The sequence below is a fragment of the Hyperoodon ampullatus genome, assembly GCF_949752795.1.
Source record: "Hyperoodon ampullatus genome assembly, chromosome: 18".
In the NCBI taxonomy this organism is placed as follows: domain Eukaryota; kingdom Metazoa; phylum Chordata; class Mammalia; order Artiodactyla; family Ziphiidae; genus Hyperoodon; species Hyperoodon ampullatus.
In genome coordinates, this window is record NC_136931.1 from 19,596,311 (window position 1) to 19,875,828 (window position 279,518).

The following is a 279,518-nucleotide window of genomic DNA, read 5'->3' on the forward strand; positions in this document are numbered from 1 at the left end:
TGAGAGTTGAAGTGTTACAGCTCTGAGGGTGTGGGGGACGCCAGGTCTGAAGAGTGGGAGTGTGCTTCTGACGGGGTGGTCTTCATATCTCTAGTGCTTGGGGATGTTGTCTCTGAGGCAAGGCGGTGGGCGGGAGGGTGACCGTGGTGGGTGTGGGGGAATCTGAAGGATTGGGTTGGAGGGCAGCTCTCTGAGGCATGATGGGAAGCTCCAGATATGAAACGTTGTCTCTGAGGAGTTGAGGTCCTGTCTTTTTTAAAATTTTTATTTATTTTTGGCTGTGTTGGGTCTTCGTTTCTGTGCGAGGGCTTTCTCTAGTTGCGGCAAGCAGGGGCCACTCTTCATCGCGGTGCGCGGGCCTCTCACTCTCGCGGCCTCTCTTGTTGTGGAGCACAGGCTCCAGACGCGCAGGCTCAGTAGTTGTGGCTCACGGGCTTACTTGCTCCGTGGCATGTGGGATCTTCCCAGACCAGGGCTCGAACCTGTGTCCCCTGCATTGGCAGGCGGATTTTTAACCACTGCGCCACCAGGGAAGCCTGAGGTCTTGTCTTTAGAGCATGAGGCAGTTCTAGTTCTAGAAACTGATTTGGAAGGAGCTCCTCTGGGAGAGAGGGCTCAGTGTGGAAAAGAGAGATACCCTTTGGAATGGGGTGGGGATGACTATGCTGGGGCTACCCCATTTCCTGCAGTCAATCTGGCAAGAAGCCTTTTGTCTTTCAAGTACTACAGGCCCCCAGCCTGTGACTGAGGGCTCTTCCCAGGCCGGGGTAGTTCTGCACTAACCAGCTCCTGAGCAGTCTTTGGGAAGAAAACTCTGGAAAGCATAACCACATCCTTAACCCCAGCCCTCCCTCCAGCAGGCTTCTCTTGAGAGCCCACCTGTGGATGGGCCATGTACCTGTAAGAAGGAGGCAAACTCTGTGGCAAGACCTCTTGTCCTACCCTATCTTTAATAAGAAAAGAGGAACTGAGACCAGAACTGTGGCTCACCTTCAAGGAGCAGGTTTTATTTGGCACCCAAAATATGCACACTTGGGACACTTTCACTGAGGTCTCAACCAGCCTGTCACCTTTAAGGAGAATAGAAAGCAAAATCAAGAGTCCTTGCATATTTATGCTTTCTGGTCTAGGTGGGGTCCTTAGTTACCCTCAGCTTGTCATGTTCAGCCTTACCTACGTTTAGAAAGGCCAGGACTTAAAAGCTTAGATTAGCTCACTAGATTGGCTTTTCCAGCTCTGCTTCTGTGAGTCGTGACACCATTACAGTTTGTAATCTTTCCTTCATGTCCCTTTTAATTCTTCTAGCCTCAAACGAGCCATGTATAATTGTTCTTCTTTATATCTGAATATTTCAACAAGGCTTGTTATAAGAGAAGAGAACCCCACCCCCTTCTTTATTGCATGCATTTATTTTCCTAACTCAGCTGTCAAAATAGGAGGTGCAGATTTCTGTTGGAGAAGTGGGCTTTTCCTGCCTTGAGAAACCACCTCTTATTTTAACATTCTTTCCCCCACCAACATTTTAATACAAATTTGGAAACATTTAGAAAGTTTGAAAGAATTTTACGGTGAAACTATATACCCACCACCTAGATTCTACAATGAACATTTTGCTGTAATTGTTTAATCACATATCCTCTATCCATCCTTCTATCGATTCATCTTAGTTTTTTTTTTTTTTTTTGCGCTACGTGGGCCTCTCACTGTTGTGGCCTCTCCCGTTGCGGAGCACAGGCTCCGGACGCGCAGGCTCAGCGGCCATGGCTCACGGGCCCAGCCACTCCGCAGCATGTGGGATCTTCCTGGACTAGGGCACGAACCTGTGTCCCCTGCATCGGCAGGCAGACCCTCAACCACTGCACCACCAGGGAAGCCCCATCTTAGCTTTTGATAAATTTTAAAATAAGTTACAAATATTGGTACATTGCACCCCAATCACTTCAGCATGCATAATGTTTACCTAGAATTTGTTAACCTAAAACAATCAGTTATTTTTTTTACCAGCAAAACAGCTTTATTTGGGAGCAGTAAAGAACTGCAACTCAGGACATGCAACCAGGGTGAACCACATGCAAGTCTGGTAAAGCAAAAGAGGAAACTCTTTTATAGGGAGAAGGGGAAGTTGGGAGGGGCTGTTATAAACAAAAAAATCCATTGGAGGAAACTGGGAGTTTGAAGTATAGTGACTTTTCATTGGCTGAGTTGTGACAGTCTCTCACTGGCTGAGCTGTGCCAGGCAAGGAGAAAATCTTTCTTCCTCCTGCTGGCCAGTAGTAAGGTAGTATCACCTCCTGCTGGAGCTTTGAGTTATGTCTCTTCCGTTGGATCTTTTATTGACCTTGAGTAGCATGTGTGTGAGAGCTCCCTCTTCTGGCCTCCTGACTCCATTTTAGTGAGGCTTCCCTTTATTTTCACAAATTCAGTATTATTTTATGGTTCTTTTTTAGGTAAAATGTTACATACTATTTACGACTCTTAATTTTTTTTATAAGAGTAGTGCTCCTTGAGTGTTTTTTTCTATTATTATAATTTATTATAACGATAGACCACATGATCATCTCTAGTAACCAGAATACGTTTTTTTGTTTTTTTACGTCTTTATTGGAGTATAATTGCTTTACAATGGTGTGTTAGTTTCTGCTTTACTTGAGTGTTTTTTTTAAAGTCTGATACAGATTGTATGTTTGATGGCTTTCTGCTATTCTATAGTGTTGATAAGTTAGGTCATCTTGAAGCAAAATGCACAATTTGTTTATAAATAGATAACCTTCAACTTTTAACAATAAACTGAGGAAGGTTAATGATCTTTGCTGCTTTTGTATATATAAAAAGGAACCCACAGCATTCAGCCATCCTGCCATGGCCTTAATAATGTAATGTCTCTGCAGGTATGATTCCAAGAGAGCCCTGACATATTCAGTGGGGTGGGGAGCACCTCATCATAACTCTTTCAAAAAGAGCTTTATTAAGATATAATTCACATACCTTTCAATTTACTATTTTAAAGTGTACTATTCAGTGGTTTTTAGTGTGGTCACAGAGCTGTGCAGCCATCACCACAATCAATTTTAGAACATTTCCATCATCCCAAAGAGAAATTCCGTACGTATTACTAGTCATTTTCCATTTCCCCTCCAACCTCCCCAGCCCTAGGCAACCACTAATCTATTCTCTCTATATATAAATTTGCCTATTCTGCACATTACATATAGATGGAATAATATGTGGTCTTTAGCATCTGGCTTCTTTCACTTTGCATAATGTTTCAAGGTTTTGTCTATGTTCTAGCATGTATCAGTACTTCATTCCTTTTTATTGACAAATAGCATTGCATTGTATGAATACACTACAGTTTGTTTACTAGTTCATCAGCTGATGGACATTTTGGTTGTTTCTACTTTTGGGCTATTATAAATAATTCTTCTATGAATGCCTGCAAATTTTGCTTGCAAATTTGCCTGCAAATTTTGTTTGGTCATAGGTTTTCATTCCTCTTGCATTTATATCCGGAAGTGGAATTGCGAACCATGTAAGAACTCTGTGTTTAATGTTTTGAGGAACCACTGAACTGTTTCGCAGAGCAGCTGCACCATTTTACACTCCCATCAGCAGTGTATGAGATTTCTAATTTCTCCAATCTTTGTCAACACTTGTTATTATCTGTTATTTTGATTCAGGTCATCCTAGTGGGTGTTAAATGGTATCTCATTGTGAGTTTTGCTTTGCATTTCCCTAATGACTAATGAGGCTAAGTATGTTTTCATGTGCTATTGGCCATTTGTGAATCTTCTTTGAAGAAATGTCTATTTAGATTCTTAACCCACTTTTAAATTTGTTTATTTGTCTTTCTATTATTGAGTAGTAAATGTTCTTTTTACATAGTCTAAGTACAGATTCTTTATCAGATAGATGGTTTGTTCCATTATATGGGTTGTCTTTTTACTTTCTCGGTGATGTATTTTGAAGCACAAATGTTTTTACTTTTGATGAAGTTTTATTTATTTATTGGTTTGTTTATTTATTTCACTTTTGCTTTTTGTATCTTATCTAAGAAGGCATTGCATAATCCAAGGTCATGAAGATTTTGTTTTCTTCTAAGGGTTTTATATCTTTAGCTCTTATTTTTAGGTTTATGATCCATTTGGTGTTAATTTTTTGTATGGTGTGAGGTAGGAATCCAACTTTTTTTTTTTTTTTTTTTTTTGCATGTGGATGTCCAGTTGTCCCAGCACCATTTTTTGAAAAGGCTCTTCTTTACCCATTGTCTTTTCTTGGCTCTGTTGTCAAAATTAATTAACCATAAATGTAATGGTTTATTTCTAGACTCTTAATTCTGTTTCAGTTATTCAAATGTCTGTCCTTATGCAGTAGCACACCATCTTGATTACTGTAGATTACTGTAGTACGTTTTGGGGTTTGTTTGTTTTTGTAGTATGTTTTGAAAGTGTGAAGTGTGAATCCTCAAATTTCATTCTCCTTTTTCAAGATTGTTTTGATTATTCTGGGTCCCTTGTATTTCCATATGAATTTTAACATCAGCTTGTCAATTTTTGCAAAAGAAAAAAAAGCAGGTGGAATTTTCATAGGGATTGTGTTCAATTGTACAATAGATCAATTTGAAGAGTATTGCTACCATAACAATATTGTTCTTCTGATCCGTGAACATGGGATGTTTTTCCATTTACTTAGGTGTTTTAAATTTCTTTCAACTATGTTTTGATGTTTTCAGAGTACAAGTATTGCACTTCTTTTGTTAAATTTATTCCTAATTACTTTGTTCTTTTTGATACTATTGTGAATGGAATTGTTTTCTTAATTTCATTTTTGTGTTGTTCATTGCTAGTGTATAAAAATACAGTTGATTTTTTTATATTGATCTGTACCCTTCAACCTTCTTGAACTCATTTCTAATAATTTAATAGTGAATTCCTCAGGATTTTCTTTATGCAAGATCACATAATCTACAAATAGAAATAATTTTACTTCTTCCTTTCCAATATGGATGCTCTTTATTTCCTTTTATTGCATAGATCTCTTTTCATTTTCCCTTTAGGAGGAGCCTGGTATGCCTCATGAGTCAGCAGAGGATTTGTTTCATTTCAACGTCGGGGGTTGGCATTTCTCAGTTCCCAGAAGCAAACTCGCTCAGTTCCCAGACTCCCTGTTATGGAAGGAGGCTTCAGCGTTGACCTCTTCGGAAAGCCAGAGGCTGTTCATTGACAGAGATGGTTCCACATTCAGGCATGTGCACTATTACCTCTACACCTCCAAACTCTCCTCCAGTTGTGCAGAACTGAACTTGCTCTATGAGCAAGCACTGTGTTTGCAGCTGATGCCTTTGCTGCAGGTAAGATACTCTTGTCTTCCAAGAGTGGTGATAAGTAACATAGGTCTTACGTCACTAAAATGTTGTGTCCTTTTATATATTCGTTGCTGAGATGATCCTCTTAATGAGGAAGTGTGATGAGTGAGATAAGGTAATAAACGGTACACTAGAAACGCATGTTCTGAATAAAGGATTTCATCCTGACTCTGCCTTATCTATGCCAGCAGCCACCACAGACCCAGGATAGGACTTTCCACGGCCTGAAAGGGTGTTCTTGACTCTTGGAAATCCTAGCTTAAGCTTCTTCTTTCTCTTGTGGTTGAATTTTAAGAGGTGGAAACACTAGAAATTGTAGGATTTGCTACATACACTGTGTCTGAGATTTAAAATCTAAAAGATTTGTCAAGAACATTACTTCTTGGGACTTCCCTGGTGGCCCAGTGGTTAAGAATCCTCCTGCCAATGCAGGGAACATGGGTTCGATCCCTGTTCCGGGAAGATCCCACATGCTGCAGAGCAACTAAGCCCATGCACCACAACTACTGAGCCTGCGCTCTAGAGCCCGAGAGCCACAACTACTGAGCCCATGTGCCACAACTACTGAGCCCATGTGCCACAACTACTGAAGCCCATGCGCCTAAAGCCCGTGCTTCAGAACAAGAGAAGCCACCACAATGAGAAGCCCACTCGCTGCAACTAGAGAAAGCCCGTGCGCAGCAACGAAGACCCAATGCAGCCAAAAATTAATTAATTAATTAATTAAAAATAAATAAATAAAAGGACATCACTTCTCACTGTGCCTGTTAGGTACACAATGTTCACTTACAGCAAAGTAAAACGTCCTCCAAACTGCAGAATCTTTCATTTGTCTTCACTTCTCTGTTTTCTAAGACTTCTTTTCTCGGTGTAAGAGCTTTAAATACCTTTACTTTTAAACCATCATAGTATCACTGAAGAACATTACCTTCTTTCCTAATTTTTCTCCAGACTACAGAAATCATTTCTGTGGTTTATCTTAATTAGTTTATTCTTAGTTTTTGAACAATGATATTTTTTTAACCTGGAAGAACTAAATATTATGACCGGGAAGGACCATTGGCCATGCTCCATGTTAATCCTACTGTCTGGACAAGGTGTTGTTTATTCTGTCTTCACGAGCACTGACTGACAAGCCACAGTGCAGCTCAGTGCACTATGAACTATGCCTCTCCAACACCTCAAAGAAGAGAACTGAGGTAGACCACGCATATCTGGGTCATATGGGAATGAGAACATTTCATAATGCATGTTTTCATGGACACTATTTACGAAATCAGTGTTTTCTCTTAAAAGGTATTATACATTTGGAAATCAAAATCCTTAACATACTCCAGTGCAAGTTGTTGTATATTCTTTTCTTTTTATTTTTTTTAAAGTTACCCACCCGAAATAAAAATTTTTTCAACTATCCCAGGAACTGAGTACTAGAATTGCTTACAATTGGCTTCCAAATCACTTAAACAGCCTGGAATGTCAAGATGGCTGCTGATTTTTTTTTTTTTTTGGCGGCGGAGGGGGTTGCACCACGCGGCTTGTTACCCAACCAGGGATCAAACCTGGGCCCCTGGCAGTGGAAACGCGGAGTCCTTACCACTGGACTGCCAGGGAATTCCCAAGATTGCTAATGATTCTATACCAAAGCACCATTTTGTAGGGAAAACGAGAGAGTCACTTGCAGAAAATCAAAGAGATCAAGGCAATTTTTTGAAGAACCATTTTAAAGAGCACAAGCCTATTATACAGTTTATCAGCCCTTTAATTCCTTTGATGTCCTTACTTCCCAAATTGAAACAAAATATATTTGGGAAGCAACTTCTAAACGGGAGGTAACAACTCAGAAGCCAATGAATTGGTCCAATTCCAAAGTTCCAAGTTGTGTGAGCAGTAGTATTTGAGGAATCATATGGATCTGCCTCCCTAAAACAGACCAAAAAACAAGTGCTTATGTTTTGGAAATGGTGCTCTAAATAAACATTTAGGCCGGCCCAGCTGAAGTAGTATTTATTCATTGAAGCAGGGTGTAAATATAGCTGGAGAATCAACAGCAATCTCAAGCAAATCAACAGCCTCACTCGTTTCCATCACTTTCCCCACTCCTAAGGCCTGTCCACATACTCAGGTTCTTGCCTAAATGTACAAATATTTTGCTTGGAGAAAATGGAGTTTGCCAGTTCTAGTCTAAAGACCCTTCTCAGGCAGCCCACCTTAATGCATTCAGCCAGTATTTATTGAAAGCACTGTGGTTACCAGGCATTATTCCTATGGGCTTTAAGGAAAGCATAGGATGATCCAATAAAAATATAATATAAACCACATATGTGAGCCACGTGTGTAATTTAAATTTTTCTAGTAGCCACATTAAAAAAAAACCAAGTGAAATTAATTTTAATAATATATTTTATTTAACCCAGTATATTTAAATACTGTCATTTCAATATGTAATCAATATTTTAAAATTAATATATTTTACATTCTTTTTATGTACTAAGTCTTCAAAATCTGATGTGTATTTTACACTTAAAGCACATCTCAGATTCAGACTATCACATTTCAAGTACTCAATAGCCATATATGGCTAATGGCTATCATATTGGACAGCACATATCTAAATTGTTCTAACCTGTTAGTGCTGCTCACTGTAGAGTCCTTCAGATTTAGCCCCTAGCAATAAAAATGGGACTTTGCCTCCCACTAACTAAAGTTCCCATGCATGCAACAGGAGGCATATCCTACACAGGATTATCTATAATATAGTAAACTTTGTTGGAAAGCCATATAGGATCCAACAAGTAGAATGAGATGGGAAGCTTCTGGAGGACAGGTGCCTGAGCTCACAATGCTGCTCTGCTCTCTACCCTTCCTCATCCCCTCACATCCCTACCCTTTATCTCTCCCGTCCCCCAGCCCCGTCCACCTGCCCACCCCACCTCCCCCTGGCCTGTAGCTTTGGCCTTCAAAGGGCACGCTCAATACCTATTATTGTCTTGATTCTAAGTGTAACATTTATTGTGTATTGAGCACCAATCACAGGCCAAGCACTGGAGATACAGGAATAAACCATACAGTCGTACAAGGTCAGATAGAGGTGTGTGCTATGAAGAATAGAGCAGTGTTTCCTGTGTAATAGTGAAGGAGGATGGCATTTCTGTATTCTAGAACTTCTTGGGGTTTCAGAATGTGTTTATATGATTTTCTTTTTGTATGTATAGTTTTTATTCTATCAGTCACTGCCCTCATAGTACTGGAATTTAGTTGAAAGAATAAAGCATTTACATCTAATCTGCTTGTTTTGTAATGTACTGATGTGTAGTATGTGGTAAGGAGATAGCAAGTGACTGAGGCCAGCTACTCCTTTAGAAAGAGTGGTCAGGGCTGGCCTCATTGACAAGGCAACATTTGAGCAGAAGACCGAATGAAAAAGGGACAAGTCATGCAGATGTCTGGGAAAGAGCTTTGAGGCATAAGGAATGACAAACACAAATGCCCTGAGGTTAAACGAGTGACTTGGAAGAGGCAGACTCAGCAGCCATTGTCAGGTGCAATGAGAAGTAAGGAGATGCCGGGACTTCCCTGGCAGTCTAGTGGTTAAGACTCTGCGCTTCCAGTGCAGGGGGTGTGGGTTCAATCCCTGGCCGGGGAACTAAGATTCCACATGCCATTCGGTGTGGGAAAAAAAAAAAAAAAGTAGGGAGACGCCAAAAACAGATGAGGTCAGAGGAGACTATGGACCAGATCTTGCAGAGTCTCACAGGTGACACTGAAGACACAGGATCTATTCTAAATGTTATAGGTACCTTTCGGAGATGTTTAAAGAAAGAAGTAAAATTATCAAATTTAACATTTTAAAAGATCATTAGACCTTGGGTTAAGCAGTGTTTTCTCAGGTACAACATCAAAAGCACAAGCAACAAAAGAAAAAAAAGATGAATTTTGAATTTCATCAAAATTTTAAAATTTTGTGCTTCAAAGGACACCATCAAGAAAGTAAAAAGACCACACACAGAATGGAACAAAATATTTGCAAATCACATATCTGATAAGGGACATGTATCCAGAATATGTAAAGAACACTTACAACTAAACAACAAAAAGACAATCAAATTTAAAAATGAGCAAAGGGGGCTTCCCAGGTGGCGCAGTGGTTGAGAGTCCGCCTGCCGATGCAGGGGACACGGGTTCGTGCCCCGGTCTGGGAGGATCCCGCGTGCCGCGGAGCGGCTGGGCCTGTGAGCCATGGCCGCTGAGCCTGCGCGTCCGGAGCCTGCGCTCCGCAGCGGGAGAGGCCACAGCAGTGAGAGGCCCGTGTACCGCAAAAAAAAAAAAAAAAAAAATGAGCAAAGGATTTGAGTAGACATTTCTCCAAAGAAGATATACAAATGGGCAATAAGCACATGAAAAATGCTCAATATCATTAGCCATCAAAGAAATGCAAATCAAAACCATGATGAGTTACCACTTCACATCCACTAGAATGCCTCTCATCAAAAAGACAGTAACAGGTGTTGGCAAAGATATGGAGAAACTGGAACCCTCATACACTGCTGATAGGAATGTAAATTTGTGCAACCTCTTTGGAAAACAGTCTGGCAGTTCCTCAAAAAGTTAAACATATCATTATGACCCAGCAGTTCCACTCCCACGTATATACCCAAGAGAAATTAAAACCTACAGGATGTCCACACAAATACTTGTAGACAAATGTTCATAGCAGCATTATTCATAATAGCCAAAAAGTGAAAACAATCTGTATGTTCATCAGCTGATAAACAAACAAAATGATATGTCCATACAATGGATTATTATTTGTCAATAAAAAGGAATGAAGTACTGATACACGTAACAACAAAGATGAGCTTTGAAATGTTATGCTAAGTGAAAGAAGTCAGACACAAAAGACCATATACTGTATGATTCCATTTATATAAAATGTGCAGAATACACAAAGTTAATAGGGACAGAAAGTAGATTAGTGGTTTCCTAAGGCCAAGGTATGGGGTGAGAAGGATAGGGTGAGCAAAAATAGGCAGTGGACTGTAAATGGGTACAGGATTTCTTTTTATGATGTTAAAATAGATTGTGGTGGTGGTTGCACAACTCTGTAAACATACTTAAAATCATTGAATTGTATAAGTGAGTAAATTTGATCATTTATATATAATATAAAATTTATTCACATTAGATATAATATGAAATATATTTCAATAGAGCTATAAAAACATCATTAACTTCTGGTTTGACATTAGACCTGGGGTCAGCAAACTATTTACATCCCATGGAACAAATCCAGCCTACTACCTTTTTTGTACAACCTGTGAGCTAAGAATTGCTTTTACAGTTTTAGATGGTTGAAAAAAATCAAAAGAAAAATATTTTGTGGCACATAAAAATTATATGAAATTCAAATTTCAGTGTTCATTAACAAACTTTTATTGGAACACGCCAAGCTTATTTGTTTATATATGGCCTATAGCTGTTCTCAAGCTACAATACAGAGTTGAATAGTTGCAACACGGACTATATTCTCAAAGCCTAAAATATTTACTATCTGGCCTTTGACAGAAAAAATTTGGTTGACCCCTGGTCTAGACTCTACTGGGGCAAGGGAGGAGCAGGAAGACAAGTTAGGAGGCTCCTGAAGCATTCAAATGAAAGATAGTGATGGTTTGGCCTAAGGTGGTAATGGTAGATTTAGAAGTGTTCAAATTCTGGATATGCCTTGATGACAGAACTGATAGGGTTTGCTGATGAATTGGAGGTAGAGTGAGAGAGAATGGATAACTCCTCTGTATCCTGGGCAATCAGGTGAAAGATGTATTCTGAGGTGCAGGCTCAGAGGGAAAAATCAGGAGTTCGGATTTGAATGTATTAAGTTTGAGAGGCAAGAAAATGGTGCTTGTTAAACATCCAAGTGGTGATGGGGAGGAGGCAGCCAGATGTATAGATGTGGAATTCACGGAAGCAGTCAGGTCTAGAGACATAAATTTGGGGTCATCAAAGTTGGTATGTAAATCCATGAGCCTGGATGCTTAGGAATGTCATATCTTGTTCACAGGGGAGATAAAAACTAGTCATTACAGGTCTGTACACTAATGTCACAGTGCTTCCTAGGACCTTCTGTGTAATTTGGGGAGTCCCCTTTGTGTAAATGTAAGCTGCTCCAAGCCTCTCATATGCTATCAGCTTGGTTGGGCGTCATAGCTGCTACTGCAGAGTGTGAAATTTTTCTTCAGGGTAACTCACAAGGGTTCAAGGTCCATGGCAGACTGTTGATTCCCTTTCACTTGCCCCCTTGAAGTCCACCGAGGACTTAGTACGTTGACAGTATATGCTGCTTGCGTTTCGTTTTTCATTGCCTTCTGAGGACTTCTAAGTTTGGAAACTTAAATCGTTCCTCCTGTGAATGTTCAGCTACCAGCAAGCAACCCCAAAACGCCTGCATTCCTTGTGCTCAAGGGAGCCAGAGAGTTTTTATGTTGATCACACAAATGATGCTTTTAAGAAAACAGACCACTGACGAGTCTCACATTTCCTATTACTCATGATGTGAAGACAGATTACCACTGTGATCTTGTAAAGGAAGATTATGTAAACAGCAGATATTTATCCCAACAGTGTAGCTCATCTGTGGATATGGGTAAGTGGATAGCTCAAGTGTAAATGCCTTGACATGGCATCAGGGCTCCTCACAGGACAGCCCATCTGCTTGTCCTGACTCATATCCCAACACATATACATACCTACATGCATGCATGGGTACATATGCATGCACATATGCGCACACACACACCCTCCCCTCAGTGTTCAGGCATGTCACTGAGCACCCTAAATGCTTTCTCTCCACACCTTTTCACTTGCTGTTCCCTCTTTCTAGAATGCTTCCCCTTCAAGATTTAGCCTAAATGAGGCCCACTGGAAGACTAGCCTGACATTTCCAGGTAGAGTTTTGCCTCTCTGCTCTCAGATCAGTGCTAATTCTGTTGAGACCATGTATTCATATGTCTTTCTCCCTCACTAGCTTGTATTCTTTTCATGTTCACACTCCCAGCATCTCTCACAGTACTGGGCCTGTAACAGGTGTTTAATAAATATCTGCTGAGAGAACATTGAATGTTATACCCAAGATGACCTGTGAAGGCTGAATCTACTTCAGGGTGAGGGGGCTGGAGCTGGCAGTGGAGGGGCAGGTTTGAGCCGCTGATAGGTGTGTCTTATTTGTCTTGTTTGGCTGATAGCAGCTGTTCTGAATATCCTTTTGTTCTACCGGCCTTGCTTCCTTTGAGCTTCCAGTGGTGCTGGCCCTCCTTGTCTTTACAAAGCAGTTGGAGATTTGCAATCTCCCCCAAGCTCTCTTACCATCACATTCCTTCCAACAGCCCACATCAGAGCATAAGGCATCGCTGAGCACTGCTGCTGCTTTGGAAATCCTCCGTTAAGTCCCAAGGCTCTGCCAGTGGGGCATTTGTCAGCCATCTTTTGGCAACCACATACACACACACACACACACACACACACACTCGCCCCTGTGCCATCAGTCTTATGTTGCCTCTGATTGACATATTTTTTCACTATTATCTAGGCCAAAAGCAACATCAGTTATCCTTGTGCTAGCAAGTAGCCATTTGAATTCAGGTCTGTATTTCCCTAAAGAAATCCTCCCTCTAATAACTTTCTGGGTCATAATATATGAAGAGTAAAAGTACTAGAAGTAATATTCAGGCAGAAAAAAAGGGAATTGAAGTCCACAGAAGACTAGCCACACGCTCTGTGGCAACTTCAGTCAGCAAAGCCAAAGGACAGCTGGAAGCATGGGCTCTCTGAAGTGCTCTTCACTCATTCATTCATTCATGCATTCATTCCACAAAAATATATTGAGATCCCACAGACACTATTGTGGGTGCTGCAAATACAGCAGAGAACAAAACAGGCAGGGTCCTCATGGTCTTGGAGATTATATCTATTAGGGGAGACTGGCAGGCAGTAAATAAATAAGTAGGTGTTATTGAGACCAACAAAGCATGTTGAAGGGGTTAAGGGATGCTTCCCATGGATTCTTACAGCACCAAATGGCTTCCCATGAGAAGAAGGCCTTGTATTCTAGAAATCAGAGCAAGGATTGGCTGAGAAAGTTTAGAAAAAAACCTAGTTGAAGCTCCTGGGCCTAATGCTTCCAGCATGTCTTGAGTGGCAGGAATTGCGATCTTTGTAGATTTACTTGTTTGTGTGGTTTTTTTTTTCCTTTTCAAGATTTGTCAAACACACCTTTTTGGGGGGAAAATGGTACTGCTTACACTTTACATTAGTGGAAGGAGCAGGAAATGGAGATTTCATTTCTATAAATTAGATCATTCTTCCCTCAATTAGCACATCTCTCAAGCTAGTTGGACTCTCATTACTGACCCACCCCAAAGGACACACCTAGGTACCAAAGAGCACCTCCAAATAGTGCATCCAAGTCCATCCTCAAACAGGTTGTTCTCCCAGGTAGGGATTTCCCTCCCCCAACATGTCGCCTCCCTAGTGGCTGATTTAGAGTTGTTCAAGGACACCATTGTTTCTTCCACTGAGAATCTCGGGATTTGAATCTGCAGATAAAGTAAATGGCAGGTTCAGGTTCCTGTGATTCGGTTAGCTTAGGATAGGCTTGGAATGATATGCTGTCTCTTGCAAGCTCTCCCTAGGTTCACTTCCTTTTCATGCTACTTCACCCAATGTCTTTCAATCCATTACCAATCAGACCCAAGCTGAGCCCTTTCTTCCTGTCATCCTGTCTCCATCTCCTCCTTCATCCCTGTCCTTCACCCCATTAGATCTTCCCTCTGGACTCCAGCTCCCAAGTTGGAATTGCTGCCTCCACTGTCCTCTGAACTCTCTGGTCTCTGCCCATTGTGATCCTGTGCTGGCTTTTCCTATGGTTTTGGATTCCCACCATCTTTCTCAGTTTTTATGAGTGCAGTCTGCTTCTCTGCCAGCTCCTTTTGGCTCCCCCATGTCTCATTTTGCTTTTCATTCCAGAGGACTCAGCCCTCCAGCCCTCCATTTTTATGCATTCTTTCATTCAACACAGCGGTTCTGAGCACTTACTACATACTAGGCTCTAGACTAGAAGCTGGGGATGCATCAATCCAGTCCTTTTTCCAGGAGCCTCGGTAGAGGGGGACGGACAGGCCTGAAACCAAGCCAGAGGCTGAGATAGAAAAGTTTGCAGGGGCCTGTGGGAACAGAGGGGGAGGATGAACCACTCTGGCTGGGGGAGGCTCCAGGCTCTTCAGGCAGGGAAGGGAGGAGAGAGGTATTCTGGGAAGAGGGAACAGCATACATAAAGTTGAGGAGATATCACTGAACATTGTGTGTCTTTGGAGTTTTATGCAGTTAATGTCACAGATGATGGGGTGGAGACAGAAAGAATGGTGGCAGATGAAGCTGGAAAGGTAGTTTGAGATTTGACCACTGAAAGGAAGGAAATTAATATTTCCTTTAATCCTTACAACATCTTCCAGATTTTACTGTCTCCACTTTGCATGTGAGGAGCCTGAGGCTTGCAGAGGTTAAGTGACAAATGGGAGGCAGCTGGTTAAGAAAAGTGGTTAAGAGCACAGGCTCTAGTGTCCTGAGTTCCAGTCCTAGCATCTCCACTTACGTGGGGTACTGAGTACTCTTTCTCTTCCTGGATCTTGCTTCCTATTTGCTAAAAGAGAGTGATAGTACTAGAGCCTACTTTGTGAGTGGGGGGACATTAGCAGGATTCAGTTTAAAAGTGCCTGAGCAGTAAATGTTAGCTCTTAAGTGACAGAGTCAAGATTGAAACCCCAGTCTGTCTGAGTTCAAGGCCCTTGTATTGCTCATGTATACCCTGCTCCTGGTCCTTGATTGTGAAGGAGCTTACGTGCACTGCTAAGGAGAATTTGGACTTGATCCCATAGATAATGGGGAACACTAAAGATTTTTAGGATGGGGAGTGGTTTGGACTCATTTTCCTGTTTGAAAGATCACTGAGTGGAGAGGGCCTGGGGACAAGGAGACCAGGACTGGGGGAAGGGAGAGGAGAGAAGGGGTGGTGCCAAGAGCAGAAGATGGAGTCCTAGGACTTGCTGGCTGACTGGGTGGAGATGGTGTGAATATCATTCAAATCACAGTCCCTGCTTTGAATCCTTCAATGGCTTCTCTTAACCAGGGGATAGACTGCTCATCCCAGCTGACAGAGCTCTTTACTCTCTGGCTCTTGTTTACTGCTCTAAATTCACCTCACACACTCCCTCAACCTCCATACACCTTAAACAAAGCCATATTCAAGGCAGAGAAGCAGGTGGCTGAGCATATATCCTTACCTACTGTCCCCCCGACCCTGTCCTGTCCCTTCTGTGCACAGTCACCATTTTCCTTTCTTTGCCTCACAGCACAAATACTGCCAGGCTATTATCCCTCACCTTAACTCAATAATCCTGCCCACCCACTGATACAGAATCTGTTCCAGCCTCTCAGTAACCTTCCTGGCACCTCATTTTTATTCCTCTTTGCCCAAGACCAACTATTACCTCATACGGAAATCAACCTCTCACTGATTTTCCTCCTGAGAACGGCTACAGTTTGACATAGAAGCTAAAGTCGTGTGCAGTCTTGAGCAAAGAGGGACAAGAAAGCTTGGGTCCCCTTCTAATGCTGTTGAAAGAAATCCCAGAGTTCCTGGAGGTCCTGAAACTTCATAACTGATGCTGCCTCTTATCTCAGTATATGTAAACTGTTGGATCCAGGCACAGTATCTGACTGTGGCCCTGGTGTTGTACAAGTATTTCTCAAATGAATGAATGACAGACTCACTTCTGCTGTTTCATGCATGCACTGTTCTCCTCCATTGTCAGTGCCTCCAGGAAAGCACTCCCCATGACCCTGCCATTGTCCAGTCCTTCCACAAATCCATCAGCCACCCAAAGTGGGGAAGATTACCGGCTCCGGTCCTCTCCTTTTACAGACCTTAAGCAGTTATGAGGGTGCAGTTTATAGCCATGGCCACCAGAGGGCTTTTCTCAAAGCTCAGGGTTCCCTTGAGCAGCTTCACAAGAGCTTCACCAGTGTAGGTAAGCAGGTTCTTTTATTAGTTTCATACTGCATCTGAGGTGTTCCGTCCATTCTGAGGCTCTTAGATAAAGAACTGGTCATGTGGTGCCTTTAGAGGACTACTTTTCCAGCTATTTCCAAAAATTTCTTGGGAAAATACTATTTTCTTCTAAGGAAGGGACAGAAAAAATGGGCTTGATGTTATGGTAATCTGCGCCCTGTGCAGGACTTTTTAGGGAGGGTAGCTCCCTGAATGTGGGTAGCATGACATCCTAGCTGGGGTGCTCCATTCCAGCCTCAGCCCACCCCTGGTCACCTGCTCCTTCAAGTGGAGAAGCTGGACTTGGAAGACTGCTTGGGCAACTCACAAATCCTTTACCTGCAACTGTCTCATCAGCAAAGTGGGAATGCAAACACCACATCTATCTCACAGAGCTGTGTCAGGGTAGATGAGCAAATGTAGGTAAAAGTGCTTTGAAAAGTGTGATGCTCAGTGCCACCTCCATTTCCCTATTTAAATAAATCACATTCCAGGATTAGGATGAGCACAAACAATAAGCAGATCACAATTATAACAGGTCAAAAGGGTTTCTGAACTCTTGAGGAGAAATGATAGCAGAAAATCTCAAGTTTTTTTTTTTTTTTTTTTTTTTTTTTTTGCGGTACGCGGGCCTCTCACTGCTGTGGCCTCTCCCGTTGCGGAGCACAGGCTCCAGGCACGAAGGCTCAGTGGCCATGGCTCACAGGCCCAGCCGCTCCGCGGCATGTGGGATATTCCCAGACTGGGGCACGAACCCATGTCCCCTGCATCGACAGGCGGATTCCCAACCACTGCGCCACCAGGTTTTTAATTACTAAATATAAATTACTCTCAAGATTGCATAAGATAAATTTCTATCAATCAACATAAAATTATAATCCAGAAAAAATTATTTCAAAATCAGAAAAGAAATAGTCATTGATATTTTGAATATCAGCATATCATCTTATAGACATACACTTTTATATTTTTGTGAGTGACTATTTCAAAACACTTTACCAAAGTAAGTCACAAACTATTTTTCCTGGTATTTTACCCTAGAATTGGTAGATAGTTACTTGGTTTAAAATTTTCAAAGCAATAATCTTCTTTATCTCACAGACTCTAGATAATCTGAAGGAAGGGAAACACCATCTACGTGTGAGGTCTGCAGACATATCTGTTGCAGAGAGAGCATCTTTGAACTACTGGCAAACATGGAAGTGTATCAGCAAACCCTCAGAATTTCCTATAAAAAGCCCAGCCTTCACAGGTATAACCACAGGCTGACCTTTTCTGAAGCCCAGACCAGCTTCTCTTCTCACTCTAACAGAAGTGGCTTCAATCCAGAGAGTGCCCTGATTTCTGAACTAGTTCTGGATGATTTCTCTACCTTCCTGTCATCTCCTTTGAGCTTGTACCTGCCACATGCCCTCTCCATGACTTCTTACTCACTGGAACTAAACATCCTTCTCCATGTTCATTCCCCTGCATGCTGGTTTCACTTGGGCAAGGCTGGGCTGCATTCCACCCTGTCCTATTGGTCAGGGCACTCCACCATACTTTCAAGTCACCTCTAGCCACCACACAAGGAATGTCTCCAAATGATCACTGTCTGGTGGGCGCCTTGCAGCATAGATCGACCTACCTGGGACGCCAGAATAGCCATTCATAATTATTGATGGGTTTTGAGCTTTCGGGAGAGTCAAAAGGATCTATTTTATCTGTAGGTCATCTATTTTATCTGTGGTTGGTTTGATCAATTGAAAAGAAACAAATAGGTAACCAGTATGAATTTAATGACTGAGTATATAAGCCAAACCTTCACATGTCCCACTGCCCTTCACTGCAGAAAAACTAGATTTCCATGCCCTGGTCCCCACCACACTTCTGCCAAACCTAGGGTTACATCTGAAGAGAGTGAGTGAGAAGAAGGAGGTATCTGGCAGGGACTGTCTCTGGGGTGATCTCTTCAGCTTCCTCCGGGGCCCCTGGGTCAGTGAGAGCCCTGCCCACTTCTGAGAGCCCTGGCCTCTGGGAGGTGGTGACGCCCCTCTGCATGTTCTCCTCCAGGCCTACATGATAAGGCACCTTTGGGACTTATGGATACACCACTGTTAGACACAGAAGAGGAAGTGCACTACTGCTTCCTGCCCCTAGACCTAGTGGCCAAGTATCCAAGCCTGGTAACTGAAGACAATCTGCTGTGGCTGGCTAAGACCGTGGCCCTCATTGAGTGCGAGTGCAGCGAGTTCCGCTTCATTGGTGATTGCTCTATCCGGGGAGTTGGGGGAGGGGGAGGGGAGGGGGTGGGGGGTGGCGGCAGGCTGATAGGACCCATCCACCCCTCCTAACCCCACACCCCTTGGAGGCCCAGCTTGGGGCTTAGGGCCTCAGGAGCTTCCCTGGGCAGAACTGGTGGAAGCATGACAGAGCCTTCCTGGAAGCAAATGGATTCCCAGCATTAGACTCCCACTAGCCTCAGGGCTATTTTATTCTCTGTTCATTTTGGAACGGCCTGGGTGTAAAGGGGCACTGGAAACCAGCTGCAGTGGTGTCACGGGCCACAAGAGTTGGTGTAAAGGGCAAGACCCTGAGCTGGACTCCAAACTACTTCTCTCTCTGCCTTTATGTATCCAACTGGGCTCTAGACCTCAGTTCCTCTCACCATAAAATGAGGGAATAGGGTTGTTTCAGAGGATGGTCCCTTCCTCCTCTCACTTCCACTAAACTCAGGATAAAAGGGTGGATGGTGAAAGGTTCCTCAGAATCATTGTAGAATTGTCCACCTGAGCTAGTGGCCTAAGGAGGGATGAGATCTTCAAGCCTGGACAGAAGAGAGCCTCCCTCCTCCACCAGGACAGGCTCTGGTGGGGTGTGAACTGAACTGATTCCAAGATGCTGCTGCTGCCTATATGAATAGGGCAGGAAACACCCAAATTGTACTGGGGACCAAATGCCTGGAACCCCAGCCTTTCATAGTCACAGTCACCTGGAAAGTTGTCTATAATGTGCTTCTGAATCTCCAAGTTGATTCACACAGGACAGTAGCATTGGCTCCATCTCTGCCTCCCACACTGCAGTCCAGGCAGGGACAAACTGCAAGAGCCACCTGCCAGCCCAGGCTCGGCCAGGCCCTTCCTCTCTAAGCGGCAAGACAACTCCCTCTTTTGGAATGACCTGCTCTTGGGTCAAGACTCACAGGGTAAGTCTCAGGGCCAGTGTGTGCTCACCAGGAAGGCCTGGCTTGGGAGCCCCAGGCCAGGCCATGGGAAGCCACACCCACGGACTTAGACACAGGAAAACAAAGTAATTTGGGGTTTTTGACCTTGAAAACCACAGACTGAAAGCTAATCTAACCAGGTATGTTTGGAAATTGTTTTGGAATAAGGAGCACCTAGGATAAGTTGTAGCACCAAAAACCTGCCAAAACCTGGACCTACAATTAGATCAGAAATAACCTTGTTAACCCATTTTGTTTCCCTTTGTTTTTCAAGTGAATTTTCTCCGCTCACAGAAGATTTTACTACCAGATAATTTCTCCAACATAGATGTGTTAGAAGCAGAAGTGGAAATTCTGGAAATCCCTGAGCTCAGTGAAGCTGTGAGGTTGTACCGAATGAACACGGGTATGTCACCAGGGGAACCTTGCCCTCCCCTTGACATCCTGGGGCAGTCTGGGCTTTAGCCAGAAAAGCCAAAAACAAACATCTTCCCTCCCGCAACCACTCTGGGCTTTGGGTGGTGGTGAGAGAAGTGGGTGTTTTGGCTGACTTAGAATCTGAGAAGAGAAATTTCAGTCTGAAACCCAGTGTGCCCTCTGTCTGCTCAGTCTTGCCACTGACCTGTAGGTAGTTCAGCCCAGCCTGGGTGGGGAAACCAGGCCAGAGTGTCGAGGGGAGGGAAGTTGGGCCTGAGGCCCGGCTTCCCAAGGTCAGGGGAGGTCTGCCCTCCTTGTGGATGTGTCAAGCAACTGGGAACTTGTAACTAACCCCTACCTGCCACTCCCATCCTTCCTCTTCCAGGCATAGCTGGAGGGCGTGGGAAATTCCCCATAGGACTTCAGTTATCCCACACACACCCCAGTTCCTTTGTCCCCCCTACTTCAAATCCCTGGCTGCTGTGCCTGTTTCTGCCTGCTCCTGACACTTTCTGACCCTGGTCCAGTCCTTCAAGTTCCCGGCCCAACCTCATTCCAATTTGCTCCTCATATTTTTTATTTGCCTTTAACCATCCCATTTCCCAAATCCTGCATGTCTATGGAAGCTACTGTGCATGTTGCAGGAGCTAGCTACCTTAGTGTGGCCTCAGCTGGCATTCTGAGAATATATAGAACTGTCTTGCACATGTGAAGTTTGGCCTGTGTGTCACCAGATATTTATTCCATGGGAATCAGACTTTCCCTACTTTTAGGCCAGCTCTCCCAGACTCCTCCCCGGGCAAGTGAAGTCCTATCCTATTTGGGGATAGTGGCATCCTGCTGCAGGTCTCAGGAGCCTGTCTTGGGATCTTACAACCCACTTCAAAGGGTATAAGTTCAAATCTCTCCCCCAAAGACTTCTGTTCCTTCAGAGAACATGGATCAGAGAGATGAATAGAGCGGTGCATGCTGCACAAGAGCTATGTGAAGTTGGAAGGGAAGCATGCCTGTGGACAGGCTCTGTAAGCCATAAAGCAGCCCCCAAACACAAAGCATGTTTTCTGTCTTTTTATAAAGCACCATAAGTAAGGGAAACAGCTCTCGTAGCCTTGGAGGTCGAGGCGCTCTCAAATCTCAGCTCTGCCCCACCTAGCTTTGCTATTTGGGGCAAGGTTCTTAACTGGCCTCTCAGGACAGTTTCCTCATCTGTGATAAGAGGAGAGTACTACCCCTCTTGTAGGGTTGGAGATGACCCATGAAAATCACCTGGCAGCTTGCCACTGGCCCACTGTTGCCACTGGAACAGGGTCCTGTAGACTGTGCATTGTGCCCACTGCAGGAGAACAAGGTTTCACCCATGAGCCCGTAATACAAATATCCAACCTGAAAGTAACACTACACAGTGTGTCCTCGGGGAAAATTCTGCCCAAGAGTGATAGGGACTGTGAATCCGGGAAGCCTGTAATGCACATTAGGTTCTATGCTATGGTTGTCATTCTTTACTCATGGATAATTAGAGCAGAGCTTGGAACTAAGGGAAATTCCTGCAGAGGCTGGGGCCAGATGGCTGTTATTCTGAAATTCAAATGTTAATGATACAGCTAATTAATCTACCCCCCCATACCCACCCCGCCTCTCAACAAATAGTTTTGACCTCTAAACCTGACTGAATATAAGAAAAACTATACTGATTTCGAGCAGATCCAGATTTGGCTGTGCAAGGAAATAAGCTCCCTCAAAGTCTCTTTAGTTACTAATTTAAGGCAGCAGTAGGAAGCAAGACCCAAAGCTTCCAATACAGTTATGACCATGAGGGATCTAGGAGTCACCCCTTTCTCTCTGGCACAGGTGGCTGTTCCCGGACCTCCTGTCCTCCTCCAAGCCCTGGGAAGGGGGGCCGTGCAGCAGGCCTAGAGTCTGTGAAGCCACTGTACATGATGGCCCTGGGTCTGCTTGTCAAGTACCCAGACTCTGCACTGGGACAGCTCCGCATCGAGAGCACTCTGGATGGAAGTAGACTGTACATCACTGGGAACGGGGTCCTCTTCCAGCACGTTAAGTAAGGCCCTCCTCAGAGCACAGCTTGGTCCCACTCAGGCTGAGCTTTACCTTTCTCGAGGAACCAAACTGGGGCCCTGCCCATGAGCCAGAGATAGTGTCCTTGGGGACAAACTGATCATTTTAGCCACTCCCACTACCCACACCAGCACCACCAAATTTGGGCCTCAAAGGAGAGGCCTGGTGCCAAGGTATAAGGTTCCCAAGGTTCAAAGGTCTCACACTGTCATATTTCCATCCTCTGTAATCCATTTCTCTGGTTCTAGCCCTATGCTAGGTCTGAGGTGACCAGGCCAATCACAACAGTTAGGGTGCTGGATAGTCCCCCTCCTTCAAAGGCCCTCCCCACAACCCTTGGGAGGCTCACTGACACACAGAAAGTCAGAGCCAGGGGTGAGCCCCCCCAAGAAGCAAGGCAAGGCAGGCTTCCTGGAGGAGGTGATACCTGGCCTCTGCCTTGCAGGATGAGCTCAGACTGTTCCCATTAGTGCAGGGACATGGATTCTAATCCTGTTTTTAAAATTAATTTAATTAATTCGTTTATTTATTTATTTATTTATTTATGGCTGCGCTGGGTCTTCACTGCTGTGCGCGGGCTTTCTCTAGTTGTGGTGAGAGGGGGCTACTCTTCGTTGCAGTACATGGGCTTCTCATTGTGGTGGCTTCTCTTGTTGTGGAGCACCTGCTCTATGCACGCGGGCTTCAGTAGTTGTGGTGCACAAGCTTCAGTAGTTGTGGCTCGTGGGCTCTAGAGCACAGGCTCAGTAGTTGTGATGCATGGGCTTAGTTGCTCCACGACATGTGGGATCTTTCCGGACCAGGGCTCGAACCTGTGTCCCTTGCATTGGCAGGCGGATTCTTAACCACTGCACCACCAGGGAGGCCCCTAATCCTGTTTTTTTTTTCTTTTTTTTAGATATTTGCCATGTATTTCTTCTTAGGTCTTTTTTCTTTTTAATTAATTACTTTATTTTTATATATATTTTTATTTTTGGCTGTGTTGGGTCTTCGTTTCTGTGCGAGGGCTTTCTCTAGTTGCGGCAAGCAGGGGCCACTCTTCATCACAGTGCGCGGGCCTCTCACTATCGCGGCCTTTCTTGTTGCGGAGCACAGGCTCCAGACGCACAGGCTCAGTAGTTGTGGCTCATGGGCCTAGTTGCTCCGCGGCATGTGAGATCTTCCCAGACCAGGGCTCGAACCTGTGTCCCCTGCATTGGCAGGCAGATTCTCAACCACTGCGCCACCAGGGAAGCCCCCTAATCCTGTTTTATAGAAAGGTAAACAGGTTCAGAGTAGAGCAACTCTCTTAGGCTCACAAAATACACTGGTACCAACACTAAAGATAGAAGTGGGTTTTCCTGAGCACCTTGGGAGAGGGTCAGCTAACACCAAATACTGTCTTACCCCAGAACTGTCATTTGTGGCCCACACCATCCATCTCTCCCGGAGATGTCCCACCCCTGATGTCACAGGGCACAGAGGGCAAAGACAAGTGCCTTTGGAGGTGGGGGGTTTCCTGGGCATACAAGGTATCAGTAATCTCCCAAACCGTGACAGGCTGCCACATAGTGACTGAGATGTCTTGGGCAGATATTTATGGGGGCAAAAATGGAGTGACTGGGCCCTGGCCTGGATTCTGGAACGTGAGACAGGGCTTGGAGGCTTGCAATTAGTCAATTTAGAGGGCTTTGCTGAAATAGGTCAAGCTCAGCTCCAAAAGGGTGAGCCTATGTGTCCAAGTATACCCCCCTATGAGACATCACCAGAAACTAGTTAAGGAAATGATGTTAGTGGCCACAGGCTTGAGTTAGTGTAAAGGCAAGACATTCTAGACATGGAAGGTTGACAGGCTGGACTCCCTTGGGGTGAAGTGCTGAGGCTCTCTGTGACAGGCCTTTCCTCTGGGCAGGAACTGGCTGGGGACTTGCTGGCTGCCCCTGACTGAGACCATTTCTGAGGTGTACGAGCTCTGTGCCTTCCTGGACAAGAGGGACATCACCTATGAGCCAATGAAAGTGGCTCTGAAGACTCATCTGGAGCCGAGGACTCTGGCACCCATGGATGTGCTCCGTAAATAAAGAAGCTTCTCAGTTTGAATTCAACATCAGAGGAGGGTCTAGGGGATCACAGAGGAAAGATAAGGCTGGCTAGAACCAGGAACTGTAGATGGAACAGAAAAGGAAAGCTAGACTAACATCTGTGGGTTTCGCCTAAAAGGAAACTTTCATGTTAGGTGACCCCTCCGCACCCCAAGCCCACAGGTAGCCTCAAGTAGTCCAGGCTGAGCAGTGCAGACTGACCCAGCTGGGGGGCCACATGGGACCCCAAGGGCATGCCTGCCCTGGCTCTGGGAGCCGATGCTATGCCCATTTGGTCCTCGCAGCCATCCAGGGAAGAATGATCCCTGGGTCCATTTAACAAAAGAAGCAGAGGCTCAGGGAGGTAACTTGCTTATATCACTAGATCGTGGTCAAGCTGGGATTTAAATCTGAGTCTAAAGCCAATGTTGTTTCACCAGCTGCCTATAACTGTTTCCTAACAAAAAGTGTTTTAGATCAATGTGTGCTGTATTACTATCATTCAGCAACATTCAGTACTTATTTGAGCACCTACCATATACCAGGACAGTAGATAACACTAGAGGTACAGAAGAGAGCAAAACAGACCCAGTTTCTATCTTCATGAGGTTCACAATCTAATTATATACCTCTTGGTTATATCATCTATTTATATACCCTTCATTCATTACAAAGCTCATTAGAAACTGGTTCTTAATACAGAACAAAGCCTAAATCTAGTCACCCCAGGAAAAGGGTCATGAGTTCATCTTCCCAGAATAAAGCCCCGAGGTTTGGTCTCTGAAGAAGTGACAGTGATTTGATGAGAGGCTGGCTCTATGATATTTGCCAAACCATAAGCACAAACATATAGAGGGACTCCTAGCTCCAGTCTGAGTGGCCATGTGGAAAATTACACACCCAGCCTGAAACCAGAAGCAGTTAGCAAGGTACATCAGCCAAGCTTTCTTGGGAGAGGTGGGCCAGGGGAAGAACAGCAGTGCCCTTGGGGTTGGTGGCCCTCCCCCAATGCAGAGTTACCAGCTGACCCTCCAAGCTGCTGTTCTAAACCCACTTTGACACCCAGGAAACCATATGGTGAGCCACAGGGAAGGCCTGAGGAGCAGAAAAGGTTGATGTCAAGGACTTCTGCTGCTTCTCAGACTAGGCAACAGAATATGACTGATGAAGATATTGTGTCTTAACATGTAATGGACAAAATGCCCTACCTAATTTCCCTTCTGGCCACATGATGTGTTCCCTCTCATTGGTTTCCTTAGATGAGGAGTGGACGGCAGAAATCACTGTGTATTCCCCCCAAGAGATCATCAAAGTTTATGTTGGAAGCCACTGGTATGCAACCACCTTGCAGACCCTGCTGAAGGTACTGCTGGCCCAAGGCTGCCCTCCTCTCCTTTTGGCTTCTGCGGCTGAGAAGAACCTGTCACCTGACCCGTACACAGCCTTCAGCACCTGATTAAAACGAGGACCTTCCCTCTGCTCCATGGCCCAAAGTGCTTTTATTGTATGAGCAGCATTCTGGGAAGGCTTTTAGGAGTTTGGGTAGGGATGAGGCCAGTTTGAGGGGCCTGGACTGAGCAGGACATAGGGTGAGGTTCCAGATGCCTCAAGAGAGTGTTCTAGGAGCCAGCAAAACTTGAAGCAGAGATGATGTTCTTCTCCCTAGATGCTCTCCTCCTCATTATGGCTCCTTGTGGCCAACAAGATAGAGAGATGGAAATCCCAAAGCCTCTGCTCTAGAATGGTTAGGAAAATGAAGAGAAGGCTGACCTGCCCCTTAATAAGGACGTAGCCCTTTAACAGACTAACAAGAGTCTGGTGTCCAACCCTTTGCAGTATCCAGAACTGCTGTCCAACCCTCAGAGAGTTTACTGGATCACATATGGACAGACCCTGCTGATCCACGGGGATGGCCAAATGTTTCGACACATTCTCAACTTCCTGAGACTTGGAAAACTACTTTTACCATCTGAATTTAAGTGAGTGAAGGAAGGAAATCATATAATGAAACCTCATCCCTCTTCAAGATGGAAATTTGAGTTTGTAGCCTTCAGGGAGATTATATTATTTCCAACATGTGAACTGCTGTTCAAGGCAGCAGCTCTGGAGGCTTATAACCCCATCCACACTCCCACCCCAGATGCCCAGTGCGACATCTCCTTGTCATTTGCAGGGAATGGCCCCTCCTCTGCCAGGAGGTGGAGGAATACCACATCCCATCCCTCTCAGAAGCCCTTATCCAATGTAAGGCATACAAGTAAGGAAACTGCTCCTGACACCATGTTCTAAAGTTTGAACCTTTATATTCCTCTTGGGAATCCTGTCCTAAGTCTCACCTCCCAGTAGGACCTGTTCTACTTAGAGTTAAGGGGGTGGAGCAGGCCCAGGATTGGGCAGGGACCTAAGCAAAACCCTTTAAAGCCCCTTCTCCCCTGTTGTCTAGAGTTAACTCCCAGCCAAAGGGCAGACCTGGTCGATGGACTAGTGGAAGCTTCTGCTTACTAACCAAACCCTCTTGGAGTCTGCAGGTCATGGATCCAGGAGAAAGAATCTGGAAATGAAGAAGTTTTTCCCATCAGAAGGCTGCATGTGGTGACAGAAGGGCCAGGGTCACTGGTGGAGTTCAGTAGAGATGCCAAAGAAGTAAGTCCCAGCATTCTTTGGTTTGGTGTTGTCCTGAAAGAGCACCAGCACAGGGCTCAGGGGGCAGACCGCTACTGAGGGCTATGGCAAAATGAAAGAGCCGGGCCTACATGGCTCCTGGCACAGTGACTGGTTTCTGAACCTGGAGGGAGACACAAGGAAATGGCTGCCTGTGGCCTGGGATGCTGATATGTCCCTTTGGCGTGTGAAAGGACCCTGGGCTGGTACCACCTCCACTCAGACTGAGCAAATCTCAAATGTAAGACCCATGTGGGGGATGGGATTGTTCTGGGTAAGCAAGTGAAGTCTTAGAGACCCAGCTTATGAGATCTTGGGTAAGGCTTTGACGTGGAAGCACAAAATGCCCAGAGCTGCTGTGCCCTCCCTCTCCAGACCACAGCTTGCATGCCTATGGAGTTCCAAGACTGCAATGACAGGACTCCACAGAACAAGGCCAAGGGGACCCTGGCCAGGTCCAGCCAGATAGAGGAGGCTGAGCAGTACTTCCGGACAATCCAGGTGTCCCTATGCCGAGGTGCCAAGAGGGCGGGTAATCCCAGCACATACTCACACTGTCCTGGCCTATGTGCCAACCCTAGACACTGGGGGGCCCACCCTGAGAGTCCTCCCAAGAAGAAGTGCACCACAGTCAACCTCACACAGAAATCTGAAAGCAAAGACCCTCCTGCCACCCCCATGCAAAAACTCATCTCCCTGGTAAGGGAATGGGACATGGTCAATTTCAAACAATGGGAATTCCAGCCACTGCCAGGCCCCCGGAGCAGCTCCTTGGAGGAAGCCACCCTGCAGCTCCCCTCAGGAAGTGAGGCTGTTTCCCAGCCCAGCACCTCAGCTTCCTGGAAAGGCCATTACACAGCCTCAGAGAAGGACCCAGGCCCACAGGCAGGGGCTGGAGCTGGAACCAAAGACAAGGGGCCAGAGCCAACCTTTAAGCCATACTTCCCCATGAAAAGAGCTGTCACCTTGAAGGACTGGGGCAAGCAGAGGCCAAAGGAGAGAGGTGAGTCCTGTCCCATCCTTGACCTAATTCTCATTTACAACAGAGAAGGCAAACCTTGGCCAAGACCACAGAGCAAGTCAGTGATTAAGGGGGACTACAGCTCTGCACTCACTGATGCCAAGCAGAAGACCCAGAAATGACAGGCACACTGGCATGACTTGGGGGCTTGAGAAACTACCTGAGGCATATGGGAGGAAGTGCCTATGAAGTGACAGGAGCACAGAGAAGGGTTGGGGGCTGAGGAGTCAGCAGGGGAAAGAAGGAGAAGCCTTGGGTGCTTGAGGAAACACAAGTCATGCGTCTAGCAGCTGGAGACCAGGCTTCACATGAAGTGATAGAGAGATAAGGCTGAAGACATAAGGAAATCAGAATAGGTCTTGTGGGCCAGGTTCAGGACCTAGCAGTTTGTTCTGATCCTAAGGGGAGTGGACAGCCACTGAAGCATTCTAAACAAGGAAGCAAGCAGTCAGGTGTGCATTTAGAAAGTTTGTTCCAGGGCAGAGGAAATGCAGCAGCAGGAGGATACATGTTAGAAATGCCAAGATCATTCTAGATGAAACAAGTTAGGCAGTTGGAAGAAGCAGGAAAGTATCAGGCCAAGGAGGGGGCAGGTTTCTAGTTTGGGTGATTGCAAGGGGGCGGATGGTTACTGAGGTAGGAAGGACAAGAGAAGGAGTAGGACTTGGGGAAGAGGACATATTGCATGTGAGGTACTGATGGACATGCAAGGGGAGAAGTCCAGAAGACAGGAGGGTATATGGGAACCGGGCTGAACAGACAGGTGTGTGTGCTGGGGAAGTGTGGAGCAGCCCAGGGAAGTGAGCTGAGAACTGCTGTGATGGACTGTTTCCTCTGCTCCTTCAAAGTCCTTCCTACAGTATTCTGTCATTTTCCCTCTTAGTGGCTCGGGCCCTGCTTGGAGGGGTCTTCTTGGGCCCCACCTGTGAGCCCCAAGTTGGTTTCTCAAGCATATTCTTTTTTTAAAAAATTAATTTATTTTTGGCTGCGCTGGTCTTCGTTGCTGCACATGGGCTTTCTCTAGTTGCAGCAAGCAGGGGCTACTCTTAATTGCAGTGCGCAGGCTTTCTCATTGCGGTGGCTTCTCTTGTTGCGGAGCATGGGCTCTAGGCCTGTGGGCTTCAGGAGTTGCAGCACGCAGGCTCAGTAGTTGTGGCTTGAGGGCTCTAGAGCACAGGCTCAGTAGTTGTGGCGCATGGGCTTAGCTGCTCCGCGGCACGTGGGATCTTCCCGGAACAGGGATCGAACACATGTCCCCTGCATGCGCAGGCGGATTCTTTTTTTTTTTTTAATAAATTTATTTATTTATTATTTATTTATTTTTGGCTGCGTTGGGTCTTCGTTGCTGTGCACGGGCTTTCTCTAGTTGTAGCGAGCGGGGGCTACTCTTCATTGCAGTGCGTGGGCTTCTCATTGCGGTGGCTTCTGTTGTTGCAGAGCACAGGCTCTAGGCACGTGGGCTTCAGTAGTTGTGGCTCGAGGGCTCTAGAGTGCAGGAGCAGTAGTTGTGGCACGTGGGCTTAGTTGCTCTGTGACACGTGGGATCTTCCTGGAGCAGGGATCAAACCTGTGTCCCCTGCATTGGCAGGCAGATTCTTAACCACTGTGCCACCAGGTAAGTCCCTCAAGCATATTCTTCAGAATGGACATGTGTCAGCAACTCCCCACAAAAGCTCCTCTCATAATTTTACAAAGATTTCCAGTCCCTCGCTGGGTTGTCATCAGCTCTACTACCAGTCCTAGTTCAACAGAGGATTTGGAAAGTGCCTTGGAGTTCTGAAATTCAGGATTTGGCTTGCAGTGATTCAAGGGCAATGGAGAGAGGAGAGCCAGAACATGCCCCTGCCAGCCCAGGGTACCACTTCTGAGAAGCTGGAGGCAAAGGCTTGTGACTGACTGTACTGGTCTGTTGCCAGAGGTCTCCTCCCTGCTTGGGCTCTGAGGTGGCTTAAGGAGAGCCCTCTCCCCACGTTGTTTTCACAGCAAGTCCTGCCCCTGAGCAGTCTCTGCCTGAGGCCAGTGAGGTGGACAGCACAGGGGTCATCCTCAAAGTGACCCACCCCCCCGTGGTGGGTAGTGATGGCTCCTGCATGTTCTTTGAGGACAGCATCATCTATACCACACAGATGGACAACCTCAGGCACATGCCACCCACAGCCAGCCCCCAGCCCCGAGGTAAGGCTCTGGAGCCATGCCTGGCCCTGCACTTCCTCGCAGAGATGCCTGAGCCCCCACCCAGGGTACTTCAGGGATACAGCCTCCCTTGGAAGCCCTACACCTCTCCCTTACTCCGGGCTGGCTCTAAGGCTCTAGCCGTGGCAGATGTGGCCACATCCACTCTCTCCTCCACAGAGGTGACTTTCCTGAGTTTCTCTCTGTCCTGGGAAGAGATGTTTTACGCGCAGAAATGTCACTGCTTCCTGACTGACATCATTCTGGATTCCATCAGGCAAAAGGACCCCAAAGCCATCACAGCCAAGGTGGTCTCCCTGGCCAACCGGCTGTGGGTACGTGTGATAAGCCTCAGGCCCTGTTCCTTCTCCACTGTCCCCTTGCCTCCACAGTAAGTAGGCAAGGCAAGAGGAAGCAAGCCAAGATATGGGGTCAGGGCAATAAGGGAAAGAGGTCAGGGGCAAAGGGCAGGGACAGGGAGACAGGGCAGCAGCATCTGGGCCAAGCCTTGGCCAAGAGGCAGTTTGAAGTGATAGTATCCTCTGAACTCTGTGGCTCCTGCAGGCCCAGGGAAGCCCCTGCTCTGCATCCCACTCTGAGGGGCTGGGAGCAAATGTGTGTCACACTGCTGCCCCCAGCCCTGCCTGACTGTGGCCTCTTCTGGCAGACCCTGAACATCAGCCCCAAGCAGTTTGTGGTGGACTTGCTGGCCATCACTGGCTTCAAGGATGACCAGTACACCCAGGAACATCTGTACAGCTGGGTGGAGGTGAGGGCCACCTGCACCCCACTGGGAATGGCGACCCTCCAGATGCCTCCGACGGACACTGTCTTGCTGCACGAGGGCCAGCCCAGTGCTGCCCAGAAGGCAAGACAGGCAACTAGACCTCTAGTCTCTGGTCCCAGGGAAGGAGGAACAATGGATGAAATTAACCTATCTAGAGTGGTCAAAAAGTAGTATTCAGGCCACTGGTTTTTGTAGTTTTCCTCCCATGTTAACAGTTTAGCCTCCATCACTAACAACCCTGACTACACTCAGGGAAGCACATCATATGAGCTCAAGGTTTTGGGGTGCTGAAATCAGAGAAACTACTGGGAGTCAGATAGATGTTTTCAATGACTGATACCAACTTCACCTACTCAGCCATGATGTCAATACTTTTGTACATTCCTTTTATAGTTAAGCTGCTTTAAAGCAGTTTTTATAAAGAAAAGGAAAATGTTCAATAAGGGCAAAGGAATGACTCAGGTTTTTTGAATCCTTAAAATAATTTTAGGATTCACATTTTAACATTGTAGGTGAAAAAGATTTAGCTAATTTTTCATTAATCTGGCATTTCTGTAATCAAGTACATTACTATAACACCTTTCACTATAAACACAAAAGTGCCAAGTTACTATCCTCTGCCTACTCTATTGAGTGGAAAGTGAAGTCAGCATCTACGACTAGAAAGTGGAAAACCAGTGGCAGGAAACATGCACTTTTGGCCCTCAGTTCATCCTGTTGTGTTCCCTGGTAGCCACTCCAAACCACAGGTCTGTGAGACGCCTTTAGGTAGAAGTGAGCTCAACAGCATCAAGTGGCCTTGCCTTGACCCTGCCCCCAACCAGATAGGAGGACCCCATCCACACAGCCAGAGTAAGCAACCAGCCAGAAGTCAGGAATAAGACCAGCCTTTTCCTTCCAGCTCACGCTGCCTTTCGCCAGGAAATATGGCCGCTGTGTGGACTTGCTCATCCAGAGGGGCCTGTCGAGGTCTGTCTCTTACTCTCTCCTGAGCAAGTATTTACAAGATGGCTAAGGTGCCCAGAGAAGCTGCCCCACAAACACCCCATCCCATCGCCAAGGTTCATTTTAACCGGGGATGTCCCCAGGATGTGTGTGCCCGTCCAAGGGTGTGTTAGTTTATTTTTTATTATAAACAAAGAATACATCACAAGTCAAGGGTCTGGACTCCATCTCTGAGACACCAAAGACCTTACAACCAGTGAAATAATCTTAAACTGAAAGCTATTCAAAAAGCTTTGAATCAATATAACCAAACTCACCCAGGAAAGAAGGGCCTGGGCCTAGGGAGCCAGGGCAGGCAAGAGTAAGAGTCCAACAGGGATGAGCTTGGCTTTGAGACCAGGGGTTGGGAAGCAGTGGCTAGGAACCCACCTGTATTCCTACTGAGGGGTGGGGCAGCCCAGTCACTAGATGTCCCACCAGCCTACAGCATAGAAACAAACACCCACCCTCTGTTCTGGGTGGGAACAACTGGGGTGGGAGCTGGAGATGGGGAGAGAAAAAGGGGACATGAGGCCAGGGGCCTAGAATCAGGGTGCTCATTTAGGCTCTGCAACCAGCAGCCCCTGGAGAGGTCCCTGCTGATCTGCCCGATGACACAGACATCAGAAAGGGTAGTCGACAGGGCTGTGCATGTGGGCTGGAAGCGACCCAGGTGCCACCCATGGCCTGGTCATAGCAGATCCCGAGAGAGGTGATGTTCCTTGGATCTAGCAGCAACTGGATCCACTGCCCACCTTCAAGCCCAGGCTCAGACCTGTGGTGCAAAGCTAGGCATGAACATGTATTTCCCTGGCTCAGGGTCCAGGTGGGGTCTCTGAGGAATGGCTCTGACCTACCACCCCCATTTCTACCTAAAAGCAAGGCAGCCATAGGCCCAGGCAGGGCTGAGAAAGGGCTGGTGGGTATAAGGCTAAATGGAACTCACATAGGACAAGTCCTCCAGGCCCCTGCCCAGGGCCTGCCCTGACACACAGCTGCTGTCCGAGCCACTGGAGCCACTGGCTGACGGGCACTGGGAGGAGACCTCTGAGTCCTCAGGAGCTAAGAAGGGAGACTGGGTGAGCTGTCAGCAGAGGCCCAGACCCCAAGCCATGCCCTCCTGCCTCTGGCCAAGCCCAGACCTACTCAAAGATGGCTGGCTGCCCAGCTCAGCTTCAGTCTCCAGTACTGCTTCCTCTGGGAAGCTGGTGGAATACAGGGGCCAGCGGAAGCCCGGAACAGCTGGGTCTCTGTACAGATGCAGGTTGAGGGACCCCAGTACAGAGCAAGAAGCAGGGTCTCCAGAAAGGGAGCTTGAGGCCCCCAGGTAAGGGCTGTCATAGTCAAATGGGGCCACAGCAATGGAGGCCCGAGAGCGAACTTCTGTATGAGAAAGAGGATCAGGTTGGGACAGGCCAGAGCCCAGGTGGGCCAAGGTCCTGAGGGGAGCACAGGCTAGGGCTGACAGGTCCATGTTGCCACCTGTGCAGCTCTCCTCACCCCAACCCCCTGCAGCCTGCCTGCTACCTTGGCACTTCAGGATATAGTTGACGGTGCGGTCATTGATAGCTTCTTTGCTGGGGGCGATGTCCTGGAAGGCCTTGTTCCCCACACCCAAGGACACCATCTCAGCCATGCGCACCTCTGGGTGGAGAGTGGACATCTGGACATGAGCCCAGTCCTTTATCACTCTTCCCCCTTATATTAGTCTCTCCTGTACACCCATAGCCTGCAGATTGTCCTGTGCGCTGAGCCTTTCCCAACAATCCCATGAGATGTCATAATTCTCCTTTTAAAGATGAGGCCTCTGACACTCAAGAGGTTAATACTGTGTGCACAGTCTGAGACTGAGTGCAGGACTGCCTGACTTTGGAGTTCTTTCCCCTGCGCCGGCTGCTGCTGAGGGACCTTTTCCACCCTCCCAAGTATTTCCAGGTCCCTAGGGCCCCCTTGGGGCCCCTCTGGGACAATGTGAGCTCTCCAAGGAGGGGAGTGTGGGGTGAAATGGGGCAGGGACCCACCCTTGTTGTGGACAGCCTGCCTCCAGAGCAGGCGGGAGATGTCAGCTGTCCAAGCCTGCTTCGTAGCCAAGCTGGCAGCTTGTAGCACAAAGGTGTCCTTGGCCTTGCGACGGCGAAACCAGATCTCAAAGCGCAGGTTGCTATCCCCACAGCACTCAGTGAGGCCAAGGTCTGCCATCTGTGTGGCCAGGAAAGGAGCTTAGTGAGGCACTGGGGGTGCAGTGAGCAGAGGGAGGGGTTGGGTGGGCCTACCTTGAAGGAGCGTTTGTAGGCAAATGTGTCAATGCCTTTGGGTCCTCGGCGAGGCTTGCTGAAAAGCAACAGCTCCTCAAAGAGGAAAACACGACGCAGGGACTTGTGGCGCCCAGAGCGCACCGTGAACTCATCCTGTCGGACCAACTGCCCCTGTTCTTTGAGGTTGACCTGCCAAGTTGGGGCCCAGTGGGTGCCCAGCCTCTTCTGCCCCCTCCCTTCACACCCACTGCCCCTGCCCACCACAGCCTGTGATGACTCACGTCACAGCCCTGGATGGCATCCATGGCTAGCAAGTCATTGCCGTGTCGCAGCTGGAAGCGCACGAGGCCCTGGGCAGCCCGCAGGGCACTCAGCTCTGGCACGGTCCCCCCGCAGGCCCGTGCCAGCTCCTGCAGCAGCAGTGTGTACTTGCTCATGCGCTGGATGGGCTTCAGCAGATAGGAGGCCAAGTCCAAGTGGTCCCCCAGTGCTTGCTGCTTGTCCTGCCAGGTGCGTAAGAGACCGTCAGGGAGCTTCAGGTTATTTGCTCCATCCCCCCCTCCCACTAGTCTCAGGCTCACCTACCCTGAAAAAGGTGTGACCATAGCTGGTCATCAGGGCATCGGAGCATGGTTTATTCTTGCTGTAGAGTGCGTACATCCCAAACTGCACCCTCTGCAAAGATACACAGCTTGGTCTGGTGCAAATGGGCCAGCATCCAAGGGGGCCAAACCACTCTCAGTTTGGGAGGACCAAAATGCCTAAAGGTCCCAAGGAGGCCTCCCCACACAGAGCCAGTGTGCCCTGCTTTGAGTAATGGGTGATCTGGCAAGAGACACTGTGCAGAGAGGGGCTTGCCCTCAGGCCCTCTGGGGAAGAAGTCCTGCACACAGCTCTGCTGCTCCCACAGCTCTGAGGGCAGTGCTCTAATCTCACCTCACCTCGGACTACACCTTCCCTTGCTTACTACACTATGCTACACTGACTTCTCTCTTCCTTGACCACTGGGCCTCTTTCCTGCCCAGGGCTTTGCACTTGATCTTTCCTCTGGATGGAATGCTCTGACTGCAGCCCCTCCCTCTGGCCTTAGCTCAAACATCAGCTCCTCTAAGCGGCCTCTCTAACTGCTCTCTCTAAAGGGGATACCTCTGCCTTGCTGCTAACTCACAATCACCTATCTATCCCGTTTTTTCCCTCCTAACCTCAACTATAATATGGAATTATCTTTTTTACTTTTATGTCTCCTCTGCAAAACTAAGAGCACCCTGAAAAAAAGGGACCAGTTGGTCCGGCTCATAGCTGTACCCATCATAGGGCCTGACCCCAAGCACATGCCCAATAGCTCTCTGTTGAATGTGGCAGAATCAGCCAGGGCCTGTACGGCCTGAGGAGCTTACATGGCGCAGGAAAGCATAGGCCACCCGGGGTGGGTGCTGGGTACAGGCCTCCAGCTCACGCAGGAAGAAATAGCGGTGGAAGTCCCGCAGCTTCTCCAGGTTGCCAAAGAGGCGGGCGCGCTGGCCACGGAGGCCCTGGGGCACATCAGGGCGATCCAGCTCGGGGAAGTAGTTCTCCATGGTGTAGTCAAGAGCATGGACATACTCCCGCTCTGTAGCCACCATCTCCGCCAGCAGCAGCTGGAGTCTACCAGATAGGTGGAATCAGGACCCAACATCTGCCCTGCCACACTGCCCTCCCCGCCCTGCTCACTGCCTACCTGTTGGAACTCCCGGGTTCAGAGCTACCTGGCGGAGGCATGGTGGGGCATGACCCTGACTGGGCACCAACTCCAGCCTCTGGTCTGTGGCAGGCAGCCACAACGGCCTCATGGTGGCAGTGGTGGGCAGATTCTCTGAGACTCAGTCCCAGATTCCGATCAAGGCTGTATGCCTTCCTCAGGGGAAGGGTAGCAGGTACAGCCAGTACCCGGCTGACACACAAGCTAGCTGTGCTACCTGTCAGTGGTGGCTTCAGAGCAGCTTCCATCTTCTGGTCCAGGGCCAGCCAGGTGTCCTGGCACCGTGCCCAGGCCCAGCGGCACTCCTGGCGGATACCCTCAGATCCCAGCCCTGTGGCTAGAGCCCACATCTTTCGGAAGTGGGCAGGAGGCAAGTCAGGATGCTTGGTCCAATGCAGCTGCAGCCGTTGCAGCACAGCCCCCGGACGTTCCTGTTCCAGCTCTGCCAACACCCGCTGCCCCTCCTCAGCCCACATCAAGGCCTGCAACACCAAGGCCAGATAGGCACTGAGGAAGGATCCCACCACGACCGCTAAGCCTTCTCCTCTACCTCCCCCCATCCCCACAGAATGCTGGCCCCAGGCTGCATCCTCAGTGGTAGGAATTTTGGGTCAGACTGAAGACAAGAAGAGAAAACAGGCAAGGTATACAACAAAACTCAAGCTGTCGTAGAGCTGAGCAGCCACCCCTCTGGCTTCACTGACCACCTGGAGCCAGGGATGGGACCCCTCACCCACCTGCTTGAAGAACTGCAACAGCCTCTCAGCATCTGCCAGCCGCTGCCGCCGCTGGGCTAAAGCCCTACAGAAGTCGGTCAACTGGGCTTGCAGGGTCAGAAAGCGGGCCCCAGAGGGGCCCAGTTCAGCCGCATCCCAGCCAACCAGTGGCTGCAGAAGTTTCTCCCCTCGCCTGACCTGCTCCTGGAGACAGAGACTGGGCTCAGCAAGCCCAGGCCTGGTAGTGCAGCCCGCGAGCCCAGGTCTTTTCCACAGATGTCTACATGTCCTCATCAGTCACTTCTGTGAAGACCTTCCCTCCACCCCCAACCCATTCCCCTCTCTCTCCGTGCTCAATGAACAAGTAATTAAACTCACCTGGGCAATTCGGTCCAGGTCGCAAAAAGGGCCTTGGGCCTGAAGCAGCATGTCCAATGAGGGTTCCCTTGGTTCCTCAAGTGCTGGCCAACCCACCTGCTGTAACCACACTTCAATCTGGAGGAGTACAAACAAAGAAAGGAGAGCTGCTGTGGGGTGGGGGTGATGCTTGAGATTAAAGGTGACGCCCACGTGGGCGGATAGTTCTCACCTGGTGCAGCTCGCCCTCCTGGGCCTCCAGCATCTGGACCAACTCCAGTGCTTGTACTCGCTGGTTACTCTGCAGGGTCAGTTGGTGCAGCAATCCATCCACGCGACCATACAGCTCCTCAACCTCATCCACTGCAGGCCTGGTGCATGGTACATGTCTTAGCGCCCCTGCTGAGTGCCTAGCTCCACTCCACCCTGTCCTAGGACCACAATCCTGGCTGGTTCTGAGCCAGCCACTGAGTCCTTAGCACGGGATATGGTGGGCTGGGGAAAGATCTGGGATTGCACCTACCTGTAGTCTGGGCTCAGGGTCACCTCTGGAACCTCCTGCTTCAGCCATGCCAGCTCCAAGGCTCCCTGGCACTGTAGCCATGCCAACCGAGGTGAGTCTAGTACATGCTGCATCAGGACCCGTGCCTGCCGCAGCAGCCGACCGACTTCCTGTGATTAAGGGCAACAGGCAGTGGAGGTGTGCATGGAAAAGGAAGAAGATAGGGAGCATTCGGGGAGGTGTTGAAAGGAGACACTCACCCCAGACTCCATGGGCTGGGGCACAGCCTTCATGCTCTCAATGGCCCCCTGGAGCAGGGCACAAACCACCTGGCAGCTCTGCAGTAGGGTTTCCAGACGCTGTGAGCAGAGGCAGGCATGACCAGGGCAGTGCACAGTGCTAGTCCCAGGCATCTTGGATCCCAGGCCACTGCACTGCTCAAGCCAGCCCAGGGGAGCCTCCTCTGCTGGCCAGATTGCCTGCCTACCCACCCTATGCCCCACCCAGTGCACTGACCATCCGGAAGCCCAGCCAGGCCTGGTGGCAGTAAGGCAGGCCTCCTCCTAGTGAAGTGGGCAACGCCGAGGTGGAGATGTGCGTCAGCAGGCTCTGATGAGAGGACAGCTGCTCTAACTGCAGAAGAAAAAGGTGTAGTGGACTCAGGCCTGGTGGGGAAGTGCCCCACCTCCACCCTGGCCAAAATGGCTCAGTCCCTACCTGCAGCCCTGAAGGCACCTCCTGAGGCATCTTTCCCATTAGCAGCACCTGGTGCACCGACCCTGGGGCTGCTTCCTGCAAGGAATCTGAGCTCAGCCCTGCTCCCAACCCTATAAAAAGGGTTGGGGGGGAAGAGGAGAGCTATAATCCTGTACTCACTTGCAGCTGGCTGAGCCCCCAGAAGAGGGAAGAGATTGGGGAACAAATGCGGGCGTCCACTAACACGGTCAGTCCCAGGGCCTGTACTTTGGGCCTAAAGGAGCAGGCTTTGGTTCAGTATCTGTTTCCACAACCCTGCCATCCCCTTGCTCAGGTTCTGTCCCCCAACCTCCACCCCCCAACCTGGGGATGCTTCGCAGGTAGAGCAGGAGACGGATGAGTTCATGGCTGCTGCACTTGGGGTGAAGCCAGGCTGGGTTATGGGCACTCAGAAGCAGCACTGCCCTGCCTTCTACATCCCGAGTCCCTGTGCAGAGAAGGCAGTGAACACCTGCACAATCAAGTCACCCCACCTCTTCTGCCTCTAGTGTCTCCCAGTTACCTGGCAGGGCAGCCAGGCCACTGGCAAGCAGCTCCCAGGCGAGGTCTTGGGCCAGGAGGCAGTCAGTGGACTTAAGGAGCCTGGATCCGTTGGGGTCTTGGGAAGGAAAATGGCTTGGGTCTACACTGGGCCATTTACCCAGAGACCCCTACGTGAACTTGGGCTTTAGCCTGAGTAGAGTCAGAGGCCTCCCCACCTCCAGGTACCCTCACTCCCTTCCAAGACTTTCCTTCCTTACCTGCCTCCAGTAGCTCTGACGATGTCTCAGATAAAAGATCTCCGAGGTTCACAGGGTCACTGTCCAACCCTTCAGGGTCCAAGCGGACTGGCATTGCCCTGCCTGAAACTGAGTCCCCTGCCAAGCCTCCTCCTTGGCTGTCATTCTCACCCTGTGCCAGACTAAGGTGGGAGTACATTGGGCACAGGAGCATCTCCATTCCAGAGGAGGCTGGTTCCTCCCACTGGACTGAGGAACCTCCTAATACGCCCCTCTGGCCATCCCCCGACCCATGTGCAACCTTCTGTCCTGGAGGTGACTGAAGCTCACCAGGCAGAGGGCTGCCCTGTAGCCCTTCCCCCTGGGCTTCCCCTGCTGGTGGGCTCGGAGGATTGGGGTCCTGCATCTGGGGAGCAGGTTCCCCCTCATCCCAGGCATCTCTGAAACTGCACACAGCAAACCTCCAGTCAGTGGCGTGGCCCTGGGAGGCTGAGGACTCATCCCCATCCTCCAGGGGCCCTTCCATCACCCCTTCCTTAAGGGTGGGCCTGCTCCCGGCAAGTGGCAGAGGGGCTAAGCCCTCGGTGTGAACTGAGGCCTCAGCTCATCCAGGAAACAGGTTGAAGATGGTCGGGTAGGGCTGCATGGGCGATGCAGGTAGAAGGCACTAGGCCGTAGGAGGTGCCAGTCTTGGTGCCCGGCTCAGGAAGCGCAGTCAGTGCCGCAGTTCAGGCCTGAGGAGCGGGTAGAAGAGCCGGTGTCTCTCCCTCCAGCTCACGGCTCGCGGGTCCACGCTCACGTGGGCCTTCGCTGGGAGGGCCCCAAGCTCGAACGCTCACTTGCCGCGACGCTGGGCGGGCCTACGCAGGTGGAACGCTCACGGGGTGGGCGGGGCGCTGCCTCGTCGCTCGCGCTCCTGTGGGCCCAGCCGACCCTGGTCCCCGCCCCCGCGCCACTGGGGGACTCGCGCGCCCGCTCCCTCGCCCGCCCGCCCGCCCGCCCGCCGCGCTCACGCCCGGGGTACGCGCCGAGGGGAACCCCGAACCCGGGAGGCCAGGCAGCCAGAGCCCTCGAACGTACCACACCGCCGCCTCGACGGCGAGTACGGCGCGGCGCCTGGCGTTGACGGGCGCCACCTCCTGGCCGCGGGGACGGAAATGAGCGCGGCAGAGGACCGGGCGCCGCGCCGCACCGCCCCCTGGGGGCCGGAGGACGCAGCCGGAGCCCACCCCGCCAGGCCCGACGGCAGCCGCCTGAGCCGGCCGGAAAGCGCGAAAACGCGGGCTCTCGCAGCGCCCCCGGCCCATCCGCCCCCTCGTCCCCCGCGGGCCCGGACGCCTCAGCTTCACCGCCCTCCCCCGCGCCGCCGCCCAAGCCCCCGCTGACTTTGGCTTGGCTTCTCAGTTCGCCGGTTGGGCCAGCAACCAACGGCCTTCCCACCGCGCCGGCTCAGCGCGCCGGAAGCGCTCCCCCGCTGGGGAAGGCGGCGTAGGTGCGCGAGGGTGAGTGAGCAAGGGGTCTACCTGGGGCTGAGGGAAGGGGCTTGCAGGGTGGCGGCGGAGGGGAGGGGGGGCGCTTCTGCTCTTGAATGCACGCAGGATGCAGGGAGCCCTACCACAGCCTCCCTCAGCAAGACAAGGAGCACAAGTTCCTGTCAGCCGAGAGAAGAAAAGTGTGGGTCCAGGGGCCCAGGAGGCCTCTAGGAAGAGAGACTCCCTAAGCCCAGGCCAGCTGCTTGGTGCTGCTGGCAGCCAGTAGGGGTATCTTCATGGAGGGTGGGAGGGAGGGGCCCTTCCGTTGCAGACCCCATCTTCCTTCCAGTCCTCAGTCCCAGGCACCAAGAGCCAGGTTGTATTATCCCATGACGGGCTGCTGTTTGGGTTAGAGGGAAGGAGGAGGCAGGGAGGGGACTCTGTGGTGGGAGCTGACCCAGACCTGCCAGGAAGCCACCGATCCGCCAGGCCCAGCCCCGCCACTCGCTTGCGTTTTCGTTCCTGCACTTCTTTCATATACACTCCCTCCCCAGCCCCACACCCCTCCCACAAAATCCCACCGAGGAGGCTGAGACTGAGGTCAGGATTCTGGAACCAGAGGGCCAGCTCTGCTCTTCCACTTACCTGATGGGTGAGCTCCAGCAACTCAGTTCTGTTTGAGCCTCATCTTACTCACCTGTAAAAAAAAAAAAAAGAAAAAAAAAAGAAAAGAAAGTCATTCTTTCCTCCTGGGATTGCCCCGAGAACTAGGAAAGACCCTGTATGTTGAAGGTCCACTTGCTGCCAGCTCTTGGGCGGTGTTCGTGTCCTGCCCCTCATTTCATCCTCAGTTGGGGGACCCTGAACAGGTGAAAGTCACTTGGACAGTTGACCTGTGAGATCTCTCCCAGCTCTGAGGTGTGAAGTCCCTTTGGGGCATGTGGGCCTGCTGTGCCCCATAACATGCTCAGGCCCTTGGTTCCTTGTGGGGAGAGGGCAGTGGGTGCAATGGCTTCCCTGGCTCTAAGGTAGTCACTTCCTTCATGAGCCCAGGGAGGCTGCCAGAGGAGGGAACCTGGGCATCAGAAGCAGGCACAGAGGGAACAATAGCAATCCTCCCCTCCCCACCATCGCAGCTGCTGCAGCTGCCACGTCAGCACCAAGTCCAGGTTCTCAGAGCAGCTGCCCGGGAGCCTTCTTCATGAGGGGATCTGGCTGTGAGTGGGGAGCCTTGGAGTTGTCCTGCTCCATCCCCAACCCCCAGCAGGCCCTCTCATCCCACCCTCCTCTAGCTTCCGCGAGCATCAGGACCAACCTTGGCTCCCTCCCCAGCTGTCCTAGAGCTGCCCCACTGAGTCACTGCCTCCAGCTCCCTCCCTCCCCTTCTGCTGCCCACTGTCTGCCCACCCCCACCCACCAGCCAGGCCCCCTGTGAACCCTAAGAGCTGGTTGGACCTGCTGGCAGGCACATGTACCCCTCCAGTGCTAAGAGAGACCTCAAGCCACAGGCCATAACTGACCCCAGCACCCCTGAGCGCAGGCAGACAGACTGATTCAGCGGCCTTGGTTTATTCACTCCACATAGAATGTATGCTGTAAGCTTTGCGAAGACAGAGACTGTGTTTTATCCACTTCTGTACTTCTAGCACCTAGCACAGGGCCTGGAATAAACGTTGAGGGGTGCCTGAGACTGGTCGCACTACCCCTGTCCTCCTGAGGTTCCCCATTTATGAGCCACATGTAAACCAGAGTCACAAATGGAGACAGATTCAGAGGCTCGGTCTGAAAGGGATGCAGAAGAGGCAAAGAGCTGCAGGATGCATAGCCCCAGGATGGCAAAGATACAGATAGAAATGGGGACAAACTGAGCCTAGTGGGGAACACTGGGGGCTGGGCCTGGAGCCAGCCAATGGCCAGCCAATGTGCCAATGACCACAGCAGGCTCTGTGGGCTGAGCTTGCAGGACTGAACAGTGACTCATGGGGCCCATCTCTGTGGCTCTCCTGGCAGCAGAATCTACTCACAGCAGCCTTTTCCACTGAGATCATTAAATGGGGATCGGCCTCCCCCCCCGCCCCTTCCCCAACCTTCCCTCAGCTTTGCATTTCTTACCAACATGACTCAACCAGAAATGAAGTGGGAGCTCTGTGCCTCAAGGGGCCTAGTGATAAGAGATCCACAGTCATTGCCCTCATTCCATCCCAAACCTTGCATACCCTTCTTAGTACTGCCCCAGACGGTTAAGTTGACAGCTAGCCTAAACCCTCCAGATCTCTCTCACCTCTGGCCTAAATAAACTCCAGACTCCTTAGAGTGGTCTTCAAGACCTTCTAGAGCATCACAGCCTTCCTGACCAGCTCTTATACAGGCCTGGAAAACTCATCTGATCACAAGTCTTGTCTCAAACTGTCTCCTGTACCTGGAATGCCCATGTCCATCTCCCCAGGTCAAACTCCTTCCTCCTTCAAGGCGCTGGAGGCCACTTCTGCCATCCTGCCTTGTCAGGTGGTGACGTGCTTGCTCTCCTGCATCCCAGGAGCCTGCCTCCTCCCGGCTGTGCTCACCTGCTTTCTTACCCTCGGTCTGCTCATCTCTGACCAACCCTATTTGCCTGGAAGCCCCCCCTTTCTTTAACCCAGCTCCAGGCCCAGGAGCCCCTGTGCACCCCCCTCCCCTACACCGTCAGCTGTCTGATGATGGGGATTTTATTTCTAAACCTTTCTAATCTCGTAATTTTTGAAGGATGTGGTGTCTGGGCCACCTTCCTCTGGAGACCTGGTTAAGATTACAAATGGCTGGGCTCCCGTAGACCTGCTGAGTCAGAACCTTTGGGGGTAGGCCCAGGAATCTGTGTCTGACAAGCTCCCAGTGATTCTGATACTGAGGTCTGAGAACGGCTGCCTGCCGTCTTCAGCACAAGCACCTTCACATCCCTGGGCTGCTGGAGGAGCCTCCCAACAGGTCTTCCATTTCTAGCCTTTCCTCCTACCAACCCTTCCTCCACGTGGGGTTTCACACATCCTCCACCTGGCACCAGCTACATTCGAGCTCCCTAATGCGCATCACTGCCCACACTCCCCAGATCATAATTCTCCAGGCTGGCTTTATGCCACCTCTAAAACTCAGTGGGGTCACCCCACCCAAGCCTTGGTGTCCCTGGCTGGTCTCTCCCGAGCACATCACCCACTGCTCCTTGCTTTTCACCATGTGTGCTCCAGATATCTTTTATTCACGCGCTCTTCCCACCTAGAATGCACCCATGCAATTTTGCCCATGTTTTCAGAGCCCCTCCACACACACACACTCATGCTCCTCCCAAAGCCCTCCCAGATCTCCTCAAGGCCTCACATGTTCCTTGGCTTGTAATGTAACACCAATGATGCCAAACATAATCCCTTACCATGGGCCAGGCTGTATACTAGGTTTTTACATTTCATCATCTAATCCAGACAGCAACCTTATGAAGTAAGTATGATTGTTACCTCATTTTAGAGATGAAGACACTGGGGCTCAGAGAGAATATGTGACATACCTAAGGTAACATAGCCAGTGAGTGAGAGCTGGGACTAACTGCTAGGCCTTAACACTGCCGACTGTAAGCAGTGTGAGGGCAAAGCCTAAAAGTCACTCTTCCTTCTCTTCACACCTTCCCCAGGCATAACACAGAAAAAAATGTTGACTAAATTTGTAACCTTTGCAGTGTGTTGGGTCCTTCAGATCTGTAAAGATGAAGAACAGGATGGTGATTACCTAGGGCTAGGCAGAGGGTGAGGAGTGACGGCTGATGGTAGTTTCTTTTGGGGACGATGCAAACGTTCTAAACTAAGGCTGTGGTGAGGGTTGCACAACTCTGTGAATATGTTAAAGACCACTGAACTGTACATTTTAAATGGGTGAATTTTATGGTGTGTGTGTTAGGTGTCAATAAAGATAGATACTTTTTTTTTTTTTTAATCCTCCAGCACAGTGGAAATTGAATCTGGGTCTGCTGTTATCAGGGATTTCTGTCCCTAAATGTTTCTGGACCCCACACTATCCAATTTGTGTCAGAAACACTCAAGGTAACCAGCGCCCTTGAGATTGTCCTCCCGTCCGCCAGGTGCAGAACACGTCTGTTCATTTGTCCTGCACCTCCCTCCAGGTGTTTAAGGAAGGCTTATCCGGTCCCAGTGTGTGGTGGCTGCACCTTGGCACCTGACCTCTGGGGTCTCTTTTCCTACAGGTTGTTCCCATTTTGTGGACTCCCAGCTCTGTGACCCTGTGCCCATACAGCAATCCCCCGGACTGCAGGCATCCTGTAAGGTGACGTACTGGGAAGGAATGGGAGGGGAGGGAGGGAGGGCCATAAGGCCTAACAGTCCTTCCCAGGACCCCCCTCCCCACTCTATGTCCAGGAATCCCTGGGGCAGGGAGTTGGAAGTTTCCATCTCCCTCACCACCTGCCGTCTTGCCCCCTGCCCACACCCTAGAACCCCCAGACACATGAACACAGGACACACATCCATCCGAGAGATGTTTAATGTATCTTAGGTTCAAAGTACAAAATACAGGGCCGGCGCTAACCCCAGGAAAGTCACCTGCCACTCAGTCAGCCCCTTACCACTGCAGCCAGGCATCCCAGCCCCAGAGCAGTGGAGCAGTGGCCCTGGGATACCTGGCTCCTTTCCTGTTTGGGGAATAACAAGGTGACAATGTGGGTGGGAGCCCAGAGGCCATCGTCTCCCCTCCTCATAAAACCCAGACCCAAGGATCTGAAAGGTCCAAACTTGGACACAGCAGCAGATCCCCCAGAGTAACCCTGGCTAAGAAGCAGCCCTGTTGTGAAGCCTGGCCCAGCCCTGTGGCCTTAGTCCTGGAAAAGGAGGAACTATTGCCCCAGTGACTGACAGCAAAGGGAAGGAGATAAAGCAAGGAGTGGAGACAGATTCCCACTGCCCTAAACAAATCGATTATGGGTAGCTGACCCAACAGGGCAGCAAAGCCTGCTGCATCTCCCACCCCATACCCTCTGAGGACCAGCCCCTCGTGGAGCCTTGTGCCAGGGTACTGTCCTTGCGCTGGTGCTAGGGAGGAGATGGAGGGCAGGAAAGGCCAGTGTCAGCTGAGGAATGATGCCCTTGCTTTGGGGGCAAGAACATCTGCGTAGAGTCACCCCATGAGGACCCTCTGGGGAAGGGGCATCTCTGGGCCTTGCCCCTAGAAGCTCTGGATTGGGTCTTGAGCCAGGGTGGGGCCTTACTGAAAGGGAAAGTGGCAGGAGTTAGAAGCAGGGAGGGTGGTGAAAAAGGTCCCTGTGAGGACCAGCCCAGGAGACCCTTCTGACCTGCCCCAAGGGAGCCCAGTTGCTACTTCAGTCCAGGCCCCTCTAACCCCATGTCAGGTTGAGTGCGCTCCTCTGCCCATTGTGCAGGGAAGGTTTCCACAGGGCCTCGGCCCCCTGCTCCTCCTTGAGTCCCTGGGCTACAGCCGGCCACCTCTGTTGAACTGGATGCACCAGTGGGAGTTGGCGGTGCCTGGGCTGAGATGAGTGTGGTCCTCGTGTCCCATGAGGGGCTGCAGCTCCTGCTGCTGGGGGATGTCAGCGCTGCTCTCGCTGTGAGAACGGCCAGCCTTGGCCAGGCTCATGGGAAAGGCAAAGCTAGGGCGTAGATCAGAAGGCAGGTTGACAGGGGCCTGGGGCTCTTCAGTGACCAGTGAGCGGGGAGGCAGGCGGGTCATAGGTGGGGCCTGGGTACAGGGCGGGGATGCCAGGCTCTCCAGGGACGAGATGCTCTGGTTCCAGCTTGTCTGCATGTCCACGGGCACAATCTTGGTGGTCTCTGAGGACACGTAGACTGCCAGGTCCCCCTGCCCACTCTTCCAGGGCAGCTCCTTCTCTGCACAGGTTGGGGAGGGGGGTATGATGCGTGGGCTTGGGCACACCTCAAAGCTCCCTGGGGACAGAGTACACATGCACTCATTACCAATCCAATGGAATCTTTCTCAAGTGTAAGCACACTTTGAATAAATCAGTTCATTTCGCAGTTGCCACATAACATCCATGTGTGCAGTTATTCGATGCATGCCTTGCCAAGTGGAAGCACCACAGCTGGTTTTGCTCCCCATGGTATGCCCAGCACCTAGCACAGGGCTGGGCACATAGCAGTTGCTCAATAAATACCTTTTGAACAAATGAAAATAACTAAAGCAAGAGAAAGTGGGATCAAGGCAAGAAAAAACCCATGTACGATCAGCCCTCACCCGACTTGCAGTGCTAATCTTAAACCGCATCCTGCCAAGCCCCATCCCAGGGTGAGACAGCAGCAGGGTGAGGAGGATCTTGAGGCTTGGCCACTGGGTTCCTTGCTTGAGTTCCCACCACAGCCCTTTGGTGGGACAGAGTCCAGGAGTGTGAGCTCATGCAAACCTAACAACAGGCTAAAGCTGTGCCGGCGAGGGGGATGCCAGAGCACAGGGGACCTGAGAATCCCAGAACTGCTGGCAGCCAGCATGGAAGGCCTGGCCGCTGCGTTACAGGAGGTCTGAGGTTCTGAAAGAGGAAACCTGGGAAAGAGCAGCCCTCTGGCCACCTACCACCCCTTGTTCTCCAAAGTCAAGCTCAATGCCTTGTGTATAATAGGTGCTCAGTATGTGTCTGCTCATTGATAAAGTCCTGAGCACTCCAAAAATCTTGACTGAGTATGTTATGAAATGTATTAATTCTGGGATTGAAAGTAAAACTACTTCTCTTGAAAGACCTGGGATGCTGGATTGAATTTTAACAACAACAAAAACTAAACAAAAAACTTCAGTGTTCACCTTTAGAGGATGCTGGGGAACTGACTGTTGGTATGAAAACTGATAAATAAAATGAAAAATTCAAGCATTTATCCATTCTTCCCTATATGAACTGTACCTCAAAGTAACTAAGTAATTGATTAAGGGAGGTTTTTTAAATAGAAGAATTACTGTTAATCAATGCAGATGAAAAAAGAGACATAGAATATCACCATTGTGCGACCCTTAATGAAATGTTGGATCTGGCAGTGATCACCAATGGCTGCCAAGACCATCTGATGACACGTTGACAGGGAACTTGATAATGGATGGATCAAGCCAACAACAGCTAAAGCCTGTTATCAATGTTAACCTCACAAAAAGAGAGACACCCAGATGGTATATGCTTCGTGGTGTGATGAATGCAATACGAGGTACAACATCACCACCTATGAAGAATGCTTACCAAATCTGATCTGGATTTAATTATTGGTTTAGAGGAAATATAAGGGTCAGTGAAACATACTAAATGATGCTTTGGGGATGCAGTCAGCAAAATCCAGACAAGGAAAGACTGTGGGACAAATACCCAGGTTATTTCAATAAATCTAGTGCAAGAAAAAAAGGTATTGGTGGGGGGAACCTATAAATCAGGGTTTTTCAAACTTGACATTATTGACAGGTTGGAAGAGATACTTTGTTGTAGGGGGGCTGTCCTGTGCAGCGTAGGCTGCTTACCAGCATCCCTGGCCTCTACCCGCTCATTGAAGAGGTACCCCTCCAGCAGTGACAACCCAAGATGGCTCCAGACAATCCCCTAGAGGGCAAAATCACTCCACCACTACCCTCTTAAGAACCACTGCTGTAGATTAAAAGAGACTTATCAACCAAATTTCATGGGTGGGTCTTGTCTGGATTTTTATTTGAACAAACCTACTGTAAAAAAAAAATACTAAGGGCTTCCCTGGTGGCGCAGTGGTTGGGAGTCCGCCTGCCGATTCAGGGGATACGGGTTCGTGCCCCGGTCTGGGGGGATCCCACATGCCGTGGAGCGGCTGGGCCCGTGAGCCATGGCCGCTGGGCCTGCGCTTCCGGAGCCTGTGCTCCGAAGCCGGAGAGGCCACAACGGTGAGAGGCCCGCGTACCGCAAAAAAAAAAAAAAAAAAAAAAAAAAATACTAAGACAATCAGGGAAACTTGAACACTGACTGGATATCTGATAACAAAGATTTTGGATATGATAATGGTATTGTGGTTATATTTTTAAGAAGAATCCTTATCTTTTAGAGATACATGCTGAAGTAATTTTTGATAAAGTGATAATGATATTTGAGATATGCTTCAAAAGAATCCAGTGAAGAGAGGGGCATAGTGAGGGTATAGATTGGTTAGGAGTAGATAATTATTGAAGCTGGCTGGTGGATAGATGGGAAGTTTAGTTTACTATTCTGTCTCTTGTATATTTTGAAATTTTCTATAATATGTTTTTTAAAAGACACCTAGGGTGCTTGAGCCAACTCAGGCTCCTCTCTCAGGTCAGGCTGCCACCCTCACTGGGTCTGTACCTGAGGGCTGGTGTGCTGAGCACGGGTTACAACGGAGCCTGGTGTTAGGTTTGCTTGTCACCTCGTGTTTCTCGCCAGAGAGTAAAGGGAGGCGGCACGGCAGTAAAAAGGCTTTGGGCTTTGAATCGGGGGGGTCAGGTTCAAATTCTGGTTCTGCTGGTTCTGGACAAGTCCCAGATTCCTTTGAGCTCAGTTTCCCCATCTTGGTTGTTGTGAGGATTGAATCAGATCACGTATGTCAGGTGTCTGACATAAAGGAGATGCTCAGTAAATGCTGGTTGGTGAATAAATGAGCGAATAGGAAGAGGGATTGTCTGGACTAGAGGCCATCACTGAAGGGGGGAGGAAAGCAGCTGCGCAGCTCCAGAGGGAGGTAGGCGGGAGGAAGCCCTTACCTGAAACTTTGCCCTCTTGGAGAACCTCACTGGTAGCCCGAGCCACAAAGATGATCCCTTCGTCGTCCTCCTTCTCTGTCTCCGAACTGTCGCTGTCCTCCTCCTCCTCAGACTCTACGGTTAATATCACAGCAGCTGGAGAGGGACAAGAGCCGAGTGGGGTTGGCCACCAGCAGCTGCCTCTTGGTACCGCACAACCCCAAGCCGGACCCCCTGTCCACCCAGGTAGAGCCCACAGTTGGCAGGGACACCTGCTTTGTCCTGTGGCTGTTACAGCGCTGGCCTATGGAGTTGGGTGTTTGAGAGGAAGGGAGGTGGGGCTGCAGAGCTGAAGGAGGCAACAGGGAAAGCCAAGTCCTCAGAGGAAGCCATAAGGAAAGTCACACTTTCTAGCTCCCCCGCCATCTCTCAGCCCCAGATCCCATCGTCAACTGGAAGCATAAACATCTGGAGGGCTGGAAGGCCCATCAGTGTGCAGCTCATCCAAACTCCTGGTTTTATAGATGGGGACACCAGGGTTCACCCATCCTTCAAGGCCCAGACCAAGCTCCCCCTTTATGGCACCTTCTCCAAGTCCTCAAGGCCTGTAACCTGTAGTTAGCTATCTGATGTCACAGATGTCTAATAACTGCTTAGACATGTTCAGCTTTGAAATCAAGTATGCCCATCTAGTCCCTGAGGGGAAGAGCCCCAGTTTATGGTATTGAATGCTGTACAGAGGAGGTCCTTCAGGCTTCTGGCTGATGGGCCCCTGCCCTTTCCCTCCCTATCCCATCCTCAACTCCACCCCACTCCCTGCTTGCCTGTGTCCTGGAAGCCCAGGTCTCGAGGAGGTTTCCCATTTGTAGCCTCCGTGTTAGCCATGCCATCCTTCTAAGGACCAAAAAACAAAAAAACAAAAACCCCTAAGCCTCTGGCCCTGGCTCCAAACCCCAACCCTGTAGTCTGGTGGGGTCAACAGGAGGACAGGTCTTCCTGATACAGCAGGGAAGGGAATCTGTCAATCCCAATGGTTCTACCATCCCTTGACCCCACCCCCACCCCGGCAAGTGTTGTGGAGTCTGACATGCCCCAGCAAGGACGCTCAGTACGTCAGCTTGGGCTGAATAAGGAGCTCATGGAGTCCCCCCAACAAGGAATCTGTCTTTCTCCTGCCCATTTCACCTCTGGTAGGTGGTCCTGCTGCCTCCCAGCAGGTGACCACATGGACAAGAGGCTGATCTCCTTCTGAAGCCCTTGCCTTCCCCTTCTGGGGCTCCAGGAAGATGCAAAAGGGAACCCAAGCTGCTGCAGCCCCCAAGTCCCTGAGAATTATCCATCTAGGGGGTCCCCCTAGGCTGGATTCCAATACTTGGGAGCTCAAAACTGCGTGCCGTCAGCCTGCAGCTGCAAACAGGAGTCCCAGAGAAAGCACATGCCTTCTTGCGGCCGGCCTTGCGGGGTCGTGGCTTGCTCTTGGTGAAGCAGATGTTGTGCTTGGTGGACTTAAAGGACTCCAGCCGCCGCTTCATGTTCTGCTGGAAGACCTCCTTGTCCTGGCGCTCCTGCGCATCCTCAGAGATGAAGTGGCGGCTGCAACTGGCTTTGTACTGACAATGACAGCCCCGCCCTGCCGTGAGGCTGGGTGTCCTGGCCTCCCACAGGGACCCCAGTCCACAGCCCCTTGTTCACCATAGCTCCTGCCGGCCCACTGTTGCCAGAACTAGCCATGGATTGAAAAAACAAAACAAAACAAAAATACAGTAGGGACCCAGCCAGACTCTATACTCTCTATATGCTCAGTTCACTGGGGAAAAACTTTCCTTTATCCCAGAACCCGTTCCCTCAAATGTGGTTTTCCGTATTCCCTACTGCCCTCTCCCAGTTCTCTCTGATCTGAAGTGACAAGAGGCAGGGGACCCTGTGTCTTGTCCCTCAGGGCTACTGTAAGGCCAAGGGGGGCATTTCCTTCTTTGCACCTCTGTTTATCTGAGCCTGGTCCACATGCCTGGCCCATTTGCCTCCTTTTAACTACACAGGACTCTCTGTCCAGCTGGAACTCTCCAGCTAGCCAGTTCTACAGCCACCATCATGACTCCTCAGGCTGCACTTTGAACTTCCATGACTCTCTCTCTTGATACCTTCGACCCTCTCAGTCCAACAATACCTGAATTGGTGTCCAATTCAGGACCACCCCCATCTCTCCTCTTTCCAAGTCTTTCTCATAAAGACCAAGCCCACTAGACACTCACTTAGACTGTCTCCACCTCTGCCCTTGACTGCTGAGAGGCCTTTTCATTACCTAGTGGTAACCCCCCAAAGTACTGCCCGCATGTTCCCAATCATTTGTCTTGCCTCACATCCCCAGTCTGGTCCCTTTCCTTTGCCTCATATTTTCTGCTTCCCTGAGCTGGATCTAAGAGCCCCCTTTAAGTCTCCTCCCAGCTGCCCTCTTCTACACACACAGAGGTGCCCCTCCCTCCTGGGCGTGCAGGGGCCCAGCTCCTTCACAGGGCTCCTCACTCCCCAACCCAGGCCTCCGCTTTGCTTAGCTCACTCCCTGCCTCCATCAGTTCCCTGCTGTGCTCCCTCCTCCCTCCCGGTCCTCCACTCTCCTGCATCTTCAATCCTTCCCTCATCACTGGCCCCCCTCCCTCTGCTTTTAAGCATGCTCCTGCCCTTACCTCCTTGAAAAAGGCCTTTCCATTGATACCATTGCCTCGCTTTTGCTGCCAGACTTTTACACTTACATTCTGACACTTCCCCTAGTACCCATTCCTTGACTATCAGAAATACAGCTCCGTGTACATGTATAGCTGATTCACTTTGTTATAAAGCGAAAACTAACACACCATTATAAAGCAATTATACTCCAATAAAGATGTTAAAAAAAAAGAAAAAGAAAAAAAAAAGAAATGCAAACTAAAAAAAAAAAAAAAAATACAGCTCCAGGGGTGTTTTGCCTGATTGCGACTTCAGTGTGCTGCTTTCTCCCTGGTCAGCAGTGCCGTGGCCTCTGGTTAGGCAACATCTGTGCAATGTCCAGCCCTCCTTATGCCCCAGGCCTCCGAGACACCATCTGCTACTGCCCCTCCAAGGGCTCCTTCTCTCTCGTCTGCTGGCTCCCCTTCCCTTTCTTACATGTGCATTCCTCAGTGTTGTCCTTGGCCCCCTCCCTCCCCTCTAAGTGTCCTCCCCAGTGAAAGTGTCCACTCTCAGCACCAGCTAGCCCAGGGATACATCTGTGTTTCCCAAACATCAGCCATCAGACCAGCTACATTTGAATCCCCTCAGGGGACTTACTAAGAGCAGATTCCTCATCCCATTGCACACTACAGGATCAGACTCTCCAGGAGGTGAAGCCAGGAATATGTATTCTAGCAAGCTCCCTGGGAGATTCTGATGTAGCCAGGCCAGGAAACCTCTGATACAGATTGCTTCCAAATCTTTATCTCCAGCCCGTATGTCTCTCCTAAACTACAATCTTAGGTTTCTAACTGCATACTAGATACTTCTGTCTCTCTCTAATGACATTTCTGTGAAGAACATGAGGAATTATGGATTGTGTTCTGGCATGACTAAGTGGATTTAGAACTAGTTGAGTAACCATACCCAAAAAATTCTTGATCAAGGTCAGTCTGGAGGAAAGTCTTTAGTAGCATGCCACAGGGCTCTGTCCTCAGCTCTATCCTGTTCAACATCTGTATGTTGATTTTGATGAATACAAAGTTAACAGGCTTAGCAAATTTTCATATGATGTGAATCTGAGGAGATATTTGGTGGCAGACATGGGATCCAAACAATGGAATGATGGGCTGAATCAAATAAGATGACATTTAACAGGGATAAGCACAATCTTAATCCAGTTTTTTTTAATTGACTTCACAAGAACTGGTTGGACTGAACCATTGACCAGTCTTACACACACACATCCACAGACAGTCGGTCATTATGTACTTCCTGATGTAATACAATAAGAAATACATAGCACACCTATCGACTGTTCCTGAATACAACCAGGCCTCCAGATTTAACTACCAAGAAAGACAGTATGTAGAGGAACAATGTTAAACACCACCACTGGAATACAATCAGCAAAATCTGTAAAATGGAACATTCTCTGAGATAATGTATCCAGTTGCTTCAATAAGTAAATAATGAGAAAAAAAGGAAGACAAAACTATCACAGATTTTTTAAAAATAAAGAGACATGTTTACTAAATGCAAACTGTGGACTTTATTTGGGTTCTGACTTGAACAAACCAGCTGGAAAAAGGTATTTATTGACCACTGGCTGGAGATTTGAGGTGAGAAGGAATCACTGTTGTTTGTTGTAAGTGATAAGGGTACTATGGCTTTTTTTTTTTTAAAGAATTCTTGCCACCTAGAGATACATATGGAAATATTTGGAGATGATATGATGTCTGGAGTTTGCTTTCAGATAATAACGTGTAGCTGGGGTATAGGGGGCACAGAATGTGACAGAATTGACCACGCATTGAGACTTACTGGAGGTGAGTGGTGGTCAAATGAGGTATTCTCTCTAGTTTTGTGAACGACAGAAATTTTCCATAAGAAAAAAGTAAACAAAACCAAAAAACAAACAAACAAAAAACCCCACAGGTTGGATGCGACAGGGTTTAATAGTCATTGACTGAGGAAGACATGGTGGGTTGCCTGACTGTAAGAACAATGTGGGGCCTCAGGGTGGTGAGCCAAAGCTGGAGGGATTCTGGGCTGTGGGAAGAGAATGGCAAGTTCCAGAACTAGGAAGATGAAAGAGCCCCTGTGCCAAACCCAGGCCACGGCAGTGAAAGCCCAGAATCCTAACCACTAGGCTACCAGAGAACTCCAAGGGCCCTCATTTCTAATGACTAAAGAAGACACACCAAGGACAGGAGCTGCTGGCCTGAGGGCAAGGAGGCCTGTGTGGAAGGAAGCTGTTTTGAAACCTTTGCAGACTTACTCTGCAGAGCTGCAGAGAGTCAAATCAGGACCAGTGGGAGAAAATTAAAGGAAACCAATCTGTCTCAGCGGTAGAAACAGCCTTGACTGTTAAAGCTGCCAGGAATGGTAACAGCTGGCTTCCCATTTCAAAAAGGTTCAAGGTAATGGCTTGCTGCCCCCTTGTGGGGTTGTGACAGATTCCTTCCTATATGGGTTGGGCCTTTCCAACCCCAAAGCTTCATGACCTGCATTGGACTAACTCGCATTACCTAAAATAGATGTCTGCCTCCCCCAGGTTAAGGTGGTCCTGCAGGCGGCTTCCTCAGCACTCCTGCCTCTGTCTGTGACCCCATCAAGCCCTCTGTATCTCCTGCTCTCCCCTTCCTGGCTGATCACACGGTTCTTTGTGCTTCTCTCCCCTCCGACCACCCAGGTCTAATCCGCAGTGGTTCACTCCAGCTTCCCAGCTGGCTCTCCCAGCCTCTCAACTCACCCCCTCCAGTTTGATCTGCCCTCTGCTACCAGAGAAGACATTTTAAGCAGTTCTTGTAACAGGCCAACCTTTCTCAAAAAAAAAAAAAAAACTAAAGGTTATAACCAACAAGATGAAGCCCACACTCTTCAACTGGGCATCCATAGCTCTCCACAAGCTGGTGCCAGCTGCCTCTTGAGCCTTGCATCGTGGCCTCCCCAGACAATGCTCCCCCTCAGAACTCTGCCCTGCCTGTTCTCACCCTGTAGCGAGGTTTGTAAAGGCCTCCACAGAGCAGGTGGTGCATCACAGCATCCTCACGGTCCCGGCCGCTGCGTACTGTGTCAATCACCTGCAGATCCAGACATGCTCCACTGCCACTCTCCCTCCTGCAGGAGGGAGGAGACACGTGTGCTAGGGACGGGCCAGGAGGCACAGGCCAGGGGAAGGGCAGAAGCAAAGGTGCTCACAAATCTCCCCAGAAGGGATTCAGAGAGAGGGCGCAATAGAGAGGAGCTTGGGGAAGGGGAAGGGGAAGGGGGCTCAAGGACTTACAGCAGGTTGGTGACAGAGGTCTCTGCCACAGAATTGCGGCTGGGCATAGAGGGCAGAGTGAGCCCGGTGGAGGACAAGACGTGGCCTCCCTGCAGGGGCCAAGTCAGAGGTCAGAATGGCCATCAGATGAACGGTGGCCCAGACAATCAGAGGGTAATGAAAAGAATAACAATGGTTAACACACTTTGCTCTTTTGAAGTTCCAGGGACTGTGCTAGGCACTTTTTATACTGAATCTACAAAACTCTGACAGAGGTACTTTTACTCGCGCTTTCTTACAGTTGAAACTGAGGCTCCGAGAGGATAAGTGACTTACCCAAGGTCACAAGCGTGAGATGATAAGAACTGAACCACATCTGCTGACTCCAGAGTCCAGCTGTTTCCCACCTTCCTGTACTGCCTGCTAGACTCTACATGTCAGCATCAGGCCACGCTCGTTCCTGTAGCTGCCACTTCACAAGACTATGGAGTCTGCTGGGAATTCCCAACTCCCTGCTCAGGGCCTGCCTGCTTGTCACTGCTTCCTGCCTTGCCCTGCTGGCCACCTGCCCACCCACCATTGTCTGCCGGCCCACCTGGTCCACGAAGCTGATGGCATCCCGGATGTTGAGTCTGTAGTACACATCCCAAATCTGGTCCCGGATGCGGTAGGCTGACCGCCGCATCAACAGCTGACTCAGGTACTTCTTATCAAACTGCTCCCACCTACAGAGGATGCCAGGCCCGGTCCTGAGTGCCATCCCCAAGGCCTGGGCGGCTGGCCCTTCCTCAGACAGGGCAGGGGCACCGCCAGCGCTGGGCCTATGTCTCTTGGTGTGGGCATCAGTCAGGGAGAATCTCGAAGCTGGTCCCTGCCCTTATGGAACTGACAGTGTTGTAGGAAAGCCTGACATTAATGAAGTTATTACATATAACTGTAAAATTACAACCATGGTAAGAACTATAAAGGATAATTATAGAGTATGATAGGGATTTGTCCTAGTCAGGGAGGCCAGGGAAACCTCCGTAAGGACTTGATGCCTGTGGTAAGATCTGAAGGATGAATAGAGGTTAAGTAGGTGAGAGGGAGGCAAAGGAATGTTCTAGTAGAAAGAACAACGTGTGCACAGGTCCCAGTGGCCAGGGCCGGGGGAGCATGGTGGGTTCTGAGTTTCTAAAACAGGGTTCATTTCATTGGCAGACAGATAGTCAAAGACACAGCTGAGCACAATGCGGCTGGTGTCTGGAGGTGCCAGACCATGCAGGGCAGAGCTGCGCAGGCCTCACTGGGGAGCCTTGTCTTATCCTGAGAGTACTGGGACACCAGTACTGCCAGTACTGCCCAAAGGGCTTCAGGAAGACGTTGCCCAGCCTGAGCCTGACTGTGTCCCTCCTCAGAAGTGTGCACATCCCCCATGCTGCCCTGGCTGGTGAGGCTGCCGCTGCTGAAGGAGCCTCGGGGCAGCTCCCTCACCTGTCCCTCCAGTAGTGATAGCCATGGTGCCCCACAACGTCCTCCACTGCAGCCAGAATGTGGTCAAAAGTCTAGAAGGGGGGTGGGTAGGGGGACCGGATCAGGACTCTGCGCAGAATAGGAGAAGGAGAGAGGGGCAGGTGGAGGGATGGGGTTCTGGTGCCCACGTGCTCATGCAGCTCCTGGTTCAGGGTAGGTTTGTGGTGCTCACTCCTCTTCACCTTCAGCCACTTGACCAGTGGCTTGATGGTCAGGCCCTACGGACAGGCAGCCAGTGAGCCCCGCCCTGCCCAGTTCCCTGCTGCCTTTCCTTCCCCATAGTTGGGCTTCACCTTCTGTACCCCCACCTCACTGCACTCAAGGTCTGGGAAGTCAGGCCCCCCTGCCTCCCACAAGAGGAAGAGGAGCCCCTCTCGCGTAGGCTCCAAGCCTCCCCCAGGGCCTGCCAGACCCTCTCCCCATCCAGCCTCGTGGGCGCTCCCACCTGCACGATGACTGTGAAGAAGACCACCACAATAGTGGTGGCTACAAAGTAGTCCTTGGCAGGGATCTTGGTCCTGTCCAGGAGGATGACGAGAGCGAAGGCCACAGCCCCCCGCAGGCCCCCATAGGACATCACCACCTGGTCAATCTTGTCCAGAGGGACCAGCCGGAACTGATTCAGCACCCACGTCTGCAGGACTACGCCTACAGCAGGAGGGAGGCCAGTGGGAGCAGGGTGTTGGAGGGCACGCCTACAGCAGGAGTGGAGGGCACTGGGCATGGATGGCACCAAGTATCTGGGCTAAGGTCTGACGGGCTGGGAGGGGTGAGCAATAAGGGGAGGCTTAGAAATTGTTGACAAGGATGTGGACTCAGACTGGGAGATAAGCTAGGAGGGTGGGCAGGAAGGAGGGTGGGCAAGCAGGGGGTGCGGGCAATACCGAGGGCTCGGAAGAACAGGATGAAGAAGAGGGTGCCCAGCACCAGCCCAGAGTCCCAGGCCCACTTGGAAGAGTCCACGGCCGAGATGCCAAGCAGCATGAAGATGATGGTCTCAGCGCAGCTGGCTAGAGTCTTCATTGTGTACTTGACAGCTGTGCGGGACTTATGGGAGATGTTGGCCTCCACGTACTTCTTACAGCCCAGGCCACACATAGTCACCCTGGGAGAGGAATGGAGAGTCAGGGCGAGTGAGGAGGGGCCACAGGAAGCACAGCCTTTGGGGTTTGAGCATGCGCGGGAGAGGGTGTTGCCCATCACAGGATGTCAGATTCTCAGAGCCAAAGCCCAGGGAGGCATGGAGACCATCCAAGGGTAGGTAGTGGTGGTCCTGGGATAAAAGGGTCCGAATCTCCAGGCTTCCCTCTCCGTGCCTTCTGGAGGGGGAAGGTGGGAGAAACATGCTCTGACTAGCACACTGTCTGAGGCACCTTTTAGAGTTCTGTGGCCACCAGAGCCAGTAGCACCAGGCCTCAAAGTCCACTTCCAGATCAGCCTACACCCCAGAGAGCACTTTAAGCAGAGGAAGTTTGGGTTCTGGGGTGCCCAGGACAGCCCTAGAGGCAGGTCCTGGAATGTTACCTGAGGCTTAGTATCTCCCCAGGGGAGTCTGAAGCTCCCACTCCCACCAGGGCTCCGGGAGACCTATGGACTCCTCCGGGTCCTGCTTCTGTCCATGTGAGGGGCGACCATCTCCAGTGCCCCCTCCCAGCTGCCTGCCTGCAAGGCCCCCAGGACTCACGCAAGAATGGCGGAGAGCGAGGCCATTTCAGCAGTAAGGTAGGCCGCGTAGGCGAGGAGGAAGACCAGCAGAGGCTCGATGATGCGGACCCGCTTGGTGAAGCGTGTGGTCAGGGCCAGGAGGAAGGCAAAGACTAAGCCCACGGCTGCCCCGCCCAGACTGACCACAAACAAGGAGGCTGGGGGAGGAGTGGGTTGTCAGCATGACCCCTGGCCCGGACCCCACCAGGGCTGACAAGACTGCTGCCTGGCAGGGAGTGGAGGATGATGCCCACTGTGCTCCCCGGGGGTCAGGGTCCCGGAGCTAGGATTCCAGGAAAGGCCCTCCTTCTCAGGTTCTCAAGGCCCTATTTCTCCATACAGGAAGGAAGGGAATGAGGCAACCCGAGCAGCGTCCTCTGTCCTGACGCGGTGGGGGGCAGGGGCTCAGCAACCCAGGGGAGGCAGACCTCCAGTGCCCGCCAAGAGGGAGGAAATACTGACCGACTCCCTTCAGGTAGTCAGTGGCCTGCACGTTGGCAGAGCCCATCTCCACAAAAGAGTTGCAGACCTTGTACAGCACCTAAGCGAGAAGAGGAGCGTCAGGAGCGGCGGGGGAAGGCAGCAACCTGGACTGCGTGGAGAGGGGGAAGCAGGGACCATACTTCTTCCCCAGGGCCCGGGGAAGAGTGGAGCCTGGTCAGAGCATGACAGCCTGGGGTCAAGGAACGGCAGCCAGCCGAGCACTCTCACCACAGTAACTGCATCATTGATCAGGGACTCGCCGAAGACGATGATAAAGAGGGTCTCATTGACGTGCACCTCCTCAAAGACAGCCAGCACGGCCACGGGGTCCACTGCTGAGATGAGGCTCCCGAACAGCAGGAAGTCCAGCAAGCCAGCCTGCACTCTAGGGGCTTTCGGGGGACAGATGAGAGACAGCAAATGGTGAGGTACTGAATTGCCTACAGCAGTCCCTGTGACAAGCCCAGACTCCAGCCCCACTACTAAAACAAGTATGTCCAGAAAGGACCTGGGATGGTGAAGAGAGCATCGGCCTGCAGGTCAGGAGACCTTAGGTCTTGAGCCTAAGGCCTGCCTTTGCCACTTACCAGCTCTGTGATGTTGGCACTGTCATCGTCACATGACTTCTCATAAGCCATGCCTCCCCATGTGCCTGCCTAACAGTACTGCTGCAAAAATCACCCCAGGAGATGGCTACGATAGCTCTATGTAACCTGGAAAGCTAAGGCGGCACTGACAATAAGAACTGCAGCAACAGGAATAATAACCAGCAGCAGGTGGAAATTGGCTGCTGACTGGCTTTATTTGGGAGAAGAACGAAAGAGAGTGCTTTCTCCCACACTGGTGGTTCTCAGCCTCAGGAATTCGACACAGTTCTCAGCAGGAGGGGGAGGGACTGTCCATCCATGAGGGCTGAATATAGTATGGAAAGCACCTACCACAGGTAGGACTTGAACATGCCATGTAATCTCTGTGAACCTCAGTTTCCACATGTATATATTGAGAATAATAATAGTGAGAACAGTAAGAAACTCAAAAAGTTCCTTATTTAGCCAGTGGCTAATACATAGTAAGCAACCAATAGATATTACCTATCATTAGGATTACTGTTACTATGGTCTGATGTCCTCCCTTCCCTTCCTGCCCCCAAATACTTCACTGACCCATTAGGAAAACCAGGTTGGAGTCCCCAAGTGGAAACTGCAAACCTCCCCTTGCGTCTGTGAAGAAGTCTGAATTATCGGCATTCAGGGTTGAATGGATTTGGGGGCCAGGAAATCAGGAAGAAGGGAACAGGACAGGGCAGCCTGAAGGCAAAGAGCCTCAGTAAAACAGACCTCTCCTGCCAACTTTGGACCTGATATCGAATGAGTTTAAGGGCCTCTATCTCCTCATCCATTAAAGTGGGACAAATTATACCCCCAGCAAGGTTGCTATGAAGAGCCAGTGGGATGAGTAAAGAGAACACCCAGTGTAGTGTCTTGCATTCTGTGGATGTATAATATGTATTTATTAAAAATAATAATAAAAACAGAAAACCACCCTGATGTGACCTGGGCAGAGCCCTCACAGGAAAGGTGAGCTGTGCCTCAGGGGAGCCAGGCTGGCAAGTGGCAGTATGGTATCAGGGCAGGAGGCGGGCAGAGTCCCAGCCTTGGCAGCCCACACACAGCTGGGAGCCACGCCCCTACTCAGCTGTCGTCTGCAGAAGCCCAGACTCATCTGGCAGGGACCTAAATGAAGGCTGAGGGCCCATCTGGAGCATTGCCTCACACTCCAGTTGGGAGGGACCTAAGATGGAGCCCTCAGGGCATGGCTGTCGTCAACACAGGATCTTGAGAGCTGGAGGAGAAGGGAGTTGGGTGATGAGTCTGGCATAGCCTCCCGCTACCAGTCCAGGTCTTAAGGTCACTCACCCACAAATCCAGCCTGCTGCAGGCCCCAGAGGGCAGCACCTGTCGTGAAGGCATTCCAGAGTGTGCCCACCACAGCGTAGGTGAGGATGGCGCCCAGGTTGTCAAAGAATAGCCGGCTAGGCATGAAATAGCCCGAGTCCAGCACGATAGGAGGCAACAGGAAGAGGAAGAAGGTGCCTGGCTCCAGCTGGTATTCAGCTTTCTTGGCCACAGCCAAGACAATGCCCCCCAGCACCAGTCCCAGCAAAATCAGCAGGCAGCTCTCAGGGACCAGAGACGTCACCTTCCGAGACAAGTGAAACACTACAATGCAAGAAGAGGGAAGGAGGTATCAGCTTATGGGATGCGCGCACGCGCGCGCACACACACACACACACACACACACGCCTATAACCTCCCAGTCTTAGAAGTTTATTCAAGGTCAGGACCCCTGACACTGGGACCAAGGAAGAAGAAAAATTCAGGACTGCTAGAATCTCCAGCCTCCAGGGCTTCAAGTCCCCTACTGCAGCTAAAGTTGTCGGTTTCTTGGTGCTCCTGTCATGGTAACCTAGACCTTGGCTTACTTTTTCCACTTCTGGAAATGCCCCCTCCTCTCTACTCTCATCCTCGAAGGACCTCACCTTTCTCTGATCTCCCTTATCCATTGCCATTATTTGAATCTCAGCAAATACTAGGTCTATTTTTATGCATAACACAGCTGTAAAAATCAGGACCTCTGGAGTCAGGCTGCCTGGGTTTAAAGCCTAGCTCTTCCATTTACTAGTTCTGTGACCTTGGAGCAAATAACTTCACCTCTTTGACTTTCAGTTTTCTCAGTAAAATGGGGATAAAAACAGTAATGATCTCATAGGATTGTTGTGAGGTTTAAGTAAGACAGTCTACGCAAAAGCACTTAGCCCGGTGATTTACAGTAAGCGCTCTATAAATGTTACCTGTTATTATATCATTGCGCCCTGCCTCTCGAGCTAGACCATAATGCATATCATACCTCCTAGGAGCACTGTAGACCTCCTAGCCCAATGTGCTTTTCATTTTATGGGCTCACTAAGGACTCAGTAGTTGAAAAAGCATGAAGTTTAGCAGTCAGAGGTCCAGTTCTTCTTCTGGCTCCATCCCTTCCTAATTGTGTGATCTCAGGCAAATTACTTAATTTACCTGCATTTCAATTTCTTCTCCTGTAATATGGGAAAAATTACCCCTCACACAGGGTGAGGATAAAATGATATAAAATGATAAAATGAATTTTCCTAGCAGAATGTCAGACACATAATAGGATCTCAACAAATGTTAATTCAGTATGACTCTGGGAGAAAATAATAACAGATCTGTCCCTAGGAAAGAAGAGGAGGTTTTCTAGCACTGTTGCCACTCCTACCTTTGCCTCCTAATATAAACTGTTTTGGCTTTCCCTTGGGACCTGAGACCAGATGAGCACCTCTCCCCAGACAATCCCTAGAGTGGTGGGTAGTGAGGGAAGCCTCTGTGTTAGGCTGTGTGAGACCCAATGCCAAGACAGTGCCCTTTGGAAGCTGTACCCAGAGAGCCTAGGACAGTGCCTGGCACATGGTGGGATCTACATAAATATTTGGTGAATAAAAGGAAAAAAAAATCTCCTGGTAATGAAGCTGGGGGAAGGTATCTCTGAACATTCTACCCATCTCCCCTGCCCCCAATCCCAAGGATTTTGTTTTGTTTTGTTTGATGAGAAAAAGGCTCTCTTCTACCTCCATAGGAGATGTCATCCAAGCTAGAAAAAGCACTGTGATGTATGGGGGAAACTACAGTCATTGCTGTAAACCCTAAATAAGACAGGAACTCTCCAACTGGCAGACTTCTCAGCAAACCCAATTCTTGGCTCCCAAATCTGAGGCTCCTCCCACCTTGCTCTCATTGCTGCCAGGCCCTAAGGTGAGCTCAGCCGTAGCTCTTCCCACACTCATCCCTACCTGTGGTCCCCCTTTCCTCTCCCTCAGGGACTTTATTCCATCCTTATCTCCAGAGCATGTATTAATCCCAGCAAAAACCCTTCACAAAAGCCTGTTCTCTGACAGCACTAGGCTCCCTGAGGGCATTTCAAGCCCCATTTTCCATTATTAATGGGCTGCCACAGCAGAGTGGAGAGTTCTTCTGTTCCTGCCCAGCCCCACCCCCAGCTGTGTTCCTGCGGGGAGAAGGGGGCAAATCCTAGACTGTGTGATTCCTACATGAAGACTGTATTGGTGAGACTGGAGTACAGGCTGTGCCTGCATAGATGGGGAGTGAGTAGCAACGGCTCAGCTATAATTAGTCACCCCCACAGCAGAGCCTGCACAACAGGGAGAGGGAGGAGGGTCTGTGGTGGGAGGAGGGACCACTGGCTGCTCAGAAGTGGGGAGGAAGGGGCAGAGGCGAGGAACAGCAGTTCTATTCACGGAAAGGAGTCTGAAGCACAACCTTTATTGTGCGGACTGAAGGGGACTGGATGTGTGAAAGCATCTAGTGCAGGCAGTACAGAGCAAAGCCCCAAGAAATGGAAGTTTATTATATCCTGAGGTGGGAAGAAGGTAGACCTGAATTGGGGGCGGGCACAGCTAGGCACAAGAAGGGGGCACCTTTAGGGGAGCAGAGGGGGGATAGAGGAAAAGTGGCAGTTTAGTATCCCAAGAGAATGGACACTTGGCGGTGGCCTCCAGGGAAGGCTGCTTCCTCAGGACCAGGATGCCTGGGTTTGCAGGAGAACACCATCCCCTCAATGTCCCCACACGTCTTCACTGCTGACAGAAGCTTTTAGGAGGCTGGGATTGGTGGAGGAGAGCCCAGATCAAAGAGCTTACTTCAAGGAGAAGAGAGGAAAGGGCAAAGGAGCCTAGGGGTGGGGCTGGAGAGAGCTGGGGCAGCCCTTTGAGAAGGCAGATCTTCAGGGCTCCCACTCGAGGAGAAGGGGAGGAGGGAGATCTACAAGAGGAGGCGCAGAAACAATGTGAGAGCCTGGATTTGTGGAATCGGAAGCTAGGTCGGGGCACTCTGCAAGAAGCCGGCCCGGATCTGGGGACTAGGGGTTGGGGGCGGGTCCAATGACGGCCGCCGGCCCTGGCGCACGCACACACGCACTCACCGATTTTAGCCAGGCTGGCCACCAGGATCCAGAGGGCTACCAGGTAGGGCGACTCCACCTCGTGCCACTGCCAGCGGAAGAGCGCCAACCCTGGGGGAGGCTCACCCGGCGACCCTGGCTCCTGGGTGGGCTCTTCGGTTGTTCCCGCCCCCGCCAGGGGCAGCCAGAGCAGCGGCAGTGCGGCGCGCAGCATCCTGCCGCCAGCTTAGCAGCCCTGCCGGCACCGCACGGCCGCCGGCCCCGCGTCGCCGCCGCCGCCGCCGCCTACCGGCCGCCCCCGCGTCACAGGCACGTGGGGCCCGCTCCCCCCAATCCCGGCTCCGATACCCCCAAGCCAGGTCCGGACTCCGAGACCCTGCCCCGGGCGTCCGTAGTGCGGACGCCTGCCCCTCCGCTCTAAACCAGTCTCGACTCTGGAAATTCCCCAGTGCAGCCCTTCCCCAAGTCCTGCAACCTATTCCTTCAAGCCCGCTCCCCCAAACTCTCCCCAAACCTCCCCCGACCCGGATTCAGAGCTGTGAGCGGCCACAGCCCTCCAGGGGCACCTCTGCATTCCACCAGCCGGTGGCGACGGCCAGCCGCTGGAGTGACCGGGGTCTGCCGGGGGGCGGGGTCCAGGCGGGAGGAGCGCGGCCCCGCCACCGAGAGTGCTGCCAGCGGCCAGCAGCCGGCCCCCGATACCGAGGCCGCGGGCTCCGGCGCTGCCCGGTGCAGACTGGAGGGGTCCCCTTCGGGTCCCCGCCCAGACCAGAGCTGCGCACGCGCACTGGGCCCGTTTTAGAAAGCCGTGAGGGACAACTGTCCCCATCGTCCCCAGAAATCCCAAGGCCCAGATTGGGCCCAGCTTATTCCAGGCTGAATAGGAGGCTGTTCCTCTTCATTTACCAAACCGAGGGACAGCCGGCCTCACTTTCCCTTAAACTACAGTGAACGCTTCTCACCTTTTCCATGAGACAATGAAGGAAACGTATCTTCTTCCCTAAACTATGGAAACCCCAGTCTATCGATTCCCTTCAAACTAAGAGGAATCCACCCAACCTCTTCCCCAAACCTGAGGGGGCATTCGGCTTATCTCGCCCCAAACTGAAAAGGACCGTTTCCAATTTTCATTCAAGCTGAAGGGCAACCCATCCCCGTTCTTCCCCAAAATTGAGGGTAACTTTCTACCTCGCCGCCAGACTGAGTCATCCCATCCTTTTCCCAGAATTAGGGGCACCCGTCCCTCTTTTTCCTCCAACTAAAGGTAAATGATCCCACCTCTTCCTTCGAATTGAGTGTAATCTATTTTCACTTCTTGCTCTAAACTGAAAGGGACCCATCTACCTGCTTTCTCCAAATGAGAGAAGCCCATCCACTTCATCCCTCAGCTGAAGGAATCAGGACCTTCTCGCCCCTAAACTGAGGGGGACCTGGAGGACCACGATCCGAAGAAACTTCCACCCCACCTTGCCCTAAAGAGAGCGCAGCCTCACCGCCCCCAAGCCCAAAGAAAGCCTCCCCGTGCTCCGCGCGCTCTCGAAGTGGGTGAGGGGCGCGCGAGCTCGGGTTTTCCCCCAGACCAGCCAGTGAACTAACAGGACCATGATCACTTCCTCTGAGTGGCTGGCTGCAGTCTCCGCCACCGGCAGCGGTTGCCCACCCCTAGCCTCCGGAGACTACTATTGGCTCCACCCCCTTCCTCCGCCCCGCCTCCGCCTGGCTCCGCCCCTCTCCCTCGGCGTCCGGCCCGGTCCCGCCCAGACTGCGAGCTAGTTGAGGAGACGCCGCGGCGCGGCCAGGACCCGCCCGGAGGCGCACTGAGCGAGCCACTGGCGGAGCCATGGCCGGCGAGGAAGACCGCGGGGACGGGGAGCCGGTATCAGTGGTGACCGTGCGAGTGCAGTACCTAGAGGACACCGACCCTTTCGCATGTGCCAACTTCCCGGAGCCGCGCCGGGCCCCCACCTGCAGCCTGGACGGGGCGCTGCCCCTGGGCGCGCAGATACCCGCGCTGCACCACCTGCTGGGGGCGCCGCTCAAGGTGAGGGGAGCCGGAGAAAGGTTGGGGGCGACCGAGGGCTCAGGGTCAGCGCCATGAAAGCCTTTGGGAGCCCCTCGAGGAGAGGCTGGAGCGGGTGCGCTCCTCCGGGAAAGTTTTGGGCTGGGGACCCAAGGTACACGTTGCCCGGCTTGTGGGGAACGCCTCTCAAGTTGAGGGAAGCTGAAGAAGGGAGGTTGGGAGCTTGTACTCTGCGGCGCCCACGCTGGCCCTCGAAATGAGGCCCACCTGGGGAGGCGCTCGGGGTCCGCTCGCTGCCAATCTGCCTGGTTAACTGCTCTGGATAGGGTGGCGTGGGTGTTTGGGCGGTAGCGGACTTAGGAGACGGAGCTGGGGATAGACCAGCTTTCACCTGCTTCAGGTCAGGTGGGGGCGGGACCACGAGGAGGGCGGACCCGGGGCGGGCCACTGGAGGTGTCTGGAGGCTGGATTGGGTCCAGCCGAACGGAGTGTTGTCCCTGCCTGGTGGGGCCCGGCTGGGGAGTGCCGGTGGAGGATGGTCTTCACGGGCTGAGGGGAGTTCCCGGGAAGCGGCCTGGCCCGGGACACCCCGAGCGCGGGAGGCTGCACTGGTGGAAGAGCCCTTTGAGTCATCGCCCCCACCGTCTCGTACAGCTGCCGCCGCCGGCCGGGAAGCTGGAAGGGAGGGAGCGGGCCGGGCTAATTTTAAACCGCCGGCCTGCCCTCGTCCCAGAACCGACTCGTGCACAGTGCCGGGAGAGGCCCTTTTCCAGATGGCCCGCCCTACCTCCCCTCCTGCTCGCTGCGCTCAGCCCCCCGCAGGCAGCCTTTTCCGGCGCACTCGCAGGCACCCGGTTTCCGGGCCAGAACTCTGGGAGGCACACAATCACCTCCCGGGGTGCCCCGCCAGCCAGTCAGCACCGAGTGGTGAGGAAGAGAAGAGAGAGTTGGTGGAGGTGCCTTCCCCTGATCCCAGGCTTAGCTGGGCGCTGAGTTGCGCAAACTTGCCCCCCGGGCCTGGGGTCTCCCCTGGAATGTGCCCCAGGCGCCAGGCCCCCAGCTTACATTCCTAGCGCTGCGGGCCTGCCCCGCCTCCAAGCGCGGGCGGGAGAAGTGCTGAGACTATTGGCCTGGAGAGTGGCGCGTGTCTGAGCAGAGCCCAGGCTTCAAGGACAAGGATTGAAGATAGCAGCACATTGGCTGCCCTCTCCAGAGTTCTGATGCAACCCCTCCTCGTCCTGCCCTGTTCAAAGGGGCAAACTGAAGTGGACCTAAAAGAAGCACCTCCAGCCAGAGGCCACCTCCCATTCACAATGGGCTCTGGGGAGAGAGGGTTGCTGAACTGAGGCCAGGTTCCTGCCTCCAAGCTCCTGGAACTCCTAGTACTGAAATAAGCCTGGAGCACTACAGAGAACATAGTATTCCTCCCGCCCCGGACTCGAGGACAGAACTTAGCCCTAACACCCCTCTTCCCAATTAGGGGCAAGTTTGGGAGGTCAGCTACAGGAAAAAGGATCAAAATTACCCCTCGCCTCTCCCCCTCATTTAGGGACCCATCACCACCACCCCTTCAACCAGGGCTCTGCCCTCTGTTCTCTGCTCCCTAGCTGAGAGCTACGGTAATGCGTTAAGTACCCCCCAACTCGGTCCTTCCTGGTCTCCCCACTTTCAGAACTCCCACCTGGTGTGCCTGAGGACTGCCATATCCCCCACAGGCAGACTATGGGGGCCTGCACACTGGGTTGCCACTGTGCTTGGAGCCAGGACTCCCTGGGGCTGGCAGCTCTGCCAGGAGTGGTCAGATGCACTGTGATGTGCTCATCCCAAATATAAACTGTGACCACAGCCCCAGAATAGAAGGCCAGAGGAAGAAGGGCTGAGAATAGGGCAGGGGCAGGGACATCAGAGAGCTGAGGGAGGGGGACCAGGGCTCCTCCTTGTAGGAAATGTCAACAGCTGGTCCCTCCCCTAGTCCTATAAGTGGGTGGCCCAGGGGCACAGACATGACTCAGGCCTGCTCCACAGCCCTCTAGAGGGGAGAGGTGGCCCAGAAACCCAGGCATCCCCATCCCAGGCTGTAGAGCAAAATAAGAGGGAGGGGTTCTGTGCTCACTGTTTCATCCTCTGCACAGTTATCCAGCAGGAGGACAGTTCACAGCCAAATGACCTCTGCCTCCCGCTCTGGCCACTGACGCCCATCAGCCCCCCCATGCCCTGCCCCTTCCCTGGGAATGTACAGAGGCCCAGCCCACTTTCCCTCTGTGGCTCCACCCACACACACCCCATTGGGCTGTGGCTTGCCTGTAGAGTTCCCCTGGGGGCTTCCTTTTTAAATGTTTCAGAGCTCTCAGGTCCGAAAAGGCCTTGCTCATTTCCTCCCGGTTTAGGAGGAAGCTCCTGGCCACAGCCTCTGACTCATCTCCTGGCCCTGGGGGTGGGACAGGGGGTGTCCTGGCAGTGCCTTCGGTCATGTGTGGTGTCCCCAGGGGGGACTCAGGAATATCTATCTCCCCTCTGTGCCACAGCCCTGGGACCTGCCCCTGCCCCAGGGGAGAACCTGGCCCTCTGGCCCTGCCTCATTTTTTTACCCAGAGCTGCCCAGTCCCACCCTCCCTGCTCCCCTGTCCACTCTCCGTGCTACCCTTTGCCCTTCTGGGCCTGCCTCACGAGCCCCTCCATGATATCCAAAGGCCCTGCCACATCTGGGATAGCACAGACTCCTTTCTCCCTGGGCTCTGGGCAGAGGGACCTGGGTACTGCTCTGACCCTGATGCAAAGGCCAGATGAGCCCCCTATTCCTAGCAGCAGAGATAGCCCTAGAAATCTGTTCATTACCAGCAACTTTGTTTCCCCAACTGCTGCTAAACATTAGAGTGGAACAGGCGTGGTACTTGTTTCCTGACCTTGCTCATCCCTACTCCAGCCTCAGTTTATCCCTCAGGAGCAGTTGTGACAAAGGGGCTAAAGTGTGAACCTGACCTTCTGGGACAGGGACCAACTGGAGGGGTCCCAGAAGATTCTTAAGGGTAAGATGGGGTGCTCTGGTGATGAACTGAGCCCTTTCCTTTTTTGTTGTGGAGGTCTCTTTGGGAGACTATAGAAGATGGTGATGTGGGCATGAGTCATGGTCTCCTCCCATCTTTCCCTGGGGCCAGCATGTCCAGTCTGTTCATTCTGGGTTGCAGCCTGGTAAGGGACCCAAACTTAGTCCTGGCAGAAGTATGCACTGTTACCCCAATGTGTATTATGGTGTGTGTGTTCATTTGTGTTCCCTTGCTGGAACTAAGAGGACCAGTTTGGGGTATTTGCTCAGTTCAGAAAGCTGAGGGGTGGTCTCCAGCCCTCACTCCACCTCCCCTGCAGGGTTCCCTGGAGCACTTCCAAAGTCCATTGGCCCAGGATCTAGGTCTGTTAGCCCTGGTTCCATTCAGCCTGGGGCAAAGTCACAGAATTTCTGAGCCTTGGTTTCCTCACCTGTAAAAGGATTATCAGAAGAATCAAAGGAACCAGGCAGCCCAGTGTGTGACACAGAGGAGGCATAACAAATGTGGGCTAACCTCCTCAAGACCAATTCATGTCATCTCATTCAGGAAGTCAAAGTCCAGTTGGAGACCCAAGATAAAAGGGAAGGAGGGTCATCAGAACACAGGGTCTTACATTTTTAGGAAAGGAGAAGAAAAATGTAGTTAACAAATTATTTCCTAAAACAAGAGTCCTTCAGCATGTAATTCTGCACTTTTCTCCATCTTCCTTGCCCCTGGCATTCTCACTCGATTATACTGTTATGAAAAATATTGGGTAGTAGGCAACATGGTGTCCTAAGCTTGTAAAACCATATGTAACAAGTTGGTTTGGGCTGCCAGAAAAGCCTAGCCCAAGGAATCAAGAGAAAAGTGGGCTGGGGCAAGATAGGGGTAGGAGATTAAGAGGTACAAGCTACTATATATAAAATAAATAAGCTACAAGGATATATTGTACAGCACAAGGAATATAGCCAATATTTTATAACAATTTAAAATGGAGTATAATTTTTTTTTTCTTTTGGCCATGCTGCGCAGCTTGTGGGATCCTAGTTCTCTGACGACCAGGGATAGAACTCGGGCCCAGGCGGTGAAAGCGCAGAGCCCTAACCACCGGACCGCCAGGGAATTCCCAAGTATAATCTTTAAAAATTGTGGATCACTATGTTGTAAGCCTGAAACATACAATATTGTAAATCAACTATACCTTAATAAATATAAACAAATAAATAAGCAGAGAAAAGTGGGCTGGAGGCTGAAGCGAGGGGCTGAGCCTGGGAAGAATGAGGGAGAGACTCCACCCCAAGACAAACATCAGAGAAGTGTGGAAGACAAGAGCCAGGAGGGAGTCCAACTTGTGGGCCTACACTGACCCTGTGCTGACCCCAAGTACTGTCCTCAGGGACTAGGGTTTGGGCTTACGCCAGCCTGGCCCAGCCCCAGGGTGTGAGAAACAAGGCCCAGAGGTTTGGCGCTCAGAAGGGTGACCCCAGGATGGATCTAGAGACTGTCATACAGAGTGAAGTAAGTCAGAGAAAAACAAATATCATATATTAAAGCACACATGTGGAACCTAGAAAAATGCTACAGATGAACCAGTTTGCAGGGCAGAAATAGAGACACAGATGTAGAGAACAAACGTATGGACACCAAGGGGGGAAAGTGGCAGGGGGTGGTGGTGATGGGATGAATTGGGAGATTGGGATTGACACATATACACTAATATGTATAAAATAGATAACTAATACGAACCTGTTGTATAAAAAGTAAATAAAATTTAAAAATTAAATAAAAAAATAAGGGTGACTCCAGGGAGGGGCCAGGGGTGTGAGGGACAAGCAACGTCCAGCTGGCAGGACGTCTCCACTCCTTGGAGCTTGCCTGACCCTGCTCCCCACTCCATCTCCACCCGGGACAGACAGTTAAGGGAGTGGGGCGTCGTCCCGGAGGCTTTGGGCTGGCTGTTACCTCTGGACCTCCTTCCCAGAAACGGGGCCCTGGCAGGATAAGACAGGTGAAGTGGCTAGGGAGCCGCTGCTACCACCACAGAGGGGAAGGGGCTCATCTGAGGAGGCTGGGGGTCGTAGAGCATTCAGTCTTCAGGACCCTGCCCCAAATGGATGCAGGTATTCTGCAAGGCAAGGGCCACGCTCAGCTCACTTGGAATTAGAGCCTGCAAGTGTGCGTGCAGGAGGGGAAGAGTGCTTGCTGGATCTGAGCTTTCTGTGGGTGTGCTTCTCACCTGTGCATGGCCAGTAGCATATATATACCCTGCCTGACTGTATTCTTGGGTGTGTAAGCCACTCCCAGGCGGAATCTGCTCACTCCTCCAGTGTTTACCTTTACAGCACCCCACCCCTCCCCTTTCTTAGCACCCGTGGCAGTTGTGCTTCTACATTTATTTGTGGCCTTTTTCTGAGTCAGAACTGCCTGCCTCCCCAGCGGGGTTGGAAGACAGGGAAGGCAGAGGCAGTATCTTGTTCCCCGCTATGTCCTCAGCACCTAAAACCAGCCTGGTTCGTGAATATTTGAATGAATGAACTATTCTATATGTGTGTGACTTGGGGGAGTCTCTGAGGGGGTTTGTAACTTTGGGGGAAATATGTTTCTCTAGGGTCCCAGAGTCCTCCAGTCCAAGGCAGAAGGAGATGTAGCTGTGCCTGGCCGGGGGCGGGGGGTGGGGGTTGGCTGCTGAGTCACCATGTGGGAAGAGGAACCAGGAGGCATGTGGGGCTGCCCTCAGCTGAGCTGGCCCTGGACAAAGGACCCCAGCCCTGGGGCCGTGCTGCCCCATCTCCGGGCCCGTTCCCAGTAGGCCCTGGAGAAGACGACTCTGCTCCCAGGGAGGGGAGGGAGGCCAGGCCTGCCCCAGGGAGGGCAGGCAGCCAAGCAGGAAGTGGGACAGAAAACAGGCTGGAGTGTTTGTCCTATGTCCCACGTCCCACGCAGGAGCCTGGGGGGTGGGAAGGAGTGGGAGGTGTGGGTGTCACCAAAGGGCCTTACAGGCTGAACTCAGGCTCTCAGGCATGAGCAGGGGAGGGGCAGGGGCAGGAGCTGGACTCCCCTAACCCCAGGGGACCAAGGGCAGCTGGAAGTCCTGGGGCTGGGTCCAGAGCAGGGCAGCGCTGACAGAACATCAGGACAAACGTTGGGGTTGACTCTCCCAGTAAGATGGAGACCAGAAGACACTCTGCCTCTCCAGAGGTGGGCTTTCCCTGGGCCTCTCAAGAAGCACCACCACTCAAGTCAAGGGAACTTTCCTGAGCCGTGCACACTGGCACTGTGCTACGTGGTGGAGGCATCAGGGAGTGGCACGGTGCTGCCCTCAGACTCTCCAGATCCACCTCACTAGGCTTCTCTACAGGCACTTCTCAAGGGGCCAAGAGTCATCCTGATGATGGTGGTGGTGGTGGTGATGATGGTGGGGAGCCAGCTCAGGGGGGTGGGAGACATGGGAAGCAGGCTCATGGGTAGAGCACCTGACTTCTTGTTACGGTGCAGGTTCCAGGGGCCCACTGTAGGCTGACTGAGTCAGACCCTAAAACCTGGTGATTAATAGGCCTCTTGGAGGTCTCTGAGGTCCAGCTAGGACCATGGTGACTGTAGCCCACTTGGGGCAGGGCAAAGATCCTCAGGCTTGGAGGGACTTGGAGCCCTTCTGCTCACTATCTTAACTCGGGGAGACACACGTCCCCCTCTCAGCTGGGTTTGCACCTCCCAGCATTCTTAACACTTTCTCCCTGGGTGTTGAATGTTCACAGCTGCGAACTTCCTTGAAAGCAGGAACTTCCTCCTATTTTCTCTCCATTCCCCTTCCTCATTCATGTTCAGTAGCTCAACAACCATTTAGGGAGCACTTGCTTTGTGCTAAGTGCTGTGATAGGCTCTGCAGATATTGCATGGACAAGACAGACATGGTGCCTGAACCCAGAGAACACACGGTTAGTGGGGAAGGAGACTAGTGTCTAGGATGTGTGGAAGGCCTCAGAGGAGGGTACACACAAGGGCTGGAGGGATTTGCATAGCATTGGCTAGAGGAGTCCAGGAAGGCTTTCCAAAAAAGCATTATCTAGGAATTCCCTGGCGGTCCAGTGGTTAGGACTCCACGCTATCACTGCCAAGGGCGCGGGTTCTATCCCTGGTCAGGGAACTAAGATCCCACAAGCCGTGTGGCGTGGCCAAAAAAAAAAAAAAAAAAAAAAAAAAATATATATATATATATATATATATATATAATCTCATCTGAAACCTAAAGAATGGGTAGGTATGAACCAGGAGAAAGCTCTTTGAGCCACATGGGCTTTGCACATAGTAGGCCCATGGGAAACGACTGCTGTAGGAATGCATGGTTGCACTGCAGGCCCTTGTGGTGTGCCTCTGCCAGCACCCTGAATGGGAGGTAGGAGGTCCATACGTACTCCTGCCACCTCTTCCCCAGCCCTGACAGCTGTTCCCTTTGCCCCCAGCTAGAGAACTGTGCCCTGCAAGTGTCTCCGTCTGGATACTACCTGGACCCTGAGCTGTCCCTAGAAGAGCAGCGGGAGATGCTGGAGGGCTTCTTTGAAGAGATCAGGTCAGAGCTGATGGGGCCAGGAAGGCTAGGCTGGCTCCCACCCTTGCCCCCATGCTGGAGGGGCTGGCTCAGGTGTCAGCAGCCAAGACACTTGATCTCTAGCCAGGACTGTGGGTCTCCTCCTACCACCCCAGGGAACTGTGCCGGGGGAATCCCAAGGCCTAGCCAGTGTTACCTGCTGCCTGGGATCGGGGTGGGGGCTCTCCTACATACCTGAGATGCCTGTGTTCTTCAAACCCTCCTATCTGGACAACCCTTTGGCTTGGAGAAGCATCTGGGGAAAGGAGCTGTGGCCAGGTTTTGGCTGCCTTGGTGTGGGTGGAGGGACCCTGAGGAATGGGCTGGGAGCTGCTGACTGGGCTACTTGATTCCAGCAAAGGGCGGAAGCCTACTCTGATCCTGCGGACCCAGCTCTCTCTGAGAGTCAATGCCATCTTAGGTGAGTGTGTGAGGATATCAGCGTCGAGCGCCTCCCCTCCCCACCCCCCACCCCCGCCCCGGTTGTCTCCGTTTCTTTCAGGCCTGTGCTGGACAGCAGACACAGCAGATAGGAGACAGGATGTGTGACTCCTCCCATTCCTATCCTGACCTCTCTTCTTCCAGGGCAGCTGCTAGACTGCGGTCGGGCTTGCCCAGAGTCAGGGAGTGGAGGAGGAGGTGGGGGGGTTCAAAAGTACCAGAAGATTCTTTGATGGGGGGTTGTGGTTGCATCCCAGTAGAAGGGGGTGGGGGGCTTGTGGTGTGTCCCCTTGAGGTTTCCATGCCCACCTACCTCTTGCAGAAAAGTTGTATGGCTCCAGTGGCCCTGAGCTCCGCCGCTCCCTCTTCTCACTAAAGCAGATCTTCCAGGTGAGGCCCAGAGGTGGGCTGGGGGTGGGCATCCAGGCTGAACCTCCCCCCACTAAACTCCCCCATGGTGCCCGCAGGAGGACAAGGACCTGGTGCCTGAATTCGTGCACTCGGAGGGGCTGAGTTGCCTAATCCATGTGGGCGCTGCTGCGGACCACAACTACCAGAGCTACATCCTCCGAGGTCAGCCTCCCCCCTCCCCCATGACCCCTGCCTTCAGTGACCCCTTACTGACCTCTTCTTGTCCCTGTGTCCCCAGCACTAGGCCAGCTGATGCTTTTTGTGGATGGGATGCTGGGGGTGGTGGCCCACAGTGAGACCGTGCAGTGGCTATACACACTGTGTGCCAGCCTGGTAAGTGGCCCTCCACCCAGCCATGCACCCTTTTCCCACTGCCTCTCACTGGGCCTCAGTTTCCTCTTCTGCAAAGTGGTCTGGAATGGAGGGGGTCTGTGGCCCCTCTAAGCCTCAAAGGCACTTCAATACCTGGGCCTAGAGATGGCTCTTTCTGCCTAGACTCTCCTCTCTGGGTCCGGCCCCAGGAGCCCTTCCCCCTTCCCACCAGGAGCCAGCACAGGTCTGGCCCAAGCCCCACTCATGTATGGTGACCCCTTCCCCCCAGTCCCGCTTGGTGGTGAAGACAGCCCTGAAGCTGCTGCTGGTGTTTGTGGAATACTCTGAGAGCAACGCACCACTGTTCATCCGTGCAGTCAACTCTGTGGCCAGCACCACGGGTCAGAAACTGTCCCTCCCTCCTCCATTGCTCAGGGCTCTCTCTCCTACTTGTTCCCATATGACTGCTCCCTATCTGGGTGACAGGTGCTCTTCCATGGGCCAATTTGGTGTCCATCCTGGAGGAGAAGAATGGCGCTGACCCCGAGTTGCTGGTGTACACTGTCACCCTCATCAACAAGGTGGGATAGGGGGAGCAAAGGGGGAACCAAGTGCCAGTCTGGGCCCCTCAGGCTCTTGACTTCTGGTGTCCATCAGCTTTAGCCTTGCCGTCCTATTCCCACCCTCCAGACTCTGGCAGCGCTCCCGGATCAGGACTCCTTCTACGACGTGACGGATGCACTGGAGCAGCAGGGCATGGAGGCACTGGTCCAGCGCCACTTGGGCACCGCGGGCACTGACGTCGACCTGCGCGCTCAGCTTATGCTGTATGAGGTGGGCTGGGCGGGCTGGGCTGTCAGGGCCCAAAGGCAGGAGAGAGGAGGGGAGGGAGTGCGGCCGTTCTCCAGTGCCCCACCCCACCTACTTGGGCCTCAGTCGCTCCCATCTGGGCTCAACTCTCCTAGAGCGCCCTGCGGTTGGAGGATGGGGACATGGAAGAAGCCGTCGCAGGTGGGCGGCGCATCACCCGCCGAAAGCCTTCCTCAGAGGAGGGCAAGAGGATCCGCCGATCTCTAGAAGTGCGCTCCCCGGAGCCTGGGTAAGAAAGAACTGCCTTGGCGGAGGCGGAGGCGTGGAACCGCCAGGAGGAGCCCTGCCTCCTGACAGGCCACACCTCCAGCTCCACAGGCCCCGCCTCACCAGTCGTCTCGACCTCCTCCTCCGCCAGCCCTGCCTTGCCGACCGGCCCCACCTCCAGCCCCGTAGGCCCCGCCCCACCTACAGGCCCCGCCTCCAGCGCCGTGGGCCCTGTCTCTGGCCTCCATACCACCCTGAGCCTCTTTCCTACCATCTCCGTGACGCGCTCACCCGACAGCTCCTGCGAGAGGAGCATCTACAAGTAAGTAGGGAGATAGAGGCTGTCCCGGGAGTCTTTCCTCCAGCTGTCCCTCCACTCTGCGCCCCTTCACGGGCCCTCCGCCTCCTCTGCCCAAACTTCTCTGCCCAAACGCGTGCTTTCTTTCTCTTTCTTTCCAGACTTCACCAAACTGCTCCTGTTTGGTAAGTGACTGCTGGGGGGTGGGGTTCGGCTCTGACTGGACCTCCTCCTCCTGCGGCTTCTCTTCTTTCTGGCATTCTGCCTGTTTTGCCAATGTCATCTGTCTCTCTACCCCCTTCTGTCTTTGTTTCTCTGTCTCTGACTCTCCTGTTTTGCTCTGTGTCTTTTACTGCACCCTGTCCTGCGTCATGTCGGTCTCTCCCCTCCACTTCCAGGTTCCTCACATCATGCCTCCCCCTCCTCTTCCCACTGTGGCTGGGAAGGAACCCCTGGTATCACTGCCCAGCTCTGTGTGGGTGTGAGCAACTGGGCTTTGGGGTGGAGCACGTACCGCAATTACCATTTCTTCCTCTCATTCCCCCCTACCCAGTGCCCGTGAGAGCCCATCTGTCCCCCAGTTCCCTACTGGGCAGGCCAGGCTGGAGTAAGTACAGAGGCCAGCCTGCCAGGCCTGCCATGTGCTCAGGGCTTCAGCATTGCTTCCCCCAGCAGGGGTTCCACGTGCCTGATGCAGCCAGAGCTGGGGGACTCTCCCACTTATGTGTCCTCAGTTACCCAAGGACTAAGCACTAGGAAACAGTTCACTGGGGTCATAGAGATCCCAGTGCTTTAACAGTGACACCTTAACAGCTTTGATCAGTAATGAGGATGTGGACTCCCAACCTGGAGCCGATTCTCCTGTGTCCTCAGCCCAGGATTAGGGCTGGGAGGGGATCTAGCGTGCTGTGTGGTGCGGAGGTGGAGGAGCAGCCTCCATCTAAGGGAAGGACAGAGACTGAGTGCCAACAGAGGCTGGAGAGGCCGAAAGAGAGATGGGATTGCCTTTATTACTTCAACATAAACTGAGTGCCTTTCGTTTACCAGGCCCTTTTCTGGGCATAGGCCATAGCTCTCAGAAGCTGCTAGACATGCCGAGGGAGGGACAGCCTGGTGTGCCCTTCGGGACAGCTATCCCCTCCCCCTGCTCTAAGGGTCCTTGTCTAGGATCAGAACAGTGAACATGAACAGCAACAAGGTTGCAAGTTAGATGTTAAGTAGAACTTCTCCCCGTATGTTGACCTGGGAATACTGGCTTGGTAGTGACCCTCCCCAGATGTGGAAGACTGAACAGGAGCTGGCCTTGGGGCGGGGTGGGGGGACAGGTCCTGGGTCTGCTCAGCGCATGGACTGTTCCCTGTGTGTCTGTGTGTGCCTGCAATTAGGAGCAGTGCCCAGGGGCCCAGCAAGGCATGTGCACCACCCTGGGCTGGGGTGTGTCAGACACCCTCACTGACAAGTCCCTCCCCCCAGAGCCCGGTTCCTGGAGAATGTAGCAGCAGCAGAAACAGAAAAGCAGGCTGCGCTGGCCCAGGGCCAGGCAGAGACATTGGCTGGAGCCATGCACGATGGTGTCGATGGACACCCAGGTGAGCAGGTGGGTGGGCAGAATCCACCCATGTTGCCCTGTTGCTCCACAGAGGACGTGACACTGACGGCTGTTTTCCTTTTTCTAGACACCCAAGAATTACGGGGCTCCCCAGAACCAGCCCCTGCACCCGAAACACCCCAGAGCGCTGCCCCTCAAATCCTGCTCCGTACTCGGCACAGCCTCGAGCCAGAGCCCAAGGAGCCCTTGGCCCCACCAAGCCCCAAGGCTGAGCCCGTCCGGGAGCTCCCTACCAGCGTACCCAGCCTCTGCATTGGGGACCTGGACTTCTCAGATCTGGGGGAGGATGAAGACCAGGACGTGCTGAACACGGAGTCTGTGGAGGCGGGGAAAGGGGTCCCGCCCCCGCCACCCCCGCTCCCGGGAGGCCCCCCACCTCCTCCGCCCCCACCCCCCCCACCCATCAAAAGCCCCTTCCCACCACCACCCCCAGCTGCCGCTCTTACCCCCTCAGCACCTGATGGCCTAGCCCTCCCCACCAAGAGGAAGACAGTAAAACTCTTCTGGCGGGAGCTAAAGCTGGCTGGGGTCCATGGAGGCTCTGGCAGCCGCTTTGGGCCCTGTCCCACCCTGTGGGCCTCACTAGAGCCTGTCTCGGTGGATACAGCCCGGCTAGAACACCTGTTCGAGTCCCGTGCCAAGGACGTGCTGCCTTCCAAGGTAAACGTGCCCTCGTCTGCAAGGTAACCCTAGGGCAGAGGGGAGGCAATCAGAGCTCAAGCGTCTGAGCTGCTGGGGCTGCCACTCATTTCCCACATGGGGAAACCGAGGCAAAGAAAGGAGTAGCGACTTGTCTGAGGTCCTTCAATAAGGATTCAGCCCAACCCTAACTAGCCTCTAAGCCCATCCCAAGGCCTTACACATCCCAGATCCCTGGTTGTGGGGTAATCCCACCATTTAGCCATTCAGAGTGGGGCCTTAGTGTGCCCTCTTAGATTGTTGCCCCAGTTAGACCCTTTGCCAATCTTACACTGCCCTTCCCCCAATTTCAAAGAAAGCTGGTGAGGGCCGCCGCACAGTGACCACCGTGCTGGACCCCAAGCGCAGCAACGCCATCAACATCGGCCTAACCACGCTGCCACCTGTGCACGTCATTAAGGCTGCCCTGCTCAACTTTGATGAGTTTGCTGTCAGCAAGGATGGCATTGAGGTAGGGATACCCAGCTAAGGGTCCAGCAAGTCCGGCCCTCTCCTTTGGTCAGTGGGCATTTCCTGTCCCTCCAGTGGTGGGGATGGGCTTGGCATTTCCCCAGACTCTGGGGCTGCCCCAGATGACCTAGGGAGGAGTCAAGACCAACACCTGAGGCCGCAGGCCAGCACTGAGTGGCCTATGTGGGCCGGTGGGTGCGTTCTCAGAAGCTACTGACCATGATGCCCACAGAGGAGGAGCAGCAGAAGATCGAGGAGGCCCAGCTGGCCAGTCCTGACATACCCCTGGGCCCAGCCGAGAACTTCCTGATGACTCTCGCTTCCATCAGGGGCCTGGCTGCCCGTCTACAACTCTGGGCCTTCAAGCTGGATTATGACAGCATGGAGCGGGTACCTGGGTCATGGGATGGGACAGGCAGTGGGGACAGGTGAGCATGATGACCATGCAGTCTGAGTCCCTGGTCTCCCACACCAGGAAATTGCAGAGCCACTGTTTGACCTGAAAGTGGGCATGCAACAGCTGGTGCAAAATGCCACCTTCCACTGCATCCTGGCCACCCTGCTGGCTGTGGGCAACTTCCTCAACGGCTCCCAGGTGAGCTGAGAGCACATGAGGGTGGGGGCCGGGGCTCTGGAGCCAGCCACCCTCAGGCTCAGGCTCAGGCTCAGACAGGGTCCTTTCAGAGCAGCGGCTTTGAGCTGAGCTACCTGGAAAAGGTGTCAGAGGTGAAAGACACGGTGCGCCGACAGTCACTGCTGCATCATCTCTGCTCCCTGGTGCTCCAGACCCGGCCTGATTCCTCTGACTTCTACTCAGAAATTCCTGCCCTGATCCGCTGTGCCAAGGTCAGCACCTGCCAGAGGCCTGACTAAGGCTGGCCGTGGCATGAGGGAGCACTGCTTCTCTCCCTCTCCCTAAGTGGGCTGCTGGGCCAGGGCTTGCTTAGGCTACAGGCATGCGCGTGGGCTGTGTCCTCTGCCAGAAACTCTTTCTTCTATTGGCATGGCTACACCTACTCTATCTTTAGGTCTGTTTAGCTGCCACTTATCCCAAGAAACCTTCTCCGTTCTCCACTGCATCAAATGGACTTGTCTGTCTCTTGCATCAGACTGTGAGCTTTTGGAGGGCAGGGGCCGGATCTCGGCTGTGTCCTCAGGGCCCAGGCTAGTCAGCCCAGCACAGAGGCAGCTCAGGTGGTGTCTTTCTGTGGGGGGACAGCATGTGTACTCCCTGCTTTTCCAGGTGGACTTTGAGCAGCTGACTGAGAACCTGGGGCAGCTGGAGCGCCGGAGCCGGGCAGCTGAAGAGAGCCTGCGGAGCTTGTCCAAGCACGAGCTGGCTCCAGCCCTGCGTGCCCGCCTCACCCACTTCCTGGCCCATTGTACCCGCCGTGTTGCCACGCTGAGGGTCGTGCACCGCCGTGTCTGCAACAGGTGGGGGCGTGGGCCAGAGAGGCAGGACTGCCACCACCATCCCTCAGACCCCAAGCAGGACTCACCACTCCTCCTCACCCCAACCTGGCTAGGTTCCACGCCTTCCTGCTGTACCTGGGGTACACAGCGGAGGCAGCCCGTGAGGCGCGCGTCATGCAGTTCTGCCACACGCTGCGGGAGTTCGCACTGGAGTATCGGACTTGCCGGGACCGAGTGCTGCAGCAGCAGCAGAAGCGGGCCACATACCGTGAGCGCAACAAGACCCGGGGACGCATGATCACCGAGGTGGGTGTCCCTTCCAGGTCTTGACTGCCACCCCCATGGTTCTTCCTCTACTCCCAACCCACCCCTTTCCTCTCTCCAGACAGAGAAGTTCTCAGGTGTGGCGGCTGGGGAAACCCCCAGCAACCCATCTATCCCAGTGGCTGTGAGCAGTGGGCCAGGAGAGGGTGATGCCAACAGTCACGCCAGCATGAAGAGTCTGCTAGCCAGCAAGCCCGAGGACACCACACATGGCCGCCGCAGCAGAGGTGGGACCTACGGCCGCTGGGGGCAGTGGGCTCTGGGACCGCTTTGGCCTCACCTCCCTATCTGGCTCCCTCAGGCGTGGTCCAGAGCAGCTCCCCACTCATGCCCACAGCAGTGGGGCCCTGCCCTGTACCCCCAGAAGAACCTCCAGGCTCCAGTTTACCCAGTGACACTTCAGATGAGATCATGGACCTGCTAGTGCAGTCAGTGACCAAGAGCAGTCCTCGTGCCTTAGCTGCACGGGAACGCAAGCGTTCCCGTGGCAACCGCAAGTCTTGTGAGTATTCCCCACACACCCACTGCCCACCTTAACCCCATCAACCCCCTCCAACCCTGCTCTGTCCTTGCAGTGAGACGGACGTTGAAGAGCGGGCTCGCAGAGGACCTGGTACAGGCACTAGGACTGAGCAAGGGTCCTGGCCTGGAAGTGTGAAGGTGCTGCCTCCATGATACCTATCTATCTGGGCCCCAGCCTGCAGTGCAGGAGACTATGGTGAGGAGGGACCAGAGCACAATTCTGGGCCTCTTCTCAACTCGAGGGCCACTCTGTGCCCGTGGCCAGTGCCGTGAGCAGTATTAGCTGTGTGTGCCTGTGTGAGTGCACGTGTGCATGTATGAGCTCCCTGGACACGTGGAGCATAATAAAGTCTTCCTAGCCAATCCAAGAGCCTTTTTCTTCTTTCAAAGTACCCACCACACTGTGCCTGTAGCAGAAGGAAAATACCAAAGGACTGGCTGTTCCTGCCTTATCTCTCTTTATCACCCACACAGCCATTAGCCACACTGTAAGCCATTTATTCACCAATCCTATACCTTAGACTGCCTTTGGCCCTTGGACTAGGCCCTCATTGCTCCTGGCATGGGGGCCATGTAGCCTGATAGAGCCACCCGGGGCCCAGAAACCTGTAGCCACAATGTCAGTGGCTATAACCGCTTCATCTGCCGCCGCTCCTGTCGGCGCTGCCGTTTCTCGTTGTGCTCTGGTGCTGGGGCGCCACTGTCTGCTGTAAACCAAGGGCCCAGTACATTGACCCACAGGAGGTAAAGGGCTCTGCCCGGCGCCTAGGAGAGAAAAGGGAGCTTGAAGCCAGGTGCAGGAAATGAAAGAAGAGAAGGGGTGGATGCCCCAGCTCCTCGTTGGGAGCCCCACGACCCACGTACCAGAAGCCAGAAGGACCAGATGTAGAGGGAGAAGCAGCTGAGCACCTGCACGATAGCTGTCAGGAGGATCACATCTTTAAGGTGCCTGTGGATAGAAGGGAGGCTGCAAGGGCTAAAAATAGTAAACGGGGAATTCCCTGGCGGTCCAGTGGTTAGGCCTCCGTGCTTTCACTGCTGAGGGCCCAGGTTCGATCCCTGGTCGGGGAACTAAGATCCCACAAGCCACACAGAACAGCCAAAAAAAAATTTTTTTTTTTTAATAAAAAATAAAAACAGGGGCTTCCCTGGTGGCGCAGTGGTTGGGAGTCCGCCTGCCGATGCAGGGGACACAGGTTCGTGCCCCAGTCCAGGAAGATCCCACATGCCACAAAGTGGCTAGGCCCGTGAGCCATGGCCGCTGTGCCTGCGTGTCCGGAGCCTGTGCTCCACAACGGGAGAGGCCACAACAGTGAGAGGCCCGCGTACCGCAAAAAATAAATAAATAAAATAAAAACAAAAATAATAGATGGGCCCTAGTTCAACTCCCTTCCACCCTCTTCAAGTCACAGGTGGCTGTGGGTCTTGGGCCCCAGCACCCCAGCCCTGGCGCCGCTCACCTGGGCTGACAGCGGGGGACACTCACTCTGCCATGCCCTGCTCCATGTTGAGATCCATTCCACCATCCATCAGGGCCCCATCCTCAGAGAAGGCTGCCCTTGCCATCGAGCTCATAGAGTGGTAGCTGGCCCCGTATACTGCCAGACTAAAGCCCAGGGCCATCTGCCGAACAAGAATGGGGGTATCAAAGGCCAGCCACTGACCCTATGTGCTTACCCACTTCCCAGGATGCAGGACACTTACCCAGGCCCAAAATGAAGCCGATGAGTAGAAGAAGACCAGGGTGACAAGACAGTAAATGGCCTGTAAGCAGACACAGGATCAGGCTGGGATTGAAAGCTTACTAGGGACTTCCCTGGTGGCACAGTGGTTAGGAATCCGCCTGCCAATGCAGGGGACACTGGCTCGATCCCTGGTCCGGGAGGATCCCACATGCTGCAGAGCAACTAGGCCCATGCACCACAACTACTGAAGCCCACGTGCCTAGAGCCCGTGCTCCGCAAGAGGAGCCACCGCAATGAGAAGCCCGCGCACCACAACGAAGAGTAGCCCCCGCTCGCCGCAACTAGAGGAAGCCCATGCACAGCAACAAGGACCCAATGCAGCCATAAATAAATAATAAATTTTTAATTTTTAATGAAAAAAAAAAAAGCTTACTAAACCATGGACCTCCCTCGACTCTGACCAAGATATTAGGCCAGGTGATGAAAGAAGACAAGTGGTTTCTTATACGGTTGAGGGAAGAGGTCTGCTTCCTGAATACCCAGACTCCCCTCCGACACTTCAGCCCAGGAAAGAAGCCCCTGTGTATTTAGGATGGGAAGGGCTCTCCAGTCAATCTGAGACTCACACCCTCATTTTGTTTTTGGTTTTTTGTTTTGACTATTCAGCACTTTCTCTGTGCCAGGATCCTTTCTCATTTACTTTTAGTTGGAGTTTTCTTCTGGAGCTTTAGCTGTCATACACTGCCACCACTCCACCCCACCAAACAGAGCTGAGGGCTATGGAACACTGGGTGGGCACAGAAGCAAGGAGGGAATCACTTACATTGGCCCCCAGTATGATTCGCAGGTAGAACTTCAAGGTCTCTTTGTTCTCCTCAAATATCTGCTTCTTCCCTCTCGTGCCCACTTTGCCCTTGGGCTGCAGAGAGATGACGAGATGCTGTCAGAACCCTCATCAGCCAGGGTCTTCCTTATCCTCCCCACCATTCCGGTTAGCTACAGAGTTCCATCTGCACCTCAGCCGAGTCTCCGTGGTGCTCAAACCTAGCACAATCCTTGGGATGTCCACCCCTCCTCCAAACCATCCTGCTTAGGGCTGACAGCATCTTTCCAGCACACCCAGCAATGACCGCCTCCTGCTCGGGCTGGGAACAACCAAACACTAGGCTGGTATCTCCTGAATCCTCTGATAAGGTCCAGTTTTGGGCTGACAAACCCTTCAAGGGGGATCCCTGAGTGGGCTTGAATGGCGACCCTCTCCGGCCTCTGCTAGAGTAAACCAGATCTGGGCTAACGCCTACCCCGCCTCAAGCCCCTTAGATCTCCAGCTAGTCCTGGCACTGTCTGGTACTGACGCCCACCCCTCTCCGGCACCAGCTCTGGTACGTTCCTGCGCCTCTCCACTCCCCACCTTAATCTAGTACGGTTCAGCCACCGGACGGCACCTCCCTCTGGCGGACCCACTTCCTTTGATGTCCTTCCTCTGTTTTCAGTCTCCCGGCCCCGAGAGTGCTTTGCCTTGCGGACCCCGCCCTACTCGCCCTCCTTACCGCCATGGTGCGACGCAAATACCCAGCCGGGGAAAGATGGGAGAGCGACCGAAAGAGCACTCAGTAGGTACCACATCTGCTGCAAGGCACTTCCGGTGCAGACCCAAATCGTCAGCAACTGGGACGGAAGTGGGAGATCCACTTCCTTCCCAAGCTCCGCCCGCCCGAGTCGGTGGGACTTCACTTCCCAGAAAGCCTTGCGCGGGGGCGGAGGCGGCAGGGATGCGATGGCTGAATCTATGCCGCTGGAGGTGAGAGGAGGCCGCCCTCAGGCCTAGCTCGGGACAGGCCCCGCCCTCGGGGTCCCAGGCTGTGGGGAGCGGCTGTCAGACAGCTCGCCTTGGCCCCGCCCGTCTGGCGGAAACAACCAGCCCGGGAGATCCAAGGACCTGCTGGCTATGGGTAACGGCCCCGCCTTTGGGCCACCCCGTCCCCTTACCTTGGGCGACCATCCTCTCCTTCCCCATCGGCCCCAAGAGATGGCCGCTCTGTCACCTCAGCGAGAACAGGGCCTCTGCCTACCCTGCATCTCTTGAGATGGCCGCCCCTCCCCCTCAGCTCTGGAAGATGTCCGCTCCATCCCATCATCCCCGAAGGGTGACCGATCTTATCCCCATTGGCCCCTTGGAATGGTCGCTCTATTCCCTCCTCCCCGAGAAACGGCTGCCCCTTCCCCTGGCGGTGGAAAACAGACTGCCCCCTCCCATCAACTTCGGGCATGGTCTCTGAGTTCCCTCACCGGGCACAGGCCTGCTCCCCGCTCCCTCGGCCCCTAGTGATGGCCATCCCTGCTTCCTTCACCCCATGGGATGTTTGCTCCCTCTCCTTAACCTGGAGCAAGACCACTCTGCCACTGTTATCCAGAGAGAGATGATAAGTTTTGTCCCCAGTGGTCTCTTGGGATGGCCTCTTCATCCCTTTTCCCCTGAGAGCTGGCAACCCCCTCCCTCAGCCCAAGGGAGACAGGCCACCCTTTCCCCATCAGCCCTTGGAATGGTGCTCCTTTCTCTTAGCAAAAACAGGACTGCTCCAACCCCAGTGAGCCCCCTGCAATGGCATCCTTTCCCCCTTTGGCCCCAGAGGATATCTGTTCCATCCCCATAGATCTCAGAGATGACCAGTCATATCTCTAGTAGCTCCTTGGGATGGGGTTCGTTGGGTGGCCACTCCACCCTTATCACTGCTTCTTCTGGTCCCTCTAGAAAGACCTCCCCACTTCTCAGCTCAAAGAATCATGCTTCCTCCTCTCAGGGAGGACAGGTTTGTTGCCCTCCCTTTGCTCCTTGGATTGACTGCTGAGCCCCAGAAGACAGGATGGCCACTATCTTACCTCGGCTCAGTCAGGTTTTCCTGCCTCCCCTTGGGGATAGGGGCTTGATCAGTCCCAGTCCCCATCAGTGTTCTCTTCCCCATGCCTAGCCTCCCTGGCCCAGAGGCTGTTCTCCCCAGTCATTCTCCTCTCAGTAATGATCTGCTTTATCTTCCCACCCCTTCCTTGAGCAAACCTTTGGTGAAAATAGAGGTAAAAGACCGTCCATCCTTACTTAATGCAATTCAGTAAGTATTGACTGAGTACCTTCTGTGTACTAGGGATCAGAGAAGGAAAGAAGAGATCAGAGTGGGCTGGGGCAAAGGTCCACATAGGCAAAAGGAAATAAGGAAATAGACATGCTGTGTTTGTAGGACAGTGAGGAGACTGGATTGTGGAAGCTCTGGAATCAGGGGTCCGGTCAGGCCTGGAGGCCTGGCAGTGCTGACCCAGGAGAAGAGATTTTGTCTTGAGGGGACTGGGAAACCCTGAAGGTTTTCATCAGGAGTGCACTGAGACTGAAAGCTGTGTTTTAGGAAAATTAACCTTGTTGCATTGCGAGGAATGATTAGCAAGGATGAGCCTGGAAGCAGGGAGATCAGGTGGGAGATTGTGGAAGGAATGAAGGCTGGGGTGATGAACATCTGGGCTACTAAGGTGGTAAGTTTTCAAAAGCAGAAATATTAGTAACAGCAATCCAGGAACCATTTATGGACAACCTACTAGATGTGAAGCATATTATATCTATTAAATATATATATATATTATATTATGTATATATAATTTAATCCCCATCATAAGACTATGATCTAGATTTCTAATATCCCCATTTTACAGGTGTGGAAAGTGAGGCTCAGAGAGGTCAAGTACCTTGCCTGAGGTCACACAGCTAGGAATCTGTGGAGCTGGGATTTGAATGAGTCTAAGTTAGCCTGGCCTAAAGCCTGTGCTTTACACCTATATCTGAGAGCAAGGGACAGAAGAGCATGAAGAGTACAGAGTATTCTCAGGATCATCAGGTGAGATGCACTGTTGGCACTGAAGCTCAGGGGCTGGAAAGTTGGGAGGAGAGGCTGCTTTGGACTGAGGTTGAGATGAAGGTGATGGTAAAACATTTGGATGAAGAATCCTGTGGAGAGTTGGCAATACTAAACTAGCACATGAATGATAAAACAATATGTCCATATTGAATTGCTGGTTATTCCTATAGAGGTAACTGTTAAAGCCATGCAAATGAATTTATTATCCCAGAAAGTAACAGATTGAAAGGCCCAGGTCTGAACCCTGGGAGCCAGAGAGGAATCCAGAAACAGGGCAGTTGGAGTGGTGAGTGGAGCCCTAGAAAACACAGTGTCACAGAAGTCAAGGAGGGAAGATTCCAGAAGAAAAGAACAGTTAACATCAGATAATTCCTGGTCTCACAGGCAACTCCCTTCCCCAGTCCCTAATAGGGCCTCCACTCCCACGCACCCCCAGCCTCATAGAGCATAGGTGGAGTGACAGTCTGAGCCTACCAGGCTGTTAAGATTTTCTTGCTGATAATCTTAACAGTCAGCTGAGTAGCCTAGTTGGCAGTGAAGAAGATGGGAAAAGAGTGCGGTCCCAGTGTAACTTCCTGAAGATCAGAGAAGGAGCACCTGACTTGCTGTGTTCTAGATCCTATGCAAGACACTTTACCATGTTATTTAATTGTCACAACAACCCATTTAAAGCTCACTACAATTGTCTTTTTATAGATAAGGAAAATAAGGCTCGGAGAGGTCAGTTGAGAGAATAAGGATCTAAACTAGGTTTATCTGGTCCCAGTGTCCAAGTTCTTTTTAACAACTTGAGCAGGAAGTTTGATTTTTATCAGTCAGAGCAAACCTGCATCCAGGTGGTGCTCAGGAGAGGTTTGTTCCCAGTAAAGATACCTGGCGGCTGGAGAGGGGAAGTGAAGACTCCATGAAGCTTAGGATCCAAGATGAACTAGAAGCCAGTGCTCTAGTCCCCTCTGACCTACTGTGCTATCAGCTGGAGAAGGTTCCAAAGGCCTCCACCAGCACTAACAGCCCCCAATGCCCATTCTTTTTCCCTCAGATGCTCACATATATTCTGAGCTTCCTGCCTCTGTCAGATCAGAAAGAGGCCTCCCTCGTGAGTCGGGCCTGGTGCTGTGCAGCCCAGAATGCCCTTCGGGAGGTAAGGTACCCACCCTCACCTGGCCCATTCTCAGCTGTCTCACTTCAGCTTGTTCATGGCCCTGCTCATGCATCATTCATCCATTCATTCCTGCATACTTATTCATACATACTTGGTTCTGGGTACAGTGCTGGGGCTCTACAGATGAATAAAACTCCCCTGAGAAGCTCATAGTCCAGTGAAGGAGAAAGACAAATATGTGAGTGATCATGATGTCGTGTGCTCGGTGCTGTGACACTGGAATGAAGGGTGCCATGGGGACATGAAGAAGGACATCGAAGGAGACTGGCAGCATCAGGGAAGGCTTCCTGAAGGAATAGGATGAGGATGAAGGTTGGTCTTCCAGAACTCATATCAGCACAGGTGAAGGCACCAAAGTGTGAAACAGGTCTGGAAACGACCACACAGGTCCCCTATGACTGGAACTTAGGTGTGTGTGTGAGAAGTGGTGGGAGATGAGGCTAGAAAGGGGTCAGACAGCAAGACAGAGGTGCCAGGTGGCATTGCTGGGACTTTCTCCTGGTTATCATCGTGGGGCCTTTAAAGAAATATTAGGCAGGGGAGTGACATGTGGTGATTTGTGTCTTAGACATCTGCAGTGCAGAGTGGACTGAGACGGCGAGTCGGAGTGCAGGGAGACAGCCCACTAGGACGTGAATGCAGGCATCTGTGCTCGTTTGAAGGGCAAGCAATGATAGCTCTGTTTCAATTTTGACTTCTTTGATTATCACTGAGGTTGAACAGTTTTCTTATTAGCTGACCATTTACATTTCCATCTTTTGTGTATTTGTGTTCCTTGTCCATTTAACTATTGGGGTCTTAGTATTTTTCTTATTCATTTGTATGAACTTTTTATAATTAAAGAGATTAACCTTTTACATATTTATTGAAATACATTCCTAATATATTTGCCTTTTAATTTGATTTGTAGATATGTGTTTGTTTATGAGGTTAAATTTCTAGGTTGTTGATTCTGAACATTTTTTCTTTCTTATTTTTTCCATTGCTTTAGAGAACCTTTGCCTCTCTTCAGAGATCTGATAAATATATACTCATATTTTGTGTCTTTCTTTTTAATTAGAATTTACTTTTTAGATCAGTTTTAGGCTCACAGCAAAATTGTTTCCTGTGTTTTATGGTTTGAATTTTTATATTGATTATATTTTTTATGGGTGTAATTTATTTTGATTTATGCTCTAAGGTAAGGAGCTAAACTGATTAGTTTTCAAATAGCCCAAATACCATTTATGTATAATGAGTTGGAAGCCTCCTCTGTCACATATTAAATGTGTGTGTTTAAGTAGGGTCTGTTGTTGAGTTCTCTCTCCAGTGTCATTGAGCTTAGTGTCTAGAGGAATTTGATTTGAACTTGTTGAAAATTTGAAGTATAAGACATCTAAATGGTGAGATCCAGGTGGCAGTTGGGTTTCTGAGAGAGGAATTCAAGAGAAGGGTCTAGGTAATAAATATATATGTGGGTGTCATTAAAGAACAGGTGGGCGTTTAAGCCACGGATCTGGGTCCCTTCCCCTAGGGAGAGCGCGAGGAGCCCTGAAGAGCAGGCCACAGAGAATGCCCCCGAGCGGACACCAGTCCAAAGGCACGGAGAGGGGGAGGGGCCTACAGAGGGGGCTGAGGAGATCCCAGCGAGAGGAGGACACACAAGTCAAAGGTGAAGAGCATTTCAAGTGTTGAGTGGATGAGCAACAGTGTCAAATCCCACAGAGTCCAGAAAATAAAGAACAGATAGTGTCCACGATGTTTGACATACAGGGTGGTCACCAATGGCTTCAGTAACATTTGGCATCTGGGGAAAAAGGCCAGGTAGGTTGAATGAATGAGAGAAGAAAGGATATGTAGAGGATGACCTCATTTGCAAGAAATTTCCCCATGAAAAGAAGAAAAATAAATAGAATTGTAATGAGAAGTTGAGGTGGGCTAAACAAAGGATTTTAACTGGGAGAAATCTCTAATGTGTTTATGTGCTGAAGGAGTCAGTAGTGAGTGTAGGGAGGAGAGAGGACCTGAGGTGGCAGCCAAACAGGCTTCAGGATAGTACAAGGCTTGGTCTTGGGTAGGATGGAGAGGATGTCACCTCTCCTGAGGAAGCGAAGGGGTGGGGGTGGCAATGTGAAGCTGTTTGTTGAGGCAGTTCCTTGAAGGCTGGTGGCTTCTTTGCGTGGTGACCGTGGAGGCCAGGTTGTCTTAGGGGAGTTAAGTGGGAGGTAGAGGCCAGGGCCTCAGCAGAGAGGTTGGGAATATTCACACGGCAGGAGGAAGATGGGAAGTTACCAGAGACACAGGGAGGGGCCTCACTCACTCAGGTGGTGATGCTGCCTGTCTGTGCCCAGCACTCTGCTGAGCCCTAGGGGTGCAGGGCTGGGGCTGACACAGCACCCAGAGTTGATAGTGAGAGGGAGACAGCACAAGCCAAAAGGAGGGGGTAGGGTGCTGCACTCAAAATCTTATGAGGCACACCAAGGATGCAGAGAGAAGATTCACAAAAGACTTCATGGAGAAGGGGATGCTTGGGCTAAATCTCCAGAGGGGAATAAATGCTTGCTAAATAGACAAGTAGGAGTACGTGAGGGGTCAGACACCGCCCCCCCTGCCAAAAATAAACAGAAAACAGCTGAACCCAGGCAGGGGAGCATGAGACAATAGAAGGGCTTGAGTGCCAGTCAGGAAGCTCAGTCTCCATGCTGTGCAGTGGCGAACCATCAAAGGGCCTGAAGAGTGTCGTCAATTGCCTTTTGTAAGGATCACCCTGGTGACAATACCAAGGATAGACTGGAGCCAGGGAGACTGGAGGCCCGGACCCTGATCAGGAGGAAACTGCTTACTATATTTCTGACAGACAGTAAGGACACCTGAACTAAGGCAGAGCAGTGAGCGGGAGCAGAGGGACACGTTACAATGTATCAAAGAGACGGAGTGGAGAGGACTGTCCAGTGTGGACGTGAGGGAGCGGTCCAGGATGACTCCCAGATTTCTGACTTAGGCGATTTGGTAGAGGGCACTGAGAGTTTAGGAGAAGGGCCAGAGACCAGCAATAAGGCAGTAAACTTAGATTTGGGCATATTGCATCCTTGAATCCGGAGAGAGGTCCATCAGATCATGGCTCCCAGTATCTGGTGCTCAGGAAGAAGGTGTGGAAAACAAAGTAGTTGGAATGAGATGAAGTCTGCTGGGTGCACGTGGAGGGAAACAGCGTGTGTGTGTGTGTGTGTGTGTGTGTGTGTGTGTGTGTGTGCGCGCGTGTGTGCGTGTGTGTGCGCGTGCGCGCGCGCGCGTGTGTGTTAGAATGGAACAACCCATGGAGAACCCACTGGTCTATGGACTGGGTCTTTCTCTTCTTTGGTGACCCTGAATGGAAAGCAGGCTAGAAGGCAGGATAGCCAAGAGGGCAGAGTCTCAGAACCCCCAGTAGGGGAGAGCATCGGGGGAGACTGGCCATCCATAGCAGGCAGCATGGCATGGCAGAGAGGACACTTGTGGGAAGTCTTCAGGGGAGCCCCCAGATGCTGGTGACCTTGCCAGAGAGGAGCTGTTGCTGGGAATGAGTGATTCTGTGGGGACAGTGGTGGAGGGGTAAGTGGGCAAAGCCATGGTAAAGAGGTGGCCACAGTGGGTGTGGGCGCCCATGTGCTTCCAAGAAGCTTGACAGTGGAGGGGAGGGGGTGACAGGTGAGAAGAGGGGGTGCAGGATCAAGGGAAGCTTTTGCTAAGACTCCGGGGTGTTTGTGGACTCTGGGGAATGAGCAGTGGAAAGGCAGGGTTCTCAGAGGAGAGGGTGGGGACAGGCTCAGTAGGCCAGGAGAAGGGGGTCACCCTGAACCAAAGAGCAGGAGAGGGAAGGAGGTTAGGATGAGTCCTGCCAGGGGTGGGCTGGTGGATGTGAACAGGGAAAAGGGAGGGCCTTCCCACCTAAGGGGCTTTGGTTTCTTTTTGAAATGGTCAGGTCATCTCTGAGAAGGCTGGAGTGAGGGGAGGGGGCTACAGTAGCGTCAGGGGCTGGAGAAGATAGCGGGCTTGGAGAGAAGTCCGAGGGGAGTGAGAAGAGAGGGGGAGGCAGTGAGGAGGTGGGAGTCGGCAGGCCAGTGCTGACAGTGCAGGCATAAGGGGAGGCCACGGCTTCCTCGGGCAGAATTCTGTATCCCCAGCACACACCCAGAGGAGGCAGCGGTCTCATCATCCCTGGCCAGGCAGGGGACAAGGAGAATGGGCACAGCAGCATGACGGGCAGGGCCACAAGGACCCTGAGGAGAGGTAATCCGGGGGAGGCCTCTTGGAGTCCAGCAAAGAAGGAGAGCATAGAAGAAGCCAAGTGGGCAGTCAGGCCCCGGGGATAAAGGTGAGACTGGTATAGGAGTAAGGGAGGGAGGAAAAGGAGGAGACCAGGGTCAGAATTTGGGATCGTAGAGTCTACCATTTTAGCACTGGGGCTGCTCCAGCTAACTCTGAACTGCAGATAGAACATTGACAAAGACCCGTTTGGCGCCTCTGCAAAACTCAGTCCCCCACTCCACCCCCAGGGCTGGGAGTGCTGGGAAGCCAGGCCACAGATACCTGAGCATCTAGGGCCCTGCTGGCACCATGTCCCAGAGACCAATCTGCGGAACCCTGTTGGCAGGAACCATCTCCCAGGGCTCAGCAGCTTGATAAGGAGGTGGAGCCCCAGCTAGTAGGTGCTACAGAAGATTCTGGCTGAGCCAAGCTGGGGCCTATATGGCTCCAGGCCAGGCTAGGATACTAGACTTGGTGACTTCTTATTCTCCCTGACCTGCCCGCACTTAATTCCATTTTTTCTCAAATAAGAAGGTAGACAAAGGCAGCACCCCGACAATACACCCAGACTCTGTCTGTACCGGGGCGGGGGTGCTATTTTGCCTGCCACTGGGCTGGTCATTGAAGAACTCAGGACAGCTCCCACCCCCTGAGGCCTTCTCCTGCCCAAGGCGTCTATAACACCTCTGGAAATGACCCCCAAGGTCTGACTCCTCTCTGGAGACCAAAGCCCCTGGGCGCCAGGGCATATATTTTCTCAAAGGCCTTCTGGAAAACAGGTGTGTTAACTTTGGATTCCTGTGCCAGCAGACAGGAGGGCCATGTCTCCGTCAGATGGCTTTTCAAGTCTGCACACAGGCCTGCCATCTCAGCTCAGGACTTCAGTAGTTATGACAGAGTCCTGGCCTCTCACAGTCAGGGGACATGTATTGCTTTTAGCAAGTTTAGGGCATTTTCCAAATGATTTCACATTTACTCTTAAGATGCCAGCATTGGGAAGGGAGGAGCCCAGGGGGCTAGTCGGCCCCTCTGTGATGGGGTGGCTGAAGCTGGAGCAGGTACCTGTGTAGTCCTCCCTTAGGCCTTTAGAAGCATCTTCCTAGGGCCTGGGAAGGGGGACTTTCCTACACTGGGGCCAAGGACCGAACCCAGAAGCCTGCTGCTCTGCCCCCACAGATGATAAATATCCCTAACAGGTTGCTCCTGGGCTCCTGTATTTGAGTCCCAGGTAGACCACCTTGGTGATGGCTTAGAGGCTTCCTCCTCTCCACCAAGAAAAACAGTGGGGAGCAAGGAGGCAGTCTCAAATCTCACCCTGGCCCCATAGCTGCAAGTCCTTTAGGCCAGGCCCTGCACCTTTATTGGGGTAGCTTTTTTTTTTTTTTTTTTTGGCCGTACGCGGGCCTCTCACTGTTTTGGCCTCTCCCGTTGCGGAGCACAGGCTCCAGACGCGCAGGCTCAGCGGCCGTGGCTCACGGGCCCAGCCGCTCCGTGGCATGTGGGATCTTCCCGGACCGGGGCACGAACCCGCGTCCCCTGCATCGGCAGGCAGACTCCCAACCACTGCACCACCAGTTAAGCCCCATTGGGTAGCTTTTGCTGCCACCTGCCAGCCCTGTACTTGGACGCTGGGCTGTTCATCTACCTTGTTCACAGGGAGGCAGTTAGGAGAGGGAAGAACTTTCCTGGCAGCCAGGGCTCAGGAAGACAGGGAAAGAAGGAGGACTGGAGGCTGCTGGAGCTGGGGCCTGCGGGGGTGGCATATGACTATTGGGGGCAGGTGCTGCCTGGCAACCAGCACCGCTCTGCACTCCCCCAGCCAGAGTTCATTCTACTCATCATCAGATTGGCTCATCTGTCGTCACTGCAGGGCTTTGAAAGGGCTGGAGGCACGCTTTACCTTTCCTTTCTAGAACCTTTTCTCCCTGATCTTTTCGGTACCCTCCCGAACCTCACACACTGAGCTCTTCCCCAGCTCTCCTTAAATCTGAGAGAGGGACCCAGGTCCTCGGGAGTCCCCACTACTCCACTGTCTCCCAGTGTCCATGGGGGGAATCTGTCAGGGGAGCTCCTCTCATCCATACTGACCACAGGGTCTGAAATGGGAACCTGGTTTGACACCCTTATTCCCGTGAAATTCGCCGGGCGCTGGTCTCCCTCTTACCGTACGCTCCTCCTTCCCGTGAGGACAGCCATAGTCAGCTGCTTCTCTCTGGGGCAGAAGCCAGGCTGATTCTCCACACCTGGGAATGAGTTCCGTGCGTCTTCCTGGGAGAATCCTGTTGATAAGTATCTTGCAGTGAGCGCGTATTAGGCGTCATTTCTACCCTTCTGGTTCCCTTTTGATGATGTTCTGTGGGGAACAAGCAGGGATGTCAGCTTGTTCTTGCCGTTACTCACAGGACAGGTTTTTTGGGGCGCTTGCTTGTGAAAACAAGAGCCTTTGAGTACCACTTGCCTGCAACCTGGGCATTGGTCAGGGGTAGAGAAACGGGGATAGGATTTTAGAAGCCAAGTCGTCTTCTCCCTCCCCCCACAGACCAGTTCCACACATTCCTGTAGCTACTGTCCTTTGGCTCCTTCTGGCACAAGATCAGGGAAGGTTCTACGAAAACATCTCCCTCACTGGGGGCTCCCCAAACTCGTAAACAAACAAGCTTTTTCCCACAACAACTTAGCCCTGAGCTTGCCTCCCAGCCCCACCCAACTCCGACTGTGTGCTCCCCGCGCTCGCTCCCCTGATCCTCTACGGCAGGGCCAACTCAGCTTCCTCCCTGCCTCTGAAATTCATCCTATGAACTCCTGCCCACAGAAACGGGACGCTTCTCCCTCCTTACCTGGACAGATAAGACAGACCCTCTAAAGATGAGCCCCAGGGCTCACAAGCACGTCTTGAACTCTCGAGCCTGAAGGGCCTACACTTGTGAGCGCGCCCACGCCCCCACGCATGCACACAACACACTCAGTGCATGTGCACGTTTTCACTCACACACAAAACCCATTTTTGCAAACATTCATGTGGCTGAGACACTGAATGTGTGTGGCCACCAGGGGACCTCGGCCTCACTTTCTGCCCCAGATCTCTGGCATCTGGGCCACGGGGGATTGTGCTGAGCAACACCTGCGTAGCTTCTTCCCGCCCTCAGCTGTTCCGAGGGCTATGTATATACTCTCGCGAAAGTGTGGGAGGCTGACTGCTTAGCTAAGGCCAAGCTGAGGCCCTGGATTTGGAGCCGAGTCCATGGGTCTCAGGGCCACGTTCTCAAAGTCCCAAAAGTTGGGGTCCAGCATACTTTGTCCTCCTGCTCCCTGGGGGCTTCTCTGGCTCTCCTCCAGGTCACCCCCCAGCCCTCCTGTACTCAGCATGCAAAGTCCCCACTCTGGCCCAGGCCCTCCATAGGCATTCAGTCCCGTCCGTCACTAACCTTCCTGTCCTCCCCTCATAGTCATCCCCTTGGACCCCCAGTGTGACCCATCCTCCCAGCTTCCACTTCCCATCAGCACCCCCTCAAGCACACATGACACCACACACCACAGTGGGTCCCCATTGTAGAAAACCCCTTCCCTGACCTGCCCTCAAATTCTGGCCAGCGAATTGCCCCTAGACCCGATGGCCAGCACACTCTTGAGACCAGAGGGCTAACCCCAGGCCCGCTGCTGCCCCATAGGCCAACGTGAGGTACAACATCCCCGTGTCCTCTGCCTCCTTTCCAACCATCAAGAGCCTGGGGGGGTCTCAGGGGCATCTGCTGCATCAGCCTGACCAACCAGGATGGCTCGCCGGCTTCACACCAGGTGCTGCAGTCTGTTGCCTACATGCAGAGCTTGTGCCTTGGTGGGGGCAGCCCCACAGAGGTCTCCTTCGTGGCCCTGATCCTGGGCTGCCCGGCCCTGCGTTTCCTTGACCTCAGTGGCTGAAACAGCCTCGTCACATCGGGCATGCTGCTAGCTCAGCCCAAGACAGCACAGCGGGCCCAGCAGGCACTGAGCGGCCTCCATGAGCTCAGTCTGGCTAGCCTGCGGGACCCGACCGATCTCAGCTTCAACCGGCTCAGCAGTTGTGTCCCCAGCCTGGAGCACCTCTCCTTGGCCTACTGCCACCTCACCTTCGAGCCAGGCCCAGCCCGGGGCTCCATAGGCCCCCAGGATTCCTCCCCTTCCCAACTCTCCTTCCGCAACCTGCTGCAATTCGTGAAGGAGCAGGCTGGTAGGCTGCATGCCCTGGGCCTGAGTGGCACTGGCTTGCCACCCGAGGCCCTGCAGGCCCTGGGCCAGGTGGCCGGGCTGCAGCTGCAGGAGCTGAGCCTGCACCGCTGCCGGGACCTCTCCACAGAGGCTGTGGCCGCCCTTTGCCACCAGCAACCAGGCCTTACCTCCCTGGACCTCAGCGGCTGCTCAGAACTGGCGGACAGGGCACTCTTGGCTGTGAGCCAGGGCCTGTGGCGCCTGTGGTACCTGAGCTTGAGGACGCTGCAGCAGCTGACGGATGTGAGATGCTCAGCCCTAGGGGGCCTGCGGGAGCTGCAGAGCCTCGACATGGCCGAGTGCTGCCTGATGAGAGGGCGGGAATTGGTCCAGGCCCTGGGCTTGGTGTGCGGAGCTCCACCCACTGGCCTCCCTCAGCCTGGCCTACTGCTCCTCACTCAAGGTGAGCGTCCCATCCCCTTCCTTCCTTCCTTCCTTCCTTCCTTCCTCACCAGGGCCAGAGATTGGGGGAACTGGGAGCGTGGCGCCAGGGAGGCGCCCAGTGTTTGTGTCCAAGGGGTAGTTAGAGCTGAACTGGTGACACAGTCGGGAAGAGGAAAGGATCCTAGACAGACAGGGCTGCTGCCAGCACTCCTCCCCACAGCCCCACCGTGGGTCCAGGTAGAGGGAGGTCCAGGAGACCAGGGGGCCCAGCCCACAAGGTGGCACATACCTCACGAGCCAAGTGATTGGTGACCACTGCAGTCTGGGGAGGGGGGTGAGGGTGGGTGCTCTGGGGGCCAGGAAGGCCGATGAAAGCGGTGACAGAACCGAGCCCTGCGGGGAAGGGGTACTGAGGTCACACAGCAGTCATGGTTCAGGCAGGGCCCGAGGGAGGTAATGTGACGTGGGAGCAGAAGGGTCATTTCTTGACTGAAGCCAGTTCCTTCAATAGGGCTCAGCCCTGTCCCTCTGGGTGGCGTCCCTGTCTTCCCGCAGCGTCAGTCTCTTCCTCTTTAGCAGATTATTACTTCAATCTAGCACTGTGCCCAGAGCATTCCCCACCTGAAAAGCATCTCAGCCTTTTCTCCCAAGTGCCTCTCTTCCCCCACCCTACTCCATCCTCGCGGCTTCACCGCTGTGCGTCTCTCAGCTGCTCTCTCTGGGGCCCCACCTTCCCGAGCCTCTGCATCCCTCTACAAAGCAGCTTCCTCTGTTCTGCCCTTAGTTCCTGCTCCTGGTAGGTGGCAGCCCTACCCGCTCTGTGACCTCACAGTCCTAGAGGGCGCATATTTGATTGGCTCAGCGAGAATCAGATGTCCACCATTGGTGCTGGGAGCACAGGCAGGGTGATCACCTTAGAAACTTTCACCTGCATCCTTCCTGCCCCAGCCACTCTAGGCATTTGCTTTTCTCCTGGTGTCCCACCACTGCAGCCCACCAGGTCCACTCCGACACTCACCAGCACAGGAATACTGTTGCTTCCTTCCGTGGACCCTGTGGCGGCTTCCTGTTGCCTGTGGGGCTGGAACCTTGGGCAGAACCTTCCTAGTGACCCCCCCCCGCCAAGCCCGGTGACACAGGCACAAGCCACCACTCCATTGCCCTCTCCCTCTTCCACTTCCCTCCTAGGACGCCTCAGTGCCCTCCCTGATGCCAGCGCTGGGTCCAAGCCTCAGGGTGCTAGACTTATCCTCCTGTGTGGCCCTTCACCAACCAGACCGTGCAGGCCATCTGCACCTACCTCACCCACCTGTCAGTCCCGCGCCTGGCCTGGCGCAAGGAGCTCCGTGACCGGGGGCTTCTGCGCTTGGGGCAACCAAGTGAGGAGACTGCAGGGGCGGGACCCTTGAGGTCACGGCGGGCGGGGCGGTCCCTGGGCTCAGCTGCCCTCCTGCCCCTCCTGCGCCTGTTTCTGGGAACAGCTGAGGGCCAAATTCAGGAGGAATCTGGGAAGCAGGGGCTTCCTCTCACGGCCACCCCGAGAGCTGGGCATTGGGCCTCCAGCCGCAAAAGGACCCTTCTCCCCGGCCACAGGGCCCGCCCCGCTCACGCTGCAGGCCATACGGGACTTGGACCTCACAGCCTGCAGCAAGCTGACTGATGCCAGTTTGACCAAGGTGTGGGGCTGGGGATGTGGATAGGCTGAGGGCCCTGGGGCTGAAGCCAGCGGTCGGGGCCAACCCACTTTTTGCCTGGAAAAAGTCCTTTCTCATTGGCTTCTGCAGCCCGTAGCTATTCCTCTGGCTGGGGATGGGGGAAGCTGGAAGGGCTCCAGCGCCACACCACCCGCCCCCCGCCATTCTCGCAGGTGCTCCAGGTCCCACAGCTGAGGCGGCTGTCACTGAGCCTGTTGCCAGCACTCACAGACAAGGGCTTGCTGGCTGCGGCCAGAGGCTGCCCCAGCGTGGAGCGCTTGGTGCTGAGTCACTGCAGCCGCCTCAGCGACGAGGGCTGGGCCCAGGCAGCCGGCTCCCGGCCAAGGCTGCAGCACCTCAACCTGTCCAGGTGCAGTCAGCTCTTGGAGCAGTGAGTGTGTCCAGTGCTGCACAGTGTAGGGGCTGGGCTGGGGCCCCGTGCCGGGTCAGGCGCTCGCCCAGTGGCCTCCCTGCGGAACGCTGGGTTCCACTGGGCAGGTGTGCAATCAGCTCCGGATGGTAGATGTGGCCATGTGTCCTGGCATCAGCATGGCTTCCGTCAGGCACTTCCACGCCCAACTGCCTGAGGTGACCTGCATCCAGTCCCGCTTCGTGGGAGTGGCTGACCTGACCCTAACACTCTGAGGCCAGGTCAGTAACCAGCCCTGTGCCTCAGCCTCTGTCACCTCCAGAGGCTCCAGCCTGGCCTCTTGACCTGGAGTTTGACTCAGTGCCTCCCACCTCCCTCTGCTACATGCCCCAGAGCCCCTTCCCCAAGCTAAAACCCCCTTTTCTAGGACTAAGGGTGGGACTGTATCAGGGCAGCCCAAGGGGCTTCCTGCCCGACTCTGCCCCACAGCCCAGCAGGAACCTTTTCCAGCTACATGTCGCTGCCACAGGCCCCTGGAAATGCCAGCTCCTGCATCCTGTCCAGGCCTGGGTCCAGAGGCCAGGCCCACAGGTGGGCTGGGTCTGGTGCTGGAGGAGCAGACCCTGTGCCTCTGGCCCTGCCCCTTCTCACACTAAGGCCTGTACTGTTCCCCACAGCTCTCCCAGCCCCCTACCAGCACTGAGCTTTACCAGCCAAGCCACAGTCTTTGTTGTATACCCAACAAGATTAAAAATTCCAGATCTCACGTCCTTGACCGAAGTTCTCAGACCAAAGGGCCCCTTCCCTCCCCACCTCAGATGAAGCAGCCCAGCCCAGGGACAATGTGTAGGAAATGCCAGGTTCTTCCTCACACCTGGCCCAAAGTCCTACAGGTGCCCCCAGCAGGTCCTAGCTTCTTCCCCACATGGTGGGAGACTCCAGAGGCCTCTCCGCAGCACAAGCCCCAGGACATGTCCTCTAGCAAAGGCACGTCTGTGTACCCTCATCCCAGCCAGATCCCAGGAGCACAGTGATTAAGGCTGCCTGAGTCAATGAGGCTGTTTTCAGCACACACACACACAAAAGACACTAAAGAGGATAGCATCTCTGGGTAGGAAGCGTCATTAGAGGTCTAGTCCAACCTCCTAAACAGAGACAGAAGCTATAAGCTTAGCCTGGGAGGTCAAGGAAAGACTCAAGTCAGTGAAAAAAGAGGAGGGAGGGAAGGAGACAATTAGGCAGAAGGGACCAGGGAGGTGCACATGGGCAGGCCAGAGCTGGTGCTGGGTGTAGGGGTAGTCCCAGTCCCGTGGCGGGCAGGGAGGATGCCAGCTTGGACCGAGCATCCTTGATCCACATGCTTGTGACTCTGTAAGCCACAGGCACTCTATTGAAAGGGCTAAACCACAACGTCTCTGCAACCCATCTCAACTCTGTTCAATCACGGTACCGTGACCATTATCCATGGTCAATAGGGAGACACTGAAGAATACAGGGGAGACAGTATGTGTGTGAGTGTGTGATCAGATCGGCTTCCTGTTTGAGAAAGCAGTGTGGTAGTTGGTATTGAGAAGATTGGAAGGGCAAGACAGGAGGCAGGAAGTCAGGAGGTTCTTGCCAAGATGATGGTGGCCTGTAACAAGGGACTGGAGACACTGAGAAGGAAGAATTGATGGTATTAGGAGACTTAACTGCACTTGGGCTCCCCATTTGCACCTTGAACTCAACTAGGGACTATTCTAAGTGTGGTGGGAAGTCTAAATGCAGGAGTGGGTATGTGGGGCCCTGAATGCCCAAGTCAGAAGCATAGCTAGAGACGGGGAACAAGTCTCATCAGTTTTTAGGTAACATGGTGATGGTTAACACTTAAAAAAGATATTTTGAGGAGGCACTGGGAAAGAGAGGTAGTGAGAGGCATGGAGGAGGTCAGAGGGTGGTGGCTGGCAGCTTCCAGCCTGCCCGTGGGTCCTGTGGGTGGATGTGCTCCTCTTTGCCTCAGAGGCTTGGGGTCTATGACCATAGCCTCCGAGCTTCACCTCCAGCTGGCCTGTCTGTGGCCCCCACCCCACCCATGCTGCTGCAGTTGGGTTTTAATCAGAATGCAGGCTTCCTGCACTAAATTCTCTCTTGTCAGAGTCAGCCTACATCCTCCCACTGGCCTGGGGGACATCTTTTGGAATCTTGAGTTTGCCCTTCAGCACAAAGCGTACCCAACTTCACATCTCTCCCTTCAAGCGTCTCAACAGGGGGCCATCACGACCCACAAATGATGCAGGGGAAGGGCCAAGCAGGGTTGAGGACTGAGCTCAGACTGTCAGGAGCCTTCTGGAAACATGGCTCCCAGACTAGACCCCTGCTAATGGCGCCCAGAAAGGCATCCACTTGGGGAAATGCCTCCTGCCCTACCACCTCTCCCTCAGCTGGCTGGCAGCCCCAGACCTCTCTCAGCTGGTGCCCCCAGACTACAGGCCATCCTTCTTTGCAGGCCTAGCACTGAGGGAGGCTGAGGACTCGTGCTAGAGAAGGGTAACAGGGCCAGCCGGTCCCCACTGTCCTTCAGAACACCAGCCCCTCAACTGTAGCTGCCCAGGTTTGTGGCCCCAAGCTGTGGCCCTGGCCTGACGCCCTCATCTCATCTGCCAGCTAAGCTTGAAGGCAGGCTTAGCCTGCAGGGTTCAGAGCTGGCTCAACACATGTCTAAGAGCCAAGCAGACTTTATTTCTGCTGCAGCCTCTGCTGGTCAGGGTGCCTGTGCTTCTGCCCCCCTCCACCCTTTGTGGCCACCACAGTGGCAGCAGCTGTGGCCCTTGGCCAACCTCACTGTCAAGGTTCAGCGATGCTGCAGTCGTAGCAGAAGTTGAAGTTGGTGGGGGGCGGGGGAACGGGGGGTGGCTGCTCAGGGATGGGCACATTCTCCAGCTCCAGCAACCGCAGCTTGGTTTCCATGGTCAGCAGCTGCTCCAGGTCCAGCCGTGTCTGCTCACTGCCCATGGGACTGCCCAGCAGGGCGCTCAGCCCATCTGTCCACAGGTGGAACTGGGGATGGGGCCATCTCCATGAGGGCCTTCCCGTCTCCTCCCCGGCCCGTCTGCCCGACTCTGCTCAGCCTGCCCGGACACTCACCTCCCGTTTGGATGGGGCAATGAAGTTGAGGTATGCCTCCTCCTCCCCGTGGTCATAGCTGACTGAGAAAGCTAACTCACAGACGTCCTAGGGAAGCAAGGGAGCCAGAAGCACTAAGCAGGGGGCAGGGGCAGGGGCAGGCAGGAAGGAGCCCCTGGTCCCCACTGCACTCACCTTGTTCTGCTTTCCCGAGCCCTTCTCCCGGACGTGGGGGCAGTCCTTGCCTGTCAGCAGTGCCCTGATGTCGGCCACAGGGACTGCAGGAAGACGGTAGGGCTGACCACTGGGACCCCAGGCGGTCCCGGGGTGGGGCGGCGGTCTGGGAAGAGCAGGTGTCTGACCCCCACCCTGCCCTCCTTACGCTGCTCAGGCAGGCTCTCGGGGGCGGGTGGGCCAACGCCCTCCTCCACGTCCCCATACTGCAGCACCTTGTGGTTGGGGGACAGGCAGCAGAACCACAGCTTGTCTGTGGGCAGAAAGGGGAAGAGGGAAGGAGTGATGAGAGGGACACGCCCTGACCCCAGCCCAGCCGCTCTCCAGCCCCACTGCCCACGCAGTGACCCTGGCGCCGTCGGCTGCTGATCTTGCGGAAGAGTGTCCCCTCGCAGAGGCGGAGCAAACGCTGCTGGCGGATCAGGCCCATGAGCTCTGGCTTCAGCTTCTCCCGCAGCTCCCTGGGGGAGGGGGGGAGGGGGCTCACTGAACAGGACGACCTGGGCCTGAGCGAGGCCCAGGGAGCAGCAGGGAAGGTGGGGGCTAGGACTGGGACCCATCCCCAACAACTCACAGAATGGGAGGGGCCAGTGTGCCTTCCTGATGCAGCCGCTCTGTCTGCCGCAGGCGCAGGACCTCCCCGTAGGTGAGCGCGTTCACCTTGGTTCGGAAGAGCTCCAGGGAGCTGGGCTTCAGGGCCAGCGTGCGGGCCAGCTGCTCCCGCACCACTTGCATGACCTGGGGCCACCCCAAGCTTAGCTCAGGGCCTGAGTTCTGGGCCCCGACCCAGTACAACCCCCTGCCCTGGCCCAGGTTTCCCTGTTCCCACCCTATGCACCTTATCAAAGTCTTCCTGAGTGGCCCGCATCTCCTTCCAGGTCTTATTCAGCAGCTGGATGCTCACGCAGAAGAGCTCATGGAAGCTCTGGTCTTGGCCAAAGAACATGGGCGAAAAGTCCTGGGCAGTTTCGGAGCCTGGAGCGGGGGGGCAGGAGGGGCTCAGGGAGAAAGTGTGTGCAGCCCCTGGCCCTCTCTGCCCTTCCGTCCCCCGTTTCCTGGACACGCTGTGCCCAGTACCACTCACAGGGCTCCCCGACATGGAGCAGTTCACACAGCAGCACAGTCAGCTGGATGCTGCTCCGGGCAAAGGGACACTCGTGCTTGTCCTCACGGCTGCTGTTCTCCAACACAAACTGGGGTGGTGGGAGCACAGGACGGGGTGGGGAGTCACGACTGAGGCTGTGGAGACCCCCCGCCTAGGTGGCATCCTGCCGTATCCCACCCCAACCTGTCACTGACCCGGCTGTAGGCGCTGGGCGCGTGTCTGGAGAAGTAGAGCATGTTGTCCAGGGCCAGCAGGCCAGGGGGCACGCGCTCCAGGTCCTGCGCAGGGTTGCTGTTCTGGGGGAAGGGGGAGAGGCAGCTGAGGAAGGGCCCAGCCCTCTGGAACAACAGCAGCCCTGGGTTGAGGCAGGGGCAGGGAGCTGGATAGGGGTCACTCACAGAGAAGCCCAGTTTGCGGAACTCGCGGGCACAGAGGGAACGGCGACGGTCAGCACTCAGCCCAGTGCCCAGGGACTCCCCCTCCGGTTCAAAGGCAGCCTGACGCAGGGCCTGCAGCTGCTCCCGCTGCTCCTGGGGTCATTGTCGGAGTGGTGTTAAGATTGAAGATTCAAGGCCAAGCTCCAGCCGTCCCCAGCCTCGTGTGCCCCAAAGGCACCTACCGGGCTGTAGGGGTCCAGTGGCGTCCGCATGCGTGGCTCCAGCAGCCCGAGCGTAAGGGCCTGCAGTACGTACAAGTGGTGAGCCATCTCGTCGCCCAGTGGCGCTGCACTGTGGATGATGTTCTGGAGAACAGCCAGTTCACGGGTGTGAGTGTGGGCTCACGAGGAGAGGAGTGGGGAAGGGTCTGCCTGGCCTGGTCCTTCCTACCTTGTAGATGAACTGGCGAAGGTTTCTCTGCCACAGGTAGTCAAGCATGTGCTGAGGTGGGTGGGAAGGGGACTCAGGTGATTTAGCCCCACCATGAGCACCCATCCTGCAGGCCCACTGTGGAGCACAGTGCCCACCAGCTCCTCCCCCCACCAGTCCAGCCACTGGTTGGACACCCACCTTACGTTCAGCAGCGCTGGCCCCCTGCAGCAAAGCTGTCAGCAGCGCCATGGCCTTGGTTTGCAGCTGCTGGTTCATCCTGAGACAGGAAGAGGGCTCAGCCGGCCATCCAGGGTCCAGCCCTGCTCCACTCATCTGTACCCCACCTCCAGACACTTACACCTGTAGGTGCACCAGCAGCCTATCCAGTGGCACCTCACTCTTGACCAGCTGGCCCAGGGCAGGGCTGCTCAAGGTCACACTCTCCAGCAACCCCAGGGCCAGGGGCTGCACAGATGCATCCATGAGGTTCATGTTCACATAGCACACCACCTTTAGAGGAGCAGGGGTTGTCACCACCTCAGCACCATGGAAGGACAGACCCTGACACCACTCCACTGCCCCCACCTGTTACCCCTAGAAAAGCCCACCCACCTTCCTAACAAAGGGGATGCTGAGCGTCTCCCAGGACACCACGCCATGCTCCATGAGCTCCAAGAAGGCCCTCAGTGCGAGGGCCAACACCTCTCCTAGGCTGGGGAGACAGGTGGGGCTGAGAGGACCAGACCAGGACGCCCAGCCCCACCATGTCCACCACCCACCACAGCCCTGTGCTCACTCGTCCCCATCCTCAATGATGGAGCCTAGTCTCTGAAGCCCATCACGGCTGATGACTTCCCGGGTGAAGGTCATGTCTGGGGCCAGCAGGACGAGGTGCCGAAGGGCTTCCCGGCGCCCTTCACAACTCTCGCTCTGCAGCCCACGCAACAACCGCTCAGCCTCAAGGTCCTGCCAGGGGTGGGAGCAAGAACAGAGGTGAGGAGGTAAGGAGTGGGAACTGGGGATGTGGGGACTTGGGTGTCCACTAGGTGGGGCACTACTGGGCTAGGGCTGGGGCCTCCAGACCCAGGGCCCAGGTGCCAGTGGCGGGCAGAGAAGAGGCATAGCAGAGGGGCACAGAATGAGGGCAGGGTCAGGAGGGGCATTACTGGGGCAGTACTGAGGCACAGGATGCTGCCATTCTTGATCTCCGTGCGGTTCTGGAAAAGATGGCAGAAAATGGAGAGAAGTCAAGAAGGGCTCTGAGGATTGGTTAATTGGGGTTGTCAATAAGGGAGGATTTGGGAGTCAGTAAAAGAAAGATCAGGTTCCAGAGAGTGGGACGATGACTCTGAGTCAGAGCCAGGTGGGTTAAAGGGGTCACAGAGTGGAATGTGGGGCGGGGAGGGGACTCACGTTCTCAGTGATGTATCTCCTGTGCCCATCAGCAAACTGTAGGGCATAGCGCTCAGAGTGAGGCAAGCTCCACCTGTGGGCAGCAGAGGCTCAGCGAGGCGGGTAGGGGGCGCCCTCTCCCTCCTGCCCTCCCACCAGCCACCCGGCGTGCCCCGGCAGACCCGCACTCACGCGTCGCACACCTCCTTCAGCACAGCGGCCAGGGGTTTCGCCTACAAGTGGAACAGTCACTCACCGGATGGGAGTGGGAGTTGGGGAGGAGGCTGGGGGAGGCGGGGTGGGCTACTCGAGGGGAAAGGGGCGACCCGGAGGTAGGTGGTGGGGTGGACGGAGGCCAGACAGTCCGGGTGACCTGGTCCAGCTGGATGAGCTGCGGGATGGCGTCGCGCATCTGGACGGCGATCTTCACTACATTCCGCGGGGGCGCCATCGTCTACCCGAGGTGGGGGCCTCTGTACTTTCCAGATGTGCAACTTCCCGCCGAGGGCACACCTGGTCTGAGGCCCCTGAGGACGAAGGTGTTCCTCTGCCCGACACTTGGCTCCCGTGGCCCACAGTGACAGCCCAGGCTCCCACTCCCAACAAGGCGCCGCGGCCTTCCCAAGGGAGCCAGAGCCGAGGCTAGTTCCGGGTTAGAGTCCCGGGGGTAGGAGGGTGCCTGCCCCGCCCCCGCAGAGGCGGGCCCCGCCCCGCCCCAAGGTGCGGCAGGTGGGGGTGGGGAGGGCAGGCTGTCAGCACCGCCACACCTTTTCCAGAAAGTTGACCCGCCCGTTCCCACCACCAATCCAGCACAGTCCCAGGGAGGATCCCTGAAAGAACCAGATCAAAGACAGCCTTAGGCATGGTCTTTATTCATTTGGACACTGTACAAATATTACAATTTCCTTTTGTTGCAAAAAGTATAAAAATAATCTTTATATAGGAATCCATTCGTTACTGCAAATCTTTCTAAATCTCTGCAAATGGCTCTAAATGAGGATAAATGAATAAACAAGAGGGGGACTGTGGGGCAGGAGGAGGCCGGGCCAATCCTCAGGGACTCTCCCGACCAGATTCCTAGCTAGAGATCTCCATTCCTCCTGTTAGCAACCTGCCCGCCCCAACAGGTTCTCAGGGCCAAGGGTCCAGCAGAAAGGGGGCACACGAGCGCGGTACAGAAGGAGCTGTGTGATCCGCGTGGGGAGAAGTGAAGGAGACTAGGCTAGGTGCTGGCAAGTGCCCAGCCCCACCCCATGCTTCCTCCTGGAGGGGGAGGGGCTGGCAGGTACAGGGCAGTGGGGCTGGATGCACTGCCCTGGGAGGGTGATGGAGGGTCCTTGGATCTGTGCCACTGGGTGGCAGCTGAAACTGAACTCTGGGAGGGCCGGGGGAGGCTACCAGGTAGGGGAAGGCCCCCAAAAAGGAGTGGCAAACACTTTGGCTCCACAGTGGAGAGGGCTAAGCCCCTTTCCCCTGCTCTCCCAGCACAGAACAGGTGTTGGTGCAGGAGTGGGACTTGTGGCCAGAACTGTGCAGTGAGGGAAGGCTGAGGAAGCCAGGAGTCTACGGCTCTCAAGTTGTGTAGGGGTGGGGTGGGGGGAGGTCCCCAGGCAGCCCCCAGGTTAGACAGTCTGTGTCCCAGCCACAAAGGGCATGCCCCTGTCAGTCAGAGGTTGAGAACAGGCACATCAAAGAGGTCACAGACACCTTCACTCTCATCCAGGTTGTAGATGTAATCGTGGTCTCCAGGGGGTGGAGAAAGGCGGAGGAGGGGTGCAAACACTGCAGAGAGCAACAGACTGAGGCCCCAGGGGCAAGACGCCACCCAGCAGCCACCCAAACCCTGCCCACACACACTCACCCCCCACCTGCCTGGGCCACCTACCTTCTGAGGACATCAGCTCCTCCAAGAGCTCTGAGCTCATGCACTCTGGGGATGGAGGGAGAGCTCAGTTACATTCTGGCTCCCGCCTCTCCACCCACCAAAGCCCATGAAGGGGACCACCCAGCCGCCCATCAGGAACTTTACCCTTTGCCCAGGTACCAGGCACAACCATAAGGTCCTCAGAGGGGCAAGAAAACGGCCCTAACACCCAGTGAGCTGTGGCCCTCACCCCAGCCCCAGGCAAGAACACAGCCCTACCTCGAGTTGGATCAAAGATTTCTGACAGCTCTTTGGGGAGCTCCAGAACTGAAAGACAAGAAAGCCATGCTCAAGGGCACAGAGATCCAGCCTGGTCCCACTCTAGCCCCCACTTCCCCAGATCCTTTATCACCCACCCAGGGGCTCCATACAGCTGAGATGTAGGCCCTGCACCAGACCAAGCCGGCACTGTCTGCAAGTCTCCCCTACCAGACCTGAATTCCTCGGTGCCAAAGGACCACTGGAGGGAATCGGTACAGCCCTTCTCACTCAGTGGTTCGGCAGAAGGGCAGCACACCCTCTCCACTTCTGGGCTCAGAATATATACCCTGTCTGATGCAGGATGCTCTGTCTGATGCAGGATGCCCTGTCTGACAGAGGATGTGCTGTCCATCCCTGCCCTTGCTAAGCACCTACTTGGTGCCAGGCTCAGAGACCACAGCCCAGGCCAGGTCACCTGGCAGAGGAGGAGGCACTCTCAAATAGGGGATAGTGCTACAGGGTGATGACACTGCTACAAGTGTCTAACCAGGAGGACACACATGGGAAACAGAGGAAAGGAGTGCTGGAGCTGGATCACGAGGGATTTCATATGCCAGGTTTAGGGGCTCTGGTTTTATCTAGCAGACCTTTGGGAGCTGTTAAAGGTACTTTTGTAAACAGAGAAATGCCAGTCAGGCTGTGTTTCAAACAGATTCTTGTCAGTCGGGGTAAAGAAGATGCTGAAGAACTCAGGAGAGAGGTGGCTGGCAGTGATCCTGAGTGTTAGGATACATGAGGCCATCCATGGGGGATGTCTACCAGAGAACTCACTAAGCTGATGTGGGGTGGGGAGCAGGAGAAGGAGGGAGAAGGAGATAGAGCTGGAGTTGACACCCAGGTGTCAGGCCTGGGTGACTAGGGCCAGTGGTCGGGTAGGCACAAAGGTGGAAATCCAAGTTTCAGTTGAGGACACATGGGAATGAAGTGCCCACTGGATGTGCAGAGGAAGGCACGTGGACACAAGAGGTAAAGTTCAGGCAAAAGGCCTAGGCAAGATGGAGGCTGGGATTCATCTACCCAGAACTGGGGCCCTCCACAGGTGTGGAATGAGCCAGAGATCTGGGAAGCCAGATTTAAAGGAACGCCAGGGAGAGGTCGGAAGCAGCAGCCAATTAAGGGAGAAGAGCCAAGAGCTGACATCGTTAACGTCAAAGGAGAAAAAAAGAGCATCAACACAGAGCAAGAGAGCACCAGAGCGACTCGGCCTAGAAACCTGCCGGAGCTGTCGGAGCCGGGCAACTCATCAAGAGCAGCACTGGTGTAGCATGGGGTGGGGGGTGGGGGTCCTGACTGCCGCAACCTGAAGGCTGACTAGGGGACCAGGATATGGAGTAGAATGGAGATGACTTTTTCAAGGAGTCCAAACACAGAGGATATAGGGAAGGAGAGAGACACAGGCGATGAAGTGTCATTTAACGAGGAGAGACTTAGCAGTGCTCGAGGGTCGAGGAGAATGAGTCCTGGAAAAAGCAAACACTCAAGTCACAAGATGGAGAGGAGACACCAGGCAGATGACACCACCTCTCCTAAGAACATACTGCCCACCTTTGGAGCCTGAGGGCCGTACCACAGCCCGTTCCCCAGGAGAGCGTTCACACCTTCCTGAGACCGGGGTCCAAGGGTGGCAGGCAGGGCTTGGGGGAGGGCCAGGGAGTTGTGTGTCAGCCCAGGAAGGGGGCAAAGGGGCACCAGCACCAAGCCAGAGGCCAGGCTCCTCACCTTGGCTGGCAGAGCTCTGGTTGATGGCAGGGGGCTGGCCAGCTTCGGCTGAGGAGATAGGAGAGTTGGGTTCCAAGCCCAACTCTGTTTCTGACCTAGGACTGTCTGAGGCTGGGTTCTCACTGCTGCCAAGGGGACAAGTACTCACCACCTGTGGGGTCTGCCTTGATGGGCTCAAAGGAGGTAGAAGGGTTGGGTCCGGATGAACTGCTATTGCTGCTGCTGCTGCTGCTGCTGTCCAACAGGGCAGAGGACTGCAGCGGCCGGGTGTCCAGTGCTGTCAGGCCTAGCGGGAGGGAGCTGAGCTCACCACCGTCCTTGTTATCGGTTCCAGGGCCAGCACTCACTGCAACCACATCCCCCAAACCCAGTCACTTGGGGACAGGAAGCAGGGTATTGAAGCTGACCGTGCTAGAAGCCACAGCCAGGATGATTAGCGCCCTAGTTCCTAGGCCCAAGGAAAGTTAGGCACTGCCCATCACTCCCCAAAAGGTAACGTGAAAATTAGTCACTGAAGGAGACAAGGGCACGAAGCCTGCAGGAGGGAGACTCACGGACATGGCCGCCGTGACCACACTTCAAGAGGGGCTGCCAGGGCAAGTGTGACACTGGCGGATCTGGGGGAAAACTGCCACCACTAATGCCCCTTCACACAGTCCGAACTTCCCTGTTAACAAGGGCCATTCGCTGCACTAGCAAGGAGAGGCCTGCGGGATGGGGGAGCAGGAGAAAGAACCCCACAGGGTCCCTTCCACTCTGAGTACGGCATTCCATCATACAGAGGTATTGCCTCTTGGGCCCCAGAAATCACCCCATCACCACATGGCCATTGTGCCTCACCTGTGAGCTCAGCGGCTGGACCGGCCACCCCCTGGGCTTCGGTGCTGCCGGGAACAGGGTTGGGGGTGGTCACCTGGGGACTGCTTGGGCGTGAGGCATCCTGGGGCGGGACCAGAGCAGGCTTGGGCAGAGGCGGAGGGGTAGAGACAGCAGGTGGGCTCTGGAGCAGATCTTCGGGTGGCGGCACAGGCACCGCCACAGGTGGTGAGCTCCATGCCTCCTTGTTCACCAGCAGCACCTCGATGGGGCCACTTACGCTCTTCAGGTGAATCTGGTACTTCTTCTGCCCGTTGAGGCCCTACCGGTGAGGGTGTGGGGTGGAGGACAGGTGGAATTGGAAGCAGGCTCGGCTCCTGCCTGACCCTGGGCAAGGGCCAGTGTCCTCTCCCACCCTAGGCTGCCCGTCCTCCTAGATAACCTCAAACCCCAGGCCTCCCCCTACCTGCCCCACCCGGGACTTATCGGGCTCCACAGCCAGCACCCGCCCTCAACCAACCCCGCATGGTTGGGCTGAGCACCCACCTCTGGGATGGGCACCTCCAGGCTGGTGCCCGACGGGGCCCGGATGGCAAGGAGGGTGTCTCCTAGGATGACAAGGAGGATGGATCAAGGCCCACGGGCTCAATCTGAACTGAGAATGGGGTGCCCATCCCTTAGAGCAAGGACGGAGATCATGGTCTCTGAGGGGCTGGACAGTAGGCTGGGGCAGAGAACTAAAGCTTTTCTCCTCCTAAAAGCCCAGGGGTCAGTAACCAGAAAATCTGGGTTCAGACACATGGAGCAAAAGATTGCTGGCCATGGGCACCTCACTTGATTGACGGGGCTGCTCCCCAAGCGTAGATGTTCTAGCCAAGGCCAACATCCCTTCCCCAGAACCAGGCTGGGAGATGCAAGATGAACAAGAAACAGTTCCTGTACCTACAAGGCAACTAAACTAACTGTAGGTTGGAAGTGGGCACCATTGCCCCCTGCATACAAGCATACATGAACATGCAAACACACGTTCTCCCTTGTATGCTTCTGTCACACGTGAGAAGCCAAACCTAGGGGACGATGTAGGCAGGGGTTGACCCAGGGCCCCAGCCCAGGATTCTTGTACCCTCTCAGTATGGTTAGCCTCCATAGGGTCCCAGTGACCCTTAAACCCAGGACTTACCCTGTCTGGTTGTTCTTTGGGCAGGCCCCAGGAACCCTCTTAAGAGACAGAAATCTCTTGGGCACTGAGTCCACTGCTCAGGGCTGTGGCTCAACCCATCCCCACACCCATCTCCCCCAACCCAGGCTGTGCTCACCAGCAAAGCATCTGCAGATGTCCTCATGAGTCACGTAGGCCAAGGTGTGGGGGTTAAGGAGAACGGCTGATGCCCTGCCCGTAGCGACAGATGGCTGACCACAGAGAAGACCCAGCTCTCCAGCAGAGGTCTGACATATATGCTCTCAAAGAAAGTCCTGAGGCCTGGGGTCTACATGGGGAGGGATCACAGTCCAAGACTGGTGGGCAAGAGGCTCTGAGGAGGGAGCCTGAGGCTGGAACCTGGCCAGGAGCTGTAGGACCGCCCTCCCCAGAGGGACAGGGACTAGGGGACCCAGTCCAAACCCAGCTAGACTAGAGGGCCCCTCACCCACTCCCCCGGAGCAGGGACTGCCAGGAGGATATCAGCTGTTCTGCACGTCCTCTGTGACGTTCCGGATGCTCTGCTGCACCCACACCTTGTGCTGGTCTAGTTCTTGCTCTCGCTGCTGCAGCTCCTCGATCTCTGCCTTGAGCTCAATCAGCTTGTCCGCGATCTCCCGGGTATTGCAGCCAGGCCCCACGCCCCTGAGCCCGGGGAGTGGAGCTGAGAGGGGCTGCCAAGAACTCTGGGTCCCACGGCCCCTGCTCTCTCTTGCACCCTCCACCCCACACCCCTGACGCTTCTGGGTAGGAGATCCCGTTGCCCTCCCTGGTGCCCCCACTCACTTCCACTGGATGCTATTCTTGGATTTTTTCTCGATCAGCCCGATACCTTCCAGCACGTTAGTAATGTCATAAATCCGCCGCTTCTGGCGAACAGCTAGGGTGTCGGCTGCCTGGCAGGCAGAAGAGAGTGGGGAATGCTCAGCCCCACTCTCAGGTGAGACTTAGTCTGGAGTAGTCTGAAAAGGGGGTGGCCTTGATTCCAACCCTCCTCCCAGGCACTACAGCAGCTCGGGACTGTGGGGCGGGAAGAGGCCTGGCGCAGCCTGAGCTGATGTTCTGATGCTCTTCTCCCCACACCTGCCGGGGAGGGCCACGAGGACCAACACCTGCAGCCCCAAGCCTGGCACATAGCTGACGCCCAATGGCCTCGGCCGAATGAATGAAACAGCTCCCGGCCTCCCTCCTGTGAGAAAGCACATGGATGGCGGCCTGCTCTGAGGGCTCAGCTGGGCCGCCCCGGGGGTTCCCGCTACCGGCCCAGGCCTGGTCCACCATCCCCCCTGTCGCCCCTTAGCCCGGGCCTCACCAGCTTGAGGTCAAGCACGCCGTCCTTTGCCTCCTGCAGAAGCGACACGAACTTGGTAGTGAGAAGTCCCAAACTCTTCTCGTGCCGGCTTGGGGTGCCCGGGGGCGGCGGCGCCTGCGGCCCGGCCTCCGCCATAGCGCCCTCCCGCCACCTCCCCTCAGCCAGGCCAGGCCAGGCCGGCGCCGCCGCCACTTCCGCTTCCGTTCCTGGCCTCCAGGCCGCCGGCGCCAGCATCGCTGCTTCCGCTTCCGCTCCGCGCCCTCCCAGGGAATCCAGCACAATTCATCTCTACGAACACAGCCGAAAAACTTCGGGGACCATCAACAATTGTCCAACCGCCGAAGAGGACGAAAATAACCCCAGGATCCCCGGAGACCAGCGTTGTTGAGGAAGGATGTGGAGGAAGTCTTTGGGCAGCCCCGGCAGCAGGGAAGGAGGAGCCACTGGAACCTTACGGGCTGGCCAACCTGGCCCAACTCCACTAACTCTACCCCAACCCTCATCTCAGGAGAGGAGACTGTGCTGCCTGATGAACCCAATGTGTTTCCCCAAACCTGCTCCTAAAGGCTGCCCCACTGTCTTGGGATCGCCCATCCTATTCCTGTCCTTCACTTCCTGCCAAACAGCAAGCACTAATTACATCTAGCTTGTCCACTTGTCTCCATCCCCACTCTCTTTCCCTGATCCCAGCCTCATCTTTCTCTTATCTCCACACTGCAGTGCTCAGAGGCCATGGAATTATAACCACTTTTCAACCAGTGCAAACATGTTTACCTATGTGTAAATATATGTAAAGCGCTTAGAGCTGTTCCTGGCATGTGGGAGGACTGTGTGTTTGCTAGTATCGTTTCATTATTTTTAACATTGTCATTATTTATTATTGTTTACTTTAGGTCAAGTTCTTTGGGAAACAGGGATGTGCCTGCAAGAAGTTTACTGAGAAGCCACACCTGCAAGGGAGTAAGACAGGCAGAATTGCGCAGAGAGGAGAATTAAACTGCGATGCAGTTAAAATAGAGGCCTCAGAGACTTCCCTGGCCGTCCAGTGGTTAAGACTTCGCCTTCCAATGCAGGGGGTGCGGGTTCGATCCCTGGTCAGGGAGCTAAGATCCCACATGCCTCACGGCCAAAATACCAAAACGTAAAACAGAAGCAATATTGTAACAAATTCAATAGAGACTTTAAAAATGGTCCACATCAAAAATATCTTGGGCTTCCCTGGTGGCGCAGTGGTTGAGAGTCCGCCTACCGATGCAGGGGACACGGGTTCGTGCCCCGGTCCGGGAAGATCCCACATGCCCTGGAGCCACTGGGCCCTTGAGCCATGGCCACTGAGCCTTCGCGTCCGGAGCCTGTGCTCCGCAACGGGAGAAGCCACAACAGTGAGAGGCCCACGTACCGCAAAAAAAATAAATAAATAAAATAAGTAAATTTATTTTTTAAAAAAATCTTTAAAACAGAGAACTTGGCCTATCCTACTCGGAGCTCTGAAACTGGGGTGACTCTTCCAAGGCCTTCCAAGGCAAGGGTACCTGGCCTTTATACCCTAACATTGACTGACTCAGCTGTGAGACCTCAGCAGCCTACATTTCTGGCAGCTGGGGGAACAAGTATCTTTGTCTTGAAGGGTGGATTCGGGTAGTAGCCAGTGTCCACTACATTATTACTACCTAGTAGTCCCTTCCATGGCTCCCTTTAACTCCCAAGACAAACATAGCTTTCATAGCCCTTCCACCCGTCTCCGCCATCACCTACCACACACCGTCTTCACAACAGCCTGTGGTCTCTTGCTCCTGTGCAGAGGCACACCCACCTCTGAAGGGCCCGTCAACACAGTTGTCACACTGTGATGTTGTCTGCACCCATATTTGCACACCTCGCTCTCCCCCCAGGTTGGGGCCATCTAGTTCATGTCTGTGTCCTGAGCACAACAGATCCTGCATAGGCTGCTCAAGTCTCAATGATCACAGGGAGTACACGCCCCCTCCCCCCAAGGAAGTGGCGCCCTGCCCTCCCCACTCTGTCCCACAGTGCAGATGCTCTTTCCTGTTGGGAATAAAGTACCAGAGACTCAGCTTCCTTCCTTTCTGCATGTGGCCTTGGAGAGGGCGGGACCTTGGAGGGAGGAGGGAGCTCCTGGGCAGAGAGGTGGGACAGAGGCTTCCTTGGGCAGAGGAAGTCTCTTGCTGCATGCTGAGGTGTGGGTCTCATGAGCCAGTGGTGGGAGTACCCAGCTCTGCCAAGAGGGCCAGGGGAGAGGGCCATCCTCAAGGCCAAGGCTATCTGTGGAGGAGGGAGAACTGGACGCCTGGCCAAGCCTGGTGAGTTCCATATCAAACTGTCCTCTGCAACTCAGAGCAGGAGCGGTGTCCAGTGGAGGCCCATGCCTACCCTGTTTCACTTGCATCTGAGGGGCAAAAATGAGAAACCCGGCAGGCAAAGGTGTCTCAGGTTCCTTCCCATCACACCCACCTCCCTCTCACTTCCTGAGGGGGCTGGGCAAGAACCTTCCTCCTCCTTCTCAGCGGGGCCTAGAGGAGGCTGCAGCTCAGAGGAGTTCCCACTCTACTTGCTCTAACCTGGACCTTCGCCCCCATTCCTACCTCCGCTCCGGCTCCTCCAGCCATGGACTCAGCAGCCAGGGACAAAATGCAGCCCGCACTTCCCCCTGGTATGAGCCCTTCTGGGTGGGCTGAGGGGGGGATGGTGGCAAGAAAGATGGGGATGGTGGGGTTGGTCCTCCCTGCCAGGTCTGGCTGGAGCTCTATAGGGAGGGCAGGGAGAGGAGTGGACTGCCCTGGGGGACAGGCCGAGGGGTAGGAAGGGGAGCAGATGTGGCAGCCACTTCCTGCAGGCCCTGCCCAACTGACGCGGCTGCCCAGGCTCTTCCTGCCCAGGGCCTGAGTGGCCGGAGCAGGAGAGGGCGGAGCAGCTGGCCCGGGGTGCAGCACTCAAGTGGGCCTCGGGCATCTTCTACCGGCCAGAGCAGCTGGCCAGGCTCGGCCAGTACCGTAGCCGCGAGGTGCAGCGTACCTGTTCCCTGGAAGCACGCATCAAGGTGGGCATCAGGCAGGAGGTAGGAGTGCTGAGGGCGGGCTGCAGGTCTGGCCAGGCCTCACTGGCTGCCTCCCTCCCACAGTCGGTGGTGCAGTCATACCTGGAGGGTGTGAAGACCGGTGTGCGGCAGCTGGCCTGGGCCCTTGAGGCCGTGCAGGGAGTCCGCGAAGCCCTGGGCCAGGCTCATGGGTTGCTCTGGGGTATGGCTGAGGCTGCACAGACCCTAGAACCCCTGCGGGAGCAGGTTGTGCAACACAAGCAACTGCAGGCCATGTCTCAGCTGCTGCCCCGGCTGCGAGCTGGTGAGTGTGTAGGGCCCTAGGCCGCAGTCCTCCGACAGGTAGTCAAAAACCACCATCACTGATCAAGGGCCTGGGGCGCCAGCGGGAGATTGCGTGGATGGACACGTGGGCGACCTCCCAGAGAGCAACTCAGGCTTCAAATGGCATATGAAGAAAGGGTGCATATTAGTTCATTCTGGGGTTCCCAAGCATGGGATGTCTGAGTCAGGACTGACACCAAGTGGCTCTGGCCAACCTGGCTGTTAATTTACGAAAATATTTCCCTAACGGGGTGGATGAATAGCCACTGGCATGGCCCTCCCAGTTCCTCCCTGCCTTCCCTCCAAGATCCCTGACTTCCTCATTTTCCATCAGCTCAAGGGTTTACCCCTGGCCCACCATGTAGGCCCTTCCCTGGGTCGTTTCAGATTGACCAATGCTCTACTGTACTGATCATTAAATATTTTACACATCACCCCAGCCCCAGGGCCTCAGCATCTACTGCTATACCCACTGCACAGGTGGGAAGGCTGAGACCCAGGGCTGCCTCTTCTCCCCGCTTAGTGCCTGCTGCATTGGCCCACACACAGACCCTGATTGATGCCCAGCGGCTCCTGGAGGCATATGTGAGCCTTCGGGAACTGGAGCAGCTGCAAGAGGAGACATGGGCACCTCTCGGGGGCCTGGAGTTGCCACTGTTCGAGGGGCTGGGCTCTCTGGCTGAGGCTCTGGGCCAGGCTGTGGAGGCGGCTGCAGGGGCTGCCGGGCGGCTGGCACGAGAGAATCCAGCCCTGCTGGTGGCTGCTATGCGTGTGGCCGAAGTGGACGCTGGGCGCACAACCTCCCTGGAGCAGGCCGCCCGGGACTGGCGGCAGCGCTGTCTGCGGGCACTACAGGAGGGCTTGGAGCAGGTCCACTTTGGGACACCTCTGCAGCCTGGGCCAGGGGCACTAGCACAGTGGCTGGAGGCTCTGCGGGTGGCTCTACCAGCAGAGTTGGCCGCGGCTGAGGCACTGGTAGCACCCTGCTGCCCACCACACTACAACGTGGTCCAGCTGTGGGCCCACACCCTGCACAGCGGCCTGCGCCGCTGCCTGCAGCAACTCCTGGAAGGGCCTCAGCTAGAAGCTGCCGACGCCTTCACCTTGCTGCATTGGGCACTGCATGTGTACCTGGGGTCAGTGTCCCTGGGGCAATGGGAAGTGGGTGCATCAAAGGCTGGAGGCTCAAGGTAACACTGGGCTACCCATGTCCAGGCCAGAAATGATGGGGAGCCTGGAATTAGGGCCCGAGGCTGATGTGTCTGACCTGGAGCCCCTCCTGACCCTGGAGAACATTGAGCAGTTGGAGGCAATATTTGTGGCCAAAGTCCAGGTGAGTAGTTGGGGCCCGGGTTCAGAGCAGCTCTGCCACCAGCTGTGGGCCTGTATCTGTGGAGTCGCATGTCCACCTGTCTCTAGCAGTGTCAGTGCCCTGCTACATACTGCTGCACCTTGCCCCTTTCCCCAGGCAAGTGTGGCCCAGTGGCTGCAGAAGGCACTGGACGGGGATGTAGCTGAGTGGGGCCGAGAGCAGGAGCCTGACACAGACCCATCTGGCTTCTACCACTCACCAATGCCAGCCATCGTGCTGCAGGTGGGTGAAAAGTGGCAAGGCAGGGGGGCAGCTCTCATAGGGAAAGGGAAGGAGGGCAGGACTAGGACTCTGCTGATGGCTGCCCATCCCTGCCTGTAGATCCTGGAAGAGAACATTCGCGTGACCAGAATGGTCAGTGAGTCACTGCAGCGGCGGGTGCATGGCATGGCACTGTCAGAACTGAGCGCATTCCTGAGGAGGTCTGCCAAGGCACTGACCCACTCCCAACCCCTGGCCCTGATCCTGGGGCAGCGCTAAGGGGCTCTGAGTGATAAGACACACCTGTGGAAAAGGGCTCCTTCAAAACAGGGCCTTGGGTATCTTGGAGGTGGGGCCAGAGTACCAAGGACTGGGGTTGCAGAGTGACAGCAGATACAGGAGCCACCTCTGCCCTTTGCAGCTTCAGTGATGCTCTGATCCGATTCTCCCGAGACCACCTCAGGGGGGAAGCAACGGCCCCTCATTACGTGCCTTACCTACTGGCTACCCTCAACCACCAGTCAGCACTCAGGTACCAGGAGGCCCCCGCCGAGCCCCACCTTCACTAACCCCTGACTGAATACCTATTAGGTATGGACCCAGCTCACACTAGGCCTTTAGGAATTTTGGACTCACATAGCCCTGGGGTTCCTATCCTAGTTCTACTAATTACTAGCTGTGTGACCTTGGGCCAGTTACCTAATCTTTCTGAATCTTGCTTTTGTCATCAGTAGTATATGGGACATTCTGAGAATCACATGAGATAACAGATAAAATGTACCTACCACAGTACCTGGCACATAGTGTCAATTATTCATTCATTCAACAAATATTTATCAAGGCCCTACTCTGTGCCAGGTTATGTCTGGCATTACAGCTGTGAATAAAAGAAAAACATTCCCTTCCTCTTGGGTCTTATGTTCTTGGGGTGGGGGAAGAGAGGACAAACAAATTAACGATGATTTTGACTCCCTCCTGACTGGGATTAACTCTCTCCCCTTACCGAAACAGAAACTGAAAGACATGACTTGCTCAAGGTCACACCGCGAATTAGAGGCAGGTCCAGCTGGCCTGTGTCCCTTCTCGCTCGCTGAGCCCACCACTCCCATCCTCAATCCACGGCCCAGACTTCCAGAAGGGCAGGGCGCCGCCCTTCTTGCCCCCCTCACGGAACACACTTGCGCCACTAGGTGGCGCCCGAGTGGCTAGACAACGAAGGGCCTCTCGGGCCTTGGCCTTGGTCCTGAAGCCGTACTTTTGGTCGGTCCAGCTCCTCCGTGTCCGTCCTGCAGCCCGACTGGGTGGCTCCAGGGGCCTTGGCTCCGGTGGAGGCAGCGCTGGACGAGTTGCAGAGGAGGATCTGCCGCCTGGTGTTGGAGGCGCTGCTGGCGGAGCTACAGGTGAGGCTTCAGATGGAGATGGGGGTGGGAGAAGGAGATACAGCGTATGCATGGGGGTCTCTGCGGGGAATGCCGGATCTGAATCGTCCCTCCAGCCGCGTCTCTGACCTCCGCTCCAGCCCCTATTCGCGGCTCTGCCCTCTCGCCGATGGCTGTCGAGCCCAGAGCTGCTGGATGACGTGTGCGAGCGGACCGCGAGCTTCTGCCAGGACTTCCGACACGTGCGGGATCCTGCGGTCCAGGTGCGTTTGCGGGGGAAGGCTGGGGAGGGGGGAAAGCGCCCATGGGAAAAGCGTCCTGGAACCATTTGATCGTGCTCCCCGCAGCTGCTGCTGGCCGAGGCGGAGCGTACCGTGGTGCTACAGTACCTACGTGCGCTGATGCAAGGCCGCCTAGTGTGCCGCGGTGCTGACGAGCGGACCCAGGCGGCCGAGCGCCTGCGGCACGATGCCGCCCAGCTTCGGGAGCTTTTCCTCGGTTTGGTGAGAATCTGGGTGAGCAGATGGGCGGGAGTCTCAGTGGTTGGGTAGGGGCCGAGGGCTGGAGAGAGACCAACCCCGACGTGTTCAGGGCCTGGAGGAGAGCGTTCAGTGCGCGCCAGTGCTGCTCGCCTTGAGGGAGCTGCTGAACCTCCGCGACCCCACGCTGCTTGGTCTCGAGGTGGCAGGCTTGCGGCAACAATTTCCCGACGTGAGGTGCGAAGACGGGCCGGGAAGGGAGGAGGGACCCGGGGGGGCTGGGCGGGGCTGACGCACCTGTACTCCATAGCGAGGATCACGTCTCCGCCCTCTTGGACCTGCGCGGGGACGTGTCCCGAGAGCAGCGCCTGGCCGCACTCAGCTCTCTGCAGGCCGGCCCGCAGCCCTCGCCCCCAGCGGGTGGACGCGCACTCTTCAGCCTCGTGCCAGCACCTGCACCCCCGCTGTCCTCCTGCCTCCCCTCGGGGTCCTGTGCCTGACCCCCGGCTGTCCGCAGAATAAAGCCACGGCTCCCGTACGCCTGAATTTTGTGCGTTGGAGAAGGGGGGATAGAAATAAAAGTCCCCGCGAAGGTCAGGGGTTCCAAGTGCAGTGACATACCTAAGGCATCCTGTCTCCAGTTCTGAAATACGTCTGCGCCCCACCTATCCCGGCATCAGACCTGTATATGGGCTGCTTTCCCAAGCACCCGGGCTTCCGCCGCTGTTTGCGGACTACCATCCCCACGTGTCCGTGCACCGGCAGCGAGCTCGCGTCTCCCGCGCGACTGCTGAGTCCAACTACGGAGGCGGAGGGGGCGGGCTTAAGACAACACCCCACCCAGGGGCGTGACCCGATGGCGGACCCCCTCCTGCTCTGCCTGGCCCCACCCCCAGCCATGTCCTCGGGCGCTTGAGGCCGCGGAGATTGACGTGAATCCGCGCGCCTTCGTCTGAGCGTGCGCGCGCCCGAGTGCGTGCGTCACCAGTGTCTGCTCCCGAGAGCTGGGCAGCCGGCGGCCGGGGTTGCGGAGCGGGAACGGCGGCGGCGAGAAGAGGATTGAACAGGTGGGGGCGCGGCACGCGGACGGAATCCCCCCACCCCCGAGAGGCCGAGAAGGCGTTCGATGCGACCCCTCTTCATCTACCAGGGAACCCCGCTCCATTGTCCTCCGGCCCCGCCCTCCATTGGGCACTCCCTTTGCCCCATCCCCCGCCTCTTATTGGCTGGAGGTCACGCCCCTCCTCGATCTCCCAGTCCCCATTGGCTCCTCTTCCACGTTATCCTCTCCCGGAGTTTCTTATTGGCGCAGGCCACACCCTCTCATTTATCACCAGACTCCGCCTTCAGCCTGGGCTCCTCCCACAACCATCTTTCATTCAGTCTGCATCTAGAGCTGGCTACTTTGGTCATGGGGGTGAATCAGAACCGTCCCTGCCCTCAGGGAGTTCAGGGTATGATGGGGGGACACGGACCTAGGCTCCAACAGTGACAGCCTAGGATGGTAAAGAAGCCGCCTGGGCACTGGGAACCTCTAAGACGCTGGGAAGGCTTCCCGGAGGAAATGAAGCCTAAACCAAGTCCTGAAGAATGGTTAAGGAGTTTGCCACGGGGAGACATTGGGAGGGCATTCTTGGCAGAAGGACCTGAGACATGAAAGAAACAAGCATATTCTGGTAATTGCAAAGAGGTAGGTCAAATGAAAGAAGTGGAGATGAAAGGGATTAGTACAAGCAGAGGCCCGGAGACCAGTGAGGAATCCAGAAAAGTGTATAGTTAGTTGAGGGGAGGGAAGCCTGAGGCCTGAAATCTTTTCCAGCAGCTTGTCACTAGGCAGAGTGCCGGGAGGAGCGGGAGGGGATCAGAACTAGATGGGGAAGCAAAGTGCAGGGAAGGTATGATTCCAGTTCTGAGAAGGACAAGGGCTCTTGGTTTCATTTCTTTATTAAGCAGCTGTTCTGGGGACACAGCTGGGAACACTTAAAAGGAGAAAACAGATAACGCTCAACTTGTACTGTACTTCAGATGGTGATAACTGCATCATAGGACAATATTGTGGAGAAGGGGAGGTTGTGGTGGAGAGCGTCTAGGGTAGGTTTATTTTAAAGAGGGGGTGTTAGGGAGGCTTTTCTAACAAGATATTTGTACAGAAATCTGAGGAAAGTGAGAGTGACCCCTGCAGTTATTTGAGGGGAAAGCAGTCCAGACGGGGGACATGTTCAGTTTGAGATACCTGTTAGACGTTCAAGTAAAGATGTTGAATGGAGAACTGGCAACACTAGTCTGAAGTTTATGGAAGAAGTTTGGGCTGACATATTTAAAACCATGAGAGTGGATGAGATCACCTAGGGAGTGAGCATAAACGGAGAAGAGGAGAGAATTCTCCAAGTTCTGGACATTACAGTGTCAAGAGGTCAGAAAGATAGGGATTACCAGCAAGTAAGACCAAGAACAAACAGCCAGTGAGGTGGGAGAACCATGTTCCAGTGTATTTGGGAACCAAGTGGAGAACATGGCCAAGCCAAGATGAAGTCATTAACTTTGTCAAATTCTGCTGGTCAATATGAAGATCATTGGTGACCTTGGTCAGATCAGTTTTGATAGAGAGTGGGGGACAAAAGCCCCCACTTGTAGTGAAATTGAAGAGAGAACAGGAAAGAAGGGATTGGAGACTGAGTATAGATGACTTGAGGTGTTGTGTTGCCCTAGGAAACCGCCGGAGGGAGATGCAGTGGAGCTGGAAGCGTGTGGGGCCAAGTGAGGGTTTTGTTTTGTTTTTTAAGATGGAGAAATAACAACATGTGTTTATACTGATGGGAAGAATCCAGTAGAGAGGAAGAGATTGATGGTGCAGGAGATGTAGGAAAGGAGAGAAATGCTGGACTTATGTCCCTGAGCAGGTAGGAGAGTTTGGAGGCTGGAGCCTTCAGTCAGTCTCTGGGGAGAGACTGGGTTGGACTGAGCCCTGGTATAGAGTCAGGGGTGAGTGTCCCGACACTGGCCTTGGATGACCACTAGGAAGATGACTCTAGGGGACAGACCAGGGATTGGCTTGGATTTGCTGCAGTTTCCCTCTGCTCACCAAAAGCTGATTCTAATTTGGATTTGAGCAGATGGCCCAGGGAGAGAGAGCATTCCAGGTGGAGGGACTAGCATAAGCAAGGGGCCTGCAGGCATTCAAACTGACGGAGGCCTAATCCCAATGGGCTGGAGGAAGTGGATGGAGCCAGGTGGGAGGGGCGGGGTGAGACTGAGAAAATGCCATAGGTAGAAGGCAGGTAGAAGGTAGTGAGACCCCCTCACCTGTCATCCTGGCAGCTGAGGCTACACTGTATCAAACTCCCAGTCTGGGTGGGCACTGAGCACAGGGGTTAGAATCATGAATAGGGGCTTAGGCCTTGCTCTCAGAAGCTCACAGTCTAAGGGGATTTGAGTAGCCACCATCTAGCTGGGTGTATGAGACTCTTCCTCTTGCTTTCCCCCAGTCCAGCTTGCTTGGGTGAGCCTGCTGGAGGGGATGGACACTAGGGTGGAGGTGAGGGGTCAGGTTAGAACCTGGCGTCAGGTCCTGGGCCCACCAAAGGCCCAGCAAGGGCAGTGTGGATGGAGCACAGGGCCTGCTGGTCCGCAGGCCACACCCACTCATGCTGGCCTCCACATCCCTTTCTGTGTCTCCAGAAGTCGACCGTGTGGGGAGTTGGAGTGACCCAGCTGGATGTGACCACCAGGACAGAATGGTGCTGGACTCAGGGGATCAGGTGTATGAGCAGGCACCCCCCAGCCCGCCATCCAGTCCCTCATCCTTGGGCCATAGGCTGAGGCCCTCAGACCGAGATGGGACAGCACTGTACCCCTGGCCTCGGTCCCTGGCCTTGCCCCTGGCTCTCTCAGTCCGCTCAGCCCTGCGGCCCCGGCCTGTGCTGCAGCCCTTCTCAGAGCTGCACTTGGGCCACCGTGGCCACATGCGTCGCAGTGAGAGCACCTACACCGTAAACAGTATTGGCCGGCGGGGGGGCAGCACCCAGGGTCGGGTGCCACCTGGACGGGGACGGGACCCAGGTGGGGGCACCCTGCGGCCTGCGGCCTCCCTGCCTCACATTGCTAAGACTCGAAAGGATGCAGGCCGTGGTGCCAGCAAGAGCCCCTGCATGTTGGTGGCTCTGCGGCCAACCAACATGGACCGGGAGCGGGACAAGTTCTTCCAGTCCCATTACACCTACAACCCACAGTTCGAGTACCAGGAGCCCATGCCTACGGCTGTGCTGGAGAAGTACTGTGAGGCCTCTGGACAGTTCCTCCATCAGGTCAGTCCAGACTGCCCACCTCACCCTGGCCCTACCACCTGAGAGGCCTGGCCTGACCTGCCACTGTGGCCCTTTGTGCAGGCAGTTGGCATCATTGAGGCTGTCCTGGAGAAGTTCGGTACCTATGAACACTTTGAGGCTGCGACCGGGGGCCAGCTGCTGACCAAGTGCCAGATCTGGTCCATTGTGCGCAAATACATGCAGAAGGAGGGCTGCGCTGGGGAGGTGAGTTCGCCCTGCCTGCGAGGCCCCTTTTCCACATGCTCCAAACCAGGCTGCTGAGTGGGCAGTGCCAGGCCCAGCTCTACACTGATGGAGCTAGTGACCTCGGGCAAGCCCTGCCCCTGCCCCGGTAAGGTGGGAGCTGGCTCCAAGCAGAGGTGGGGAAGGGTGGGTGTTGTGGCCAAGTGTCCAGCCTGGCTGCCTTGTGGCATCAGTGGGTCCACCTGCACACTGGCCCCTGGGCTGGTGGCCATGGCTCAGGGCTCTGCCGCCTGCAGGTTGTGGTGCAGCTGAGTGAGGACCTGCTGTCCCAGGCAGTGATGATGGTGGAGAACAGCCGACCAACATTGGCCATCAACCTGACTGGAGCCCGCCAGTATTGGTTGGAGGGCATGCTGCGGCACGAGATAGGTCAGGGTGTGGGTAGGCGGGTGGGCGGGTAGGGGTGAGAGGGGGCTGGGACAAGGGGGGGCAGTGAGGGTCTCCAGTAACCCCACCCCCTCTTTTTCTTCCCCTTCCCTCCTGAGGATGGGCCCCTTCCCTTCATGAGCAGCTACCTCCTTCCTCTGGCTCACAGACATAGGCCAGAACATGCCAGCCCACTCTCTGGGCTCACCCTCATTTCTTGTTCCTTCTGGGTATCTTTTCCTCCCTCTACTTCCTCTGTGACTTCCCTTGACAGTGGGGCAAGACTGCTGAGGCCCAGACAGGCCAGAGGGAGAGCCCTAAGGGTCCCACAAGCCCAGCCAACATGCAGGCCCTCCCCGGTGGGTGGAAGTTCAGATCCTGGGAATGGAATTAGCTGAAGACACACAGAGCTGGGTTTAGGAGGGGGTAGGGCCGGGCTGGAAAAACGAGCATGGGACACTAGTTACTGTTCTTTTCTGTCTGTCCCTCCTCCTCAAGAATCCTGTTGCTCTGGGCAAAAGGTGGTTTTTGCTGGGGACATCAGCATGATATGGGCATGCAGGATGTGGGGCTGGGCTAGTGTGTGAGTTCCTGCACCTCTCTGGGGGCTTAGGGGGCAGTGTGAGTTTGGGAGAGTTTGTGTGTGTGTGTGTAGCCCTGGACGGGTGAGGGAGGGTTCATGTATGTGAGACTCTGGATCCTTGGGTGTGAGTTCACCTGAGGAGGGTCTTCATGCTGCCTGGGGTTGGGTGAGTATGAGTTTGGGGTGGAGGGGACTTGTGTAAGAGCCTGAGTTTAGAGGCATGAGGATATGTGAGTCGCCAGCTAGAGGTCCAGCTGGGTGGACCAGGACCCAGGCCGGGCAGGAGGGTCCCTTGGATGCGCGGCCCAGCGCAGCCTCTCCCTCGCCCACCCCACAGGTACCCACTACCTGCGGGGCGTGAACAACGCGCGGCAGCCGTGGCACAGCGCCGAGGGCCGGCTGCAGTATGGGCTGCGGCCAGCCAACCCCACCGAGGAGGGCCTGGCCAGCCTGCACAGCGTGCTGTTCCGCAAGCAGCCCTTCCTGTGGCGCGCCGCCTTGCTCTACTACACCATCCACCGCGCCGCGCACATGTCCTTCCGCCAGCTGTTCCAGGACCTGGCGCGCTACGTGCAGGACGCCGACGTGCGCTGGGAGTACTGCGTGCGTGCCAAGCGCGGCCAGACTGACACCTCGCTGCCCGGTGGGCGCCTGTGCGGTGGGGAGTGTCCTGATCTGTGGCAGCATGCGGGGGGTGCAGGTGGGGCTTTGGGCCTAGGGCTCACGGCCCTCCCGTGTCCACAGGCTGCTTCAGCAAGGATCAGGTGTACCTGGATGGCATCGTGCGCATTCTGCGGCATCGCCAGACCATCGATTTCCCGCTACTGACCTCGCTGGGCAAGGTGAGGGACCACGGGCCTTTACAGGGCCCAGCCAGCTCTCCCCCTCACTGCAGTATTCCCTGAGCCTCTGATTGGAACTCAACTGAGGACTGGGTGCCAGGCCTCTCTGATGGGGGGAGCGTGGGTGGATGTGAGCACAGGAGGTGAAATGACAGTCTGGCAGCCAATATAGGTGCTTGAGCCAGCCCACAGGCGTGTGCGTAGACACTGCACTTCAAAGGAGGTGAGAGCATTCCAGGCCAAGGGAGCAGTCAGGAAGGCCCGGGGAAGGAGGCTGGCGAAATGGCCAGGCAACGAGTCCTTGGCCCTGGGTATTTGTGCCAGGCTGAGGAAGTCGAATTTCATCCAAAGCAATGGGGAATCCTAGGAGCTTTGAGCAGAAGAGTGGCACAGGTGGTTTGCTTTAGAAGGCTCCCTCTGTCATATGGGAGGAGAGGCCTAGGGAAGGGAGTGCAGGGGGAAAAGGAGGAGGCCTTTCCAATCACTTTTGCAGAATTGGTGATGGTCTGGCATAAGCCAGCAGTGGCCATGCAGTTGGAGAGGAAGCGGCAAGCTGGAGAGATCTTCAGAGAGTGGATCTTTTTAACTCAGTGGCCACTCTGAGTGGGAGGGTGACAGATTCCAAGCCCCCACCTGGAATGTGACCTAGGGGACTGTGAGGAGGGTGGGGATGGCATAAGCTGGCACTCAGTAATGCTGGATATGGGGAGTCTGAGGTGCCTGAGGGATATCCCGGGGAAGGCGTTCAGAAGGCAGCTGGATACCTAGGTTTGGAGGTGAGGGGGAAGCTGGACTGGAGACAGGAGTGAGGTTGTAGGACATAGACGATAAAAGAAGGTGTTGAGAGAAAGAGCAAACACCCAGGGCTGAGCCTCAGGGTACGTAACATTGGGAGTGGATCAGGAGGGGAGAGGGAGGAGTTCCAGGAGCAAAGGGCTATGGGCCATTGCAAGAGAGCTGGGACAAGCTGCCTGAAAGCCAGGGCACCCTGCCTACTCCTGAGGCCCAGCTTTCTTCCTGCAGGTGTCCTATGAGGATGTAGATCACCTTCGACCCCATGGGGTGCTGGACAACACCCGGGTGCCCCACTTCATGCAGGACTTAGCACGCTACCGGCAGCAGCTGGAGCACATCATGACCACCAACCGGCTGGATGAGGCAGAGCTGGGCCGCCTGCTGCCTGATGACTGATTCTGGTTGAGGCCTACAGGCAGAGGCCCTGGAAAGAGGGCTCCAGATCAGCCCCCAGAACATGAAGCTGGCTGCTCTGTGCTTCCACAGCCTGCGTGTTTCTTGGGAATGGGGAGGGCAGAAGCATTTCAGGAGGGAGGAGAGGCAACAGCAGAGAGTTTGTGTCCCTTGCTAGCCTCCCTGGACCCTGAAGGCCAACAGCAGCATGTCCGGCAAACTAAATCTGCCCTCCCGTCTCCAGCTGCCTTTTGAGCAGAGGAAAAGCCTGGGGGCAGGAGGGAAGCTGAGAGTGGATGGGGATGCGGGCCGTGGCTTGGGAGTAGAAACCTGTTCTTGCATGAGATGGCTTTGGGTGTCTGCATACTCCAGTCTTTCCTCCCCCACCTGGCCCCTTGGTGCTCCTTCAGCTTTCATGCTGTCTACCTCTCACTGGGTCCTGGTGGGGCTCTCCCTTCTTCTGGGGTGACTGCCTGAGCCTGAGGTCCTGGCTTTCACACAGACTCAAGGAGCAGGGATCCTGGTAGTAGAGACCCAGCTGGGCTGGGGTGTGCTTTCCAGCATTTTGCCTCTCCCACTGTCATGTATTTATTCCTTATTTATGTGCTCTACTTACTGGGGCTGGGACGCAGCAGCTTCTGAAGGTTTGGTGGAGGGAACAGGGCTCCTCTGGAAGGCACCGACTGTTCCTAGCTACACACACACACCTACACACACACACACACACACACACACACACACACACCCCTTGTGAATCAAGCCAAGAGCTCACCTGGCCCTGCCTTCATCCCCTGCACTGGCCTCTACTGTCCCTGTGTTTGCCCACATGCTCACAGCTGGTCTCTGGCAGAGGTTGGCATAGCCTGGCAGCAGCCACAATCAAGCCTGAGGGGCAGGCCCCTCGTTGTTCCTAGTTCTGAGCCCCTCCTAGACCAGGGGAGGTGCCAAGATGATTGTGGCTTCCAGTTTCACCTCAGACTCAGCTGTGTGAGGTTGACCCTGTCCTTCCTTGGCCTTCGTTTTCCCATCTGAAAACTTGGAAACACAGCTGGAAAGTCCTTATTCATTTAGTCAGTGAATATGTATAGAGCGCCTTCTGTGTACCAGTTAACTGGTCACAACCCTCACTGAGCTCCCAGTCCCGAGAAAAGCCAGACAATTAAAACAATTACAATGAACTGTGTGGGCTCTGCCTACTTGAGATCCCTTTCTCTTTCTAATCTCACTTCCCAAGGTGGTGAGCTCGAGCCCTCTCTAAGTGGAAAGATGTACCCTTTTCCTGGCTCTTTGTGCCAGGCCTAGGGGCTTTCATGAGGTGGGGCTGGTGACTACACATGTCCCCAAATGGTTCACGAGGATAAAAGGGCTGTGGAGCAGGGCCCAAGGGTCTGGCCCTTGTCCCACTGGGGACCTGGGTCTGGGGTCTCCAGGGGTACAGCTTGGGCTATTGAGGATGGAAAGGGGTTGAGGACTGGGCCGTGGGCATAGGGCTGCCCAGGTCATTGGGACTTAGAGGTACAAATCCACACCCTAGTTCCTGGGCAAAGAGCCAGAATCACAGAGTCCAAGCTGACCCTCCAGAGTTTATTCACTTTCAGTGGTACTGGGACAGATGGAGCCTTCGTGGCATCTGACCCCAGCAGGGCAGGATCCTAGATCCCATCCTGCTAGGGCGAGGAGCGGCCTGTCAGCGTTAAGGCTTTCAGGAATCTAGAGATGACGGAAGGGGTGTGGTCAGTCAGGTGGAGCCCCCCCTCCGCCTCCCAGGCCACGCCCTCCCGCCAGGTTTGGTCGGCCTCACACCTTCAGATTCGTCCCCAGCCTCTAGGTCGGGCTCCGGCTCCAGTTCTGGCTCTGGTTCTGTCCCTGGCTCTGGTTCCGGATCCATTTGGGGTTCCAACTCCGGCTCAGCCCCTTCAGAGGTCTCAGCTTCCAGCTCTGGCTCAGTTTCCTCGAGGGTTCCGGATTGCGCTGCCTCGGAGTCCTCAGGACCCCGGGCCTCATCGCCATCTGAAGCTCTGGGCAGCCAGGGGCATGCGGTCCCTGAGTCAGCTGCCTCAGGAGTCCAGTGGCTTGGGCATGGAGGGTCGTAGCTTCGTTCTCGGTAGCCTGCGGCGGAGGTGGGAGTGTCTCAGGCTCATTTTACCCCTCTGAGGTTTCCTCTGCACACGTGCGGGTCTTTGGGGAAGACCTCAACTCCGTGCTCCCACGCCACGCCCCCTCCTCTGACCTAGGCCCCGCCCCCGCGCTCTCTCTCACCCGTGCCCACGTGCTGCCAGTCCCAGGCGGGGTCGGGCGCGCGCACGGTTCGCTGGGCGCAGCTCAGCAGCTCCTGGCAGGCGGCTTCGCCCTTGCTTTGCACCAGCAGCAGCAGGCGGCGTACCCTGCGCTCGGCATCAGGCAGCGCGTCCAACGCCTCGTATTCGGGCCCGGTGAGCACGCCCCGTGCCAGCAGCGCATCCAGCAGCAGCCCCGAGTCCGACTGCAGCGTCTCTACCAGGCGTTTCCGCTCGCGGTCGATCGTCTCTGATGGCCTCTCCTGCGTGTTGCCCATGGTGGGGGCTGCATGGGAGGTGGGGGGAGAGAGGTAGTGGGGGCCGGAGCTCCCCTGACCTTGACCTCTCTCCCAGGGCCCCAGTGAACACCCGTGACTGGGGTCTAAGTTCACCTCGATCTCGGCAGTCAGCGGCCGGCCAGCTCCATAGTGCAGCACAGGATCCGTCCTCCTGCCTCCCTGGCCTCTTCTGTCCCGTCTCCTCAGGCTCCTCCTTCAGTCCATAATTGTTAACTGTGGCTATCCAAGGACCCTTATCTACTCTGACAGCTCTCCCCAAGCATGTCCTCCCTCCTGAGCCCCTGCCACCTGCAGATCCTGCGATAGATTCAGACCCAGTTTATCCAAACTAACTTCTCTTTCCCAACCTGCTTCCCCAACTTAACAGGCAGAAAGACCTACAACTGATCCTGATACCCCACACCCAGCTTGCAGTCAAGTTCTTCCCAGTCTGTCCAATATCTGTCAACCTCACCACTTACTTAGTCTAGCCTTTCACTTCCATCCTAGACCCTGGAGAGCCCCGAATCCACACCCCTCCCAGATCCCGAAGTGCTAAGAGCCTCCGCTGCTCCTCTCACCCACTGGAGGAAGTCCAGACCCCTTATCCTGAGGTCCATCCTTCCAGGACAGGCCCTGCCCCTGCACCACCTCACCAGTGCCACCACCATGTTGTAACCCCAAAGTGGTCTCATGGTCTCTCCTGGTTCTAATACCTGAGCAGGGATACCTGAATTCTCTTGAGTTTTAGCTCTGACCAAGATCTCCTGACATCACCTGAGGCCAAACTGTCTCCCTGCTGCCCTGGGAATGATTTACAGCCATCATCTTTAAGTACCCAGGGCCCAACTCATAAAAGCTACCAGCAAATATTGAATTTTCACTGTTTTCCTCCATAGATCCTCCCATTTTGAGAGGCAGTCTCTCCCAAACAGCAGGTGTTAGGCAGAAATTAATCTGCCTTGTACATTTACTGACAAACAAGGACAATGGCCCATCTCCTCCTGGGTGGCCTGACCCAGGCTGCAAGGCCCCTGGCATTGAGGGCAATTAGGTCAGGCCCTGGACCACTCCCCCTCTCAGCCCATCTCCCCTGGCCTTGGCTTTGTCCACAAAACACCCTCCTGGGTCTCGTCCTCTCTTTGGGGTCCCTCCTTTACCTCCTTACCTGGTTCTAGGTCTAGGATTTGGCCCTAGCCCCCATCGTGCTTCCCAGGTCTCACTACCTGGTGTCATGCTATGCCTCCCTGGTCATTTCACCCCTCCTAGCCATACTGAAGTGTCAGTCCTTCCCCCAGGCTATGAGTAGAGACCAGGACTACTCTTTACCCCTCTCTCTCCCTTCATGTCCCATTAGGGACAAATTCTGCTCCTCCACTTCTCAGTGAGTTATCAGCATCTCCCTCAACCCCTCTATGGTCACCTCATCTCCTATAACAGTCTCTCTGAGTACCGCGCACTCCTATCCCATCACCCCCACAGAACAGTGACTTTGACAACTCTCTGGGGTAGGGCTTTTGTCCCCATTTTACAGATAAGGGGACAGGCTCAGAGCGATCAAGTGGCAGAAGTGGAATCTGACTTGCTCCAGCCTGAACTACAAGGTCTCCTGCCAAGCAAAATGTCAGCCGTAACTACCTGTCCCCCCCACCCCCACAGCTTATCAGAGAGAATCCAGACTATCTGTTCACTTCCCACCCCCTGGACAGCCAGGCTTTCCCCCACTTCCCTCCACCACTCAATACTGGCACTTCCCAAACTTTGTCGATGCTGTTGCCTAGGCCTGGAATGCCCTTTCCTCCCCCCATGCTGTGGATCCATCCTCCAAGACTTAAATGTCCCCTCATCCAAATTCCTTGAGTGTCCCACAAGCAGACTGGTTCCTCCTCCTCTGTACCCCAGTGAACAACATATACCCTCACCACTAGGCTGACATCACTGCACTGTGTACTGTGGATCCTCTGCCCTCTTCACCTGAGGCTTCCAAAGCCTGTCCCCCAAATCGAGTGCAGGAAGCGAGGGAGGACAGAACCCATCTGTACAGGTGCAGAGGGAGGGGGAAGATTAGACTGGCCCCTCCTTCTCTCTCACGCCTCCCCAAGTTCTTTTCATGTTAGCCTCCTCCTTCCGTTACCCCGAGTCCTGTCCTCTGTCCTGTCTGGGGTGCAGAGACCCCAGCTGGTCCGGGTCCTCTCCCTGAAACTCAATGCTCAGAAGTGAATACCGAAGTTATCTCCTTCAGTGGTCACAGCCCAGATCCTTCCCGGAGCACCAGGCAGCTCCAGTTACGAGGCGTGGAGGGGGTCTCTGCCGCCCTCCCCACCTCGCTCCCCGAGCGTCCTTTTGCTAGGGAGCGAAGGTGGTGGAAAACTGCGGGAGCCTTTGCGCACGTGCGAACCCTTAACTCCCCTCCACCCAGCCCCGGAGCTAGAGTCCTGCCGAGGGGCGGGGCTCACAGACCTCCTTCGGGCGCGGCTGGTTTTGGTGGGGCGCGGATTTTGCCCAAACTCAGTTTCTCTTCCCTACCGCAGCCGGGGGTCGGGGCGGGGGGGCTCCCGGTCCGTGCGCTCCCGGCGGCCCCACTCACGGGTCGAGCCTCGGCGGGGCAGGAGATGACGAGGCAGAAAGGGCCGGGCGGGGTGGAGATGGAAGCAGCAGCTGCGGCGGGGGGCGGGACGGCCAGGGCTGCCGGGAACCGGGAGGGGGTGGGGAAAGGGGGCCGTTCCTCCCGGGACGCGGGGAGGCAGGCCGCAGAGGCCGCGTACCGCCTGGGCTCGTACACGTAGTCTGCTTTCCCTCTTCACCCCGGGCGCGCCGGATGAGTCAGGGAGGGAACAGTTAAGCCCGCGGCCCCAAGTACCCCGGCAATTCCCAGGCGTTTTACACCTATCCTCTCGTCGACCCATCTCTGCCTGTCACAGACAAGGCTCAGAGAGGACCAGCTTACCCAGGCTCACAGAACGGATGCACTGCGGTGCTGGGTGTGACCCCCAAAGCCCCCGCTTCCCGGAGGTCGCAGTGGCCACGCGCCAGCCCTGGATTCGGACCCGGAGGATGGGGCCTAAGCAGGAGAACTAGGGGCGGGCTCCCCAAGCACCTCCACCCTTCAAGGGTTCCTCGATTAAAGATTAAAGCCCTAGGATCTGGACGCTGCTACGAATGCCAAGTCGCCCACCACCCATGACTTCTGTGCTCCATGGTCGGTAGAGAAGAGACCAGAAACACAGAAAAAAACGCAGTTTTATGCAGGGCTCGGTATTGGAGAGGGGCTGCCAAAGTAGGAGGGGCTTCACTCAGCCTCCAGCAGGGGCTCAAGGAAGCCGAGCCGGGCGTGCTGCCGGGCAGCCCGCCCCTCAGCCAGGCTGGTTTGAGTGGAGAGGGCTCTCAGGGGGAGGGGTTGGCCCCTGGGCCCAGGTAGGAGGCGCGGCTCTCAGGGGTGCTGTAAATGGTTAAAGCTCCCGGCAGGCTAAGGGCTGGGCCTCCCAAAGCGGCTTGGACATCCAGCAGGAGTGGTGCCCCCAGCATGGAGTCCTTCCCTAGGAGGAGTGGGGCTATGCTCAGCGGGGAGAAACGGTCGCCTCCTTTCTTAGGGAAGGAGAGCCTCACTCGCCTTGCCCTCCAGTCAGTTAGGATGAAACATCCACTCTCAACCTCCCCACTCTCTTCCAGTGGCTCAAGTAGCTTAAGCAGTACTCTGCAGAGCAGCCTGACTCGGGGGATTTCCCTCCAAAACACCAACTGCCCAGCCCACACAATCGTGGTAACTCAGGCCCCTTAGAGCCTCCCCCAGGTCCTGAGTCACCACAATTATTACCTGGCCCTGGAGAATTTAACCCCTTGACCGCCAGCTCAGTCTCACCCTTCTCTGGAACCAAGGGCTGCAACTGCATAAGAGAACCCCAGGAAGCAGCTGGGGAGGGGAGCTGGGGCTTTGGCTGAGGGAGAACAGCTGCGGACTAAAGGGCTTGGCTGAACAACCCTGAACCCCCCTGCCCTCCCCACCCCCGTCTTACCAGGGACAGCTCCATGTCTAAGTCCATGAGAGTCCACTCCCGCCCTTGGAGGCTGGTGCCCAGCACCTAGGGGGAGCTCTGGGTCAGTGGTGTCCTCCCCAGGCTGCACAAACAGCTGGACCCCACCAAGCCCCATGCCCCTGCCCTGCTGAAGGTGTACTCACATCTAGGGGCCCTGCAGGCTCCACACTTTCAGGGGGGCACCGAAGCAGCATTGGAGGCAACAGACTCTCCGGGCTCCGGGCTCCTCTCTCCAGGTCCAGAGGCCCCCTGTGCACGGAAAACTGCCGTTGGCCTGCAGTGCCCAACCTCACCCCCCATTAGGTTCCCAAGGAACCTGAATACATCAGGATCTAAATCTGACAACATATAGAAAATGCTGGAAGAGGATCCCCACACACACACATAGAGGGGCACACAGAGAGTGCCTCTGCCTCCTGCTTTTCGCCTGAGGTTTGGGTTGTGTCCCCTCCCTATGCAATTATCAATACCAGTGGTTCTTTTTGTGTGTGTGTGTGTGTGTGTGTGTGTGTGTGTGTGTGTGTGTGTGTGTGTGTGTGTGTGTGTGTGTGTGTGTGTGTGTGTGTGTGTGTGTGTGTGTGTGTGTGTGTGTGTGTGTGTGTGTGTGTGTGTGTGTGTGTGTGTGTGTGTGTGTGTGTGTGTGTGTGTGTGGTACGCGGGCCTCTCACTGCTGTGGCCTGTCCCACCGCGGAGCACAGGCTCCGGACGCATGGGCCCAGCGGCCACGGCTCACGGGCCCAGCCGCTCCACGGCACATGGGATCCTCCCAGACCGGGGCACGAACCCACGCCCCCTGCATTGGCAGGCGGACTCCCAACCACTGCGCCACCAGGGAAGCCCCAATACCAGTGGTTCTTAAACTGTTGTGTACTTTAACAGTCTTTACAAGCACCCCAGTGGTTGCATTTAAAATGCAGATTCCTGAGCCCTACCACTGACATGTTTCCACTTTCTAGGGTCCTCTGAAGCTGGTACTCCTTAGAGCAGCTCTGAGAAATCAGGTGAGACCGTGGTGCCCAACGGACGCCCCCCCACCCCTCCCCAAGCCAGCCACCAAGGGGCAGAGAAGGCTGGGAAGTCTGGGGGCTAGTTAGTGCTGATCTAGCTGTAGAAGTGGCCCACAGGGCTTACAGTCAAAAATGGTCTCTCTGCTCACCTGTCAGGAACCTCCCTGGGGCCTCTTTGTTCAGGCTGCTGGGCACTCCTGGGACCCTCGGGGCTGAGGCTCCCTTTCCCTTCCAGGATGGCCTGCACCACAGCCACAGGCAGCGGTGGGGGTGCTGTCACGCAGAAGTCACACTCGTTTGGGGCCAGGGCCAGCCCGGCCTCGCCTTCCCCCCCTGGGCTGGCTGGCTCTTCTTTGAGCAGTGCCAGGCCCTTCTCCCTGCACCAGAGAAAAGCTTCAGCCAGACCCTGGCACTGACCTCTCCCCCATCCCCACAGCCATCTGGGCTGCCAGGCCCTCAGCCACAGGCTCCCCAGAGGGCAGCGCCTGTCCCTCTTACCTCCTGCCACCACTGGAGGGAGAAAGCCTGGTTCCTTCAGGGGATGGAGAGTCTTCCGGAATGTCAGAGATGATGGGGCCCCTGGCCCTGTGAGGGCTGCTGAGGCCCAGGGTGGTCTCTGGGAGAGGCTGTAAGTAGAAGATGAGGCCCAGCCCTTCACCTCAAGCCACAGGGTGAGCCAGAACCCAACCAGTACCACATGGGCTAGATCTAAGGGGGAAGGTTTGAGGGAGGAGGCTGGGCCCATGCTGGGGAGCCTGGGTCTGGTGGGAGGGAATGCTGGCCTCCATCTTCTCTTCTTTTTGGGGAATGCGGAAAGGGAACAGGCTCTCCATAAACCGAGCTGTGCTCTAGGGAAGAGAGGAGAAGCAAAAACCTACCGACTGGATAAAGTAGGGGTCCTGCAGGAGGGCACCAGGTAGGGGGCAGGCGTTGAATTTGGCTGGTGTTGGGCACCCCTCATCCAGCATCAGGGACCTGTGCAGGGTGGCCAGGGCACAGGCAGGGGGCTGGGTAGGTTCATCTCCCATGCCCCTCAGCCTGCACCACCTCCCTCCCACAGGCCCCAGCAGCCAAGTCAGCAGAGCTGAGGCCTGTTGCCAGGGCATCAGTCACATGCTGGAGGCAGAAGGGGCTCCCCCCAGAGATGGGGGCCCTTTGGGGGTAGAGAGGGGAGGGAGGGAGTATGGTTTGAGACCCAGACCCTCTGCTGTTGGGATGCTTTGGGGTGAGGGGTAAGGGGATGATGGGGTGGAAATGTGGGGTTAAGGTCCTGGAACTGAGGAGTCTGAGAGTGGGGGTTTTGGTGGTAGAGATGGGGGTAGAGGGGGAAAGCCCTGGAAGGGGGCCCTTGGGGGCATGGCCATTGGGTGAGGAAGACTGTAATGCAGGGGAAAAGAATGAGGATTCCAGATGAAGGGGCTTCTGGAGGAGAAGGAGTCCTGCCTGGGCTTCTGTGAGGGTCCTGGAAGGGGTGGGGGCGTCCCTGGGTTTCTCACTCACAGCTTTCTCTTAGTTCCTGCGCTGCTGGACCCCGCCTGAAGTGGCCCAAAGAGGCACTGGATCAGCTGAAGAGAAAGCAAAGGGTTAACTCATACTTTGGACCTTGGCCCCCACCCTAACGAGGCACTCCAGGTGGCTTCCAGGACCGGGGGGGAGGGTGGTACGTTCAGGAGTGAGAGAGAGAAGTGGGGTGGGGGGAGAGGAACACCTTGCCAATGACCCGGTGCTGCTGACCGTGGCTCTGCCGCAGTGTCACCACCTCCCTCCACAAGATCTCGTTCTGCCTGGGGGAAAGGCGTGGGAGGGTGCTGAGGCATCTGAGAGTTCGCCCGGTCACCACCCCCCACAGAATGGCAGGCCTGAACCCGCGCCCACTCGGATGATCATCCTTCCATAGACAACAGACTTTCTCAGCTCGGCCCATTGGTCTTGATGGAGGCGCCAAGGCACGAGAGAGGAAGGAGCTGCCCAGAAACGCCTGGAAGCCAGTGCCCCCTCGCCCAGACCCCCCCTCCCCTCCCCCTCCTCCTCCGCCCCCTCCCCCGCACTGCCTGAGCTCCCGCAGCCGCGCCTCGGTGCTCTCCTGCACTCCCCGAAAAGCCTGCACCTCGCCCAGAAGCCGGCCCAGGTCCTCAGGGCGCCAGCGGCCGTCGTCGCCGCGCAGCGCAGGCACCTGCAGGTGGGAGGCACCCTCAAGTCAGAGTCGCAGGAAACAGCTGTCCCACCTCCACCCGGGTTTGCTGGTTCCTGCAGGCCGCCCCCACCTTACGCCGCACGCGTTCCAGTAATTGCTCTCGGCCGCGCACGAAGCTTGGGTGCTGGAACTCGACGTGGTCCCGTTCCGGCCTCAGCAGGCCACCCTGCTCGATGCTCACCACCTTCCGAAAACCGTCTAGGGAGTAGGGCGTGGGGGCGTAAATTGCCCCGTCCCCCCGCACCACGTCACCCACGCCCGCGTCCCGCCCGGCCCTAGGGACTCACACATGTTGAGTTGCCGCACAAAGCTCGCCATGTTGCTGTGCTTGAAGTACTGGGGCAGCACTTCCTTGGCAAAGCGGCTCTGGTCGCTGACGAGGAAACTGGTCCCGCTCTGTAGAGAACGCCGCCCGCCCACCCACCGTGCGGGCGGAAAACAGACGACACCGTGAGCGGTGCCCGCCCACGGCCAAGCCAGCGCTCTGGCGCGCGCGCATACACACTCGCACTCACTCTGGGGACCGAGGCTGCCATTCGTGGGGACGTGGGACGAGGCCAGGCCAGAACCAGCTCTGGCCTAGCCTGGGGCGACCACAATCTCTATCCCAGCCCACCCAGACTCCGTACTCGGTTCTCTGAAAGGAAGAGCAGAGGCCAAACCTGGGTTCCAGCCCCGGACGGCTCCCAGACCCGCGATGTGACTCTGGGCTAGAACCAGGCCCAGCCCTTCCCTTCTCCTGGCCTCTGTGTTCCAATCTGTCTAATGGGCAGGGTGGGAACTAAATGACCTGGAAGATCCTTGGGGTTCTAGGTCTCCTCCAGAAGGCTCCTACCCTTTCCTCTGCCCGGAGGAAGTCGCCTCACCTCCATCTCGAATACCCCCTCCAAGCCGTCGCATACCCTGGACGGCTGAATCAAGGGACCCTCAACCCCGTCCCAGGCAGGGATTGGGTGAGCGTGGACGTTCACTGACGTGGAGGAATCCCGGGGACCACTGAGGAAGTCGAAAGGCCCCAGCCCTCACCGGGCTCCAGCGGATCAGGTGGTCGGTGCCCGGGTCGCCCACCAGCGCCCATAGCTTGCCAAGGAAGGCTGGCACGGGGCTAGGGCCCGGCTCCGTGGGCAGCGCGGCTGGCGCTTCCTGCATGGCGCAGTCCCGGCCCCGTTTAACGCTTGGGCCCGGCCGCCGCGGGCTTGTCAAAGCCGCGGAAAGTGCTGCGTTTGCCGCCCGCTCCGCCCTACTCCGCCTCCCGGCGCCGGGTCAGGTGGGGGCCACGTGCGAACCAGCGGGGCGGGGCTCTGACCGCGGCCTCAGCACTGGCAGACAGAAAGGGCAGTTTGTGAGTGGGGGCGGGGTGCGGTAGGGAGGTAGACCTGCGTTCGAGTCCCACCCCTCTCTCAGGCCCGCTGTTTCCTCCTTTGTTCTTCGGGAGAATCGAGCGTACACAGCGTGGTGTGGGCTGGGAAAGTCCTATAAGGCGATGGCGTAGGGCATAGTGAAGCCTCGGGTAGAGGGGCAGATAGGAGCGAGCTTGAGAGCGGGAGGGTGGGGGAAGGAGAAGCTGGCCCCCTCCCGCCGAACCTTGGGGCGTTGTCATTCCGACGATGCGAGTGCCCCGACACTGACCCCCGCAGCCGCACCAGTGGAAGTAAACCTTGAGATCTCGAACTCTCCCACCCCTGCCCGGACCCCTCCTCCGGCCTTTGCTGGTTCTCCTCCCTCACCCTTCAGAGCGGACCCGGCCTTCACAGGACGTAGAGATACTGCTTGATTTATTTCACACTCAACCCTGAGGCATGCTTTGAGCCACTGCCCTCCCTCCTCCCACGCCGGGGCCGCCGAGCAACGTTTGCAGAAGACTGGGGTTGGAGGAGGGTGATCCCCGTATGGCGGGGACAGTGGGTGTCTGCAGATGTTGACAGCAACGAGTGGACTCAGGTTGCTCCGGGCTGGTACTGACGCCATCCCACAGCCCCCAATTCTCGAGAGGGACAAGAGGCAACAGAGTCCTAAAGGAGCGGACTAGCAGCTGACGCGCCCCGGGGCAAACCCACACAGCATTTCAGAAGCCACACGTCCGCAGGGAGGGGAAAGAGGGTTTGTCGCCTCACGCCACAAGCGTGGGCCGCCAGGGATGTGGCTCCCGCGTTAGCTTGAGCGTGTAGCTGCGCAGGCGCGGGCAGTGCGTGCGGAAGGCGTGCAGCACGGAGGGTCGCACCACGCAGAAGCAGTGCACTTCGCGCAGGCCGGCGCAGCGTTCTGCCAGCTCCTCCAGCGCGGCGTCCAGCTCGGCAGAGGCGGCAGCGCGCACCTCGAGCGCGCGCAAGGTTGCGGCGTAGTGGCGCGCTGCGAAGCGCACCGGGCCTACGGTGTCCCCAGAGAGGCTGAGGCGCAGCGCAGCCACGGGCACAGCAGGCTGCAGGACGCGCGTCACGCTCTCGGCAGGCAGAGCCGGCTCCAGCTCCAGCTCTACGGCCAGTCCAGGGTGGCGGCGGCTCAGCTCGGCCCAGGCTTCGTTAGGCAGGGGCGGCGCGCGTGCGTCTTCGGGACATGCGCACCGCAGGGCCAGGAGCTCAAAAGGTGCGCGGTCTGGCGCCGCCAGTACCTCGAGCGCGGTGCGCGACAGGCTGGCCAGGTGCAGGCCGAGGGCGCGCAGGCAGGGGCAGGCCTCTAGTAGCTCCAGCACGGAGCCTGGCCCCACGCTGCCCACCAGCGTACTGTTATCCACGAAAAGGCTGCAGAGCTCCGGGCAGCCGTGTGCCACCTGCAGCACCAGCGCGTCGTCCAGTGTGAAGGGCAAGCGCCTCAGGTCGAGGTGGCGCAGCGCGCGGGCGGCCCTACAGAGGGCGTGCACGGCGTCCAGGACGTCGCGGCCCGAGTCGAAGAGCCGCTTTTCTCCGCGGCACTCCAGGCACAGGCCTCGCAGCTCGGGGTTACGGCCAGCCAGTGCGGTCAGCAACTCTATGGCCGCCAGGCGGCTCGGCTCCCTGGACGGCACAAATTCCAGACGTAGATTCTGAACGTGGTCCAGGCAAGCGGACAGATACTGCGGCTGCATGCCTTCTAGCTCACAGTCGCAACTTGGGGGTAGAGTGGTGGAGAAAAGGCATCAGCCGGCCGAGTCCCCGCGACCTGGAGAGAGGCCTCTAACCCACTCCTCAGCCTGGGTTCCAGCTACCATCCCCACTTCCTGCCCCCTCCCCACATACCTCCCTGTCCCGGCCATGCCTGGTCGCTCCAAGGTGATGCTAGAAGGGAACTCCCATCCTATCCCTTTAGAAGACTTCAGATGCATCTGCCGCTGGTTGAAACCTTGCCACGGAGAGCCAATGATATTTTAAGAACAGGGCTTTCTCAGCGGTCTTTAAGGAGGCGGGGCGCGGCCTCTGGAATGCCAGGTTCACATTTGCATCTGCTACTTCTCAGCTGAGTAAGGAAGTGATTAAATCTCTCTGCCTCAATTTCCTATCTGTGCAACGGAGATAATAATACCACCTATCTACCACATAAAGTTTTAGTGAGGATTAAATAAATTAATATGTGTAAGGCACTTAGAACAATGGTTGGTACACAGTTGGCGGCCAATAAATGTTAGAAATTATTACACTTTTTTGTGGGGGGCCCGTGCATGTGGAATCTTAGTTCCCTGACCAGGGATCGAACTCACGCCCCCTGAATTGGAAATGCCCAGTCTTAACCACTGGATGTCCTGATTACGCTTTTTAATATGGGGAGAGTCACTGTATCTCCCCAAGCGCTGACTCCACCGAGCCAGGGAGAAGGCGGGAGGGGGAGGAGCCTGCTCACCTGATGTTCGTGTTGTGCCACACAGTGCTGCAGGTGGCAGCGGCAGCCCAAGCTCTGCAAACCCTCGCGGCAGCGGCGCGGTCCCGCAGGGGCAGGTGACGGAAAATGAGTGCCAGCACCTCCTCCGGCAGTTGCTCTCCAGGCTCTGTCATGTCCGGGCGCGGGGTGGGGGTTCCGCTGCAGGAAGGCCAAAGCGTTGAGGGAAACACCTGGAGCCTACGTGTAGAAATGCTTGTAACCCAGGAGCTGCTATGTAATTTGCAGAGCCCAGTGCAAAATGAAAATGTGGGTCTCTTTGTTCAAAACATTATTAAGGGTTTCAAGACAGTGACAGCAGAGCATTTAACCAAGTTATTAAACCAAGCCTGGGGCCCTGTGCAGTGCACAGGTCTCAGACCCATGAAGTCTGCCCTGGATGCCGAGGATCTCTGATTCTCCTTTAAACTACGTTCTCACTTGTTGAGCAAATCCACGTTTTATGCTACATTAGAAGGAACTCAACCACGACCGGTGCACCACGTTGATAAAGCCGAATACCGGATTTGGGATGATGCTATGGGATCTTTCTTCTAGTTACCAAAGTTTTCTTTGAGCAAGTTGGAAGGCGGATGCACAGGCTCTGACTCCAGACAACCACGTCCTCCCCCCAGCTCAGAGGGCCCCTCTTGCCTCCCCCTGCCTCCCTCTACTACACGCTTGCAGCCTCCAGATGGCCCAGACTAGTCTCACAGGGGTCACTGAACGGCTTCCCTCCCAATTTCGACCCTGAGTACTAGGGAAGGACTAAGCCCAAGCACTGAGGACCATTGAAATGAGGCATTCTCAAAGGGCGCGGGGCATCAGAATCACTTGGACACTTGTTCACACTACAGATTCCACGGCCCCACCTACTAAGTTAGGCTCTCCGAAAAGAGTAGGGCCCAGGAATCTGAATTTCAACAAGCGCCGGTGGATTCTACAGGTCCCAAGTTGAGAAGCCCGGTCCTAGCCCCTGCCAGTCACTAGAGAGTAACGATAGGGTTAATAGGGCGGGAGCACTAGGGAAAACTTTTAATTGGCAGAGACCATAAGCCAATCAGAAAGCAGGGACGCGGGTGGGGCACAACTGAATCCGCCCAGAGAAGGGAGGCTCTTTCCTCCACCTCGCAGAGGGAGGTGTCCTGAGTGCTTCCAAGAAAAGGCCGGCGGGGCGGAGAAAGTCTTGGGTTTCTGGGGCCTGAGGAACCCTGGGTTCGAGTTCCGATCCTGAACCCCGAGCAGCCCAGGCTCCCGTTGGGCGGCTTAGGTTCAGCTGGAATTCGGCAGACCCACCTCAGAGCGCGGTCTTTGTTGGAAAATGTGCGTCCTCTTGGAAGTTGCCAATTTTAGTTTAAGGTGCTTAAAGGTTTTCGTACCCAACGTTTCACGCCACTGGCCAGTTTTCTATTTTCTAGGCTAACGGTCCCTGCTGGAATTTGCGCCTCGTGTATCCTGGGGCTTCTGATACCCTCCGCCAGGCCTGAACTTGGGACCCACTGGCACCCCGTTCGGAGTGTCAGGGAGTATCAGAGATCAGAGATCTTCGAGCTCTACCAGACAGAAGGCACCAGAAACGTCTGGTCCTCAGGGGGTGCCTCCTTGTTGATCCATCCGTTGCCCGCTGGAGGAAGAGGAGCAGCTCTCACCCTGGGGCCCTCCGGCCTCGTAAGAACCACAAGTCTTCGAAGTCCCTTGCCGCGGGCGGTTCTTCCTGACGCCTAACCTCAGGCGCCAGTTTCTTACCTGCTCAGAGGACCAGGTGGGGTTTGCCCAGAGACTGGGGACTGGCGGCGGCGGACAGTGGTGGGAAGGAACCGCGGGGAGCCCGAGGGGCGGGACGCCGGGACAGATTGGGCGGCTCGGACTGGGGCACCGCCTCTGCGCTCCGCGCACACCCGGAAGCAGCGCGAATCCAGTGGAGCCGGGCGGGCGTGGGAATCCAGGACGGGCCGAGGCGGCCAGGTTAGTGCAGAGGGTGGGTGGGCTTCCCGGTGCCGGCAGGAGCCGAGGTGGATCCTGGCTCAGAAGCATGGGCGCAGCGCGGATGTCATCCGCGGCTGCTCGGGTCAGGTGGTGGTGGTGGCCTATTGGGCTGTTTACGTGGGAGGCGGGAGAGAGGGTACGGACCTTGGTCCCCGAAAGTTCCTTGTCCCAGTTAGGGGATTTCAAGGGACGGCAGGGCCCTGTGGGTGAGAGGACGGGGTGGGGCTGTTTCTGAACAGATATTTGAGCAGAAACCCTTTGCCCTCCCCAGCCAGTAGCAAGAGCAGAACTCCAGAACGAGGGTGGCCGGGGAGCTCCCCTTGAGAGCTCGGGAGCGGCCCAGCTGAGTAGGATGCTGGGACTCTCAGCCTGTCAGTCCTTGAGGGGCCACGCCCGCCAGCAGGCCGTCACCGTCCACCCGGCCAGAGGTGGGGCTACCCGGGGACTGTTAGGCCGTGTTAATAGAACGCTGCACCGGCTGGCTCCCGGTCGTAGGGGCATATTATCTTGAGTCGGTACCCAGCTAAGAGTTCTCAGCTCAGCTAAGAGTTCCTAGAACCCAGCCCGGCCCCGCCCGCAGAGAGGCGGACTCCGGGTGGGTGGGGCGCGGGGCTTCCCGAGGAGGGGCTTCTTTGGAAGGACACGTAGAAAGGAGTTCCCAAGGGCGCGAAGCGAGCCAAGGGCCCCGGCCGCTTCTCAAACGTTATCTGGCCTTCTCACCCTCTAGCCCGGCAGGCCTGTTTGACTTCTCCCACTTGTCCAGTCGTAGTGAGTGTGAAGGAGCTTCCCCCCTCCTCCAGGTTTTCAATGTCCCGCAGGTAGGCCTGCTGGGGAGACGACGGCCCGGTCCCACTCTTATTTACCCACCCCTTGGGGCGGGACTGCATCTACGGGGTTTACATAAAGTAGAATATTGCTAAATACTGTGAAAATAAAAATCACGCCGTCTCCCCCTTCCCCAACAGAGGTAAACAATGGTAACTTCCTGTTAATTTCCAGACTATGGTTTTGGGTAAACACACAAATATTAATATGTTTTCTAGCAAAAGATTATGGGGGGGGGGTGCTCAAAAGGTACGTCCCTGTGCTCAGACGCAGGGTAGGGTTATCAAGTATCATTTTTCTTGCCAGGTCTGGGTGATGCTGGAGCGCCCCTGCCCAGGTACTGTCCCAGCTTTGGCTCTCACGTTAGGGTCTGGGGGACAGATCTGAAACACAGAATAAACAGAAATGATTTAGCTCACATAATGGAAAAGTCCAAGATGGGACACAGTGTGGTCAGGAGTGCACTTCTTCATCTCTTGGCCCTGTAGCCTCCTGTGCCAGTTTCATTCTCAGGCTCTTCCCAAGCAGTGGAAGAGGAGAACTACCCTTCCTTCTAGCTCAGCTTCAAGATAGGAAGGGAAACGTATGCCTCTTTCCTATTGATCCAGCCAAATTTGCAGGTTGATTCTGATTGGTCCAACTTGAATCCTATGCCCAACTCTGAACAAATCATTTCAGGAAGGCGAATGTAATATGCAGATTGGCTAGGCCTGTTTCACTTGCCCAGGCCTGGAGCTAGGGAGTGGAGTTAGCCCTTCCAACAGGCATGTGGATTGAGAAAAGGGAAGAGGGAAGGCCCCAGAGGTCAGTCAGGATTGCGCGAGGGAATCTGGGCAGGCGCAAACTACAGGTGTCCTTTGAAGTGAAGCCTGGAGATACAGTAGGAATTCAGGTCAGAAAACCAAAGTGGGGGCTGTGGCCCCACAGGGATCCTGGGGACTCAAATTTAAGCTGACGGCATACCATACCAGCACATGGGTCTGGTTGTGCTGTGGGGCATGGGCACCATCCAGGATAAGGATGTCTCCAGTCAGCTTTGAAAAGAGAGACACCCTGGCCTGAGGAGGGAGCAGAACTTCTTTGTTTCTACTGCAACATTGTCCCTCTCCTCTTCCATCCCTGTGACCCTGGGCTCTTTCTCTGAGAAGACAGTGGAGAGACAGTCCTCACTGAAAACCTTGGCTGGGCTGGGCTGGTTTGGGCTGGGCTGTGCAGAGCCAGAAGCACAAGGGGCTGCCTGTGGGATGATGAACTTACCCTCATAAGTATGCCAGCTGGTTGGGGACGGCTGGATGTCAGCTGAGGGGACAGCTCGGCCACGTGGGACTGGAGAATTGTCTCCAGAGCTGGGTTGGGGTGATCTGAATGCCTATCTCTGTCCCCAGGAGGCAAGATGGCGGCTGGGCCAAATGGGCTCGAGGAGTGGGTGGGCAGTGCCTACCTATTTGTGGAGTCCTCGCTGGACAAGGTGGTCTTGTCAGATGCCTACGCTCACCCGCAGCAGAAAGTGGCGGTGTACAGGGCTCTGCGGACCGCCCTGGCAGGTGCGTGAGTGGGCGGGCACTTGGAGAGGAAAAGCCGGCCTGGGGCCTTTTGTGGGCGGGGCCAGGGACTGAGACCTCACCTCTTCAACTCTGTGGGTCTGTGCTTAACCACCACTTTAAGGAAAAGATTCGTTAGGGAAGGGAGGAGGAGGACGCCTGGTTGCGTAGGGTCTGTCTTCTCTGTGTATGCATGTGTGCCCTTGGGTGTAGACTTGTGTCTCTGTGTCTCTGTATGATCTACCTATGTGTGCACTAACGTCCCCCTGCTCCATGCCCCCCACTCCCCGATCAGCCCGCTCACTGCTGTCTACTAATTGCGCATCTCTCTTCTTTTCCTCTCTCACTGCAGCACTCCTTGCCCAAGACCCCCTCCCCAGTACCTACCTTTCGGGTACCCTTTTCCCATCTCAGGGCAGAGGCCACTGGAGGTTGAAGCCGATTGGGGGATCTGGCTCCGGCCTCAGAGTAACGAGAGCCCCTCTCCTTCCAGGGCTGGGGGAGCCACACTAGGAGGCCGAAAACCTGAGACCTCCCGCCCCCTGTCCCGCCAGCCACCTATCCAGAGGGCTTGGCTGCCCAGGGCAAACGCCCCTTTCTACCCTGCAAAATCTCCTGCACGTCCTTTTTGCCCACTCTCATTTGGGGCTTCAGGGTTGGGGATAGAGTAGCACACACTCCATCCTAGAGTGCTCCCTGTGATAGGTCCTGGCCTTTATTCCGGGTTGTTGCTGTTTGCATCCCAATTTTGCTTCCCAGCTGGGAGCTCTGGCGTATAGCCGCGCCCCTAGGTCTGGGGATGGGGAGGGCGTCTTACCTCGGGCTTCATCCCTCCTCCGGCCTCTTGGAGAATGGCCCCGCATGGGGACCGCATGCCACCTGACTGCCCGCCTCCGCAGAGAGTGGCGGGAGCCCCGACGTGCTGCAGATGCTCAAGATCCACCGCAGCGATCCGCAGCTGATCGTACAGTTGCGTTTCAGCGGGCGCCAGGCCTGCGGCTGCTTCCTCCGAACCTACCGCGAGGGGGCGCTGCGCGCCGCGCTGCAAGGGTGCTTGGCGGCGGAGCTGACCCTGCACTCCATGCCGCTGCAACTGGAGCTGCGCGCCGGCGCGGAGCAGCTAGATGCCTTGCTGACTGACGAGGAGCGCTGTTTGAACTGCATCTTCGCCCAGAAGGTGCGGCCGGGCTGGAGGCGGGGGTGGGGTGGGGTGGGGATTCGCGGCTAAGACCCCCACCGACGCAGCATTCCCCTCCCTAGCCCGACCGGCTCCGGGATGAGGAACTAACAGAGTTGGACGATGCGCTCAGGAATCTGTCGTGCGGCTCGGGGGGCCAAGGGGGCGACGTGGAGGACGCTCCGGCCCCCTCGCAGTCTCTGGCACCCTCTCCGTCGGAGGAGAATCCGCCGCCGCCGCCGTCTGGCCAGACTTTTCTGTTCCACGGTCAGCCCGTAGGTGAGACTCCCGGAGAGAAGCAGTGGCAGGATCCTCGGGAGGATGGAGTTTGGGGAGGGGCGAGGTCTGCGCGGGATAGTCGCGGGGCGGAAATGGAAGGGTGTCCCGAGCTCACTCCGCTTCCCACTCCCCCTGCAGTGAACCGGCCGCTGAGCCTGCAGGACCAACAGACGTTCGCGCGCTCAGTGGGCCTCAAGTGGCGCAAGGTGGGGCGCTCCTTGCAGCGCGGCTGTCGTGCATTGCGGGACCCGGCGCTTGACTCACTGGCCTATGAATACGAGCGTGAAGGGCTGTATGAGCAGGCCTTCCAGCTGCTGCGGCGCTTCGTGCAAGCAGAGGGCCGCCGCGCCACGCTGCAGCGCCTGGTGGAGGCGCTCGAGGAGAACGAGCTCACCAGCCTGGCAGAGGACTTGCTGGGCCTCGCGAATCCCCATGGCGGCCTGGCCTAGCCTGGGTACCAGAGAAAGGGGCAGTCGGCCAGTTGCCCAGCCAGGGTTTGGAGCACCTGGGTGACTGCAGGGTCCCTTCTGCTGCTACTGCTGACCTCCTGTCCACCCAAGGGAACTCTGAAGCCACACACTTAACAACCAGAGATGACTGCCCTCTCCAGGAGTCAGACAAGCACCCACAATGTCTGCTGGGGTGCCACTGGGGGTTCTGTTCTAGATACTAGGATAGAGACAGAGCGTATGGGTGATCTGCTGCAAGAGGTCGGCCTCACCTTTTCCCACCGCAGAAGGAGGGCTTTCAGCCAGACCTTACCTCTTCATTCATAGAACAATTCATTACTATTCATTAATTCAGTATAATTCATTAAGGACCTGCTGTATCCTAGGCATCATCCTGGGTGCTTCAAATACTGTGGTGAACAAAACACATGAATCCTGCCTGTCCCCAGTTCACACTCAGTCTGAGACTCTGAATATTAAGAAACAGTAGTAAAATACTACAAGTTTTTTGATGTGAAAAATACAAGGAGTTGTGGGAGCAACTGAGCAGGGGCCTAACCCAGGTTAGGGGTTAGGCTTCCTGGGAGAGAAATGAGTGTGAATGTTGTGGGCGGTGGAATGAGAGAAGGGCAATATTCTGGGCATGGTCAGCCTCAGGTGAGGTCTTGAGGAAGGTGAGAGGAAGGGATTTAGAACAGAAGGTTTAGAGTGGCTGGATCTAGGGGTGAGTGGATTTGCAGAGACCCACTGGTGAGTGGGGGAGGCAGATAGCATGGGGTCAGGTAAGCCAATTTACAGAGTTTGGATTTTATTTGGAGGCTAGTGAGAGGCCTCTAAAGGGTTTTGGCAGTTAAGGCTGGGAGGCTGGTGAGGATGCAGAGAGAGAGAAAAGACAGTGCCCCAGGCTGGGGCAGTTAGCAGCAGAGATGGAGGGAAGGGATGAACATTGAGTTAGGACAAAGGACAACAGGCCTGGTGACACTGAATGAGGGAGGTGGGAGAGGACTCCAGAGTTTCTGCCCTTGCCAGTTGGAGGGAAGGTGGAGCTGCCTGCTGAGATAGGGGCCCTGGGGGAGGTGAAGTGCTTGCTCTGTTTGGGACAAGTTGGGCATGATGTTCCTGTAGAACATCCAGGGAGAGAGTCCAAGGATACCTGGATCTATAGCTTTGAGTTCAGGAGAGTGTCGAGGCCTAGGATTCAGAAATGTACAGGTGGGAGTGGGTGGGGTGGCCCAGGGGGAGGTCCTGAAGGTCACCAACCAGAAAAAAGAGCAACCCAAAGAGGAAGGAGGAAAACCAGATTTGGAAGCCAGGGGAATACCCACCTGCTGTGATGGAGGCTGCAAATCTGTCAAAGCTGTGGAGTGTCCACTGGAGTCAGGGAAAAGGTTACTAGGTGGGGGCTGTTTCTGGGACATGGTGTGGACAGCCTGAAACCAGACCACAGGAGGGATGGGAGGTGAGGCAGCAGAGACAGCCAGAGGAGAGGACTCCTGAGAAGCCTGTGACTGGGAGAGTGAGGCTCAGGTCGGAGGGTTTATTTTCTAAGGGAGAATATTGGTGGGAAGAAGTCAGAAGGCGCAGTCATAGCCACTGGAAAGAGGATGGCACTGGGTAGCAGTGCTGGTTCTCACAGTCTGCCCTCAGAAACTCTGGGGTGCGGTGGGGTGGGGTGGGGTGGGGTGGGTGTTGTCTACTCCAGGCCCCACTGCGTGGCTGGGACCTGGAGGCTCTGAGTTCCAAGAAGACAGATGTGGCAGCCAGAGCTGGGCAAGGCCTGGGCCCTCAATCTCCAGAGCGCCTCTCTGCTCGCCTGTGTCCACATCAAACCCTTTGCTCACTGGTCTACTTCAGGAGTCCCCCAAGCTAAACTAATCCCTACCAGCCCTACCTGGCCTGCAGTGGGCCCAGGCTTGGTTATTTCTTCCTGCAGGAGGCGATGGTGGCCTGGGGCACTAGGGACTAAAGAACTCAGAACTGCCACTGGAGAGACAGACTGAAGTGCTCACCTGTGAAGTTAAAGCAGACAGGGTTGGCCCCCCCTCCTGCATCCAAGTGGATGGATAGGGAGAGGGGCAAGGGAGGACACAGCAAAGAGTCTTGGACTGAATTCCAGAAGATCTGGGGGCAGTGCTCCTACCTTCTGTCTGTACGATGCTGGGCAAGTCACTTAACTCCCTGAAGGGCAGCGTCCCCATCTGGGCATGATCAATGACAGCTGCTGCCAGTGTTGTGAGAATTGAGCACGCAGTTCTTTTGGTCCTTGTGTGTGTGGTGTGTCTGCCGGCGGGCATGGCAGAGCCAGGAGAAAGGAGGCAGCCATGTATCCGGGGCACTTTTTGGACCCTGTCTTGCGGAACCAGGGCTCCTGGAAAGCTGAGGAGATTCACTTCCAAGGATGGCCTGGGAGGGGTCGATGCCAAGCCCTCCTGCGCTGGGGCTCCTGCCCAGCCCAGGCCCTTTCTGCTCCGGAGAGGCAGGGGTGGGGAAACTAACCAGAAAGGTTAGTGCTTCTTCCCGTCCCCTGGAAAGGCAGAATTGGGAAGTTTGAGCCTGCACGGAGACCAGAACTCACCTCTTTGAGCCTTCCCAGAGACAGCTGACCGTGAGGATCCCTCTCAGAGATTAGTCTCCACTCGGAGACAGCGCTCCGGCAGCGCCAGGGCGGAGCTGACTGAGCTCCAGATGTCCGGGCGCACACAGCTGTAGGGTCACGTGGCAGCGGCCCCGGCCCCCCTTCCTGCCAACGTTGCATTTGGCCCAGGCCCCGTCCATGGCCGCCCTTGGGACCCCGCGCTGAGCCCCGGAGGCCCCGGCATCCGGGGCCACGCCGCTCCCAAGGGCCGAACGTGTATCAGGATCCCAAGGACCGCCGTGGTGGGTAGGGATGGGTAGAAGGGATTCGGCCTCAGCGCGGGAAGGGGGTGGGGCCGAGGCTGCGCGTCTCCCTGTTCTGGCTCTGGGGCACCGTGCTAGGCCGGAGCTGAGAGGGTGGGAGTCGGCTACTAGGAGGAACTTCTTGCCCTTTCAGGGTGCTCATCCCGGTGGGGGGTCAGGGCCCAAAGTAGGAGGACAACGGAGGGGGATGAACGGCCGGCAGCCGGAGACCCCAGGCGTGTGGCCTCCCGCGCCCTACCCCCGGGGAGGGCGGGGCCGGAGCCCCTGCCGGCTGCTGGCTTCCTTGTCTTGAGCCCCTGACTGAGTCTCTCCGCAGGGGCCGCGGGCGCCTGCCAGGCGGACATGAGGCGGAGGCTGCGCCTACGCGGAGAAGCGTCGCTCACGCTGCTCCTCGGCGCCGCCCTCGGCCTCCTGCTCTATGCGCAGCGCGATGGCGCGGCCCCGACGACGAACGCGCCGCGAGCTCAAGGGAGGGCGGCGCCGGGGCCCACCCCGGGGCTCCGTGTATTTCAGGCGCCGGACGCGGGCGCAGCCCCGCCGGCCTACGAAGAGGATACGCCGGAGCCGCCCACGCCCACGGGACCTTTTGACTTTGGCCGCTATCTGCGAGCCAAGGACCAGCGGCGCTTCCCTCTCCTCATTAACCAGCCGCACAAGTGCCGAGGAAATGGCGTACCTCCCGGCGGACCCGACCTGCTCATCGCCGTCAAGTCGGTGGCTGCGGACTTCGAGCGGCGCCAAGCCGTACGCCAGACGTGGGGTGCTGAGGGTCGCGTGCAGGGGGCGCTAGTGCGCCGGGTGTTTTTGCTGGGCGTGCCCCGGGGCGCGGGCACAGACGGGACAGACGCGGAGGGGGCGGGCACTCGAACGCACTGGAGCGCCCTGCTGCGTGCTGAGAGCCTTGCGTACGCGGACATCCTGCTCTGGGCCTTCGACGACACTTTCTTCAACCTAACGCTCAAGGAGATCCATTTTCTGGCCTGGGCCTCCGCCTACTGCCCCGACGTGCGCTTCGTCTTTAAGGGCGACGCCGACGTGTTTGTGCACGTGGGAAACCTGCTGGAGTTCCTGGCGCCAAGGGACCCGGAGCAGGACCTGCTTGCAGGTGACGTGATAGTGCAGGCGCGGCCAATCCGCGTGCGGGCCAGCAAATACTACATCCCTGAGGCTGTGTACGGCCTGCCCGCCTACCCGGCCTACGCAGGCGGAGGCGGCTTCGTTCTCTCGGGGGCCACGCTGCGCCGCCTGGCCGGTGCCTGCGCGCAGGTTGAGCTTTTCCCCATTGACGACGTCTTTTTGGGCATGTGTCTACAGCGGCTGCGTCTCACGCCTGAGCCTCACCCTGCTTTCCGCACCTTTGGCATCCCTCGACCTTCAGCCGCTCCGCACCTCCGCACCTTCGACCCCTGCTTTTACCGCGAGCTGGTTGTAGTGCACGGGCTCTCGGCTGCTGACATATGGCTTATGTGGCACTTGCTGCACCGGCCGCACGGGCCAGCCTGTGCGCGTCCATGGCCTGTCGCTGTGGGTCCCTTCCAGTGGGGACCCTAGCCACCTGTCACAGCTCTAAGCCCCCCTCATTCAGACCCAGGATGTAAATGGGAGGTAGCTTGAAGGGTAGGTTTCCCAGGCGGATTAGTGCTGTGTATGTGGTTCTTACCCAGAAAGGGGCATCCAGGTGTCTTCCTCCAGAAGGTCCCAGGGAGTGAAGATTGAGGTTGGTTCCTGCTGACACACCCTATTGGGAGGTGATCTGGAACCAGTCTAATGGTGGCCCTTTGAGACAGCCAGGGCTGAGGTGGTGGAGAACCAGGCTCTTTGCCAAGCAGGTGAACGTGCTTGGTTCTCCTAGTAGGGACGTGGGTGGGGGTGGGGGTGGCAGAGGCTCATGGAATCTGACCATACTTTTTAGTTTGGAACCCCTAGAGTGATGCCAACAAATGCAGATTTTTCTCAAGGCTGGACCCCACAGGGATGGGTAGGGGCCTGGCCTCAGTCCTCATGGAACTGGCAGCCATTCTGCCACAACTCAATCTGAAAGTAGGTGTTTTGCTTCCTATTTGCCCCTTCAAACTGCATTCTTAGCCACGTCTAGGTCTTTAGATCTGCTTTCCTGGGGCCAAGCCCTCCTGAGCCCTGGGCTAGCTGGAACATTAGGGATGGAGGCACACAGGGACTGAGCGCATTGTCCTACCTAGTCTTCCCCCATGTCCAGCTACCCGCCTACACCCACACAACTGCGCCATTCTCCCACTGGAGCCCGTGCTGCCCCCTTCAGAGGAGCCAAGGAACCTTTTTCTAAGATGACTCCTCCAGCTGTATGTTTCCCCATATTCTTCAACCACCCCCTTTCTCAAAAAAAATCAACGCCTCCACGCTCATTTTAGTATAAACATCCCAGCAACAGCACATGGGGAGCTGTCGCAGAGGGCATAGGTCTTTATTGGAGAACGGGTATGGGCAGGGAATGAGGAAGGTTCCCCCATGCTAGGAGGATGGGAACAGTCCTGGCTGCCCCACAGTGGGATGTGTGAGGGTCTCTGGCCAGGCCACAGTCCACATGGGAAGACACCAATCAGTCACAAAGTCATGGGAACGCCACACAAGCCTGGCTGTAGGCCCAGGTACCACACAGGCGCCCAGGGCAGGTCCCCTGCACATTCATTGTTAAACTATACAGGATGAGGCTGTACATGAGTTAATTACAAAAGAGTCGTATTTACAAAAATCTGTACACACATTTGAAAAACTCACAAAATTGTCATCTATGTATCACAAGTTGCTAGACCAAAATATTAAAAATGGGATAAAATTATACATTTCTCTTCTCAATTCTTTTCAAAAGGATTAATATTTTTAAAGCACATATGCTACTTTCCTTAGCAAGTCCCACGAAGAGACTGAGCAGCCCAGCCCTCCATGAGCCCCAGAGGCCTTGAGCCGTGAATGGGCCCGGCCAGGGGACATTGCCCAGAGCTGAGGCAGGGGGGCCAAGCCCACAGTGCAGAACAGAATGCTGAAACACAAAAAAAGGAGGAAGATGTCTTTGGCTAAAACTTTGGCATTAAAACAAAGAGGCAAACAGGATGGAAACATGCAGCCCTGCCAGCCAGGTTGGGGCAGAGTAGGGGAACAGGCGGCCTTGAAGGCTGGCTCCAAGAGGGGTGGGAACCAGGCCTGGGCACGTACCTTGATGGTAGAAAGTTGTGTTTCAACCAGTTGGGTGTGCCTACTGGGCCTGGCAGGGAGCACGTGCAAGAAAGAAACAGGGAAGGGCAAGTGGGCCACCTTGGCCACAGCCAGCTCATCAAGTAACTAAAGTGGATGTAGTGCAAAAGTTGCAACCAAGTACTACGGACATGCTACCTGCTTGCCTTAAGGGTCATGTGGCAATGTTGGGCCAAAGGCAGGACCCCGTCCTTGTCTGGGTGCCTGTGTCCTCAGCCAGAGAAAGAGCCCCAAGTTTTCCCAATGTGTGGGGGACAGGGGAGACAGAACCCTGTCTCCTTACATGTTAGTCGAGAGCTCCTGGGTCCAGGTATCAAGGCTCAGAGTTTGTGCTTCTCTTTGCAGTCTGTGTCCCCTGTTGGCACCAGCAGGCTGAGATCGCACAGAAGAATATCTGGGCCTCTCACCCCGTGGCAGAGCACCCAGCCTGAGCCCCGCCTCAAAATATCACAACAGCCCTTCCACACTGGCAAGGTGTCCAAGAAAACCCACAGGGTGGCCTGCTGAACAGGATGTGATACACAGTTCCATGGGGGCAGAGGGGCATGGGTGGTGATGTTCCTAGGGGAGTTCTGCGGTTCTCAGGTGGGCACCAGGCCTGGGGGGGCCATAAAGGGTCACCGAGGCAATGTGGTTGTTCTGCATGACCTGGTATGAGAAGAGGACAGCGAGTCAAGGGGGAGGAGTTGAAGGGATGTAAGCAGAGCAGGCAATGAGACCCACAAAAACCAGCAGCGGCATCAGTCCTGGGCTGTGACCGAAGAGAAGGGATTTGAGGCAGCTCCTGTGCACAGGGGCTGGAGGTTGTGTGTGCAACCCACCTGCACACGGGGCTGGACTGACCCCTCAACAACCCCCAGCTCATGCTAAGGGGGTCATCTCTGCTCCTGTGTCTGCCTGTTTCTCTGGGATATATAAACGTCACCACACCCATTTGTCCAGTCCTTCTGGAACTGCGAGAGGTCTGCTGAAGGTATGGCATCCAGATGGGAAAACAGGGGCAGCCCATTCTTCTCCCAAGCCAGTGGGGCTTCTACAGCCACTCACCCCACAGCACGTTCACTCACATGGCATTTAAAGGCCCCCAACACCCCCGGACTGAGCCCCACTTGCCCTGTGGTTACCTTTCCTATTGTACTCACATTTTCAAATATAAATGTGGGATCCCCATTTCCTCTCATCTTGTTGGATTAACCTGCCCAGCAGGGCCCTCAGGCCCTCCCCAATCTCCCTCTCAATCACTTGCCTGTCCTCGCCATGACCACCGGCCACTCAACCCCCAGGGCTTACCTCAAAGATCATCCGCTGAAGACCAAAGCAGAATGTGGAGCCAAATGGGTTGGTGTTGTTTGGGGAGGAGGACCTGAGGCCAGGGAAGCCACAGTTAGAGGGGCAGACAGAGGCCAAGGCTAGGCAGGGCATCCGGTTCCTTTTGGGATGGGGGCTATCAGCCAGTGGTCCCTCATGGCTGTGACTGTTTCCCACACAGGCCCTTGAGGTCCTAGGCATAGTGATGGGCCTCATTCAAGCACCAAATCCTACACAGTCCAGCTGGCACAGAAAGTTAACATGCAGTTGGACTGGAGTGGTGCAAAGTCAGGAGGGAGAGGGAGCCTCAGGCAGGATGCAACCAGGTATTGGGCTGTGAACTAAAGCAGGTAGCAGCTTTGATAGGGAAAAGGGAGCCGAGGACAGCTAGTCAAAACTGCCTCCCTTTCTGAATAACTAGAGGCGAAAAGGACCCCATACTTGGAGGTAGGTGGGAGAGGCGGGAGCTATCCCAAGGGGCAGCCTCTCTGGTGTGAGTAAACATGCAGAACAGCTGGCCTAGTCCTAACACGCAGGGTTGCGGCAGGAAGCATGTTTGTGGCAACACCAGAAATTTCTGTCGTTTCTCTCATTAAGCCATACCCACTGCTAGGGCTCCCTGGGCCTTCTGGGCTGTGAGGAGCTGGATGGGGTGATCAGAGGCCGCAACCTCCCGCTCACCTGTGCAGGACAACAGGCTTCTCCACAGGGTGGCCCAGGAGCTCCTGGATGTTGTCCCACTGCAAGAGGGATGGGGTGACAGGGGATTAGCAGGGACCTGACCCTACCCGTGACAAATGGCTAGCCCAAAGGACATGGGAACCCAGACTTCTGGCAGACTCATGCCTACCTAATTTTCAGACTGCATCAGGTGGGAAAACAGGAGCTTACCTTGCTGTAGGTCGTGCATGTTTCTGTCTGACCATCTGTGTTTTCTGAAAAGAGAACACAGGGTGGTTGGTATCTGGCCTGGCCCGGATTCAGTTCCACACCTGCCCAGGTAGATGTCTCAGCCCACCTGTAACCCCAGCCCTAGCCACCCTATGCACTGGGATTGAAGTTTGGAAACCAGCAATCCCATGGTCACAGGATAAGACCTTGAGGGCCTCCAGGAGACTACAGACCAAGAACACTGTGGCCCCCAGAACACAGAGCCCAACCCAGAGAAGCTGAGGCTATGGACAGAAGCAGGTGGGCAAAGACGCCACAAACCCAACCACTGCCACCCTCTCTGCTTGGATCATCATCTCTTCTTGGATCATCATCTCTTCTCATCATGAGAGATTGATTCTAAAACCCTTTCCTTACCCTGAGGACACTGACTACTCACCTCTTTTTATGGTTAGTGGGATCTTGAACTCACAGCGGTGATAACTAGAGAGAGAAGGCAGATGGGTAAAGGTTGAACCCCTTGGGAGGCCTTGACCACCCCCACATCTCAACTCTGCACCCCAGGAAAAACAGGATCAAGCACACTTGCCCAAAGCCCTGGCTCTGGGCCTGACACAGTGTTCCCTGGGAGAGGCCAGATTTGGGCACTGGAGTCAAACCAAAAAGGGCACAGCTTGGGGGCTCTGAAGACCCTATCACCTCAGATAAGAGGCCAAGCTTTCTGAATCTATTTCCCTATTTATAAAATGGGTATAAATGGAGAGATATAAGGTGATGGGTACTATACCAGGAACAGAGCCAACACTCAGGAAATGTTTGCTTTCCATGAAATAGCAAACATCCAAAGCCACAAGCTCTCTTTGCTGGAGGGGCAGGTACAGGTATACTCACATATTAAAATTATAATGTCCAGGGTAGTTGGTGTGTAGGACAAACTTCTTCACTTTGTGTGTATTCGCATCAAAGAGGATGTCCTGGGATAGAAAACAAGGATGCCCAAGTGGGGAAAGTTACTGAGGCAGGGCAGGGGGCTTTCGAGGGCATGTCCAACTTAGAGACACTCACTCCACAATGGGGATGCCCTTGGGGACCAGCTTTCTCCCAAATAACAATCAAGGGGACAGCTGAGGCTGAGTGTGAAGGGATGATGACATACACCGAACCATCTACAGGCCTCGTCATTCCAAACCTTGTACCAGTAGGCCCAAAAGGCACAAGGGACTACAGCTCCCACTGCTTGCGAACTCAAACACGGTCAGGGATATCTTTCCTGACCAAAAACACCTGATAAAAAAATGTAACCGAGTGCTCGCTTCGGCAGCACATATACTAAAGTTGGAACGACACAGAGAAGATTAGCACGGCCCCTGCAGAAGGATGACATGCAAATTCGTGAAGTGTTCCATATTTTTAAAAAGATGTTAAAAAGGGCTTCCCTGGTGGCGCAGTGGTTGAGAGTCCGCCTGCCGATGCAGGGGACACAGGTTCGTGCCCCGGTCCGGGAAGATCCCACATGCTGTAGAGCGGCTGGGCCCGTGAGCCATGGCCGCTGAGCCTGCGCGTCCGGAGCTTGTGCTCCGCAGCGGGAGAGGCCACAACAGTGAGCAGCCCGCATACCGCAAAAAAAAAAAAAAAAAGGTAACCGAGCACAGATTTTGGCTTACAGGCTAACAAGAAGATTCAGGGGCCACCTGACTCTCAAGGGACTCAAGGCACCTGGCTATTCTGAATGCCATGACCTGCCAGACCCTTCTGGCTTCCACAGGCCCTCTCTGTGGAAGTCAGCAACCCTTGGAACTGAAGTAAAGGCTAGTCTCTAGCCAGGACTCAGATCTGGATTTGACACTGCCTATCAAACACCTCTTTGCACCCCGCCACACCCTTCTCAGGTTCACATCCTGTCAGCTGTTCTGCCTGAGACCCCAGGGTTACCCCTGACTCCAGCCCTCCACCAACAGCCACACCATGTCCCATCAGGGCTGGTCCATTCACTCCATCTTCCCTGACACCTATCATCACTGGCCCTTGAACTCAAAAAGAGGTTCACCTTGGGACTTCCCTGGTGGCGCAGTGGTTAAGACTCCACGCTCCCAATGCAGGGGGCCCGGGTTCGATCCCTGGTCAGGGAACTAGATCTCACATGCATGCTGCAACTAAGTAGCCCGCCTGCCACAACTAAGGAGCCGGTGAGCCACAACTAAGGAGCACACGTGCTGCAACTAAAGGAGCTGGCGAGCTGCAACTAAGGAGTCTGCCTGCTGCAGCTAAGACCCGGTGCAACCAAATAAATAAATGAAATAAACATTAAAAAAAAAAAAGAGGTTCAGCTTAGAACAGTGCCATTCCCTCCTGCCACCATCCTACCCTCAAGAGTTTATGATCCCATTGCCTCTCCCCTGCTACTCCTGGCTCCTCTTTGGTCTTTTCCACACTGGCAGACCCAGTCCTCCTTTCTCCCTCTCTGGAGTACACCATTTCTTTGCTGCTTCAGGGTCCCAGGCCCTAGAAAGCTGAAAGGTTAGAAGACCCAATATCCAGGCTAGCCCTGCCCTCTGAGCTCTATCCTGCTGGTGCAGTTTTCTTTACACTATCATTTCTCTCACACACACATCTACCAGCTGGACTGTCAGCACTGATGGCCACAGCTCCATTCAGCACCATACGTCCAGAGCACAGGGCTGCAGCAATGCCTCTGGGCAGATCCCCTAAAAATACATAAGCACACTCCCAGCCTTTAAGCCTTTTTTGTCTACCTGTCTTTTGTCTCCAGAAGAGGGTCCTATGCTCTACAAAACAGCAGTTCCCAAAACATCTTAACCTGAATGACTCCTGCAGCCTCTACTTGTGGAGCATGTTTCCCTCAGAAAAGAAATAAAGACATACCAGAGAACCCAGTGTTTCTCAGCAATGGTGGTGACAGGAAAGGTCTACTTTGGGGGTACCAATGCCAATGCAAGACGACACTGGTAAAGCCAGCTAGGGCTAGGTTTCCTGCAGCCAGGCATGGTTAAAGCTGCATGTATGCACACAGGTATGCCCAGGGGCACTGCACACTCCCACAGAAATGGAACGCTTCTCTAAGGAATCACAACTTACCACTCCAAGAGTGAAGTAGTTAAAAAAGTAGTCATTGCACTTCGATGGAACTTGCTTATGAGGAGAAGGAGAATGAATCTTCATCTGTTGGGGAAAAAATAACAATGAATTAAAATCCAACCCCTTAATACATTTAATTCTTGGATTAAATGAGTCTACAAATTGTGTTTCTTGTATAACGTTAATCTGTTGGGGAAGCAAGAGTGTGGGAGTCCCACATGCTCGTGCCGAACAACCCAGCCAGATTTGGTTGACTATAGACTGCGCCCTGGTCTCCAAGGAAAGGCAGAACAATCTGACCAACAGGGGTCAGAAAAGAGCTTTCAATTTATTTTTCCATCAGCTTTAATACAGCAGGTCCTATGGGAAAACAGCAGTTTACATTTACTCAGTATTAAGTTAAAGTTGATTAAAAAAAAAAAGAGAGAGAGAGAGAGAGACACCACCTATTCACTTTATAAACACATTTTCCCTACCTTGTCTTCTGACTTGTAGAAGACTTTGTGTGGAGAGCCAAGCATGCTAAGAACATCTTGGCAGGAATCGCCAAAATACACTGAGCGTTCAAATACCCGCATCTTCGCATCTGCTAATAAGCCGGGTCCACAACCTGGAGAGAAAAAGGTACAGGTGGTCAGGTTCCCAGTCAGCGCCTGTGACCCTGCAGCCCAGGGTCCTGGGAGCCCGAGAAAGGCCAGTGGCTGCACGCTGCATTATCAGGTTTGGCTGAGGGGAAAGACTGCATGTAAGCTGAAGTACCAGGTCACCAGGACTTGAGATGCTAGAAGAGATCACTATCTACTCAAAATAATGTGAGAGATTCACTCAATCCCACAAAAGTGATACAGAGCTCTAGAAAAGTCATTCACTGACTCAGCAAATACTCAGTCATTGACACCATGGGCTAGGACACTTTGCTAGATGCTGAGGAAACAATGGTGAGCAGAATAGGTGCAGTCTCTGCCCACACTGGAGCTTATGGCATGACGATTCCAATCAGACCATCACACAACTGTGGTACAATAAACAGCAGCACAGGTGCTACGGAAATATATAAATGGGTGCTATTATCTCTTGCCACTTTCCAGGTCCTGACAAGATACAAGGATTTACGTTAAGAAGTACTTCTCGGGGCTTCCCTTGTGGTGCAGTGGTTAAGAATCTGCCTGCCAATGCAGGGGACACGGGTTCAAGCCCTGGTCCAGGAAAATCCCACATGCCACGGAGCAACTAAGCCCACGTGCCACAACTACTGAGCCTGCGCTCTAGAGCCCACAAGCCACAACCACTAAGCCCACGTGCTGCATCTACTGAAGCCCACATTCTAGAGCCTGTGCTCCACAACAAGAGAAGCCACCGCAATGAGAAGCCTGCACACCGCAACTAGAGAAATCCTGCGTGCAGCAATGAAGACCCAACACAACCAAAAATAATAAATAAAAATAAAATATATTAAAAAAAAAAAGAAGTACTTCTCAATGGTAACCCCCAACCTGAGACTGGACCTGAAGATCACTCTATAAAAGAGCCAAGAGCAAAGCAAACACTAACTTTTAACTCCCTAATTCTACAAACACCAGACCCACAAACACTCAAAAGAGATGAACCAGGCAAGTGGGAGAAAGAAAAAAAACCTGATTTGCCAGAAGTTTCTTCGTTGGGAAGAATCTTTCAACCCTGACTTTGTCTAATATATTTCAGAAATGGTTCTAGTTAAACACACACATACACAGAAGTGGTTGCGGAATAGCAACAGACACACCAAGAGTAAAATTTCCCCCATTCTGTGGATGAGAAGACAAAGTGTTTTGCTCAAAATTATAAAAGGAAGCCAAGAATCCAAGGACTGCAATTCCTGGTACCATGATAACCACCACCATCACCTTCCTCTACACAGGGCTTTATAGCTGACAAAGCTCTTTCTTGTATAAGAATCCATTTGTTATATACAGAAGACTTCAGGGATCCAAAATCTGAAACAAAGAGGTACTGAGTTCTCCAACTAACCCAAGAGTCTTAAGTCACAGCACGTATAAACTGAGTGGCAAAATAAGAGCTGTTTCAAATCCCACTCCTGACACATACACACACACAACTGTGTGTACATTAACTAGGTCCTGGGAAAAACCACAGTCTACATTAACCTCTGTCTATAAATCCTGCACTTAGGCAAGCCTGGGTGACCTATGGAACCCACCAAAAGTCCTGTCAAGGTGGACTGTGTGCCCACGTCTCCAAGTACCAGATACTTGTGAATGTCCAGGTGGGGATACAGGGGAGACACCCTTTACAGGTGAGCCTCCTCTCTTGTCTCACTCTACCTGAAGCCTCCTCAGGTAAAATTACCCTTAGTTCTTTTTAGGAGACTATTTTAGTTTGATTCCCTGGAATGAGTCATTCTATAAATTATTGTGGGGATCAAGACAATTGAATGGACTTTCCATGTTAAAAGCATCACTGTAGGAGCTTCCCTGGTGGCGCAGTGGTTGAGAGTCCGCCTGCCGATGCAGGGGACATGGGTTTGTGCCCTGGGGCGGGAGGATCCCACATGCCGCGGAGCAGCTGGGCCCGTGAGCCATGGCCGCTGAGCCTGCGCTCCGCAACGGGAGAGGCCACAACAGTGAGAGGCCTGCGTACCGCCAAAAAAAAAAAAAAAAAAAAAAAAAAAGCATTACTGTAGCCACACTCCATAGGAAAAAGATGTGAGAAATGGGTTGGCCAGGACAAGCTACCCTTCTGCTTGCCAAAGGAAACTCTCAATGAGTACTGGGTTGGATAGTAACTCAGTGATGCCTTGACTTAAAGTGTTTTCCCCACTGACCCTGTAAGCAGTGAGATGTGACTGCTAGGAGTGTCCTGTACAGGGCGGCAGTCAGAATTGGCTGAGACCCCCTACTCTCAACAGGCTCCTCTTGCTGTCACCTGGGATAATCACACCATCCTTGACCATCCTGCTGTTTCAAGCAGCAATCCTCCTGAGAAGACAGACCTAAATTGCTTGACCTTTTTACCACATCTCAATTCTCTCAAAAACTACAGCTCAAGTGCAATGCTCCTTTAAGTAGCTGGTGTTCTGCCATGGCTAGAAGACCACATTTTAAGAAATTTCTGGGACTTCCCTGGTGGCACAGTGGTTAAGAATCGGCCTGCCAATGCAGGGAACACGGGTTCGAGCCCTGGTCCAGCAAGATCCCACATGCCGCAGAGCAACTAAGCCTGTGCACCACAACTACTGAGCCTGCATTCTAGAGCCCACGAGCCACAACTACTGAAGCCCGTGTGCCTAGAGCCCGTGCTCCGCAACAAAAGAAGACACTGCAATAAGAAGCCCGTGCACCGCAATGAAGAGTAGACCCCGATCGCCGCAACTAGAGAAAGGCTGTGTCCTGCAGTGAAAACCCAACGCAGCCAAAAAATAAATAAATTTATTTTTTTAAAAATTATATATATAATTAATTATTTAAAAAAAGAAAAGAAATTTCTAACCTGGAGGCTGTGAACTATCTAATTGTTCAGGGGAGTGAGTTCACAGTTTATATACCAGATTCTAAACGGTTGAGAACGGATGCCCCAGAGACTGATGCAAGACCTCAGCTTACAAACAAACACTGGTTAGAATATGAACTCCATTAAGGCACAGCCCCATCATGGAGCTCAAAGTCCCCAGGCCATCTTTATGGAGGCAAACTACACACAGGAGGATCTCGGTACCACTAAGTATAATCCAAAGGTCCAAAGGAGTTGAGATTGTCCGCACAAGAAAATCACAAGATGAGGCGTGAATCCTGGAGAGACCAGCTACTGAAGGCAGCAACTCTTTTTGTTCACAGTCAGCAAAACTGAGCAGGGTACGGCTAAACCACAATTCAACAAGCTCCTCTTGCCAGTCTACTCTGAGAAATGAACACAACGGGTGGAAAACGAGACAACATACAACACTGAGCCCATAAGATATATCTCCAGGATGTAGGAACCATTGCAAAGCTACATAAGTACACAGAGGCTGATGTACCTGCCAAGGGAAGAAGTTTTACTGCCGTTTATTAAGATTTGCTCAAAATAAGACTGTCTTGTCCCTTCCCAAATTTAAATGAAAACTTTTAATCATAAACATCAGCACCATTTGTCTTCTACCAACTATCCTAAGGACGTGGGATCTTAGACTATCACAACAAGGATATAACGGAGAATCCACCACCCCAAAGCCAGTAACTGACCTGCAGCAAGTAGGCGAAGTCGTAAACCTGAGGGTCCAGTTCCATCTCGAAGAACATCTACACTCTCAGCGTACACATTGCCCAGGAAACAGCTCAGGGGCATTGCGGGAGCCCTGGGGGAAGGCACAGTGAGCAGAGGCTTTGCCCTCCCTCCCAGGGAGCCCATGGCCTTAGCATGAAGCTTGTGCTCCCCTACACGTACTTGGTATCCTGTAGGCTGTTTCCACTGTAGATGTACATTCGTTTCACAGTTGCTCCGTGGGGTATCTGGAGAGAAGCCAGACCATGGGCAAAATTGGGCTGCAAACACAAGACAAGTATTTTAATAAAAGCACACTGTGGGCCACGCGACTCAGGCTCTGGCATTTTCCCGACACTCATGGTCTTCGAGAACTGGCCAGGTCATGGAAGTAAGGAATTTAGAATAGGAATATCTCAGTTTCAGACAGAACTCTGCTACTGGTACTGCCTTACCTGGTACAAATCTTCTGTATCTATTTCCTCATCTATAAAAATGGGTATGGTTACCTACAGTGTAGAAAGATGGGACTGTGGTTTCTGAGAAACTTTGAAGTTCGCTTGTTTTATTTATCAAGATTATTAAAACTCTTGATATTAAAAAAAAAACTGGCCAGGTCAAAGCACACAGTCCAACCTGTCTCCAGGTCAATAAATTGAACTAATCATGCAAGTTCATCTTTAATTTTACTTAGTTTTTCATTCCTTCATCAGGGAGAAAATGTAGAAATGCCTCCTTTAATAAAATGTAAAACTTACAAAAAGCTATCATTTCATAACACTAAGGATGCTGTTGCCTAAGGATGAATTCTCTCAAATTCCAGGCCATTAAGAAAAACTGTGGTGATTTGGAGTTTTAAAGCACACGACACGGATTTACCTCTGCAAAGTGAGCTCGACCTCACTCTTCAGGTGGAAGTGCCCTCTTCCTGGGAATGCCAGCCTGGGCTTTGTTCTATCAGCTTCCCCCACTGTACCCCCCATTGGCCTCCGAAGACCTCAGAGATCAGGAAACCAAAGAAAGAGCACCTATCCAGCCTCCTCCAATGGTACTCTGCTGACCCATATCACCTGGGCACCGGGCAATAAATATCAGGGAAAGAGAAAGGCTAACCTCGTACTTGGGAACCTCAGTCCACGAATCTAGCTGAAAAGAGAAAGACAGTCCTCTGAAGTTGAGATGGAAGAGCTGCTCAGCGGAGTTGTACACTGTGGGAGTGGGGAGAAGAAAACGGCATGGTTAAATGGCATCAGAAGTTGCGAACACAAACCAGCCTGGCAGGGAGTAATGGCTGGCAACACCTTCCTTGTGTCTCATTTCTGAACTGACCTACTAGACTGAAAACAAGAGGGAAGAGCTTTCCTTCACACCCAAGTACCAATCCCCAAATCCGACAGGAACATGGCTACAGATGACCAGAGGAATCAAATGGACTTGGCTTACCTCCAGGATGGGTCGCACCAAAAGACTGGTCAATCTGCTCAATGGTGGGAGCTATGGCTTGAGAATTGAAATGCACACCACTGAAAAACAGAGATACTTTTTAATACCAGGCTTTGCAAGATGGGCTCACAGATCATTAGAGATGGTGGCTGGAAGAGTTACTCTTAAAACACAGGCGGGTGAGTCTACTATTATATCAAAATAAAAGTTTAACTATAGAACTTCTAAATAAGAGACAATAAATGAGGTCATAAATAGTCAATTCTCCTGAGGTTGATACAGAGAATTAGTCCTCTAGGACCTCCCAAGACATTTGTGGCCACCAGGCCAGTTCAGAAAGAAATAAATCCGGCCTCAGCCCCATGGCATTTGGACTCGGATAAAGAGTACTCAGAAATAGACACCGTTAATGTGTTTTCCCAGGATGCATACTAGTAGTTTGGCTTGAAAAGGAACTTTCTTAAAAAGGGATGAATGTCTTAAAAGGGTACAGCCAAGCGAGGCAGCTTGTTTTCCTAACAAGCAGAAGAACCAGCACTCATGGATTGGGTGAACAGGTATGTGGATGGGGAGGAATGGATCCCAAGCAAAGGAAAAATACCTGGGAGGGGGGTGGGCTTGGGAGCAAAGAAAGGCGTATGATTTCAGATAATGAGCATGAAGATAAATCATTTACAACTTTAAGGAAAATGTTTAAGGTTAAGAATACTTTAAAAAAATATATCACTTATGGAAAACCTCTGCTTTTTAAAAAATTTATTTTATTGAAGTATAGTTGATTTACAATGTTCTGTTAATTTCTGCTGTACAGCAAAGTGATTCAATTATATATACATTCTTTTTCATAGTCTTTCCATTATGGTTTAATACAGGATGCTGAAAATAGTTTCCCATGCTATACAGTAGGACCTTGTTGTCTATCTGTTCTATATATAATAACTTGCATCTGGAACCTCTGTTTTTAACCAGGCACTGTGCTATATGCTTTACCAGTATTATCTCATGTCATCTTCCTAACCCAGCAACCTGATTATTGGTTTCATTTCTCTGATGAGAAAACAAACTCAAAGAGGTTAAGTGACTTGCCCAATTTCACAGAGTAATAAAAGTCATAACCCAAACCCAGGGAAGCTTGACTCTAGAACCCTCACTCTTACCCACCACTGTCTCTTAAGAGGGTAAAGAGAAGCCAGACCTTGAGGTACAGAAGGCCCCAACAAGACTAAAAGACAATCAGAATCTGCAGGGGTCAGTGCTATTATTCATTTGCTTTATCCACTTCTCTACTGGCAAACACTGCTTGAGCCAGCCCAGGAACTGACCCCTTACACACCCTTGAGAAGGTAAGCCTGTTAAGGAAGCTTACTGAACAGAATATTCTAGATGCCAGCACAGCGCCTTACCATAATGGAGGTTCAAATATTTGTGCATCATACAGGCACAAATACATCCCATTTTCATTCTAAAAAGCAGATTTTGGCCCCCCAAATAGTAATCCTTTTGGCATTCTCTTTAGCACAGGGCTTGAATTCAGATGTATCTGGTTTGTCCCACCTCTGTTGGTAATGAACACATAAAGAGGTGCCAGAAGAGGTTGTGCAGGGAAGGGCAGCTATGACCCAGGGGACAGTCACAGACCTCTGAGCTGAGGTCCTGCTTTGTTGTGGGATTAAATAAATTGTCACAGATGTGAAGTGTTTCACACACAGTGTGTTCTTAATGAGGTTTCCTTCTCTTCCCCAGGAAACTGAGTAGACTTGGAGGCTGCAGGAGGAAATCATGGCACCAGGCTGTAATCCCAGAACTGCTGCAGATGGGAATCCTTTACTAACTTAATATGGGTAGCAGATAAAGCCCCTGTGTACCAAGCCTATGACACATAACCAGGAGAAAACTTACCAATATTTTAACTTTACTTTAGTCAAGTCATATACTTCAATCACCTAAAAACAAAAAGCAAATGTTTAAGAGCTGTTAGTGCTCTGCAGTTGAAAAAGATTAATTAGAAAGACATTTACAGAGTAGTGAAGAAAAAAAAATTATCACTAGTTGAAATTCTCCTGAAGCACTGCACATTACTTTTTTTTTTAATAAATTTATTTATTTTATTTATTTTATTTTTGACTGTGTTGGGTCTTCGTTGCTGCACGCAGGCTTCTCATTGCGGTGGCTTCTCTTGTTGGGAGCACGGGCTCTAGGCACACGGGCTTCAGTAGTTGTGGCACATGGGCTCAGTAGTTGTGGCTTGCGGGCTCTAGAGTGCAGGCTCAGTAGTTATGGCGCATGGGCTTAGTTGCTCTGCAGCATGTGGGATCTTCCCGGACCAGGGCTCGAACCCGTGTCTCCTGCACTGGGAGGCGGATTCTTTTTTTTAAATTAAATTTATTTATTTGTTTGTCTGTCTGTTTGTTTGTTTGTTTGTTTATGGCTGTGTTGGGTCTTTGTTGCTGCACGTGGGCTTTCTCTAGTTGCAGCAAGCGGGGGCTACTCTTCGTTGTGGCACATGGGTTTCTCATTGCAGTGCTTCTCTTGTTGTGGAGCACAGGGTCTAGGTGTGCAGGCTTCAGTAGTTGTGGCTCATGGGCTCTAGAGTGCAGGTTCAGTAGTTGTGGTGCACGGGCTTAGTTGCTCCGCAGCATGTGGGATCTTCCCGGACCAAGGCTCAAACCTGTGTCCCCTGCATTGGCAGGCGGATTCTTAACCACTGCCCCACCAGGAAAGCCCCTGTTCTTATTTTTAACTCTAGAAGAAAAACCCATACCACACACACAGCATAAACTCACCCTACCCTTCCTTCTAGTGGATTGTTCAACAGATGTCCATGGATGTTCTGCATCAGGTTTTTAGATATCATCTACTGCTGAGTCACATAAAAGATTGCACATACCATGCTACAGGACAGTAAAACCCTCCACAGAAACAAATTCATGAAGCTTGTGAAGGCTGTAACATGTAAGGGGGATACTGAGCCCCCTTCCTTTTATTATATATTTTGCTGCATTATAAAGACCCAAATCAAGTCCCTTTCAAAAATAGCTTCAAAATACTGTGGTTTACAAAAACAAAAAAAGATGGAGGGGGAGGTCTATCCTACTAGAAAACAAGTCATATTACATTAGCTTAGGTCAAGTGTGACAATATTCAGCTATATCCCTAACGAAGAGCATCTGGTCAAACCTGGAGAACCTCAGGACCCTTGTGAAGTTTCAAAAGGTTCAGCCTCAGATGAAATGTCAAGAACTCAGGATTGAGACAAAGGAAAAGGTATTGAACTCTCAGCCACTAGCGATGCTAAGTAATGAGCATTGTGAAGTCTTTTATGACAATGGCGTCAAGGGCTAGGCAGGCAGTAGCATAGCTGGCTGAGGCCTGGAGCACCATCTGGTATCCTACAGCTGGGAGGTTTGGCCCCCATCGAAGAAGCACAAGCAGAGCTGGTTCAATGTCTATTTGCCCTGACAATCAGGGCTTCATCCTGGAAAGGGCTGTGGGACACTGGGTACAGGAGCATCTGGCATTGTCACAGGAACAGAGACATAACAGGCAGTTCATTCTTGGTCAGATTTGTCCCTAACTTTGTTTGAGAATCATAACTGAACCACAAATTGGGCACCTCTTCACTATAAGGTGCAGCTATTCTGATCCTACCTGCTGCTAAGAATCACTCCCTCTGCTGGGCTGTTGTAGCACTTCAATCTACCCATTCCTACACTATTAGCATATGCTGTTCACTGGTACCACTGAGTTAAGCCCCTTGAGGTCTGGCTCATTAGTTTGCACAGAGGAAGTAACACATGTCAGGGAGTCAGCTGGGTATGAAGATAGCTAAGGGCAATATGAAGCTCAAACATATGAAAAGTGGTGCCAAGAGAGGTCATGCAAGGGCAGGGGAATAGCTGTGATTCATGACAATACCTTCAGAAAGCCTGGGCATGGCAGTGTATTATGCCAAACTGGTATGCCATTTTACTGAGGCCAGGGTCCCATGATGGCAGAGGCCTCAACCCTCAGCCAGAATCCCTGCTTGTATAGCAGAGGCAAGCACTCTGCCTCTTTGAGTGCTACTACTATGGCTGGCTAACGATCCCCCAAGGGCTGCCCATCGCTCACCCTGTGGGCCTCCAGGATATTCTTGCTGTGACACTATCATTCACCTGCCAACAGCCCACACCAACACTTATGGCGTGGCACCTGTGACACGAAGGACTCCAAGACAGTCAGCACTCTGGGTCCCTTGCCAGAATCAACAAGCAGATTTTGACCCATGGAGCTTGCTGGGCCATAGGGACAAGTAGCTGGGGAAATCTGAAGTCCATGGTTTTCCACCCTCTGGGCTGGAAAAGACCTTGATTTCCCTAGAGGAGAAGACAAGGCAGCAGCCAAGATAGGAAAGGAAAAGACAGGTGGCTGTAAAGACTGTGACTTGTGAAGCCTCATTCCATAATGCTCTCTCATAGACAGGGAGTGAGAGGATGGGGAAACTGCAGGAGACAGCATCGGGGAGAAGCAGCTTCTGAAGCCCTTGGATGGAGGGGCAGGCAGATGGGTGAGGTCAGACTTGGTACCAACCAAGGGCACCTGAGGGATTACTTCCTCAGTTTCCAGAGGCTCAGGCAGGGCCCCAGCCCCTCTTTCTTCATAGGGACCCCACAGAAGGCAGAGAGAAGGTTCTATTCTATCTCTTTTCCCATTCCTCACTTTTCTGCATAGTATGCTTACACTATTTTCTTCAGCTTTTGTCACATCTATTTCCCATACTCATCAACAAACCTAAGCCATTTCTATTCCCAGTGGTCAGTTACCGCACTCTGTTAACATAGGGTTAAAAGCTTGGTGTCAGCTAGACCACTTATCCTCTGTCCATCTGTTATTTCATTAGTAAGAAGTACCACTTACAGGTTTGTTAAGATTAAATTAGGAAATGCATGGGAAGCACTCAGCCATGTGCCTAACATGTACTAAGTGCTCACTAAATATATAATATTGTCCTCACCATGCTGTAACTCTATGGCAGGCTGCCTATCTACCCCCCACTGTTGTCTATTTAGGTTATTTCTGGCTTTTCATTACTATGAAAAGCCCTGCTGTAAATATCTGGCATTATTACCCTCCCCATAATCTTTTTGGGTTATGTTTCCTAAAGTGGATTTACCAAGTTAAAGACAAATGACTCTTTGTAAAGGTGCTTCCAGATTAATTTCCCCTAATTTGTGATGAAGCCACACTGAAGACCACCTTCTACCCTTTGCCAGTGTGGAACTTCTGGTCAGTAAAGACAGGATGACTGACCCTACAAGAGGAGGCAAGGGTGTTGTGGGGATAAGAATGTTCACATCAAACTTTCCTTTTTGAAAAACCATCATAAATGAGGAATTCTTATTCCACGTACAGAGCATTTTTCCATGTTCTGTCTTCCAAGCCTTTTGGAAAAGCAACTCTATAACCTAACCAGGACGATGGCTCTGGCATGCCACTGCTCTGAGCCACATTCAACCTTATGACTCTGAGGCATGAGTCTGATGTCACATGACTAACCTTTCATGTCCAGGCATTTGTAAATAGTGTATTAAAAACATTCTGGACTGAAACAGGTGTTAGTAAACTGCACTTGACCGCCAATTAAGACAACCCTACATACCAGCAAGTTGTTTGTTTACATTTCCTTTTAAAGGGGCTCAAGAATCAACTCAGTGCTGGTGGTGTTAAGGTCCAAGCTTCAGCATTTTAGGAAGAACAGTTTCCATTTTTCATATTCCCAGTCTTATTGTTTGACCCAAGAATGAAGCAAAACAACAAGATATAAAAACCTTACTAAAGTCTTCTGGTCCTATTCTGCAGTCAGTCCCCATTTTAAGTACGCTTTTAAAGACTCAGGATCGGACTTCCCTGGTGGTGCAGTGGTTAAGAATCCGCCTGCCAATGCAGGGGACACGGGTTCGAGCCCTGGACCGGGAAGATCCCATATGCTGCGGAGCAACTAAGCCCGTGCGCCACAACTACTGAGCCTGCGCTCTAGAGCCCACGAGCCACAACTACTGAGCCCATGTGCCTAGAGCCTGTGCTCCGCAACAAGAGAAGCCACCACAATGAGAAGCCCACGCACCGCAAGGAAGAAGAGCCCCCACTCACCACAACTAGAGAAAGCCCGCACACAGCAATGAAGACCCAACGCAGCCAAAAATAAATAAATAAAATAAATGCCAAATACTTAGCTCCTCTCATTTTCCTATTCAACATATAAGCCCCCTCCCCACAGCATGTTCCCAAATCTTCAACACTCTTTCCCCTTCACCTCTGGAGCCCGGGGCTGGAGTCCTTCCCAGCCTCTTTCCAACCATCCCAATCCACCCCAGCTTCTCTCTTTTTAGAGGAACAGGCACAGATTCAGTCCCCTATATTGTGGTTGTCTCTAAACCATAAAAGTCTACTCCCACTTATGAATTTCAGAAACATCCCACAATGTCACACGTTAATCAGCCTGACGTGCAACTTTAGTCATCATTTATAGTTACCTTAAGTCTCTGATTGAAAGCATCAAACAGTAGTTTGATCCCGTCCTGAGTCAGGTTAAGGATGAGGTCATGGCTTAGAGGAGACTACAAAAAACCAAAATAATAAATAAATACACACTCTGAACATGTAGTATTCTCACCAGCACCCACTGAAACCTTACTACATAAATGCAGTGCACAGGGAATATCTAAGTGTAGACAGCTGACAGGTTTGGAAGCCAGAAGCTGATTTGTGAACGCAGTGTCCTCTACTTCCAGCCTTTGAATTATTACCTGGGGGAAAAGGCCAAAATTCTGTAAGTATACAGGCCATTTTTTTTCGAGGGTCCCGGGTCCACATCTGTAGCATGGGTTTACTGCTGTCAAACCTGCAGAGTAGTTGATGAGGAATAAAAGCCTTGTAAAAGGCCTCGCCAGGATCCAAACTCAGCAAGTAATGGTCAATGCATGTCAGCTGAACCTATGTCCATTCACTCCCAGGCTGTCTGTACCACCCACAGGAAAACACATTTTATTCTTTGACTGTTTTATGCCAGATTCCAGGACAAAGAAGTACCTTGTGATCTGATTATGTATGAGATGACACTCTTACTCCTCCCTCCCTCCCCCCACCATCCCGTATCAGAAAGTGAAAAGCCCAAGTCTAATACCTAAGGAGTCATATTTCTACATTTGCCCCTTCTGAGTCCTGGGGGGAGGGGAGCAGCAGCAAAGCAGTGGACAGAGCTGGCCTTGAGTCTTGGTGAGCTGGTGACCTTAAATGACTCTCTAAACTTCTCTGAGCTCTAGTTTCTTCATGGGAATACCATCATCCCTTCTTCCCCTCCAGGGTTGTTATTAGGACAGAGATAGTAGATCAGAAAGCACCAAGCTCAGCACTCAGCACACAGTACTCTTTCCTAGAGTCTGCCCCACCTGCCTGCTTCTGTGCCAATGCAATCAATTCAAAGTCTGAAGACTCTCCATACGCCTGAACCAGGCTGCCCAGAAGTAGAAGAAAAACACCACCATCCAAAACCCTGCCCCTTCTTGAAACTGGCACACAGCTGTCAAAAGGGTTTAGACAAGTTTCTTTATAGAGCTTCTCAAGGTAGGCCCAGTAAATGAAGGTATGCCTGTGAGAGAGATATGGGCTGGAAGGCCAGGTGCCACTGCTGGCGTGGGCCTTACTGGAACAATTCTCCAGAAGGAGCTTTCTGAGATTAGCTCAGATTGTGTGCTCCCCTCCACCCCACTGAGCCTCACAAGACAGCAGGCCCAGGTGGCACCATTATGCCTGGCAAACACTAGAAGAAAGAATGTTGTAATTTTCCAGTAGGTCTGTATGAATGTCTAAAACCGTTAGGTCTCAAGCAAGATAATGGAATAATGAACCCTGACCGTAGGTCACTTATTCTCAACCCAGAATACACAGTTCTATTTCTGAGAGGGCTAGTCCATGGCGGTAAGCAGGATGAAGCAAGATTTTAGCATCTTTCAAGATCCTTGCTTGGAGTATCTGAATTTTCTTACACGCTCCCAAGATCTGATCATTTTTTCCCCGGCATTGTTACAATTCAGGACATAACTAAGCAATTTTCAAAAGCAAGCAAATCATCCTCACAATTAATGTTTTATTAGTACTTTATATCTACAGAACCAAAATACATATGTACTATGTGGTGTTTAAGCAGGTACCTTCCAGTTCAGTAAAGCTGTCTCTGCTAGTTGTTAACACCTCTTCCCTGTAAGAAAGATGGGACCTACTTGATAGGCACATTTAATTTCCAAGGTGTGATTTGCTAGAGACAAGATATTTCTGAAATGTTTAATGAGGCCAAATGATTTTCTGCACATGATGGGAAGCAAAGAGACAAATGGGAAAGGAAGGGAAGGAGGGCAGAAGAGGACAGGACCCACATTTAAGAAGCACCATATCAGAGCTCTGAGAGACCATTTCCTCTTTATTCTCATCAAAAGATTATTCTATTATAAGGAAACCATATCCACTTTACAGAAGGAGAACCAGTCGGGTTATTAACTTGCTACAGTCGGACAACCAAGAAATGGGGAAAAGCACAGATCTGAACCAAGGTTTGGATTTAAAAACCTATGATTCTGGGGGCTTCCCTGGTGGCGCAGTGGTTGGGAATCCACCTGTCAATACAGGAGACACAGTTTTGAGCCCTGGTCTGGGAAGATCCCACATGCCGCGGAACAATTAAGCCCGTGAGCCACAACTACTGAGCCTGTGTGCCACAACTACTGAAGCCCGCGCACCTAGAGCCTGTGCTCCACAACAAGAGAAGCCACCGCAATGAAGAGTAGTCCCTGCTCGCCGCAACTAGAGAAAAGCCCCGCACGCAGCAACAAAGACCCAATGCAGCCAAAAATAAATAAATAAATAAACAAACAAATAAATAGAACAAACAACCCCCCCAAAAAAACCCTATGATTCCAGCTGCTTAGAAGACACTGGGGGAAATTAGCTTAATTAATGCTAAAACTACTATTTGTACCCAAAGACTGGAATGACAGACAACAAGGTAGTGATATATGAAATATACTTCAATTTAAATAATTGGTTAAGAAAGTTTAAAGCCTACTTTCAAATGTATCTAATCTTGGGTGCTTAAATCTGATTTAACTAAATGTACAGGTGGCTATAAGCTCAAGAAGCCCATTATCCCTGTTTTGATGGCTGCTACTTGTCATGAGTAAGTCTCTCACGGTCTAACACTGAAAGTCAAATAAGGTTAGGGATGATCTGAGTGCAAAAAAGAGGAAGTCACCATCCTTCACTTAATAAATGAGAAACCATTTTGGCACTGTGGCTCCACGAACCTCTGCCCAAGTCCTGTGTTTTGTGGTAGGCACAAGAATATCCAAGCACTTGCTTGGAGATTATGCATTCCCTGTCTCTGAAGGACCCCTCACATGGGCCTCACTAGGCTGGCAGAGGGGTACAGTACTATGAAATATTATGTTTGGGTATAGGTAACAGACTCAACTCTGACACTAAGCCAAACTGGGGAGCCTCACAGAAATCTCACCTACCTCTAATCCACAACATTCTTCATGTCAAAAATAAGCTGTCAGTTGTTTTAGGATCAGAAACTAATTGAAACAAATGGAAATAAAATCATCATTTCGGTACTTAAAGGGTCTCAGAAAAGGCACTGAGAACATCTTATAGCCTGTGTAGGATCAAAACTATTCCCTGAGGTTTATGACACATAGGGCACCACAAAGGTTGCTCCATAGTGTCTGTGTCCAGAAGAACCACGGATTCCAGTGAGTTCAACAGAAGGGAGATTGCATTTTTAGAGATAAGAATCATCTTATTTTTAAAGGTCTATAAAAATGTTTCTAACTTTACTTATAAAACTTAATAAAAGAAATCCTGATGTTCAAAAAGTTCTGCTCCAGTGCCAACCTAAAATATAGTATACTCTTTCTGGAAACTGAAAAGGTCCTTGTAGGTACATATAACATTATACTATAGGGGTTAATTCTGGGCACAACATTAATAGAGACTACCATAAATCAGACCAAAAAAAAAAAAAAGTAAAACATGTCCATTAACTTGGAGCCAATGTTTTGTAGTTTCCATATATCAGATCATTCTCAGTAAAGGGGTGAGCTATATTTGCTTTTTTTTAAGTCTGGGATGCTGTGCTAGCTAGAAATCTGTACTGCAACAATCCTGAACACAAACCAAAGCAATCAACAAAGCAGAAAAGACTAAACATGAAAGTGGAAGGCAAGCACCCTAGAAGACCAGACAACCCCTGAGGTGACCTCCCACTGAAAAAGCCCCTTTTAAGAGCCAGTAGGTAAGTCAAACGTAATAAAAAACCAAGTTTGGTTATTACGGCTCGTCTAAGCTTGGCAGCACTAGATTATCAAAACCACAAAAGTTTCAGAATCAAAGAAAATGTACTTGGCAACTGACTAGTGTTGAAGACTCTCCCATTCAAATGCATTGACCTAGGAATTCCTGCCAGTCAGTATCTCCCAGAGCATCAGCCTCCAGAGGTGACTCACTGAGTAGGGATGCTATTTCAGTAAACAAATCAGCCACCACTCACCTGTTCACTGTAGAGAACCTGGACATTTTTTATGATGCGACAGTGCTTCTGAAGAATGGCTACTGCCTGAGCCAGAGGCATTCCTGAAATAAAGCAAGGACACCTATGTGGTTACTTGGGCTATCCATTTACTGGCACCTATCACTGTACTAGGCATTAGTCCCTGTAGTAAAGCCTGGGGTGGGAGCAGAGGCCACTAAAGTCTATGGACATATTGAGTAAATAAACGTTCAATAAGCAGTAAGAGCTAGAGAATAAAGTTAACGGCAAGCACTAAGGGAATAACTGCATTGTATAAGGGGAGGGAGTAAATATAAAAGACTTCCTGGAAATGGGGACTTCCATGTTGATCCCAAGCAGGCAAAGGGCTTAGAGAAAGCAAGTCAGCAGGAACCAAAGAATAGAGTAAGAAATGCACTGACTGCATGGCTCTGGAGGCCAAGGTTCTGATTCTCACTCTGCCATGATTACATATAACCTAGGCAGGTCTTTCCTCTCTTCCTTTCTGATATCTGTCTCCTCTTTTAGTCTGCAGGAGCACATGATTTGTAAGGGCTCATTTAAAAACTGAAAAATCACACATTTACCAGAATCAACTTATTTTATGAAGGATTTCAATGGATTCTCACTTATCAACCCACAAACATCCTCTAAATCTTAACACTTGATTTTTTAACTCGTGGGCCATTTTAAACAAATTTCCATATGCCCCCAGTTTAAGAAATCCAGATCCCAAAGACATCTCAAAGATTCCAGGGACTCATGGGGAACAGCAAAAAGTATGTTCTCACAGAGTGCATTATATTTCAAACAAGAAGAAACTCACAGAGACAATCCAAAAACAAAGCTTCATGAGTGCAAGGACAGTGTCTGTGTTATTCACCACTCTCTGGATCCCCAGCACTGGGGACCCATACAGTGGCTGTTGAATAAACATTTATTTAGTGGGAGTGAAGGATTATGGGCTAGGTAATAAGAGAAAGGGAGAAGGACCACCATATGACCTTGGGGCAGCACAGTGGCTCACATTCAAGATCAGTTTACCTCTGATTCCAGGAGAGATGTGCAGAAAAGAGCTCACACACAAAGAATTAGGAAGTTAAGAAATGTGTGACCCATCTACATTTAAACAATGATCTAATCCTGCCTTCATTCAATGGTCCATTCTACAGTTTGAAGAAAGTTGGAGGGAACCACACCTTAAGGTACTTCCCAGCCTTCTATAGCATGGAGCCTGGCACACAGTAGAGACTTAAATGTTTGTTGAGAATATGAACAAGTTGATGCACCATTCAGCTTTGCCATTCCTGAAATGGAGGAGCATCTATGCTGTCTCTCCCATAGGGAATGGGCAAACATCCATGTAGGCAAGACAGATAACCTCAGGTGCTGAGAAAGAGAAGGCCACATGGCACAAACCAGTTTCCTGAGGGACAGTTCTTTTGCACCTAACCACATCAAATTCCTGGCCTTGGAATCTTTGGGTCCTGAGGCTTCCAGGGAGTAACCCGCCTGGAGGAGACAAAGCAGCCACCAATGACCAGTTGTCACACAGCTGCTGGTAAAGGAAGGCTACAAAAGGCCTCTAAAGGGAACCAACCGTGTATATGGCAAAGAAACCTGAGCACCGTTCTAGCTCTAAGAGTTACCTAACCCCCCAAAGGGTGTGGAGTATATGGTCAGTCTACACATCCTACACCTTACTCATTATTTGCCTGCTTATAACCCTCCAGTGGTTTTGCATTACAGGGGGATAAAGCCCAAACAACATGCCATCACCTAACAGCCCTGAATATTCTGGACCTTGGCCACCTCCTCTACTCTTTCCACTGCTCACCAAGCCTCCCTTTGTTCCTAGCACACATCAAGCTCTTGCCCACCTTAGGCTTTTGCACTAACTCAACTCTGTTGAAATGTTCTTCCCAGAACTGGTTCTTCTCACTCTTCAGGTCTTGGCTCACACTTCACTTCCCTGACTGCCTTATCTAATGAAGCCTTCCATTCCATTTAGTTATCTGTAAGAGTCTCCCCTACATGCCTCCTTAAGGACAGAGACAATGTCTGTCTTACGGCTGTATCCTCAGCACCCAATCACCATGCCCACCACACAACAGTAAGTGGTTCTATGTATCTGTTGAGCTCTGAATGAGTGAAATAAAGCAATTAGGTACAATACAAAGATCCTGTAGGCCCTTAGGACCACCCTCTCCCTCTGAGAATTCTCATCCTGTCTCTATCAGTATCACTCTTTCCTGCTGTTCCTCCAACTTTCCCAAGTCTCTATGATGGGCAGTATTTCCTTCTGCCCATCCCTCATTCACCCAACCAACTAGTTTCTGACGTACATCTCAATCTGTTTTCTGTATATACCAAAAGGCAAATAGGGACTTCCCTGGTGGTCCAGTGGTTAAGATTCTGCACTCCCAATGCAGGGGGCCCAGGTTTGATCCCTGGCCAGGGAACTAGATCCCGCATGCCGCAACTAAAGATCCCATCCCACGTGGCACAACTAAGACCTGGTGCAGCCAAATAAATAAATAAATATTTTAAATAAATAAATAAACCTTAAAAAAAAGGCAAATAAAGAGTTGACAGATTAAAAGTGACTTTTTAATCTTCTCTTCAATCTGGCCTCTCCTCTGTATTCTGGATCTCAATATCTCTAACACAGTCACTCAAGCCAGAAACCTCTAGATTCCTCTTCCTTACCCATCTCTCCAAATCTAGTCTCCAAACTTTCTTCCTAGACCCATGCCCACAACACTTTACTAATAGACATCCCTTTTTCCACTGAACAGAGACTCTTTGATAGTGTCCCAGGCAGCTAACTACAAATAGGGAATCTGGGGATCTCATCTTCTTCCACTAGTACATCATGCTCTAATTACAATACCAAGTTGCTTGCAGCTCCCCACACCATCTATCTTTCCCACCTTTTTTTTTTTTTTTTTTTAAACCTGACTGGAAGATTTATGTCTATGGAAGTGTAGTTGAAAAATCTGGCAGTAGACTTCTGATAGGGCTTTCCTGGTGCTCACTGGCTCCAGGAATGGTATTGGTTCCTACAGATTAATAGGAAGCCTTCTCTGAACTCCCAGGTCAGGTCAAGTCTCTTCTCCCCTTCCACAGCACCCTATACAACCTCTACCTCATTATAATAAAATGAACTATTTCTGTACTCCTTCACTCCCACTAGACTAAGCTCTTCACGGCTTATGACCACTTCTTACTCAGTTTTCAATGATTATAAGCAGAGTCCACAGAATGACCCTTCAATAGAGTAAGCCCCCAGTCTCTCTGGAACAAGGTAATCTCAGAGAAAACCATTCTCCAGTGACCTTTTAAATCTACCCTGCTTGGGCATTTTCAAGATTAATTTTTAAAAAATTTTTTACTGGAGTATAGTTGATATAAAATGTTGTGTTAGTTTCTGCCGTACAGCAAAGTGAATCAGTTATACATATACATATGTCCACTCTTTTTTAGATTCTTTTCCCATATAGGTCATTACAGAGTACTGAGAAGAGTTCCCTGTGCTATACAGTAGGTCCTTGTTAGTTATCAATTTTTTTCAAGATTAATTTAAAAACAAATTTAGAGATATGTCTCCATACCAATACATCCTGCAAGTCTCATTGAACACATTTCAAGTTTGCACTGCCTTTACTCCACCATTGGTTAACCCATGGGTGGCATTCTCAGAGACTCCTCTCTGCCTAGGCTTTCCTGTCTCTGTGTTGTTGGCATTTCCCTCATCTCCCAAGAGTACACAAAGGCCAGGAAGGCAGCCAAAAAGCTGGATGCAGCTCCTCACTGTGCCAGGCGGATGATGGCAAGGGCTAGATATATCTGCATTTGCACAGATTCCAAAAAGAAACCTGGAGACACAGCTGAGCCCATACTCAGAAGGACAGAGCAGTGAGAAGCAGAAAATCCCAGTTAGGCTTCTTTTTCTCCTCTCTGCCTTTCTGAGCCTGTTCTTCATCTGGCAAATGGAGGTTACCTTACAGGGTTGTGGTGACTTTAGTCTAGCCTAAGAATGTAATTCTAAAGCACGGATCCACTTACTAGACCTATCCCTACCTATCAGCCTCAACTGCAGTTCAAATGTGTTGAGGGCTGGGAAGATAGAGAAAGAGGAAAAAATTACTTTTTTATAAAAAGCGTGGGGAAGTTAAATGACCACCATCTCTCAGGCAGATACAATTCAAAAATATGAATTTTTTTTTTTGGTCATGCTGCGCGGCTTGTGGGATCTTAGTTCCCCGACGAGGGATTGAACCTGGGCCCCCGGCAGGGATAGCGTCAAGCCCTAAGCACTGGACTGCCAGGGAATTCCCCCAAATGAGGATTTTTTTTTTAGGACCCACAAAGTAATCATCAAGGCTGATGATCATCAAGGCTCATTCCCTGCATAAGCTTTCACTCAAAGTTCAATTCTGGGCCCAATGTACACAAATGCTCTTTTCACTGTTTGTGGTTGCTACTTAGACAGCCTAAAAGAACTACCCAAATCCTTAATTCCTGGAAACTGGCAAAGTTAGGAGTAGGGGTTAAGGTATCAAAGCAACAGTTGACAGAAGAAGCCTTACTCTCCCACCCAAGTTTTTGGAAATCTCAAATGATATCTTAATCGCTACTTTTGACCCAGAGACTGCACTACAGAGATCCACAACCTGGTCACACCATCAAGCACAGTTTGAAGCTACAGTTACAGTTTTCATTCTGCCCTGTGAAGTCTTGGTATGAGCATAAGCTGTGGTTAGGGGAGGTTCTTTCCTAACTAGAAGCCAAACAGCATCAGCATGACAAATGGGCCTGGCGGCAAAGATATTACTGTTAGCCTCTCAATCAAGTTCTTGGTGCTTCACAAGAAGCTGCAGTGTTACGAGAGAAGGTGACTGAAAATTCTCAATAAAACTGGCTCCTACAACCCAGAGGAGGATTGTTGTTCAGTTCACGGAGACACTGAGCACCAGCAGAGTCCTACCAGCAAATCTGTTCTGCAGTTTCTCAACTACCCTATCTCCATAGACACGAGTCTTCCAGATTCAAGGATAAGCTATAGCCCAATGCAGCAGCTGACTCAGTCCAGTAGCCCAAATTAGTGTGACAGAAGTCCAGTCCCGCACAAACAAACAGCACAGACACCCACTCCCCACCCCCTCTTCCTAGTGCTGGAACATAAAAGTAAACACCCTCTGGGGTTACCGAATGCAAATGATTGTACACATAAAGGTAGTGACGTTGAGGAAAGGGAAAAAATGGGCCAAAACTCACAAAATGGCCAACCTGCATTTTCTACAAGCTAAATGTTACTTTCCCCGAACTCCTATTTCATTCAACCTTTAACTCTCTCGGCTAAGGTCTGGGTTTAGATTACACCACACATCAACCACATTAAAAACGAGAAGGAAGCTAGTCAGAAGTTCCTTTAACACACACAAACTCTCCTTAACTCCCTTGACCAGATCCCCGACATCTGACGATGGGAACAGTGCCTGGGTTTCTCCTAGAGGCTACCCACAGCCCAGAAAAGCAAAGGGAGACAGACCACTGGGGCGGTGTTTAAGGGTGTCAGTCACTTCTTAGTTATTTGGTCTGTAAAATGGGGATAGTAATAACAAGAGTAGCGACCCCGGCGGCATACCTGAGATAATTATGCAGAGGAGAATAGGGCCTGGCCCTGAGTCAATGTTTGGGGCGTGTCAGCCATTGTTATTGTTATTATTACTGAAGCACTGCCCCAGGAGGGGCCCCGCCGAGGCCTGATGCAAGGGCTTCAGGGCCTGGCAGAGCGGCACGCTGCCGGGTCGGGGCGGTCGGAGCGGGCATCTAGTGGCTGGAGCTCCAAAGAGCCGAGGAGCCGCGGGCGCAGGGGAGTAAGGAGCACAGCCCAGAGGTGGGAAGGGCCAGGAAGGAAGGAAGGAAGGATCAGCGAGTAGGGTCGTGAGGGAGGACCCCATACTCACCCAGCGCGAATTCCCATTGCTCATTTCCCAGAGAGCGCTCGGGCACTACCTCCAGATCCAGCATTGGTTCGGCTCGCCGGGGCGGCCTCCCTGCGGCAGTGCGGACGGGACCGGAGCTGAAGAAACAAAGCAGCAGGTGACCCACCGCCCCCGCCGACCCGCGGCAGCCCTGCTCTCCACCTCTACCCGGTCGCCAGCGCTACCGGCCCAACACCACACCGCACCTGACCTCACCTCACCTCACCGGCAGCAGCCTTGGGCAGCGGCGGCAGCAGGACCGTCTGCGGCAAAAGTGGCGTGCTGGGCCGTAAAGTGTGGCAGAGGCGGGGCGAAGGCGGGATTTCAATCGCGGGGGAGGAGCTAAGGCGGAGTCACTCAGGCGCAAACTCCGGATAGGCTGCTGCGACAGTCCGGGCGAAGGCAGAGAGAGGCCTCAGAGTACCATCCGGAAGTGCTGGCGCTCTTGGAACGAGGAGCACCATACTCCGTGAACCCCTACATCTGCACACCACACCGCACACGTTTCACACAAGGATGTGTGAACCACGCAATACATGCATGTGACATGGCTGTACAGCACCTGTCTGCCGTCTCTGCATGTACGGCCCACTCACAGTCACTGGGCGCAAAAGGCGAGTTCCGAGGGCGCACCACCTGAGGTCCAGCGGGGAGGGAGGACACGGAGTCTCAAAGCCCAAGACGCGCCAGCGCCCTGGCACTCCCGGTTGGTGCCGAGACTGACGGCGGCCGCAGCTGCCTCTGGTTGAACAGGAATGATTCCTTCTCGCTGCGGCCCCTGGGGCTCGGGTCGAACTCAAAGCAAGCGAGGAGTGGGCTCGAGAATGTGTGTAGGGGCGGGGCGGGGGGCAGTTGGGGGAGAGGACTAGGGTAGAGGGGAGGAGCTAAGCCCGACCTCTTGGCTGAGTACCTTCAGCTGTGCGCAGCCCCCAGGGCAGCAGCTCAGACTCCGCCAGAGCCGGCTTTACCGCCAACGCTGTGTGGTTTTGACCAAACCGCTGGTACTCTTTGTGCCTCAGTTGCCTCATTTACAAGTCGGGAGTAGGGGGTCCTTTAGCCTGTTCAGCCTGAGCTATTGGCCCATGCCCTGGGACACTCTAAAACTGAAAGACAACCAGGCTTCTTCTGGAGCTGACCCTTGGTGAATGCAGCCTCCGGATTCTCACAACCACCCTGAGACGCAAGATTGGTTATAATCTCACTTTACAGGCGGGAAAAAAAATGAGGCCCAGATTGGCTAAAGGCCTTGTGGACCTAGGCGGTAGAACTCAAATTCTTTGCATTACATTGCCCCGGGAGAAAGGTTTTCAGCAGGGGAGAGAGTGACATGCTAAATTCTTAAACTGGCTTGATAGGAGTGTAACATGGAAGGCTCTATCAAAACTTGGCCACTGCTACTGGCAGTGGTTAAGAATCCGCCTGCCAATACAGGGGACACGGGTTCGATCCCTGGTCCAGGAAGATCCCACATGCCCCGGAGCAACTAAGCTGGTGTGCCACAACTACTGAGCCTATGCTCTAGAGCTCGTGAGCCACAACTACTGAGCCCACGAGCCACAACTACTGAAGCCCGTGCACCTAGAGCTGGTGCTCCATGACAAGATAAGCCACTGCAATAAGTCCGTGCACCACAATGAAGAGTAGCCCCGCTCGCTGCAACTAGAGAAAGCCAGTGCACAACAAAGAAGACCCAATGCAGCCAAAAATAAATAAATAAATAAATAAATAAATAAATAAATAAATAAATAAATAAATAAAATTTAAAAGCAAACAGAAAAACATGGAGGGACTTCCCTGGTGGTCCAGTGGGTAAGACTTCGTGCTCCTGATGAAGGGGGCCCAGGTTCGATCCCTGGTCAGGGAACTAGATCCCACAGGCATGCGGCAACTAAGAAGTCTGCATGCCACAACTAAGAGCCCGCATGCCACAACTAAGACCCAGTGCAGCCAAAATAAATAAATAAAATAAATATTGAAAGACAAACAAATACGGAGAAGGATGTTCATTTGCAGAATCCTATGCCAAAATAATAGAACTGAGTCACTAAGATGTCCATCAGTAGGAAAGTGGCTAACTAAACTGATATATATGTATAATAGGATCCATTTTAAAAAATGAAGTGTATCTCTATATGCTGATGTGGAAGGAGCTCCAAGAGAAAAAAGTCAGGTGCAAAATTGTATAGTATTACCCATTTTTTCCCTGTAAAAACAGAAATAAAAGAAAAATTGGCCTTAGGGCTTCCCTGGCAGTCCAGTGGTTAAGACTCCTCCATGCTTCCATTGCAGGGGGGCACGGGTTCCATCCCGGGTCGGGGAACTAAGATTCTGTATGCTGTGTGCACAGTGCAGCCAAAAAACTAACTAAATAAAATAAAATAGAACATTGGCCATACCGTAAAAGGGAGAACATTTCTTGAAAGATTAAACAAAAAATTATCAATAATACCGAATACAGGGAAAGAGGCAGGGGCAAGCGATCAGGGGGACATTTACCTCTTACAATGCGTGGCAAGCATTAAAGATGTGTTTAGGAAAGATTAGTTGGGCAGCTGGCCTGGAGAAAAACATAAGGTTGGTGGGGAGTAATCTTAGTCAATTTGGAATGTCTGAATTTAACTCAAATCCAACTAGACTAGGAATGGTTCTTCTATTTAAAAAACACTTGGAGGGACTTATTTCCGGTGGACAAAGAAGGGTGTAAGGAAGGAGAAAGAGAAAGCCACACACTATGGATAACAACATGATGATGAAATAAAATCCATATTTTATGGCAAGACAAGAAAAATTTAAACATAAAATTTGGGCCTCCTCCCTCCCCTTTAGTATGTGTTATGCACCTGCATTAACCAGACCTTCTTAGGAGATAACATTCCTTCTTAATCTCATCAAGGGTCACAACTCCTTGAGATAACCTTTCTTCTTAATCTTGTAAGGGGCCATGATGACCCATGACCCACTACTCACCTGGTATGCATGATCTGGATTGTGTAAACTGTCAATAGTATGTCATTTAATGTATGGCCCTCTGTCTCAAAAACTTATATAACTGTGCTTTGACCTCTAACGGGTGGAAGAGTTCTCAGGGCTTTCTGAGAGGCAGTTCCCACGTTATAATCCTCAATTTGTCTTGAATAAAATTTTCTATTTCTTTCTTGAATCGACTGATTAAATTTTTCATCAACAGTGAAAAGGAGTTTTAGTTTGGAAAACCCAAGAAAGAGGAAGAACAAGGTTGGGGAGGCCCCTAAGAATCTCCTTATTGGGATAATAGACAGGTTTCTGTGCACAATGTCAGTCAACTACAAATGGTTATATTAGCTCATTGTGCTATCCCAAGCCATTGACTTAAGTGTGATCCACCCAGGTTTTTGTCAGGGGTAGGAGTGACAGCTTTGGGACAGTAGTCTGGGAGGAGGCCAGAGTCCAGAGCCTGAGACACAGAGCAGAAGCAGGAGGTGTCTCAGGGGAGTAGGACAACTTGGGAGAATGTCAGCAACTGCTGTTCCCCCAAACTGAGGATGCGGATGTTCAGAAATATTGAACTGGCTGTTGATGAACTGCTAAGACCTTCAGGGGAGCACAGGTAGTCATCGAGGTGGTCCAAGTCAGATATGCAGGAACAGCCTCAGGTCAGAGTATAGTGAGTGATTAAGTACATGGACTGGGAATTTGAATCCCAGTTCTGTCCTTTAATAGTTTTATGCCTTGGGCAATTTACTTAATTTCTCCATGCCTTAGTTTCCTCATTTGTAAAATGACCAAAACTTCACAGATTTGTTAGGAGAACTGCAATTATAAGAGTGTCTGAGTTATGGTAAAAGCTTTGTGTGTAACTAAAAATTAAAAAAAAAAATCTAGTAGTGGGCCTTCCCTGGTGGTCCAGTGGTTAAGACTCCGCACTTCCACTGCCGGGGGCACGGGTTCGATCCCTGGTTGGGGAACTAAGATCCTGCATGCTGTGCGGCATGGCCAAAAAAAGAAATAAATAATAAAAAATTTTAAAAATGAATTGTTTTTAAAAAAACCTACAGAGCTGTTAATTAAAAAAAAAATCTGGTAGTGACAGAGAACTGATGGAATCCATTGGCAGGATCTACAGATTGGATGTAGACGATGACAGAGAAAAAGAGTCAGGGATAAAAACACAGGTTTCCAGCTTTGGGTAGCTGGATGGATGGTGGTGTCAAGATAGGAAAGTAGCTGGGGGAACTGACACTGGAGGCTGGAAGGATGCTAATCCTTTTGTTAAAACTGTCACATGTGGTAATTTAGGAGGCAGGAAATGTACCAAGTTTGAAGCCCTAGCTGAAGAGCTTGGAAAGCAGAATCTTAGTACCATGATTACTAATTGCTTGTATTTATCAAGGTTAAAAAAAAACCCAACAAAAAACCAGGGATGGGGCCATGGGTCATGGAAAGCGATGAATTGGGGAGTCTCTCCCAATCAGCCTTACAAAGAACACTCCCCTCTCAGAGTAGGGGGCCTTCAAATGTTCTCCCTAATGACATTTCATAACTGTCATTTCATAAAAGACCAATGACTTGATTCTTCCCTTTCTGAATGGAAGTGTTTCCTGCAGTTTTCCTGTCCCTATTTCACCACTGTATATTGGCTGTGTGGGTAGATAACCACATATCACAGAATTTTAGTTCAATAACTGATCAGCTGGGAGTTTTACGTTGTCTCCCATGACAGATATATTTTGTTGAGGGCAAGAAGTAAAATTAAATATTTAATAATTCAAAGGGTGGCCTGTGATAGTCATTGGAGCTATTCACAAATATTCTCTTTCCTGGGCAAAAGGTAGGATTGTGGTTTTCTGCCCAGATGAAGCTGGGCATGGCCTTGTGATTTGCTAGGTCCAATGAAATGTAAACAGAAGTCTCATGTGTCAATTTCAGGTGACAGTTTTAGAAGTCAGTGCCCCTTTCATTACACTATTTTCTTGGCTCTGTCACATGGCTGGCAATGTTCCAGTGATGTCTCTGTCAGCCTAGGTCAATCACTGATGGGTATTTAACAAATAAGAGATAAGTCTTTAAGCCAATAAAATTTGGGGGGTTTTAGGCAACACAACCAGCCTATCCAGATAAGAGAAACAGGGGAAAATTGCCAGTTATGTCTCCTGTACTTTTTTCTCCAGCTCAAAGTGTTTCCATGCCCACTAAGCTACCCTTAATCTCCCTACTGGGTCACCATATGATCAGTGGGCCTGACTTGCTGCCTCTAGTCTTGTTCTATCAACCAAAATGAGCTTTATCAACCACCCATTCCCTCAAACTCCCAACCCCTCAGTGGCTTCCTGCTTGCCCTAGGGAATTGTCCAGACACTTTAACATGGCTGGAAAAGCCCATCCAGCACCGCTTGTGACCCTCACCCAGGCCCCTGCTGACCCTTTCAGATTTGTCTCACTGCGGCAGCGCCCCCTCCACTCCATGGTCCAGTCGTACTCAACTGCGCCTAGATTCTCAAACTTGCCATGTTACTGTAATACTTTCGTCACCTTCTCAATGCTGGAATAATGTTTGCCATCTTTCAGATGTCAGCTCAGATGTCTCAAGGAAGCCTTTTCTTGAGCACCCAGACCAAGTTAGATGTGCCCCGTAACAGCCACAACTTCCAGTACAACTTAAAACAATACTGCTTTTGATTGAGCCAGACTGTAGGTTCCGTGAGGGCAGAGACAGTGTCTCTTTAGGGCACTGGATATATACATTTTTTCTCCTAAATGATCCTAGGAGGTAAAATAATCATACTTTGTTTTAATCTCTTTTTTTAAACAGTGATAGTAAGCCTCTTTTTTTTTTTTTTTTTTTTGTGGTACGCGGGCCTCTCACTGCTGTGGCCTCTCCCGTTGCGGAGCACAGGCTCCGGACACACAGGCTCAGCGGCCATGGCTCACGGGCCCAGCCGCTCCGCGGCATGTGGGATCCTCCCAGACCAGGGCACGAACCCGTGTCCCCTGCATTGGCAGGTGGACTCTCAACCACTGCACCACCAGGGAAGCTCAATATATATTTTTAAAAACATTTTTCCTTTTGGTTGTATGATCTGTCCTTTGCCCACTTACAATCCTAATATTGATGTAAGCCAATACATGCAATTTAAAATTTTCTACTAGCCACATTAAAAAGGAAAAAGGTAGTTAATTTTAATGTATTTTATTTAACCCAATATAACCCAGTATATAAAAATATTTTAACATGTAATCAAAATTTAAAATTAAATCTTTTTTTCTTTGTATTAGATCTTTGATATTTAGTATTTTACACTAATAGTGCATCTCAACCTGGACACAAAATTTTCAAAGGCTAACATGAAATGTAGTCCTCCCAAAACAAAGTTTTAACAGAAAAATATTTAACACTGCCTCAGTTTTTAAATTAAAACATAAATTCAGGGCTTCCTTGGTGGCGCAGTGGTTGAGAGTCCGCCTGCCGATGCAGGGGACGTGGGTTCGTGCCCCGGTCCGGGAAGATCCCACATGCCGCGGAACGGCTGGGCCCGTGAGCCATGGCCACTGAATCTGCGCATCCGGAGCCTGTGCTCCGCAACGGGAGAGGCCACAATAGTGAGAGGCCCGCATACCGCAAAAAAAAAAAAAAAAAAAAGGATGAAGCTTAATAACTCCTCTCTTTCAGTGTGGGCCTAACCCAGCAACTCACTTCTAACATAATGGAATATGGCAGCCCAAGATTAGGTTATTAAGATGTGGCTCTGGACTTCCCTGGTGGCACAGTGGTTAGGAATCCGCTTGCCAATGCAGGGGACATGGGTTAGAGCCCTGGTCCAGGAAGATCCCACATGCCACGAAGCAACTAAGCCCGTGTGCCACGACTACTGAGCCTGCGCTCTAGAGCCTGTGAGCCACAACTACTGAGTCCACGTGCCGCAACTACTGGAGCCCGTGCGCCTAGAGCCCGAGTTCCGAAACAAGAGAAGCTACTGCAATGAGAAGCCCGCGCACCACAACCGAGAAGCCCCGCTCGCCACAACTATAGAAAGTCCGCATGCAGCAACAAAGACCCAACGCAGCCAAAAAAAAAAAAAAAAGATGTGGCTTTCATCTTAGGCATGCACTCTTCCTTGGATCACTTGCTCTGGGAAAGCCACCTGCCAAGTCATGAGCTGCCCTATGGAGACACCCACGTGCCAAGGAAGGAGTTCTTCATCCCCAGCACCTAGCAAGGAATCAAGGGCTTACACCCAATGGCCTGTGAGAAACTGAGGCTTGTCAATGGCCACATGAGTGGGCTTGGAAGGGGATCCTTCAGCCACAATTAAGCCTTGAGATGACGATAGCTCAGGTTGACAATCTGACTCGAACTTCAGGAGAGACCCTGGATCAGACCACTGGGCTTAGCTTCTTCCAGATTTCTGACCCACAGAAACTGTGGGATGATGTTTACTGTTTTAAGCTGCTAAGTTTTGGGGCAATGTGTTATGTAGCGATGGATAATCCACACAATGGCTTATAGCTTGAAAAAGCTCCCCAGTGCCAAATGAGGCATAAATCAAGTAAGATATTTCTTTTTCCAGGTAGCCCCAAACTAACATATCCAAATACCTGTTTCTAGAGGTGATATACTTATTGAAACCATGATGCTACTGCTCAAATACTTTTTGAAATTAACCCTCAGAGTATGAATCTTATTCTTTGGAATTCTGCTTCATGGTACCAACTCAGCATTTAAAGGTATTTGTTATTTGCAATAAGTCTGGTAGTGAATAAGTAAATTTTTCCTTATGGATCAAGCTTAGGACATACTTCTAGAGTAAAAGGCTTAATTTTCTGATGTAGGAAAATGCCAAGGAAAGTCCTAAGAATGTCTGAAATGACACCAGCACAATCAAATTGAGTGCATATTCCTAAAATGAATAGTTTGAAAGATGGTAGTTATTTGGATGTGTAATTTTTGGAATTCTTCCTTCCCTCCAAGGTCACTACTCTATAGTCATACCTCATAGGATGGGTAAATCAAGGCAGATTTTTTGAAAACTATAATATACACTGGGAAATTAGTATTCTTTGTGTTACATACATTAAAGATTTTCTTTGGAATTAACAGAAATGACCACTAGATGCCACTGCTGTTGGTGGTGATTTTTATTTTAAGGTTCAAAAGCAGAATGCAAGAACAGCTCAGAAACAAAATCAACTTTTATGTCATAATGAACACCAGAACAGAAATTGTTGGATTATGTTAATAAAGAGCCAAAAAGCCAGAAGTTCACTACACAGAAGTTTATTGTGAAAGTAAATTAAACATACAAACACACAATATGGCTAATGGTGACAAAAGCAATCTGGTGGCTTAAGGCAAGTTTTAATGAGGATGAATTTAGAAAAGATGATGCAATGATGTAATTTTGTTTAAATATAGATTATGGAAAAATATCAAATTGTACCAATAACTTAAAAAAAAGCAGTTTTCAAAGCCTGCACTTTTGGAGAAAAAGGGCTCATGATCTTAATGCCAGCATTAAGACAGATGGAAGCAGCACAATGCTAAATGACAGTATGTACAGAAGGATGGCAACATGAACATTTAATAACATTTGATCTTAGTTACTGGTGGACTGAAAGCCCTTAGCTAGAAACAATAGAGAAAAATGTGCCATCATCATGTTATTAGAAGAGAAAAAATTTAAGTGCAGAAGTCAAAAACCAAGGAGCTCTGTGATAAAGTAACCTTAAAACAGCACTGTAAGGACCACTTAAAAGGTGATTCCCTCAGGGGAAATTAGGGCACTGAGTGTGTAAACATGTGAGCTGCACAACACCAAATACCAACCAAATTCATTCATAGTACTTAGTTACACAAGATCAGCATGGTCTTTTATGATGCATTATTGTTTATAACAATTTAAACACACTCCTTTACCATGCATGACTTCAAATATATAACAAATATTTTTATTCTGAGATACAGGATATTTTATGAATTATAAGACCTATATACAATGAAAGTCACACCTCCCTTATCAGTCAAGTATACATATATGTTTTAAATGCAATGACCTTATTCAGACTTCAGTTCATTTTCTGAATTGACCATGTCAGTTTTTCAAACTCTTTAAAATAATGCCATTCTATTTTGATAAAATACATTTTTTCAAAAATTCAGAAATGTAGTAACATTTAATGAATGTGACCATGAAAAATATTTGTGAGGTGCCAAAAGACTTAGCACTTTTTTCCAGTCTTGTATTAAAAAAAAAAAGTTGCAATCAATTTGATAGTGAGCCTATTTTAAAAATATTCTTATACTAATTCATCTCAAAAGGTTCTATTAATAGTCCTTTTGGAAAATACCATATATATAACCTGTGAATTTTTTTCCAGAATAATTAATGGAAGAAAATGTATCCTCTGCACAGATGTACATTTTCTCTCTAAGACTAATCTTTCATCACCCAGAATTGTTTTTACAAAAGCATGCATTATAAAATACACATAAAAGCAGCTATCTTAAACATGATTTTAATACATTACCTTTGTAGCTGATTCATCACTGTCTCCAGTTTAATATGCTGTTACATACATGAAGAAGCTCCAGTATCCCTTTTCTGATTGACTTAAAAAAAAAATCCCTGAATAAAACAGAAGCCAGCCTGTGACTTCTTTAGGCATTTCAGTAGAATATAATCATCTATGGAGAATATCTCCACACAAACTCATGAATACAGAACGGAGTCTAAAACAGATCTGGGGCAGACCAGAGTTAATACCAATTAAAATTTTTTATGTTTAAAAAGGAAAGAAAAGGAGCTGATTATCAACATTTAAAAGGATACTGCAACTTTAACAACTGTAAACTTTGTGTTAGAAGGTGTGGCAGACAGCTCTATGCTACTAGGTTTTTAGCTTGTAAATAATGCAAACCATCAGCAGTTTTAAAATGCCATAGACTATAAGAACACAGAAGCAAACAGGGGAAACAAAACAAAAAAACCAAGAACATTTATCTAAAATGAAGCTGTATAACCAACACATCTAAAATTAAAAAAAAAAATAGAGCAACTGATTAGGGGAAAAAACCCTCTGATAAAAATTTTAATTTCTTGACCTGTTCTAAAATGACATGAACTTTTAAATTAAAATGGTGGAAAAAAAGAGCTTTACAAGTGGATAGTTTCAACTCACTAAAATAATGTCAACAAGGTCAGCTTGCATAGAGGAAAATTTCAAATAATTACTGGCTACATGCATACAAAATTAGAAATGCAGGTATTATATCATAGTGCAAAACCATGGCAGTTGTGATGTCTTGTTACTGCCTAAGGTTGAGAAATAGACCGTAGTACCTCCAGTTATCACAGTTTCTGGTCTTTTAATCAATTATTTCTGCAGACTAGAAATGAATATGTAAAGATGAGGGGGCACATCTTTTGTGCCACTAATTAGCGAAGTTTGAGGTCATCACCACCACCTAAACTGGATCCAGGACTAGGGTCTTGTTGTCTTCTTGCCTGCAAAGACAAAATCATAATTTAGGGTTAAAACGTGTTTTGAAAATCAAAGTGCTAACAAATAAATGTTACAGTAGCCCATAAGAAAAGTTTGCAATTAAAAAAATTTTCAGCCAGTATCTCCACATGTAAGAAGAAAAAGAACAATTTAGATTATGTATGAAATATTTTGTTAAAGTTTCCTTAAAAACCAAGAATAAAAAATCTCATTATATTCAAAAGAGCATTATCAAAATATGTACTGTGGATAAAAGAGCAACAAACCTACATTTATAGCTTTGGGAATAAAGGGTTTAACTTGAACACATGATCCAATCACCTTAGAAGCAAACTTTCCCATTTTCCCTTTTAATACTAGCTGACATTTTACACACTACTATATATAAAACAGATAACAAACAAGAACCTACTGTATAGCACAGGGAACTATACTCAGTATTTTGTAATAACCTATAAGGGAAAAGTATACATATACATACATATATATATATATATCTGAATCACTGTGCTGTATACCTGAAATTAACACATTGTAAATCAACTGTATCTGCATGTACTTGTCCAGTTTTCCCAGCACCATTTATTGAAGAGGCTGTCTTGTCTCCATTGTATATTCTTGCCTCCTCTGTCATAGATTAGGTGACCACAGGTGTGTGGGTTTACCTCTGGGCTTTCTTACCTGTACCATTGATCCATATTTCTGTTTTTGTGCCAGTACCATATATTGTCTTGATTACTGAAGCTTTGTGGTATAGTCTGAAGTTGGGGAGCCTGATTCCTCCAACTCCATTTTTCTTTCTCAAGCTTGCTTTGGCTATTTGGGGTCTTTTGTGTTTCCATATAAATTGTATAATTTTTTGTTCTAATTCTGTGGAAAATGACATTGGTAACTTGATAGGGATTGCACTGAACCTGTAGATTGCTTTGGGTAGTATAGTCATTTTCACAATATTGGTTATTCCAATCCGCGTGGTATATTTCTCCACCTGTTTATGTCATCTTTGATTTCTTTCATCAGTGTTCTATAGTTTTCTGAGTACAGGTCTTTTGTCTCCTCAGGTAGGTTTATTCCTAGGTATTTTATCCTTTTTGTTGTGATGGTAAATGGGATTGTTTCCTTAATTTCTCTTTCTGATCTTTTGTTGTTAGTGTATAGGAATGCCAGAGATTTCTGTGCATTAATTTTGTATCCTGCAACCTTACCAAATTCATTGATTAGTTCTAGTAGTTTTCTGATGGCATCTTTAGGATTTTCTATGTATAGTATCATGTCATCAGCAAACAGTGACAGTTTTATTTCCTCTTTTCCAATTTGTATTCCTTTTATTTCTTTTTCTTCTCTGATTGCTGTGGCTAGGACTTCCAATACTACGTTGAATAACAGTGGTGAGAGTGGGTATCCTTGTCTTGTTCCTGATTTTAGAGGAAAAGCTTTCAGTTTTTCACCATTGAGAATGATGTTTGCTGTGGGTTTGTCATCTATGGCCTTTATTATGTTGAGGTAGGTTCCCTCTATGCTCACTTTCTGGAGAGTTTTTAACATAAATCGGTGTTGAATTTTGTCAAAAGCTTTTTCTGCATCTATTGAGATGATCATATGGTTTTTATTCTTTAATTTGTTAATATGGTGTATCACATTGATTGTTTTGCGTATACTGAAGAATCCTTGCATCCCTGGGATAAATCCCACTTGATCATGTTGTATAATCTTTTTAATGTGTTGTTGGATTCTGTTTGCTAGTATTTTGAGGAAATTAGAACACTCCCTAACACCATACACAAAAATAAACTCAAAATGGATTAAAGTCCTAAATGTAAGACCAGACACTAAAACTCTTAGAGGAAAACATAGGAAAAAACACCCTTTGACATAAATCACAGCAAGATCTTTTATGACCCACTGACTAGTGTAATGAAAATAAAAACAAAAATAAGTGAATTGGACCTAATTAAACTTAAAAGCTTTTGCACAGCAAAGGAAACCATAAACAAGACAAAAGACAATCCACAGAATGGGAGAAAATATTTGCAAACGAAGCAACAAAGGATTAATCTCCAAAATATACCAACAGCTCATGTATCTCAATATCAAAAAAACAAACAACCCAATCAAAAAATGGGCAGAAGAGCTAAACAGACATTTCAGCAAAGAAGACATACAGATGGGCAAGAGACAATGAAAAGATGCTCACCAGCACTAATTATTAGAGAAATGCAAATCAAAACTACAATGAGGTATCACCTCACACCAGTCAGAATGGCCATCATCAGAAAATCTACACACAATAAATGCTAGAGAGGGTGCAGAGAAAAGGGAACCCTCTTGCACTGTTGGTGGGAATGTAAATTGACACAGCCACTGTGGAGAACAGTATGTTGGTTCCTTAAAAAGCTAAAAATAGAATTATCATATGACCCAGCAATCCCACTACTGGACATATACCCAGAGAAAACCATAATTCAAAAAGACACATACAGGGCTTCCCTGGTGGCGCAGTGGTTAAGAATCTGCCTGCCCATGCAGGGGACACGGGTTCGAGCCCTGGTCTGGGAAGATCCCACATGCTGTGTAGCAACTAAGCCTGTGCGCCACAACTACTAAGCCTGTGCTCTAGAGCCTGCGGGCCACAACTACTGAGCTCGTGTGCCACAACTACTGAAGCCCGCAAACCTAGAGCCTGTGCTCCGCAACAAGAGAAGCCACCGCAATGAGAAGCCCGCACACCGCAACGAAGAGTAGCCCCTGCTCGCCACAACTAGAGAAAGCCCGCATGCAGCAATGAAGACCCAACACAGTGGGAAAAAAAAAAAAAAAGACACATATACCCCAATGTTCATTGCAGCACTATTTATAATAGCCAGGACATGGAAACAAACTAAATGTCCACCAACAGATGAATGGATAAAGAAGATGTGGTACGTAGATACAATGGAATATTACTCAGCCATAAAAAGAAATGAAATTGGGTCATTTGTAGAGATGTGGATGGACCTAGGGTCTGTCATACAGAGTGAAGCAAGACAGAAAGAGAAAAACAAATATCATATATTAATGCATATATGTGGAATCTAGAAAAATGGTACAGATGAACCTATTTGCAGGGCAGGAATAGAGAGGCAGATGTAGAGAACGGATGTGTGGACACAGGGTGGGAAGGGGAAGGTGGGATGAATTGGGAGATTAGGTTTGACATAAATACACTACCAGGTGTAAAACAGATAGCTGGCGGGAACCTGCTGTATAGCACAGGGAGCTCAGCTCGGTGCTCTGTGATGGCCTAGTTGGGTGGCATGGTGGGGGGAAAGCAGGTACAGGAGGGAGGGGATGTGTGTATGCATATGGCTGATTCACTTTGCTGTGCGGCAGAAACTAATGCAACGTTGTAAAGCAATTATACTCCAAAAAAAAAAATTATTGTGAGACAACCAGAAAAAAAAAAAAGTTAACAAAGGAATTCCAATACCAGATTAGGAAACTGATAGTTACCAAATGTTATTTTTTCCAATAAACAAGTTATATTTTATATTAAGACATTTAAAAAATAAATTTAACACCAATAATAGCAAAAAAATCAACTATACTTCAATAAAATATATATAAATGAATAAATAAAAATTAAAAAAAACAGCTGACATTTATTGAGCACCAACTATATGCTGGGCACTGTTCTAAGCAATTTCCATGGACGAACCAATTTAATCCCTGCCAACTACCTATAACATAGGTGCTATTGTTTATCCATTTTACAGATAAAGAAACTGAGTCACACAGAAGTATATGGCCTATAAATTATATGACTGAAAAATGTAATACTGAATTTCATCTCTCACTGAATTCCATCTCTGCCAACTGGATTTAACTAGGAATCTCTATCTCAAGAAATAAAATTTCAGAATTACTATGGATAAAGTATTGTCTCAAAAGCAACAACGGAAGTATATTAGAATCCTTGGTGCACTTATATATTCAGAAGTATCTTTACAACAATACTTAACAACTAAGAGGCTTGACAATCATAAACATTGAGGATTTCAAGTTTCACTGTAGAATAAACCTTTCTGTTTAAACTATGGCAAATCACTTAATAGAGAACATCTAAGAACTAATATACTGTGCATGACACTCTCTGCTAATATAAAGTTTTAAAATAACATACTGCCCCCCTTTAATCCACACATAATATTTACTTTCAGTCTCTTTCACAAATTCCAATGCATCTTTCTTTTATAAGTGTTCTCTAGTGACTACAAACGTCAGTCAAGCAAACATCTGTTTGTATACAGAACCTAGTTCCCTCAGCAACAGTTTTCCTATGTTAGATAAAGGCTACTCCATTTTACCAGTTACTAAGGGCAGAAACCTCTTAACATCTCTCACACCCAACAGCAAATTCTGACATCTCTACATTTAAATATGTCCCGAATCTGACCACTTCTGACTAACTCTACCACTCTTACCCTAGTCCAAGCCACCATCATCGTTCATGTGGATCTTGTTTTAGCCACCTCTGTTATATGCCAGCAACTGGGACTAACTGCAATTACCTGTGCAATCCTTAGCTAAATGGAATTATGTATTATTATCACCAATTGATTGTCCATTATCTGTCAGTTTTTGGAAACAAATTTAACCAAAAATAGAAATGTTCTGATTTCAATGGTTAATATCTAAAACAATTAGAGAAAGAGCATCCTTGACCTTCAAAGAAACAGCTTAACGAGTCACACCTGTACTGTAAAATCATGTTTAGTCAGAAGCTCCAGTTACATCATCATTTCTCAAGAGGGTTAATGTTGTTTAGACAGAAATGACACAGCTTTATTCACTTTCAAACAAATCGTATAAAACCCAACACTAACTTCCCTGGTCTTTCTTATAAACTGTGATATATTTCTCTAGCAAATCTTAACTATTTATTAGCAGACTGCATGCTGACTAAATTTTAGCACATTCCTTTCATTTAACTAATCAGGTTAATGTTATGCTGCATGGGTACAGACTGAAAGAGCTATGGAATGCATATGCATTAGGAAAACAATTTATGTTCCATACAGAATCAATGTTAAATGTAATGTAAGAACTGATCAATTCTGCAAAATAAGAGATGGTGATATAAGCATCTGGTTTCAGTCAATGAAGGTTAGAAAGGGGCTGAGCAATGAAGAAACACTGAGAAAAATCAATCCTAATTATACATTTATAAATTACTACTAACCTACCAGTAATACTTTGTGAAAAGAATATTTCAGCTTTTGTCTTGGGATAAGAGTAATTTTCAAATTATTTTAATAATGGGATGACTCCAAATGAGTGACAAAAAAACAGTCATCAGCAGGTGGAGGTCTCCCTACTGGTCAGGGCTGTGCAGAGGTTGCCATGGGTTTATTTGTTTAAAATATATTTTTGGTAAAAGCATGGAAAGAAAAGTTGTTTTGCTATTTACTTGTGTTTTTCATTTCTATTTACATTGTAAAGAAGGAATGAGGAAGATGTAAACGAAGACACTATGAAGGAGAATCAAAGATAAAAAAAATAAGGGAAGTCTGAAAGAGTATGAATGAGAGCAGAAGAGGGAAGAATGAGAGAGCTGGGAGACTGGGAGGAAATTTAATGCTAGGGAGGAAGATGTATGGGCTGTTATATGAAGGAGACAAATACAGAAACATTTACGTTAATGAAATAGCTTCCACAGGACTGGAATTCAACAACTGGATGCGCTGCCTTGGGAAGCAGTGCCTTCTACTGCAGCAGTTTTCTAATGGAGGTTGGATGTTTTAGAATGAATTCTGTGAGTAACAAACTAGACTAGATGATGGCAAAGAAACTCTCTGAACTTGATTATCCTAAAAACATAAAGTCCGTAATTTCTAGTTTCTTTCTCCCCAGTCAATCCACATAGGCCCTTGATTTTAACTTTTTATTAACAGTTATTTCAGAATAGGGTTTTAATATAAAGCAGACACCCATGAGCCTGTTCAGAATACAAATCTGTTTTTAATATTTGTAAGTATTAAAATCTAGAAATTTTACTACAGACCCCTCACCACCAATCGCTCCTATCTTCTTTCTTTCAGTATACCATCACCCAGAAACATGGCAAATCTGGTTTCTAGATGGCAGTCATAGGATGTGTTCAAAATGAAGAGACAAAAAATATTCACCGGATACTGGAGCTTTCCCTACTGGTCTGGGCTGTGCAGAAGTAGCCAAGAGCAGGGCTACCCAAATGAAAACGAATAAAACCTGGTTGATTTCCATTCTTTTATTATCAAGATCATCAAACTGCAGAAAACTCTTCATGAGAAAATGCCCTAATAACTAAAAAGAAATCCAATTTATTGAGTGTATACTGTATCCAGATAATGTGCAAATCACTTTATGTTTGACACTTGGCTAAAAGTCAGAACATGGCATGACAGAATTTTAGAGCAGCACAGTACTTTATAGAGATCCAGTTCAACTCTCACATTACAGATGATAGGCCCGAGACCAAGAATGTTAAATGATTCCTCCAAGGTTTCAGAGTTAGGTGGTGGCAGTGAGAACACAAACTCACAACTCTAAAAGGACGAACCTTTAACTTCCAATTAGCATTAATGTCAGCCTCCTAAGTCACTGCTATTTCTCCTGACTGCTAAGGCTGGAAGAGACACAAAGTAGAAATTTTAAGTCCTAATATGAGAGAAAGAAATGCAATTTCTCCAAACTCATTAAGATCGTAAAAACAAGGTGAGCAGACAATCATAAACACCTGTCAGATAAGTAGACTGCAAGAGCTGGTCTAACAGGCACATCAAAAAATACAGTTCTTACAAAGTATACAACTTCAGGAAAACTTTAAATATAAGGTGGCATTTTAAAATAAAAGAGATAGTGGAAATAACTGACATTTCCAGGCTTGGACTAGGGTGGCTCTACCAAGTTAGCAATGTGAGCTTATACAAGCTTCTTATCCTCTTTCAGCCTCAGTTCCTCAAAATTGAGATACATCTTATAAGAGCACTTAAGAATCAAGTATAAAACAAATATTGCAGCATATACTGCCTGGCACATAGTATGCATTCATGCTGTTGCTATCACAACAAAGCTGCTCATAATTTCCCAATTTATCTGTATGAACTTTTCAAATGTTAAAAAAAATCTGCATCCTGCAGATAAGAGTAACTTTTACAGGCTAAAATAAAGTTAAAACAAAATAAATTTTAATAAAACCTACATCTCTTATGATAGAGACCAAACCAAGACCTTGTTTTTCTCTTAGTATGGGAGCAGCAGACCTAGAATCCTTGTCCTCGTTAATCCTCTTCCGATTCTCATCCTTTTTTGTTTTGTTTTAAAATTTTATATTTTAATAGGATTTTCTTTTTTTATAAATTTATTTATTTATTTATTTTTAGCTGAGTTGGGTCTTCATTGCTCTGCACTGGCTTTCTCTAGTTGTGGCGAGCAGGGGCTACTCTTCATTGCGGTGCGCGGGCTTCTCATTTTGGTGGCTTCTCTTGTTGCAGTGCAAGGGCTCTAGGTGCACAGGCTTCAGTAGTTGTGGCATGCGGGCTCAGGAGTTGTAGCACACGGGCTTAGTTGCTCCGCGGCATGTGGGATCTTCCTGGACCAGGGCTCGAACCCGTGTCCCCTGCATTGGCAGGCGGATTCTTAACCACTGCACCACCAGGGAAGCCCTCTCATTCTTTTTTTTTTTCGATTCTCATTCTTAGTCTGAGTTCATATTCTCGGTTCACTTTCATCTGCTGCCTATACCTAAAACACACCTCAGGAAGGCCCAGAAGAGACAGACATTTATGTTCCTTTGTCCTTACATAAAAGTGTCGGTAGAGTTAAGTGATATGAAAACTGAAGTCTGTGGGAATTTAAAATAAATAGAGGCTGTGATTTTTTTTCTTGGACCACACAGAATCAAAGGCTCCAAAAACATACAAAACACAAATATAAAAACCACAGTCTTCCGCTTGTTTTTATTTCCAAATAGTCTCCACATAAAATTCTCATATGATTTACTGAACTTTACTTTTAAAACTGCCTATAGCAGAATAAGCAATAATTATTTACCCATTCTCTGACATTAAAGATAACAATTTATTTGCTAACGCTTTTATAACCTAACCAAATGAAAGCATTTTCTAGGTAATGACAGAGAGAAAATCTCTTTCAGCACCCTGTCACCTTGCAGCTGAATTAAGAGCCAACAGTACTGTATCACAGTTTTAGGTTAAGAGGCCAATGAAGCTGAAGGTAGTCCCTAGACACACCAAGAGTGTGTATGAGCTGCTATAACAGATGACAGAGGTATCTTTCCAACTTATTTATGACGAAAGCACTCAGTCTATACCTTATTAGCCTCTATCTTCCTTCACAAAATCCCAAAGTAAGGTACTGGAATTACAGTTATAGAGATGTGTAACCTGAAGGACTGCCATGGATAACAGGTCAACAGTTTTAAATAATGGTAAGATTCTCAGGTAGAAAGGCACTGGGCCACTTCTATGTGGCAACAGATATCAATGGGCAGGCAGACACTTTACAGAAGAAATGTCTGAGATTATTATTTTTTTTAAAGTCTACTTTTTATTAAAGTACAGAAGAGTGTACAAATCATATATATGAGTGATGAATTTTCAGGAAATGAACACACCCATGTAACTAGCCTCCAGATCAAGAAATATAATATCACCAAACGTGGGAAGTTCCCTCTTTGTACCCCCTCCTTGTCACTATCCAACCCCAAGAGAAGCCAGAAAAGTTCAAGATCCTTTACTATTGTTAAAAAACAAAGAAAGAAAGAAAGAAACACCAGGATATAAAATAGCTTGGCAACATATCTTTGACTTTCAGAGTCTACAGTTAGGATATGCCTGCCTTTATTGCCACTCCAGATACGTTGTGAGCCAAGGTGCATAGAAAGAGAGGATGGGGCTTCCCTGGTGGCGCAGTGGTTGAGAGTCTGCCTGCCGATGCAGGGGACACGGGTTCGTGCCCCGGTCCGGGAAGATCCCACATGCCACGGAGTGGCTGGGCCCGTGAGCCATCGCCGCTGAGCCTGCGTGTCTGGAGCCTGTGCTCCACAATGGGAGAGGCCACAGCAGTGAGAGGCCCGCGTACCGCAAAAAAAAAAAAAGAGAGGATGAAGGAACTAGCTTCCAATGAATTCCATTTTAAATGTCAGATACTGAGTTAGGCAGCACCCTGGGAGGTAGGGTGTTAGCTCCATTTTACAGATGAGGGTCAAGAGGATAAGCAACTTTCCCAATGCCACATGGCAACAAGTAGAGCTAGGACTCAAAACCAGGGCAATTTATTAGAAGCCTCATCCTCATCTACTACCTCAAAGGTTCTCAAGTTACATTCTGCCAGTTACTGCGTTTCCTGAACACATTCCAGGGACTCTAGAGGGGGACCAGAATAATCCCTACTCCTGCTTCACCCAGAGCAGTGCCCCTTTAAGCTCTTTTATACATTAAGGTTCTGTATAAATTTCAAACGAAGACAGGATTTCACATTTTTAAAAACTGCCTATACGTCAGAGAAAACAGATAGCAAGTTCTAGAATCTTCTGCTTTCATCATTCTGTGTTAACACTAGCAACAATTTTTCTCTTCTTGATAGGTAACAGATGCACGATACAAAATTCAAAAGGTATAAAAGATAAACAATGAAAAGTAATCACTCAAGGAGTTTTAGAACTGATTTCAGGTTAAAAGACACTGGGGAAAACCAAAACCACTTGGAGTTCTGCTTCCCACTGTGAGTAACCTTAATCAGATACACACATTAAATGTTCATGAGCACCACTGTTACAAGTTTAGCATGTCAGGGCTAGAGGCCTCAGAGGTTATCCAAACAGGGGTAGGACATCCGTAAGCCTCTGTGCTGCCAGGATCTTAAGCCTCCAAGGACCATTTACTGGGTTACTGCCACCCAAGAGTTACCACTGCTCCTTGGCCCTTGTCTTTAGTCAGTCATCAGGACCACCCACGAGAACCATTATTATTCTTTTCTTCCTCAGTTTTTTCTTTTCCAGGCAAAATGGTTTCTAACTTCTTCTGGTTCTGGCAGATTTTACTTTTCAACTTAATCATCTTTATGGGTGATGTGGAAATTCTTTTCCCAGTGCTGGGCTGTATATGTGGAGAACTTCTGCTTAGGAAGATGGTTTAAGTCTTCACCCTCCCCTTTCATTAACCAACTATTTCAAAAGAGAGCAAGTCAATTAAATTTTCTCAGAGTCTCAGTTTCTTCAAATATAATAAGAATTTTACCCAGGTTAGTGTAAGAAAATCATTTTTTATAAAATTGTTACTTTTTAAAAAACAAAATTAAAAACAAATAAAAAGAATGTTCAATTATATTTTGTAAGATCCCCTTATAGATGTTTGAATTACAATGGAAAAAATGCAACATTCACCCCCAGTGTTCCCCTTTTAGGAAAAAGGAGGTAAACTACAAGAAATAAGCTGACATTAGGAATCTGTCATGATTTTTTTTTTTTAAAGAGAAGCAAAATACACATGCACACAGTGCCAAAAGACATGCATACCCAAAACTCCCCTAAGAGACTGCCAGTGCAAGCTCTGAGGTCAGATTCCAGCCCAATTTTCCAGATAACAGTTCTCTACGAGAACTTTTAAAATTACTGCCATAAGGGACTATGGATCTTAAATCACTGATGAAAATCTAACCATCTTCTCTATGCTCTAGGTCATAATGCAGGGAAAGTGCCCTGATACACCTTAGAGAACAATGTTCTTGTTAGCCAGATAATTCAATTAACTTGAACCAGCACTGTGGTAGAGCTTTTAGTGCTAAAGTACTTTAGAGCTATTATTTACTGAAGGCATACACATATCAAGCACCACACTAAGTGCCTTATAAGCACTTTCCCATTTCATTCTCACAACAATTTCTAAGAGAAAACGCACTTAAGAGAGGTTAGCAATTAACGGACCAGGAATCTCAACTACGCCTGACTACAAAGCCCATGTGCTCAATCACTGACATAAAACTCACTAGAAACAATCTATCTGAGCAACAAATTATCTGACACCTCTATCACCAGACTATATTTTTGTTCATACACAAATACAAACATAAGCACATATAAACTGACACACCAAAATGTTTTTCTTCAAGTAACATTATTTATAATAATCAAATTAACATTTTAGAGAAGATAATTCTTAGCCTCAACTAATCTAGAATTTTATTTAAAGCAAATCATATAAAAAAACTCCTAATTGTTCCATTAGTTGTCAAATAGTTATTCTTCAAATATAATGTAGCTGAACAGCACTTTTTATAAAACAATTCTTATATTCATTTAAAGCCATGTTAGCTTGCTCTAGAAAGACTGACCAATCATGTTCTCTGACATGACAATATCTCTTTTTCCTTCACTCCTTTGCATACACTGTTCCTTCTGTCCAGAATGCTTTCCCCAGCTTGTGTAGCTGGCAAACTCACATTCTTCCTTCAAATCCCTGCAAGTATATTCTCCTGTGAATCCCCCAGGCAGAGGCAGATGTAAGTGCTCCTTCCTCTGCACTGCCACTGTTCCCCTTTAAGTACAGGTGCTGCTAAAGCAGACTGCAATGATCTGTTTATACATCTATTTTCCCTCAAGACTGACAGATGTTCAAGGACAGAAACCATGCATTTTCATCTATATATTTCCTAGTCCCTAATGCAGAATCTAGCACAACACAGTTGGAGTTCATTACTTAATAAATTACCTAGTTAATATAAACCAACAAATTATAAACATTTAAACATCTTTCTGGAGACCATTAACATGTATTATTCTACTGTAACGTACAGGCTCTAGTTTTCAGACAGGCAGAGTAGGAGCTATTGTGTGTGTGTGTGTGTGTGTGCGCGCGCGCGTGCGTGCGTTACGCGGGCCTCTCAATCAATGTTGTGGCCTCTCCTGTTGCGGAGCACAGGCTCCGGACGCGCAGGCTCAGCGGCCATGGCTCACGGGCCTCTTCCCGGACTGGGGCATGAACCCGTGTCCCCTGCATCGGCAGGCGGACTCTCAACCACTGCACCACCTGGGAAGCCCAGGAGGTATTTTTTGAAGCTGTCCATTTGACAACTAAATGCAATGTACAAAACACTGTGGTGGGTAATGTGGAGGTCAAAAAATCAGGGGCCCCACTACACTGGTGATCACACTATGGTGGAGTACAGACAACTTCATAATTGTTTTAACATCCTGTTCAATAAGAACAATGATAGAAATGAGAAGTGCTCTGGAAACGACAAAGTAGAAGGGCTAATTATGATTAAGAAGATTGGAGAAGGGATTGACAGATAACATTTAAGTTGGGCCTTGAATGGGTAGAAAAGTAAATTCTCAGTCAGGGAACGAACAGCATGAGCAAGAAGGTTCAGAAGTATAAGCTAACAAATGCATATTACACATTCGAAAACTTCTTACTATTACAGATACAGGATTCTCAAAGAAAATGCCATGGGAAGTTTGATCACAAGAACTGTAAACGCTTCAGGGACTTCCCTGGAGGTCCAGTGGTTAAGACTTCACGCTTCCACTGCAGTGGGCACGGGTGCGATCCCTCATTGGGGAACTAAGATTGCACATGCCGCATGGTGCGGCCAAAGGAAAAAAAAAAAAGTAAAAGCTTCAAAGAAAAAAATGTATTGCATTATATCCCTCCTGTTCCTTCCCCTAGCTAGAAAGTATTCTTGGGGACATCATCAGTTGCTATCAGCCTATTAAATCAATTCACTCATTGACAAAGGGAAATATCAACCATTAAAAGATAATAATTTTATTTCATACACTAACCACTAAGTAGGCTTGATTTTTTTTCACTTATTTTTTAAAAAATATTTTAACATATATATGAAATAATACCAATAATATCAGCTGACACCTAGTCAGTGCCACATTCTCTAAAAGTGCTTTCACATGTATTTACTCATTTAATCCTTACAATGACCCTATGAGATAGGCACAATTAGCCCTATTTTATAGATGAGGAAACTCAGCCACAGAAAGGTGAAATAATTTGTCAGAGGTGACAAAGTGCCAGAGCCAGATTCAGATCTTGCCATCTGGCTCTAGAGTCTGGGCTCTTAACCACTGTCTTTGTGTACACACACACACATTTTTACATTAATTTAAATAGTGTACATATAATTTAGTGAATGAAAAAACATTTTCTCTACTATGTAACAATGACTTAAAAAATTTTTTTAACGTGGAAAAATTACAAACATAAAAATTACCATCTTAACCACCTTTAAGTGTACAGTTCAGTAGTGTTAAGTAAGCACATTCACACTGTTGTGCAACCAATCTCCAGAACTCTTTTTAATGCCTGGAAATTATTCTATTTCGTTGATAGTCATATCAAATTTAAACACTGGACAAGACTAAATTTGAGTGTTTAAGACTGAAGTAGACATGGATAATAAAACTATAAAAAGACACAAGGAAGTGATTACTATAAAAATTGAGAAAATCATTACTTTTGAAGGGAGGGAAAAGGTCATAATTAGATGTACACATGGAGGGGGCTACTGGGGTAACTGTCACATTTTTATTTTTTTTTACCTGGATGGTTATAAGGGTGTTATTAGCATTCTAATAATTAAGCTACATATTTTTTTATGTAGATTTGGTGTGTACTTTACCATAAAAAGGTTAAAAGAAATACAGTCTAGGTTAATTCCATTCTTTGAGTAGTTTGAAAATAAATTTTCCTCTAGTGAAGAGACTATACAAATGACTGAAAATTATAATGTTACAAAATCAAGACAAATATTTATAGAAAAGTGGGAAATAATGTTACTCCCAGAGAATTTTAATAATGTTCTAAAAATATGTATCCTATGATAACATAAGGTAATTTTTACATATAATCTGAAAGATAATTAAGAAAAAAGAGGTAAGATATTTGGATCAATCAATTAATAGAAAATATACATGATAGTAAATATTTTTTTTGAGGACCAATAAATGAGGAATTCATGTACAACCTTAAAATTAAGACTTTCTTTATAGCAATTACATTTAATAAACACAAAGTCACAGAGTACAACTTTTAAAAAATGAAAGACATTGAACTACTAAACTATTTAAAATCATTATGCACAAACATCACAAATAGAGCCTGAGAGTTTGGGGGAAAGTACTAACCAGTTACTGCCAGCAGCTGTGAAACTCTCACCTCCATTTCCTCCCGATGAGACCTGTCTCTATCTTCAAATTCACGTGTCCTTCTCCGGGCCTCTTCAAAGGCCTGTTGTGCTAATGCATCCTCCTGCTGTCATAAGAATATATGAAACAGATATTTTAATTTTGATTTATAATAAAAAAAATTTGGGGGTGTCTTTTTTGAAAGAAATAAACAGCAGAGTATTTCTCAAAACATCAAAGCCATAAAAAAAGAGAAACTTCTTAAAGAAAACATCAGTATTTTCATGTTCTATTATAACACCTTGGAAATAGTAATCGTGTTCAGTTATATTCTAACAACTGAAAATGCTCTTCCCTTTCTGTCCTTACCTCATCCTCTTCAGCAAAGTAAAATTCTGATCAAGTCAATATTTAAAACATAGAAGTATAAGGAAAAAGAAATTATTAAATACTTCTACAGTGTGGGGATAAGACAGGCCAGGTGCTCTAAGTATGATTCTAAAGCCAGAAATATAAAAGAGAATATTAACAGAATCGACTGTACAAATGTTAGAAACTTCTAGACAACAAAAAGAAAATTCCAAGGGATATTATCAAGAAAAATTTATTTGTAACATATAACAAATCCTAATCCTTTCCCAACTAATGGATAAAGATCTGAAGGAAACCCAGATACTTCAAATTTCTTGTGTCTAAAAGGTAACCAATTTAAACTTTCCCTTTACACTTCTTTAGTCTGGATGGTGGCACTACTCACTCATTTCGGCCAAGAACCGGAGCTGCCTTTGACACTTCACTCTCCCCCGTCTCCATAGAGCCAATCAACCACCAAATCCTATCCATCTGACCTCCTATTTTTTGAATCTTTAGGCTCCTTTTCATTCCTACATTTTCCTAGTTCAGGAACCTAAGATCTCTCACCCAAATTACTGCAAAGTCTCTTCCTGTTTCCATTCTGTCATCCCCCAAGCCAAAACACAGCTATCAGAGCGTGCCTTCTAAAGCACAATCTGACCACAATATTCCCCAACTTAAAACTCCCTCGCTGTCTACTGCACAGGATGCTCAAGTGTGTGATTTGCAGTCACGCACTTCTCAACACTAGGATTTTCAATGGCACACTTGAAGAAACTAAAATATCAAAAACAATGCCAAAAAAGTCATCAATATTCACTGTCCTAGTTTCATTACAGCAAGGGGTGGCCAGGTAACTATGTTCTAGCCAATGATATAGAGGTGCAAGTCAATGAATGGGCCTTCTGAGAAAGTCATTTGAGAGACATGTCACCTTTCCTTCTTCTTGGGAACCGATGCAATGACCAGAGATACAGCAACCATCTTGCAAACATAATACTGGGGATGTTGCCACACACTGAGCACAGTACAGCAGGAAAATGAAAAGACCCACAGCTCCTGATAATATAAATGCCTGAACTGCATACTGTTGATATCTTATTCTGTGTGATAAATCCTTTATTTGGCTGTTAGTAGGGTTGTTTGATGCTTGCAATTTTCACTGACACAAGGTCTATAACTTAAACAAAAGTGAAAGGTGTGATCAAGTCTCCATTCTTATGTTGCATCTACTAGCTCTGCGACCCAGGGCAAGGTATTTCATTTTCTAAGCCTCAGTAAAGTCACATGTAAAATGCACGTAGTAGTAATACTTACGTCTCAAGATTAAATGAGATAACATATAAAAATGCTTAAGTGCACTACCTGACAACATTCAATAAATGCTATTATTTTATAAGCATTTGTGAACATGTAAAGTTTACAAGTGACTAAACATTACTATAAATAGCAACTGTATTCTCAGAATGTACTACATAAGCCACAGGCACCTGCAGAAGAACACTGCTCCCAAATGCCAAGGACTTTCTCTTATTTGATTAGGTATCAACCAGGACAGGTCTGCTGATAACAGGATATCCCTTCTGTCCTGTGCATTCATCCACTTTTTGATTTATTCCACAAATATTCCGTGAGTCTTTATTATGCCCAAGTCACTGTGCTGGGTGCCATGCATACAATGTGTGGGAGCAAATGGTGCTCTTCCTTATAGTTTCTGTTCTAGAGGGGCAGGTGGACAATGAACAAATAATTACAAAAATCAATATATAATTATCAGTTGTGACTGAGTATAGTAAAGGATTACAAGATGAAATGAGAGCATATAACACAAGATGTAATCTAACTCCCTAAGGAAGTTATTAGCCACTAATGTGTATTCTAGCAATACATAGATTTTTACCTTATTAAAATTAAAAAAAGTATTATTACTAATATTTGTAGTAAAATAAGCTAAGAGAGATTTGGTAGCTCTCTACTCTATAATTCCAGCTTCTATCTTGGTCTTTTCTAGTAAGATGTGAAATGTATGTGCAATGAACAGAGTCTGCACTTTAAATGGTTAAATCTGAAAGATGATCAGTGATCCAGTGTTATCCTGATCCTTTCCTGTTGCGAACTTAAGTAACACATCCCTTTCAAGGACAGCATAAAGAGTACTTACTGATAAAACTATACATTCACCCATAAAGCGTGCTCAAATGGATAGGGACAAATAACCCTACCCAGACTCAGGTGGTGGGAGGCTTTCAGCACTCCAGTCCCCACCAGCTACTTGTTATACTAGCCTGTTACTCCACAGTCTATACCACAGTCTGCACAAAGTAGTCAGGTGGGGTCATCATAAAAGGTGGCTGGGTGTTCGTGAAACCCATGTGGTAAATAATGACCTAGCAGTGCTCTCATAGAGACTATTCTTAACCATTCTTGCTACACTGATTTTGTCTTTATTGTATTGCTAAATCTACAACTATATTTATTTTACAGTTTGGTAATACTTACCTTTCTGTGTAATAAATTTAAAAAACAGAAGTATATATTTTATGAAAAATTAAGAATCAAATTCGCTTCCAAGAAAGCTGATGATGAATGCATAATTTGTACAAAATAACAACATTTCCTATTCTCTGTGGGGACCAGAATGATATCACTGATCACATGAAAACCAAAAGAAATAAATCTGCTGAAGAAGCATCAACATATACTTCAAAGGCGACAATTTAACATGTGCAGCTGCAAACGGTACATTTAACACCATTCTGTAAAACATAACTTTTTATTTAAATCAAACGACTCTTCTAAATTTTCACTCACATTCTCGTCAACATACAAAAAGCAAAGCTGTTCATATGTTGGCTTTGCTGACAGAAAAACCCTGCAAAAAGCTAAAGGATACCAGTTTTACATCAGTGTCATTAGGTACTTCAAATAGAAAATCTGTTCAACCCAATACGGTTCAATTTTTCTAATCATATTATAGAATCAAAATAGAACTTTTGGAAGGTCATTATATTGAAGGTGAAACATATTTTTGGGACTGCTAATTTAAAAAGTACAAAAATGAAGATAAATTATTGGTTCTTAAACTGATAATACAAATACAAATGTTGGTGGAGCAAACATTTAAACACTGTATAAAAAATAACATTCTTAGTGAATTTTTAAAACTATGAAATAGAAATTTACTAGTAATTAGTTGTGGTACACATGAAATTCATAATTGTTATCCAAACAATTCTTATCCAAAGTAGTGAGGTATTCTACCAATCACTTAGACATTAGAGTTGCATAAATTACAAATATATTTATGTATCCATAAAGTGACTGAACTATAAAATTTCTGTGACAAAGCTGATGCTGAATACAAATAAATTCACATGACATTATACAGGCACTTTGGATTTTAGAAATTTGAGCCTTTTAAGAACTTCTATGAAATCAACCTAGTTCCTAAAATGGCATTTATCTTTTGTTTTTTTGTAAATGAGTCCTCAGTTATATTTTGTTCAAAATTAGTTGGAAATCTCTGATTAAAGTATTCAATAGTGAAGCACCAAATTTTTCAGTTTTTCAAGCTTTTAGAGAATTGCAATTATTGAAAATTGAACATATAAAGACAACACTGAAATTTATCCTACAAATTACAGAAAATAAAGAAATGAAAGTATAATCAGCAAACATGATTCAATTTTGAGTTTATACAATTATACTCAGAAATATCTTCATTTGTGGGAAACTTATAACATTTTATTGAACTATTTACACATACAAAAAAGTACACATATCTTAAGGCTGTGTTGTCCAATTCTGTAGCCACTAGCCACGTGTGACTACTGCATACTTGAAATGTTGCTAATTTGAGTCTGTAAGTGGAAAATACACACTGGATTTCAAATACTTGTTACCAAAACAGGTAAATATCCCAATAAATATTTATATTGATTTTATGTTCAAATGATAATATTTTGGATATACTGGGATAAATAAAATATAAAAATTAATAATTTTCAAACCTTTTTAAATGTGGCTTTTAAAAAATTTTAATTTACATAATGTGGCTCACATTTCAATTCTACTGGACAGCACTGTCCTAAAAGATAGCTTGATGAATCTTCAGAAACTGAACTTTCCATGTAACTAAAAGCCATATGAAGAAACAGAACAGCACCAGCATCTCAGAGGTCATCTTCTCCTCCATTACAGGAACTACCCTCCTCTCCCAAGGATAAACCACTATCCTTCCTTTTAACAACATGTATTATTAGTTTTACCTATTTTTGTACTTTTATATAAATGGATTCATATACCATGTGCTTTTCTAATACACTCAATGTATTTGTGAAATTCACCCATATTGGTATGCTAGTTGTAGTTTTTCATTTTCATTGTATTTCTCTTTATGAACATGCAATTTATCCATTTGACTGTTAGTGGGCATTTGGGCAGTTTATAGTTTCTGGCCATTAACCAATAATGCCACTACAATGTCCTAGTACCTATCTTTTGATGAATATATATGTATTCATTCCCATTGCATACCATGCCTCAGGACAGAACTGCTGGATCATAGGTATACACATGTGCAGTTTTAGTATTTATTGCCAAATGTTGTGTCAACTTTATGTAATCAAACACCACACCAACTGTTGTTCCGCATCCTTGCCAACGTTTGTCAAAGGTACTCTGAACAAAGGCAAAAAGACAACACCTGTGAAAATATTTCAGTTGAAATACTGATACAATTTAATTTTAAAAAATGTAATTGTGACTATCCTCTGTTTATCTCTTAGCCTACCAGGTACCCGAGCATCTACTGGGGAATTTTGTTCTCACATGGCAGAGAGAGAGATTGAGCAAGCTTAGCTCCCTTGTGCATGTCTTATCAGGACACTAATCCTATCATACCAGGGCCCCACTCATAGGACTCATTTAACCTTAACAGACCCCATAAAGGTCCTATCTCCAAATACAGTCATATTGGAAGTTGGGGCTTCAAAATATGAATTTTGGGGGAACACAAACATGCCGTCCACAATAGCTGGTAAGTGGTGGGGCCAGGAATCATAATTACACGACCATGAAGCGCCTACTCCTAACTTCTATACTTCATTGCCTCTTTACACTTACTATCTTCCAGAAGACTGGGGGATGGGGAAAGCCTCAGAGAAGTGCTGACAGTTGACTGAATGGTTGGTATCCCCTGCTTTAAAATTTTTATATTATGTAAGACCTATTATTATATTAGTTTACTATGACAACAGATGGTACTTACTTTATAGTGATAAAGCCCAATTTGTGGACCAGGGCAACAAAGCAGGGAAATTCTCAGTATGGAAAATACTGTGGGCTAAACTTTAAATTTTTACCTATCACTTTAACAAAATATTTCAGTTTTAGAAGTCAACTCAATCTGAAATTCACCCTTACATAAATTCAATCTGCTTACAGAAACAGCCCTCTAAACTGCCAATTATTTACTATTTTTCTGAAGGAATTGGGTATTCCTTATCCCTGTGGAAATCAAGGTAGCAGAGATTCTTTCTTAAGAATTTTAACTTTGAACCTGAATTTTTTACTAGGAAGGTTTAATTTTTTGATCTCTTAAGAAGAAAATTCCTATATTTCTATATATGGTGAACAAAATGGGAATAACAAATAACAAAAAGAGAGCTTTTTATTCTTGCCATTATTTTAACTTTATTAAGAGTATTAGTATTAAACAACTGAAAAAATTAACACCCGCTAATAATCAGATACTCTGACATGTTCCTTCAGCATTCTGAATATGTCATCACACTATCTTCTGGCCTCCATAATTTCAAAAGACAAGTCAGCTCTTAATCTTATTGTGGCTCCCTTGCATGTAATGAGGGCTATTTCTTGCTGCTTTTAAGATTCTCTTTGTTTTTCAACAGTTTGGCTATGATGTACCTAGTTGTGGATTTCTTTCTGTTTACCCTACTTGGAGTTCATTAAACTTCTTAGACATGGAGATGAGTATTTTTCATCAAATTTAGTTTTCAGCCATTATTTCTTAAAATATATTTTCTGCCCCTTTCTTTCTCTCCTTACCACCTAGGACTTCCATTACATATATGTTGGTCTGCGTGCTGGTGTCCTACAATCTCTGATACTGTTCATTTTTCTTTGTTCTTTCTTCTTTCTGTTCTTGAGACTGGATAATCTCTATTAATCTATGTTCAAGTTCACTAATTCTTCTGCCAGCTTAAATCTGTTGAGTCTGTGAATTTTTCATTTCCGTTATTGTACTTTTCAATTCTAGAATTTCTACTTAATTTTTTAAAAAAATTTAGATCTCTTTATTAATATTCTGTCTTTCATGAGTCACTGTCATAATTGTCCTTCAATTCTTTAAAGGAAGAAATTTTCCTTTAGTTCTTTGAACACACTGAAAAAGAATTGCTTTTAGGTCTTTTGTCACTAAGAACCATCATTTGAGGCAGAGTATCTACTGCCTGCTTTTTCCCCTGAGTTATCAGTCACACTTTTGTGCTTATTTGCATGTCTTATAATTTCCTGTTAAAAATTGGATATTTTAGATAATATACTGTAGCAACTCTGACTTCTGACCCCTGCCTCCAGCTTGTTGTTGCTGTTTTTTGTTTGTCTACTTAGTGACTTGCCTAGTTGTGTGGAGTCTGTTTCCCCAGCAGTGTGCAGCCTCTGATGTCACTGCTTAGTTTTTTTTCTTTTTAAGCCTTGCTTTCTAGGGGGTTCCCCCTGGGTCAGCATAACTTAGTGGTCAGCCAGTGACTGGTCAGAGGTTTTGCTTAAACACCTTGAGTCAGAAGGCTTCTAATCCTTTGCCATGGGATCTGTGTGTGGCTTACTTTCAAAGTGCAAGGAGTTTATCAGTCTACCCTGTATTCAGCCAGGGACTAGCAGCTTTCAAGGGCTCTCTCTGTCCTCTCTTGAACAGGTGTAGCCTTGCACATGTACACAGCCTTTTGGACCATGAGAGGTTAAGTGTGATCTCAATAAGGCTTACTTTAGCTATCTCTTTCCCTAGATTTCCCTGTTAAACTTCTGGCTAGTCTGCCATTTTGTTGCTTCCTGAAACATTAGCTTTCTCCAATTGTTTGCCACAGAGACTGCTATTGTTTTCAATAACAGCCTTGGACATGTATTTTTCCAAATGCTACTCTAAATAAAGTCAGCTCCCTCTGACAGGACAGCAGAGCTGCCAGTCCTCATGGCTTGTCCTGCCTGCCCAGGGTAGAACTTGAGGAACCACAGAGCTAAGGGAGATGGGAGCAGCTCCTGACTAAACTGCCACATTATCACTGTTCTTACTGAAATTCACTAGCTTTGTTTGAATAAATGCCTCTCAATATATGTCCTTTGGCTAATTTCCAGAGACCTTAAATGGGTTTTTGTTTGTTTACAATTTTGTTAAGTTTAATCACTGCTTTTTGGAGAGAGAATCTGCCAAACTCCTCACTAAGCACATAGTGGTAATCCAGTGCAATTTAGAACCACTGAAGGAAAAACTTTCCCCAAACCAGGACCAAAATTTGGGTCTCAATCTCTTCAGAATTCATCAATATTATGAGAACATGAGACTTTCTATACTTACTTTTAAAAAAATACTTCCTAACTTTATTTGATAACAACAAACTATATATAAAAAGAGACAAGGAAGGCGGGGAGGCCCATGGATGGAAGTGCGTGTGCGTGCGTGCATGTGTGTGTGTGTGTGTGTGTGTGCGTGTAGGGGTACTGGGTGGGGGGGTCAAGAATGGAGAGAGGGTCAAAAAAGAGGGTCAAAAATTAGGACTTCCCTGGTGGCACAGTGGTTGACAGTCCGCCTGCCGATACAGGGGACAATGGGTTCGTGCCCTGGTCTGGGAAGATCCCACATAACGCGGAGCGGCTGGGCCCGTGAGCCATGGCCGCTGAGCCTGCGCGTCGGGAGCCTGTGCTCCACAACGGGAGAGGCCACAACAGTGAGAGGCCCGCGTACCGCAGGAAAAAAAAAAAAATTAGAGAGAGGGCCTTCCCTCATCCCCCATCAGAGTTGGCACCCAGAGGAGGGTTCTTGAGGGAGCTGTGAGGGTCCACAGACGTGCCTCAGCCTATGAGATGGTAAAAGATCCAGCATCCAAAAGTGACCCAGTGACTGGCCCAGCTGAGCTCTGACCACTTGTGGACAGTGTATGCCATGCTGTAGCCCTGCTCCTCTGTGGTATCGTCCACATCAACGTCAAACAGGGAGCCCAGGTAGGCCAGGTGGAAGATGGCCAGGGCCCCAAAGAGCAGGTTTAAGGCTCGCACCCCCAGGCCCAAACGATGCTGGTGTGAACAGTCTGGTGGGCACCTTTTCGACAAGACACAGGCACTGAGGATCCGAGCCAGGCGCTTTCGGAGGATGTGCTCCACATAAGTGATAAATGCCAGGGACAGCAGCACCGCAGCCAGGTGGAAGCTAAAGCCGTGCAGGAGGGCGCTGGTTGCATAGGTGACCAGCACGGCTGAAAAGGTCCCGAGGTGGAGAGCATTCTTGAAAACATAGTTATTTAGCCAACAAGACATGGGCAGGTTCCAGCTTGTGACAACTTCCACCATGGACCGGGGCAGCTCCACATTCAGTGGCTTAGAGACCGTCAGGTCCCATTCCAGGTGATCCTTCTCCTCGGTGAAGCCAGCCCCCGCCAACGTGGCTGTGGCCTCAGATAGAAAGCCCACAAAATAGTTGCTGAAGTGGAAGGAGACAGCACTCTCATAGGCTCGCAGCCACTTGTGAAGGAGGTGGTCACCATCAAGGGGAATGAAGTAGGGGAAGAGGTAGGGGCCCACACAGGTGGACAGCACAAGGCACAGCAGGGCCAGCACCAGGCTCTGGGCCACCTTCTGCAGCCACTGGCGGCTCAGCGGGAGGCCTTGGACAGCCCGTAGGTAGCTGTGGAAGGATATCCAGGGCCCAAAGACGATAGTGCCCACAAAGTAGAGGTAGCCCATGAACTCCACAGGCGAGGGCACTACACCCACCTCGCCCCGGTCCAGATCGAAGCCCAGAGACACTGCCTTCATGGCCACAATCATCTGAGCCCCTCGCATCTTGTGCCATGTCACAGTGTCCACCATGTGCATCTCACCCATGAGTAGGTAGATGAGGATGGTGACGGAAAGGAAGACTCCACGATGGGAGGAATGTCGGCAGAGGAACAGCACGAGGTAGCACAGAAGGCAGAGCAGCATGACCCAAACCATGTGCAGCTGGAAGAAGTGGTAGAGGCTGAAGAACCCACCTGCCACGGTGCTTGCATGCTTCAGGTAGGATGGCAACCCAAGCCTCCCGAGGAGGCGGCAGGCGAGGCAGATGGCAAGGAGCAGCCAGATCTGGTCAAGGCCCTGCTGGGCAGTAGGCAGGAGACAGCCCTGTAGGAGCTGCTGGAAAAATTCCTGGCGGCTGAAGGTGGCCATTGTGGACCCCCACGGATGGATGAACAGATGGATAGACTTGGCAGTAAAGAAGCTGCGGTCCAGGGGCCCAGGGACACACCACTGCCACCACTGTCGCCGCCTCCTCCGGGCAGCCTCCCCCGCAAGCTGCAAGGCCGGGACCAGCTGCGGCTCCCAGGGCAGCACTGTATACTTACTCTTAAAGACTGGGTAAAATAGATCTCCAGACAAAGGCAAGATTAGGGGTAAATAAAGGGACCACAGTCAGTAAAGCCTGAAGTCACCCTACCTGGGCTCGCTCCTCATCAAACTCCAGGCAGCCCATACCATCCAGTCTCTGGAGATCAATCCAACCTTTCCAGATAACACAGACTCCATTCAAAATCATGGGAGCCTTCAAATATACCTAAGACACAGAAAGAAGGATGAAAACCAATGATAAGCCATCAGACACACAAAAAACAAAGGATAAACTTACTTATGAAAACTGGTTTTTTTGGGGGAAAAAAAAATACAATTATAAAATTAAGAATTGTAGGAAAGTATACAAAGCATAGCCTCTGACCATATTCTATAAATTAAGTTAATCTGGTTTACCAGGATTTCATTTCTAGTCACAATTTTTCCAGATTATTTATTTTTTTAAAGATTTAATTTTATTTTCATTTTTGGCTGTGTTGGGTCTTCGTTGCTGTGCGTGGGCTTTCTCCAGTTGGGCTTCTCATTGTGGTGGCTTCTCTTGTTGTTGAGCACGGGCTCTAGGTGTGTGGGCTTTAGTAGTTGTGGCATGCAGGCTCTAGTAGTTGTGGCACGCGGGCTCTAGTAGTTGTGGCTTGCGGGCTCTAGAGCACAGGCTCAGTAGTTGTGGTGCACGGGCTTAGTTGCTCCACGGCATGTGGGATCTCCCTGGACCAGGGCTCGAACCTGTGTCCCCTACACTGGCAGGAGGATTCTTATCCACTGCATCACCGGGGAAGTCCCTCCAGATTATTTTTAAAAGGAAGTTTTACAGATTTTGTAAAAACTGTAGTAAGGTGATACTTGAAGTGACATTGTTTCTTTTGCAGCTGAAGCTAGGACAATCAGGTACTTTGCTTTAATTTTTGAATCTTGAGTAGGAAGACATAAAGATGTACAACAACTGGAATTCACTAGCCCCTGAAGAGAGCACGCACTGTTTCTCCCTGTTTGGATACCTGGAGCCACCCAGGGTCAGGTTCTTCATATTTCCTTTCAGTTTTATAAGCTACCTCATAGATTCCTGGTAAGTAATGCTGTTTTTCTTTCTTTTTTTACTTAAGTTAGCCAGAGTTGATTTCTACCGCTTTTAGCCAAAGAACCTTAACTGATACAACATTTATTTATGCATACTAAACATAAGAGAATTCTTCTGTTTCAAGTAAATAACGCTCGAGCAAAAGTTACTTTAGGTATGATTTCCAAATTTAAATCAGTTTCATTTTTGATCACCAAATTAATTTTCATATTGCCTGTAAATATAGTTGTTCTCAAGAGCAATTAAGGATCCATCAAGAAAGGAAAGGTGCTAATGCTATCATCTTGAGGTGAGTATTTTACTGTGATATAGTAAGAAAATATAAAAGAGAAGAAAAGAGAAATTTGTTAGTTCTTACAATCTCCCTCATCATAACACCATTTTATTCTAACAAGTACTTCAAAAAAGAAAAAAACTCAACATTGTTATTTTAGGTCTTCTCTACCTCATTTAACAAGGGCTTCTGAATAAAAATTAGCATAGATTTTTTTTTTTTTATCATTTACTGCCTTAACAAGATCTTTTAAATGCAGAGGATGCAGGACTTCAATGAGTTTTCAAAATTCCAGGTTATCCAATATATCTTTATAAATAAGGTTCTTCATCTGCTTAAACCAAATATATTTTCTTCGGATAATCCCAGTGTTTTTGCGAGCTAAAATTAGCATTATTTATTACCTATAATTATATAGTCAGTAAGGCATTTTCTCATTTTGAGGAAAAAGCTGGAAGCATCAACTTTTTCTTTACACAATTCAGCAGTTTCTTCAACAAAAAAAAATCATGAGGCATTCTTGTTTTACAGAGGTTTAATAAAAATAACTTATTAAATTATTAATTATGTCAGTAATTATAAATATGCAACAAAAATGACTACTGAGACACCTGTAAAATAAAACCTAGAGGACTTATGCCTTCTTAGTGCATATTTAAGTTATTCCCCTCCACTAGTAAACACAACTGTTTTTCCTGTTAAGGGCCCCAATAAACCATGCTGAATCAATTTCTACTGATATTGGAAAAAACGCCAAAAACATAAGGTTCCATTTCTCCTCCCATTTGGACCAAGGGAAACAGTTTACAGTTATAGCTGAAACCGTTTAACCACACATTTCCTTCTGTTCTGATAAGTGCTCATTCCCTCCCACACTGTGAATTTAAAACTCCACTGGTATGCACCTAAGTTGAACAAGTAACTGTGACGACCTCATATTCAGTACCTCACTAAACCTAAAATAACCCTCTGAATTGCCTATCAATATAACTTGACTTACCACACCTACTAATCAAGATTCCCACTTATACTCTTTCCAACAGAGGAGGGGATGCTACACAATCGGGAGCACAGCATTTCACTTATCAACCTACCTCATTATTTTAAATTCTCACACTAAACAAAGAGATAATCCTCATCTAATAGCAGAGAAAGGTCAGCTTCATGATCAGATTCTATATTCTTCATCAATGACTTACATCTTTTAGGTTCAAAGATTCCATAATCTAGCTTATTCATATTAACTTCCATAGTCAAAAAATATCTTCCTTACGAAATTACCAAGCTTGTAAACAGCTGATTTATTACTTCTTTATAAAAGTTTTCTCATGACTAAGAAAACCACTGATCTGCTTTGGAAAATTCCTAAATGGGTTCAGAAAATGGCTACAGTTCATAATCAAGGCTAGTGCCTGGAATTGTAATTTAAAATATTTAGATGATCCTGTGATTTATTTAGATTGTTCACATTTAAATAAACACAGTTTTATGTGTAGACCTTCAAAGTAAATGCTTGGCACTTTCATACATGCATGAATACCAAACCTTGAAGTACGAAGAAAATAAAACTCTCTTAGTTTGGCCTTTTGTAATGTAATTTAATAATGTCATTTAAACATTCAGACATTTTTCACTGAAAATAGTGATGGTTTATTTCAAACTGTGAAAAGAAAATGTATTAGAATATGGCCTAGGGTTTAAACCCACTGTCCTAGAACAATTAAATGTTTTATATAAAAAGAATTCTATAAAGCCTTTAAAATGGGTACATATTCAGCTAATCACACACAAAAATAACAAAGCTTGCTTATCTAAAAGTAAAATATCAGAGGATGTGCTTAAGACTTCACAGAAAGTTAAAAATGACTGCAGCCTCACGTTTTGTGTTCTTTTGGAAATAAGGTAAAAGTACTGCACAATTTTTTAATCAGCTCAATCTCTAAGTATCAGCATTTGTGATGTTATTTCAATCCAAATTACACAATCACTTTTCTTTCACATTTGTAGCTTTAAATTCCACATCACTGTAGCAGTAGAGCTTCAGCAAAAACATGTACGCACCAACTGTGGCATTATCCATATAATGGAATACCATTCAGCCATTAAAAAGGAATAAAGTAGTGATACATGCTACAACATGGATGAACCTTGAAAACATTATGCTAAGTGAAAGAAACCAGAAAAAGGCCACATACTATATGACTCCATTTATATGAAACATCCAGAATAGGTAAATACAGAGACAGAGAGGATATCAGTGGTTCCTAGGGGCTGAGGGGAGGGGGGAATGAGGAGTGACTGTTAATAAGTACAGGATTTCTTTTTAGGGTGATGAAAATGATTTGGAATGACAGAGTGGTGACAGCTGCACAATTCTGTGAATATACTAAAAATTCCTGGAGTTTTAGTTAATTTAGTGAAGGATGAATTTTATGGTCTATGAATTTTATCTCAATAGAGCTATTATAAAAAATATTTGCAATAAGTTTTATCTGTTACATAGGTGACATCTGTAAGATATGTATATGGAGATTTTTGAGCAGGCAGTTGCATATAGGATTCTAGCACTCTGTGAAGAGATATGGGCTGATGATATAAATCTGGCAGCCATCAACAACACAGTGGTATTTAAATCCAGGGGAAAGGAAGAGATTACTCAAGCAGTAAGTAGAAGGAGAAAAGAGGGGGACCCATGAAGAACCCTAAGGAAATCCAACTTTCAGATGTTGGGTAGAAGAGAATAATCCAGCAGAGCAGCCTATGAACTGCCAGTGAAGAAACAGGAAAACATGCAAAGAGCCTAGTGGCTAAAGGTTAAGTTAAAGGCCCCCAAGTAAAAATTTCCCCTTTGTTGGCTGCATAAGATTTTGAAGTATTACGTTACAGTATCTTAGGTCACTCATAACTTTTAGCAATGTTCTTATTTAAGGCAGGAGTTCTTAGTCTGGAGTTCAGAAAACCCACATGAGTTTGGGTTTATGGATAAGTTTCAAGAAGACCAGAAACCTCCCAAAATTCTGTGTAAAAATATATGTTCGTGTGCATGTGCATTTTTCTAAGGAAGTCCAATGCTTTCACCAAATTCTCAAAAGGGTGTACAAGGGGAAAAGGATTCAACTATGACAGTAAAAATGCAATTCCTCCCTTTCCCCTCACAGACACCAAGGTCTTTGTAGCACCAAGCTTGAGAGATGATAAATACCCTTCATTTAGTAAAGGGACCAAACTGCTTAAGCAGCTAAACATTAGTTACCCTGGGTTTTGAAATGTGCCAGAGGAAGGATAAGAGAGAACTTAGTTAGTTTCCCATTTATCAACCTGTACAAAATAGTTCTATCTCTGAGTCTGGAGTCTCTTATTCTGAGAGGATATAAATTTGGAATAAACAGTGGCATCTTCAATTGCCCTTTCTTCTGCAATACTATATGGATGTTCAGTGTTTCTAGCTCCTAGGTAGCTGGACTGAGAATAGAAATTGAGGGTACAAAGGGATAGCAGAAAGAGTTCCCTTTATTGAGTGGTTCTGAAAAAGATAATTTCAAGATAATTACAACAGAATAATTGTAAATTTGCAAAGACTCCCCATGCACACTGGTAGTGAGCCATAACATCAAGATACACAGAAACCAAGTGTCAAAGCTACTGATAAAAGCAAGAAGCAGATACTTCACCCTCAAAAAACCCATTTCAATTCAAAAGAATATTTCATTTCCTTATAGTAAACTATTAGAGCTCAAATAATTGTCTCTAGCCAATCAACTGAGATATTAGGGAAAACAGTAGAGGAAATGATCAGTACCCCTTAGGCCCTCAGGACATACCTGAATAATGATTAATAGAAGAACAGAAATATACCTGGAATTTAGAAATGTTTTTCTTGTAACTTTCCTATAATTTCAATTTGAAAGGATTCACCTACTCAACAGATGTATATTACCTGTCATTTTGTACATGGTATTATCGTAAGGGCAGAGGGGAATACATGATGATTTTTTTAAAAATTGTATCCCACCACCCCAAAAAAGATTCCAACACCAGTTAAAGTCTTTAATAAGGAAGAGCGGAATGCATACAAAAAGAACTGTAAGAATTAAAACTGAATTCACCCATTACATTTAAGTAGGACTCACTTAACTCCTAAGGTTAACGGAATGTTCCATTGACAGTAATAAAATTGTAAGGAGCTGGATACAGCAGCTTTGCAACCTCTTTTTAAAGACCACAGTTCTAACAAAGTTGCATATAAACATGACCAGGATATAATATCTGAAGATTATCTACCTGAAAAATCTAAAATATTCAACTGAAAAACCAAGTGAATTAATGAGTTCAATAAAGTGGCTGGTTATAAAAAAAACATACAAAACCCAACAACTTTCCTGTATTACAACAGTAACTATTTAGAAAATAAAATGAAAAATTAAAAAAACAAACCTTATTTTAAAATAGCATTGGCATTTCCCTGGTGGCGCAGTGGTTAAGAATCCGCCTGCCAATGCAGGGGACAGGGGTTCGAGCCCTGGTCCAGGAAGATCCCACATGCCGCAGAGCAACTAAGCCTGTGCGCCACAACTACTGAGCCTACGCTCTAGAGCCCGCGAGCCACAACTACTGAAGCCCGCGCACCTAGAGCCTGTGCTCCGCAACAAGAGAAGCCAGCACAATGAGAAGCCCGCACACTGTAATGAAGAGTAGCCCCTGCTCGCCACAACTAGAGAAAGCCTGCATGCAGCAAGAAGACCCAACGCAGCCAAAAATAAATAAATAAATAAATTTATATTTTTAAAAATAGCATTAAAAGTATCTACTAAGAATAAATTTAATACGAAACAGGTAGGTTCTATAAGAAGAAAATACCTAATTTTTGAAACACAGAAAGAGACTTGAAAAACTAGTGAGATGTCATGTTCTCTAATGGTAAGACTACAAATGCCAATTTATCCCAAAGTAATCCTTATTTTAACGAAATCCAAGTAAAATCTCAAAATAATGTTTTCTGGAATTTACAAAGTAAGTCTATAATTCATACAAAAGAATCAGACTACCCAAGAGAATAAAAGAAAGTATTTTTCTGCTCTTTCAGCTGTTAAGACCTGTGACAACACAATCAGTACATATGCAGTAGTGCTGTGGCAGCCAGAAACAACTTGATGGAATAAACAAAAAAATTTAAAAACAAAACCACATATACAAGTACTTAATAAATGAAAAGGGCAACATTTCAAATCAATGGTAAAAGGGTATTTTACTTAACCAGTGGAGATGGGAAAACTGACTACCATTAAAAAAAAAGTTTGAAAAAAAATAAATAAAATGGCTAAAATATTAAAATAAAACAAGGTAACTATTTCTAAACAAAAGGTAAAAATTTTAAAAATTAGGGACTTCCCTGGTGGTTGACTGGGTAAGACTCTGCGCTCCCAATGCAGGGGGCCCAGGTTTGATCCCTGGTCAGGAAACTAGATACTGTGTGCTTGTGGCAACTAAGCGTCCGCATGCCGCGACGAAGCTCCCATGTGCTGCAACTAAGACCCGGCGTAACATACGTACATAAATAAATATTAAAAAAATTTTTTTTAATTAAAAATCTTAATAATGTGTATGAGAGATACCAGGTTCTACTACATTGTCAGAGGAAGTGTGAACTGGCTAACAATTCTGGGAAGGCATTTTTTGGCAACAGTGTGAATTTTCCTCTTACAAACAGCTCATGGGGCTCAATATCAAAAAGAAACAAACAATCCAATAAAAAAATGGGCAGAAGACCTAAATAGACATTTCTCCAAAGAAGACATACAGATGGCCAAGAGACACATGAAAAGATGCTCAACATCACTAATTATTAGAGAAATGCAAATCAAAACTACAATCAGATATCGCCTCACACCAGTCAGAATGGCCATCATTAAAAAGTGTCTACAAACAATAAATGCTGGAGAGGGTGAGGAGAAAAGGGTAAATTGGTATAGGCACTATGGAGAACAGTATGGAGGTTCCTTAAAAGACTAAAAACAGAGCTACCATATGATCCAGCAATCCCACTCCTGGACATATATCCGGAGAAAAACAGGGTTCGAAAGGATACATGTACCCCAATGTTCATTGTAGCGCTGTTTACAACAGCCAAGACATGGAAGCAACCTAAAGGTCCATCAACGGATGAATGGATAAAGAAGATGTGGTACATATATACAATGTAATATTACTCAGCCATTAAAAAGAATGAAATAATGCCATTTGCAGCAACATGGATGGACCTGGAGATTATCATACTAAGTGAAGTCATCAGACAGAGAAAGACAAATATCATATGATATCACTTATATATGCAGAATCTATAAAAAAGTGATACAAATGAACTTATTTGCAAAACAGACTCACAGACTCACAGCTTTAGAGAACAAACTTATGGTTACCAGGGGAGAAGTGTGTGGGGGAGGGATAGATTGGGAGTTTGGGATTGACATGTACACACTACTATATCTACTACAGATAACCAGCAAGGACCTAGTGTATAGCACAGGAAACTCTGCTCAATATTCTGTAATAACCTAAACGGGAAAAGAATTTGAAAAAGAATAGATACACGACACGTATATGTAAAACTGAATCACTTTGCCGTACACCTGAAACTAACACAACATTGTTAATCAACTATGCTCCAATATAAGAATAAAAAAGTTTTTTAAAGTGTGAATTTTCCTTTGACCCAGCAATGTCATGCCTCTGAACGTATTGTATCCTAAAATTTAATCAAAGATGTACACAGAGTGTTTGATTACAAGGCTGTTCACTCTTAAGGGTTTTTTAATAATGGCAAAAGGTTACAAATAACCTAGATGCTCAACATCTTGTTGTTTAATGTTGAATAAATAATATATATTAAACAAGCTGTCTTTAAACAGAAACATACATAAACAAGATTATGTATTAACTGGCTGAGGAGGATGTTGTGACCAGAGGCTTGCAGGAACCTAACTCTGTATTTTCCGTGGAAGAAGTTGTTCGGTATTCATTAATTCCATGTCTGCAGGGACTTTATAGAAGATAACTATCATAAATTAGGAGAATCAACCATAATTATTTTTTAAAGGAAAGGAATATTATCACTATGCTTAACCCCAAGACAGCATGGGAAGAGTAAAAACTAAATGTACTTTAGAATCAGATAAAACCTGGATTTAAATCCTGGTTCTAACAGTGTATGTGAGACAAATCATTTAAGATTGCTAGTAAGCCTCAGATTCCTACATATAAAATCAAGGCTAAATAACACCTCTTTCATAGCTGATAGTAAAAATTAGTTATGCCGGGCTTCCCTGGTGGCGCAGTGGTTGAGAGTCCGCCTGCCGATGCAGGGGACGCGGGTTCGTGCCCCGGTCCGGGAGGATCCCACGTGCCGCGGAGCGGCTGGGCCCGTGAGCTATGGCCGCTGAGCCTGCGCGTCCGGAGCCTGTGCTCCGCAATGGGAGAGGCCACAACGGTGAGAGGCCCGCGTACCGCAAAAAAAAAAAAAAAAAAAAAAAAAAAAAAAAAAAAAAAAAATTAGTTATGCCAATGTACATACACTTATGAAACATATAGAGCACCACAGAAACTGAATGCTTACACACAATACTTCCACCAAAGTTTTACACAGTGATTTCTCTCCAAGGGAAAGAAGCCATTTTTTTTTAGACAATGAACAGTTGATCACACCGATGAACCAGCAGATAAGCAATAATCCTGGGATGGCCACAGGCACCCAGGAAAACAAGATATTCCACAAAGGAAGTATGCACCCTGCCTTTTAGTTGTAATCATTTCTGTAGTCTATTTAACAGATTCCTTTAGAAGATACTTGGTTCTGACTCATTCTCCTTTAGTCACATGTTTCTCCTCATTTAGAAATGCATAGTCAGCTGCTTGCCTGTTGGATAATCATTACAGACAGTCATTCAATCTCACTTGCCTCTGAATCATAACTGGGTTGCATGTAAGTGTAAAAAATAGCTTCTTCTATAGTGAATTAATGTAATTTACCAATCTACTTCTTACAGTTCAAAACAGAAAACAGTACTTCTGGCAGAAATCGTAACATGGATTAACACAGAATGTGCCTGGAACTTAAAAGATTGAGCAAGCAAACGTGTGCATGCGCGTGCATGCAGACAGACGCACACTCAATAAATGGATGTGTTAACCAAACCCATCCTAAAAGGCATATGGAAAATGAATTAAAATATGTAAAAGTAAAGAAAATAAAAGGCATAGGGACCTGAATAGCCAAAACAATCTTAAAAGAACAAAACTGGAGGATTCACACTTCCCGATTTCAAAACTTAATGTAAAGATTCATTAATCAAAACAGCATAGTATTGGCATAAAGACATACAGACCAATGGACTAGAGTAAAACACCCAGAAATAAACCCTCACATAGGTCGTCAAATGATTTTTGACAAGGGTGCCCAGACCATTCAATGGGGAAAGGACAGTCCTTTTAATAAACGGTGCTAGGAAAATGGATATCCATATGCAGAAGAATGAAGTTGGACCCTTACCTAACTATCTACAAAAATTACTTCAAAATGTACCAAAGACCTAAAGGTAAGACCTAAAACTATAAAACTCTTAGAAGCAAGGATAAAACCTTCATGACACTGGATTTAACAATGATTTCTTGGGGATGACACCAAAGAAACACGTAACAACAACAAAAATAGACAAACTGGACTTTATTAAAATTTTTAAAATTTGTACATCAAAAGACACTATCGGGGCTTCCCTGGTGGCACAGTGGTTGAGAGTCACCCTGCTGATGTAGGGGACACGGGTTCGTGCCCCGGTCCGGGAGGATCCCACATGCCACAGAACGGCTGGGCCCGTGAGCCATGGCCACTGAGCCTGCGTGTCCGGAGCCTGTGCTCCGCAACAGGAGAGGCCACAACAGTGAGAGGCCCGCGTACCACAAAAAAAAAAAAAAAAAAAAAAAAAAAGACACTATCAACAGAGGAAAAAGGCAACCCACAGAATGGGAGAAAATATGTGCAAATCATATAGCTATTAAGGAATTAAGATCCAGAATCAATATAGAGAACTCCTAAAACTCAACAACAAAAAACCCCCAAATAACTCAATTCAAAAATGGGCAAACGGGCTTCCCTGGTGGCGCAGTGGTTGAGAGTCCGCCTGTCGAGGCAGGGGACGCGGGTTCGTGCCCCGGTCCGGGAAGATCCCACATGCCGCGGAGCGGCTAGGCCGGTGAGCCATGGCCGCTGAGCCTGCGCGTCTGGAGCCTGTGCTCCACAATGGGAGAGGCCACAACAGTGAGAGGCCCGCGTACCGCAAAAAAAAAAAAAAAAAAAAAAAGGGCAAAGTACTTGAATAGAAATTTCTCTAAAGAAGATATACAAATGGCCAATAAACACATGAAAAGATGCTCAACAACACTAGTCATTAGGGAAATGCAAATCAAAACTACAGTGAGATACTATGTATAAAATAAGCAACAGGGATATATTGTACAACACAGGGAATACAGCCAATATTTTATAATAACTATACATGGAGAATAACCTTTAAAAATTGTGACTCACTATATTGTACACCTATAACTCATATAATATTATACATCAACTATACGTCAATAATAAAAATAAACCTGCTATAAACATTAAAAAAAAACTACAATGAGATACCACCCCACAGCCATTAGGATCACTACCATCAAAAAAACAGAAAAGGGATTTGCCTGGTGGCAGAGTGGTTAAGAATCCACCTGCCAAGGCAGGGGACATGGGTTCAATCCCTGGTCTGGGAAGATCCCACATGCCGCAGAGCAACTAAGCCTGTGCGCTACAACTACTGAGCCTGTGCCCTAGAGCCCAAGCACCACAACTACTGAGCCCACACACCACAACTACTGACGCCCGTGCACCTAGAGCCCATGCTCTGCAACAAGAGAAGCCACCGGATGAGAAGCCCGCGCACTGCAACGAAGAGTAGCCCACGCTCGCCGCAACTAGAAAAAGCTTGCGTGCAGCAACATAGACCCAACACAGCCAAATATAAATACATAAAAAACAAAACAAAAAAAAACCCAGAAAACAAGTGTTGGTAACAATGAGAAATTGGAACCGCTGTGGGAATGTAAAAGAATATAGCTGCTGTGTAAAAGAATAAAATGCCTAGGAATAAACCTACCTAGGGAGACAAAAGACCTGTATGCAGAAAACTATAAGACACTGATGAAAGAAATTAAAGATGATACCAACAGATGGAGAGATATACCATGTTCTTGGATTGGAAGAATCAATACTGTGAAAATGACTATACTACCTAAGCAATCTACAGATACAATGCAATCCGTATCAAATTACCAATGGCATTTTTTACGGAACTAGAACAAAAAATCTTAAAATTTGTATGGAGACACAAAAGATCCCGAATAGCCAAAGCAGTCTTTTTTTTTTTTTTTTTTGCGGTACGCGGACCCCTCACTGTCGTGGCCTCCCCCGTCGCGGAGCACAGGCTCCGGACGCGCAGGCTCAGCAGCCATGGCTCACGGGCCCAGCCGCTCCGTGGCATGCGGGATCCTCCCGGACCGGGGCACGAACCCGTGTCCCCTTAATCGGCAGGCGGACTCTCAACCACTGCACCACCAGGGAAGCCCCACTGCGCCACCAGGGAAGCCCGCCAAAGCAGTCTTGAGGGAAAAAAATGGAGCTGGAGGATACAGACTCCCTGACTTCAGACTATACTACATAGCTACAGTAATCAAGACAATATGGTACTGGCACAAAAACAGAAACATAGATCAATGGAACAAGATAGAAAGCCCAGAGATAAACCCATGCACCTATGATCAACTAATCTATGACAAAGGAGGCAAGGATATACAATGGAGTAAAGACAGTCTCTTCAATATGTGGTGCTGGGAAAAGTGAACAGCTATATGTAAAAGAATGAAATTAGAACACCCTAACACCATACACAAAAATAAACTCAAAATGGATTCGAGACCTAAATGTAAGACCACACACTATAAAACTCTTAGAGGAAAACATAGAAAGAACACTCTGACATAAATCACAGCAAGATCTTTTCACTTTCTTTCTTTTTTTTTTTTTTTGGCGGTATGCGGGCCTCTCACTGTTGTGGCCTCTCCCATAGTGGAGCACAGCCTCCAGACGCGCAGGCTCAGCGGCCTGACTCATGGGCCCAGCCACTCCACGGCACGTGGGATCCTCCCGGACCGGGGCACGAACCCGTGTCCCCTGCATCGGCAGGTGGACTCTCAACCACTGCGTCACCAGGGAAGCCCGCAAGATCTTTTTTAACCCACCTCCTAGAGTAATGGAAATAAAAACAAAAATAAACAAATGGGACCTAATGAAACTTAAAAGCTTTTGCAAAGCAAAGGAAACCATAAACAAGACGAAAAGACAACCCTCAGAATGGGAGAAAATATTTGCAAACGAATCAACGGACAAAGGATTAATCTCCCAAATATATAAACAGCTCATGCAGCTCAATATTAAAGAAACAAATAACCCAATCTAAAAATGGGCAGAAGACCTAAACAGACATTTCTCCAAAGAAGACATACAGATGGCCAAGAAGCACATGAAAAGCTGCTCAACATCACTAATTATTAGAGAAATGCAAATCAAAACTACAATGAGGTATCACCAGTTAGAATGGGCATCATCAGAAAATCTACAAACAACTAATGCTGGAGAGGGTGTGGAGAAAAGAGAACCCTCTTGCACTGCTGGTGGGAATGTAAATTGATACAGCCACTATGGAGAAGAGTAGGTTCCTTAAAAAACTAAAAATAGAATTACCCTACGACCCAGCAATCCCACGAGTGGCCATATACCCAGAGAAAACCATGATTCAAAAGGACACATGATGGGCTTCCCTGGTGGCACAGTGGTTAAGAATCCACCTGCCAATGCAGGGGACACGTGTTCAAGCCCTGGTCCGGGACGATCCCACATGCCGCAGAGCAACTAAGCCCGTGCGCCACAACTACTGAGCCAGCACTCCAGATACCGCAAGCCACAACTCCTGAAGCCCGGGCACCTAGAGCCCACGCTCTGCAACAAGAGAAGCCACCGCAATGAGAAGCCCGCACGCCACAATGAAGAGTAGACCCTGATCACCACAACTAGAGAAAGCCCGCGCACAGCAACAAAGACCCAATGCAGCCATAAATAAATAAATAAATACAATTTTTTTTAAAAAGGACACATGCACCCCAATGTTCATTTCAGCACTATTTACAATAGCCAGGTCATGGAAGCAACCTAAATGCCCATCGACAGATGAATAGATAAAGAAGATGTGGTACATATATACAATGGAATATTACTCAGCCATAAAAAGGAACGAAATTGGGTCATCTGTAGAGATGTGGATGGACCTAGAGACTGTCATACAGAGTGAAGTAAGTCAGAAAGAGAAAAACAAATATCATATGTTAACGTATATATGTGGAACCTAGAAAAATAGTACAGATGAACCGGTTTGCAGGGCCGTAATAGAGACATAGATGTAGAGAACAAATGTATGGACACCAAGGGGGGAAAGTGGCGGTGGGGTGGTGGTGGTGGTGTGATGAATTGGGAGATTGGGATTGACATATATACACTAATGTGTATAAAAGGGATAACTAATAAGAACCTGATGTATAAAAAAATTAAATTCTAAGGAAAAAAAAAGAAAAGTTACATGATATAAGACTTAAAAGAAAAAAAAAGAATATAGCTTCTGTGGACAACCTGTGGCAATTCCTCAAAAAATTAAGAAACGAATTACCAAATGATCCAGCAATTCCACTTCTGGGTATATACCTAAAAGAACTGAAAGCAGGGTCTCTAGGACATATTTGCACACCCATGTCTGTAACAGCAGTATTTACAATAGCTAAAACATGGAAACAACCCACATGTCCACTGACGAATGAATAGATAACCAAAATGTGGTCTATATATACAACAGAATATTATTATTCAGCCTTTTAAAGAAGGAAGTTCTGCAACATGCTACAATATGGATGAATCTTCCAGACATTATACTAAATGAAATAAGCCAGTCATAAAAAGACAAATACTGTATGATTCCACTTATAAGAGGTACTTAGAGTAGTCAAAATCACAGAGAAAGAAGAATGGTGGCTGCCAGGAACAAAGGGGAAGGGGGAGTTGAGGAATGGGGAGTTACTGTTTAATGGGTATAGAATTTGTTTTATAAAATAAAAAGAGTTATGGAAAAACTCATGTAAAAAGGAGGCAGTTCATGGTGAACCTAGAATCAGAAAATATAGAGCAGCCCACTTCCTCTGATCATTATTTCCTCCAGACCTCCAGCATACTGTGAACAATGGCTCACACTGTGCCAGATGCCCCAAATCCAGAATGAGCCCTAGGTTTTCCATAACCTACTCATGACTCGGCTCACAAACTTCCCCAGAGGCTTTTAAAATTCGCCAGGAAGCTGAATCCAGAAGTAACACTGAGATTTTGTTCAGCTTATCTCCTAGGAACTTTCATGTTGAACTGACATTATAGTCCTTTATTTACATTGCCATGAAGTTTGTGTTTGCTATATTCAGTTTTTCAAAATTAAACAAATCATTATTTAGAAATACATCCATAGGAACAAGATGATAAAGAAAAGCAAGGAAGTAAATATATTAATCAAGGTAGTGAGAAGTTTTTGTGGAGGGGGGGAATAGGACTGTGGAGTTTTTTAAGGCATCACTATCCAACATAAATATAATGGGAACCACAAATGCAACTCACATATATAAATGTAAATTTTCTAGCAGCCATGTTTAAAACACTAAAAAGAAACAGGTAAAATTAATCCCAGTAATGTTACTTAACCAAATATACCTAAAATATTATTTCAAACTATAATCAATATAAAAATTATTGAGATATCTTACATGCTTCTTTTTTTTGTACCAAGTTTTCAAAATTCAGTGTGTACTTTTCCACATACAGCACATGTCAACTAGACTAGCCACGTTTTAAGTGCTCAATAGTCACATGTGGGGACTTCCCTGGTGGTGGAGTGGTTAAGACTCTGTGCTCCTAATGCAGGGGGCCCGAGTTTGATCCCTGACCAGGGAACTAGATCCCACATGCATGCCACAACTAAGAGTTTGCATGCCACAACTAAGGAGCCCACCTGCCACAACTAAAAGAGCCCATGTGCTACAACTAAGGAACCAGTGAGCTGCAACTAAGGAGCCCACCTGCTGCAAACTAAGACTTGGCGCAACCAAATAAATAAATAAATGTTTTTTAAAAATAATAAAATAATATTGCTAAAAAAAAAAGAGCCACATGTGGCTAGTGGCTACCTACTAGACATCACATGGATGTTCCTTTTATTATTATTCCTAAAACTGTACATACTTTTTTTAAATTTATTTATTTATTTATTTTTGGCTGCATTGGGTCTTCCTTGCTGGGTCTTCATTGCTGCACGTGGGCTGCTCTTCATTGCGGTGTGCGGGCTTCTCACTGCGGTAGCTTCTCTTGTTGCGGAGCATGGGCTCTAGGAGTGTGGGCTTCAGTAGTTGTGGCATGCAGGCTCAGTAGTTGTGGCTCACAGGCTCTAGAGCGCAGGCTCAGTAGTTGTGGCGCACAGGCTTAGTTGCTCCACGGCATGTGGGATCTTCCCAGACTAGGGCTCAAACTTGTGTCTCCTGCACTGGCAGGCGGATTCTCAACCACTGCTCCACCAGGGAAGTCCCCGTACATATGTTTTTATCTACTCTTTCATAAGATCGCTTAACAAATGAAAACATGACTAGCTTTTAAGGGGAAAATGCATTAAATAACAAACATTTAAAAAGTAAAATATGCAGAAATAGCCCACCTAATTTGGGACATTTTATAAGGTATTTTAAGTGACAATAAAAATCACATTGTATTAAATTTAACAACACAAAAAGTATGCTGAAATATTATACTGGTTTTATTGTACAGTCCCTCAGAGTTAATGTCATGTGTTGCAAATTTTCACTAAACTTCATTTTTCAGAAGAATGCTCCACCTAGACACACTGATGGTCCATCGTCTGGAAGAGCCATTCCTTCTGTGAGCCATCTGAGAAGATGCTCACGCACCAACAACATTCACACTCTGAGATATACATGGCTTTGTTGAGTAGAAAAAACCTTAGATTTTTAGTCTAGTCTAAAATTTGGTAATCTGTAATATGATTTATATTCTTACACAAAACTGTCCTTCACGGAGGTATATTTTAAATTCCTGGGACTTCCCTGGTGGTCCAGTGGGTAGGGCTCTGTGTTCCAACTGCAGGGGGCCTGGGTTCAATCCCTGGTCGGGGAGCTAGATCACGCATGCATGCGCAACTAGGAGTCCACATGCTGCAACTGAGAGCTCTACATGCCACGACTGGGAGTCTGCATGCCACAGCTAAGAAGTCCGAATGCCGCAACTAAGAGTCTGCATGTCACAACTAAGAAGTCCGCATGCCACAACTAAAAATCTCGCACGCCACAATGAAGTTCCCACGTGCTGCAACTAAGGCCACTGCAACTAAGACTTGGTGCAGCCAAAATAAATAAATAAATAACAAATAAATTAAAAAAAAATTTCTGCTGGCTTTCTCACTGTATAAAAAAGTAATGTTATGTTAGCATAAGCATCACAAACCACCATCAACTTTAACAGTGAGACCCTGAATGCTATTTCTGGACTCTGCAACTCCAAGCCTCTACTCTGAACTCACTTTGCTTAAAGAAGTCCCTATCCCACCCCAAAACAGCTCCATATAGCTCCCTTCATTTCTTAACTCTCTCTTCCCGGTACTTTTTCACTCAGGTTTAACAAGCATTACCACTTTAGGTTTATATAAATTCTTTACAGCTCTCAAAACTTTTCCAAGTCCTATTTGACGTTTACAACCATCCAATAAAAAGAAAAAGTTTAAAAGAAGAAATGAAAACTGAGAGATTAAATAATTCACTTGCAGAAGGTCACAGAGCCAGTAAGTGGTACAAGCTAACACCCAAAACTCATAACTCTATACATTCACCCAAACCACAGTTGCATTAATGGACTGCATTATTAATGTTTCCTAAGTATTTCAGGACATGTAAAAATAGACTATTTCCCTAAAAATAAATAGAGACTGGACAGTCAATTTCAGGGTTAAATCCTTAACCATGTATAACAACAAATGACATGAACTCTTCACATGACTTCAGAATATATTATATGAATATTCCACCCCAACCCAAAATAGACAGCTTACTTGTTCTGCCATCCTCATTCTGTGATTCAAAGTAAACAATGCGTTTTAAAAAATATATTTATTTATTTACTTGGCTCCATTGGGTCTTAGTTGTGGCACGTGGGTTCTCTAGTTGTGGTGCATGGGCTCTAGAGCGTGCAGGCTCTAGAGTGCACAGGCTTAGTTGCCCCAGCATGTGGTATCTTAGTTCCCTGACCAGGGATTGAACCCACGTACCCTGCATTGGAAGGCATTTTTAAGAGAGTCCTAAAATGTTCTGACCCAAGAGGTACAATTTCAAGTGAAAAACATACAAAATTAAGTTATAAAATTCTTTGTTCCTTAACTAAGACCAAAAAAAGGTAATGAAATAAAAGAGGCAGATGCTATTTATTGTAATCCATTGAGTCAACTCTGTTAAGAATTATTTCTAAAAATATTACAGCTGACTTTACCAAATTATTAACACAAAAAATTGATTATGTGTAGTTTTCCAGCAGCCTATCATCACAAATATCATTTGCACTCTGTTAGAAAAACAATTCAAGAAACGTTAAAGGTTGAAAGGAAAAAGATGGAAGTTAAAGGTTGCTCTGAAGTCATCAAATGAGGTCGAAAATGACCATATTAAAATATTCACTATAACAGGAAGAATAACTTGGTGGGCCAAAATATTTAATAACTTTGGAAAGTGGTACGTGGAGTTTCTAGCAACTTACCTAATGATTATTAGCAGTAGTGTGGTAAACTGCAAACAACACAGACTCTTGGGTAAAAGACCTGGGTCTCGATCCTGGCTCTACCTAGGAAACAGATTACATGACTACTGAAGATTTATTTAGCCTCTCTAGGCCCCAGTTCCCTCAGCTGTAAAATCAAGTTATCATTAAATGTGTTCCAATATCAAATAAAAGACTTCACTATAGTGCAGGATTAAGAGAAGTAGTAATGTATATATCATCTAGTACTAGTGGTGGTGATCACCATAAAAGCTAGTTTGTAGATTGTCAAAATGTATTTTAAATGGTCGAGTTCTGAAAACGTTCTGAATTTGATAGTGGTGATGCACATTGTGAATATATTAAAAACCACTGAATTGTACAGATGGATGAGATGGTGAATTCTATGTTACATGAATTTTACTTCAATTAAAAAAAAAATGGCCCAGCAGTAATGTTCTGGACAGCAAAGGGATGGCAAGCCAGGACTGAAAAGCTGGAATAAGCAATACCCTCAAAAAATTTAGAAGGGTTTTCCCAAAGGGCCATTATTTAAAACAATACTCTGCAAGTGAGGCCAGACACTTATTAAAAATTATCATTTGGGCTTCGCTGGTGGTTGCAGTGGTTGAGAGTCCACCTGCCAATGCAGGGGACACGGGTTCGTGCCCTGGTCCGGGAAGATCCCACATGCCGCGGAGCGGCTGGGCCCGTGAGCCATGGCCGCTGAGCCTGCGCGTCCAGAGCCTGTGCTCCGCAACGGGAGAGGCCACAACAGTGAGAGGCCCGTGTACTGCAAAAAAATAATAATAATAATTTAATATGGTCATAATATTTTATTTATTTGAAAACATCTAAATTCTCCTAATGGAACTGCTGCAGTCACATGTTCCTAGGCTACCTTTTTGGTTTTTTTGTTTTTGCTTTTGTTTTGGGGGGGCTGCGTTGGGTCTTCATTGCTGCGCGCAGGCTCTTCCTAGCTGTGGTGAGCAGGGGCTGCTCTTCCTTGCGGTGCGGTGGCTTCTCTTGTTGCAGAGCACGGGCTCTAGGTGCGTAGGCTTCAGTAGCTGTGGCCTGCGGGCTCATTAGCTGTGGCATGTGGGATCTAGAGGGCAGGCTCAGTAGTTGTGGCGCACAGGCTTAGTTGCTCCGTGGCATGTGGGATCTTCCCGGACCAGGGCTCAAACCTGTGTCCCCTGCATTGGCAGGCGGATTCTTAACCACTGCACCACCAGGGAAGCCCTACCCTTTTGTTCTAATCTGAAGATTAATCTGCCTTCATATCTAAAGTTTTAAAACACAGAAGGGCTTAGTATTGACTGTATACATGGAAGAAAGGTTTTCCCCTGTAAAAACAACCTGCCAACCATTCCCAGACTTGGCCCTTTCCTGCTGAGGACACACAGTACAGCACAGCAAAGTATCAGAGTCCTAAAAGCACAGTTACACTGCCAAAAGGCACATTTTAAGTGTTATTTTAAATTCTTGGTTCCTAAATACACATCAATTTGAGAAGGCCCAGCCTAAATGGAAAAGCTCATAGTAGATAATAATTTCCAACTATTTACATTGTATACTTTCATAAAAGAAGGTAACAATAATTAAACTCCGCACCAAAGCACTGTCTATAACAAGAAGAACACAGTTAGCTAGTCTGTGGCTTCTAATAGTCTAGAAAACTAAGTATCAAAGAAGTGATATCAAAGAAATAAAGTCTCTAAGTCTGCTCAAACTAAATAGCATTAAAATTTACAAATGCTTTCTTCTCAGTAAAAAGGAGATGATAAAACTATCAGTCTATGTTATCTATGTAGCAATTAAAACAGCACCTGGCACATAGCCAGTGCTACAGAACTGTTTGCTATTATTATTCTAATTCTTAAATGAAGAAATTAGAGTACACAGGAGCAAAAGGAGTCCCATATATTCAGACGTAGTTAATAAACGTTTTCTGCCCACCAAAACACCTTTACTAGAATGCCCAAAGTTTTCTGTAGGAGAGAAAAAGATTCTTCATATGATTGCCATGTGTACAGTATTGACTGACTGTTTCCTACATTTGCAAAGATCTCCTAGATGGATGAAGACTCATGTGTGCTCGTTAGGTACATCCATGTCCATATTTCTCATCTTTTTATTCTAAAAATTAACACTGATAATCATTTTGTTGCTTCTTTCTTATACAAAGGTATCTATTTCTTTTTTTTTTCTTTTGCGGTACATGGGCCTCTCACCGTTGTGGCCTCTCCCGTTGCGGAGCACAGGCTCCGGACGCGCAGGCTCAGCGGCCATGGCTCACGGGCCCAGCTGCTCCGCAGCATGTGGTATCTTCCCGGACTGGGGCACGAACCCGTGTACCCTGCATCGGCAGGTGGACTCTCAACCACTGTGCCACCAGGGAAGCCCAAAGGTATCTATTTCTAATTTTTCTATTCTTTGATAGTTAATAACAGTAAGATCAGAAAGATATAGATTTTTTAATGTCAGATTTAAAAAAAGTATCCTACAATTAATAAGATGTGCAGAAAATTCAAAGATAAAAAGTAAATGATATATCAAATAGAATATTTTTACTTTAAAATTTAAATATACACAAAAAAATAAGAAGAGCAATATAACAAAACATTAACAATGGTTTTCTAAGAGGTAGGTTATAGATGATTTTTATCTTTTCTAAAAGTGTATTTTCCAAATTTTTCTTATTTCTTTTGTCAGGAAAAAGGTTATTTTAAAACACTACATTGAGGGACTTCCCTGGTGGCGCAGTGGTTAAGAATGCCAATGCAGGGGACAAGGGTTCTATCCCTGGTCCAGGAAGATCCCACATGCCACAGAGCAACTAAGCCCATGAGCCACAACTACTGAGCCCACGTGCCGCAACTACTGAAGCCCGCGCACCTAGAGCCGGTGCTCCACAACAAGAAAAGCCACCGTAAAGAGAAGCCGGTGCACCACAACAAAGAGTAGCCCTCGCTTGCTGCAACTAGAGAAAGCCCGCGCACAGCAACAAAGACCCAACACAGCCAAAAATAAAATAAATAAATTTATATATATAAAAAAAACTCCACTACATTGAAACAACACGGATGAACCTTAAAGACATTATGCTAAGTGGAATAAGTCAGTCACAACAGGACAAATACCATATGATTCCACTTATAAGAGGTACCTAAACGAATCAAATTCACAAAGACAGAAGTAGAATGGCAGCTGCCAGGGGCTGGGGGCATGGGAAAGGAGAATGGAGAATTAATGGTTAATGGGTACAGAGTTTCAGTTTGAGGAAGATGACAAAAGTTCTGGAGATGGATGGTGGTGATGGTTACACAACAGTTTTAATATACTTAACGATACTGAACTGTACAGTTAAAAACAGTTAAAATGGTAAAATTTTTGTGACGTGTATTTTACCATAATAAACAAAATAAAAACACAAGCTCAAAAAACCCAAACAAACAAACAAACAAACCCAAACATGGAGGTCCAGTGGTTAAGACTCTGCTTCCAATGCAGAAGGCATGGGTTCAATCCCTGGTCAGGGAACTAAGATCCACGTGCCGTGCAACGCGTCAATCAATCAATCAATAAATAAAGATTTAAAGAAAAATACATCAAGCTCTTGAAGGAACTACCATTAATTTCAAGATTATCAACATTATGAGCCAGGCAGCATTAAAGTTTACAAATGAGAGAAAGTTAAGAGAGGCATAACAGAAGCCAAAATTACATTTACATTATAGCAGTTTTGACAGAATCTGTATTTTATATTTCCTAATACAATGTTTTTTATTAATAAATATTTTATTTTTAAAAATATTTATTTATTTATTTATTTGGCTGTGCCGGGTCTTAGTTGCAGCATGTGGGATCTAGTTCCCTGACCAGGGATCAAACTGGGGATCCCTGCATTGGGAGTGCAGAGTCTTAACCACTGGACCACCAGCGAAGTCCCCTAATACGATGTTTTATATGCACTCAAGGCTATCTCTACTTTAAAACAGACTCATAATAAAACTTCAATTGCAAAAATATCAATAAAGAACTTGTATTTAATACATAAAAAATGCTTACATCTCAATAACTTGATATCAAAAAATGGGCAAAAGTTTTGAACAGACACTGCCAAAGATACACAAATGGCACACAAGCACATAAAACATGCTCAACAGGGCTTCCCTGGTGGCACAGTGGTTGAGAGTGCACCTGCCGATGCAGGGGACACGGGTTCGTGCCCCGGTCCGGGAAGATACCGCATGCCGCGGAGCAGCTGGGCCCGTAAGCCATGGCTGCTGAGCCTGTGCTCCGCAACGGGAGAGGCCACAGCAGTGAGAGGCCCGCATACCGCAAAAAAAAAAACAAACAAACATGCTCAACATCATTAGTCACTAGGGAGATGCAAATTAAAACCAAAATGAGATACCACTACAAACTCACTAAAATGTCTAAAATTAAAAAGACCGACAGTACAAAGTGTTAGTAAAGATGGGAAGTAACTGAAACTTTCGTACATGGCTAGTTGGAATGTGAAACTGTACAGCCACTTTGGAGAGCAGCTTGGCAGTTCTTTAAAAAGTTATACTCATGAAACAACCCAGTAATTTCAGTCCTATATATCTACCCAAGAGAAATGAAAACAAATGTCTACATAAAAGACTCGTATATAAATGTTCAAAGCAGCACAGTAGCCAAAACAAGGGGAAATAACTCAAATGGCCATCAACTGGTAAATGGATAAACAAAGTGTGACAAGTCCAAACAATAGAATACTACTCAGTAATAAAAAGGAATGGACTACTATACACACAATATGGATGAATTTCAAGAGCAAGTTGTTAAGTACAAAAGACTACATACTGCATGATTCCATTTATATGAAATTCCAGAAAAGACAAAATAGTATGTAATAGAAAGCAGATAGTGGTCACCTGAAATCACACTGCCTGCAAAGGGGCATGAGGGAACTTTCTGAGGTTATGGAAATATTCTGTATCTTTATTGTGGTAGTAATCACACCAATGACTGTACACATTTGTCACTGAATTATATACCTTAAATAGGTGAATTCTGTTGTATATAAATTATATCTCAATAATGACAAATGAAAAAAAACAATTACAAAAGAAAATGGGAAGCAGTAAAGCTGGGATATAGCAGCCCTTCTCAAAAACTTATTTCTTTAGTTGAACATCTCAATAGTCTTTATCCTTGCAGTGTTTGAATTAATCATTCAAAAATACTGGGGTAGGAAACAGAAGCAAAAAGGGAAAGAATTAAGGATGTTTCTCTCAGACATATTTTCTGACATCTCTAACTTGGAATATATAACTGAGATACGGCCAAGACTAAAATGTTATCTTTACACTAAAAGGTAAATCTAGGCAAATAATGCAATTCAAGAAAAGGGGAAAAGATCAGTGCTGTATATCAATTATATCTCAAAAAACCTGGGAGAAAAAAGAGAGGAAAAAAAAAGAGTACATTATCTTCAAATACTTCAGAGGTACATTTACCATATATGAAAATTAATGTAACTCTAACTGGAAGGTACTATGATATTCTCATTTTTAAACATTATTACTTCTTCATGAAGTCAGTCAACTCTTCTTGGATTTAAAAATTGTTGAAATAGGGCTTCCCTGGTGGCTCAGTTATTAAGAATCTGCCTGCCAATGCAGGGGACATGGGTTCGAGCCCTGGTCCGGGAAGATCCCACATGCCGTGGAGAAACTAAGCCCATGTGCCACAACTACTGAGCTGGCGCTCTAGAGCCCACAAGCCACAACTACTGAGCCCGTGTGCCACAACTACTGAAGCCCACGCGTCTAGAGCCCGTGCTCCACAACAAGAGAAGCCACTGCAATGAGAAGCCCACGCACCGCTACAAAGAGTAGCCCCCTCTCGCCACAACTAGAGAAAGCCCATGCACAGCAACAAAGACCCAATGCAGCCAAAAATAAATAAAATAAATTTATTTTAAAAATTATTGAAATAAAACTTTTTTTAAAGCCGCGATTACTTATTTCAATGCACTGAACGGTTGATAACTAAGTGCTGGAAAATATACTTCATGTTTTAGTTGAATTGAAATACTTAAAGTCTAGATCTGACAAGTTAGTTGTAAAGTTGCCTCAATTTCTCTTGGGGAAACCACATTCCAAAGCGTTACCACAGATATCTTTTATTTGGAGTGACTGGGCTGTATAAGGAGGAGAGGGAACTTGCTGCTAAGCTTGAATACGGATTTCTCAAAGCTAACATTAAGGAGTCCTCTAAACTCTGCCAAATTGTGGATGGTATATAAACAGACACAATATTTATTTTGGGACAAAGATCCCGCAAGCAAGTAAGCAAAACACTCCAGAAGCAGCAGTCACAGACCTTTGAAGACATTTAAAACAAGAGTTTGTCCTCATGCATTAAATCAAATGCTGTTAAATTTTGCTTTGTTATTTTATGCTGATGAAAATGAATGATAAAAGATTTTCATTTTAAGTATAAATGTTCAGAAAGGACAAAAAAAAGTAAAACACGTAACTTATCAAAAATGTTTAAAAGTACCTACTCTAATGCCATACACATTATAATTACTCCCAATGTCTGCTATTAACATTACCTGACTATCAATTAAAATCATAAGGTATAGGGCTTCCCTGGTGGCGCAGTGGTTGAGAATCTGCCTGCCAATGCAGAGGACACGGGTTCGAGCCCTGGTCTGGGAAGATCCCACATGCCGTGGAGCAACTAGGCCCGTAAGCCACAATTACTGAGCCTGTGTGTCTGGAGCCTGTGCCCTGCAACAAGAGGCCACGATAGTGAGAGGCCCGCGCACCGCGATGAAGAGTGGCCCCCGCTCTCCGCAACTAGAGAAAGCCCTCGTACAGAAGACCCAAAACAGCCATAAATAAATAAAATTAAAAAAAAAACAACAACCATAAGGTATAAATAGCAATGCAACAACCATATAAAGTTTAACTGCTTTTTCTGGGACCAGATAGTATATTCTAGATATATCTAGATAAAACTAGATAGTCTATTCAATTTCCATAGAAAAAATGGTAAACAGTAGCACTATAAAGTTCATTTGTTCAGTTTATAAAGTGTTTTCATACCCTTTATGCTCACAAACTAGGATCATGTAGTAAGCATAAACAATCATTAATTTAAAAACCTAAGGAGGCTTTCAAAAACACAATGCATGCAAAACCCATTAATCTGACCACTCAAGACTAGTAACTTATGGTCAACCATAATCATCTGCATTTGTTTGAAATAAAAATCAACTGGAAATAGATTCTAAGAGGAAAGATCAAATGAATTGGGTGTTGCTTGGTCTACAAAAATTTAACATAAGAATGATTTCAATTCTACCTGTTGCATTCCTTGTCTTCTGACAGCTAAATCAGAGGAAAGCAGTTTAAGGTAAGGAAGAACTATAAACATTTTGGCTGTTTAGGTTTATAAAATACCAGGATGTACCACTTGGGAAAGATGCAGTCTCCCACCATAGTAGAGCTACCTGAAGTGAAGCTGACGTAAGGCACGCTACAGCACTAAAACTCCTTGATTATCTATAATCTCACCCTACAAACCCATCAAATAGCCTAACTTTGGATAGGGCTTTACAATTTAAAGGGCATTTTCACATATTCTGGTACCTCATTTAATCCTCACATGAGGTATATGAATAGGGAAGACATTCTGATTCCCATTTACAGGTAAGGAATCCAGTTATGACTGTCTTTTGACTCATATCCAGAGCTCTTTCCACTACACTGTATTATTTTAAACCTCTTCTAAGAAAGACCCTTATTAAGAGTCAATGTAGGGCTTCCCTGGTGGCGCAGTGGTTGAGAGACCGCCTGCCAATGCAGGGGACACGGGTTCGTGCTCCTGTCCGGGAAGATCCCACATGCCGCGGAGCGGCTGGGCCCGTGAGCCACGGCCGCTGAACCTGCGCGTCCAGAGCCTGTGCCCCGCAACGGGAGAGGCCACAACAGTGAGAGGCCCACGTACCGCAAAAAAAAAAAAAAAAAAGAGTCAATGTAGACAACTCACTAGATACCTGGGTGCAAAAGTTTCAAATATATTTGACAGACAGACTATAAAATTGTGTGCTCTGACCTGATGGTCAGTTATCCATTAACAGACCTTCCTTACTGAAGACCCTTGGTTTGAAAATATTCCTACAAACACAAAGGTAGAAAGAATGAATAAAAGGACTGGTTTTGCTAAGACCACTTTCTAAGATCATAAAGCCATATTTCAAATCAAAGAGAGTATGGAGCTTCTGTTTCCTATTAGCATTCTAATTTTTTTCTGAATTCATCAAATTTAAGTGAACATTGTGGTAGCCAGCCTCCAAGATGGCCCCAATGACCCCAGCCTCCTCTCATGTTTGTGAATAAACCACCCCCCTCCCTGTTGAGTGTGGGCTAGACTTAGTGACTCACTTCTAATGAACAGGAAAAGACACAAGTGATCAGAGAATAGGTCATAAAAAGCAGGGTGACCTCATTCTTTTTCTCTCTATGGAGAGGAACATGTGACTAGCAACTGAAGCCACCGACCAAAAGTGATGAGTGAGCTTGGAAGGGGATCCTTTAGCTCCAGCCAAGCCCTCAGAGACTGCACAGCCCCAAGAGCTTGACTGCAATCTCGTAGGAGACCCTGAGCCAGAACCACCCAGCCAAGCCACTCCCAGATTCCTGTAAAAGGGCACGAGGGGACTGAAACATTATCTGGATTGTGGGTGGTGTTTACATGGGTGTGTACATTTGTTAAAACTCAAATTATACACTTAAAGTGGGTGCATTTTTTGGTAAGTAAACTATACTTCAATAAAGTTGATTTTAAAAAAAAGCCACTGAACTCTTGAGATAAGCAAAGGGTCACTTATGAAAAAGCAGTGCCATAACTTAAGAAGTTAAGGGTGGGTGGTGAGAAAACAGAAGCTGCAACAAGCTACCACTACAAACTCACATGTCCTAAACTGCACCTCAAAATTGCTCCACCCACAGCTTTTCTCATCTCAGATGACAACAATCCCATACTCCCAGCTGCTCTAACCAGAAAGTTAGAGCCATTCTTTTTTTTAAAATTTATTTATTTTATTTATTTATTTTTGGCTGCATTGGGTCTTGTTGCTGCGTGCAGGCTTTCTCTGGTTGCGGCAAGTGGGGGCTACTCTTTGTTGTGGTGCCCAGGCTTCTCATTGCAGTGGCTTCTCTTGTTGTGGAACATGGGCTCTAGGCTCGTGGGCTTCAGTAGTTGCAGCACACAGGCTCAGTAGTTGTGGTGCACAAGCTTAGCTGCTACGTGGCATGTGGGATCTTCCTGGACTACGGCTCGAACCCACGTCCCCTGCATTGGCAGGCGGATTCTTAACCACTGCGTCACCAGGGAAGCCCAGAGTCATTCTAAAAAAATGTATTTATTAATTTATTTTATTTTTGGCTGAGCTGGGTCTTCGTTGCTGCCTGTGGGCTTTCTCTAGTTGTGGCGAGTAGGGGCTACTCTTCGTTGCGGTGCATGGGCTTCTCACTGCAATGGCTTCTCTTGTTGCGGAGCATGGGCTCTAGGAGCACGGGCTTCAGTAGTTGTGGCTCGCGGGCTCAGCAGTTGTGGCTTGTGGGCTCTAGAGCGCAGGCTCAGTAGTTGTGGCGCACAGGCTTAGCTGCTCTATGGCATGTGGGATCTTCCCGGACCAGGGCTCAAACCCATGTCTCCCGCATTGGCGGGCGGATTCTTAACCACTGCACCACCAGGGAAGCCCCTGGAGTCATTCTTGACTCTCACACCTTACATCCAATCCATAAGCAAATCCTGTTGGCTCTATCTCAAAATATATCCAGACTATGACTACTTCTCACCACTTCCATTGCTACCACCTAGTCTCTCACCAAGACTAAAGCAATAGCCCAACTGCCCCCCCTGCTTTACTCTTGCCCCCTAAACCTGTTGTTAACCCAGCAGCTAGAGTTATCCTTTCAAATCTTAAGGCAGATCATATCACTGATGTGCTCAAAAAGCAGAAACTACTCCCCACTGCACTCAGAATAAAGTCCACGGTGTTACATGGCCTCCCACAGTCACGTAAACCGGCTCCTTGACATCTCCCTCATCTCTTCTCCTACTCCTCTCCTCCTCGCTCAGTCTACTCCAGCCATACCGGCCCGCTTGTTGTTTAACAAACACACTGTGCAAGCTCCCACTCTAGGGCCTTTACAAAGCTGTGTCCTCTGTCTGGAACATCTTTCCTTCAGATACCTGCATGGCTCATCATTCCCTAACCTCCTTCGGGTCTCCGCTCAAATATGACCTTCTCTACCCAGACTATCCTATTTAAAATTACAGACATTCCTGTTCATTGATAACCCTTATTTTACTCTAATTTTCCTTTTTTTCCAGAGCACTTACCACTCTGTAACATATCACATACCGTATGTACTATGCATATTGCCTACTCCTCCATTCCTTCCATAAAACAACCTCTAGGGCAGGATCTTTGTTTTGTTCACTGATGCATCTCAAGTGCCCAGGACAGTGTTCACTCAATACACATAACAGGTGTTCAACAAAGAACTTCTGAATGAATTTTTGAGTAGCTGTGTCAGGTATGAGCTAAGCACTTTATATACATTATTTCATTTAATCACCAGGGCCACCCTGCGAGATATGTATTAAACTCACGTTATAATTGAGGACCATAAAGATAAAATAACTTGTCCAAAGTTACAGAATAATAAATGAAGTAGTATATGAAGCCAGGACTTAATTATACCTAACTTGAAAGGCTTAACCACTCATCTTCTAAAAGCTGGGTTTGAATGGGAAGAGAACTAAGCTGCTTTAGGATGTAACAAGGTCAAGAGTATGCGGAAGAAGAGACACTGATTTTGGATCCAATATAAGGAGCAGAGGCAAATAATTAACATTTAGAGAAATTCCTTCAATTTGTTTTGCTTCTAGTCCTATGGGCACAGAAATAAACGCTAATGGTTATCAGAAAGACATCATAAAAAAGGAGGAAGAGAAATAAGAGACCCTGTAGCCTGAGCTCTATGGATGAGAAAACACGGGTTATCTTTTCTCTAAATTCACTGGAGTACTTATTTATCCCAGTGGTATAGAGTGATATACTAGCAGGGTGTGTTTGTTTGTTTTCATTAAAATGCTTTTTTTCCCCCTAGATTCTACTGGCGTAGTACAAGTGTTGGTAAAATTATATTTGAGAAATATACCATCTATGCACAAACATTTACAGATTTAAATCTGAGGGAAAGATACAGATTTCTGCCAGCATTACCATCCTTGGAACACAGCCATGTTCATTTGTTTACGTATTGTCTATGGCTCCTTTCACACTGTAACAGCGAACCTGAGTAGTTGCAACAGAGAACATACGCCTGCAAAACTGAAAATATTTACTCTCTGGCCCTTTACAGAAAAAAAGTTATAAAACAAGTATTAAAATATAAGTTTCTTGACTTCTTGCATCAGTTCTAGCACTCTTCCTGATATATTTGAAAACAAAACCTCTAAATTCTAGAATAAGCCATCTAACGTTTTTGTTCGTGTTGATCATATAACTGAAAACATCTCAATGGCTTAAGTCCAAAGATAATGTGGTCTTGGACTTCCTTGGTGGTGCAGTGGTTAAGAATCCGCCTGCCAATGCAGGGGACACAGGTTGAAGCCCTGGTCTGGGAAGAACCCACATGCCACAGAGCAACTAAGCTCGTGCGCCACAACTACTGAGCCTATGCTCTAGGGCCCATGTGCCACAACTACTGAGCACACGTGCCACAGCTACTGAAGTCCGTGTGCCTAGAGCCCGTGCTCCGCAACCAGAGAAGCCCGCGCACCACAACAAAGAGTAGCTCCCGCTCGCCACAGCTAGAGAAAGCCCTTGAGCAGCAACGAAGACCCAACACAGCCAAAATCAATCAATCAATCAATAAAATTTATTTTTAAAAATAATAAATAAATAAAATTAAAGAAAACAAAAAAAACCTCTTCATTGTATATATACAAAGTAAGAAAATCCTTTTCAGAGGGGTGGTGGTGGTGGGATGAATTGGGAGATTGGGATTGACACATATACACTAATATGTATAAAATAGATAACTAATAAGAACTTGCTGTATAAAAAATAAATAAAATAAAATTCAAAAATTCAATCAATCAATAAAAAGAAAATCCTTTTCCTAATACAGCCCAATACAAAAATCTTTTAAGTTCCTCAAAGGACTATTTAGATGTTCCTTATGTTTTGCAAATAAAGTGATAGGTTATACTATTCACGATGACACTTAGAAAAGTAATTTAGCAAGTTAATAAAAATAGGTATAGAAATACACTGCAAAGGAAACAGGAGAAATACTGAGTACAAAATGAGGTCAAAAAATTTTCTTTCTTTAAATATTTTATTTCAAGAAGTCAATTTCCACATTAAAAGATGAACCAATCCAAGATATTATTCATTAACATTTCATCAAAATCATAAACACATTTAACTTAGATTTCAATATGGCTCTCAGCTTAAACATTTCCAACTACATTTTTCATATCTTCAACCTAAACTTCCAACATAATAATTTTAAGACATTTATTTGTTTCCCAGAAGCTTTTCCTCAAAACAAAAAAATTATTTCCAAGTTAACATCTTCACATTGTTTTTCTCAAAATTAAATTTGCTATATTAACAGAAGTAGAAAGCTACCCATAAACTATTTCCAAATATTATTAAATTTTAAGCCTACAGAGCCTTTCCCCATTTTTCTCTAAATTTCATTTTTTTTTACAACACTATAGTCACACACATTTTAGTAGAACAAAAAATTTCTTGTCAACACTTTAAAGGAATTAAGTTTCAAATGTTACATGTAAGAAAGCACACTACTCTCTTTAAGGGCTAGAATTTTCTATGGCAAATGATATAAACATGAAATTAGCAATAAAATTATATTAAAAATTTGATTTTTAAAAATTGTATTATATCTTTATAATATGGAATGAAAACAAATCTGATCATATGCCTGTATAATCAGACCTGTGATCTCTTTATTCAAATGTAAATCATCAGATAATCTCTAATAATAAAACAATCCACAGTATTTCAAATTGCAAAGAAATGTTTCCTACCTTGCCTGCTTCTCTTTCTAAGTCGACATACTCTCGGCTAGGTGTTTGTCGCTGTTCTCCCTGCCAGCTGGCCGGAAAAAACTGGAGAGACAGATTGGTTCCTGTGGCCACAAAAGCCTTTTAGAAAAATCAATACAAACAGGATCAGGAGCAGGACATTACATAAATTATGCAGGCAGTCATTTATTTTTACATCAGTTTCTGTCTTAAGCCAGGCAGCACCAAGATTACTTAAAAGTAAAAAAACATGCACTCATCATTTTTCTTAAGTATTAAGTTACAAACATCTGATTCCATTTTGAGGACATTTGCCATTGGCTGCTTAAATATAAAATCAGACATGGAATCAATACTTTCTTTCAGGTCATTTTTTGCTGACGTTAGTATAGTGCACTGCTAATGTCTAACCAGAAGCCACCATCACTGTATTTAAAAACCTGTATTTTTAAATGTGAAAATCACGGAAGAGCTGAATATTTTGAATTTTAAAGCATACCACAATTTAAAGTTGTGTAAATGAGACATTTTAATTTTTCCTGATTTCTCTTTCTCAAAGAAACACTATGCTCCAAAACCCATGTTAAAAATGCACTTGGAGATGACTGGAAGTGAAAATATCTCCACAATATATCACATTGGGAGGAGCTCATTATCATGAATAAACCAACCAAACATCACTTCAAGTGCTTTTTAATAACCAAAATTTATAAGATGGAGACAATATCCTCCATTATGGTTTTTAGCAGAATTCTCTCTCAGAGACAAAAATTCTAGTTTCAGGAAAGGCTCAGCTTAAAAAATACAGACCTTTTCATCCCCATAGGTGTCTATTTTATCCAGTTTCCCAAATTCCAGTCACTTGCACAGTGAATACAAATAAATGTTAATACCTTCCTACTGAAAAAAAAAATGCACCTGGGACTGTCTCTCCTCTGATAAACCATACACTAGCCTGTGATGTGACTACTTCTCATCTCTCTAAAACCTTGAATGATTAAAAAAATATGCATTTTCTAAAATCTGACTTTAGGAGAACTGATTCTGACAATAACAAAAGAGTATTCATCTAATATTTATAGAAGATTTGGATGGCACAGCTCAAAAGACAGAACAATCTAAAACCATTTCAATGAAGCCTCATTCTGTGTAGCCCCTGAGCAATTTACTCTATATTTCCCCCAAGTAAAAAATGGAAATAACCATGTCCCTCTTCCCCAGGGAAAATATGAAAGAAATAAGTAAAAAGCATTTGAAAAAAATTTTTTTTCATCATCTAAATGTAAACTCTTCTTTGTTGAAATCAGAGAACTTTTTGTTTGTTTTATTTTACTAACTAAAGTTCTTAAGCACAATTTGTTTCCAAGCATAGTCTTCATCTGAAAGCAAGGGGTTCACATTTTTGGGCAATTTGTTTAAAGCATTAGTTGATTCAGCTATCCGCTAGTTCTCCTGATGATTAAGGGCTTAGATTCTTTAGAGATAAAAATTACAGTACTTCCTATGATTGGTACTAGTAGGTACAACTGTCAACCTAACTGCTAAATCTCTACAGACATCTTTAATGGCATTTCCCTAATCACTGGGATACCTTTTCTTGTGGTAAATGTTTTATATGAATAGAGACTGAACAAACATCAATATTACAGTATTAATCTTAAAAAAAAATTTGCCCACTATTAGCATAAGTTTAAAAAACCACCATTGAACTGAAATGAACTAATAATAGTTCAAATGAAAACAGACACTAGGTGGCAAACTGCCTAGGCTGTGTGACCTGAGGCCAATTACTTAACTCTGAACCTCAGTTTCCAGTATCTGTAAAGTGCTTAGAACAGTACCAAGTAAATGCTACATGTATTTGCTAAATACAATGAGAAGTAATTTTGAGCTGAAGAAGACAGCCAACCTTTTCAGTCTCAGATAATGAAATTCTCAGGGCAGATAAGAGATTCTGCCCATGAATGAATACCCTCTGTCAAAATCCCGTAGCCATGTTTCTTCAGTATTCACCTAGTAACAAATCCTTCTGCCACCAGTGTACCCCAAATCAGCTCTGTGTTAGGTGAAGACATTCTGCAGCTCTTATTACCTCACCTCCTGCCTGAAGGCCAACCTCAGAAGAGATTTCCTGCTTCATCACTTCATGTCCATTATCTCATCAACATCCATCCCTCTCTGAGACAGGAGAAGTGGTAAAAACAGATCACTCTAAAATACCATTTCCCAAATTTATCTGACCACAGAACTCTTTATTTTATTTTATTTTTTTTACTGGAACACCTACACATACCTAGGAGTTGGGAAAATTCTGTTTGAAAACATGAAGATGTCACACTGGTAAAAGTGTCTGTATGGAGGATTTCTAGAATGTCCTCACTATATTTTATAGGTTTCATTAAATTGTAAAATAGCACACCTGTGCCAGTCCAACATACCTTTTATTCTTCCATCTTCAGGATTAAAAATACATAGTTTTTACTGCTTTCACAGTAGAGTCACCATACCTCTCATAAGTATTTTTTTTCTTTTATTAATCATTAGTGTTGAAGATATCTCTAACACTCCTACTACAAGAGCTTATATAAGGAATAAATCAGATTTTACCAAATAAATTCTACCCCTCACCCATAATCATTTTTATTTCATGCTATGATACGGAGTCTGGATAAGTTTTATAACTAAGAAGAGATGAGCATCACAGCCTTACACTGTTTCACATCTAAATACAAAATAAACCCTTCATTAACCTCACTGATAAAGTTAAGGAGATGTTCATAATAAAAAGAATAAAAGAGAGGGGAGAAAGTGTTGGATATAGTTTAGGGAACTATGCATATTTTTATCAAACATGGCTGCTGTCAAAATAGAAGCAAAAAAAATGCCTTTTCCACGCCTATTTTCCACCACCAAATAAGTAAAAGCCACAGCCTGTTTATAAGTCATAAGATAAATTTTGGGCATTAAACGAAGTAACCTCTAAATTCAAATAATCAAGTACTTATGATGCAAAAGACACTGTGCAAAACCCATACAGAGGGGGCATATACGGAATTAATGTGGTCTCCATCCTCTAGAAGCTAAAAAATCTCTCAATTTAAATATGGCTAACATTGAATTAAAGGGGGGGAAACTAGAAAGAGAGGGAAATGTGAAATTCCTTCCAAACATAAAGTTACTTCCAAAACATCCATGGGTTGGGTATACCATCCACCTATTCCAAAAGGAAATCCAGACAAAGGATGATATAATCACTGAGCCAACTAATGAATGATTCTTGTACCACTCAGTGCCAAAACCAGAAAGTATTTGTCCTATACATTTGAATCATTTAACTATCACAAACACTCAAAAAAGTGGGCTAAAATCTAGACATTTTCTTTTATAATGTGCAATATTGACCAAATATTCTAGAGTTCCTAATAAATTTGGCCAGTATCTTCTCATGATCTGTAATACAATTCTAAAAAGCCTTCATTTTAAGCATTAAAATATTTTTTAAAAATAAACGATTTCAGTGATGAAAAGGGAGAATTTTATGATATGTGAATTATGTCTCAATACCAATAAATAGATTCTCTACTGTACAAGGAATGGGAGAAGCAAATGTTTCAATATGTCTTCCCATTGTTAACCTAAATTCAAACTGCTTCCATACCTTCAAGTGCGTGCAGATGCAATGGTCCAAGTCATGGAGCAGATAATCAGATTCCATTATACAGTGCTTCAACTTTTTTAAAAATTAATAATCAACCTCTTCTCTTTAGTTTTTTCCTATGCACTTTTTGGCTTCATCATTCTCTCTTCATTAGCACCTCCAGTAGGACAAACCAAAAGGAGATGAGGGGAACTAGGACACTTGAATTTTTTTCAACATCATGGAGGTAAGGCACCAAATCCACCACCTAAAACAGGGCCTCGGATCAACAGTGGGTTTTGCAAATCCATGCAATTCTTTAGTAACTTCAGGCCTAAACGGGATATGTTTTTTAGGTTTGGGGAAAAAAAAACACACAAAAACACCAAATGGTTTCTTTCTGATTCTCCTGAAGCTTAACATTCTAAGAAAAGAAGATGGCACGTTCTTGAGGGCTTTTTTTTCCCCTCTATTAGGACAACAGATAACAGATAACTGGATTTACTCTCAGATTTATTCTCAGTTATACTGAAAATAAGACAGTTTCACATATAGGTTTACGAAAAATCTAGCGTCTAAGACACAAACTATCGCCCAAGAATCAGAACCTTGACCGAAGCCCAATTTTTTCCGTAAGGGTGTTTTCTTCCTACTAATAACCGACCCTTTCTTTAATCAGTGTCAGCCTATACAACGACCTTTCCTTGTTTAGTTGGGCTCCGGTTTGAGTTCCACTCGCGGCAAAGTGTTTGCCGAGTCGTGTCTGGGAAACATAATCCACCCGCCAAGAACCACAGGGAAGCGTCTCCCCGCGAGGACGCGGCCCGCCAGTGTCTGGTTTCGCATTTTGAATCCCGAGTAGGAAGTGAGACGGTGCCCGCTCAGTTCCGGGAGCCGCGGCGGCGTCCGCGGCGGCGTCCGGAACCGGCCTGGGCCGCGGCGGGCCCCGCGCAACAAGTGACCCGCGCGCGGCTCGCTCCCCTATGCCCCCGGCCCCCTGCCCCGCCGACTTACGATTTCCGAGCGGCCGTCGCGGCAGGCGTTCTGGAAGCGCGCCTGGCGCTCCTCGTGGGGTCGGTCCCTGAAGCCCGTGTACTTAATCTGCAAGGCAGAGACGGTCCGAAATCAGAAGCCAAAATCCGCGATGCCGCCCGCCCCGCGCGGCACCGATAAGGGCAACCAGAGTCTGCGGGCAGATGGCTGCCCGGGCGAGACTGCCCCTCCGCAGGCGCGCCGGCGCGGGGTTCCCGGGAGTCGCGCCGCCCAAACTTTTCTCCGCCCGGGCCCGCTCGGGGCGCGCCGCGGCCTCCCCGCCGCCCGCCTGCCTCACCTCACATTCGCGGCTCAGCTTCCTGAAGAACTCCTCGTTCTCGAACTTGCTTCTCTGGTCGGGCACGACGCGCGGCATCTTCCCGCCCTGAGGCTGCGCCGGCCGGCCGGGCTCCGGGCTTCCGCGGGCACCCGCTGGCCGGCTCTGCACTGACCGACTGACCGCGCACCCGCGGCGCCCTGACTCTCGCTTCTCTTTGTTTCAGGCGCCCGCCCGCGTGGGCTCCCGCGCCGGGAGTCTGAGGTGCCGCCGCCCGCTCGAGCCCAGCCCACGCCACCGCCGCCGCCGCCGCCGCCGCCGCCGCCTCAGCCGTTGCCTACCGCCCGCGCGGACCCAGCACTCGCAGCCTCCGGCCGCCGCCGCCGCCGCCGCCACTTCCTCTCACCGCCCACCTCGCTAGCCCGCCCGCCCCGCCCCCGTCGGCCCCACCCCTCCTCCTCGCGCGCCCGCCCGCCCCAAACTCCAGCAAACAAAACGCACCATTCACAACTCCGCGCCGCGCATGCGCTGCCTGTCCGCCTTCGGCGCCGCTGGGCTGCAGCGAAGCGGAGCTCCTCCCGCGGCGCGGCCCTCTTCCCCTGTACCGCCCGCGGGCCACTTGGTGTGGAATCGTCCGGTGGGGATCTGCCTGGTTCTTGGAGACAGGGAGCGGCCCGTGCGGGTTCTTCCTTTCCACTGGAACTTTTGGGCTCCACAGCAGCGCGGAGTAACCCCAAAATGTCACGTGAACGCGAGGAAACTTAAGTCCTTGGAGGCTTTGCGTCCGAGAACCGACTGGGAGGGGTGTGGGCTGTGCACATCAAAGACTAAAGGTGGAAAGAGACCAAAGAATCCATCTGAATCCGCATCATGGTGGAAAGGTCGGAGCTGTTGGAGTCAGAAGGGCCTCAAATGGGATCTTACTCAACTCCCTGCCTGCTGGCTGAGGCCCTTAGATAGGCACTGGACCACCCTAAGCCTCAGTTTGCTTTTTTCCAAAATGTAGGTACTCACAAGCTCGCAGTGTTAGCATGAGAGCCTTTATGTAATTCTAGCTCATGATGAGCACTCAATAAATGTAAGTTTCTAAAGAACAAGCTGACTTATATAACCCAATACCAGTTCATATATTTACACAAATGTGCAAATTCTAAAAAACAAGATCCACAAGTTCTAGGGAAGTCATTTAGCCCAAGCTGGAGAGAGCCTTATATGGGATTTATGGCAGAGCTTGACTCAAAGTTGGTCTTCAATAAATTCTGATCCTTAAAATCTCAGCTTGTCAAAAACTCAGGCCAGGGCTTCCCTGGTGGCGCAGTGGTTGAGAGTCCGCCTGCCGATGCAGGGGACGCCAGTTAGTGCCCCGGTCCGGGAGGATCCCATATGCTGCGGAGCGGCTGGGCCCGTGAGCCATGGCCGCTGAGCCTGCGCGTCCGGAGCCTGTGCTCCACAACGGGAGAGGCCACAACAGTGAGAGGCCCGCGTACCGCAAAAAAAAAAAAAAAAAAAAACTCAGTCCAAGTATGGCAAATAGGTGCCAGCTCTGATTGACAGTAGCTGGCCTTATTGCAAAGGATTGTGAGGATACACTTAAGTTCACAGGAATTACTGCCAAGGGCAGTTGGCAATGTCTGTCTGAATGCAGGATTTGGCAGACTTTCCCACCCCTTTCTAGTCCAATCCAATCTCATTTTTACGGTTATGGAACTGAGCTAGGATGAAGGAGTATCCTGGTTTTAGCAGTGTAAGTCCCATGTCCCAGGAAACCACTCAGTCCCTGGCAAACTGGATTGGTTGTTCACCCTGAGGTCCAGTTAGTGACTCATTGCCCAAGGTCAGGGAGAGAGTTTTCAGCAAAATCAAACCTGTAAGCTGGTGGTTTTAACAAACACACTCTTTCTGAATAGCAAACATAGAATCAACTCCTTCTAAGGGCATGCTCCCTGGCCTACACCTAGCCAGTGTGAATGTATGTCTGTACACAAACAGAAAGGGTATACATAGTTATGGATGTCACCAACCACTGTTGTTGGGCCTCCAGCTATCCCAGAATCTTTCCCTCGGGTGTCTTTCAATTGCAAGTGACTGAAAACCAATTCAAAAAAACTTAAAGCTAAAAAGTTGTCAGTTTTCATGACTCAAAAAGAGTCATGTACCACAACATTCACTGCAGCACTATTTACAATAGCCAGGATGTGGAAGCAACCTAAGTGTCCATCGACAGATGAATAGATAAAGATGTAGCACATATATACAATGGAATATTACTCGGCCATAAAAAGGAACGAAATTGAGTTATTTGTAGTGAGGTGGATGGGCCTAGAGTCTGTCATATATTGTGAAGTAAGTCAGAAAGAAAAACAAATACCGTATGCTAACACATATATATGGAATCTGAAAAAAAAAAGGTTCTGAAGAACTTAGGGGCAGGAGAGGAATAAAGACACAGATGTAGAAAATGGATTTGAGGACACGGGGAGGGGGAAGGGTAAGCTGGGAAGAAGTGAGAGAGTGGCATGGACATATATACACTACCAAATGTAAAACAGATAGCTAGTGGGAAGCAGCTGCATAGCACAGGGAGATCAGCTCAGTGCTTTGTGACCACCTAGAGGGGTGGGATAGGGAGGGTGGGAGGGAGGAAAAAAAAAAAAGTTGTCAGTTTTACTTTAAGTAAACAAATCACAGGGAGGGACTCTTCGCTTCTCCATTGCTTCTCACTGCTAATTCTCTCAGCGTCTCTTCAATGGCATTCATTTCCTGACAAAGAATGGGAGAAGCCACTTCTCCATCTCCAAAGTCTCCATCTCCCAGATTGGCCCAGTCTGGGTCACATACTCTCCCCTCTGCCAAAATCACCATTTCCAGGCAGATGTGATGACACTGGCCAACTTATGTCACGTGCTCTCCCATCGCGGATTGGGGGCCTGAGATTGGCAGCTTCAGAGAGAAGCTCATGGTTGAAAGAAGGGAATAGCAGTTTTCCCAAAAGGAGGGAGTCAGAGTAGTACATGGTGGGCCCACTGAACAGTTTGTATCAGCTACATCTGGCAAAAGGTGCCATTTTAGTTTCACTGCCTAAAGATTCTGGTGAAACTGAAGGGGGAAACTTCACATCAGCACAAAGTGTAGATACTTTAACCAGCCTTAAAACATCTGCACTTTATGTTGGGAAGTAAGTGAGGCAGCCTCTACCCCAAGTTACCAAGGCAGAACTAAGTCACTCACAAGGAATAGAAGTTTTCATCCATCTGCTGCTTCTCCCTTAAGTCTTTCCAGTTCAACTAAGAAGACCTTTGGGCACTAGGACAACACAGCCATTGTTTAAATGAGAGGAAGATGATGAGTTTGCTCTCAGTCAATATGGACCGTGGTCTGGGGAACAGAGTTTCTGCTGTTGACTTCTATAGCAGGAAACAAGGATATCCCATGTGAGACCATGCAACACCACCACATTCTGTTCAGGTAGACATTTGTGTAAAACCTTTCATTTCTGTCTCCAAAAGATGATTCACAGGGAAGCACTCTTACTCCACAGTGGGTCCAGGTAGGGCTCACGGACCTGCAGCTGACCTTGGTGTTTGGATTCTAGCAATAATCGTTTCTGCCCTGGGAAATGTGGAATAAATAAAAGTTGAAATCTCACTAGAGTGGCCTAGATGCTCAGACAGACATGAACTTGTTGTTGTTGTTGTTCCCAAGTTTTATTCAAGAATTCATACAAAATATTCCAGATAGTTGAATTTTAATCCTCATCTTCCTCCTCTTCTTCATCTTGATTAATCTGGAAGAAACGCAATTCGTAACTCTCTTTGCTGTTAGCAACTACGCGTAACCAATCATGTAGATTATTCTTCTTCAAATATTTTTTGGTGAGATATTTCAAATACCTTTCGGGAGAAGGCACCTCAGACATTACAGTGATCCTGCTCTTGCTTCTTTTGATTGTTACAACCCCTCCACCAAGATTCCCAGCTTTTCCATTCACTTTGATTCTCTCCTAAAGAAACTGCTCAAAATTGGCAGCATCCATGATTCCATCCTTTACAGGGTGGATGCAGTCAAGGGTAAACTTCAGTACTAGCTCCTTTTTTTGCCCCCCTTCGCCACAAGCTTTTTCACAGGGGCCTTGGCAGCAGCAGAGGCAGAAAGCCCCCATGAACTTTTTTGACAAGGAAAAGGTCATGGTCAAGACAAATCCCTTCTAGGCTCAAGGGGGCAGGACTCGGAGCAGTGGGAGTTCAGAGCAGGACACAGCACTCTAAGTGTCAGCCTCACGGGGGCGGGGTGGGGGGGCGGTGATGACGGCCTGAAGGAAAGGGATGGGAAAGTCTGCCAGGCGGACCCAGAACAGCAGCACCACAGACAGCCTTTGGCAACTCCAGGCCACAGGGTAACCCACACTCGCCATTGTCTGGCGTCCAACCGGCCAGGATGACCGGGAAACGAGCCGCAGGCTGAGGGAGGCCATCTCCTCGACTGACCTCTGTATGCCTTTTTTGGTTGTTGTTAATTTTTTTTCACTTATTTAAAAAACTGGATTAAAGGAAATTAATAAAGGAAAATTTCACCTATATCAGGTATATTTAGCTCTGTGCTTCTGTCCAGATGGGTATGGATTGGTCCAGGCACCACCCAGTGAAGGAGTTTGCTAAGAGCCAGCTCTAGTAGGGCCCACAGATGGAAGCCTGAGGGCGTCTGTTCATTGCCTAGAAACACCCTCCCAACCCCACAAACCTGGCTGAATTCTCTGAAGCCCTGCTGCTCGGAGCCTTCCTCCTAAGGATTCCGTCAGCCCAGGGCCTCCTCTCTCCCACTTTCCCAGTGGGCAGCTGCTCCCACTGATCTTGGATGGGTGGGCAGAGAAAGCACAATACCCCTGAGTAGGGTATTGAGGGGACCCTTAATTGTCTGGCCCAACTGTGAAGCTCTGAACTGGGTGCTTTTATGCCCCTTATGTCAGTTAATTCCCACAACCACCTTCTAAGACAGTCCTCCTTGTCCCTGTCTGACAGATAAGGAAATAGAGGCTCTAAAAAGGTAAATAAGTGGGCTTCCCTGGTGGCGCAGTGGTTGAGAGTCCGCTGTCGATGCAGGGGACACAGGTTTGTGCCCCGGTACGGGAAGATCCCACATGCCGTGGAGCAGCTGGGCCGTGAGCCATGGCTGCTGAGCCTGCGCGTCCGGAGCCTGTGCTCCGCGACGGGAGAGGCCACAGCAGTGAGAGGCCCGCGTACCGCAAAAACAAACAAACAAAAAAAGGTAAATAAGTGACCACAGGACATGGACAAGACCCTGATCCATGAGAGGTAATGAAATGGCTAAGCCTTTGGGGTGTATCCTCTTCGTCCACTCCTCACCATAACCCTGCAAGTTTGTTGTTATTGACCCTGTTCTACAGATGAGGAAACTGGGGTTCAGAGGGGCTGGTGCCCTTAACCATTCCATTCCAAGGCCTGTACCAGTAGAGATGCCAAAAGTCCTGCTTGTCTCCTTAACTGAACTGCGAGCTTGTGGAGAGCTGTGGCTGGGGTCATTCCTCCTGAAGCACCCTGCCATGCTCCCAAAGGGGCCCCAACGGGTTGAATGAAGGGGTCCTACTGTGGGCCTTGAGGCAGGACGTGGTTCTTGCCCTTGATGGCTGCACATTCCTGCCCCCTGAGCCCAACTGTTTGTCTCTCCTTGGCTTGGAAGGTCAAGGCCTCGACGTCCTGCCTCCCAGGTCCAGCAGAAAGGATGGCTTTATACGGATCTGCTGTTAGCTGCCACCCACACCTGCCTCTCCTCAAAGTGAGGGTGAAGTCCTTCCAGGTCCCTGAGCCACTGGTGCACTATTTTCTAAAGAAACAGTTTCCCGTCAGTTAGTGAGGAAATAGTGTACCATCTTGAAGCTGAAATAGGATCTGGAGCCACAAATGAATGTTGAGGGGGGTGGGAGAGAAGGAGAATTAGGGGCTGGCACAGAGCCACTAAAGCCTGGCTCTCCCCAGCTTCTAGTTTTTGGATGGAGATGAGCTTAAGTCCAGGATGAGGGTATCATCTGCCTAAATGAGGCAGTTTCCTGAGCCCTAAATAATTTTTTGGAGATATAATTTACATACCATACAATTCACCCTCAGGCCCTTAAGAATTTCTCCTCCGGGAGGTTTTCCCGCTTCTTAACTGCCCTGCCACACTCCCTCCATCAGCTCAGCCATCCCAGAGGGAGAGGAAAGCAGAGAGGAGCAAGTTTCCCCAGAAGAGCATTTCTTCAGTGTTGGGATCAATAAACCCGTTTGCTTAAAAGGAACCAGATGATTTCATCCTTGTAATTACAAGTTTGACGTTTGCAAATCTTGCCCAGGCTCCAAATGAGCCTCTTTGTCATGGGAGGTGGAGGAGTTTGTCTGGATGGCTGGGGATGGGGACTGAACCTGGTGTGGTGGGAAGAGGGCCAGGCTGGTGTCAGGAGGCCTGGCTGACCATCTGCGAGGGCTGCTGGACTGCTCCCCTTCCCCTCCCCTACTCTCCAAGTTTCTGGAGGGTGATGGGAAACAGACTACACTAGGGAACTGGAGAATGCGGTGCTCTAACCACAGCGCCCTCCTGCTTAAACCCCTCCCCCAAGTCTCCGGTTTGCCTATGGCTGAGAGGCAAAGTCCCTCAGCACAGCATTCGTGATCCCCTGACAGTCATTACTTTCCTTCCCAATCCCATCTCCCATCATTTCTCCCCATGGCACCCTGTAATCCAGCCACACTGGCCTGCCTGCATTTCCCACATGCCTCAGTGCCTTTGCTCTAACTGTTCCCTCTACCGAGCATGACTTCCTCCCTCTTCTCTGCTAGGAAAACTCATACTTTTTCTTTAAATATGAGTTCAGGGGCCTTTGATTGTCCTCTGCAGAGTGACTGCACCACAGTGTCACCTCATTCTCTCCGTTGTGTCCATTCAATATGCCAGGGAGATGGTAAGCACACCTAGGACAAAGCAGTACACTGCGTTCTGGAAGGAGTTGGCTCCCCACTAATTTGTGTTTATTTTACTTCTGTGCAGGCTTCATATGAGTGTCTCTCACTCCACCCTTACATTTCATTTTAATTATTTAAAACTTGTGTGTATTTATTGTAGAAGATTTAGGAAATATAGGGAAAGAAGAGAGTCCACCACTTCAAAACAATCATTGCTAACATTTCAGTATATTTTCTTTGGCCTCTTTCTATCCACATTTCTTCACCCAGCTATGACATTCTATATGTACAGTTTTGAATGTTCCATTATGACCTAACCCTATGGCATAAGTTCCCACGTAATCATATAAAACTCCTAATGGCATATTGGCTGATCCCCTGTTGTCGGACATCTATTCAGGTTGTTTCCCATTATTCACTGTTATAAAATAAGGCTTCTGTGAACGTTGTGGTGCTTAAGGCTTTTTCTTAAAAGTTTTGGATAGTGTTTTTAGGGTCAGTTTCCAGAAATAGATCCACTATGTCAAAAGACACAGGCATTTTAAGGTTCCTGATACCTGTAGCCAAATTTCTCTTTGGCACTGCCTCTTCTCTCTTCTTGAGTCTTAAAAATCTGTTCCCTTCCCCCTCCATTTCTCTTCTCACTATCTCAGACACAGGAAATGCCAACCAAGAATAAACCAAGACCTGCAGAGAGAGATCAATGGATCAATAAAGCAGGTTGAATAATTCAACACTCACTTCTGGCTCATTCATCAACTCTTGAGTCCAAATGCATCCTCTTTTACCATCTCTCCTTTTGTCTCTCTGCTGATACCTTGACACCTTGCCCTGTTCTTGGATTCTTTCCCAAATTTGACAAGCTCTAAACCATCCTTGCAGGCAGGGTTTCCCATCATGCTGTAACATTGCCTTATAAATAGGCAGACAGAATTACTAGCCCACGTCCACCTCACCGGCCTGCTTTCCCTCTAGGAACATGAAGAATAATTAATAAAGCAGACAATAGCCCTCTTCCTCTAGATGACACTTCTGAGTGAACGGTAATGGAGTTCAGCTTCAGACTGTTCCAGCCCTGCCTAACTTCCTCTGTTTAGCTTGCTTCTTTCCCCTTCTCAGCCAAGCAAATTCATACTCTTTCAATGTGGGTTCAGAGGCCTCTGAGAAATCTTTCTCAACTGTGCTGGGCAGAATGACTACCCCATAGCATCCCCTCACCAATGCCTGCCCTGGAGGCTAAATGCAACCTCCTCAAGGACACCGCACAGTCTTGGTAGCTTCCTCAGCCTCACCTTATGCTAACTTCATCTTGCTCCTTCCTGCCCAAGGGGAGCTCCCAGCATGCCTTGCAGCTTGAGTAGGGTTGGTGATTAACATGGACACAGAGATGCACCACCCAGATCCCTCTTCAGTGAAGAACTTGTTACCCCAGCAGCTGGGATGCTCTTATCCCCCTCAGGGATTTCCTGAGCAGCAGAGAGCTACCTGCAGGTCACTCTTCCTTCCTGGGCAGCTCACATCCAATGACTGATCAAGATGGGATTGTAAAGGCCCAGCAGGGCAATGCCGATGGGTCATAATAGCTCTAAAGCTCCCTGCGGAGTCAGCTGAAGCAGTTGTTGGGCCTGCAGTGGAGCTTGGCTTCTCCCTCCACCCAGTTCTGCTTCCTTCCTCTCCCATCAACAGGTTCTGATCCCAAGGGAGCTCCTTAAAAAACAGCCTGTGGCACTTCCCTCGTGGCACAGTGGTTAAGAATCTGCCTTTCAATGCAGGGGACTCAGGTTTGAGCCCTGGTCCAGAAGGATCCCACGTGCCGCGGAGCAACTAAGCCCGTGCACCACAACTACTGCACTCTAGAGCCCACGAGCCACAACTACTGAGCCCGTGTGCCACAACTACTGAAGCCCGCACACCTAGAGCCCGTGCTCCGCAACAAGAGAAGCCACCACAATGAGAAGCCCACGCACTGCAATGAAGAGTAGCCCCCACTTGCCACTAGGAAAAGCCCACGTGCAACAACGAAGACCCAACGCAGCCTCATAAAATAAATAAATAAATAAATGTATTAAAACAAAACAAAACAAAAAACAGCCTGAAGGTAAAGCTTCCTAGAGAGCTCAGCAGTGACAAAGAGTGATTCCCAAGCAAGCTTCGCTCAGTGCCGTATCCCTTACTTCACCTGGGCCTGTCCTGAGCTGGATCCTGCCCAATGAGATGCTGTGGGTAAGGCTTCTTTATAAATATGTTTTAATGTCTTAAGTTTTATTTTTAAAAGTGTTAAAAAACTGTTTTGGAAGAGATATGAGCCATTTTGGGACAACAACGGTTGTCTGGTATGAGCTGAGATTCCTCCTTTGTATAACATGCACGCTACATAACATTTGCTTTACTACAAGCAATTTTCCAAACACTTTCTCACTGGACTCTCCCAAGGTAAGGAGGGAAGGAATGACTGTCCTATTTTGTAGCTCAGAAAATTGAGACTCAGAACAAGTGATGATTCTTTTAAGGGCATGTGGCCAGGTAGCTCTAGAGATCCCAGGAGAGCAAAGGAGTCCTGAAGTTGAAGAAATTCAGTCCTTTCAATCTTTGTCAGAGCAACCTGATGTCAGAGAGCTTTAGTGACTTGCCTGAGAACCCAGAGCTAGCTGGTTCCTCAGATTTCTAATCAAAAAATTGAGGACAGAGACACCTACTCATACCTGTCAGGACTGTTTTGGCTTCAAGTGACAAAAACCCAATTAAAACTGACTTTCACAAAAAAAGGGAATGATCAGCTCATTTAATTGAAAATTCTTGGTTCAGGCATGGCTAGATACAGGTGTTCAAGCACTGACACCAGAAATCTGTCTGTCTCTCTCTCTGTCTCTGTCTGTCTGTCTGTCTGTCTCTCTCTCTCGGTCTCCTTGTTCTGTTTTAGCTTCATTCACATGCTGACTCACCTTCAAGAGGTAAGGACTACTCTTTCCTGATATTCCCACAAAAATCTTGGGATTGACTTTAATAGGCCAAATTTGGGTGACGTGCTCATCCCTGAAGTGTGGACACTGTGAATCTCTGTGGACAGGGTGATGTCATAGGAAAAGGAAAGGATGTACTGGGCAGCCAAAAACATCTGTACAAAGTGTCTGACACAAAGTTATAAACTCTCAAAGCATGGTGGCTATGACAATCTTTAAGGTCCTTTCTAGCTCTGAAATTCTAGGATTTGTACAACTTCATACTTTGATAAAAATCCAGCTGTAAATGTTGGCCATCAAGGGAAGAACTGGATAACAACTTGAGTCCATACAAGGTCCAGTCAAAATACCATAAAATGAGGCGGCTTCCTTGGCCATCCAGTGGTTAAGACTCCATGTTTCCACTGCAAGGGGCGTCGGTTCGATCCCGGGTCAGGGAGCTAAGATCCCACATGCCTCACACTGCGGCCAAAATAAACCCCCTCAAAAACAAAAAAACATAAAATGAGCTAAGAAGGGCCTGAAAAAGGAAGCTGGCTTAACAAGGCTGGGGAGTTAATGATCTCCTACAGCAGAGGATAGCTGCCTGTGGTGTGCCTCCTTTTGTAGCTGAGCCAGAGACAGTGGCAGTGCCAGGGTCAGAGTGGCCCTGGAAGGGATTCCCTGTGGCTCTGGGGTCTGCTACATCCATAGCCCCTTCAAAGGATTCTGCTTCACGTGATCTGGCTGGCCTGGTGGCCAGACCAGTTCTGGGAGCTGAAGGTAAACATGGACAGGCCGGAGGGGAGGACGGAGCTGCAAAGACTGTCCATTGTGGATGCTTTGGGTTAGGTGGTAACCAAGAGATCCCATCAGAGTCTTCTCTGAGACATGGGTGATGTACTTGTGCGTGTAGGTGGCAAGTTCAGAGGAGGTAGGGCATGGAGCTCAGGTAACATCCTGGGGCTCATTCACACTGTAAACCAGGTAAATGGTGCTCCCTGGAGGTGTGTCTTGCAACAGCTCTTCTGGCTTCCATAATACCTGGAAGTGGGAGGGAGGTCTGTGCCACCAGAATAATGAGGTCCACATTCAGACTGTTTCCCTGCTGCCTTGGTCCCACTACCAAGAGTTGTTTGGATATGGTTCCATCCTCCCTCTTCGAAAAATTATTCTTTTCCCAGATATGCTGAGTATTATAGATGTATTGGTCACCTAGAAGACAGGCAAGGTCAGAATTCCTCCTGGCAGAGAGGATCAGAGAGGCCCACCGAGTGTCTGAGATCACACAGCAGAAGGAACAGTTGTATTCAAACCCAAGTCCCCTGTCCATCAGCAGCCTTTCCTAGCTCTGTAGAATCCCATGATTCAGGAGCAAAAAACTCATGGTGGTGTGTCCACCAGATGATGAGAGCCCCAGCAACAGGGCCAGCGTTTTGGAGTCTTGGGTCTGGGGTCTTTGGAAGGACCTGGGAGCTACCAGTCCTTCCCTCAGGCCAGAAGAGCTGCTCCTTAGGCAAGAGACATGAATCAGCACCAGGAGCCTCTGTCAGCTTTTGATGAATTTTCCCGCCACTAGTGCTAATTTCCTGAAAGGCTTTTCTTCCACCTTCAGGCTCCGCTTCAAAAGCGTCCTGGCTCCTTCACAGTAGAAGATACGTAATGGTCACCCAGTGACTCCTTGGTGAAGCCACAGGCATGGTCCTCCATAGCACCTATGGCTGAACAGGCTGGGAGTAGACAGGAGTCCTGGACCATAGCTGGAAGGGCCCGGGGCTGGAGCAGTGTCCTACCCCAGAGATTGCTCCCAGTGCACTGAAGAGTGGAAACCAGGCCTAGACAGGCAAGTGGCTTGCTTGAGGACACACACAGAGGAACAAGCCCAGACAGGAACACACAGCTCCCAAACTGCCTAAAAGAGATATGTTGACCTCTGCTCCATGAGGCCACCTGTTCTCAGCCTCTGGGTTCTTTCAGGGCTCACATGGACCTTCTTCCTCTTTTGATTTGCTCCACAGACAAATAGGCCCAAACTCAACCCCCTGTGGCCATGGAGCTATCGTTGCAATGATAGAGGGTCAGTGGCAGGAGGCTACAGTCCGATCTTGATTAGCTTATGCGGGGAGGGGGCGTGGAGGGGGGAGCTTCCTCAGCAACACCTGGCCCTGCCTGTGCCCTCACCTTGGACTAGACTCCCTCTTGGGGCTTTTCCTGGTCCCACTTGGTTGGGGCAGAGATACCCCAGGCCCTGGGGAGGGTTCACATGAGTTCCCAGGCTGGGCTGGGTGGGAGAGCTCTGAGCCAGGGGCCCACCTGTGGATGGGGGTGTTCAGTTGACCTCGCCCACCTGCTTTATGAAGTTGTTTGCTCTGTTCCATGTCCAGAACTCACTGTCCAGTTCTGCACCACCCTCCCCCGGCCTCCCCACTTCTACCCTCTCCTCCTCCAGTTGCTCTGTACTCTGTAACCTCCTGGAAGATAAGCCTGACCAGGACATGTCCTTCCCATGGCTCCCCAGTACCTCTGGGTAGAGGCCATGCTCTCTCCCAGGCTTACAGGACTGGTCCTCCAGCTCTGGGCCTGGTTCCTCTTTTAGCCTTCCTGTGTGGGCCAAAATGACGCAGAACGGCTGGGATGGAACAGGCTAATTCTTGCCTCAAGACCTGTCCTGCTGCGCCTCTGACGCAGCTCCCCCTCCCTCTCCACCTCCATCCCCTCCAGTCTTTCCTCCTGGTCCTTTCAGGTGCTCCTCCTGGAAGCCCTCCTGACACCCCAACCCAACCCAAGATAGTTCATCCCTGTGCTCCCACAGCCTTTCCAGATGACCCTTTCTATCGTGCCCCCAGAGGTCTCGGCAGTCAGACAACTGGGATGAGAAACAGGTCCCTGCCCACTGCCCCCTTCTGAGTGCCCAGGTACCGCCCTTCTCCAGCCTGGACAGCCCCCGGCACTGCCCTGGCTCTCTGTCCATTTGCTTGTCTGGGCGTGTGTCCACCTGCTTCTGTTTCTTTCCTCCACTCCCTGGAGTTCTTGGCAGATTGTTCCACGGTCTCTTTCACCTGTCTCCGTACCTTTCTTCATGCTTTAATTCAATGCGCTGCCATCTCATTCCACAAAGGACCCAAGGTGCTATCTGTGTCATTGCCTCCCTTCCTCACCCAGTCCCCATGCCCCAATTTCTCAGTGTTCCCCCTGCCACACACACAGCTAATGAGCTTGGTACGGAGAAAGGGGAATTCTCACTCCCTTAGAAGTGATCCCTTCTCCCTCACAGGAAGTCTGGCCCACCAGGGCCTGAGTGAGGTTCTAGGGCACAAGGCAGGCCCCCAGCCCTTCCCTACCAAGGCCAGACCTGAGTCGGGGGGCACAGGGAAAAAGCCACCCTGAACCCCACACTACTGCATCCAGGACTGGTCAAGGGACTCAGCACCTCTAACCCAGCTCCTTGTGGCACAGGTGGGGGAAACAGAAGTATCCTGCAGTAGATCTCTTTTGTGAACCCCATTTGAGAACCTTCCTGCCAAATGCTTCCCCACTGCTTCTTCCTTTCCTCAGCCTCATCCAGAGTGTGTCCTGGGCTTAGGCCCACCTTGTCCCTCAGTACAGGGCTCCAGTGTGTCCAGCTTGGGCCGAACAGGAGTCAGTTGGGGGAAGGGGAAGCCTTGAGGCAGTAGTGCCTCCCCCTTTCCTTCACCTGAAGCCTCCCTGGACCGCAGAGTTTCCATTAGCTTGGGATCCCAGCCAAGCCCCTGGAGCTTCTGCCTGAGGGCTCCTGGAGGGCAAGACTGATCCCTCTTGGGTCTCCCAAAGCCTACAGGTGTGTGAGGCAGGTTGTGCAGGGCAGGGACCCAGCGGAGGAAGTCCATGCATTCATGCATCAGTGAAAGAGACCCGTGGCCCCGCACTGCCCACCCACCTTTCTGCCCACCTCCTCTTGCACGGGAGCTTTAATCAAGCACAAGCTGAGGCTTTCTAAAGCCAGGTCCTGCTAAGGCCTCCAACAGGGAACTGCTCTGGGCTTGGCCAGCCTAGGCCAGAGCTTCGGAGGTCCCGAAGTCAAAGGACCTTGAGGCTGTAAGAGGGCCTCCTCCACCCTCCCCCACCCCCGCCCGCCCGCCCGCCCGCCCGCCGCTGCGCCGCTGCAGCCCGCCTGCCTGGCTATTGAAGAAGACAGGCGCCGGGGCGCAGGCCGTCGGGGGTGCAGGAGCCCTCACAGGGAGGGAGGCCCCGTTCCGCTCACCCCCACCACCCAGCGGTGGCGAGTTGCAGCTCCCGGCGCCCTCGCGTCCGCCCGGGCTCTGGCCCCGCGCCAGGCGCCTGGATCCATCACTGCAGTTGGCTGGAGGCCGGACGGCGCGTCCCCCGGGGCTCCCAGGCGGCTGGCGCTGTCTGCCGGGCAGGGAAGGCGGCGGCGGCGGCGGCGGCGGCGCTGCGGGGCTGCGGTCAGCGCGGGCACAGCCGAGGGAATGCGTCTCCCGCACTAATTGGCCCTTCCCCAGCCGCCACGGCCGGTGATTGCTGCTTCAGTGGGTGGGGATATCGGGGTGTTGGAGGAGAGGAAGGGGCGAGCTGAGCCGCAGGGGCCCGCAGGAGACGCGTGTGCGCGCCCGGTTCCTAGGCCACCTTTGCAGCGGTGCGCCTCCGTGCTCATAGTGGCCCGGGCGAGCCGAGGTAAACTTGGAGAAAAGCCACAGAAGTGTCCTGGGGTCTTCACCAAGATCTAATCAGTTCTGAGAACCGCTCCCTGCGGGGTAGGGTTTGGCAGGGGATTTAGGAAGGACTCTGAGTGGCCATCGGGGGATCCCAGCGAAGGCACGAAGACAGGGTGGAGACAGGGCAGTGCGTAGCCCTCTCCAACCCCCTCATCCAGGAGTGCCATCCGCGAGGAGCAGAAGGGAAGAGAGGTACCCTCCGGGGCGGATGGGGAGGGTATGAGGCAGGGACTATGGGAGGCAGGGGCCCAGCTCACCATCCAGGCTGCCTATCGGAGTTCTTGCTTGAATTCCTAGAGAAGGTCCTAGGGTTTCCCAGAGTCCTTTATGATCCTCGCAGCTGCTGCAGCCTGACTGGCTCCTGCTCAGCTGCTCTCCCTCTAATTTGGGGAAGAATAGCTTCTGGGTGGCTGTTTGGAGACGCTCCCTTCCCTAGACCTGTGTGAGAAAGCCTGAGGAGGGGAGAGCTGAGGGACCCTCAGAAGCAGGTCTGGACCAGACTGGATCCTCAAGGCAGAATGTCCCCTGTAGGCACTGGGGTGAATCAAGCCCAGCTAAACCTCAGCCAGGTGATGAAGTGATGAAGACTCTGAGCACTGTGGTGCCACTCTGGGAAATGGCCTGATGGAAGAGACCCCAGGCTAGGGGTGATGTCATCTGCAGAGGTGGGGAGAATTGCACCCATGAGATGCAAAAGTGGGGACCACTGGCCATGGCTGGGCAGCCTGAAGGCGCCCAGAGAGGGCAGAAGCTGGGAGGGAGTCAGGAGTTCTGGGTTGGAGTCCTAGACCTAGAGCCAGTGCCGTCCTGTCTCTGGGCATCCTTGTTCTGGTCTGTGCAACGGGCCCCAGGGGTCCCAGAGGGGATCTAGTGTTGTTATAGTGTTTCTGCTGGTGTAACAACCAAAAAGGGCCTCCCTCTGCTGCTGGGCTAGCAGTGTGGGACAGGGGGCCATATGCTTCCCAGGGCCCCAATTATCTGCACTGATAGCTCTTAGCCTTTCTCTGCTGCCCAAGTTGGAGGGAACAACCATATCTGAAACCCCCATCCTGTCCCCTCGGCACCTCAGACTTCATGTGCCCAAAACTTGCTCCAGCCACTCCCTAGCTGGGTGTTGTCCCTTACCCATAGCATCCACCTAGCCCCAGGGGCCTTCCCTCTATCCTCTGGTCATCCGTATGCTGCAGCTGCCCCTGTCCTGTCCACTTGGCCTCCTGCATCACTCTGCAGCCATCCTCTACTGTCCATCCTTTCTACCTCTATTTCAGAAACAGCCCCCATTAGATATGCCACCCCCACCCCAAGCTGGTCTCCAAGCCTCTGCTTGTGCTTCTTTTTAACCCAGTTCCAGCAGACTGAGCCAACTCTAAATGCACATCTGATTGTGTCACTCCCCTGATTAAAATCTTTCCCTGCTTGGGACTTCCCTGGTGGCGCAGTGGTTAAGAATCTGCCTGCCAATGCAGGGGACACGGCTTCGAGCCCTGGTCTGGGAAGATCTCACATGTCTCGGAGCAACTAAGCCCGTGCACCACAACTACTGAGCCTGCGCTCTAGGGCCCACGTGCCACAGCTACTGAAGCCCCCACGCCTAGAGCCCGTGCTCCACAGAAAGAGAAGCCACCGCAATGAGAAGCCCGCGCACTGAAACGAAGAGTAGCCCCCGCACGGAGCAACGAAGACCCAACGCAGCCAAAAATAAATAAATAAATACAAGACTTGACCTTTAAAAAAAAAATCTTTCCCTGCTCTCCAGTACATTTTCAATAAAGTTGCTTAACTTCTCTGGACCTCACTTCCTTCATCTGTAGAGTAGAGAAGACTTTTCTTTTTGCAGAGGGAAGAAAGGGAATACTCTTCTTTTTGGATTGTTGAGGTAATTAAAGAAATGAATACACCTAAGGTGCTTAGAAGAGTGAATGGCACATGGAATGTGCTCCAGTGTTTGAGCATTATTACTGTGGCCCACAAGGCCTTGTGTGATGTGGTCCCTGCTCACTGCCCAGCCACATGTCCCTCACAGGGCACCTGACCTTACACCCACACTACAGGAACACTCCAGGTCAGCGGTACCCCAGGAGTCAGGGGCAAAGCCCAATCTCTAACCCAGGCCTGACTCCCAGGCCTGGTCAGTGGCCCCAACCCTGCCCAGAGGGCAGATGGGGGGCTCTGTTTCAGGCATAGAGCTCTGGGGGAACGTGGAGGGGCGGGAGGTGCTGGGTGATCTTTATGGCCCACCACATCCATAGTGTTAGCATTGCCCTTCCTGGGCTGGCTTGGTTTTCTCATCAGTGCTCCCTGAATGTAATGGACATCCTTGGCTGTGAGGGGCGGTACCCATGGCAGGGGTGAGGGCAGGTCTGTGGACCGGAATGTTCTTGCCCATGCAAATCTTCACACATATCTGTGCAGAACCCGTAGGCCATACGGGCCTGCGTCCCTGCTTTGGTCTATCTGGGTACTGCACTCACCAGTCCCGAGATGCACATGGCCCCTGATGACTGGCCAAACAAGGTCACCCAGCCTGGGTCTCCGCCGAAGGCTGCGATGTTCTTCGGCACCCAGCGCAGCGCTGCAACCTGGTCCAACAGCGCCCAGTTCCCGCGGGCCTGGCTATCGCCTGTGCTGAGCGCGCGGGGCTCACGATCAGGGTCCGGAGCCCCGACGCTTGGGGGCTGGGGGCTCCCGCCTCGCCCCCTGTGTCCCTCAGAGACTGGGTCTTACCACCGCATGTCCTTCCTTATAATTGGGCGCCGCCCCATTGAGGCGGTAGCAAGCACCTGTCTGCTCCAGCAAGCATTAGACCATGCCCCTGTCACGCCCCTCACGCGGATACGCCCCATAGGCCGTGCCCCTTTTCTTCCGCCCAATCCTCTCCTCCCCGCTCCCTGAGCCCAAGTCCAGAGGAGGCCCCGCCCCTGGTCCCCTCCTCGGGTTCCCGGCCCCGCCCACCTAAGGAAGCCCAGGACACCGAGGCTGTGGTGCAGAAGCACTAGCACCACTTTCTCCCGGGCCGCCAATTTGGAGCCATCATACGTGGAAGCGGAGCCCACGAGGAAGGCGTGTCCTGGGAACCAGACCATCACCTGGGCGAGAAGGGCTGAGGCCTGAGCGGGACAGTGGGGTGCTTGAGTGGGATGGTGCGTGGTTGAAGGCTGAGTACTCACAGGCAGCAGAGGGTCCCCGAGCGCTCCTACTGGCGCGTACACATTCAGGTACAGACAGTCCTCACTGAAATGCAGCCACTTGTATTTATTTGTGTGTGTTGAAGTACATGGAGGTGATCTGCCCCCAGCACTCCTGAAGGCACCTGTGGGCACGATGTGAGTTGGGGCCCAGTGCTGCGAGGATAGTGGGGAGAGTGGTTTCAACCCAGGTTCTGCAGTGAGGGACCCGAACCCAAAGCATAATCCAGGCAATATGTGTGTATGTGCGTGCATGTGTGTATCCGTGTCCTAGCAGCCTTCACTAACGTTAGGTCCAGGGATGGGAGGCAGGTTGGCACCCCCTGCCTGTGCCTTGCCTTATGGATCTGCCTGGGAAGCGGTTCCCTGCTCCTGCTGGAGACATGCTGGTGCTGTCAAGCCATAAACCTGGGTGCCCTGGGCACCTCCTTTCCTTCATGCCCTGTCCTCCGCTCAGTCTCTGTTCTGCCTCACAACAAGCTTTGAATAGGCCCCCTCTGTCCGTCTCAGGGCTGCTGCCCTGTGAAGGCCGCCACCACTCTGGCCAGGACTCTGCCCCTGCCTCTTGATCTCCCCTGCAGCTCATCCTCCGCACGCTGGCCAGAGAGACTGATAGACAACACAGATCTGACCCCGTCATTCCCCTCCTGATTTCCTTCCCTGGCTCCTCCTGCCCTCGTTCACCCACACTGACCTAGGCCCTCCTTTGCATCTAGTCGTCTCCTTCCCAGCCATTCTTTGTTCCAACTACACATGACCCCTTGCCTCTCACCTGCAAGCCCCTGTACTTCTGTTCTGTCTCCCAAATGCCTTCTCCTCTGCCCAGCAAACTCCTACTCACATTTAAGGTCCAGCTTAAGTGGTGCCCCCTCTGCTGGGCACTTTCCCCTCTGTGCTTCCCAAAGCTCTATCCACCATTGACTACAATGCTGGGTTGGAGTTATTTTGATTGGTTGTTTTTACTCCCAAAGGGCAGGGATGGAGGTGTATTCATCTGATTCCTGGCACTTGGCCCTGTGCCTTGCACTGTGTGGACATCTGGTATACTTATGGAGCTTGGGCTATTGGCCCACCTTGCCTTTTCTCCCTGTTGACCCAGTCCTGAGGGTGGCGATTCTTATAACAACTGGGGCTGGGCCCATTTGACTGAATGCAGGAATCCCTGTCTACCTATTCCTCTGTTCCTTTCTCTTGTCCCAGCCTGTCTTCAGTGTGTGTATGTGTGTGTGTGTACGTAGGTGTAATTCACTCCCACCTCCCTAGCCCTAGAGCACCACCTGCTCCCTTTCAGTCCTTCCCAACAGCACTTCAACATACCTTGGTCCAAACCTATCCTCTACCAGCCACCTTCTCCAACAACTATGCTATCTCTCTCTTCCCCTCAAGGCCAAATGTTTCAACAAGTTGTCCTTCCCTCCACCCCCCACCAGCCTCTCCAAGGTCACCCGGAGGCAGCTTGTCTCTGTCTCTACAGATTGTCTTTGGCCTTCCTTGCTTGACTTCTCGGCAGCAGCTAATGTTGTTAGGATGCTGTCCAATAAATCACATGCAGCATCCCAGCAGGAAAGCCAGGCCTCTTTCAGCCTAGAACAGGAGTTATGAGCATTTGAGGCATCTGTCCCCAACCCACCACCAAAGCCATTTTCGTCAAGGTCACCAGTGACTTCCATCTTGCTAAACCTCTCTCATCATCTTACTTGCCCTGGTAGCCCCTCTATATGGTTGACCACACTCTCCTTCTTGAACAGCTTTCCTCCTCTAGGCTTCTGTAATCCCACCCTCCTGATTTTTCTGCCACCTCACAGGTGACTCCTCCTCTTCTTCCTGGCCTAAGATGGAGAGTGCCCCAGGCCTCAACCCTCATTTCTCTTTTCATGCTGATTATTCTTTCCTGAACTGCTGTCCTTCAGCCCTAGGGCTTCACACTGTTAACCTGCTGATGACCAGTCTCCTTCCAGCTCCATTTATCCAGACTACCTACCCCACATCTCTACATAGATATCTATTAGACATGTCAAACTTAACATGCCCCCAAATGAACTCTTGTTTTGCCCAAACCTGCTCTTGCCCTAGTCTTCTCCATTTCAGTAAATTGTACCTCTATTCCCCTTGCTGCTCTGCCCTGAAACTAGTTATTATCCTTGATTATTCTTCTTCCCTCGTGGCTCAAGTCCAATTCTCTAGCAAATCCTGTCAATTTTACCTTCAAAATAAATCTGGAGCCTGACCACTCCCACCACCTCCACTGTAACTACTCTGGTCGAAGCCACCATCTCTGTAACAGCTTCCTCTCTACCTGTTCCCCCCTTAATTGCCACCCCACAGTCTGTTCTAAGCTATCCACACATTCTTATACCTAACACTCTGTGTTCCAAACAGCCAATGTCTGACAGCTCATGGCCAATGTTCCAACAACTGACACCCAGACTTCTATGCAAGGGACACCCCAATCTCTAAACCCCTGATCCTCAGGGTTCTAACAATGGTTATTCCATATTCTGTCACCTGATCCAGGGAGCTCCAAATAACAGTCACACAAGGTTCAGAATGCCTAGGTTTTTCTCAGTGATGGCCAGTGTTTTAACAACCAACATGCCTGTGATCTAGTAACAGTCAATCGTGTTCTAACAGTGGACACCATGTTTTTAACAACTAGACACCCAGTGTGGTAGTTGTAGTTTTTTATATCACCTGACACCCAGGTTCTCACAGTAGACATTTTTCTAAAGCCAATACTTTATCCAACAGATGCAGAACATTGTTAATGTTCACCACAGAATGTTCTGGACAGTGGGTTACTCAATGGTCTATGTAAACAGTAAATACACTTGTTCTTGGTAAACTGCCAAGCCCAGTGCGTCAAAGGGCAGCCATTGTCCCAACATGCTCATGTGATTCAGGGCTTGAGCCCAGCTCGAGGTTGCACTGAGACCCTGGGACATTAAAACTGAAACTGAGCCCATGCCCTCCCCATTTTGGCCTCCTTCTGCAGGGAAGGGCTGGTGGTGCCACCTGGGCTTGTTCTTAGGTTCAAGCACCAAGGAAGAGGGAAGAGCTCAGGGTTCACTCTGTGTGTGTGTGTGTGTGTGTGTGTGTGTGTGTGTGTGTGTGTGTGTGTGTACTGCTCCTCACACACATTTAGGGAATCTCAGCTCCCCAGCAGGTCCTGGGGGCACAGTCAGTATGCACCTCCTCCTTGCCTGGAGCTCTCCCATGAGAGAATCAAGAACAGCATTATCAGTGCCTTAAACACCATCTGGACCAGCCACTTCATTATATAGGTTTGGAAACTGAGGCCCAGAATGGTTGCCAGGACTGCCTGTGGCCACACAGAACACTCTTTTCAGTGAGTTGTTCAAACCCCGGCCCAGAGGCAGGCATAGGTTCACCGCCTTCCTCAGGGTCTGCCCACCTCCCAGCTGACAGTCCTCTGGCTCTTACACTGGGGCATAGGTGGTAGCATCTCTGATTCCTTCCCAGGGCTCTGGGGGTTCTGGGGCAGTGAACCTGCAGGTACCCACAGGAGGTCTGTAGAAGGGAACTCCTAGGAAGGCATTGATGGGTATCTTCCCCACGTATAACTGCTTTCTTGGAGGGTCCCATATTTGGTAACCACTAGAGGCTCCTTGGTGTGCAAGGCACCTAGGAAGAGAGAAGAAGGGTCACCCTGGACACTGAAAACACCTTGGCCCATCTGCCACGGGCACCAGCACCAGCTTGAAGCTTTTCACAATTGTGTATTTGTCTACTTTTTCTGTGTTCCTCTTAGTATTTTTCTCTATCATTATTTGATTTAAGATTTCAAAGCTATGTTGGTAGATGCGTAAAAATTCATGTCTGTAATATGAATACTTTTCCATTGGTCATTTAATGTCAATAAATGTGTCATTTATTTTGATTTCTGTTTGTCTGATATTGGTATGACTATTTATCTTTCTTGTTGCTAACATCTGCCTGGCATTTTTCTGGGAAGAAATCACACACATATATGCATTCTCACACATATATCCACAGTCACATTAATACTTACATGTACATGCAAATTTATACACACATGGGTATATATGAGCACAGCTCATTTACAAGAAAAAAAATGGGGAAACACAAGAGTTAAATGCGTGCCCAGGGCTTCCCTGGTGGCGCAGTGGTTAAGAAGCCATCTGCCGATGCAAGAGACATAGGTTCGAGCTCTGGCCTGGGAAGATCCCACATGCCGTGGAGCAACTAAGCCCATGCACCACAACTACTGAGCCTGCACTCTAGAGCCCACAAGCCACAACTACTGAGCCCACGTGCCACAACTACTGAAGCCCGAGCGCCTAGAGCCCGTGCTCCGCAACAAGAGAAGTCACGACAATGGGAAGCCCGTGCACCTCAACGAAGGGTAGCCCCCACTCACCGCAACTAGAGAAAGCCCATGCACAGCAACGAAGACCCAACACAGCCAAAAATAAAGTTAAAAAATAAATAATTAATTAATCTTTAAAAAATGTGTGCCCACATGCATATAAGTATAGTTATATATAGGTTACAGTGTATCCACATGTAGCATACATTCACATCTGTACACTACAAGCACCTACACCATAGCTAGCTCTTGCAATGGATACAAACGACACCAAGTTGAATTTAGACTCTGCCAATGGACACCTCTTCTTCTACGCCCTCACCCTGCCTCGCTCCTGTTGCTGAGGGTCGCTGAGACCTCACATTTGTTGCCCCTTCCTGAAGCACCCCTGTCTTTTCTTTCTCCTCCTCCCCATTTATCAAAACTGAATTTTTTGGGAATTCACTGGTGGTCCAGTGGTTAGGACTTTGCACTCTCACTGCCGAGGGCCCAGGTTCAATCCCTGGTCAGGGAACTAAGATCTCACAAGCCACATGACAAAAAAAAACCAACAAACACCTGAATTTTTCTGTGCCCTGGTCCCCTGGAGGCTCACTCTGCAAAGTGACAGAAGGCAAATCTGATCCAAATATTATTGAACTTGATTGTTTATGAGAATCATCTGGGGGAATCATTGGGAAATTCAGATTCTTAGGTCCCCCCTACACCCTCTGAAAGGGAATCTCAGGTTGCATCAGGAAATTAGATTTACAACCCTCTCTGGGAGATTTTGATGCAACTGCTTTTTGCAATAGCATTTGGTATTGGTGTGGTAAGAACACACCCTCACACCCCAGCTGCAGGTGGCCAAAAATATCTCTCTGCCCACATCCCCAGGTCTCTCCTGGTCTTACATAAACAATATCCAGACACAAAGGATTGGCTGTAATGGTGGCCCTTCAGGCATGGAGGCAGGTCAGTGGCAGCAAGGGGCCATCTCAAATCTCCTCTCTGTATGTAACCCTTTGCAATTTACAAAGCCCTTTCACGTGGTCCTCTCACATAGACTTCTCATTTGCCCTGGGAGGAGTGGGGTGAGGCTTGGAGGCCCAGAGATGATCAGTGACCAGCCTGAGGTCTCATAGGACAGAGCCAGGAGGCCAAGGTCTATCATATTATCCAGATTTGCCCTGAATTCTGGGTCCATTTATTGAATAGCCAACGACTGTGATTGACTGAGCCTTTATTATAGCTTGGCACTGTGCCAAACACTTATATGCTATTTTACCTCATCCTCCTAAAAAATTTATAAGGTAACTGTTACTATTTTCCCACTACACAAATGTGGAAATGGAAGTTCAAAGGGTTATATAACTTGCCCAAAGTGACACAGAAGGTCTCACATCAGAGTTCTGCTCTAAACAATAGTGTTTTACTGTCCTCACCCCAGCCACTGGGGGCACCTAAGCATGTGACAGAGTGCTTTACACCCCTGAACAGTAGCTGAGGTGGAGTGGTCTCCATCCCAGCTCTGCTACCCAGAGGCAACATGTAAGCACTTATGAAAACAATATTCCACATTTTTAGTAGTCATAAAATGTTAATTAAAACCAGGAGTCACAATTTCCACAATAAATTACAAATGATGGCACCCAATTGTGGCAAAGATACAATGAAAAGGACATTCACATATACTGTTAGTGTAGGATAAATTGATACACCACCTCAGGAAAATAATTTGGCAAAATGTGTAAGAGCCATAAAATGTTCACATAGTTTCTGACTATTTTCATAAGGGGTCCCACCCTTATGAAAATAGTCAGAAACGCATTAAAAGAAAGACTTTTATGAACCATAGTCATATATGCTATCGTGAGTACGGCAAGCATTATTTGTATCTGGGGACCAGGCAACATAAATATAACTATAAACTTAAGTTATAAACTGTTTATGGTATGATTTTAAGTGAAAAAAAGCAGAGTATAAAATTGTATACATGCTAATATCACAGCTATATACAAATATGCAATAAAAAAACTAAGAGAAAATGTGCCAAAATGCTAAAAGTGGTTTTAGCGAAGTTTCCCTCAAGTTAAAAACATTTTTACTGTGGAGACTTCCCTGGTGGTCCAGCAGTTAAAACTCCGCTTCCACTGCAGGGGGCACAGGTTTGACCCCTAGTCAGGGAACTAAGATCATGCATGCCCCGTGATGTGGCCCCAAAAAAATTTTTTTAATGCATTAATATGGGCAAAACTTATTTATGATAGAGGTCAGAACAGTGGTTACTTTGAGGGTATTGACTGGGAAGGGGCATGTCGGGTGCTGGAAATGTTCTAGATCTTGATCTGGTTGTGGTTACATGATGGTTTTACACACACACACACACACACACATACACATACACTAATATATATATACTAATATAATATGAATTTTATATAATATTAATTTTATAAAGAATATAAATATACAATCATAAATTATAAACATATAAAATTGTGTAAATTATAAGATACATTTTATAAAAATGTAAATATAAATGTCCACACTCCCAGCTCTCTACCACCCATCCGCCCAGACCTCTAAATGTCCCTGCCCTGCTGCCCCCAGGAGAGGTTGAGCTGTTGGCCTGTCCCTGTGTCCCTCATGTCCCTCTTGCCCAATGCCCTCAGGAAGGGGTGGGGGCTTACCCAGGGCTGTCTGTACCATCAGGCAGAGGGTGAGGCTCAGGCACAGAATCCAACTCATGCTCCAGCTGGCTGGCGCCTGCCACAAGCAGTCATGATGTGGGAGTCCAGAACTGGGTGATGGTGGTCAGGGAAGAAAGGCTCTCTGGAGAAGATCCAGTCTTCGAGGTAAAGGACGAGGAGTTAGTCAGGAAAGGGGAAGGCCCACTTCAAGTCTGGAGCTGCAGGAGCAGGTGCAGAGGGTCGTTTCATCTTCATTCAAAGGTAAGACTGTTCACAGTGGGGCAACAGCTCTCTCCAAAGAAAATCTCTCACCTAACTCTTCCCCCTTCACACTCTCTTTTTCAAGCCTTGAATGGCTGAGGGGTCCAGGAATTGTGGAAATGGTTCTTAGACCATTTTCTACAAAATTCTCATGTGCTGATATGTCTTGGGGACCTTTATATCCACTGCATCCTGGAGTCTTGGTTGACACATCAGTGTCCCTGTCTGTTACACCCTCCCTGTTGAAAAAGTAGGAGCCTTCATCCTCCGATGGGAGGTGTATGTATAATGCAGCCTTTCCTAAGGTCATTGAACAACACGGATCAAGAGGCTTAAAACTGCCCCATCCTTTGACCAAGAAATTTGGTCTGGGAGACTGTCCAAAATACACAAAAAATTGTTTACATCATCATGTGTCCTATAGCCTTGTTGACAACAGCCTCACCCCAACATGACTGAAGGGGATGGGTGAAGAAGGATGTTACATCTACAGAATATGATATATGCTACACGGTCAGTATTACCATGTTCCACAAGACTCTAGAGCAGCTGATGGCTTAGTGCAGTGGTTCTGAGCCAGAATACTGGGTTCGAATCCCAGCACTGCCACTTACAAGCTATATGACTCTTAGCTTCTCTGGACTTCAGTTTCTCCATCTGTAAACTCTGCATTATAATAGTACTTATCTCATAGGATTGTAGTGAGGGTTAAATGCGTTAATGTAGGTAAAGCACTTGAAATAGGGGAAACCCGTTGTGTCAGCTGTCTTCATCAGTATTTGGGAAAAGGCGGATGTGGTTTAGTAACTTGAAAAAGGCAGAATTTGAAATTGTATATTGAATATGACCATGTTAGCCATGGAAAGTGCACACCAAAACACTCCAAAGATGTCTAAAGTAACGGTCAGGAAGGATTGAGACCAAAATGGTGTCTGTGGTTGGCTCTGAGTTGCAGAGTCATGTGACCTTGATTTTTTATTTTTATTTTTCCTTTATCTTTTCTGTATTTTCTTTAACCAACATTACTGGAGAGTTCACCGTCATTGTGGAGTTTAAAGCGTCAGGTATGGGAGGACAGGGAAGGCAGGAGCAGGGAAGTAGGGGTTACCAGCAGTTTCATCGGACCTGGACCACGTTTCTCTTTCTTCACTCTGCTGACCTCCCCTGTGGGCTATGTGTAGCCACATCAATAGTCTGAGGGAGGTGACAGAGCCACTTTTTTCTGCTGCCCAGACAAGGTTGGTTTATCTGTATGCATTAAGCATGTCACTCAAAACAAAGGCCAAGCTGGGGGTGGAGGACAAGGGAAGTGGGTGGTGGAGAAGGCAGACAAGACTGTGAGTCCACCTGCCAGGCCTGGGGGCCAGTCACATGTAGACTCCCCAGCCCAGCTGTGGAGCAACTTGGCCAGCTCTGTGTGGGCCTTAAGGACTGGTCCTGCCAACAGCTGGCTCCACTCCTGCCACCTCTCCCTGGGGAAGAAACAACCTTTCACCTGGTCTATACGGGGGGCAGTCGTGCCAGGCCAGGCTGCTCAGTGGAGTGCCTAGGACTCATGTGGGTCCCATCCAATGCTCACGTGGGGCACAGGGAATGTTGAACAGGTAGCTGGGTGAGCCAGGTGGCCCTGGGACAACATTATCTTAGGGGTAAGAACCTGAGATTCTGATATGTAATAACAGGTGACTCTTCTCCTGAGTCACCCGGCATCCTCTATTTTTGTGCAGAGACTGAGGCTCCATCTGGTTCATGATTGGGCTTTACACACACACAGACACGTGTGACAAGTGGGGTGGGGTGTCCTTAGAGGCCAGTCCACAGGGTGAAGCCAAGGCCATGGAGAGCGAAGGAGCCTGTGCTTGGAGCTGGCTCCGCAGGTGGGTCAGGGGTGAAGGCAGAGAACATGGTTCTGGGCCCACCAGTGGCTGCAAGCACAGGAGCCTACATCATCCAAAGTGAGCTACGACCTGGCTCGGAGTTCACTTCTTTGGGGTCTCAGATGGTGCTGGGGGTTAATGGGGCCTGGAGACTAGGGAGAAGGATGGCCTGGATGCTGACAGCTGATTATCGTTCAATCCTCACAGCAGATCCATAAAGGGGGAACATTATCATTGCCCCCATTTTTCAGATGGGAAAACTAAGGAACAAAGAAACTAACTAACTTGCTCAAACATACACATCTAGGAAATTGCTGAACTGGATTGGAACCCTATTAGTGAGGGCGTGTGTGTGTGTGTGTGTGTGTGTGTGTGTGTGTGATTGCTCATGTGTGTGAATATCTACGTCTGGCGCCGGGTATGTACATGCTTGCCTGTGTCTAATGGGAGCATCTACCAGTCCCTTGCCTGGTGGCTGGGTGCAGGTGTGCACATCTGATCCTGCAGTACCCCCTGGTGCTCACACACTCACACTGCACACAGGACCCTTCCTGTCACCCTGCCACGGAGAGGCTCCCTGGGTCTTCCAGTCCCTGCCCTGCAGGGCCTGTTCCGTTTGAGTGTGTAGGTGCCCCAGCTTGCTCCCCTCCGCTCTGTGGCTGCTGGGTCCTGGGGCAGGGCCATCGGTGGATGGAGGATGCCCTGGCCAGCAGGGAAGGGGAGTTCCGTGAGTAGTGGCCCAGGGAAGGGAGAATAGAGAGGCAAGAAGACTGGAATCCCAGGAGCGCCCCTTGTCTGAGCACTCCCCCAAGCCACTGGGGCCGTGCCAGGCCATTCCCCTCCCTCCCCGTGAGGAGAAAATCCTAGAAGCTGGGGGGAGGAGGAGGAGAGGCAGGGAAAGTTGGCAGTGAGACAGGGTCTGAGGCCTCACCAGCAGGCTTGCCCACCCCTTCAGAGCCCTTTGGCAATGGTGACACCAAAGCTGGTGATGTCTCCCACCCAACAACCCCTGTCTCCCCGTGGCTGCCAGGTGTGCTGCACCCTCAAGCCCGCAGGAAGAAGCCTGTTTGTACATCCAGGATGGTCAGAACCGAGCCCTTGATTCCCAGCTGCTCCTGCTCACCTCCAGGCAGCCCCGGGAAGTCTTCCTTCTCCCACATTTGTGTCCCCTTGGATA

At 49.5% G+C, this 279,518-nt stretch overlaps 18 protein-coding genes and 2 pseudogenes across 42 annotated transcripts; 7 read left to right on the plus strand and 13 right to left on the minus strand.

Annotated features, from left to right (window-relative positions):
- Positions 1-5,065: 5,065 nt before the first annotated feature.
- Positions 5,066-31,024, plus strand: KCTD19 (potassium channel tetramerization domain containing 19; the record flags this gene model as incomplete). The annotated part of the gene is made up of 14 exons (XM_079722884.1): positions 5,066-5,347; positions 17,559-17,709; positions 18,510-18,701; positions 19,934-20,065; positions 21,925-22,135; positions 24,044-24,204; positions 25,472-25,575; positions 26,049-26,191; positions 26,386-26,469; positions 26,741-26,855; positions 27,249-27,876; positions 29,878-30,069; positions 30,247-30,401; positions 30,734-31,024. The coding sequence occupies 14 exons, from the start codon at positions 5,066-5,068 to the stop codon at positions 31,022-31,024; spliced, it is 2,841 nt and encodes a 946-aa protein (XP_079579010.1).
- A 1,744-nt stretch (positions 31,025-32,768) lies between these two features.
- Positions 32,769-39,406, minus strand: PLEKHG4 (pleckstrin homology and RhoGEF domain containing G4; the record flags this gene model as incomplete). Its single annotated transcript, XM_079724040.1, has 20 exons — positions 32,769-32,899; positions 32,984-33,220; positions 33,365-33,481; positions 33,859-34,036; positions 34,111-34,281; positions 34,374-34,595; positions 34,678-34,767; positions 35,490-35,736; positions 35,810-36,312; positions 36,568-36,750; positions 36,925-37,041; positions 37,136-37,274; positions 37,427-37,575; positions 37,666-37,764; positions 37,922-38,038; positions 38,123-38,197; positions 38,282-38,375; positions 38,465-38,588; positions 38,664-38,759; positions 38,902-39,406. The coding sequence occupies 20 exons, from the start codon at positions 39,404-39,406 to the stop codon at positions 32,769-32,771; spliced, it is 3,594 nt and encodes a 1,197-aa protein (XP_079580166.1).
- A 6,406-nt stretch (positions 39,407-45,812) lies between these two features.
- Positions 45,813-63,904, minus strand: SLC9A5 (solute carrier family 9 member A5; the record flags this gene model as incomplete). 3 transcript variants are annotated; one of them, XM_079722965.1, is made up of 16 exons in its annotated part: positions 45,813-46,285; positions 49,068-49,202; positions 49,871-49,937; positions 50,486-50,656; positions 54,728-54,854; positions 55,021-55,109; positions 55,595-55,724; positions 56,473-56,543; positions 56,640-56,729; positions 56,957-57,159; positions 57,396-57,616; positions 58,196-58,373; positions 58,678-58,756; positions 58,927-59,090; positions 60,615-60,917; positions 63,712-63,904. In XM_079722965.1, the coding sequence occupies 16 exons, from the start codon at positions 63,902-63,904 to the stop codon at positions 45,813-45,815; spliced, it is 2,694 nt and encodes an 897-aa protein (XP_079579091.1). The 3 variants fall into 3 exon arrangements, with proteins under 3 accessions (XP_079579091.1, XP_079579090.1, XP_079579092.1); XM_079722964.1 differs by having other exon boundaries at positions 49,871-49,940; XM_079722966.1 differs by lacking the exon at positions 60,615-60,917 and having other exon boundaries at positions 49,871-49,940.
- A 1,626-nt stretch (positions 63,905-65,530) lies between these two features.
- FHOD1 (formin homology 2 domain containing 1) lies at positions 65,531-81,231 on the plus strand (the record flags this gene model as incomplete). Of its 5 annotated transcripts, none has more annotated exons than XM_079722967.1 (24): positions 65,531-65,731; positions 73,197-73,303; positions 73,678-73,742; positions 74,085-74,152; positions 74,230-74,335; positions 74,412-74,506; positions 74,775-74,886; positions 74,972-75,066; positions 75,176-75,319; positions 75,451-75,584; positions 75,666-75,884; positions 76,022-76,045; positions 76,414-76,467; positions 77,334-77,449; positions 77,537-78,129; positions 78,464-78,619; positions 78,826-79,008; positions 79,094-79,213; positions 79,303-79,464; positions 79,862-80,052; positions 80,145-80,337; positions 80,417-80,582; positions 80,657-80,857; positions 80,931-81,231. In XM_079722967.1, 24 exons carry the CDS (start codon positions 65,531-65,533, stop codon positions 81,011-81,013), a joined length of 3,588 nt encoding a protein of 1,195 aa, XP_079579093.1. In that variant the 3' UTR covers positions 81,014-81,231. The 5 variants fall into 5 exon arrangements, with proteins under 5 accessions (XP_079579093.1, XP_079579095.1, XP_079579096.1 ...); XM_079722969.1 differs by having other exon boundaries at positions 75,714-75,884; XM_079722970.1 differs by having other exon boundaries at positions 75,744-75,884.
- Positions 81,232-81,359: 128 nt separating this feature from the next.
- On the minus strand, positions 81,360-97,669 carry TMEM208 (transmembrane protein 208). 3 transcript variants are annotated; one of them, XM_079722974.1, is made up of 7 exons: positions 97,537-97,669; positions 96,808-96,911; positions 94,054-94,242; positions 82,582-82,641; positions 82,364-82,500; positions 81,742-81,826; positions 81,360-81,642 (listed from the first exon to the last, which is right to left on the minus strand). In XM_079722974.1, the coding sequence occupies exons 5-7, from the start codon at positions 82,498-82,500 to the stop codon at positions 81,505-81,507; spliced, it is 360 nt and encodes a 119-aa protein (XP_079579100.1). In that variant the 5' UTR covers positions 82,582-82,641; positions 94,054-94,242; positions 96,808-96,911; positions 97,537-97,669; the 3' UTR covers positions 81,360-81,504. The 3 variants fall into 3 exon arrangements, 2 of the variants coding, with proteins under 2 accessions (XP_079579100.1, XP_079579099.1); XM_079722973.1 differs by lacking the exons at positions 94,054-94,242; positions 96,808-96,911; positions 97,537-97,669 and adding exons at positions 83,386-83,481; positions 84,113-84,285; XR_013811356.1 differs by lacking the exons at positions 94,054-94,242; positions 96,808-96,911; positions 97,537-97,669 and adding exons at positions 83,386-83,481; positions 84,113-84,285 and having other exon boundaries at positions 81,592-81,642; positions 82,338-82,500.
- LOC307065947 lies at positions 84,340-98,857 on the plus strand (annotated as a pseudogene). Its single transcript has 5 exons — positions 84,340-84,363; positions 87,501-87,602; positions 95,558-96,537; positions 98,386-98,603; positions 98,689-98,857. The product of its transcript is annotated as an uncharacterized misc_RNA (transcript).
- A 2,423-nt stretch (positions 98,858-101,280) lies between these two features.
- On the minus strand, positions 101,281-105,690 carry ELMO3 (engulfment and cell motility 3). Its single transcript, XM_079723507.1, has 20 exons — positions 105,598-105,690; positions 105,417-105,457; positions 105,246-105,318; positions 104,999-105,049; positions 104,629-104,798; positions 104,445-104,544; positions 104,191-104,342; positions 104,031-104,109; positions 103,851-103,901; positions 103,643-103,765; positions 103,422-103,553; positions 103,218-103,319; positions 103,003-103,111; positions 102,757-102,893; positions 102,493-102,656; positions 102,267-102,379; positions 102,067-102,171; positions 101,880-101,962; positions 101,706-101,792; positions 101,281-101,618 (listed from the first exon to the last, which is right to left on the minus strand). Exons 1-20 carry the CDS (start codon positions 105,673-105,675, stop codon positions 101,406-101,408), a joined length of 2,163 nt encoding a protein of 720 aa, XP_079579633.1. The 5' UTR covers positions 105,676-105,690; the 3' UTR covers positions 101,281-101,405.
- A 1,051-nt stretch (positions 105,691-106,741) lies between these two features.
- Positions 106,742-112,604, minus strand: E2F4 (E2F transcription factor 4). The gene is made up of 10 exons (XM_079723508.1): positions 112,455-112,604; positions 111,929-112,038; positions 111,626-111,787; positions 111,261-111,334; positions 110,491-110,552; positions 109,969-110,266; positions 109,277-109,474; positions 107,368-107,415; positions 107,110-107,154; positions 106,742-107,006 (listed from the first exon to the last, which is right to left on the minus strand). Exons 1-10 carry the CDS (start codon positions 112,587-112,589, stop codon positions 106,891-106,893), a joined length of 1,248 nt encoding a protein of 415 aa, XP_079579634.1. The 5' UTR covers positions 112,590-112,604; the 3' UTR covers positions 106,742-106,890.
- A 2,460-nt stretch (positions 112,605-115,064) lies between these two features.
- On the plus strand, positions 115,065-119,778 carry EXOC3L1 (exocyst complex component 3 like 1; the record flags this gene model as incomplete). Of its 3 annotated transcripts, none has more annotated exons than XM_079723584.1 (13): positions 115,065-115,125; positions 115,337-115,512; positions 115,594-115,813; positions 116,357-116,969; positions 117,049-117,166; positions 117,302-117,427; positions 117,527-117,627; positions 117,828-117,938; positions 118,677-118,806; positions 118,926-119,048; positions 119,133-119,288; positions 119,377-119,501; positions 119,575-119,778. In XM_079723584.1, 13 exons carry the CDS (start codon positions 115,080-115,082, stop codon positions 119,762-119,764), a joined length of 2,235 nt encoding a protein of 744 aa, XP_079579710.1. In that variant the 3' UTR covers positions 119,765-119,778. The 3 variants fall into 3 exon arrangements, with proteins under 3 accessions (XP_079579710.1, XP_079579709.1, XP_079579708.1); XM_079723583.1 differs by having other exon boundaries at positions 115,080-115,125; positions 115,352-115,512; XM_079723582.1 differs by having other exon boundaries at positions 115,080-115,125; positions 115,337-115,813.
- Positions 119,779-122,998: 3,220 nt separating this feature from the next.
- On the plus strand, positions 122,999-126,814 carry MATCAP1 (microtubule associated tyrosine carboxypeptidase 1; the record flags this gene model as incomplete). Its single annotated transcript, XM_079723652.1, has 6 exons — positions 122,999-123,568; positions 123,650-123,793; positions 124,069-124,201; positions 125,119-125,424; positions 125,526-125,623; positions 126,647-126,814. 6 exons carry the CDS (start codon positions 122,999-123,001, stop codon positions 126,812-126,814), a joined length of 1,419 nt encoding a protein of 472 aa, XP_079579778.1.
- Positions 126,815-128,374: 1,560 nt separating this feature from the next.
- Positions 128,375-132,183, minus strand: NOL3 (nucleolar protein 3). 4 transcript variants are annotated; one of them, XM_079723801.1, is made up of 6 exons: positions 131,826-131,886; positions 131,288-131,401; positions 129,480-129,579; positions 129,071-129,373; positions 128,615-128,920; positions 128,375-128,521 (listed from the first exon to the last, which is right to left on the minus strand). In XM_079723801.1, exons 4-6 carry the CDS (start codon positions 129,363-129,365, stop codon positions 128,514-128,516), a joined length of 609 nt encoding a protein of 202 aa, XP_079579927.1. In that variant the 5' UTR covers positions 129,366-129,373; positions 129,480-129,579; positions 131,288-131,401; positions 131,826-131,886; the 3' UTR covers positions 128,375-128,513. The 4 variants fall into 4 exon arrangements, with proteins under 4 accessions (XP_079579927.1, XP_079579925.1, XP_079579928.1 ...); XM_079723799.1 differs by lacking the exon at positions 131,288-131,401 and having other exon boundaries at positions 131,826-132,183; XM_079723802.1 differs by lacking the exons at positions 129,480-129,579; positions 131,288-131,401 and having other exon boundaries at positions 131,826-132,128.
- A 415-nt stretch (positions 132,184-132,598) lies between these two features.
- HSF4 (heat shock transcription factor 4) lies at positions 132,599-137,749 on the minus strand (the record flags this gene model as incomplete). Of its 3 annotated transcripts, none has more annotated exons than XM_079723795.1 (13): positions 132,599-132,901; positions 133,180-133,249; positions 133,379-133,444; positions 133,543-133,648; positions 134,556-134,783; positions 134,905-135,032; positions 135,285-135,381; positions 135,907-135,971; positions 136,115-136,190; positions 136,455-136,579; positions 136,671-136,798; positions 136,888-136,996; positions 137,627-137,749. In XM_079723795.1, 13 exons carry the CDS (start codon positions 137,747-137,749, stop codon positions 132,750-132,752), a joined length of 1,473 nt encoding a protein of 490 aa, XP_079579921.1. In that variant the 3' UTR covers positions 132,599-132,749. The 3 variants fall into 3 exon arrangements, with proteins under 3 accessions (XP_079579921.1, XP_079579922.1, XP_079579923.1); XM_079723796.1 differs by having other exon boundaries at positions 134,556-134,679; positions 134,905-135,046; XM_079723797.1 differs by lacking the exon at positions 136,888-136,996 and having other exon boundaries at positions 137,627-137,678.
- Positions 137,750-138,358: 609 nt separating this feature from the next.
- Positions 138,359-140,562, minus strand: FBXL8 (F-box and leucine rich repeat protein 8; the record flags this gene model as incomplete). The annotated part of the gene is made up of 2 exons (XM_079723720.1): positions 138,359-139,683; positions 140,411-140,562. The coding sequence occupies 2 exons, from the start codon at positions 140,560-140,562 to the stop codon at positions 138,711-138,713; spliced, it is 1,125 nt and encodes a 374-aa protein (XP_079579846.1). The 3' UTR covers positions 138,359-138,710.
- Positions 140,563-144,621: 4,059 nt separating this feature from the next.
- Positions 144,622-147,168, plus strand: TRADD (TNFRSF1A associated via death domain). Its single transcript, XM_079723803.1, has 4 exons — positions 144,622-144,780; positions 145,677-145,954; positions 146,038-146,233; positions 146,372-147,168. Exons 1-4 carry the CDS (start codon positions 144,630-144,632, stop codon positions 146,680-146,682), a joined length of 936 nt encoding a protein of 311 aa, XP_079579929.1. The 5' UTR covers positions 144,622-144,629; the 3' UTR covers positions 146,683-147,168.
- Positions 147,169-149,367: 2,199 nt separating this feature from the next.
- On the plus strand, positions 149,368-151,131 carry B3GNT9 (UDP-GlcNAc:betaGal beta-1,3-N-acetylglucosaminyltransferase 9; the record flags this gene model as incomplete). 2 transcript variants are annotated; one of them, XM_079723978.1, is made up of 2 exons in its annotated part: positions 149,368-149,559; positions 149,897-151,131. In XM_079723978.1, exon 2 carries the CDS (start codon positions 149,923-149,925, stop codon positions 151,129-151,131), a length of 1,209 nt encoding a protein of 402 aa, XP_079580104.1. In that variant the 5' UTR covers positions 149,368-149,559; positions 149,897-149,922. The 2 variants fall into 2 exon arrangements, with proteins under 2 accessions (XP_079580104.1, XP_079580105.1); XM_079723979.1 differs by having other exon boundaries at positions 149,368-149,531.
- A 2,238-nt stretch (positions 151,132-153,369) lies between these two features.
- Positions 153,370-180,400, minus strand: PHAF1 (phagophore assembly factor 1; the record flags this gene model as incomplete). Of its 3 annotated transcripts, none has more annotated exons than XM_079723882.1 (16): positions 153,370-153,456; positions 154,099-154,171; positions 154,798-154,856; positions 155,008-155,051; positions 155,447-155,490; positions 155,899-155,981; positions 158,104-158,187; positions 158,580-158,713; positions 162,321-162,433; positions 162,523-162,620; positions 163,453-163,547; positions 163,783-163,862; positions 165,682-165,725; positions 170,295-170,378; positions 174,365-174,447; positions 180,337-180,400. In XM_079723882.1, 16 exons carry the CDS (start codon positions 180,398-180,400, stop codon positions 153,370-153,372), a joined length of 1,269 nt encoding a protein of 422 aa, XP_079580008.1. The 3 variants fall into 3 exon arrangements, with proteins under 3 accessions (XP_079580008.1, XP_079580007.1, XP_079580009.1); XM_079723881.1 differs by having other exon boundaries at positions 155,008-155,080; positions 155,443-155,490; XM_079723883.1 differs by lacking the exon at positions 170,295-170,378.
- Positions 180,401-190,752: 10,352 nt separating this feature from the next.
- On the minus strand, positions 190,753-251,496 carry CBFB (core-binding factor subunit beta; the record flags this gene model as incomplete). 5 transcript variants are annotated; one of them, XM_079722885.1, is made up of 6 exons in its annotated part: positions 190,753-190,832; positions 205,010-205,136; positions 215,073-215,189; positions 246,455-246,571; positions 251,103-251,189; positions 251,419-251,496. In XM_079722885.1, 6 exons carry the CDS (start codon positions 251,494-251,496, stop codon positions 190,810-190,812), a joined length of 549 nt encoding a protein of 182 aa, XP_079579011.1. The 5 variants fall into 5 exon arrangements, with proteins under 5 accessions (XP_079579011.1, XP_079579012.1, XP_079579015.1 ...); XM_079722886.1 differs by having other exon boundaries at positions 190,764-190,832; positions 205,041-205,136; XM_079722889.1 differs by lacking the exon at positions 246,455-246,571 and having other exon boundaries at positions 190,764-190,832; positions 205,041-205,136.
- LOC307066430 (protein-serine O-palmitoleoyltransferase porcupine-like) lies at positions 213,452-214,807 on the minus strand (the record flags this gene model as incomplete). The annotated part of the gene is made up of 1 exon (XM_079723585.1): positions 213,452-214,807. The coding sequence occupies exon 1, from the start codon at positions 214,802-214,804 to the stop codon at positions 213,452-213,454; it is 1,353 nt and encodes a 450-aa protein (XP_079579711.1). The 5' UTR covers positions 214,805-214,807.
- Positions 251,497-255,142: 3,646 nt separating the features above from the next.
- Positions 255,143-265,937, minus strand: LOC307066799 (annotated as a pseudogene). The gene is made up of 3 exons: positions 265,768-265,937; positions 265,501-265,723; positions 255,143-255,525 (listed from the first exon to the last, which is right to left on the minus strand). The product of its transcript is annotated as an uncharacterized misc_RNA (transcript).
- A 622-nt stretch (positions 265,938-266,559) lies between these two features.
- On the minus strand, positions 266,560-276,261 carry CES4A (carboxylesterase 4A; the record flags this gene model as incomplete). The annotated part of the gene is given in 8 exon segments (XM_079724041.1): positions 266,560-266,655; positions 268,470-268,623; positions 268,951-269,084; positions 269,166-269,252; positions 269,254-269,308; positions 272,625-272,772; positions 272,775-272,825; positions 276,204-276,261. Coding segments are annotated over 8 exon segments (783 nt in total).
- Positions 276,262-279,518: the final 3,257 nt, after the last annotated feature.

Bases quoted from the DNA above. Each gene is read 5' to 3' on its own strand.
- TMEM208 (XM_079722973.1), bottom strand. The intron at 82,501-82,581 runs GTAAGTGTCCTG...CTTGTTCGGCAG, and splicing joins CGGCTTCATTTTGGGCCTGG to ATGGCCCTGGGCTTTAGTCT. The intron at 81,827-82,363 runs GTGAGTGTCCCC...TTCTATCCACAG, and splicing joins ATGGAGCAGGGCATGGCAGA to GCACCTTAAAGATGTGATCC.
- ELMO3 (XM_079723507.1), bottom strand. From the start codon at position 105,675: ATGGCGCCCCCGCGGAATGTAGTGAAGATCGCCGTCCAGATGCGCGAC. The intron at 104,545-104,628 runs GTGAGCACAGGG...CTGTCTCCCCAG, and splicing joins ATCATTGAGGATGGGGACGA to CCTAGGAGAGGTGTTGGCCC. The intron at 102,172-102,266 runs GTCACTGCGTGG...TTCTGCCCACAG, and splicing joins CAGCAGCCGACGGCGCCAGG to ACAAGCTGTGGTTCTGCTGC.
- E2F4 (XM_079723508.1), bottom strand. From the start codon at position 112,589: ATGGCGGAGGCCGGGCCGCAGGCGCCGCCGCCCCCGGGCACCCCAAGC. The intron at 110,267-110,490 runs GTGGGTGCTCAG...CCTCACCGGTAG, and splicing joins TGGAGGTGCCCATCCCAGAG to GGCCTCAACGGGCAGAAGAA. The intron at 107,155-107,367 runs GTAGGGCTGTGT...CTCCATCCCCAG, and splicing joins AATCTTTGATCCAACTCGAG to AGTGCATGAGCTCAGAGCTC.
- NOL3 (XM_079723799.1), bottom strand. From the start codon at position 129,365: ATGGGCAACACGCAGGAGAGGCCATCAGAGACGATCGACCGCGAGCGG. The intron at 128,921-129,070 runs GTGAGAGAGAGC...CCTCCGCCGCAG, and splicing joins CTGGCAGCACGTGGGCACGG to GCTACCGAGAACGAAGCTAC.
- TRADD (XM_079723803.1), top strand. From the start codon at position 144,630: ATGGCGGCTGGGCCAAATGGGCTCGAGGAGTGGGTGGGCAGTGCCTAC. The intron at 144,781-145,676 runs GTGCGTGAGTGG...CCGCCTCCGCAG, and splicing joins TCTGCGGACCGCCCTGGCAG to AGAGTGGCGGGAGCCCCGAC. The intron at 145,955-146,037 runs GTGCGGCCGGGC...TCCCCTCCCTAG, and splicing joins ACTGCATCTTCGCCCAGAAG to CCCGACCGGCTCCGGGATGA.